Raw genomic sequence first — 243,676 nt, forward strand, 5'->3', positions numbered from 1 at the left:
TCCATCCTTGAGATCTTTCGACGGTACAGCCTCAGCAGTACTCTTATTGGCTACCTATCTATTTTGCCCCTAGGGATGCCATGATCCATCAACCATCTCCAAATCTCTCTGCAGGTAACCCTCAGATCTGGCCATTTCTTATGATAATTGTGTCCACTTGTCTCCTGACAGTGAAGCATTGCCACTGGGCCCCTATTCTGCCATCCCCATTGCTACCAGTGAGCCCACTTCTGGAACACCCTCTGGCCTACAGGGATACTACTGAGTTTTCAGTGATGCTGGTGACTCCTCACCAAAGCATTCTTTATCACTTTGGCCAGTGTGTCCACTGTGCCTTCCTGGGGCCTCCTTTAAGAAAACATAAATACTTTATTATTTGTTGCAATATTTTTTTTATTGCAACAAATAATATTTGCAACAAATATTATTTGTTGTTTCATGGAATAGGAAATCAGGCGTTCTATCTGCTAATTACAGGGTTTTCCCCCTGGTGCACACTAAAATAAGTAACTATTAATATAAAATTTTCCATCCATCTACCACCTGAAACTGCCCTGCAGATACACATGAACCTTTGGATCCCAGTTGTGCTGAGCACCTTGTGACCTGAAGTGGTCATGTCAGTCACCCTCAAGCCTCTCTCATGTACTCCTCAATGGATTTGAGCACAGATCTGCCCCTTGACTAGCTTTAGAATGATGGGAGGTCCTTAAGCCCATCTATCTCTCAGCCTCTTTACCCTTTAATTTAAAGGAATTATGGAAAGAATATCTGTTGCTTCTTAATTCTCAGAAATATGACATTCAGCTGAAAAATAAACACAGAAACCTTTTAATCCTTTGCAAGGCAAATTTCCTGGATAATTCCATGAGTTTTTATAATCATAGAGACAATTTTATCCTTACTTATTCATTACCAAAAATAAAGATTATGGTTATAATGTATTCTCCATAGATGCAAACAATCTCATCTATTTTGACACCAAAAAAAGGCAGAAAGACAAAATACAAATTCCAAGGACAAGGATGAAAACAATATGATTTTCAAAGTTTTTTATTTGTTTTGGTTTAATTTATTGTTTGTTTTTGTTTGTTTGTCTCACTGTTTGTATGTTTATCTTGCAAGAGCCTATAGATGTGAGGGAACATATCTGCAGGCTAATTTTAAACAACATGAGAGAGGTACTAAGTACTAAATAAAACAAAATAAAAAATGTCTTTTTTATTTTAAAAAATAAAACTTTTAGTTTACTTATTAAACTAGGAAGAATATTCCTGAAACATGTGAGTTAAATCGGTCTGCAAAGCATTCATAAATGGAGAACATGTATCTCCTCTAACAAATATTTTAAACATTGTGTTCACTACCAAAAGAGCTAATCAGGATAGGGAAATTGTGAAGTCACAATCCCCCGCGCAGACTAAATACAAGTTACTTTTTAACTTGAAGTCAGAAAAGTAAAATCTGTAAAAGTAAAAATATTGCCATTGTTCTCAGCAGTCTACTGACAAATACGACAAGCTCTCAAAGTCTTTTCAATAAAATGAACCCTGATTTCATGGCAAGCTCCTTGCTTAGGTGGCAATTAACTTTTTTTTTTTTTTTTTTTTTTTTTGCGGTACGCGGGCCTCTCACTGCCGTGGCCTCTCCCGTTGCGGAGCACAGGCTCCGGACGCGCAGGCTCAGCGGCCATGGCTCACAGGTCCAGCCGCTCCGCGGTATGTGGGATCTTCCGGGACCGGGGCACAAACCCGTGTCCCCTGCATCGGCAGGCGGACTCTCAACCACTGCACCACGAGGGAAGCCCGGCAATTAACTTTTGAAACTGGGCTGCTCAACCTGTGGATAGACGCAAACTGTATTGACAGAATTGCTCCACTTTGAAAATCATCTTCAGGATGGAAGAAAGTCCAGCAATGACCTTCTTCAATGCAACACTGCCTGAAGAGTTGCTACTGCTGCTGCTGGTGCCTCGCGGGGCTAAGCCCCAGGCTGGCAGGGTGAGCACTGACCCCAGTGCACTGTGACCACGGGCTCTCCGTGCCCACTCTGGGTCCTGGAGCTGAGGCCACGCTGCATGAGAGATCCCTGGGCAGGTGCAACTCTCAGTCAACAAGCTGGAAACAGGTTAAAGAGAAGAGAAGACAGTAAAGGTCAAATAGATGCTATCCCAGATAAAATATCAAGGGCTTATGGACTAGAGCTGGACAATATGTAAAAATGAGGTAACCAGATATCAATAACGTTGAGAATTCAAGATGCTTGTACCACAGCTGAAGACACAGCTTTTCACATGGAGCTGTAGGAAGTTCTGCTTGGGAGCATTCTATTTAGGATTCACTTCTGAGCGGCACTCCTAGATAGTCCTCTTATTTGGTACATCTAAACTTCTGAATAATCTCAAAATGATGCCTCCAACACCTCCAAGGTTCTGTAGGTGCTTCCAAATCAAAGGAAGGTCTTGTCACACCTGGTATTATTTTGGTGTTAGCCTATATTATATAACAATTATTTAAAAATTGGTAATCCATATTTGGGCTCAATGACAGCTCTATTAATCTTATTTTATTAACTAGAACATCCTATTCTCCCAATAGGATTAGTGACTAGAGCTTATTGTACAACCAAAACCAAAATGAGGGCAATGGGTTCTTGGAATCTAATCACCCATGATGAAATGTCCCACTGACCAACTCTCTGATGCAAGATCACCAGGGCGTTTCAATGCAGCCTCAACTTTCATATAGTCAAGTCCTCATGATGAGCAGATATCCAAACGCTTAGACTTTTGTAGGACTCAGAATCCTTTTTCTCTTAGCTAGCCTCTTCTTGCCCATTTTCTTTTACACGCATCTGTCCAACTTTGGTAGGCTGTTGAGTTCCAGTAAGAGAAATCCCATTCTGCCTCGTAGCCTCTCCCTTAGGGACTTGGAAAGGGAAGGTAGTGCAGTCCTTTCTGGCCATCTGCCTGGCATGGGACCCCAGGCTTCTTCGGGTACGTCTGACTGGCAACTTTAAAGAATTCTTCCGCAGCATCGAGTGCAATGAGACGGTCCTGCCAAAAAATTAAAAATACAAATGTTGTCAAGATGGGAACCAAGCCATGTTCGTGGGAAAACCAATCTAAAAACTACAATATCCATCCTAGAAATAATGATGAGTGAGTAAAACATTTATTAAATTTTTCCCAACAAATTGAGAGACACTCCTTAGCCCTTACTTACATTATCCAAGAAACATTCCACTGCTCTTAGTGTCCTTTCAAATCATATTTCAATCTTAGGTTATACACACAACATTTCTCACATCTCTCTGACCTAGAAATGGTTCAAAAAGCTGACTGCACAGCTAAATTGGCTGAAAAATACACACAGATTCTTGAGCCACAATGCAAGTCTCAGCCGGTCTAAGTGCAATCCAGAAACCTGAATTTTTAAAGCCCTCCAAGTGATTATGATGTGCTGGCCACTGGGTACCAATGCATAAGATGCCGGAATCGTCTGCCATACCTCATACCATGGTGGAGCTGGTGGTGTGAGAATGCTGAGACTATGGACTAATAGAGAAGCAAAACTTTAGAGCAAAATCAGAGCAGGTGGAGAAAGACATCCACTTACCACAACAAAGAGATATCTCTCCGAAAGCTCCCAACCGGTTGGGAAAATATTGGTCTCTTCAGCCAGTCTCAACAATATCTCCCGAGCTTCCCTTGTGTTTCTAGAATCACTGATGGTGCTGAGTTTGGTCACTGACAACAAAGAGTCCACTTCCTTTTGAAAACCTAAGGTAAAGAAATTGAACCCTCACGTTAATTAGTCACAAGGAAATGATGGTCCTGCAGGAGATTAAGGGACCCAACAGTGGATTAGAAATATGAGAAAACTGAAGCCCAAGGCACCACTGCCTGTGCTGCTTCCCAGCACAGTGAGGTTGGTGGGGTCCTTAATTAAAATTCCCTTGCGATTCCTTCTTACCAGATTTTCTTTGTTAACTTTTTCCTCCGAGTTAAGCCTCGGATACTCATCCACTGACTGCCTGCTGCCCCTTTTCTTGGTTTGGAAACCCTTCTCCCACTCCCCACTCTTCACCTCCTCCCCTGTTTCCTGAATTCCTACTTCCCCTGATACCTGCACAATGGTCACCTTCAGGCCCTACTTCTCCAAGCCCAGATTCCCTTCCCCGGGGCAATATGGCTGACTGGTTAAATTACTTACTGCAAAGGTCTAAAAGACTCATAGATTTACCCTTCCTGGGATAACTTACATCATAAAGAGGAGACTATGAAGTCAGGACAATACTGGGTGAGTAAAGAGGGAGAGTTCCACCCCACCCCATCATATCCCAACTAAAGCAACAGCGGCTAGCAACTTGGTACCCCACTTTTGAAAGGTTATGATGCCAAGGTGTCATGTTCTCTTTCAAAGCAGAAGGACTGAGGACTTCAAAATTGATAAATTCATTATTCTAAAACATGAAAACAAGCTTACTTTGTAACGTGAGGACCATGTTTACTGTATCACAACCCTGGCAGGTTTAAGAAAAATCAATACCCAATATCTACTCTAATACCACAGGTATTTTGCTGTCTCTCTGACAAATAATATTTCTCCCAATCTGCCTTACCTTATAAAGCTATGATTAACTGGCCAATCACTCCCACATAATGCAATCAATGTACAATGCCCAAAAAAGTCAATGGTGGTGCCCATATGATTCCACTGCCCTGTGCTACTTGATACTGAGGAGAGATGGAGTAACACACGGCAAAATATGTCCTCAAGACAGGGTCTGATGATAACAGAAACATCAGATGTTTATCTGAGGATACAGGGAGGACGGGATTGGGAAAATAATTAGTACACAGTAGCCTTAATCAGTCAGTTACTGACATTCCTTTCATAAAAACCATGCTGGAGAAAGTGAAGAGGAATGCTCACAACTGGATATTTTTACCATTTCATAATCACTTTCAGACTCACCTAAATCTTCTAAAATGCGTTTCCATCTATTTCTCACTTCCCTTCGAATCTGTCGCAGGGTGTAGATATCGTAGTTGAGTTTTTGCCACTCCTGTAGGAAAATAAAAATTCAGTTTTATTTTTACATTTTGGCCTAAATCCCTAATTCCCAAAGTTAAGCTGTTTAAGCCTGTGGTTCTCCTCTTCACTAATCTTCAAAACAAATCCCAAAAGAACAGAAGGAGATGGGAAGATGACATCAACAGGAATACATCAGCTCCATGTCTGGAGAATCTGCTGTATACCAGGTGATATGACACATTACATAAATTATCCTAATTAAACTCTTCACGTTACCTATTCTTTCAACTTCAGTGATAACACCTGTAAAGTAGGGATAACAAGAGTGAACATTCCATTTAAGATAGTTATAAAGATAAAAGGTATAAAAAAACCCTTTATATATAAAATACCTGCACACAGTGAGTACCGAATAAAATCTATGTATTACTGAAGCCATTTTATAGATAATGAAACTGAAGCCAGGAAAGGTTAACTGGTTAATCCAGTATCATCCAGCTAACGGGTAGCAGAATTGGTGTTTGAATTCAGATCTCACTCCAAAGTTCATGAGAAAAATGACACACAGAGATTTCCCTGGCGGTCCGGTGGTTTAAAAATGGTCCACATCAAAAAAAAAATCTTAAAAAAAAAAAAAAGGAAAAATGACACACAAAGAATTTGTGTCTTTCTTTGTTATCAGAATAAAGCAGACCTGAAGTAGATCCCAAGTTTCTTGACTTCCAGCCAGTTTCTTTCACCGTATCTCAGCATTGCTCTCATTCATTTATGTTCCCATTGTAGGATGAATCTTTCAAGCATTCAGCAGAACTATTAAAAGATTATCATTCTGAAAACTTCAATCTTATGAGTAGTAGGTCCCCAAACAGAACTTGAACCTTTCAGGAGCATCAGAATCTTTACTGAGCTAGGCATTTGTTTTAAATGCCATGGAAATTTGTTTTCAAGGAGACTTCTCTATCGAGAAGGGTCATTTTATAGAGTATACCTTTTCCTCTTGGCAAGAGCATTAACCACACAAGTATCCTAATGCACAGCTTAAAAGAACATCATTCTAAATGCTCAATTTAAGACTCAAGTTATATGATATTCTGACTCCACTAACCGGAAATGTTTCAATGATGCCATTATTTCCCTACCAAGTTCCTTTCAAGGCTTGCCTCGCTCATCCCTAATCAACTGTCATGACTGGTTAAGAGAAATCAATTTAGCTGCCATTCCCAAACATTTATAGATACCACTTTGAGAAAGAAAAGCTAGCAAAATAAAGCGCGTTTTGTTATGATTGCATTTTAGATCTTGGATCTGAAGATACAACGGCATCAAAAAGTCATGGATTTCACAAGACTATAATTCAAAAAGATATATGCACCCCTATGTTCATAGCAGCACTATACACAATAGCCAAGACGTGGAAACAACATAAACGCCCATCAGCAGATGACTGGATAAAGAGGATGTGGTACATATATACAATGGAATACTCCTCAGCCATAAAAAGAATGAAATAATGCCATTTGCAGCAACATGGATGGACCTAGAGATTATCACACTAAGTGAAGTCAGTCAGAAAGACAAATACCATATGATATCACTTATATGTGGAATCTAAAATATGACACAAATGAACCTATCTATGAAGCAGAAACAGACTCACAGACAGAGAACAGACTTGTGATTACCAAGGGGGAGGGGAGAAGGGGGAGGCAAGGATTGGGAGTTTGGGATTAGCAAATGCAAACTATTACATATAGAATGGATAAACAACAAGGTCCTACTGTAGAGCACAGGGAACTATATTCAATACCCTGTGATAAACCAAAATGGTAAAGAATATGAAAAAGAATGTATATATATATGTATAAATGAATCACTTTGCTGTACAGCAGAAATTAACACAACATTGTAAATCAACTATACCTCAATAAAATGAATTTTTTATAAAAAGGTCATGGATTTCAGCAATTTTCTAGAAATCAGGAAGTGGTGAATCTGAGTACTCTTTCCTGGTCCTCTGTTTTTGACCAAAGGTGTGTATACACATGTGTTTGCATAAGTGTGCAGTGGCTGGGGTCAGGGATGAAGCCTGTGACACTGGAAGGCAACGCTGACTGCGTCATTTCAGAAATATGCAATCCTGACCTCATCTTCAGCACCATGTTAAAGCACTCCTACCTAATGCCCCACAGACTGTGTAAGTATTCAATACAGTATTGCCATTTTCATTGGATGGGTCATTCAGTATATACAGCACTTTGGAAAAGAGCATGGGTGTCAGAGCCAAACTTCCCAGGTTTGAATCCCAGCTCCATTATTTATTAACAGCCTAACTTCGGGCAAGTTCATAACCTCACTGTGTGTCAGTGGCCTCATCTGTAATATGGAGATAGTAATACTACCTACCTCTCAGGCTTATTGTGAGGACCAAATGCTTTAATGTAAGCCCTGCAAATGGAGTTTGGTGCACATTCTCCTCCAAAGCAGTGTAGGCACAGTTAAGAAACAGTCTTCCAAGACTCAGGATGATTTCTATTATGAGGATTGAGGACACTATACATGACATTAGGCAGTACGTCATTTGTGAGGAGCTCCAGAAGAAAATTTTCTCTGCTCTTGACAGTAGGTAGGATTTCACTTTTCCTAAAAAATGTTTCACTGTTCTGAACATTGTGAATTTTATAACTGATCAGTTTCCACGCTTACCTGAAAATGTCGAGTCCTTTCATGGAAAACATATAGGATTTTGAAAGCATTTTTGAATTATCAAAATTTTTACTACTTTTTATATCTTTATGTTTTTTGTCTTTTCTCATCTTCTTCTAGTTTGTGCCCTCATTGTATTTTCATGTACGTTACCTTAAGTCCTTTTTGATTAAAAAAAAAGACTATAGGGCTTCCCTGGTGGCGCAGTGGTTGGGAGTCCACCTGCCGATGCAGGGGACGCGGGTTTGTGCGCCGGTCCGGGAAGATCCCGCATGCCGCGGAGCGGCTGGGCCCGTGAGCCATGGCCGCTGAGCCTGCGCGTCCGGAGCCTGTGCTCCGAAACGGGAGAGGCCACAACAGTGAGAGGCCCGCGTACCAAAAAAAAAAAAAAGACTATAAATAAACAAAAGATTACACAGAGCAGCACTGTGCTTATTCTCAATGAAATTGACCCTCCTGGCTGGACTAAATGAAAAGTGACCAGGCTTCGACTCACACTTGATTAGAGACCCACACAGTCAATCCACAGATGAGATGCTTTACATATTCACACAACCTTAAATGATGTAACATACCACTAGGTGGCTTCATTAACTTGCGATTAAAGGTCTCTGCTAATTTTTCTTTTAGCTCCTTAGGCTGATGCCTCAGAACTTCTGTCCCGAAGGAAGTGTAGCCAAATCTCTATTTTTCGGAGACCCATTCATCACTGGGTAATCCAGGCTTCAGACTTTTTTTTTAATCTTTCTTTTCTTGCTGTCCATCTATCAGTTATTTTGCTATTCCTAAACACTAACACGGAATGTTATACAAATCCATTCCGTTTCAGTGTCTGTTCCTCTGATAAACTGTTAGATGGTGAAGCAACGATGTAATATTTTAAAATCCGCTAAGGATGGATCCACACACGATGCACGTGATAAGTACCTGTTAGGATTAACAGAACGAAACGCTGCATTTCATAAATCCATATTATAACTGTCTTCTTTTGACAGAATAGTCATGGATAATCATATATGAAAGTATTTGAAAGTTCTGTGCAAAATTTAAAGCTCTAAAGCCAGAAGAAGCTTGGGCAGAGTTTTAACTAAGTACTGGCTTTTGAAAAAAGAAATAAGAGGGGAATTTGAACTCCTCTTTAACATACGACCCCAAAGGACAGAATCTAAATGTAGCAAATGAGAAACGGTGATGAACAAAATCTTACCCACAACTAAAGAAACTCATTTATTCCCTGGTATTAGAGAAAAGCAAGTCTTATGATGTCCTTCTACATTTTAAAAATTGTACCAATTTTCTTTAGACAAACAATTTGAAAATAACAAGTTAAATATTCTTCACAAGTGACTTGATGCTCAAATCTATTAGACATCAAAAGTTAAACTCTTATTTTAAAAAAATCTTTGTTTGCTCGTAATTTCTGAAGTAATACATTGTGGTCTTTGTGATGCTGCGGCCCGAAACTTTTAACAATGAATACATTAGCAGAGGTGTAATAAAAGAAATCATGCAGATTTAATTTCATAAGGTACCTGGGAACCAAGTCAAACTGAAAAAATGTGATTGAAAACAAGTAACTGAAGATGCTTAGCTTAATTTTTGAGGTTTTTCTCCTCCCTAGTTGTTGGCCAAATCAGATCAGGGTTGCTAGATAAGAAGGATGAGGCCAAACATGAAAGGAGAACAAAGCTCAACCTCCTGCCACCATCAGGAGCTCGGTCTCCTGCAGCTTTCCATCCCATGAGCTTGCCTTGACCTTGAGTTGGGATCATTTTCTCACGCATAAAATTAAAACATTTTATTCATACCTACACTGTGTTAGTGTGAGGTTGTGGAAACATAGCACCATCAAAAAGTACTCTTACTTCTTGTTAAAAAGGTGATTTATACATTTAAAGAAATGTACGCTAACAATAGGTGACATACATATATTATTTGTTATATTCATATTTATGGTCTATTACAGTGAAAGCATACAGATTAAGTTCAGTAAAGCCAAAAGGCACATGGAGTGGAGTCCAGGAGAGACCCAGCCACAGGCTTCCAGTTGTCTCTCCCATGGAGCCATATAGACAGTACTTAGTTTTCCTAGCAATGATGTGTAACAATAGGTGACATATATTTTAAAATCATCTTATACTCTTAGGAACAACTTCAAAAGAGATTAATTTATTTTTAATTATAAAAATAATATAATCACATAGAAATAAAAATTCAAAGAGAACAGAGGGTATAAAATGAAAAATAAAAGTTTACTTTCTCATTCTCTATTTTTGCCTTATTTCAGAAGTAGTTACTTCTGAACATTTTTTTTTCTTCCTCCTCCCCTCCCTCTCTCTTCTTCTTCCTCCTTCTTTCTTTTCTTCTTCTCTGGTAGCTACTTCCATAACTCCTCCAAATATTAGGTTTACACTTCCAATCTCATATGCATTGACTTTAAAATTTCTTTGTACTCTCTGCTATGGACAAAGAGAGCTATTTAGCTCTTCTCTCTCTCTCTCTCTCTCTCTCTCTCTCTCATTGCAAGGGAGACAGGACAAGTGGGGACACAGATTCTCATTAGTCTTTGGACAAATCACGATCTATCCCCTGGGGCTGGTACACTGTGGCCCCAAACAAAATCTGGGTTCTAGTAGCAAAAAAGAAAGATGTGATACAGACACTGGGGCAACTGATCTGTCTGCCACGAGCAGACATTTGACGTTTGCTTCTCCAAGATATATTTTCCCCTTCTCTCATCAGTCTGTCAAGTTTACCCCAATTTTCCTTTAGAGAACAGTTATATTCTCAGCTCTAAGACTGGACACTGATTGGCTTAAGCTAATCAACTCAACCTTGCAACATATTAGAACCAACAGGGAATATTTTAAAATACCAATGCATGGGATCCACCTCCCAGAGCAATGAAATCAGAATCCTTTGAAGGGGTGCCAGGCTTGAAATCCAATAACTTAAGCCAATCAGCATATCCTATTGGCTCAGGTATGGGCACAGTACCCAGTTCAAGCCAAGGAGAGGCAACAAAATCCATGGGGCTTCTGGGATGATAGGGAGTGGTGTTCTCTCCTCCCCTGGAGGATGGGGTGTGAGGGTACAAAACCGAGAAACGGTCCCATCACTTGTACTACACTGAGAAGAGCCAGCTTAAAGAAAAATCAACATTCAGAAGAGGACAAAGACGAAAGTATCACATAGAGGTAGAGCCTAAGGCCATCCTGGGCCTCAGGATCAAACTTCATCTGAAGTCAGTCCTGTTTCTGGAACTCTGTTACCTAAGCTAATTCCATTCTGGTTTAGACAACTGGAGTTCTCTTTCTGGTCCTTACGTCTGAAAGAGTCACGTTATAAAGCCCACTCATTGAGTACATACACAAAAAGGTAATTATAAATAGAGCACAAAATATTAATCTCATATTTTCCCACCTCTAACCCCTGGGGAAAAATGTTCAGCATATCGAGCTGTTTAGCTGGGAATGGATATGGCTTACAGAGAATGCAGTATTAATGGCTCTACCTAGGGTTCAACCTTTCCGTCCCAGGAGTGACTTAGGCAATGACACAGATATAACAGCAGTCCTTTTCTGCATCCAGGGATTGCTTTATGGTGCCTCCCCTGAATTCTGTCCACCAGAGCAGAGCTTCTCAACTCTCACAAGACTGTTGCTATAACAGGGGAAAGGAGATGGTTAATTTCTTCCAAAAATCCGGAGGAGAAGGGTCTAACTATCATTTGCTTAACCACTCAACTTCCTTAATTGCAAAGACATGTTGAACACTTTTGGCTGGATATAATGATCTATTCAAAGTTAACTTTTGATTCATAATAACTTTCAGCCAAAATCTATTCACCACCCGGAACCCAAGCATTAAGATGATCATGTCTTTTGTCTTTCTTGGATAGTGAAAAGCCATCTTCAGAGGAAGATGCTCATATCCAGGCTTAAATCTGCTTCATCTGCTTTATTTCATACCCTCAAACCAGATCATCACAAACTTAAGTTTAAGGAACGGTCCTTATTATATTTGATCTGCATAAAAACCCAGCCAAGAAGGTCTTTCCCAAATTTTACATGAAGTGAGGTAACTTTCCCTACGTTCAACTGCCAGTAGCAGCCAAGTCAGAATTCAAATCTAAGTACATCTAATTCCAAGACCCATATACCCTTAATAAAAGGAAATAAAAGCGTAACTACTTATTGTTGCTTCCCTGACCCAGCTTCTTTTTCCTTATGCATTTATTGTTTGTTTATTTAAGTTAGGTAATACAGTCATATGATTCACAATTCAAAATGCACTACAGACTGTCCCTCAGCCACCAGTGTCCTCTCCACAAGTAATAAATGTTACCAATTTCTCCGGTACCCTTCCATTTTTTCTCATAAATGGTAGCAAACTATACCCTGCACTTTTCACTTAATAATATATTTTAGCAATCATTCTGTACCAGAATATAAGGTTCCAGATACTTCTTTAACTTGACGTTTTGACCGTCTGGTATAGACAGAAACAAAATTACAATAAACATATATACTTGTTTTATAGAAAATGGTCTCCTAAAAAAATTACAATATTTTCCTAAATGTGCCTCAAAAGTAGAAAATGCCTTAAGACATTTTACTTCCTAGTCATTCTTTCTAACATCACTATCAAAAAGTACCAAGTAGGGACTTCCTTGGCAGCCCGGTGGTTAAGACTCTATATTTCCACTGCAGGGGGCACGGGTTCGATCCCTGGTTGGGGAACTAAGATCCTGCATGCCATGTGGCACAGCCAAAAAAAAAAAAAAGTACCAAGTACCCACATGTATCATACACTGTATACATCCCTTTGGGAATTCCCAGTTCAACTCAACACTGACATTAAAAGAAGACTCCATACAATTGTGGCTATAATAACACTGTATTGCAAAAATTAAACATCGAAATCAGGGAACTGCAAAATGAAGAGTAACCAAATACTTTTACTTGAAAGTGATAGCTTTTTGGTAAAATGAATTCTTTGAACATTGTAACTGTTATCTCTTCCCTTTCAACTTTCACTAATGCATATCGTCTTATGCTACTCTCTATTTAAAATGAAGAGAGAGTCTCCAAAAGATAGAAGAATCATATTGACTTCTTCTCCCATTTTGCTTTCTGCTTTCCATTCTGCCTACAGCTTTCTTTCATTTTGTAGGTAGTGGGAAATTTCAGATAAGTAAGAGAAAGACATGTACTACATGGGAGGGTGGGAGGTATATCTGGATTTTAACAGGCCCCTAACAGGTTCTCTCATGTTTGCTTTTCACAGAGGAATGTGAAATGGATAACGCAGGCTCGGGTAGTTTTGCAGCTACTGAAGAGTACTCAAAACTGTTGATGTCAGCCTGGAGGAAGGTTTTTAATAATGCAGGAAAGGGCTCGGGGTTTCCGTTTCAGGGCCTAGTCATTTTTATCAGTGACTTCATGAGGTCAAAGGTCACAAAAGTAGCAGAGATAACTAACCCACGGAATGTGAGAATCAAGGTTTGAAACATATAACAAATAAGGCCTAGGACATTAAAAACTGTAGGTCGAAATTTATTAGCAGCAGTTCATGTGGAAGACACATCCTTGCATCTGGTCCTTTGGCTATGTTGACATTTTTCAACCTAAGAATCGGATGTATTTTTATTCGCTCCTAATAACAAGAACTAATAACTTTATTTATTCCTTAGTCTGCTAAGCCTTGTTAGTGTTAGTAGAGCCACAGAAAGGAGATCAATGTTGGAAGGAACGCTCTATCCAGAATGAAGCTTTTGCAAGATGATGAGCTCTCCATCACTGGGGCTGTAAGCTATAATTTCTATACTTTGGTAGAAATGTATAATTTATATTTCATAACTTCTAGAAATTTATAAATTGTATTTTATACTATATAACTTATAACTTCTAGAAATATAATTTCTATAGGCTCTTTCAACATAATATATTCTTTCTGTGTCACCTGGAAAAATCCAAAAAGGATCTGAAGGAATTTACAACAAAAGAGAGAGAGAGAGACAGAGAGCACAACAGACAGACAGACAGATTGATAATATTTACAGAGGACTTACTACTTCCCAGATACTGCTCTAAGCTCTTTATATGTATTTACTTAGTTAATTCTCATAATATGACGTTACTCCATGAGATGAATATGATTAGAACATCTGAAGAACAAGGGAACCGAGGCTCAGGGAGGTGAAGTGCTTGCTCAGGTGTGCACTCCAGTAAGTGGGGAGCTGGGATTTCAGGCCCAGGCAGTCTGGTTGTAGGGCCAACACTGTCCACACTGCCCCTTCAAACTGGAAGGGAGGGGGTGTGTGCGCAAGGTAGGAAGCGAGGGAAGGACGAAAGAGCAGATACTTAGAACAGAGACCGACCTGAAGGAGGAACTAAGAAAACACCATTGAAATCCTTGAAGCAAAACAAACTTTTCTAGGAGCAAAGTATTCCCAGGCTCTAGCCAAGACTGCAGCCAGGTCCAGGAACGTCCTTCCCCACGGCTGACTCCCTGGGACGTTGTGCTCCGGTCCTTCCTTTGGGGACTTCGGCTCTGCTTCCCCTCCTCGGAACGGGTGGAAGGACCTCAGCCACCTCCCACTTTCCCCACCCGCCCTCCACAGGCCCTCCCGTCCACCTGGCTCCAAGTCATCTCCGAGGAGTGAGATAAAGGCAAAACCACTCCCTTCGAGATGCGGACAGGGTGGGCAGCTCACTGCCAAGGTCTGAGATCATGAAGACAAAGTTGAAAAGGTGAATGTTTGGAACCGGGCTGTGCTTGTCTGCAACAGAGGGAGCTGTGAAACTGCTCATACTTTTCTGAAACTAAGCTTCAGGCTTCAGGACTGGGGAAAACCCTGGGTTTCTTAGACTCACCTACCTACTGGGTGTTTCCTCTGCTCCCTCCCTTGATGCCCCGTCGCTCATTTCAGAAGGAGACCCCTGGAAATGTCCCCGGAGAGCTGGCGGCCCTCTCCTCCCAGGCTTACAAGATGACAGGGTCACAAGATGCCTAATTCAGAAACCCAGCCAAGGTCCCGACGGCCGATGGGCTCAGGCGACCAGCTGCAGTTTCCCTGGCTCACGTGACGGGCTTCCACCTTCCAGAGTTAAGCAGCTGGCACCTTTGAACAAACACCTGAAAGCTTGAACCTCAGAGGCCGAAGCCAAGAAAAAGAATTCTCCAAGAAACTAGCTCCCCCTTCCTGAGAGGACAGCTGGTTTCACTGACGCACTAGCCAGGATGCCCTTCCCTTTACCCCGAGGCTTCCTCAAATGCCACGTCGTTCTCCACCCTCCCTTCTTTGCCACGTGGCTTCAAAGGGAGCTTCCATAGCTGTTCTCACTTCCTCCTCAGCTCCTTACTCACCAGTCCCTGGCAATCGGCCTTTCAGATCTGCAACCCATGGCAAGTGTCAGAGTACTGTCCCCACCTTCTCAGCTCAGTAGTGACTGAACAGGGACGTCCTTTCCTAAAGCACTGAACGCTGATGGCCTCCCCTTCTTCCCGTGCCTCCCCAGGCTTCTGCAGGAGAGGTGAAAAGGAATGAGCATCTACTAAGTACCCCTCAGGACACTTAGTGGGGTGGACGTTAATCCCACCATACTTGGGAGGAAAGGTCTGGTGCTTCCCTGGAGTCAGCCAGCAGGAGGTCTGAGATTCCGACCGTTGCCTCTAAGACGCCTCTTCCAGCTTATCTCCCTCACCCTTCTTCTTCCCTTTGCAGGATCCTCTTCTTCCTCTGCCTCTTCTTTTCATAAAGTCCTTTCCCAAGGCTCTGTCTTGGACCTTCTCATCTCCACCTGCCTGGGTAATTTCCCCTAACTCCCTAGCTTCTGTTGTCACTACTTCCCTGCCGGTGACTCCCAAGTCTCCTTCTGTTGCCCTGACCCTAAGCCTCAGCTCCAGGTCTCCAATGCACCCCTTCTGCCGGACACCTCCACACGTGGATGGGAGGCTGACCAGGCCACTTGACAGAGCCCAATCTGACTCCCCACTGGCCTCCACCAAGCCAGTGCCCGCCCTCTGACACTCCCGACGTGGTCATCTGCTACTCACTCCCCTTCCATCCCACCTTCCACATCCAAATCAGTCACCGCATCCTGCTGCTTCGGCCTCTGTCACAAGATTCCCGTCTTTTCTCTCCCCACTGCCGCAGGCTTCATCGGACTGAACGGCTCCAATAAAGGTCCCTCTGCTTCCAGAAGCTAACTCCTCCAGTCTCCTCCCAACCAGCTATCTTCCCAAAGGTCAGACTGGGCCATTTCCCTCCCAGAGAACTCCAGTGGTGCCCCACCACTTACTGAAAATTTCAATCCTGGACAGGACCCTCCATCTTGACCCTGTGTGCCTCTGACCACGTTCACTCCCGCCCGCGTTTCACTGCCGTCTCTTACTCACTCTTCCAGGCTCAGCTCAAATGCCACCACCTTGAGAAGCCTTCGCCTTTCTTACCAGTTGAAAGTAACTGTCGCTTCTTTTGAAATTCCTCGGCCCCTTTATGGGAACTGCTGTGGAGTTATTTACTGTCGAGATAGTTATATAGGCATTTGTAATGTCTCTTTTACTGCTAGACTGTGGGCTCCATGGATACAAGAACCTGGATTCCTCCACGTTGTATATAGTCCTCTGTACACAGCCGGCGTCCCAATGGGCTGGCTGAACGCAAATGAATATGACAGTTCACAGAAAGGCCACCTTCTGCTGGCGACTGAGTGCCTGCTTTGAATCTAGAAAGCAGCACTACATTTTATCAGGAAAAGCCACGTGGCTTCTAATCCACGTGTATTCTGAACAAGGCAGGTTTATATAATCAAGATATTTTGATCCCCATATTTTTGGGAAACAGAATAAATTCAAGAACGATGAAATAAAACAAAATCATCCATTCACCTCTCCTGCTCTGTGCTGATCAAACATCTGATATTTGAAAAGTACTTTTCACGGGTCTCTTTAAATAATAACAGATATGGAGGCTGCACTGCGAGGCAGGCACCATCCCGGGCCCTCCTTCCTTTCATTAGAAAATCCGACGAGATGGGTTTATGGATCCCTTTCTAGAGACGTGTTAAGTGAGACCCCAGGAGGCTAAACAACTCAGCTGCAACCTCACAGCTATTAAGTGGGGAACCTAAAATTTAAACTCAAGTCTGTCTGACTCCATAACCTGTGCTCCTCCCAGCACCCTAAGCTGCACCAATTAGGCCCAAATTTAGCCCATTCCATTGTCCTTCCCTGTCACCAATGTGGAAACTGGGACACAAAGAAAGAAATGGAACACAACGTGCAGGGACTTTCATTCCAAAAGCAGCTCTCGCACAGCCACTTGGGTCCAAAGGACGGACAGGCCCGCCCTGCTCTCCAGCTGCCCCTGGCCACACACCAGTCACTGCCCAGCAACCAGATCCCAGTGCGAGGGGCCGGCGGGGAAGGGAGGAGAGAGGAGATCGTGCAGAGGAAGCTCAGAGCTGGTCTGGACAGTGTCAAGGCCACCCACCCCGGAGAGGCATCCTCTGTCTGGACTAGAAAAGCCCATCCTCTCCGTCCTCCACGCATGGTGTTTGAGCAGGGAAGGTGGGATGGTATCTCACTGTTCCTACACAGCCACTCCACTCATTCGCCTTCTGCTCTCACCTCGGCCCAAATGGCACACATCAGATGACAGAAAGAGAAACTCGGCGTATTAGAGGATAAATCACAGACCAGATGAACCTTGCAGGAGGAAGTAGTAGGGACTGGAGGCCAAGGAGAAGCCAGTGCCCGGGGGTCTGCAACTTGGTCCTCGGACGCTCCAGAATTTGGAGGACCCTCCAACTGCTCTCAACATGGCTTGGCCTTATTGAGACAGGAGGTTAGGGGACAGGGCACGACCTTTAAAAGAATGACATAGCTGTTGAGGAGACAACACAAACTGGTTAGCATCTACTAGGCCCAAGATGGTGGAAGATTCCACTTCCAGTAGACCTGGAGCCTCATCATATGCTCATTGTAATACATCGGCATATGCTAAGTGACACACCCACTGGCACCATGACAGTTCTGAGGTGGACCATAAAAGGCCAAAGAGTGGGTGGTGGCCCAATTCCTGGAAAATCTCCACCCCTTCTCCAAAATAGTTGGAATAATCCACCCACTTGTTAGCCTGTGAAATTACCCAGCCCATAAAAACTAACCACCCCCCGACACCCCGGGGCCTCTAGCCTTCTGAGACGGCTCACGCCCTGTCTATGGAGCGTGTATCTCCCTAAATAAACCCGCTTTCCCACTTAGTTCTCGGGGCAGAGCTCTCTTGCCTGCCCGCGTGTATCCTTCACGAGCGTCCTCTGTCACGAGCGTCCTCTATCAATAAATCTACTTCTTGCCTGTCACTCTGCCTCTTGCTGAATTCCTTCTCTGCTGAGACATAAAGAGCCTGAGCCCCATTGAGTCCTGTGACCAGGTGTGTGGTTTCAGCTGGGAGATTGTGGGTTCGAGTCCCCGCCTAAACCAGAGATTGTGGGTTCAAGTCCCGTACAAAGGAGTGCGGTTAGACGATTGTGGGTTTGAGTCCCAACTGAGATGTAATTGGGCTCGAGTCCCAATCTGAGGTGTGTAGTTTCATTATTGCTTCTGCCTGGACATCTCACTACTCTGGAACACTCGCAGTACAAAAGGCCCGTCTGTTGGTAACTAGGGCCTACGGAAAGGAGCATTTTCAGTTGGGAAGGTCGAACTCTGCTGTGGTTCTCTCTCCCAGCCTTCTCAGACCCACCAATCCAGTGAAAGAAGAACAAGCCTGTGGCTTACATGTTTGCATCTGGGTTTCCTCCTTACTGACCTTCCAGAGCTATTCACTTGCCTTTTCTCTGAATCCCAGGGAAAGCTGGGCCTTAGTGGGGTGAGCCTGCTTCACTGACCACTAGGCTCTGAGAACCCCACCCCAGATGCTCTAATACTTAAAAGACAATAAAGTGAAACTTGACTAAAGTCTAGCAGTTTGGGCAGTTTGACTCAACGTACCATGCAGAGCCTCAAACCCCAAATATCATCCTGCAGTTGCTGCTTGAGGCACCTCGGAAAGGCACATCCTCCCCTGGTTGCTACTGCAGTCCCACTGCCTTTTGTGAGCTCCTGTGTTATGACCTAGAACCAGAGCTCGAAGTTTGACCTAGAACAACTCAAATGTAAATACCAAGTAATGCTTTTCCGACTCTCCCTGCTTATTTTTATTCCACAGCTCCGCTGGAGTTCTGGAAACAGCCTGTTTTGCAGCCAGAGGCCCCTGACCTAATTCTTATCTGGTTTTAACCAGATTAAAGCCAAGGGATAGCTCGCAGCTCCGGCTGGGAACTGTGCCAGCAAAGCCACGGAATGGGGCTGTTAAGCAAAGAGATTTCAAGTCAGTTTTGCCGAATTTGGGGGGTTCCAGCCCACGTACAGCTTTAGTGATGGGAGAAGGGCCAAACTCAGGATGTGATTTGGCTAACGCCGCCAGTGGGAAGAACTGGGCCTTGATGTTTTCCTGTGATATCGTTATTCCTAATCAACTCGCTGGAACCCATTCCCGATTCTGCTGCTCAGGCCACTGCAGGCAAGAGAGACAATTAGTTGCTGTCACCAAAGGCAAAGGATAATAAGATTAAATTCCTGTTCATGGAGAGGAAAGGGGGACTTGAATTTCTGGCAAGATAGAAACAGCCAATTATTTTAAGCGTGTACCGTCAAGGAAGGCTGCTTCTTCAAAGTATGGAGGGCAAGTTTGGACGTAACAATGGACTGTCTGAATGCAGAGTCTAGAGGACATCTCAAAGGTCTGTCTACCTCTCAGCATCCAGCCCTGGGCTGTGCAATACGGCAGCCGCTGGCCACACATGGCAAGTCAGCAGCTCAAGTGTGGCTCGTCCAAACCGAAAAGTGCTGTACAAATGTCAATACACACTGTGGCAAAGTTTGCAAACGGATGCCTCTTTACCCAGACCTACCAGAAAACACTCTTGCGTGTGTCCTTAAGGACTACAGGTTCTTTCCAGGTGACAGTGGAGCGGGGAGGAGTCACTGCTCCTATTATAGGTAGTGTGTCTTTCACTGTCTAAAATGCTTTCGTACCCATAATCTCATTGAACTGATAGCTACACCAAGACAAATGTATTACTTTTAAAAGACCTCCAAGACAACAGAAAAATATATAATTTGACAAAATAAAAACCTGAAACTTTTAGTCATGAAGAAAAAAATAATAATAAAAAGGCAAGCAAAATAATGGAAAAATGTTTGATACAAATACAGCAAGGGGTGAATACAGAAAGAAAAATCATATTAAAGAACAGAACCCATCAAGAGATAATTCACAAAAGGATCAGTTAAGAAATAATACCCACCCTTCAAGAATTCTCAGTGAATATTACTCAGCCATAAAAAGGAACAAAACTGAGTTATCTGTAGTGAGGTGGATGGACCTAGAGTGAAGTAAGTCAGAAAGAGAAAAACAAATATCGTACACTAACACATACATATGGAATCTAAAAAAAAAAAAAAGTCATATAGAACCTAGGGGCAAGACGGGAATAAAGACACAGACCTACTAGAGAATGGACTTGAGGATACAGGGAGGGGGAAGGGTAAGCTGGGACAAAGTGAGAGAGTGGCATGGACATGTATACACTACCAAACGTAAGGTAGATAGCTAGTGGGAAGCAGCCGCATAGCACAGGGAGATCAGCTCAGTGCTTTGTGACCACCTAGAGGGGTGGGATAGGGAGGATGGGAGGGAGGGAGATGCAAGAGGGAAGAGATATGGGGACATATGTATATGTATAACTGATTCACTTTGTTATAAAGCAGAAACTAACACACCATTGTAAAGCAATTATACTCCAATAAAGATGTTAAAAAAAAATTCTCAGTGAAACAATGAATATTTTCTTGTTGTCCAGCCAAATTATCTATTAAAAATAAAAGAAAATGAGAACGTCCGGTGCTGGGAAGGGTGTGGTGAAAGGGGCTCTTTTGTATTAAGACTGAGAGTTACAAAATTGGTGTTACTTTTTTTCCTCAAAGATAGTGAAAACTATTTGGCAGTATGTATCAGAATATATAAAAATGGGTAAAATCTTTAATCCATGAATTCCAGTTCTAAGAATCTATCCTAAGGAAATAATCTCAAGTGCAAAACAGTGAATGCAAATAACGTGCTTTAAAGCATTGATTATAAACACAAAAAGGTGATGAAAAAAGACTTAAATGATATATTAGTGATCAGTATTAAAGCAGACTATATACATTTATTATAGCATATATTTTTTTGAAATAGTGTGTATATTCACAATGATATATATACATAATATACACATATACATACATATAATATATATAATATATAATAGTGTATATACATAATATATGTATAGTATACATATGTATATATATTTCATCTCAAAAAAAAGCAGAAGAAAAATTCAATGAAACAGTATAATAGGGGCTTCCCTGGTGGTACAGTGGTTGAGAGTCCGCCTGCCGATGCAGGGGACACGGGTTCGTGCCCTGGTCCGGGAAGATCCCACATGCCGCGGAGCGGCTGGGCCCGTGAGCCATGGCCACTGAGCCTGCGCGTCCGGAGCCTGTGCTCCGCAATGGGAGAGGCCACAACAGTGAGAGGCCCACGTACCGCAAAAAGAACAACAACAACAACAACAAAAGAACAGTATAATAGTGGGTTTTTTTCTCCTATACTTTCCAAATTTTCCACAATGGTCATATACTTCTTTTATCAGAATAGAAACTTTAAAATCCCCAAGAAGGATTATTTTTAAGGGCTTCCTTTGTTAACCTGACCGAGTATCTAATTACCTCAATAACAGAAAACTCTAGTTATGGCTATTACTGTAAATTGAATTTATTTTTAAAAGTATTTACTGTGTTCTGGATGGCAATGCACAGAACTTAGCTCATCTGATTTCAATGAATTCTGTTAAACTGAAAAGCCTGTCAATAAATCTGCCAAGTTCCTGTGTGTGTCGCAATATTTAGCCGCAAACACTGTTGCTTCTGTGAGGCATGTACTCTGTATTCAGGAGCTCTGCCAGCTTCAAAGAGGAGGAGGACCCGGGAGACAGAGCAAGGACAAGACGATGACCAGGAAGGCGGTGTGATGCCCTCGATGTTCAGCAGAGACACAGGAGAGAGAAAGGAAGGAAAGAAAGTAGGAAGTTATCATTTGCTTTTAAAACTAACAATCCCCCAAATCTGAAAGTTTCCTATTTTTTTAACCAAAATACTTCTCATTATAGCGATAACGCTTTTTGTAATTACCCTTCCTCCATACTTTATCACCAGGGAAACAAATTATAGTTGTTCTTCCTCTATTCGAAAGCTGTCAAGCTGTTTATTTCTGCCTGACCCCGACCGGTCCTTTTCACCTTCACGCCCCTAGCAGGAAGGACGTAAACAGCTGACCTGTGGTCCATTTACTGACTCTGTGCGTGTGTGTGTGTGTGTGTGTGTGTGTGTGTGTTGGGGGTAGGGGTGGATAAGCCCCCCCACCACAAAAAAAAGGAAAGAAGCAGGTGACCCTATCTAATTTCTTTATCAAGTGAACCTCCAGGTAACTAGACTAACGATATTTGCTAGGAAGAAGCCTTGACTACAGAATGCCCTTAGCAGGATGTCTCTGCCCAAAGGAGGACGTGGACTCAAGACACCCAGCATCTTTGGGGCAGGGCCCCTGGAGAATGCCACATATTCGACAAAATAATGAGAAGTATACAACAGAGCTCTTTCATAATTTGAATGCTTTGCGCTGTGTGAGGTAACCCAGTGGACCTGATTGAGACTCATCTAGTATTCTGAGTCAGAGGTGCAGGCCCTGTGGGGACAGGGGCCCTAGGGAGACATTCTCAGGTCCCAGACCTCTCTCTGCTTCTCCTGAGCCTCTTGGTCGTCTGTGTCTTTGAAAGTATTAGTAAAGCTTGATACTGGGTATAATCTGTGACCCACGTGCATCCGATTTGACAGTCTGTGTTCTGCTCACTCCACCTCTCCCCCATCACTTGATTCCTACTTTCTAATTTTTCGATATTTTCATTGTCTACTCCAGACCTTCTCTAAACTATCTCTATCCTTTTTAAGACATGTACCTGGAAACTAAACCACTTCCCTAATCACTCCAAGCACATCTCCAGCATATTATACCCCTGTGACAGAGTCACACTGACCCTTTCAAAAGAGGCACAAGGGACTTCCCTGGTGGCGCAGTGGTTAAGAATCCGCCTGCCACTGCAGGGGACACAGGTTTGAGCTCTGGTCCGAGAAGATCCCACATGCCACGGAGCAACTAAGCCCGTGTGCCACAACTACTGAGCCTGCGCTCTAGAGCCCGTGAGCCACAACTACTGAGCTCATGTGCTGCAACTCCTGAAGCCCGCGCGCCTAGAGCCCGTGCTCCACAACAAAGGTAGCCCCCGCTCGCCGCAACTAGAGAAAGCCTGTGAGCAGCAACAAAGACCCAGCACAGCCAAAAGGCACAAAATGCTTACTCTCTCTGTCACCTGCCAATGACAATAGGGTTCCTGTAATAGTTGGAAGCTATTATTTAGATTCAAGTCTTGTAAAACATTTTCCTTACAATTTCAGCATCTCATTTGCTGTCCACGTTTTACTCCCCTACAATCTTCAGTGGAGCCCCCAGATTCCACCTCCCCCACTCAAGTGTTTGGAGGTTACCCTGACAAAGCCTCAAGCATGACGTAATGCCGCGGCCTCAAGGCAAAATAATTGCTTAAGTGGAAGCAGTCCTGTAATTGCCTGGAAACTCACTGGTTAACACATGGGTTATAATTACCCCAGTCTTTACTGGCTGTTACAGACACATGGATGACCCTTTGCCAAGCCCATTAGGAAGCTGCCTCATGAATCCTACATTCAGCAGCCATTTCCAGTTTTCAAGACCTTTCCCCTGTCAGTCATCCGCCTTTATCCTTATCAACATGGCAGGCTTTAATTAATTCAAACAAAGCCCCTAAAACAATTCCTCTGCATTTAAAATCCCCGAATGGGAAGGGAAAACAGTGCTGTGGCACCAGTCCACGGTACAGTTAACAAGCTTAGAAACTGCAGTTATTTTTTAAAATTTCGACTAATCTCACATGATGCATAATTGTATAGGCATTTTTCAAAAGAAAAAAATCATCAGTAATTGAAAGATGTTTTGCACCCCGTAAATGAGAAGGCTAGAAGAGTCTCTCCGTTTCCAAAGAGGATGTCTTCTTCCAGAGTATCATGAAGCAGTGGCTATGGGATGCCCCCCTTAAGGGGGCTGGTTGTGTATCCTTGTTGTATGAAAAATTAAATTCACACAAGTATTTGAGCCAAGTCTACTGTGTGCCAAACCAAAGGCAAAGCATGGCCTCAAGCCAGATACTAAATATTTTAGGGTTTACAAGACATAAGGTCTCTGTCACAACTACTCAACTTTGTCACTTGTAGTACCAAAGCATCCAGAAAATACACATAAACAAGGGGGCGTGTCTGTGTGCCAATAAACCTGGATTTGGCCCCTGGGCCACAGCTTGTCTAGACTGTGGAGGAAAATGTGGGGTGGAGGAATCAAAGCCACCTGATTTACTCTCAGAAATGCCCCCATCCCCATTCCCATATTGAGTGCATCTCACTCAAAGGGCATGAATGAGGTCTGGATCCTTAAAATGCAGACACCCAGGACTACAGCACAATGTTTCTTGGGCTAAAAGCCACATTACTGCTCCATAGTTCACAAGCCTTTAAGTACAGAGACTTTTAAGACCATGTCCTCCACATCTCCCTCTGGCCTGGTTGAGAAAACAGGCCCAGAGAAGCTGCGTGACCTGCCGAAGGTCACACAGCACATTAGTGGGAAAGTTAGGAGACAGTAGTAGAGCTGGGTCTGAACCCCAGGAATCCTTTCTGCTGTGCCCCATTCCTCCTCGGACTCTATGAAATAAGCATCTGCTTTTGTGTTGCATACCCACTGCCAGAGCTCCAGGTAACAGAGTAAAGAAGATGAGCTTTCAAACTTGTTTCTGTGGGAGAGTCATTTTTCCAAATGATACCTCACACAGAACCCCACCATAAAAGATATGTGAAAAGGAACGGTGCCCCTCTCTCTCTGCCAGACCCCACTCAAAGCTTCTGAGGCAACTTGAAGGGATAAGGATCAAGGAAACCAAGTAGTTCAAATGGGATGTGATTTATCATCTACTCTCTTCTCAGCACCTCTGGTTTATAGCGTTCTCCCTTACAGCCCTGCCCAAATGCCCAGGGCCCACCACTGCAGTGCCCCCCTCTCCCAACCTCCCCCTCCATAGCCTGTAACTGAAACGTATTAAACCTGGAACTCATTCCTCAAAAAAACGAATTTGTGCTGACCTATTTATGACTGGGAAATTAATTTTTTGCTAAGACATGACTGATCTGTCTCTGATAAGAATAATGTATTATTGCTACCAGATATCAAATTTGAGTTTTAAAGGGGCCTTTAGTAGGTCAACACAGTGTTTCTGAAATTATGTTGGGTGGCTTTTCCAAAGATGCCTGGGGGATGTCCTGAGATGGGGAATCTAGGTTCTTGCCTTTACTTAGACCAAGGCAGCTTTAATTTGATCAGTTTTCTGGTAGATTTCATTCGGGGTGGGGTCAGGGTTCCAAAAATAACAGAAAAAAGTTTAAAAAGCACACACATGCACCAAAGCACGGACCCAGGTCAAGCTCTCAGTCATGATGCCAACATGAAAGCTATTTTAAGGGTGTCAAGAATTGTGAAGCATACAAGATTTGACTAACAAGCTAATACGGTCTGGTCTCCTGTCACAGTTTCATGGGTGCTGGCAAAAGACATGAGACTCCAGGGTCAGAGACAAAGGACTCGGCAATAGCAGATCAGCATTCTTTTTTTTTTTTTTTTTAATTTACATTTTGGCTGCGTTGGGTCTTCGTTGCTGCGTGCAGGCTTTCTCTAGCTGTGGCAAGCAGGGGCTACTCTTCGTTGTGGTGCGCAGGCTTCTCATTGCAGTGGCTTCTCTTGTTCCGGAGCACGGGCTCTAGGCACGCAGGCTTCACTAGTTGTGGCGCACAGGCTCAGTAGTTGTGGCTCTGGGCTCTAGAGCACAGACTCAGTAGTTGTGATGCATGGACTTAGTTGCTCCACGGCATGTGGGATCTTCCCAGACCAGGGCTCGAACCCGTGTCCCCTGCATTGGCAGGCGGATTCTTAACCACTATACCACCAGGGAAGTCCCCAGATCAGCATTCTTCATGCCAGATCCCACACAGTAATGGGAAGAGGGCCAAATGATGCCTGCACGTACATCATTTGCACGTGGAACCCTAAACTCAGGGGACCTGACCTTTTAAAATGGGATAGGCCTGCCTGCCTTTTGCTCCAGAGGGAGAACTAGCTATACATGCTAAGGCTGCTCACTGTAAAAACACCCTTGAAAAGACAGTCCAGACAAAGGGCAGACAGTGCCTCTGCCCACAATGCACGCAGAGACCAAGAGACCCCTGGAGACGTATCTCCCAACAGGGAGCGGGAGGCATGGTGTAAGGCCAGGCCTGCTCAGGACTCCCAGGGAATGTGAGCTGCCCAGATCACAAGTAACCGGGCCAGAGGAGAACAGATCTTGCAAAGGGACAAATAAGCATTTTCTACTTGATTAGTTCAAAAGAACTCCCCACCCCTCTTAGAACAAACTCCAAAACCCTCACTGTGCCTACCGGGCCTTCGTGGTCTGGTCCTTGCCAGTTTGCTCAGGGTCACACAGCACAGCTGCTTCCGTTGCTCTCTCTGCGGCAGCCACACGGGCCTCCTTGCTGTCCCTGGCACATACCACGCTCATTCCTGCCTCAGAGCCTCCACACTTGCTGTTTCCTCTGCTTGGGATGCCCTTCATAAGGCTTATTTCCCACCTCATTCAGGTCTCTGCTCCCCAGCCCAAAGTCACTTTCTGTCCCTTCATATTATCTTATTTTTCTTCAAAGTGCTTATCACAGCCAAAATACGTATCTTCGGCATAAGGATTACCCCAAAATACGTATCTTCGGCATAAGGATTATTTTGAGCTAAAGGCAATCAAAACCCAGCAGATTCAGGAAAAGCTCTTTACCTCCCCCTCAACTGCCTAAATTTATATTGGAAAGGGGGCCTGTATCCATAATCATTTTTTATCTGGGAAACTTATCTGCATAACAGGGAAACTTGTTTTTCAAACATCTCCTCTGCCTTCCCATGAATGGCTTTCCTCCCCTTGGTACCCCTGGACGCCTACCCCTTTTCTTAGCTCAGGATGTTACAGAAGCCTCAATTATGTCTTCACATCTTTAGGGGAATCCTGTATATACATAATTAAGTTTGTTTTTCTCCTGTTAATCTGTCTTATATCAATTTAATTATTAGACCAGCCAAAGAACCTAGAAGGAAGGGAACATTTTTCTGCCCCTGCACGACCTACATTATAGTTATTTGTTGTCTGTCTCCCTTCAGTAGAATGTAAGCTCCCTGAGGGGAGACTCTTTCAACACACTACACCCACAGGGTCTACATCTGACCACCAAACCAAGTATTTTTAATCCTATCAATGGCATGCCTACAATTAACGGGTTGACTTGTGTCCCCGCAAAGTGTATGTGCTAATGTCCGGTGCCTCAGGATGGGACCTTATTGGGAGACAGTGTCTTTAAAGTAGTAACCAAAATCATTAGTAATGATCACTAGGGTGAGCTCTAATCCAATATGATTAGTGACCTTTTAAGAAGAGGATGTTTGGGCTTCCCTGGTGGTGCAGTGGTTGAAAGTCCGCCTGCCGATGCAGGGGTCACAGGTTCGTGCCCCGGTCCGGGAAGATCCCACATGCCGTGGAGCGGCTGGGCCCGTGAGCCATGGCCGCTGAGCTTGCGCGTCTGGAGCCTGTGCTCCGCAACGGGAGAGGCCACAACAGTGAGAGGCCCACATACCGCAAAAAAAAAAAAAAAAAAAAAAAAAAAAAGGAAGAGGATGTTTGCCAGATACAGTGTCAGCTGCCATGATTGGTTAAAAAAGCAATAGTGCCAACTGCAGTCCACACAATAGAAAACCATCACTCTGAAACATTTCAGTGCGTGTCTTTTGCTATATAGTCAAAGGTGCTTTCTATCCCCCAAACATCACTTTAAAGCAGGCAAAAGATACATACCATGTCATGGATTAAAATATGAAGGTGAGGACGGAAGCATCAATGAAATGCTGTGTTTTCGAACATTCAGCGATTGAAAGCCTAGATACATTTGGACCTGAGTGAGTTCCTCTCAATGACTAAATCTTACCCAGCATCGGCTGAGACGCTCCCTTTAAAGACAAGCACTAGCTAGCTCGGTGCTTTGTGAACACCTAGAGGGGTGGGATAGGGAGGGTGGGAGGGAGGGAGGGAGACGCAAGAGGGAAGAGATATGGGAACATATGTATATGTAGAACTGATTCGCTTTGTTATAAAGCAGAAACTAACACACCACTGTAAAGCAATTATACTCCAATAAAGGTGTTAAAACAATAATTGCTACGATTTATGTCAAAAAATAAAAAAAAATAAAAAATAAAAATAAAAAATAAAGACAAGCACAGACAGAGGTGAAAATAAGAGCAAGCAAAGTGGAGAAAAGGATGGATGAAAAAGCAGGTTCGGCTTGTTTCCCCACCTGGGTGTTTTACAAAGCCCTGCCCTCGGCTGGAAGACGAGTCAGGAGCAGGCAAAACAGGAGAGGAAGAAAAGACCTTTCCAAACTAGGGCAGAGGAACAGGCAGAGTGAGTGGTAAGAACGGCAGCCAGTGTTTCAACATCAGCAGAGGATCTGCCAGCTCGAAGGGGGATTGTTTCTCAAATGCCACCCCTTACCCGCCCTCAGATCGCTAAGCCATCCAGGCACCCCCGGCTAGTTGTCCATATTCGTGTGCAACTCAAGGGTGTTCTTGTGCTTGATGCTGACTGCCAGCTCACGCCAAGGTCCACCCCTTTCAACAGTTCAGGCCTTGGGCCCCACAAAATCCTTTGGGACCAGAAGCAGTCTGGCTCATCCAGTGCCTTGGCCTCCACCCTCAGGGCCCTCATGCAGGACCCTGTCCCTATCCCAGGAAATCTCACACGGCAAGTTTCTGGCGGTGTTTGCAACGTGATGAGGCTGCTCCAATCCCAATTCAGGAAAGACCGAAAATCACAGTGACGATAGGCATGAGTACATCTGGAAGCCCCGCAGGAAACCACTGAGCTAAGCTGCCCTCTCTGCTCAGAAAACCTCTCCGCTTCCTCAGATTTCACCAATGATGATGAGATTGGGGTCCCAAGTGCCTCCTTAAATCATTCATACTCTTCACTGAATTCCTCTGGTTTTGAACTAACACCTGCTTCTTTCTAAGTTCCAGTTAAGCTGAGCCTACACAGAGTAAATGGACATTGAATTGGGTGGAAAGATGGGAGAGAAAGTGTTAGTGATGGGATACTTGGAGAGGGCTGGGGCAGGCTGATGAGCTGCCAACAAAGGGGACATAGCCGCAGGGTAACATGAGAAGAACCCTGGGAGGGGGCCCTCCAGAAGTCAATGGGGGCCCCAGAAAGGCAGGGAGAGGGTTCTGCAGCCTTCTGCCCATCTTGCGGGTGACAGTACATCCTTGGGTAGCTCAGTCCTACTACACCAGACAGTCCACCGCATCCTGACACATCACCCCTTCCCTCCAGACGTCTGCCTAGAGAAGCAAATGGATGATGGCTTAAAAGCACGGCCTACAGTCATTTCCCAGTAAAAAAAATACGGAAACCTTGCTGACTTCAGATAGATGACAGTCTACGCAGTACAAGACGACAGAGGGCATTTTTAAAAGTATTTTCGCCTACTGTCAAAGCCAGGCTGGAAGAGCAGGCACCCTGACCAGTTGGTCAGAAGGTCTCTCTTCTTACGAGCTGTTGCCATTCCCACTCATAGCTTTCCTCGGAGTCCTTCTGTGCTGGCAAAGAGACAGGGACCAACGGGAAAAAGCACGTCCCTGAGTACGTCCTGTGTTTAACAACAAACTCAATGGCTGGGGGGGTTTATCTCCACCCCTTGTACCTGGTTTCAAAACTTCCTGGTAAATTCGCCAAGGCTGGCAAAAAAAGTAAGAATAAAAATCAGTGCCAAGAGACAAGTACACTCGGCTGCACAATGAAACAACAAGTATCTCTGAGGACTTCCTCCTGCTCGCCCCTCCCTGGTGACTGCCCAGCATCTGGGCCTGGGGAAGCAGCACGAGCATGTGGATCTTCCGGTTCCTGGAGCCCCAGCCAGGACTGACAACACGGGGTGCAAACACACACTGCCCACCTGTGTGCGGCCTCCTAGCGCAAACTGCATCCGTGTAGAAGGAATGAGGTGAACGGTGGCTCAGGTCCACTGAACCTGGCTCCAAGCTGTTTATGTTTTTAAGCTTTGTCTATGCTTACTTTACTTTTTTTAATATTTTAATTTTATTGGAGTATAATTGATTTACAATGTTGTGTTAGTTTCAGGTGTACATCAAAGTGATTCAGTTATACATATACATATATTCATTCGTTTTTAGATTCTTTTCTCATATAGGTTATCACAGAATATTGGGTAGAGTTTCCTGTGCTATACACAGGTCCCCGTCAGTCATCTATCTTATATATAGCAGTGTGTGTGTGTTCCTCCCAAGCTCCTGATTTATTCCCCGCACCCCACATTTCCCCTTTGGTACCCATAAGTTTGTTTTCGATCTCCATAAGTCTGCTTCTGCTTTATAAATATGTTCATTTGTATCTTTTTTTAAATTAGATTCCACACATGATTGATATCATATGATAACTTGTCTTTCTCTGCCTGACTTACTTCACTTAGTATGATAATCGCTGGGTCCAGGCTCCAAATTACTTAATAATAACAATGACAACAGCAACGTGGTAAACAAGCTTGGATGTGACTTTACCTCACCTCTTTTCTAATTCAACAGGACGATTATTTCAAGAGGGTAGACTCAGTTTGTATTCATAAGTCACCTGACCTGTCTCTCCTATCGCAAAACCATCAAAGGGCGCAGCTCCCTCCAGGGCGGTAAACAGCATGGTGTCATAATCACGTGACAACAGGTACCCAGGAACTGGGTACCTAAATGGAAGGGTGGTTTCATATCAAGAAAAATACGGTCTCCTTCCAGAACACTTCGGCGATTTTAGGACTGAAAAGCCACAGATCTGGGCCCCCATCAGAACCGGGCAGGTGCTGCCATTCCCGCTCGGCATCCACTCAAAACCAAAAAGCTGTACTTATGGAGGACTCCTCGTAAGCCTTCAGAGATTCCCCAGCTGAGCACATTCACACCGTGGAGACCCAGCGCGCCAGGATCCAGGGCTCTAGCGGGCTCTGTGCAATTAAGAGCCATTTTCAGTTATTCTAAGATGAGCAAAAGACCAATCAAAGGAAGAGGCGGGGGCAGGGTGGTGGGGAGGGTGGGGAAGAATTGAACAAATACGTCTCTGTTAATTACCATGTGAATTCACAGGCAGCTGGAGGGAAGGCGAGCTTCAGAGAAAGAGCCTGATCTACTAGATGAATCTTATAATGTTCAAAAGATAAACACCAACTGACTGCTTCATGCACATTCTGCCATTCAGTCCATTTGGCAGGATTCCTCAAAGTGTGCTCCAGTCCTCCTAAACTAACTCTCATTTTCTCTCTCTTAATCTCTCTTTTTCTCTCTCTTCCTCCCTCCCTCCTTCTTCCCACCCCTTCCCCTTTCTCCAACATACCCACACTAAAACAAGACAGATTAGAAAGACCTAAGGCAACAGCCACCACAAAGTGTGCTGTGAAATAATTATTTTATACGAAGTATATGTATACAGAAGCAATACACACATATAGTCTAAAATTGCTTTCAAACAGTACAGAAGACCATAAAGTTAAAAGAAAGTGAAAGTACCCCTTTCTCCATCCACTTCTACTCCCCAGTGGTCACCAAGGCTAAAAAAAGTTCATAGGTAACCTTCCTACGAAGAAATCTTATTGCTGTATATTAGCATACATATGCTTTTATACAAATGGGATCTCTTTCTACACAAATGGGATAATATTATACATGCCCACTTAGCAATAGATCATAACTATCTTTCCAAGCCATTATCTATAAATCCTACCCTGTTACTTTTTAACCAGTACCTTCATCAAATATTTTTATTTCCAGATTTTTACTTTTCAAAACACTACTGCAGAGAACGCATATCTTTGTTTAACTGTGTGAGAATATCCATAGGATGGACTGCAAACACTGGAACTGCCGGATGAGTTAATATAACTTAGATTCAATATTTAAGCTACTCCAGGGACTTCCCTGGTGGTCCAGTGGCTAAGACTCCACGCTCCCAATGCAGGGAGCCCGGGTTTGATCCCTGATCAGGGAACTAGAGGCCACATGCCGCAATGAACACGCGGCACAGCCAAATAACTAAATAAATAAATATTTTAAATATATATATATTTGGGCTGCTCAACCTTAAAAGAATTTCAAACCAGTGAATGGGGCCAAAACAACTGTTGCGAAAGCAAAGGGGCTATTTTGATCACAAGGGATGCCACTCTGAGGCCACCACTTCCCCTGGGCTCTCTTGGGTCTCAGCCAACAGGAAAATGTAGAACTGTACTGAACGCTGCCACAGGCTGGGCAGAGATTCCTCAAAGCTCAATAGCCTCATCAGCTTCTATGCCTTCAGTCCAGCTTTATATATTAAATAATAAATCAAGAAAATGAATGTGCCTTCAACTGGAGAGGTGTAGCTGTCCATGGGCAACAGAGATGATGTCATTATTGGATTGGGGAAATAGTCAAGAGGTTCCAAGGGAGAAAATGGGAGAGTAGGACTCGCCGGGCCTTGGCAATGCATTAAATTCTACTGCAGGAATCTACACAGATTATTTCCCTCGGACTGAAATGTCTAGAGAGCCCTATCTTCCACTGCTAATCTGCTGGCTCTGTTTGGGTAACTGCCTAGCCCCTTCAATTTGAGCCTTTATTCGAAATATCTCCCTTGGTCTCAGTCGCAGATTCGTCTAATATTACACGGTTCTGGATTTCCCTTGATTCCATATTCTGCTGCCTGCCCTCCCGAATCCCTGCCTGTGTCCAGTTCCTGAAGCTACAGTTCACCTGGGGGTGATGTTCAGAAACCTCTATCTACCACCATCAAGGGGCAGGGTGTCCTAACCAAATCACAGGAATAGCTTTATACTGGAGATGAAAGCACCAGGTTATCACATCCGGAGGCCAACAGCAGTTAACACTCTATATGTAACATACTTAGAGCAGCATCGGGTACACAGTAAGTGTTCCATAGATGGCAGTTGCCATCGATCTCTGATCCCTCTTTCCCAGTCACCTTCTAGTGTGGTCACTAGTTTCCTTTACGTATTTCATTATAGGGGAGAGGCTGGACGGACCGGTCAAGTTTATGGCCCATCAAATGGTTATGTGCATTTGGGTTTATATGGCAGTCTCTTGCAAATTTGATGAGCATTAGTAAAATCCACTATGATGGTTCATTTTATGTTCCAACTTGGTTGGGCCACAGTGCCCAGATATTTGGTCAGTCATTATTCTGGATGTTTCTGTGAAGGTGTTTTGTGGATGAGATTAATATTTAAATTAGTACACTCCAAGTAAAGCAGATTACTCTCTATAATGTGGGTGGGCCCTACCTAATCACTCGAAGGCTCTAATAAAACAAAGATTGGCCTTCTCTCTGCAGGAAGGGATTCTGCCTTTGGACTTGAATTGCAACTATTCCCTAAGTCTCCAGCCTGCTGGCCTCCCCCATCAGATTCTGAATTCACCAAGCCTCCACAATTGTGTAAGCCAATTCCTTTAAAAAAATGTAAATAGACAGATGATAGATAGATAGATAGATAGATAGATAGGGATGACAGAATGATAGAGATAGATAAGATAGAGAAATAGAGAGAGATAGATATAGGTATAAGTATAGAGATAAAGAGCTATAGAGATAGATACACACACACAGCCCAGCCTGTTGGATCTGTTTCTCTAATACACTCCCTAAGTTCAAGTAGCTCTATGTGCCCTGAGAAAATCAAGTTCAGAGACCTGTAAAGCCAATTACTAGATCTGGGGCAGAAGTGACACACCCATAGTATCACAAACCTGTGAGCTTTGCATGAACAACCAACCAGGCTCCCTCACTCACATGCCCATTGTGTTGACCTAAGATAGTTGTGGAACTGAAAGTGGGTCCTTATTTTGATGAAACCAGAAATTCTAACTTAATGGCAATAGAAATCAGTTCGTCCTCCTACTGAACTGAGAGGCAGGGGATGTAGGAAGAACAGAAAAGAGTTTTCCACATTGTTGACCCTAAATTAACATCAAGACTAAAAAATATTGGACTCTCAGGGATACAGAGAACTGAAAACACTCATTACAAACCAAGCCTGCCTAATTGAACATTAGACACATTGTTTTTAATAAAATTAACCAATAAATAGACACATCAGGCAGAATTTGAACTTTTGTTGAGACAAATCCTGTATATAAAATAGCACAGATACATTTGAAAAAATCAATCACACACTGTTGTTTTCTAAAGAAGGAAGTAAGTTGGAAAGTGCCTTCTTTTTTTCTATAGAGTTCTTTTACCACATGATTATTCCTGCTCACATTTAAAATAAAGGACAAAGAAAATCATTCAGCTATCTGCCCTAAATCCTCAGATCCTTCTAGCTTTCCTTCTCCACCCCAAAGGGAAGGCATCGAACCCTGAATCAGAAGCCCATTTCTGGACACTATCAAGAAGAAACCTCTTCGGGTCTCTCTCTCACTGTCTTTTTTTTTTTTTTTTTTTTTTGTGGTACGCGGGCCTCTCACTGTTGTGGCCTCTCCCGTTGCAGAGCACAGTCTCCGGATGCGCAGGCCCAGCGGCCATGGCTCATGGGCCCAGCCGCTCTGCGGCATGTGGGATCTTCCCGGACCGGGGCACAAACCCACATCCCCTGCATCGGCAGGCGGACTCTCAACCACTGCGCCACCAGGGAAGCCCCTCTCACTGTCTTTTAAATAAATAACTCATCAACATCAAAAGACTGCTGTGGAAATCCAGGCAATGCATGGAGGAGGCACCCTGACTCTATGACAGGCAGGCATTTCTGATGATCTCACTTGTTCTAGAAAAAGCCAAAACTATCACTGGGTAGGTCACTGGAGGCTTAACTTGGTATTAATCCCTGTGTTTCAAATTTACAACTAGTCAACTATAATTTAAAAAAAATACAACTCTTGAGGCAGCTTTATGGTTTCTGTTTCTTCTCAGGCCCAACTGGTTTATGCAAGTTGCAAAAAAAACTAATGGAGAGATAGAATTCCTTATCAGTGAATTATCCTGCATATGCGCGCCAATAAACATGTGGTCTGCCTTCTGGAAATCCACCATCACAAGCGCAATAACTCAGAAAACCCAGAGGTGCAGCAACCTGTTACTGCAACAGTGAAGTTCTAGTAATGGAAAGAGATGGCCAGCTCCCTGACCTTCTCCTACAGGCACGGCATCTTCCTGGAGGTCCCCAGTGCGTTGTACACCCTCTCTGTCACTGACCTGTCAGTACTCCCAAGGTGTACTATCTAGTATCTTTCTGGGGCTCCAGGGGAAGAGGGCTAATGAGGACAGAATCTAAAGAGCAGTAAAAGAACCAGGGCCTGGCCATTACATTTTAGTATACGGATGCTTGGAAAAAACAGAATAGAATTCAGGTAAAAAGAGCTCCCCCAGTTTTCTGACCTATTTCCCTTCCATGGACAGGCAGCTCAGAGGGAGGCTCTGTCAAGATATCAGTGTCTTCCGGGTTTACATCCCTAAGGCTGATATTCAGTGGTGGTGACTGGCCCACAGTTTCAACTGTCTCTACTCTATGTGGATGTGAAAACTGATCAATATGAAGTCATCAGCTGTTTTATTGATCAGTTTAGAGGTTAAGAAAGGTGATCTTAATAACAAGTGTTGGTGAGGATGTAGATAAATTAGAACTCTCATGCCTTGATGTTGGGAATGTAAAATGGTGCAGACATTGTGGAAAACAGTATGGCGGTTCCTCAAAAAATTAAACATAGAATTACCATATGATCCAGCAATGCCACTTCTGGGTATATACCCAAAAGAATTTAAATCAGGGACTCAAACAAATATTTGTACACCCACGTTCATAGCAGCATTGCTCACATAGGCCAAAAGTTGGAAGCAACCCATGTGCCTGGTGACAGAAGAATGAATAAACAAAATGTGGTTTATACATACAATAGAATATTATTCAGCTTTAAAAAGGAAGGAAATTCTAACACATGCTACAACATGGATGAACCTTGAGGACATTTTGCTAAGTGAAGTGAGCCAGTCACAGAAAGATAAATATCGGGCTTCCCTGGTGGCGCAGTGGTTGAGAGTCCGCCTGCCGATGCAGGGGACGCGGGTTCGTGCCCCGGTCCGGGAAGATCCCACATGCCGCGGAGCGGCTGGGCCCGTGAGCCATGGCCGCTGAGCCTGCGCGTCCAGAGCCTGTGCTCCACCACGGGAGAGGCCACAACAGTGAGAGGCCCACGTACAGCTAAAAAAAAAAAAAAACTGAAACCCTGGGTTTCAGTCTTAACCAGCTGTACTCACTGTGTAAATGCATAATTTGGGAAAAGTGTATTATGACTGGGACCACTTCCTGAACTGCAATCACGATCCCCAAACCAAACATAGTTCTTATTCCACTGATGTGAGAGTCCCTTTCATATCATTGGTTTCAAAAAGTCACAGAAATAGGCTTTGGACAGATTCTGTTCATGCATTTTGAAAGCTACATGGGATCACAGACAATATCTAGTCCCCTCTAACAATTTCGATCGTGGTGCTCATTATATATTTTGTCTCTGGATTCATAAAGCCCAGATTCAAATCCTGACTCCATACCTTCAACCGTGTGGCCTTGGACAAGTTGCTTCAAATAGAAATAATAACGGCACCCACCTCACAGTTGTTGTGTAGAGGACTTAATTAATCTATGTCAAGTGGTTGAACAGTGCTTGTCACTGTTTTCACTATTATCTTGGAGGACAAGATCGTTCAATGTGATTAGAATTATTTATACAAAATAAGTAAATAAGGCACAGTGATATTTCATTAACCATTATTAAGCTCCCTAGAACAGAGTGCTATGTGAAGTACAACTACGTTGATGAAAATGAACATAAGGATAATGATGTAGTGACATGATTTTGAGGTTGTTTACTATTTCTTCGGTATGCAGGCCTCTCACTGTTGTGGCCTCTCCCGTTGTGGAGCACAGGCTCCGGACGCGCAGGCTCAGTGGCATGGCTCACGGGCCCAGCCGCTCCGCGGCATGTGGGATCTTCCCGGACCGGGGCACGAACCCGCGTCCCCTGCATCGGCAGGCGGATTCTCAACCACTGCGCCGCCAGGGAAGCCCAATGTTTACTATTTCTTAAACATAAAGTATTTTACAAAGTCAAAGACGAGAGCAAAATTTTTTCACTACTTGGAGATCTGTAAATGCATCAGTTATTCTGCTGACAGTCTTCAAGCTTTTGAAGGCTTGTGTAAATAAAAGTGGATTATATTAGAATTAAATAATGTTATTGTTTTATTTTCTGACACTGCAAGTAATTTTAAGTTCATGCCTTTGCTTCATTATTTGCTCTCCTATATGTCTTCTTTTCTGATTTTTTTTTCCCAATTTGGGACAACACAGCGAATGTAGCTTTAACTATATTTGCAGCCCTTCCTCCACCAGCTCCAGATTCAGAAAGGGAATGTAGGCGGTGCACACACTGTTTTGAAATTACTCTTCATTTTTCATAGAATTCCAAATATGGACGTTCCTGGGTCTTTCACGCTATTGCTACTCAAGAAAAAACATAATGTTCAGTTCTCCTTAACGCCTTGCTTGAGCTTCTAAATTGTATCACGCAAAAATATCTAGGGTTTCTTGTTCCTTAGTAGGTGGAATTTGTTTTTCCCTCAAAACTAAAATCCTCCGTTTTATTAAAATTTGTACCAATTTTACCCTGCATGAAAAAGAAAATAAGCAATATGAATGTTCAAACTTAAAACAACCCCAGCTTCCCCCTTCTACCTTTTAAATCAATGGTGAGTTCATTTTTCAATCATACTGAACAAAATAACAATAATATCAAGTAGTAGTGGTCCTTATTGTAAATGTTCCTTATATATCAGTAGCCCATAAACGTATTTTGTTTAGCTGACACACTTTTTTAATGTGAGCTATCATTTAAAAATCTGGACATTTTATATGTAAGTTTGGATTTTTAGCTTCTCTTAAAAATCCAAAGTTCTGGCAATTCCATCCTCAGCATGGCAAACAGCTATCTGGAGCTTAGCAGCTGCTCCTCTTAAACACTGAATGAACTCCCAATGCTAGTGAGTTTTGCACCCTGAAGTGTTTTTCCTAGGTTCCCCCAAGAACGAAGCACTGTGACAATTCCAACATTTTAAATACACACATACTCTTTTTTTTTTTTTTTTTTTTTCCGGTACGCGGTCCTCTCACTGTCGTCGCCTCTCCCGTTGCGGAGCACAGGCTGCGGACGCACAGGCTCAGCGGCCATGGCTCACGGGCCCAGCCGCTCTGCGGCATGTGGGATCCTCCCGGACTGGGGCACGAACCCGCATCCCCTGCATCGGCAGAAGGACCCCCAACCACTGCGCCACCAGGGAAGCCCCACACATACTCTTTGATCCAGCAATTCTACTCCTGAAAAAATAATGGCAGGGCACACAAGTATATATGGATACCCACTGTAGCATTGCTTCTGCTCCTAATAGCAAAAAACCTGAATCAACCTAAATATGAATAGGGACTGGTTGAATAAATGATAGTGAATTCATGCAAGAGAATACAAGAGAGCCCCCAAAACCACTAAGGTAAATCTACACATGTTGAAGTGAAAATATGTCCAAAATATATTATTAAGTGGAAAAAAAGCAGGGTACAGAATGATATGTAATGTATGATCCAATCTGTGGGAAAATGAATAGATATATTAATATATTAATATATGCTTTTATATGCATTTCAAATTTTTGGAAGGAAATATATGAAACATTTTTTAGCCATGTATATATATTATGTATGTATGTATACATACATACCTTAAAATATATATTTTATATATACCTTGTGTATGTATATGTTTTTTTTTTTTACACCTGAAAAAAAAAAGGAGCACCATGAATGGAGACATTTCACATCATTTCATGTAAAATCATCATCATCACATCTTCATGTTATTGACCTGACGGCCTGTCCTGGTTGCAGAGTTCCTCTAGAGTTAAACTTGACTTCATTTCTTAGGCAAGGAGAAGAAAAAGCCTTCGGGGCGGGATGAATTGGGAGATTGGGATTGACATATATACACTAATATGTATAAAATAGATAGCTAATAAGAACCTGCTGTACAAAAAAATAAAATAAAATTCAAAAAAAAATCTCTGGGGATGGGGTCCAGGAAACTTATTTTCAAAGTAATCCTTATATACGCTCAAGTTTGAGAATCACTGTTATAAAAAGTTCCCAAAAATGGGACCTGTAGCCATTTAAAGTAGAGGTAAAGTGTAAGACAGAGACATGATCCGTGCCGCTGAGAAGTTTACCAGTCAAACTACGTACAGAACATTTCTACATCTGGAACTCACTCATTGTACACTACTCCATTAAATATGAATGTGAGGTGCTGTATATATACATGTTACACAACATTAAATGGCCTAGATGACAAAGTAGTGGTGTACTTGTATTCAAATCAAGAAGAGGTTTTTTCCAACATATTGAGGAAAATATAGGAGAAAAGACATTACTTCTATGCTTACTTATTTCTTCTGTACCAGAATAATAGAGGATTGAATTTCAGCTAATAAGAAAAAAAAAAAGAAAAAGAAAAAGCCTTCTGGAAGGCCCTTCACACAGGTCCAAGAGCAGCACAGAAGTGACACGGTGGCTGCTTTGGAAGCCATGCTTATTCAGAGCGCTTTGCAGCTCACATTGCCTCCTCTACTGCCTTTTCAAAAGTAAAGACAAACAGGGCGGAGAGACAGGAGCTCCTCCAGAGACAGCTGCCAGGCTCAGGGCAAACACCCTTCAAGCCCCTTTCACATCTGGCCTGAGGCCCTGCGGAGACAGAGAAACGTGTGCTATATATATGTATATCACTTCCCTATTGCTGTCACAGCTTTGCACAGAGTGGAGAAAGAAAAGGAAGAAAAGAGAAGAACTAGTTCCATTCTCACCAGCAGAAACCCTAACTGGTCAGCCCAATACAGCAGGGTAAGGATTAGCGCTTCCCATTAAAGGGAAAACAAGGTCATGCAAGAATTCCTGTCCATATGCTCAGGAAGGGCAGCCAGGATGGCTATTCCTGGCCTGAGCAGCCTTTATCATGTCCTTTAAATGTTACCAGTGGAGGAGGGGATAGCAGGGGGGAAGCCAGGGGTAGCGCAGTGCATGGCCACTAATATGTTATGCCTCTGACTTAAGCGCTGTGATGGATATCTAGCAGGAGTTGTCCCTACTAGCACTCCACACCCAAGAAAGGATGCTCATCAAAGCCACTGCGGGACTCTCCAGCCTACTCTTCGACCCCAGGCCTCAAGAATCAGAGGCAACTGTCATTCCCCACCTCTCAGCCCACCTCCAACCCCCCAAAGGCATCCCAAGTCACACCAGAATAAAAGGACCGGGACACATGACTCTTCTAAAGTTATCATCTCCTGCTAACGCATGTTTTCGGGGGAAAAACAGTTAACAATTCCCCCGCAATAAACCTGCTCCCATACATACACACTCTGGTGCTTTTCTTCATAGCCTAAGCCTGAGATTTTAAACGTCTCTGTTCTTCTCAATTACTATATGATACAAAGGAAAACATAAAGTGGTATCTAATATAGGCATCTACTCAAAACTAACAGATGAACACAGAAGTTAGAAAACTTAGGTTGTATTACTTGGAAAATGATACACATAATATTATATTGTATTATGATAGTACTATAATACTACATTTGGAATAAAGGAGAAAATAAAATATCATCCCTTTTGCTGTTTTCTCTTCATTTATGAAGTTGTCTCCTTCTCAATATTCTGGTGTTCTCATATCAATGACTTTGATTAAAAGTCCATTAAGAGTGGTTTCAAGCCTTATCACAAAAATCACCTCAAATATGGCAGATACGCTGTTTGATCCATAAGCACAATTTAAGAAGATACAAACAGAAAAAAAAAACACAATTCAGGCCCCATTAATTCAGAAGTAGTGATGATGCAAAGTACCTCTCAACCTTCAGTCTGAATCTTTAATGGTGGCTTGCTAAACAGTTGGAAAGATTAGAGATGGACTGGTTAAGCCATTTAAGACCATAAAGTATTTTCACGATCTGAACAGCACTGCCTTGCTGTTTCCCTACTGCTGTAATTTGTATCATTAAAGTAACAATTAGAAATCAGTCTTATCTGTGTATTAAACAGGTGTACCAAGACCAGCTAAAATTAGCAACTAGATGCTGCTAAAAGACCTGCCCTACCTCATCTCACATCTCATCCTTCACACATCTCATCCTTCATTCTTTTCTCTATTCTAAGCTGGTCTTCTCCGTTATTGCTGTTTTTCACTGGACATTATCACCTGTGCACAGCAAGATCTCAAAAGGTGCTTACCTCTGAATCTTTGGCCTGTTGATTACGAACAACGATCAAATTGTAGAGGATCCTGTCATCGTCTGCCTCTGTGTGGGACACGTCGTGAGGCACACTCCACAGATTCTTTTCATCATCCCTCGCCAGCGTGGCTCCAAAGGAAGAATATGGATTATCGCTATGGGATAAAAGAGGGGGTATAAGGGCTTTGTAATATGTATTAAATATGATATATACATCATATGTAGCTAATATATAATATAAATAAAAATGTATATAATATAACATATAAATATATATGTTCCTAACAAAAGAATCTGAATTGTCTTTAATAATTAAGTATAACACAATAGAACAACAAAGAAATCACTTTAAAAACAACAGAGGGACTTCCCTGGCGGCGTAGTGGTTAAGAATCCGCCTGCCAATGCAGGGGACACAGGTTCGAGCCCTGGTCCTGGAAGATCCCCTATGCCGTGGAGCAACTAAGCCCGTGCGCCACAACTACTCAGCCTGCGCTCTAGAGCCTGCGTGCCACAACTCCTGAAGCCTACGCGCCTAGAGCTCATGCTCCTCAACAAGAGAAGCCACCGCAGTGAGAAGCCCAGGTACCGCAATGAAGAGTAGCCCCCGCTCGCCGCAACTAGAGAAAGCCCACGCACAGCAGTGAAGACCCAAAGCAGCCAAAAACAAATAAATAAATAATAAAAACAACAGAGGACAGATACAACAGGATACCTGGGCAGAGGTAATTTTACTATGTGAAGCGTGAAATTTAGCACAGAGTACCCCAGCAGCTAAGAAAAAAAAAAGAAAAAAAGAAATCCAATGGGGAATAGAATTCTCATGATTAAAAGAAGAAAACAATTAACATGAAGAGATGAACTTTTTACTGGCTCTGAATCCAAGGAAATGCAGTTAATGTAGAGTGCAATGGTATGGAGTATCTGTCAAATTCCCTACAACAAGAAAACTAAGTAATAAACATGCACATCCAAATACTTTCAATAAACAATATGGGATGTTGCGTAAGGATTTCAGGAGCCCCATGTTGTATATCTGTCTCATGGTTTACCCTCTATGAGGCAGTATCCATGCTCGGGCTTAGGAGGAGCTGAGTGGCAGAGCATCATCCCTAGGACATGCTTATACACAGACCTGGTAAACTTCCGTGGGACTGGTCAGGTAGGATCATGCAGGTGTTATCCCCATCATCTAATAATATGCGTGAGGCACTGACCCCATGTTAATTACAGAGCTCAATAAAACTGTGAGCAACACGGACACGGTCTCTATCCTTGGACCTCACTAGAGGGAAACACAGTAATGAATTATCACGTGACTATATATTAAAAACTGTGAGAAGTTCCATAAAGGAGGAGTTCAGGAAGCTGTGAGAGCTAGCGAGGGTAGCAACAGGTAGGCATTGTGGAAAAGGGGCACTTGAGCTTTAAGCTGAAAGACAAGAACAGAGTTCCAAACAAAGGAAATGGCATGTTCAAAGGCCCTGGGGTGGGAGGAAGCAGGATGCATGCATGAGAAGAAGGGGGATGTTGGCTAGTGAGTGAAAAAGAAGCTGAGGAGGCCGTTGGGGCCAGATAGCCCTGGCTTTGTAGGCCGTGTTTTCTAACATTCTTCAGAAATGTGGTCTTTATTCCTAAGAACGAGGTAAGATGAGGAAGGGTTTTAAGCAGGACTGTGATGTGACATGAACAGTATTACATCTTGAAAGATCTTTCTGGCTAAAGTGTGGAGAATGCTACAGAGGGGTGAAGAGTGGGCTTGGGGGATTCATTAAGATGCAGCTGAGGTAACTCGGGTGAGACAGGATCGGTATCAAGATCAGAATGACAGCGTGCAGCTGCAGAAAAGTGCATTATCTGGGAGCAGGAGAGGGTAGAAGCCCTCTGGCTTTTCACCTGTGTGGTGAGTGACGCCCTTGTCTGAGGCAGAGCTAGGACGCCCCACGGCCAAGGGGTGGCAAACACATCTGCAGGTGTGACATGAGTGAAGAGCAAATGAGGACAGACAGTGGATACCAGATAAGCAGACAGCACCTGGGAAGGAGGGATGAGAGTAACTGACAGCTGGACTGAAGGTAAATGTTAAGGTTTAAACAAACATGAAATACTCAGAAGTTGGCACTAAGGAGATCTTGCCACTGAAAGCAAAGTCCTGGTCACGAAATTGGGGCTCAGCACAGGAACCCTCCCATCAAGGGAAGGGCTCCAGTGCTTGAGTGATGGGGTACAGGTCAGGCTTGAGAGAGCCAACCACGGCCCACTTGTGAAAACTGGAGAAAAAAGGGGATGGGATCTTGGAACCAAGGCCGGCAGGAGGCCAGCTACCTAAATGGATGCTGGAAAGCGCTTTTTAAATCCCTCTAGCTGAGGTTCAGAAGTGGAGGGTCTGAGACTGGGCAGTGATCAGAGTTATGGAGAAAGAGTGACTTACAGGGAACCAGACACAGCTCGACCACCGTGTTCTCAGAACTGCCGGGTTTTCCCTTAGCCGCCTGGCACCGCAAAGGCTGAAGTACAGAGAGACCCACTCCTCTTAAGAATGATAAGCCAGTGAAAGAGGAGGCGAATGAGGCCTTGGTGCCCACATGGGCTTTAACGAGCACGTCAAACTCATTCATTCATTCATTCAGTTGTTTGTTTATTCAACAAGTGTATACTGGTGCCGGGATGGGTGCTCTGCAGACTCGAAAATAAAGAGCACATTGTCCCTGCTGCTGGTGTGACTATAATGCAAGGAGGTAAGTATTTTTTCTTTTTAAGTGCAAATAGGAAATTGTAGGAACAGGGAAGGAGTGACACATTATGTTTGATGAGAAGGAAGTTCGAGAAAGGTTTCGTGGAGGCGACGACATCTAACCCAGACCTAAGGAGTACACAGTCTTTCCTCAGGAAGAGAAGCATGGGGAAAGGTGTTCCTGGCAGAGGGAACACCACCAGCAGTGTATGGAGGCTTAAGGTGCCTGCAGGGCTGGGGAATTCCAAGTGTTCACGCAGGCCCAACCACACAGGCCCAGAGGGAGGGAAGAAAAGGTGATTTGGGGTCAGACTGAGGATCTGCTGGAGTTCAGCCTTTGTTCTGTGAGTGGTGACCAGTTATCAAGGTGGTTTTGAGCCTTGTCGGGTCTGGGTTTTACAGAAACAGCCCTGGACAGAGAAGGAACAGAGAGATAGCTTAGGAGGCTGTCACAATCAACTGTCACAAGAGGGTAGGTGTGGCTTTCCTGCCATGTTCTTTGAGTTCCTAGTGTCGGGGCCTCAGGACCACTGTTGGGGAGGAGTGGGCCAGGAGATGGGCAGGGCTGCCTGGGCAGAGAGAGAAGGAAGCCGCTCTGTTTAAACCTCATTTGTTAGAGTTACAAGGAAGATTTCTTTGGGGCATAGGAAAGGTGGAGTTCTATTGATAAATAAGTACAGGTTTAATTCTAAACGTTTCAAAATACTGGTTGGGGTGAGAGTGAAGGAGGGTGTGGGCTCGAGAACAAGAGAGGCGAATAGCTGCGAGAGGATGGGTTCCAGCAGCATCACAGACTCTCAGATGTGGCCGCCCTGGTGACGGTGATGGGTGGCACAGAAGTGGAAGGAGAGGAGTCAGTGCTGACCGTGTGAGGGCGATGCCTTTCCCTGGGACGGCTTGGAGGAAGCCAAGGCCGACCTGCAGGCTTGCAGGACGTGCAGACAGCAATCAGGATCTGGGCTTAGGAGTGAGGACAGGGCGGGAGATCGAGACTTGGGAGAAATGCTCGTGCATCTCCATCACTGCAGAAGCCAGGGGATCAGAGGAAGCGTCTGGAAACAAGCAGGGAGTGACGAAAGGAGCAGGGGTGGAAAGCAGACTGGAGAGACCAGGGGAGCCCAGAGAGAGAGAGAACACTGGGACAAAGACGAGTTCCCAAGAGCAGGCAGCACTGCAGTGTCAGGGCGTGAAGAGTATTAACTCCAACTTCTTTTTGCCTAAATAGATTTTGCAGCCAGGGATAAACCACACGGTGCTCTACCCAAGGGCCTCCACGCTCCATCCCTCCTGTCATACAACCATCTGAGGTCAGAAGGATGGATGACGCTACCGCCCTTTGCAGGCAGGAACAAGCCTAACGAGTTGTTTCACTTCTCCCGAGACAGGCAGCCAGAGGACAGTCCCCCACAGCACGAGGTCCTCGATGGGGCGTCTCCAAGCAGCCACGGTCATGAGACTGAATCCAAGTGCTGTGACGGAGATACACCCACAAATGCATGGGCTCGGCAAATTCCCCTGGGGCTTCTCCTCAAGGCATCCAGACCCCGGGGACACAGCTCTCACCAGGAGCTGCAGCCACTGGCTACTGACACCACAGCACACATCCCTCCTGGGTCCTAAACCTCGAGTGCGTTCCAAAACCGGTATTTTATTTTTCCCTAAGTTTGTTTCATCTGTATGAGTCTTGTCTCTTCATCAAGTTGATACGTTCCTCTAGGGCAGGGATTGTACCCAGTATTTCTTTCACATCCCACATCACCTGGCAGGAGTGGGCACAGAGTAGCTGCTTTAAAAGTATTAAGTATCCAATACTTAAATGGAACAAACTGAGCTGTGATCCCGACGTGCTAAAGGAAACCCCAGACATAGCTCAGTAAAGCTTCCGTAGACCAGGAGGTTTAGACGTTGGCCGGTACCCACCTGAATAATCAGGCATAGACAACATTTGACCAAGAATAAGCTATCTTGGTCCCTATCTACTTGATAACCCACAGTTTCTTTTCATGCTTTGAGAAGACAGCCGCCTCCCTCGTCAGTTGCTCCTACCCTCTCACAACCAATCAATCAATCAATCAATCAATCTCTCTGTCTTCTCTTTTTCTCTCTACTCCCCCCACCACCCCCATACACGTGTGTCTCCAGCCAATGTTAAACAGTAGCTTCTCATCCTTAACTTACAATTGCTGTAGGCAGGTCAGTGTCGGGCCTGTGTGGATGTCTCCAGACAGGTAGTTCCTCCCCAGCTCGCCCTCATTAGGGGCAGTGCTCCCCTGAAGCAGTGTGAGCAATGACTCTCCCCCAGGCTGATGCTCTCAAGCTTGGGGTCTAGGCTGCTGTCCTCTGCAGTGCAGCCCGACTCCGCTTGGCTGCCTACCTCACCTGGACCTCGCTCCCACCACCTTCTCCTCATCCGTTAGAGTTACAAGTCAGGGTTCTTTGGGGGCACAGACATGGTGGGGTTCACTGCTAAATAAATCATTAATAATTTCACCAAAACACCAGTCAAGGTGAAAGTGAATGAGGGAAGGACCTGTCAGACCAGCCTGGCTCCTGGGATCCCTGGTCCCCATTCCTTTCGTCCTGCTCCACCATCCAGTCAAGGCAGCATCCACTTTGTTGGTGTTTTTTTCTTTTTTTTTTAATTTAATTTTATTTATTTATTTTTATACAGCAGGTTTTTACTAGTTATCTATTTTATACATATTGGTGTATATATGTCAATCCCAATCTCCCAATTCATCCCACTACCACCACTGCCCCCCCCCACCCCTCTTTCCCCCCTTGGTGTCCATACGTTTGTTCTCTACATGTGTGTCTCTATTTTGAAACTTTAGGATGAAGAAGAGACCAGAGCAAAGAAAGGCCTAAAGTAAACAACTAAAGAAGCAGCTTGGGAACCTCTGTGCTCCTGAAACTGTGAAGGACTGTGGGACCTGTGTAAAGAAAGCTCCGTGCAAAGGCCCTGGGGTCTGAGCCCGAAGCCCCGGGAGGACAGAGGAGGGGGAAGAGGGCACTGAATCGGAGCTTCACTTTCCCTCCCTCCCCCATATAATGACCTCTAAAAGGTTCTGAGGAAAGTGAGAGTGGCCGTTTTGCCCCCGGCCACCATCTGCTGATGATAAATATTTTATTAACCTCGGGCATTTGAGAAGCGGCTCTGAAGTTACACACAAGCGAAGCAGAGGCTGCTTTGACTCCCAAAAGGTAGGATAAGCAAAGTCTCAGGTTCCACCCCCAATCCCACCTAGGGCGCTGGACCAAATCACTTGGGAATCTTTTCTTTCAATACCATCTAGGGCTAAAAGGAGACTCCAGGCTTACAAACACTGGACTCCATGCCCGGGGACTGCATGCTAAGTGCCACTCAGCATTACAGCTGCTCACAAGGGTTTCCCGTGAGTCCTCACTACCAGCAAAGGACCGTGTATGAAAGCTTCTGGAAAGCCCCACAAAACACGCACTCACAGGCCGGCTGCTGAGGCCAGTGGTTCCAGTGACTTTACTGCTCTCCCCACAGACAGCCTGGGCGTCAGCCCTCACTGGTCCAAGACTGAAGCTCTGACAGTGAAGAGAGAACATCTCCAGTAAACAGCAAACAAAGGTCTCAAAAAACAGACCCCAAAAGGCTGTTTAGTGCGACCCCCTTGACTACCTAAGGCCTCCTGTCTGATTCCCTACTAGGAACTGGCCTGCCTCTTTGCCCCTGGCTTCCAGACTTTTCCCTTCCTCCTTCTGTGGTGACTTCCTGGTGAAGGGGCAGGAGAAGCGAAGGTCCTTACCCTCTCCTTCTTTTTTTTTTTTTTTTTTTTTTTTTGCGGTACACGGGCCTCTCACTGCTGTGGCCTCTCCCGCTGCGGAGCACAGGCTCCGGACGCACAGGCTCAGGGCCATGGCTCACAGGCCCAGCCGCTCCGCAGCATGTGGGATCTTCCTGGACCGGGGCACGAACCCGTGTCCCCTGCATCGGCAGGCGGACTCTCAACCACTGCGCCACCAGGGAAGCCCTAGCCTCTCCTTCTTTTACTCCCTCCTCTATTCTCTGCCTCCTCTCTCCCTCCTTTCCTCCCTTCCTTCTTCTCCTCCCTTCCTTCCTCCGTCCCTCCCTCCCTTGTTCTTTCCTTCCTTCCTTCACTGCTTCCAAGACAGATACTCTGACCAAGTTAATTCAATGTCTAAACATTATTTAACCCCAAGTCTAAACATCGGTCCATAGATTCCGGAGCTTTTCTCATTGGTAACTACCAAGGCTCATCATGACTTCCTTCAGCACCAGGGGCATCAACCTTCTCAAAGTACAGGAAGAAAAACTCTGGGTACTTTTCTGGCCCCTCTCCCTGACATGTTCCCACCCTTCATGCCTTCTCATCCCAAGGCTGAAACAGAGCACCGTGTGATCACGCCTTTCATTCATTGCTTTAAGTGCTTTAAAGCCTTGAAGATGGTCCTGACAAGAAGTCTGTGAAGTAGGAAGGGGAAACATGATTTTTATGTCTCCCAGCTGAGGAAATGCTGGGGGCTCAGGAAGATTAGACTCAGCCCTTGGTCTCTTCCCTGTTTATATTCACTCCCAGTCATGTCACACCAGTCTCATGTTTTAAATACCATCCTCTCGAGGAAGATTCTCAAACCCATACCTGTAGCCCCAGTTCAGACCTCGCCCCCAAGTCCCAGACTCCTGCATCTACCTGGCTTCTTCCCATCTCCATATGGATGGCTAGTAGACAGCTCCACCTCAACATGGTGGACCAAGCCCCTGACCTTCCCTCCAAACCTCCCCACCAGCAGCCTCCCCACCCAGATGATGGGAAATCCAACCTTCCGATAGCTCAGGCCAAAATCCTTCAAGTCATCCTTGGTTCTCTCATCCCCAACATCTGATCCAACAGAAAATCCTATTAACAATACATGAAACAAATACCCACCTCTACCACTACCCCTTCCCAAGCCAAGGCACCTGTGTCTTGCAAAAGAATTCCTGCATTTTTTTTTCACTGATCTACCTCTTTCTGCCATTGCCTCCACCAATTCGCAGTTCTTAACACAATCAAAGGGATCCTTTTAATATGTAAATCAGATCATGTCACCCCCTTCCTCAAAACCCTCCGGTGACTCCCATTTGATTTAGAATATAAGCCAAGGTCATACAATGGTCTATAATCCCCTCATGACACACCAGCCACTCTGGCCTCTTCGCTGTTCCCTGAACCCACCAGTCACACTGCCGTTTCGGGGCCCCTGCACTGGCTGCTTCTTCTACCTGTAATATTTTCCCCCAGAAGTCCATATGCCTCACTCCCTCCCCTCCTTCAAATCGCTTTTTAAACATCCCCTCCTCGATGAGGCCTACTCAGACCAACCTATTTAAAATAGCAAGCATGCTCCCCTGCCCCTGCTCTACCTCCACTTCCATGAGTTCTGTATCCCTGGGTTGGGGGAGGTGGGGGGGATGAATCCCCTGAAGATACTGAGGGACAACTGGACTTATTTATCCTCTAATTTACTTATTATGTTTACTGCTTATTGTGCCACAACCCCCGCCACGCGCGCGCGTGCACACACACACACACACACACACACACTCTACAATAAAAGCCCCCTGAAGACAGGATCTGTATCTCTTTTGCTCAGTGATGTATCTGGAGTACTTAGAATAGGACCTGGCACTTAGTAGATGCTCAATTTGCTGAATGAATGAACTGCAATTTCCCAACTTCACAGGGCTATGAACGGTAGAAATGAGGCTGGAATCGACTCTCCAGACAAGTTCTTAACATGTTTGAACTGCTTAAATTCATGAAGGTGGGGCTTAAGAATCTTCCAGAGGAAGCAGACAGTAAGTACATATGTTTACGTCTGGTGGTGATCTGAGCTCTGAAGGAATACACGGTGACTAAGGGACAGAGCGAGGGCAAAGAGTACTGTTTTTTTTTTTTTTTTTTGCGGTACGTGGGCCTCTCACTGTTGTGGCCTCTCCTGTTGCGGAGCACAGGCTCCGGACGCGCAGGCTCAGCGGCCACGGCTCACGGGCCCAGCCGCTCCGCGGCATGTGGGATCCTCCCGGACCGGGGCACGAACCTGTGTCCACTGCATCGGCAGGCGGACTTTCAACCACTGTGCCACCAGGGAAGCCCCAAAGAGTACTGTTTCAAAGAGGATGGTCAGGGAAGAATTTTCTGATAAAATGACTTTGAGCAGAGACCTGAATCAAGTGAGGGAGTTTCCCAGACACATAAGTGGAGAAAGAACCTTCTAGGCAGGGAGGACTCTGAGACAGCATGTGCTTGGTGTATTTGAAGACCCAGGAGAAGGCCAGTATGGCTAAAGGATGAATAATTTCCCCTTATGTGCTGACTTTAAAATCGAAACCATGCGTAATAGCCCCGAACTGGAAACCACCCAAAAGTCCACCAACAGAAGAATGGGTGAACCAAAGGAAATATACTATAAAGCCGTGAGAACCACCAACTACATGCGCCAACTTGGATGGCGAGAACATACACAGTTTGATCCTATGTATGTAAAGTTGAAAAGCAGGCAAAACTAAAGAACATTTTTAAGGTGCATACATAGGTGGTAAAGCTATCAAGAAAAGCAAGGAGATGACTATCACAAAAGTCTAGATACAATCAGGGGTGAGAGACGTGGGGCTGCCGATAGCTATCTCTTGCCTTGGGTGGCAGTTACAGGAATATCCACTTGATAGTTGTTCTTTACACTGTACATATGTTTGTATGTTTTCAGTCTCTGATATACAAACACAAAACTTTAAAAGTTAAGGAACAAAATAAGTGAGAGACAATTCAGTAAACTCTTATTCCTTTCCAGGGAGTACAGGGGTACCTTAGATACATACTGTCTCACCAAAATTATTTCCTAAAAAAGACACCAAAGAATAGAGTGCACAGCATGTTATTGGTACAAAACAAACATGTATTAACCAGACTGAAAAGGACTTCCACTGCCAACGTAACAAGCTATTTTACCCAACATTTAAGCAGAATTCACTTTTTAAACAAAGGTGTAGTGGCAAGATCACTTCAAGATATCTAGAGAATAAAAAGTTCCAGGAAACCTAGATCAAAGGATATGTACGAGAAAGAAATATCTTCTCAGGAACTTCCGATGTCACCAAGACTGACTAACACAACACAACTCACAAAAAGGGAAGAAGGATGGTGGGGGTTGCCTGGGAAGCAAATCTTTAAAAGTCATCCTCAGGGCTTCCCTGGTAGCGCAGTGGTTGAGAGTCCACCTGCCGATGCAGGGGACACAGGTTCGTGCCCCAGTCCGGGAAGATCCCACATGCCGCGGAGCGGCTGGGCCCGTGAGCCATGGCCGCTGAGCCTGCGCGTCCGGAGCCTGTGCTCTGCAACAGGAGAGGCCACAACAGTGAGAGACCCATGTACCAAAAAAAAAAAAAAAAAAAAGTCATCCTCAGATGAATTCTGAGTCATACCAAGATGAATTCTTGGTAAAGTGTGTACCTCCTGCTTCTTGACCTGAGGCCCAGTTTCTGGGAACAGCATGCAGGACCCTCCCCCATCTCTCCTCTGTCTTTCAAGAAAGTTAAAGTACAACTCTTGGAGTGGATTCTTCCAGCCAGGAGCACCTTCCTGCAACAGGAATCCTTGATGCCTCTGCAGTCACTTCCTAAGAGTCACTGCCTGGCCCAGGGCTACGGGCCTTGGAACAGGGCAGTGCAGAAAGACCTGGGTGAGTTAGCTGCATCAGCTCAGGTAACCCAGCAGCAGATTACGGGAAAAGAGTCAGGCCATCTGGGCCCCAGTCTGAGAGATCCCACTGACACTAGCATATTAGTCAACATTTTTTAAAGCCTTCCAAAGGTAGAAGACAATTTGATCAGCTTGGAGGTCATGTGAGTCCACATGGTGAAATGAAAGATTCTAGACATGTGAAAGATTATTGTCCTAGAGTTGATTCTGATCACCTCTTAAATGTCTTCAAGCCACGACCCTTCTTTCCCACTGGCCCCTGGCTTCACAGCCTTAAGACAGAAAAATAAGCCAGTGTCTCTGGACCCCAAGCTATAACAATTCAGGGCAGGTCTCAGACTTCAAACACCATGTCTAGAACACACCACATAAGCAGCTAGATACACACGTCCCTGCACCCTAGGAGGGCTCTACTCTTTCTATGGAACTGAAGTAGAATAGGACTTGAATTCCAGCTCGGCCGTGAGTGCCCCTGAGCAAGCTACTGAAGTTCTTGGGCCTCAGTTTCTTCTGCTGTCAAGCAGGGATTACAGATGTAATTACAATCCAGCCTCACTATTCCCAGATTCCATATTTGCAAACTGGCCCACCCACTAAAATGTATCTGTGATCCCCAAATCAATACTCGTGGTGCTTTTGCAGTATCCGAGGCACAAGTTCTCATGTTTCCACTCTTGTACTGGGAACAAGTGTCCTTTTTGTGGTCTATTAGTGCCACGTTTTTTTGCATTTTTGTGCTTTTTGTTGGTGATTTCGCTGTTTAGCTCCCAAGCATAGTGCTGAAGTGCTAAAACAACATGTGTTAGATAAGATTCATTGAGGCATGAATTATAGAGCTACTGGCTGTCAGTTCAACGTTAATGAATCAACAATATATATTTAATAAGGTGTCTTTAAGCGGAAACACACATAAAACAAGGTTATATACTGACCAGTTGATGAATTGGCTCTCAGGGACCTAACCCTGGATTTTCCCCTTGGAGCCATGATTCTTTATTTCAGTATTCGCAGTGACCATAGAGTGTAACTACTATGACTCACAAGAACTGACCATACCTCATAGGGTTATGGCGAGGATTTACTTAATAGATATAAAGCACTTATGACAATGACTGGTATGGCATAAGTGCTACAGACAACCTATAAAGGATCAGCAGAGACTTTTCCATAAAGACATTCTGTTTGGCATTTCAGCTAATAAGTGTCTTGGTGCTCTGGCCGGGTGTCAGGACTGAGCCTCTGAGTGGGAGAGCTGAGTTCAGGACATTGGACCAGAGACCTACTGGCCCAACGTAATATCAATCGGCAAGAGCTCTCCCAGAAATCTCCATCTCAACGCTAAGACCCAGCTCCACTCAACGACCAGCAAGGTCCAGTGCTGGACACCCCATGCCAAACAACTAGCAAGACAGGAACACAACCTCACCCATTAGCAGAGAGGCTGCCTAAAATCATACCAAGTTTACAGACACCCCAAAACACACCACCGGACACGGTCCTGCCCACCACAAAGAGAAGATCCAGCCTCATCCACCAGAACACAGGCACCAGTTCCCTCCACCAGGAAGCCTACACAATCCACTAAACCAACCTTACCCACTGAGGACAGACACCAAAAACAACAGGAACTATGAACCTGCAGCCTGTAAAAAGGAGACCCCAAACACAGTAAGTTAAGCAAAATGAGAAGACAGAGAAATACACATCAGATGAAGGAGCAAGGTAAAAACCCACCACACCAAACAAATGAAGAGGAAATAGGCAGTCTACTTGAAAAAGAATTCAGAGTAATAATAGTAAAGATATCCCAAATCTTGGAAATAGAATGGAGAAAATACAAGAAATATTTAACAAGGACCTAGAAAAACTAAAGAGCAAACAAACAATGATGAGCAACATAATAAGTGAAATTAAAAATTCTCTAGAAGGAATCAATGCAGAATAACTGAGGCAGAAGAATGGATAAGTGACCTGGAAGATAAAATAGTGGAAATAACTACTGCAGAGCACAATAAAGAAAAAGAAATGAAAAGAATTGAGGACAGTCTCAGAGACCTCTGGGACAACATTAAATGCACCAACATTCAAATTACAGGGGTCCCAGAAGCAGAAGAGAAATAGAAAGGCTCTGACAAAATATTTGAAGAGATTATAGTTGTAAACTTCCCTAATATAGGAAAGGAAATAGTCAATCAAGTCCAGGAAGAGCAGAGAGCCCCATACAGGATAAATCCAAGAAGAAACACGCCAAGACACATGTTAATCAAACTGTCAAAAATTAAATACAAAGAAAAAATATTAAAAGCAGCAAAGGAAAAGTGACAAATAACATACAAGGGAATCCCGATAAGGTTAAAAGCTGATCTTTCAGCAGAAACTCTGCAAGTCAGAAGAGAGTGGCAGGACCTATTTAAAGTGATGAAAGGGAAAAACCTACAACCAATATTACTCTACCCAGCAAGGATCTCATTCAGATTTGACACAGAAATTAAAACCTTTACAGACAAGCAAAAGCTAAGAGAATTCAGCATAACCAAACCAGCTTTACAACAAATGCTAAAGGAACTTCTCTAGGCAGGAAACACAAGAAAAGGAAAATACCTACAAAAAAACCCCCAAAACAATTAAGAAAATGGTAATAGAAACAAACATTTTGATAATTACCTTAAATGTAAATGGATTAAATGCTCCAACCAAAAGACACAGACTGGCTGAATGGATACAAAAACAAGACCTGTATATATGCTGTCTACAAGAGACCCACTTCAGACCTAGGGACACATAAAGACTGAAAGTGAGGGAATGGAAAAAGATATTCTATGGAAATGGAAATCAAAAGAAAGCTGAAGTAGCAAATCTCATATCAGACAAATAGACTTTAAAATAAAGACTATTACAAGAGACAAAGAAGGACACTACATAATGATCAAGGGATCAATCCAAGAGGAAGATATAACAATTGTAAATATTTATGTACCCAACATAGGAGCACCTCAATACATAAGGCAAATGCTAACAGCCATAAAAGGGGAAATCGATAGTAACCCAATAATATTAGGGGACTTTAACACCCCACTTTCACCAATGGACAGATCAACCAAAATGAAAATAAATAAGGAAATTTAAGAAAATTGAAATCGGATCAAGTATCTTTTCTGACCACAATGCTATGAGACTAGATATTGATTACAGGAAAAAAACTGTAAAAAATACAAACACATGGAGGCTAAACAATACACTACTAAATAACCAGGAGATCACTGAAGAAATCAAAGAGGAAATCAAAAAATACCTAGAAACAAATGACAATGAAAACACGATGGTCCAAAACCTATGGGATGCAGCAAAAGCAGTTCTAAGAGAGAAGTTTACAGCAATACAATCCTACCTCAAGAAACAAGAAACATCTCAAATAAACAACCTAATCTTACATCTAAAGCACTTAGAGAAAGAAGAACAAAAAAACCCCAAAGTAAGCAGAAGGAAAGAAATCATAAAGATCAGATCAGAAATAAATGAAAAAAAAAATGAAGGAAATGATAGCAAAGATCAATAAAACTAAAAGCTGGTTCTTTGAGAAGCTAAACAAAATTGATAAACCATTAGCCAGACTCCTCAAGAAAAAAAGGGAGAAGACTCAAATCAATAGAATTAGAAATGAAAAAGGAGAAGTAACAACTGACACTGCAGAAATACAAGGGATCATGAGAGATTACTACAAGCAACTATATGCCAATAAAATGGACAACCTGGAAGAAATGGACAAATTCTTAGAAAAGCACAACCAACCTTCCAAGACTGAACCAGGAAGAAATAGAAAATATAAACAGACCAACCACAAGCACTGCAATTGAAACTGTGATTTAAAATCTTCCAACAAACAAAAGCCCAGGACCAAGGGCTTCACAGGCGAATTCTATCAAACATTTAGAGAAGAGCTAACACCTATCCTTCTCAAACTCTTCCAAAATATAGCAGAGGGAGGAACACTCCCAAACTCATTCTACGAGGCCACCATCACTCTGATACCAAAACCAGACAAAGACATCACAAAAAAGAAAACTACAGACCAATATCACTGCTGAACGAAGATGCAAAAATCCTCAACAAAATACTAGCAAACAGAATCCAACAGCACATTAAAAGGATCATATACCATTATCAAATGGGGTTTATCCCAGGAATGCAAGGATTCTTCAGTATATGAAAATCAATCAATGTGATACACCATATTAACAAATAGAAGGAGAAAAACCATATGATCATCTCAACAGATGCAGAAAAAGCTTTTGACAAAATTCAACACCGATTTATAAAAAACTCTCCAGAAAGTAGGCATAGAGGGAGCTTACCTCAACATAATAAAGGCCATATATGACAAACCCACAGCCAACATCGTTCTCAATGGTGAAAAATTGAAACCATTTCCACTAAGATCAGGAACAAGAAAAGGTTGCCCACTCTCACCACTAATATTCAACATAGTTTTGGTAGTTTTAGCCACAGCAATCAGAGACGAAAAAGAAATAAAAGGAATCCAAATCAGAATAGTAAAACTGTCATTGTCTGCAGATGACATGATACTATACATAAAGAATCTTAAAGATGCTACCAGAAAACTACTAGAGTTAATCAATGAATCTGGTAAAGTAGTAGGATACAAAATTAATGCACAGAAATCTCTTGCATTCCTATATACTAATGATAAAGATGAAAAATCTGAAAGAGAAATTAAGCAAACACTCCCATTTACCATTTTTGTAACAAAAAGTATAAAATACCTAGGAATAAACCTACCTAAGGAGACAAAAGACCTGTATGCAGACAACTATGAGACACTGATGAAAGAAATTAAAGATGATACAGAAACAGATGGAGAGAAATACTATGTTCTTGGATAGGAAGAATTAACATTGTGAAAATGACTACACTACACAAAGCAATCTATAGATTCAATGCAATCCCTATCAAAGTACTAATGGCATTTTTCACAGAACTAGAACAAAAAATTTCACAATTTGTATGGAAACACAAAAGACCCCAAATAGCCAAAGCAATCTTGAGAAAGAAAAACAGAGCCTGAGGAATCAGGCTCCCTGGCTTCAGACTATAATACAAAGCTACAGTAATCAAGACAGTATGGTACTGGCACAAAAATAGAAATATAGATGAATGGAACAGGATAGAAAGCCCAGAGATAAACACACACACACATGGTGTGGAAAAAAGGGAACCCTCCTGCACTGTTGGTGGGAATGTAAATTGATACAGCCACTGTGGAGAACAGTATGAAGGTTCCTTAAAAAACTAAAAATAGAACTACCATATGACCCAGCAATCCCGCTACTGGGCATATACCCTGAGAAAACCATAATTCAAAAAGAGTCATGTACCACAATATTCATTGCAGCACTATTTACGATAGCCAGGACATGGAAGCAACCTAAGTGTCCACTGACAGATGAACGGATAAAGGTGATGTGGCACATATATACAATGGAATATTACTCAGCCATAAAAAGAAACGAAATTGAGTTATTTGTAGTGAGGTGGATGGACCTAGAGTCTGTCATACAGAGTGAAGTAAGTCAGAAAGAGAAAAACAAATACCGTATGCTAACACATATATATAGAATCTAAAAAAAAAAAAAAAAAAAAAAGGTTCTGAAGAACCTAGGGGCAGGACAGGAATAAAGATGCAGACATAGAGAATGGACTTGAGGGCACAGGGAGGGGGAAGGGTAAGCTGGGACGAGGTGAGAGAGTGGCATGGACTTATATACACTAGTAAATGTAAAATAGATAATGGGAAGCAGCCGCATAGCACAAGGAGATCTGCTTGGTGTTTTGTGACCACCTAGAGGGGAGGGATAGGGAAGGTGGGAGGGAGATGCAAGAGGGAGGGGATATGGGGATATATGTATATACAAATAGCTGATTCACTTTGTTATACAGCAGCAACTAACACAACAATGTAAAGCAATTATACTCCAATAAAGATGTTAAAAAAATAAAAGGATCAGCAGAGCTTGATGGGAAGGCGCACATCACAACTTCAATCTCTCGCCCTCTTCGACATGCTGGCGCAGTATGACTCACGCGGAACCATTTCTTTTTTTTTTTTTTTGGCTGCACGGCACGGCATGTGGGATCTTAGTTTCCAGACGAGGGGTCTAGGGATGGAATCCGGTCCCCCCACAGTGGAAGCGCGGAGTCTTAACCAGTGGACCGCCAGGGAAGTCCCCACTGAACCATTTCTTTATCATCAGGAAAATTCAATTCTGTTGCTGACACTCACAGGCCCCGATCAGTTCCTCCTCTGAACAGCCCCTCTTTATGGGCATAAAACAACCATCAAGAGCAAACTGAGGTTTTATTTTCTTTTCCCCTAATGGGAATTCCAGGCACTGGAGAAAAATAAAACACTGACATCTGTTCTCCGTTCACTGCCCACAAATGTGTGCATAAATTCTGTTATTAGGAATGGAAGCTGCAGGTGGGTATTGAGAAGAGCAGGGAGCAAAACAGATTTGGAAGATTGTTAGGTTCACTTAGGCAGCTGAAGAGAGAGCCACAAATAAAAACTCAACCATGATTTGCTCATTCTTTCCCTTTCTTCTTCTGCTTTTGAACAACTGGACACGTGATGCTTATCAGTTATTAATAGCCAATAAGTCAGAGAGTAAGAATTATACTCCCCTGAAAAGTTCCAAGTAAGCCTCGTGGAAGATGCTTTAGCGAGTGACATTGACACTGCACTTCTTTCCATTTTAGACTTCTCCAGGCCTCTGATGTCCATATTGTATGGCATCTGGTGATAGACTTTCTAGCGGACAGAGGATTTGGGCATCTCTCTGCTTAAAGATGACTGCAGCTGCGCCTCCAGAATCACATAAATTCAAGGGGCACAACTCATGCTTAGGTGTGGATTTTTACAAGGCAAGAGAATGCTTTCATCACTGATGGAAGAAAGCTCTGCTATAAAAGTGAAATAAAAACCAATGCTTGGGCTTCCCTGGTGGCGCAGTGGTTGAGAATCCGCCTGCCAATGCAGGGGACACGGGTTCGAGCCCTGGTCTGGGAAGATCCCACATGCCGCGGAGCAACTGCGCCCGTGAGCCACAGCTACTGAGCCTGCGCGTCTGGAGCTTGTGTTCCGCAACACGAGAGGCCGCGACAATGAAAGGCCCACGCACCGCGATGAAGAGTGGCCCCCGCTCACCGCAACTAGAGAAAGCCCTCACACAGAAATGAAGACCCAATACAGCCTAAATAAATAAATAAATAAATTTATTAAAAAAACAAACAAACAAACCAAAAAAACCAATGCTTTGAGCTCAAACATTTTCCCAAAAGTACCCTGCAGTGGTTGACTAGTGTCCCCCCAAAAGACATCTTTCAGTCCTAACCCCCAGTTCCTATGAATGTGACCTTATTTGGAAATAGAGGCTTTACAGATGTATCAATAGTTAGTTAAGCATCTTGATACGAGATCATCCTGGGTTTAGGGTGGACCCTAAATCCAACGGCTGGTATCCTTAGAAGAGAAGAGAAAAGGAGATTTGAGACCAAGAGGACAGAAACATGGAGGACGACGGAGGTAAGGACTGGAGTTGTGCTGCCACAAGCCAAGGACACCAGGAGCCACCCAAAGCTAGAATCCATGTCAAATAGAATTTCAGCTGACACAAGTCCACAGAAAGGTGAGAGTCTGCATCAAGCCTGGAACGGCCCTTCAAGGCTGTATCTTAAAGTTGGATCTCTCCATTGGACAGAAGAAGAAATTAAAGTTCTAGGAAGTTAAGAGAGTTCCCCAAAATCCCACAGCCTGTTAATAGATGAGACGAGGACTCGGGTCTCCGAACTCCCCCTGGGCTTGGCTCTCAGGGCCAGGTTGCTCCTACAACTAGGTAGAAGAATTATACTAATGAAGGACATGGAAGAAGGGCAGGAGAAAGGGGCCACAATGGGCAGGAGCTAAGGCTAGTGATATCCACCAGTGTCTAATATATAAATATTATCAGTTAATGTTGGACACTGGTAGTTTTCTGAATTTTCTGCAATGCAAGGCATGGACTCTAAAGTCACACAGACATGGATTCAAATTCTGCCTCTCCGACTTATCAGTTGTGACTTTGAATTAATTATCTGAATACTAAGCCCTGAGTTCCTTATCTATAAAATGGGGATAAATAACACCTATCTCATTTGGTCATAGCGACAATTAAATGACAGATTGTATGTAAAAAAAAAAAACCAACTACATACAGTACGCACCATTTATATAAAGTTAAGAAGGCCAAACACAGATCAATTTAGAGCTCACCTGTGCGGGGGACGGGGTGGGGGGAGCGTGCAGTCACGAAGGGATACATGGGGGGCTTCCACTCTATTGTTAATGTTTTTTTTAAATATTTATTCATTTATTTATTTTTGGCTGTGTTGGGTCTTCGTTTCTGTGTGAGGGCTTTCTCTAGTTGCAGCGAGCGGGGGCTACTCTTCATCGCGGTGCACGGGCCTCTCACTGTCACGGCCTCTCTTGTTGAGGAGCACAGGCTCCAGACGCGCAAGCTCAGTAGTTGTGGCTCACGGACTTAGTTGCTCCGTGGCATGTGGGATCCTCCCAGACCAGGGCTCGAACCCGTGTCCCCTGCATTGGCAGGCGGATTCTCAACCACTGCGCCACCAGGGAAGCCCAATGTTTTCTTAAGGTGTGTGGTGCTGGGTATGTGGGTGCTTATGCTGTTATTCTTCATAACATTTTGTTTTAAATACATTTCTTAAAATTTACACATAGGAAGAAATTAATAAATTAACGGCTATTATAATTTCTATTAACCCAAAAGTATTTATTCAGTTCTTACTCCATGTGGGGGACTGTGCAACACAATAGCGAATGCTAAGGAAAGATTCATGCCCCCCCAATCTAGATTAGAACCTCCAGTCTGGCGGGGTTGCAGCACCCAACTTATAAGTGTAATAGTACCAGGCAGAATGCAGTAAGTGACTTGAGGGGTAAAAAGAAAGAAAAGAGACACCATAACTGCTTGGAGAGACCTTCTAAGACTTCATCATACAGGGGGCAACTGAAATGTGCCTTAAAACCCGAGTAGAATCTTCAGCAGTAGAGAAAACAAAAAGATGTCTAGCTAACAATTATGCCATTAACAGAGGCACCAGAAGGGAAACCAGAATGATTACACAGATCACGGGCACAGAGACTAGAGAATGTGAAATCAGAGGCCAGGGAAAGAGGAAATGAGAAATAAGGCCAGGATGGTCAGCACAGGGGTACTCGTGTCCAGCGAGAAAACAAGAGCAGATTTCTTTCTCTTGAAACTTTCAAAAGAACAGTTTTCATGTAATCATGCAGGGGAAGGAGCGAAATCTCAGGATGAGTGGGAGGTGAAGAAGGAGGTAGGGGTACAGCTGACTATGCTTTAGAGATATTTGCGCCTGCTGCAAAGGACGGCAGCTAAAGAAAATGGCAATATCAGGATGAATTTTTAGTCAAGGGAGGCCCCAGCATACTTCCAGAGAAAGGGCAAAGAAAGAACTAGTGGGACATCGAAATATACAGATGCAAACCAGACAAGCGACCGCCATTCTCTTTCACATACAAGGTTCCAGAAAAAGCAAAAGGAAAAAGGTCAAAAACACAAGTGGCAATGTCAGATTGGCATATGAGCTGAGATTAAAAATTGGTTTTCTTGAACTAACGAAGAGTCCCTGGTCCATTTTGGAAAAGGACTACAGGTGATCAGGCACACAAATGGCAAACGTTTTCCCTCTGACCACACCCCTTCCAGGCACTATTACCTTGGGGTATGAAATAAAACTTGAAAACCACTGTTTTACCATAGAATAAAGGATTTAGCTGGGGGGAGTAGATATCTGTACAAAACCTTTTTTATAAATGAAGAATGAAGTTCTTAATAAAAAATAAAGTTAAGACCATCTGACCATATCATTTCACCACATCAAGATTCCAAACCAGCCACTATGGAAAATAGCCTGGCAGCTCCTCAAAAAGTTAAATGTAGGGGCTTCCCTGGTGGTGCAGTGGCTGAGAATCCGCCTGCCAATGCAGGGGACACGGGTTCGAGCCCTGGTCTGGGAAGATCCCACATGCCGCAGAGCAACTGGGCCCGTGAGCCCCAACACTGAGCCTGCGCGTCTGGAGCCTGTGCTCCGCAACAAGAGAGGCCGCGATAGTGAGAGGCCCGTGCACCGCGATGAAGAGTAGCCCCCGCTCGCTGCAACTAGAGAAAGCCCTCACACAGAAGCGAAGACCCAACACAGCCAAAAATAAATAAATAAATTTATTTTTAAAAAAAAAAGTTAAATGTAGAATTTACCGTACGACCCAGCAATTCCACTTCTAGGTATATACCCAAGAGAACAGAAAACATACGTCCACACAAAAACTTGTACACCACTGTTTGTAGCAGCATTATTTATAAAAGCCAAAAAGTGGAAACCACCCAAATGTCCGTCAATTGATAAATAAAATGTAATATATCCATACAATGGAATATTACCCAATGACAAAAAAAGAATGAAATGCGGATACACCCTACAACATGGATGAAACTTGAAAACCTTACGCTAAGTGAAAGAAGTCAGATGCAAAAGGCCACATAATGAATGGTTCCATTTGCACAAAATGTCCAGAATAGTCAAATCTCTAAAAACAGAAGGTAGGTTAGTGGTTCACTGTGGGGAGTTGGGGGGTGGGGGTGAGTGGCGGGGGGGGAGGGCAGCAAGTGACTGCCAATGGATATAGTGCTTCTCTTTGAACTGATGAAAACGTTCTGAGTTAGATAGTGGTTACGATTGCACAGCTTTGTGAATGTATTAAAAAGCACTGAACTTTACACTTAAAAAAAATTTCAAACTAGACCTTCCAATGACTTGGGCAGGAAAGAACATGCCGGTACACACACACACACACACACACACACACACACACACACGTCACTGCTCCACACACCCATTAATAGGCTGCTCTTCCCAAATATTATACTGAAATGATGCCAGAATGACACTAAACGACAAAAGACCAGTCCACCCATATGCACATGCTCAGAAGAATAGCAATGATGCTTAATAATAACTAAAATTCATTGGCTGTTTACTACGTGTCAGGCACTGTACTGAGCACTTCACATGGATTAGCTTATTTTGTTTCTCACTTCATCCCTTTGAGGTATTACCATGCCCATTTTACAGATGAGGAAATTAAGGCACAAAAAAAGTTTCATAACTTGTGCCATGTCACCCAGTTGGAATTTAACCCCAGGCAATCTGATTCATGAGCACTATGTTATTCTGCCCCAACTGACTCTGTCTTCTTAAATCACTTACAAAATTCACTGACTTACAGTGTAAACCAAGGCAGGGGAGGGTTGAGGTTTTAATACAACCAAAACTGGGTTTCCCTGGTGGCGCAGTGGTTGAGAGTCCGCCTGCCGATACAGAGGACACAGGTTCGTGCCCCGGTCGGGGAAGATCCCACATGCCGCGGAGTGGCTGAGCCCTTGAGCCATGGCCGCTGAGCCTGCGCATCCTGAGCCTGTGCTCCGCAACGGGAGAGGCCACAACAGTGAGAGGCCCGCGTACCGCAAAAAAATAAAAATATTTTTAAAAATAAAACAACCAAAACTATCATCTTAAATAGCAGTTCTGGAAAGAATACTGGAAAGACCCAAGGCTCTGAGAATGAGACCAAGCTGAGAGCTGTATTTCATGTTACTATGAATATTGATAAGTTGACTGTAAAACCCAAGCATGAAATTCCAGATTGTTACCCACTACTTTTAAGACTCATGGTAGATTACTGGGTTTCTCCCTGCCCGCAACAATCTAATAATCTAAGTGGGAACACCACTGCAAGAGCAAACAAAAACATTGGGTATTGTGTGTATGACTTTATACATAGAATACAAACAGGACATGTTTACATACATGTGTGCTCACTAAACAGTGAGGGGCAGATGGCAAGTTCTAAACCCTATGTTATTGGAGAGGAAGATGAATAAGGGTAAAAAAAATCAAAGAAGACTGCTTGAGGAGACCTTGAGAACTAGCATTTAGGAAGGGGCAGAAAGAATAAAGGTCACTACTTGAAGCAAGCTTGGAGGGAATAAGGAGGTTGGATTGTTCCTAGAGCAGTAAGGATGCCTGTATGATTAAATCAAGGAGTGTACAGTGTGTAATGTACCAGAAAATAATAGTGGACAGGAGGGAAGGGGTTATGTAAGATCTCAAAAATCAAGGTAAAATGTTTGGACTCGATAGAGTTAAGAAAAGGTAAATCATGCTTTTAAAAAAGTTGTGAGGGACTTCCCTGGTGGCGCAGTGATTAAGAATCCACCTGCCAATGCAGGGGACATGGGTTCAAGCCCTGGTCCAGGAAGATCCCACATGCCGAGGAGCAACTAAGCCTGTGTGCCACAACTACTGAGCCCGTGTGCCTGGAGCCCGTGCTCTGCAACAAGAGAAGCCACCGCAATGAGAAGCCTGCGCACCGCAACGAAGAGCAGCCTCGTGGCAGCTAAAGAAAGCCCTGAAGACCCAACACAGCCAAAAAAAAGTTGTGAAAGCTTTATCATACTAGTTGCATACTTCATAACAAACACTGGCTTCCACTTTTGCTTACCCAACTCTGGAGTTCTGCCTCATCTACTATTTCCTAATTTCATTTTAAATATTTTGTTTCTGTCATATCTACCTCCAAGTCATGCCCTAGTGAAACCTTAATTTCATCAGAGTCAGGATATAAAATAATTGCTTACAGTCACCGCCCTGAACAAAGCTGTGTTGGATGGTGCCTTCACAAAGCCACTTAGCACATCGCTAATGTGCATTAAATGTCCTCACACTTCATAGCTTAATCTGTAATGAATCAACGTCCCAGTGAATAAGCTGTCCCTTGAGAAAAATATGTACTTTTTTTTAATGTGAAAAGTATTTCCTTGCACTCAGTCACTGCGATCGTCTTCTTTCAGTAATAAAATTGAATGACAACGTATCCAACTTTTTTCCTGGGTGAAACAGAAATTCACAGTTGCCCATTTCACTGAAACAGAAATAGGCAGTCACAGTTGTATTTAATCGGACCCCTATGCAAACTTCTCTCCCCTACTTCTCTGCGGGGTCACTGCACCTGAATTCTTGCCGTTTTCCACAGGCTTCCAACTTGGGTCGCAGGTGCCTCCGAGGATCTGTGCTTTCAGGCAAATATTTTACCCGAGGAACAAACCCAAGGAGCAGGATCTCCTGTAAGGAACCCAGGGGCTTAGTCTGCGCCTCAGTGTGACCTTAAAGCAAGCGCACGTCCCCAGCTCTGACGAGCACACGAGTATCCGCACTCCGCGGCGCCCAGCAACGGTCAGGGAGCTCCAGATCGCGGCCGGGGCGCGCACCCACCTGACCAGGGGCTCCTTCTCGGGCACGGCGGGCTCCTCCAGGCACCCGCACGGGCAGCAGCAGCAGCACACGGTCCTCAGCCAGGCCCTCAGCCCCATGGAGAGCGAGGTGCCCCGCCGGCGCCGGACGACTCCGAGGAAGCCGCGGCGGCGGCGGCGAGCGAGCGCGGCTGCGGCGCGGCCACCGGACCGGCGTCCAGGTGCGGGGACAGTGGCGGCCGGGGCGTCGCGGGCCGGTCCGTGCGCATCACGCTGCGGCCGGGGACGCGGGCAAGGCGGGAGGCGCCTTCACGGCCCCGGGGCTGCAGGGCCGCGCGCTTTCCTCCACTTGGGTTTTGTTTAGGGCGCGGGTTTTGTTGGGGCTTTTCTTCTCTCGCTTTAATTCCCCGGGCGCAAATTGGGGCGCATGCGTTCCCGAGACGCTTCGCTGCTGCCCTCTAAAGAGGAAGCAGGGACTCCAGCCGCCAGACGGCAAAATCCGAGGGCACCGTGGGGGACGGGGCTGAGGGAAGGCGGGGCAAGCCCTCGAGTCACTGAGCACGAGGTTGGGCTGGCTCTATTTATACGTTTTATTGGCCTCGCTCCCCGAGGAAATAAAAGGTCCTCCTTCCCAGCCCCACCCTTGCCTTCAAAGCGGAGGTTAGGGCAAATTTTTAACATGTCAGTCCCACAAAGAGTAAAAGTTAGCGAAAGAATAGGGTTGATGCATTACAGAAGTGAGTTTTTTTAAGTACTATATTCACAACGAACTTTTTAAAATCGTTTTCAAGTCTCCCAGTCCTTGAATAATTCCCTCAAAAAAGGCAACCTCTATCATCAGTATTTTGCGACTTTCCAGAGCTATTTATGTGTGTGTGTGTGTGTGTGTATATTTACTTACCCTTCTGCACACTTGTAAGTATAGGCACTCATAGTCCTCTCCCTTTTTACCCCAACAGTGGCATACTCCACACATTTCTGTCCCTGACTTGCTTCACTCCTTTTACCATGGAGACTGTTCCACCCACTACATGTATAACTTCCTCTATCGTTCTTTGCATTTATGCATTTATGTAGTTGCATTTATGTAGTTGATGCCCTTATGTTATTTTAACCAGATCCTTATGAATGGACATTTAAGTTCATTCCAGCCTTTTGATATTAAAATAATGCTGCAGTGAATATCCTCTCACTGTGTGTTTGGATATGTGTGTCCCTGCAGTGACTATCCTCTCACTGTGTGTTTGGATATGTGTATCCCTGCAGTGACTATCCTCTCACTGTGTGTTTGGATATGTGTATCCCTTGAATAAATACTTGGCAGCTGACTTTCTGGGTCATAGGTAAGATGCCTTTTTAAATTTTGATGGATCTTGCCAAATTGCCCTCCAAAGAGGTAATTCCAATTTACACTCTGACCGGCAACATATGAAAGGATGTTTCCCTAAATCCCCACCAATACTATGGAATTTTCATCTTTGTCAGTCTTATTGATTCAACAAATATTTACTGAACATCTGTTATGTGCCAGGCATGTTCTAGGCTCTGGGAATACAGCAATGAACAAAAGAAACAAAAATCCATACCTTCTTGGAGCAAACATCCTAGTAGGGAAGTTCCACAAACGAAACAATACATTATTGAGTGCGTTAGAAAGTGGTATGTACTATGGAGAAAAATAAGGCAGGGAAGGGGATAAGAAGTGCCAGGAAGTTGTGTGTGTGTGTGTGTGTGTGTGTGTGTGTGTGTGTGTATGCGTGTGTGCTGGGGAGAGGGGTGGTGGCTGCAGTTTTAAATGGGGTGATCAGGGAAGACCTCCCTATATGGTGACACTTAAGAAAAGACTTGAAGATGATGAGCAGGGCTTCCCTGGTGGCGCAGTGGTTGAGAGTTCGCCTGCCGATGCAGGGGACACGGGTATGTGCCCTGGTCCGGGAAGATCCCACATGCCGCGGAGCGGCTGGGCCCGTGAGCCATGGCCACTGAGCCTGCGCGTCCGGAGCCTGTGCTCCGCAAGGCGAGAGGCCACAACAGTGAGAGGCCCGCGTACTACAAAAAAAAAAAAAAGATGAGCAAGCTAGCCCTGATTTCAAGGGGAAGAGCATTTCAGGGAGAGTGAAAGCCGTGTGCAAAACCCCAGAGAAGAGAGAATCAACAGTAGGGTGCCTGAGAAAGAGCAGGGATTCCAGGGGCCCTAGAGAGGAATAGGCCAGGAGGAAGAGTAATAGGAGATGATAGAATGTGGGGCCTTTGGGGACATGGCAAGGACTCTGGACTTTGTTCCATGTGAGCTGAGCAAACCTTTGGAGGTTTTCGAGTAGAGGGAGAGAAGTGGTCGACCTAGATGGCCACAGGATCCACTGGTTGCTGTCTTGAGAAGAAACTGGGTGTCAAGGGCTGTTTTAGGGAGAGGCAAATGGAGGCCATTCTAATGACCCAGATGACCATGATTTGGACCAGGGAGGAAGCAGTTAGAGGTGGGCAGAAATGGCTGGACTCTGAATGGAATTTGAAGACAGAGCCAACGAGGCTTATAACAGATTGGAAGTAAAGTATAAAAGAAAGAGAGGAGGGAGTCCAAGGGTTGGGGCTTACAAGCTGTGAAAGTCGAACTGTCACTGATTGATTGTGATAAAGGACGTGGGATAGGCAGGCTTGGAGGGCTGAGGAGGGAGAGCAAGAGTTTATTTTCAGAAGTGTCAATTCTCACGGGCAGTGTGTTCATTTAAAAGTGTGTTACAGGGCTTCCCTGGTGGCGCAGTGGTTGAGAGTCCGCCTGCTGATGCAGGGGACGCGGGTTCATGCCCCAGTCCGGGAGGATCCCACATGCCGCGGAGCGGCTGGGCCCGTGAGCCATGGCTGCTGAGCCTGCGCGTCCGGAGCCTGCGCTCCGCAACGGGAGAGGCCGCAACAGTGAGAGGCCCGCGTGCCGCAAAAAAAAAAAAGTGTGTTACAACACGTAAGCTTATCCTGTTCTGGCTACATTATGAGGCTGAAGGAACTTATCAAGTACATATTCATTGAGAGGCTGCCTACTGAGAGTTAAGGAAGGATAAGAGAAGGTCCCCGAGGGCTCTGACTTAGCTGGGGAGACAGGATATGGACCCATGATGAAAAGTTGAGAGGACATGACAGAGTACCAGCTGTCACGAGGCAGCACAGGGCTGTGGTATCAAGCCCAGCACCGCGTCATTTATCATTTGCAACTGTGCCAGGATGGAGTACTATGTACTATGTTCTGAAGTTGGATTTTGGATTTGAGTTCACCTACCTAGGTTCAAGTAGAAAGTGGGCCAAGGGGGCTGCCAGCAAGAAGATGAAAGCTAGGGTCTGACGGCTTCTGTTAACTATTGGAGTTGGATTTGTTGAGAATGGAGAAATTAGAGAAGGCATTCAGCTCCTGGAAAATACAGGTACTCTGCCCCTTTACTAACCTTGATCTTAGACAAGTCACTTAATTTTTCTGAACCTCAGTTTTCTAATTTGTGAAATGGAGATGATGAGTCGAGCCCTACCGACTAGAAAGTTGTGAGACTCGAATGAGATCATTTGAAAGCCATAAAGTACTATAGAAATAGCAGAATTCAACACAGTTGACTAAATCCAAATAGTATAGGCCTGTTGAGCAAATGTCAGTTCCAGTACTACTTGGCTTACATATGACAGTATTTCTCTTCACGTTTGTACCTCTGCGATGTGTGGGCATCTTTCACGTGGTGGGTTTCAGACAGGATATTTCTGGAAAGCCACAGAACCACGTCTATATAACCAACTTGCTCAGGAGGTTAACGCTCTGCTTTGCTAAGGACCACATGTAGTGTTTGCCTGCTCTAACGACTAATGAATATTTTCTTTTAAAATTAATGTTAAGTGTTAAAACTTATAAATGAAACATTCCTCTAAAAAATTGAAATATTACAATTAAGGTTCCCTCTGATCACAGTCCTGTCTCCTTTCTAGCCTCCTCAGGGTAACCGTATGCTACAAACGTATGCTACAAACCTTTTTCAGTATGCTACAAACCTTCTTCTGGACACACATACACATATGTGCCCCGTGATGTATACATAGCATCATTGTGTATGTTGTCATTTTTTTTCTGGCTGCGCCGCACGGCATGCAGGATCTTATTTCCCTGACCAGGGATTGAACCAGCGCCCCCTGCAGTGGAAGCGCGGAGTCTTAACCACTGGACTGCCAGGAGAAACCCTATGTTGTCATTTTTGGTAGTGAGGTTGGTTTTAATATACAAGGTACGCATTTATCTACCTGCAGGCTTTCTCCACTTAATAATATGTCTTGGAGATCTAGCCTTATTAGTACACATAATACTACCTCATTCTTTTTAACTGATGTAAGTATTCTATTTATTAGTTTTCTAAGGATTATTATGTGTGTTTTCAAAGTATTCATCTTCCCAGAAGTTAAATACCTTCATGATTTCTGTTTTTTGGAAACTTAAGGAACGACAGCGCTACCAAACCCCGCAGCTTTAGCTTGCAGATATCTGAGACCATATTCTGGCACCCCCATCTCCCGTTTCAGACTTCATTAGCAAGAGAGCAGCAAGCTTTCCTTTTTTTAGAGTGATGCTAGATTGTTCCTACAGCCTGAGTTGATGCCAACACCACCCACCACTGGCAGCAACATCTGGCATTTACCAAGAGCCCTTGGGCACCCGATGTCAGGGGAGTGGGCAGTCCCCTGAGGCAACTGGTGACTCATAGACCCATTAGCTGTCTGTTTACAAGGCAGAACTGCCAGTCTATAGTTTCAGGTTTCTCCGTGGCAGGGAAAACTCTAGAGTTTGCTTTGAAAACAAGTAGTACAGTTTGAAGTCCTCTTTCTTTGAGAACTTACTGATGACTTCTGAGCGTTGGAGGAAGAGGCATACACAGGACGGGAAAAACTAGAAAATCAAAATTCTTAAGTTCCAACACCACATCATTAGTGCATTCCACAGAAAAGCTATGCTTGCAGCAACATAGCACAAGCTGGTGTCATTCAATTATTCATTCAACATGTATTTACAGAGCCCAGTACTAGGATACAATGGTGAACCAGAATGTAGATTCCATTCATGAAGATGGGGACTTGGTTCTTTGCAATATTCCAGCATCTAAAATAGTACAGACCTATCAAAGAGACTTACTAAATAGAAAGATACACTGTATCACAACTTTTAGAACAGTGCAGGCACATGGTAGACACTTAATAAATGTGTTGAATAAATATGTGTATGAAAACAGAAAAAGAGCTAGTGAATGCAGAGTTTGCATTATGCCAATTTCGGAAGAGTCTATTAATGAGCTGCCCAAACCCAGTAGAGAGTTAAAAACCGTTGTCTTCCTGAGAGAAAAAGGACATCTTCTGAAACAAGCCAGCACCCCAAGCCAAGGCCAGCATTATCACTCTCCCCAAGGGGCCCAAGATGGACAGCCCACATGCCTCTTAGGGGACTCCAGAAAGGTCCAGAGACAGGACTGGATGTCACCAATGTAAAAGCCCGCCGAGAGTCCCCGTTGGTCTCTTATTTCTGCCTCTGTAGTATGCCTCAGCCCTCCTTTTGGTAACAGCTCTTTGTTTTCCTTTGAGGAACACCCCCCTCCAATTCCATGAGTTGGGCAGACAATGAAGGCACTCCCCCCATCCCTCAGCCCCTGACCCCCAACAAGGGATGGGCAGGTGACCAAGATGCGCCAGCCCAGATACTCTTCCTGAAATTTGCAACTTAAGGGCAAGGACCCAAAGATGGAAAATGGCTTGAGTTGAGATATGAGTTATTCTGGGGACAGCATCTTGAAAAGGAGATCCAACAGCAATGGGCGTTTTTATACCTGGAGCTTTCCTGTTCCTGTATTTTCCAAAATCTAGTTTGTCTAGCTATTTAGTTTTCCCGTCATTCTGTGGGTTACTCCATAACTTGTTGATCAGTACATTTTTTTTTCTTTTTTTGCTTGAGTAAACAAGAATCAGATTCTGTTGCTTTCAGAACTAAACCCATACAGTCCCACTGTGGGAGCTTACAAGGCAAGAAAAGGGTACTTGTGATGGGACGGGGGGGGGGGGGGGGGGGGGGGGAGGGAGAGGGAGAGAGAGAGAGGGAGGGAGAGAGAGAGGGAAAGAGAAAGAGAGAGAGAGGGAGGGAGGGAGAGAGAAAGAGAGAGAGGGAAAGAGACAGAGAGAGAGAGAGAGAATTATGAAAGAAGAGTTCGCTCTCAAGCCAAGCACAACAATCCAGTTTGATTTAATCAGCTGAGATTTTTATTTCTATTTTTATTTTTATTTCTATTTCTCTACTTGGCTTCTTCCTGAAGAGAAACAGATATTGTCTGCCATCTGCAAATCCTTCAGTTTTGTCACTCTGTGGTTTCCCATAATGCAAAATACTTTCTAAATTTTCAAACTATTTTTATTTGGTATAGTTTGCTGGTCAATTTCACTTCCTTCCCTCCTCCCAAATGTATACTCTGAGAAAACCTTAATGATCAGTTCTTGTTCCTTCTTTAGTTTTAAGCAACAAACATCTTGCGTCATCAAAATTTACTAAATAACTTCATACTCAGGAATGTCTAACCTTTTAAAAGGATGCCCTTGGAGAGAATAAAAACACATAAAGTAAGCTAGAACAGGTATAAAGCATATGGAGAGGTTCTTCAAGAAAACTGGATTCTTTTTTTCTTAAGATTTATTTATTATTTACTTATTTACTTTATTTATTTTTGTCTGCATCAGGTCTTAGTTGCGGCACGCGGGATCTTCGTTGAAGTATGCAAGATCTTTCAGGATCTTTCGCCATGGCACGTGGGCTTCTCTCTAGTTGTGGCACGCAGGCTTCAGAGCACATGGCTCTGTAGTTGTGGCGTGCAGGCTCCAGGGTGCGTGGACTCTGTAGTTTGCAGCACACGGGCTCTCTAGTTGAGGCGTGCGAGCTCAGTAGTTGTGGCACGCGGGCTTAGTTACCCCTCGCGGCATGTGGGATCCCAGTTCCCTGACCAGGGATGGAACCCACATCCCCTACATTGTAAGGCAGATTCTTTACCACTGGACCACCAGGGAAGTTCCTGAAAACTGGATTCTTATAGTCCCAACATGAAGGGAATCTAACCCTGCTGTGTGTCAACTCCTTTTTTGTCTAGATCTTTGTGACCTCTGTGATAACCCTCTGGGTATTAATCAGCAACTAATTGTGAATGATAAAAACATCACTCAGACTAGTTTAAGTATAAAAGGAAATTTACTGGCTCAAGTATCTGGAAAATTCAGGAAGTGATGCTAGCTTTAAACATAAATGGATCCAGGCACTCAATAAGGGTTGGTCTCTGCTAGAGATGGAATGTTTGTGCCTCTCCCAGATTCATATGTTGAAACCTAATCCCCAATGTGATGGAATTTGAAGGTGAGGCCTTTGGGAGATGATTAGGTCATGAGGATGGAGCCTGCATGAAAATGATTAGTGCCCTTATAAAAGAGGCCCCAGAGAGTTCCCTCACCCCTTCTGCCATGTGAGGACACAGTGAGAAGATAGCTGTGTATGAACCAGGAAGCAGGCCCTCACCAGACACTGAATCTACTGGTGCCTTGATCTTGGCCTTCCCAGCCTCTAGAACTGTGAGAAATAAATTTCTGTTGTTTAAAAGCCACCCAGTCTATAGAATGTCTGTTACAGTAGCCCAAACAGACTAAGACACTCTCTTTTCTTCTCTGGGTCTGAGTTGGTGACACTCACAGGCCCCTGGTAGCCCTGGATTTCACCATCTTTTCTGCTGATAATCTCAGCAGAAAGAGAACAGCTCCTTCCCAGTTGATCAGCAGGCCTGGGCCCAACTTTAATTGGCCTGAATTTTCAAAGGGAGAAATACACCTACTGAGTCTCATGTACACTCCTGCAGCGCTCAAGTGAAGAGGAACGGGGGAGACAGAAAAAGGAAGCCAATTGTACTAAGAGTGGGAGAGTTTCCTAAGGAAAATCAGATGGAGCGACGAAAAAAGGGAATGGATGCTGGCAAGGAAAAGCAACATATGCCAGCTGCACTCAGCAGTGGCAGCTGCTGATGCTCTGGTCCAAGCACGGTCGTGTGTGCCATACAGAGTGGACAGAAAGGGCTGCACAAAGAAGAGCCACTCCATGGTTCCATCAGGTCCAATGCACAGAAACTCAGAGCACAGGAGCTGTCTGCCAGAGGGACTTCAGTATCCCACTGCAGTCCCTGAAAATGCAGATGGGCAAGGGATGAGTTCAGCAATTCTACTCCCAAAACCAAAGAGAAAAACAGAAATTACTTTACTGGCTGTAGAGGAACTCTCACATGAGGCTGTGGCACAGGCAGAGTTTCTCAAAGCGTGATCTTAAACTCCTGCATTAGAATCCCTAGGGGTGCTTACTGAAACTCCAGACTCCTAGACCCTAGTTGAGATCATCTGACTTGTAAGCTCTGGGGTTGGGGCCCCAGAATCTGCCATTTGATCAGGCTGCCAAGCAGGGCTGGGACTGAGGTGCAGCTAATGAGGTGCTTGGGGTACAGCAGTCAAGGGGGTGCTCACTCTGGGGTCAGACCCTGCAACTGTGCAACACTGAGAGCAAGCAGGTCCTTAGGAGTTCCACCCTAGCCCCTCACTTCCCTCACCCTAGTCCTGGCCCTGCTCCCAAGGCTTGGGAATTCTGAAGCACACTGTTATAGACTGAATTATGTCTGCTCCAAAATTCCTTTGTTGAAGTTCTAACCTCTAGTACCTCAGAATGTGGCTGTACTTGAAGATAGGGCCTATAAAGAGGTAATTAAGGTTAAATGAGGGCATTTATCCAACATGATTGGTCTCCTTATAAGAATAGGAGATTAGGACACGGACACAGACTGAAGACCATATGAAGACAAAGGGAGAAGACAGCCATCTATGAGCCAACCTCAGAATAAAATCAACCCTGCTGACACCTTGATCTCGGACTTCTAGCTTCCAGAACTATGAGAAAATATATTTCTGTTGTTTAAGCCACCAGTATGGTATTTGTTATGGCAGCCCCAGCAAACCAATACACATACCACGTTTGAGAACCGGTGGCAAGGCTGTTGAGAGCAGGAGCTCTGCTATCACACTGCCCCCTCTGTGGCTGCAGTCAGGATTAGGTGAGATAATCACATAAAGCACTTCATACAGTTTCATGAAAAATGGGAAGCAAGCACCCTGTAAATGCTAGCTATAATCATTGTTGTTAATAAAACATATGTACTTTAGTCAGCTTCTAACCCATCACGTTACACAGCCAATTGTGACCACCTAAAATTATTCAACTTAGCAATACTTATTGGGTGTCAACTTTATAAACATAGCACTGTGCTCAACCTCTTCTGGAATCAAAGATGAAAAATGAGCAGTAGTTATCTTCAGAGCGCTACCAAGAGTAAAAACTGGAAAATTATGAAACTGAAATGTCCATCTGTGCTGCAATGCACCCATCATTTTGATTCCTGCAACGTGCCCTTCCTTAACTCACTCCTGACTTTCCCGTGTTTAACAATACTGCCATGCCTAACTCCTATGGGAGTTAGCTATACTCCCATAACTAACTATCCTGTCATACCTTTACTAACTATACCCCCATAGCTAACTATCCTGCCATGCCTGCCTATACTCCCATAGCTAATTATACTGCTCCCTCTGACAATATTCCCACATCTAACTATACGTTTATCTAACTCTACTGTCATAGCTAACTATCCTGCTACAACAAACACTTTTCAGATGCCCAGAACAGCCTCAATTCTCACATCTTCAGATGTGATATGGAATCGGACCTTTTCCCACCTCTGGAAAACTACCTCCCCCTACAATCCCAAGAATTCTGCATCCTCCAAAGTCTCTCTACATTCTACCTAACTAAATTAAACATAAACCCAGACCCATTAATCATGCCACATTTATTCCTAATTCAATTAAACTCACCTTCATAAACATTTATTAAGCATCTGCTGTACACAAGGTGACACAAAGTTTTAAAATAAAAGACATGCATAAAAACTATAATAATGGAGAAAACATTACCACCATTCATATTTGCTATGAAAGGCCCCTAAACGTTTGTCCCAACTTACACCCAGATCCTACCAATACGAATGTTAATAGACAACAAGAATTATGCCAATGGGTTTTTAGTTTCCCACTCATTTATATTACTTCTTTCTCCATAGCACTCACAGGGATGCAGAAACAGGTCAAAACCCTGGAAATTTTCCATGCGAGTTCTACAAATGTAAAAGGACCAGGTAAATCTTCCCCTATAAACCCTCCTGTAATTCTCCATGCCGCCATCTCATGGGCTTCCGTTGTAAATGAACTGCAGTTTCTTCGGAGATGGGACTAAGGATCTGACATAGGTTAGAAAGCTTTCTTTCACTCAACACAGGGAAAGTTGCTGCAGCAACAAAGCCTGTGCAGACTGAGATCTTAAAGGGCCACTGCAATACTCAAATTGGAGGTTTAAACAGTCTCGAGGCTGAACTCTAAACCTGTCAGGGCGCTGCTAAATTGAGCAGTAAGCCCTCCCTTCTCTTGACCAGCATAAGCCAAACTGCACAATTACTGTCTACCTCTTTCATTTGATCTCATTAAGCATTGCTACTTGATTTATTAGCTTGAAAACCATGGAAAAGAGCAGAGGCTATTACATATATTTCCTGACTTATCTAAAAGGAGTAATTTAAATAAATGATTAAAATGGAAGCGTTTTGGGCTTCCCTGGTGGCACAGTGGTTGAGAGTCCGCCTGCCGATGCAGGGTACACGGGTTCGTGCCCCGGTTCGGGAGGATCCCACATGCTGCGGAGCGGCTGGGCCCGCGAACCATGGCCGCTGAGCCTGCGCGTCCGGAGCCTGTGCTCCGCAACGGGAGAGGCCACAACAGTGAGAGGCCGCGTACCGCCAAAAAAAAAAAAAAAGAAAAGAAAAAAGAAATCTGGAATCATGCATTGGGTTTCCAGGGAAGCAGATTCTGAGATGGAGTGAGCTTACAGAAGGTTAGCAGGAATTATTTGTGGCTTACAGGAGGCCTAGTGGGGAGTACTCACAGGTTATAGGAGGCCTAGTGGGGAGTACTCACAGGTTATAGGAGGCCTAGTGGGGAGTACTCACAGGTATAGGAGGTCTACAGGGGAGCACTTACGGCTTGCAGGAAGCCTACTAGGGGGCACTCGTGGCTTACAGGAGGCCTAGGGGGAAGCACTCATGGAATCAACACCTGTGGAAGGGAAGGGAAGAAAAGGGAACAGGGCTGGGCTTCAGCCAGCCCTAGGGGAACTTCATGGCTGAGCTGTTTGGGTTGGTAAGAGAGGGCTGAGCCTTTCTACTCCCATGATAATCAACCTCTGGATGAGGGCCACCTGGGAAGGGAACATGACCTTGGCTAGGGCAGCTCTCTTCAGCTGAGGCTGTCCAGCAGGGGGCTGACAGATGAGGGCTGTCTGCTGGCAGCACTTCTAGTAGCCGGCCCAGTAACTCCTCTCCTCCTGAGGGAGCATCTGCGTGGCACGTCATAGCATCCACTGCCCAGCAGCCCCTAGACCTAAATGCATCCCTGTGGTTGTTCCACGAGCTCAGAATTTCCTTCCTCTGGAAATGCAGGAATTCTTTTATCAGATTACTTTAAAATAAGATAGGCTGAACTTTATGTTTTTCCTCCCTTTATTTTACTGTGGTAAAATATGTTAAGTCCTCCAGGCATTATCACAAAATCCTTCTGCTCTTAGGAGGGAACATTCTAGAAATCAAGGCTCAGAGAATTCTGTCCAACAGTGGAGGCAATGCCACCTATATTAAATTGATTAAAAATACATGCTGCAATTTGGATGAACCTCAAAAACTTACGGTAGGTGAAGAAGGCCAGACACAAAAGGTCACATGTTGTATGATTCCATTTACATGACATATCCCAAGTGGGTAAATCCATAGGGATAGAATTCCACCTGGTTGTTGCCAGGGCTACAGGGAGGAGAAATGAGGAGCAACTGATTAATAAATATAGAGTTTCCCTTTGGGAATATTTTGGAACTGTATAGAGATGGTGGTTGCAGAGCACTGTGATATACTAAATGCCACTGAATCGTTCATTTAAAAGTGGTTAATTTTATGTTACGTCAATTTCACCTGTTTTTTAAAATGAGTTTTCATCTTCTTTGGAGGCAGTCTGTTATATTAAAATTAACCCTCTACTGGAAATTCCCTGGCAGTCCAGTGGTTAGGACTCTGTGCTTTCACTGCCCAGGGCCCGGGTTCAATCCCTGGTTGGGATTGAAAAAAAAAAAAAAAAAAAAGAAAAGAAAGAAAAAAAAATTAACCCTCTACTGTAGGAGCCTCCTGCTTTTGAGTAACTGGATATTATCAAAACATTGTAACTCTGTCCTCAGAGTAAATTTAGATTACATAAGGCAAGTCAGGTAAAACTCTGTATTTAAAGTCAAGCATCCTACTCAAGTAGATACTGAATAGATACAAAATTATGTATAACTATAAGCAACTGATTTAAACGGGGCAAGTAATTTCTGTTTACAACTAAAGGATATTTTCCTACAAAAGGAGTTTGGAGTATTGTGATTAATACAGCCTTAAAAATTTTTTGAAATAAAAATAATGTTCAGATATTTCAGAATCTCCAAAATGATTTGGAAAGGCACACTTCAAACAAACAATTTTTTTAAATACTTGATGAAAAACATTCATCTTTTACTGGTAAAAACATGAAGAACTGCATCTGAATACTTTGCTTTAATGTGTCTGGTGTTTGGTGACAAGAAAGACAGAGTAACAGTGTAAATATATTTGTTTGAAGCTAAACGTTATGTGAATTAAGCTATATTTAAACAAATAACTCCCTTTACCCCTACGAACACTCCACCACTATTACCCAGCATAGTCTGACATTCATAAGAGAAATTTAACTTTGAAGTAAAAGGAACAGTCCAAAAGCCATGAAACAGTTAAGATACCAGGACCTTCAAGTGTCGATTTAAAATATGCCTAACAGGGACTTCCCTGGTGGCGCAGTGGTTAAGAATCCGCCTGCCAATGCAGGGGACACGGGTTTGAGCCCCGGTCTGGGAAGATCCTACATGCCGTGGAGCAACTAAGCCTGCGCTCTAGAGCCCATGAGCCACAACTACTGGAGCCTGAGTGCCACAACTACTGAAGCCCGCGCGCCTAGAGCCCATGCTCCCAACAAGAGAAGCCACTGCAATGAGAAGTCCACATACCGCAACGAAGAGTAGCCCCCGCTCACCACAACTAGAGAAGCCCACGCGCAGCAGTGAAGACCCAACGCAGACATACATACATACATACATACATAAATTAAAAAAATACGCCTAACAGCAAAAGTCCATGTTCTAGGCAAGTGAGAGTCAAATCAATTATCCTCTCCCCCATTCTCTCTGATAAAAGAACCATTTATAAATTTCATTGTTTTTCTAAAGCATTCCAAATTTGAAGTTTCTGTATAAAATACTTTCTGAATTTCAAAACATATTTAAAACCTATTATATAATGAAATTTAAAATTTTAATGTTTATCTGAATTTTCAAGAAGCAATTTTCTTTTTTTCTCTTCAGCACAGTTACTCCAGACTAAAAATTTTAAATTTGAGACATGGCATTTTGAATTCCATACAAGAATTTGTATTTCTGCACTAAAACTAACAAGCTAAAGTTTCATGTAAATATGATAGAAAACATGTGCTTTAAATTGAAATAAACTACATTTGAAGTGTGTTATGTTTGTAAACCAAAGTTGTCTTTTAGAAATTGACTCCAAAAAACTTAGACAGTCCAAAAATATATACAAATCAACAGCAAAGTTTCTACTTGATCTTTCCAGGCAGGATTTAAATGTGTCATATCTTGATGTTTTCCCAGTTATAGTGTATTAATTTAATTCTGCTTGATCTTGATATATTCTGGATATTTTCTCAAATATACTTGAATTTTGAAAATTTGAATTTGTATAGCATCATGGAAGGTGATATAAAGAAGGACTGAGGCTGCTAAGTTAGGGCAGCCAAGGCAAATGATTAAAACCAGGCAGGAAGTGTAATAAACAATTCCCACTGCCAAGAGGCTGGCGCTCCAGGTCTAGTAACTCAAACCTGTTTGCAGGTGTAGAAACTCAAACTTGTTATCCAGCTGTCCAAAGTTCTCAGAATTCAAGGATGCCGAATTATGTTCACAAACTCACCAGAAATTGAAGGATGTTGTCTAGACTTACATAAAACTCTCAAGCATGGGACTTCCCTGGTGGTATAGTGGTTGGGAATCTGCCTGCCAATGCAGGGGACATGGGTTCAATCCATGGTCCAGGAAGATCCCACATTCCGTGGAGCAACTAAGCCCGTGTGCCACAACTACTGAAACCTGTGCACTCTAGGGCCTGTGAGCCACAACTACTGAGCCTGCATGCTGCAACTACTGAAGCCTGCATGCCTAGAGCCCATGCTCCACAACGAGAAGCCACCACAATGAGAAGCCCGCACACCGCAACAAAGAGTAGCCCCTGCTTGCCGCAACTAGAGAAAGCCCACGTACAGCAACGAAGACCCAACGCAGCCAAAAATAAAATTAATTAATTAATTAAACTCCCAAGCTGGCTGAAAATTCCTATGGGCCAGAGCAGGCCATTAGCTCCCTTTAGCAAAGCTGCCCAGAAAATCAAATTTTTGAATTTAGTTTTGGACATGGTTTTGGAGGAAAGGGAGATAGATGGTTTAATGAATTTAGCACTGAGAGTCTGATGCATCCTTCTGCAAAAGAGGGATGTATATGCCAAGCAAAGTGAACATTTGTAGCCCTTGGATGGGGCATGTGCCTTATGGCTAGTGGTAGGTGGGCACTACTGTTGGTGGCCACATGGGGTTTTCTTACACTACCATGGTGGATCACTCTCCCACTTTTGACAGTGATGTATGTTTTTCTGTTCGCATTAATATTTTCAGTCAGATTAAAATTAACTTTCTGTGAAATGGCAGGACATTTGGAATCTACCCTAAAATACTTAAAACTCAAGTAGGGGAGAGAGACAGATTTGGAAAAATATAGATCTTCGTTAAAGCTGGGCAGTGGATATTATTATATTATTCTCTTTACTTTAACGTGTGTTCGACTAGTTCCATTAAAGTTTTTTTTTTAAATTATTTCTTGATGTCTTGGTTCTGGTCTTTCTCAGTATACTGCATTGGGCACAGGCTCTAAAACTAAACTCCTTTAGTTCAAATCCCACTTCTGCCATTTGCTAACTGAGATTTTAAACAAGTTACTTGATCTGTTTGTACCAGTTTCCTCATTGTAAAACACTGGTACTGATGAAATCTACCTCATGTGGTTTTCGTAAGGTTAAAAATAAGATCATGCATGGAAGGTGCTTGGCTGTGTCTGGCATATAGTACTAGCTCAATAAATGCTACCTATTATTATCTATCACGTACTGATTCTATAGTTTAACTTTGTGGGCATTGTATTTCTACTCTCCAATATGAGCTCATAAGCCAACTAACTACAAGGCCCATTCCCACACACACACACACACACACACACACACACTCACAGACACACACACTTTGCTAGCTCATCAAAATCTGCTCTTCTGTATTCCACTGAAATCTCTGTAGTTTCATTCCTCCAAGTAAAATAGTAAGAACTAATTAAAAAGAATCAGATAAAGGCACCCACCCTCCCGGTCCCCTAATCTCCATCCCAACAATACAGGAGAACGTTGCTCCATCTCTTCTTCCTCCCCTCCACAGTCAATCCCACTAACACCAAATCCAGACCCAATGCCTTACAGGTGAATCTTCGTCCCAGAAGAAACAGACTATTCCTCTTGGTTCATCTGAAAACAAGAAGCTGAAGAAATCTAAGAAAACAAGCTTTGATATACAGCTCTGACTTCAGAACATTAAAATTACAGGGTAAGGAATTCTGAATTACATCTACTCTGAATCACCCATAGAAATGACTTTTTAAAAATCTTTGCTATTTAAGTCCATGATGATCATTAGCATTTGAAAGAAGGTGACTCTGTTGAGTCACACTTAGAACTATAAACTCTAAATAAATTTGTGCTTCAGTCAGGACAGATGAAAGAAGAAACTGAGTGATCAAAACATGCACGTGAAACCAGGAATATTGTTTGTACTTTGCTGATTTGTTTGAGTTGTTCCACATTTACCAACTGGATATCATCTTCCCATTCGATACATGAACTCAAGTACATCAACGCTACCAGAATAACTGGACTAGAGTCCATCTCTGGCAAGCCTCCATGTTTTACTCAACTGACTTGTGCTGGAGCTGACTAATTGGTAATATTGACTAAGCCAGTGTGGGAGGCTGGCCAGGAGCATGTGGGTTATGTCCAGGGTCTGCAGGGCAGAATTCAGTTTAAGAAGCAATGGCTTTGTACCACTAAATACATATTCCATATTGAATCTGAGCTTCCACGCCCTCTGCCACACCTGTGTACTCCCATAACCACTGGCTGTCCGGTGCAAATTCCCTCCTGTTTCTCCCAAATAACCTTTATTTATAACTGACTAACTCTTGTCCATGTTACCCTCTACCCAAGTAATTAATGAGACCATTTTTATTTTATAATTTTTTTATTTTGGGAATTTCTAAACTTATCCAAAGGTAGAGAGCACAGTAGGATTAGCCATATAACATATAATGTATCTGCCACCTTGCTTAAACAATTATTACCACGCTTCCAATGTGGTTTCACCTGCTTCCCCCCACCACCACCATTTTTTTCTAAACTGGAGTATTTTAAGGCAAATCCCAATACCAACATTTCTTCCCTAATGGGTAAAGGTATTTTAGAAAAATGTAACTGCCATGCCATTAGCACATCTAACAAAATGACCAGTAATTCTCTGACATTACCTACTAATACCCAATCCATATTCAAATTCCTCAATTGTCTCAAAGCTGTCACAAGAGCAAGTAAGTGGTAGAAGCTGGGATTTGAACCCAGGCAGTTGGGACTCCAGCAGACCCTAAAATCTATAACTCATGGAAAGAGAGAGCTCACCAAGAGCTCTGCATAAACAAGACGAAAAGACAATCCTCAGAATGGGAGAAAATATTTGCAAACGAATCAACAGACAAAGGATTAATCTCCAAAATATATAAACAGCTCATGCAGCTCAATATTAAAGAAACAAACAACCCAATCCAAAAATGGGCAGAAGACCTAAATAGACATTTCTCCAAAGAAGACATACAGATGGCCAAGAAGCACATGAAAAGCTGCTCAACGTCACTAATTATTAGAGAAATGCAAATCAAAACTACAATGAGGTATCACCTCACACCAGTTAGAATGGGCATCATCAGAAAGTCTACAAACAACAAATGCTGGAGAGGGTGTGGAGAAAAGGGAACCCTCTTGCACTGTTGGTGGGAATATAAATTGATACAGCCACTGTGGAGAACAGTATGGAGGTTCCTTAAAAAACTAAAAATAGAATTACCATATGATCCAGCAATCCCACTACTGGGCATATACCCAGAGAAAACCATAATTCAAAAAGACACATGCACCCCAATGTTCATTGCAGCACTATTTACAATAGCCAGGTCATGGAAGCAACCTAAATGCCCATCGACAGACGAATGGATAAAGAAGATGTGGTACATATATACAATGGAATATTACTCAGCCATAAAAAGGAATGAAATTGGGTCATTTGTAGAGGCATGGATGAATCTAGAGACTGTCATACAGAGTAAAGTAAGTCAGAAAGAGAAAAACAAATATCGCATATTAACGCATATATGTGGAACCTAGAAAAATGATACAGATGAACTGGTTTGCAGGGCAGAAATAGAGACACAGATGTAGAGAACAAACCTATGGACACCAAGGGGGGAAAGCCGTGGGGGGGTGGGGTTGGTGGTGTGATGAACTGGGCGATTGGGATTGACATGTATACACTGATGTATATAAAATTGGTGACTAATAAGAACCTGCTGTATAAAAAAATAAAATAAAATTCAAACATTCAAAAAAAAAAAAAAAACCCAAAACAAATGTGGCCAATGGTAACTTTCACAGGTACAGCATCTAGCCCCGTGGCAGCCATGAAAATGCACTGTTTACATCTCCTGCCATGGGGAACAGAGCTGACTGACAGCTCCAGCTGCGGCACCGGTGGATCCACCACTGCATTTGCCCTTGGGCTGCTCCCACCTAGACTGAGCACAGCTAAGCTGTTAATTCACACCCATTCCTGAGAGACCAATGGGTGACTTTGGCCCCAAAACTTGGGCAGCGGATGCGTCAGCCTGGTGGACCCTTCCTCCGACTGTGCGGCAGTCTGAGACTCTTCCTACCCAGGCCTCCTTCCTTCCCTCTCTCCTTCACCATTGTCAGAACTTCATTATAGCCACATTCAGGGGTGGCCCTGTAAGACAGTGGAGTGGGAAGAATCTTTCTCAGAGGCAGTCTGCAGGCAGTGCAGCTGGTATCCACACTGGAAAAAAGGAAGCCCAAGGTGAGAATGTACAGATTCCTGCACAGTGGCCCAAGGTCTGGTTCTTTGGCCAAGAACCTGGAAGGAAAAGGACTGAAAGATTGGAAACCAGGGGGTCTGAGGTAGAGACATACGGATAAACACAGAGGAGTGGGCACAACGTGTTTATTTCTGTCTCACACAGTAATACTCCCCAGAAGGCATCCACCACGGAAGAGGCACAGAACAACCAAGCAGAAAAGAAGACTCAGCCCGTCAGTGTTGCTCGGGCTTCCTCATCGGCCACCGCAGAACTGGCACCATGGGCTCAGGGATGGAGGAAAGCAGAAATCCAGCATGTAACCCCCATTACTCAAGGCCCATATAGTTAGTGCTGCCTCTGAATGTCCAATCTGTCCGCACAGAGACCAACGCTGAGCACCGAGATGGCACATTCCTTGTGGTGAACAAGCGCTGCTGGACGGCAAGTCGACAAGTGAGCCAGTTATGGATGTATTGCTTCTCTGCTCCTTGAAAATGGATCCAGGCCCTTTACGTAGCTCCTCCTTTGCCAGCTAGCACCAAAGCTTTGTCAGTAGAGGGCGATGGAGAGACGCGGGAGGAAAAGGGTTTTGCTTCTTGACTCCTGTACTGCCCGCCACCTGGCAGCCCCCAGGCAGCAGTGCACCTTGGCCAGCAGCTGCAGCAGCTGCCCCCCGGCACCCTAGAGGGAAGATTTCTAGCAAATTCCACCAGCAGAGCACCACAGATGATGAGTGACTTCTCTGCCATCCAGTGAACCACAGCCATGCCCTCCCTCAGCCCTTGGGTGGAGGGGTGCGTGGATGGGCAATTCTCTTTCTATCAGCCCTGTATAGCTACTCCTTCTGTCTACTATTCCTGTATCCTTTAAAGTTCTCTTTACTTCCTACTAGCCAATCCCCTGTTAGAGTTAATAATTCTTTATATTAAACTTTCCCTGTTCAAATGATTGCATAGTATCTGTGTCACACCTTACAGTGAGAGAAGTGATAGATACCATTCCAGGTAAGAGTTTGCCTTTCCTGTTCACAGGAACTCAGACATCACTGCTGTCTAGGAGCTTATATAAGATGGGATCCACAGGTGTGGAATCCTGTGCCCCAGCATCCAACCAGGTGATCAGAGTGGATCATGGAACCATTGATTGTGTCACACCCCACATTTCGAGAAGCAGCCAGCCTCACAGAGGACTACAACAGCCAAGGCACAGCTGAGGTGCCACCCACCATCTGAAAGGATGGAGTACTGTTCTTCAGGACGCGTGTCCCCATTGGCTTTGGGAACACGCTGGGAACCGAGGAGTGGAAGAGGGAGTGGCTCTACTTGCCATCGCTCCCTAAGATCCACCATGGGACTCTGTCCTCCCCATCCCTGCAATTCTGGGCTCTGTGGCATTGGAGGTCCTTGTCGCAAAGGGGCACCTCTTGTCAAGGGACACAGCAAGGTTCCATTAAACTAAACTGTGTCTGATTCTAGGGCACTTTAGACTCCCTGTGACCAGGTACTAGCTGGTGAGAAAAGGAGTTGCCATCACTGGCAGAAGGAGTCAGAGCTGCTCTTCTACAGTGGGGACAGGGAGGGACAGGGAACCAGGTGACCCACTGAATGCCTCCTGATACCCTTTTGCCCCACTGTGACTGTGTTCGCGCACGTGTGGCAACCGTGGCTACAGTCCAAGGTGTTTCCTGCCCATTCCTCTCTTCCTCCTTTTTTTTTTTTTTTTGCGGTACGCGGGCCTCTCACTGTTGTGGCCTCTCCCGTTGCGAAGCACAGGCTCCGGACGCGCAGGCTCAACAGCCATGGCTCACGGGCCCAGCCGCTCTGCAGCATGTGGGATCTTCCCAGACCGGGGTACGAACCCGTGTCCCCTGCATCGGCAGGTGGACTCTCAACCACTGCGCCACCAGGGAAGCCCTCTTCCTCCGTCTTTTACAAGTCTCAGACTCCATCACAGTCTGAAGGCTGTGGATGCCTTCTCAGGCTCCCTGCCCTTTACGCTCCATGGGCACATTCCCCAGAAGTCTCAAGCACATCTTACTCTTCCCTGGCATCTTCTTCTCTGAGGACCTGAACTAACACAAGCCACGAACCAAAAGAGCAGTGTGTGTGGAAGGGGGCGACAAAGGTCACCTTATCAACAACCTCTTTTAACATGATTATAGAATTGCTTTTGTTTTTCTCAAGATGTCTTTTTCTTCCTGTTATATGCCTTTAGTACCATGACCTTATCCTCTGTAGCACCTAAAATAATGGGGAATTCTATGCTGGAGAGGAGAAAGGGAATCCTCCTATCCTGCTAGTGGAAATGTAAATTGGTGTAGCCACTATGGAAAATAGTATGGAGATTCTTTAAAACAACTAAAAAGAGAGCTGCCATATGATTCAGCAATCCCACACCTGGACATATATCTGGAAAAGATGAAGACTCTAATTCGAAAAGATACATATACACCAATGTTCATAGCAGCACTATTTACAATAGCCAAGACATGGAAGCAACCTAAATGTCCATCAATAGATGAATGGATAAAGAAGATGCGGTACATATATACAACAGAATACTCCTCAGCCATAAAAAAGAATGAAATAATGCCATTTGCAGCAACATGGACGGACCTAGAGATTACCATACTAAATGAAATAAGTCAGACAGAGAAAGACAAATATCATATGATATCACTTACATGTAGAATCTTAAAAAATGATACAAATGAACCTATTTACAAAACAGAAAGAGACACAGAAAACAAATTTATGGTTACCAAAGGGGAAAGGCGGGGATAAATTAGGAGTCTGGAATTAACAGATACACACTAGTATATATTCAATATCTGACAATAACCTATAGTGGAAAAAGAATCTGAAAAAGGATATGTGTGTGTGTGTGTGTGTGTGTGTGTGTATGAAACTGAATTGCTTTGCTGTATACCTGAAACTAACACAACATTGTAAATCAACTATACTTCAATAAAAGTAAATAAATAAAACAAAAAAAGATTATTTGGGAATTTTAAATTTCTGTGCATATTTTTTTTCACTACTGAACACCCGACTCCCACCATAACGCTGAGCACATAGTAGGGGCTCCAAACTATTAGCTGAATGAATGAGTCAGGCTATTCAGGAACATCCAATCTACAGCAAAATTTACCAAGTGCAGTAGCAGAAGAACATTATTGACAAGACATTATTATGACACACACAGAAATCCTGGAGAGCAGACTTATATTTCTAGAGCACAGATAATGACCAGCTGTACAGTGACAGTCGAACAAGAAGATCTAATAAGGAGCTGGAGCTGAGTTTAGTGCTACGTAGGGCAGCCTCCATGTCTTAAACAGAAATAAGCAAATGTCAACCTATGGAGATATAAGGGGTTGTCAGCAGTCACCAACACGAAGCAATTTGAAAAGCAAGCCCTGCTTCTTCCATCTTCCACACCAACCTGTGCCAGGGCCACAGGTTGTAATTCTTAGAAGCTTGTAATTCTTAGAAGCTGTGGCTTGTAATTCTTAGAAGCTGTGATGTTATCATCTCCAGAAGGCTACTGTTAAAATGTAGTCTATGAGGAAAGGAAGATTTCTGATCTTTCCACATTCACAGAATGAGAACAACGTTTAAGTGAACATGGGCTCACTCTCAAGGGTGGCCTTGCACTTGTTCCCTTCTGGGAGTGAGCACCTCCTTACATGGGGCCCAAGGCAGCTCATTGGCCTCATCCTAGTCCCAGACCTGCTTGGGATGCTGCAAAAATTACAGATTCTGGGCCCCCCACCCCAGAGCTTGGTCAATCATATACTTTGAACTGACTGTTACTGATAAAGAAACTGCTTCACTTCAAGAGGGAATAAGTCTCTTTAAAGAGGTTTGATTAAGAGGAGAAATGAACATACATAGTTTGTAGGTGGCACGTCATAAATCGGGACTGATTGCCAGAAAGGATAAACTGAAGGAAGAAAGCAGAACCCTAATACAACTGCATAAATTTTAAATAAAAAAATTTTTTTGCGTAAAAAAGAGAAACATGGAGAAAGAGGAATCTTTGGCTAAGAAATCAAGACACATATCAAGCACTGCAAAAAATACTACTTGTGACTTTATTTTTCTTTTTAATTAAGAGGGTTTACACAAAATTGGCTTCATGAACAAACCACACAGCAATAATTACATAAAGCTTTACTGATCCAAAAGTATTATATCTGCCACCAAAGATGATTCTTTGTATATTTCTGTTGTAAAAATCATAATGATGCCACAATTTAGATTTACTGCCTACCTTTACAATTAAATATTATATCCTTTTGGGAGGTCATGATACCCCTATCATTAATTTGAAATATTTCACTTTTCAAATACCATTCTTAGAAATAAAAAGTATAATCATAAAGTATGTTAACTTCCATTCCTAAAAATTTTTTTGATCACAAGCTAAAGGGCATTGGTTGGGACTTAAAAATGCATTTATTTCAGGAATAGTTTTTGCATAGATGTAATTGATAACATTAAAAAATCAGAATGTAAGTTTTCCATACAGATTATATGTTCCTGTAAAGTATAGAAGTGCATTGTTGAGATGTTAAGGTATTTGGCGACAAAGGACACTTCCATGTTTCCTTAGCCTAGAGCTTGCCTCTTTGCTTAGAAGACTCTTTAATCCTTTTGAAAAAAGAAAGGTCCCCTACGCCCTCAGGCCAGTTGTCATGATCTGTTAAGTAAGTGGAAAACCTCAGGTCAGACGCAAATCTATTAACCTCACTAGTCCTCTTAGTTTCCACCAAACCATTTTGTCATTTTCCCTGGTTCACCCCTTTTCTCAGCAAGAAAAAAGAAATTACTGGGACGAATGGCAAAGGTTTTGAAAAAAACCTCAATTTGAATCCCATCTCCGCCACTTAGTAGCTTTTGTAGAAGTTACTTCTACAGATTTGGAGAAGTTACTCTTCCTGTGCCTCAGTTTCCTCATCTATTAAAGGGGATAACAACATCTATCTGTTAAAGTTGAGAGAGTTAATGTGATTCCTATGTACAGTGCTGGACATAATGTAGACATTCAATCTTACGTCCTTAATAATAACATCTTCTAAAACATGCTTACTTTGTACCAGACACTTAGAGTTGCCCACACCCCCAGCAGCCAGTCTCCCATCTCCTCTCTCCAACAGCCTCAGTTTCCATTTAGAAAACCATGAGGTTCTGGGGAAGTGACCCTACTCAGATCAATGACTGATCTAAGTCATAAGTGCACTCTGTTCCCCTGGCTGGGGTTAGTGGTTGAGGATGGACACTTGCATAAGCTGGTCCCAAGCAGAGGGAGTCTCAGAATTTGGTTAGAAATGCTGAGACAAAGTCATTCCCTCCCCTCTGTCTCTGTCCAGGTGGATGTGAACAAAGAAGCCTGTAGCTGCAGGTGCAGCAGGCAGCCATCCTGCTACCAGGAGAGTGCATCTTACAATATGGCCAACATCATAGCAGCAAAAACAGAGGGAAAAGGAAAAAAAATGCCCTTGATGAGATCACTGAGCTGCAGAGTCAAGTCTCACCTGTTATTTGAGACAATAAATTCCTTCATTGCTTAAGCCAGTTTGAGTTGTAGCTAAAAGCATCCTATCTGACACAGGACTTTAAACATGCATTAACTAATCTAATCTTCCCAACAGCTGATGAAATGAATACTATAAGGGACCTCACTTTATAGAAAAGAACATGAAGGCTTCCAGAAATGAATTTTCCCAAGAACATCAGCTAATAAGGGTATAGCCAAGCTTCCATCCCAGGCATTCTCACTGCAGGGCTAGCAATCTTACAGAAAACTTTAGAAGGAAAGGCTGACTATGCCTGCTCATTATTTGGGGGCAGTATATTCTTAAAAGATGGGTGTGGCTGCTTTCTTCAAAAACTTAAAACCTGTTTTTTGTACTGATGAAAAAACTGTGTTAGAATTACAAAAGAAAACCATTTCACTGGAGGCCTGGAGAAGCACTCACCTCGAGTTTTTTTTTCTTCTTTAAAAAGGAAAAACGATGTACCTCACTTTAACAAATACTGACTCAACTCCACTGGTGAGGGAAGTGGAAAGATTTTCCCCCCACCCTTGCTACATTAAATACTATCAGAAAACAATACTGTATAACCATGTAGGCATTTCTGTGTTTCCAAATGAGATCCTTAAAGCCACAGTATCTTATGCACGTCACCACACTGGTGCTATTAGTAAAGAAATATACGGGAGGGGAAAATAATAAGTAATATTACAGATCCAAACTAATCAGTGATTAATGCAAAGAAGGTCTGAACCCTTGATAAGACTATTAGCACATAAAAGAGTAGGTTGAAAAGAGTAGGTCCCTGATGTTAAATTCAAGTACACATATGTTACATCAACCACATTTTAATTCACTAGCAGCCATTTAATCAACTATCTTTAGCAACAGTTCAAACACATTTGAATTTCATATTCTTTTCTACATTTTGGGAGTGATTAGCTTGGACATGCCTTGAATCCATGGATGTGTCTTGTCATTTGTTAAATCAGGATGCTGGACAGATTTTTTAGGACCCTTCCAACCCCCAAGTTCTATGGTCCAGCCATAAGATAAACACACACACACAGATATTTGTGTCTAATATCTACATTTGGATGAGTCTTATAAAACCGCTGTTTTGTACATCAAAAATGAATGAACACGGCAAATTCATATGGTTTCATTCAATCTATAACGCAAAGATAGTATAAAATAGCACCATATCATCCCTCCCCACCTAACAGGTCTGATTCTTCCGCTCAGATACACAAGCCACTTACTGGAGAAACAAAGAGAAGTTCACTCTCAAAAGTATGACACCTTCTTGCCTCCGTTCTATCTCTTCCTTGTACGTATATACTCATATTGAGAGTATTTTTCAAGGTTAAAATTTACCAGCCTATGCACACACAAACAACTTTTTTAATATGTAAAGCTGTGTGCTATAATATATTCAGATATTTTCTGGACTAGGAACACTGCCTTTAAAAATCATATGATGGGCTTCCCTGGTGGTGCAGTGGTTGAGGGTCTGCCTGCCGATGCAGGGAACGCGGGTTCGTGCCTCGGTCCAGGAGGATCCCACATGCCGCGGAGCACCTGGGCCCGTGAGCCATGGCCGCTGAGCCTGCGCGTCCAGAGCCTGTGCTCCGCAGCGGGAGAGGCCGCAGCAGTGAGAGGCCTGCGTACCGCAAAAAAAAAAAAAAATCATATGATGACTATAAATATTTTGTACATTTTTGATGTTCTACAAGAAAAAAAAAAGCTTATCTCTTAAGTACCTAAAGAACTTTTGAAAACCTGAACAGAAGAAGGTGTAAAGTGAGTGACTACTCATTTCTCAACTGCTCACCTGGTATCTCAAATGAGTGTGTGTACAGAGACTGGCCCCCATCCACATCCACCAAGTGTCCGGTGATAAAGGAAGCTGCAGGAGACAGCAGGAAGCACACCAAGGTGGAGACGGAAGCACACACATGTATACGAAACATCAGATACTCCTCATTTTGGGCTGTTTCACATTCCCGAGTAAACGCATCTGAAGTTACAGGTCTGTATCTTGACTCCTACAGCCTAGAATGCCAGTCTGTGTGTGCTATAACCTGAAGGTGCATAGACAGACGCCTTTTTCTATTTGAGCATCATTAAAATTAGGTACGTGACTAGGGTGAAGGCAAGATAAAAAGAGCCTTGGACAGAGTCAAACGAACTACACAATGTGAAGTAGCCAAAAGTGAACGCAGTGCTCAGTGTCTGCTCTCTCCCATCTCAAATAATTCAGTTCTTTGCACATTCCTCATTGTTTTTGCTTTTGTTTTTGCGGTACGCAGGCCTCTCACTGTTGTGGCCTCTCCCGTTGCGGAGCACAGGCTCCGGATGCGCAGGCTCAGCGGCCATGGCTCACGGGCCCAGCCGCTCCGCGGCATGTGGGATCTTCCCGGACTGGGGCATGAACCCGTGTCCCCTGCATCGGTAGGCGGACTCTCAACCACTGCGCCACCAGGGAAGCCCCCACAATCCTCATTGTTTTCAACACCACCACATGCCTTTTATAGTTTTCTCGCTGAAATAGTCATTGTGTCTGTATAACAATAAACTGGCTTTCTAGTTTGTTTAGTCCATGGTCCTTCTAGGCCCAAAGCCCAGCAACTCAGAGCTTTCTACCAGAGGGACCTGAGAATCCCACTGCAGCCCCGAAAAGTGCAGATAGGTAATTGATGAGTTTAGCAACATCTACTTCCAAAACCAAAGAGAAAGACAGAAATTATTTCACTGGATGTAAAGGAACTCTCACATGAGGCTGCTGGCACAGGCAGAGTTTCTCAAAGGGTGATCTTAAACCCCTGCATTAGAATCCCTAGGGGTGCTTACTGAAACTCCAGATTCCAAGACCCTACTTGAGATTGCCTGAATTGGAAGCTCTAGAGTTAGGGCCCCAGAATCTGCCATTTGATCAGGTTGCCCTGGGACTAGGGTGAGGCTAACAAGGTGTTTGGGGTCAAGGGTGCAGCAGTTAAGGAGGTGCTCACCCTGGGGGCAGACCCTGCACCTATGCAACCCTGAGAGCAAGTGGGTCCTTAAATATTGTGTTTGTACCTTGCTTGCCTCACCCCAGTCCTGGGCCTGCACAGAGCACTATAACATGTTTGTTTACATGGCCCTGCCTCTTTGAGACTCTGAGACCCTGGAGGGAAGCATAGCCTTCTCTCCATCCTTGTATCCCCAGCAGCTATTATAGGATGGCACTGTCGAAAATGGAGGCCACTGGCCACATGACACAACCAAAGCATTTCCATACCGCTCGTCTGAATTGAGATGTGCTGTAAGTGTAAAACCACACATCAGATTTTGAAGACTTGGTACGGAAAGAAGAAGGTAAAATAACCTCATAAATAATTTTTATAATGATTACATGTTAAAATGATAATGCTTTAGATATATTGGGTTAAATAAAATATATTTCTAAAACTAATTTCACTTCTTTTTAAAACTTTTCCTAATGTGGCTATTATGAAGTTTAACATTACATATGTGACGATTATCACATTTCTATTGGACACAGTTAGTATAGAATTAATAATTTATAAATTCCCATATTCCTGGGGAAGGGCTGATGGGGCCTAGTAACAGGTGGCCATCAGAACTAGTTTTACCCTGTGTAATCAATCAATGACAACTCGCCCTGAGAACACGTTTTGTTAGTCAACCAATCAGTGAGAGCTCTTGGACTCTGCAAGTTAGCCAATCCGGAAGACTCAGTCCAATAAGCTCCTTTCTGAGTGTCAGCCAAACAACAACCCTCTCACCCAAGTAACCATGGCTTCTAGAAGTCTGCAAATCTCTAAAACCATACTTCCCCCCAAGGGGGGGCGAATAAAAAGCCTCAAGAGTCTACTCCAAGAGACTGTGGCTGACCAGCAATAAATGTGGTTTTGTGCTGAGTTTTGTTTCAATATTGAGCAGTGGCTCCATCCTTTGGCGGTGTTTAGCATAAAATAACTACTTAATAAATGCTGACAGAGGGAAAGAATCTTTTTGCACCTCTCCCCCTCAAATAAAGGGATTTTTCATTGCCTAGCTCTCAATACAGTGTTTTGCCAACAGACTAGGCACCATTAAATAATACTGAATTGGACTGAAACTACCTGTGAGGTATTAATAAAAGACATAAATATTCATGACACCTGATTTACTTTTGGAACTCAACATGCAGGTAAAATGAACTAAAAAAATGTTTATAATTACCAAATGGAGCACTATTATAATACCTTCAGATAGATTCTTCCTAACTTTCATTTTAATGGAATCCATTTGACAGATGAACTTGAAGTACTAAATCGGGCATGTTATCAATCAATAAACACTACAGGAGCCTAGCAACTTGTATCCACGTCATCTATGTGGGTAACACCTCTTTTAGCTCAGTTATCTGTTTACTTTCAGCTCTGTTTATTAAAGATCACAGGGGTTTTATTTTATTATTTATTTATTTTTATTGGAGTATAATTGCTTTACAATTGCTGTTCATTTTTGCTGTACAATGAAGTGAATCAGCTGTATGTATACCTATATCCCCTCCCTCTTGGCCCTCCCTCCCAGCCCCCCATCCCACCCATCTAGGTCGTCACAGAGCACCAAGCTGAGCTTCCTGTGCTTTATAGCAGGTTCCCGCTAGCTATCTATTTCATGCTTGGTAGTGTACATACATCAATTCTAATCTCCCAATTCGTCCCACCCTCCTCTTCCCCCCACCCCCGTGTCCACATGTCCGTTCTCTACATCTATGTCTCTATTCCTGCCCTGCAAATAGGGTTCATCTGTACCGTTTTTCTAGATTCCACATATATGCGTTAACATACAATATTTGTTTTTCTCTTTCTGACTTACTTCACTCAGTGTGACAGACTCTAGGTCCATCCACGTCTCTACAAATGACCCAATTTTGTTCCTTTTTATGTCTGAGTGATATTCTATTGTATATATGTACCACATCTTCTTTATCCATTCATCTGTCATTGGACATTTAAGTTGTTTCCATGTCCTGGCTATTGTAAATAGGGCTGCAATAATAAGTAGACTTGGGTTTGAATCCTAGTACCATGACCTGAGTATGGCCTTAGGCAAATTACTGAACCTCACTGGCTCTTGATTTCTTAGTTTGTAAAATGAGTGTACAGGGTAAGTATAAACCGTCTGAAGGGCCTGCCAAGTGCTGCGCTCCCTTCTAAGAGACGTTGAGGGCACCGCAGAAGCCCTGGCAGTTCCTTTTAAAACTACAGCTACACTGACCCTCCTGACTCAGTCCCAGGAACTGTCACTGAAAAGAAGACAACTCACTGATAAGCAGTTCACCAATAGCCTGTTGTGAAAGTTCTGCCCCCAAAAAGGGCGTTGGTGATTAGCTGGGGCAATCAGAGTAGCTTGGAAACACGAGCTCGGGATGCTAGGACCCTGTCAAGCAGAGGCTGAAACGCTCTCTTTATTCTGCAACTCATGGCAATTCATCACCTCTTCTTCCCCTTACAAGCAAACTTTTTGAAGGTATTACCTACGTTAGTCACAGCACGGTTGGCAAAACCCTGGGCATATCTAAGACCTTTTCAGGGGATTTGCGAGGTCAAAACTGTTTTCATAACCATACTGAGTCCTTATCTATCTTTTTCACTGTGTTGACATTTGTCCTAATGGTGCCAAAGCCGTGATGGGAAAAATGGCTGCAGCCTCAGCACGAACGTGAAGTGGTGATCATTATACTAGCAGTCATGATATACGTCACCAGCAAGCACTCCCGGTGGGAGGAAGTGTCTTTCACTTTCAGATGTCCTCGATGAGCACTGAAAATTATTAATCATATTAATCTCAACTACTGAGTACATGTCTTTTTAATATCCTGTGTGACGAGGTGAGAATCACACCTTCAGCTCTTGTGCTGCACATGGAAGGATAAAGGTTGTCTCAGGGAAAAGAACATGTGCTTGAGCTACGAACCGAACTAGTCACTTTTTTCACAAAACATCATTCTTTACTTGAAAGAATGACTAACAAGCTACAGTTATTCACACTTGGGTAGTTGGCAGACATTTTTTTCAAAAAATGAACCGAGACTGCCACTTCAAGCAGCTGAAAACAACTGACAGTGTTTGTCAATGACAAGATTTGAGCTTTCACGTGAAAACTAGAATTTTGGAAAAGTTGTACATGTCACTGTGAGTTTGACAGTTTTCTAATACTTAAAGATTTTTCAGAAGAGATTGGTGGTGATATTAACAAATGTGAACTTTTGATACTGTATCATGAATTGTGTGTCAACATTTAGAAGATGTCTGTAGTTCAGTGAACCCATATTTTCCAAAAGACCAATGTCTGATGTTACAAAATCATCTATGGGTGAAAGACCCAGTAAAAGTGCAAGGAATACCAAGGAATTTTAATGTAACAGAGTAAAAAAGTTCACTGACATGGTTTCAGATTCCACATTGCAATTAATCTTTAAGAAACTGCCACTTGGGGCTTCCCTGGTGGCACAGTGGTTGAGAGTCTGCCTGCCGATGCAGGGGACACGGGTTCGTGCCCCGGTCCGTGAAGATCCCACATGCCGCAGAGCGGCTGGGCCCGTGAGCCATGGCCACTGAGCATGCGCGTCTGGAGCGTGTGCTCCGCAACGGGAGATGCCACAACAGTGAGGCCCGCGTACCGCAAAAAAAAAAAAGAAAGAAACTGCCACTTGTTGAGTATCAAAGAAGAATATCCACAATTACCCAAAAAGGCTATTGAAATACTCCTCCCTTCTCCAACTGGCACAAAGCCAGATTTGCTTCACATGCTTTAACCGAAACAACATATTGCAACAGACTGAATGCAGAAGCAGATGTGAGTCCAGCTGTTTTCTATTAAGCCATTTGTAAAAAGTGTAAAACAAATGCAAAACAAAGTTTGCTTTTGTATTTTAAAATGTAGCTATTTTTCAGTAAAAATATTATTCATAGCATGTAATGCCTTTATTAAGATGATTTTAAATGAATTCATAAATATTTCTTAAATTTCTCAATTTCAATTTTTAATACAGTAAATATAGGCAATATAGTTCATAAAATAGAAGGAGTGTTCTCTCCAAAACAAAAATTTAGTTAGATCATTCCCTTGATTTAAAGTCTTTAAAAATCATTCTCAGTTTTCAGGATAAAAATCCAAGCACCTTACTCAAAATCGCTCATCAAATGTTGGATTTAACAGTATCTTCTAAAATTTAATATACAAGTCAATTTTAGTTCAGGAATTCTGCTTCTAGAAAGTTACCTCCTCACCCAAGAGTGCATGACTACATTGAAGGATGTTCACTGCAGAATTACTGAAGTATAAAAAATATAAATAGAATCGCAATGTGCAACAATAGGGTCTAATTAAATATACTATGCTACATCCATAGCGAGTGGCAGAAAACATACAGTAGAACCCCACTTTCGTAAAACAGTCTGTAAATAAAAATATTTTTGAGCATGCACAGTAAAATTTTGGAAAGATATACATCAAACTGATAATGAAAGCTAGCTCTAGGAATTAGAACACATTTTCCTCTAAGAGTTTTATGGCTTTGCTTTTATATTTAGCACTTAAATATACCTGAAAATCATTTTGCGTGTGATATGAGACAGGGGGCTCTATTTTCTAAAGGAACAGCCAATTGCTGCAAGACTTTTGCTGAATGGTCTATCCTTTCCTTGCAGATTTGAAATGCTACTTTTCCTATAAACTCCCCGTATATATATGGTACTGATACGAGAGTCCATTCTGTTCCACTAATTTTAACCTCTTCTAGTACCAGCCCCCGATGTGATAAATAATAGTTTTATAGTACGTTTTGGTAGCAGGAGGGTCAAATCCCCTCATTATTCTTTTTCAAAACATTTTTGGCAGTTTTGGTATAAATATTTTTCAAGACAAACTTTAGAATCAGTATATTAATTCCAAAAATATATTAAATGTATACACTGATTTAAGGAAACTTGTTTTTAGTCAAATTGAGCCTCTCCATTGAGGAATGTAACATGTCTGTGTTTATTCTGGTCTTTTTTTTCTGTTCTTCAGTAATAAACATTTTTTCATTTAGAGTTAAGTTTACTCCGGGTATTTTCGTTTTTATTATTATTGTGGAAAAGATCTCCTTTTTTAAAAAAAAATTACAATTTAAGACTGATTTTGCTGGCATTTAAGAAAGCTATTGATTTTTACATACTTAATACTGGCCACCTTACAGAAATCGTGTATGGAACTTCATTTTGTCATAATTGTCTGACTTGCTTACGTTTCTGTGTATCATAAATGCCACGTGATAAAACAAAGTAGCTGAAAAGTACAATGAAACAATAAAAACATGCTGCTCTTAATCCACACTGCATTCACTCCTGAATAAATGCTACTGTGAGTATTCAAAGCACCATCAGGATAGGATTCCTGGGAGCCAGAAGGAACAGTGGAAATGGCTTCATAGCATGGGAGCAATCTTCTCTATTAGCCAACCAGACTATTTAAAAAGGACACCAAAATATTACCAGTCTCCAAAGTATAAAACAAAGTAACTCCAACCAATGTTAGATATATACATCACCTCCTCAATGTTAGATATATCACCACCTCCTCCTTAGATATATACATCACCTCCTCCTCCTCATCACCTCCCAGTCTTTTAGCTGGGATTTTCTGAAAGTACCCTTCAAATAAGTCTTTTGCCAAATGACCATGGTTGTTAAAAGTAGTCTGGGAATAAATGATTCCCTATGTTTAAAATAAAACAGGAAAAAATAAAGTACATAAAATTAAATTTTAATTGTAAAGACAACAAGGCAGTCTGTCATCCAATACCAAGTTGTTTAAGTTTAATACACAAGTTAACATTTCTAATATTAATTTTTCTCAAAATGGTCAAAGAAGTACAGTCAACCACTACTCAAAAGGATTATCTGAATGCTCACTTTGTGACCTCCCCTCGCATAATAACCAGCCAAGCTCGAGATTTTTTCAGAAAAGACTTGGTTTCTGAAAGCATAATCATACGAGTAGATCAGAGAAGCCCTTAACTGGGAACAATGGGTCAGGGGAGTCTATTTTACCTCCCACTAAGGCTTCTATGTTTTACAATGGAAAACTGGCCTATGGTTAAACAGGACTTAGAAAATGCAATATTTTCATGGCTTCTTACCTAGAGAAAAATCACAAATAAAAAATTTAAATCCAATACAAATAAATTTTAATTGTTTAAGAATTCTCTTATTCAGCTTTCAGTAGCTTTCAATGGTTTATAAAGCCAAAAAAATTACTCAAAAACTGTTTAACACAGGATAAAGCTATTTATTACTGGCTTATAATTATATACAGCAGAGGTTATTAGAAGGGGAGGAAACAGGAGGGATGAGAGTAAGATGTAGAAACTTGGCAGTATTAATTACTCCAAACAATACTGGGGTAATATACCGGTTTCCAATTAAACAATTTGTAACCTTTTATTTAAGAGGATAGAATTGGGACTTCCCTAGTGGCACAATGGTTAAGAATCCGCCTGCCAATGCAGGGGAAACGGGTTTGATCCCTGGTCTGGGAAGATCCCACATGCCGCAGAGCAACTAAGCCCGTGCACCACAACTACTGAGCCTGAGCTCTAGAGCCCGCAAGCCACAACTACTGAGCCCGCAAGCCACAACCAATGAAGCCCGCACACCTAGAGCTGGTGTTCTGCAACAAGAGAAGCCACCACAATGAGAAGCCCGCGCCCTGCAATGAAGAGTAACCACTGCTCGCCACCACTAGAGAAAGCCCGCACGCAGCAACAAAGACACAACGAAGCCAAAAATAAATAAATAAATAAATTTTAAAAATAAATAAATAAAGAGGATGGAATCTTCCAGTAGTATTAAGGTTTAGACATTAAACCTAAAAACATCTGTGGAGGACAAACCTGACTTTAGTATTGTGCTTATAACACAAACACATCATTAAAGGTTATCAAGAAATACACATTTGGAGGCCAGTATTCCAAAGTATCAACATTCAGAATGGAACTATATCTAATTTACTCTATAAATATTTGAGAGTAAGGTAGATAAGGTAATGTCAGCCCCAAAGCATTGAAGGTATGTGAAGTTTCTGGCTAGGAACCTGCATTTGTTAGAGATGAGATTTCTCTAACATCTACAAGTCAGTTCATGCTTAGTTCCCACTGAGTAGCATAGATAACAATATCTATGAATACTATATAGATAGATCATAGGTAATACCCCCCAGATATTACAGAGTTTCAGATTGAGGGATGATTACTATCTTAGCAATGACCAGGAATCATCACAGAGAAATGAATTTGAGCTGAGTTTTGCAGGATGTGTGAGATGTTTCATTTATTATCTCTCTTGGAGTACATGGCCAATATGTAATCCCCAAGGAAGCTTAAGGTATGTCTTACTTCACATAATATGACAGTGTTTAAAGCTGAACAAACTGTTATTTTTTTCTCTATCTTTTTTTTTTTTTTTTTTTTTTGCGGTACACGGGCCTCTCACTGCTGTGGCCTCTCCCGTTGCGGAGCACAGGCTCCGGATGCGCAGGCTCAGCGGCCATGGCTCACGGGCCCAGCTGCTCCACGGCATGTGGGCTCTTCCCGGACTGGGGCACGAACCCGTATCCCCTGCATTGGCAGGCGGACTCTCAACCACTGCACCACCAGGGAAGCCCTCCCTATCATTTACATTATGTTTCAGAGAAATTTCCCCTTGACTTATAGTTGATCTTCAACTGGAAATTCCTTCCTAGAACTTTGACTTTAAGTTTCTCTCTCTCCTAATAAAGCATTAATGATATACCAAGAAATAACAAGATAATCTAGAAAAATTCATTCTTTAAGGCAGCGATTCTCACCCTTCACGGTGAACTTGAATTTCCTTCTCTGTGCAATTGAATCAGCTTAAAAAAATACCAACACCTGGATTCCATAGTTTGGAGTCAAGCTTATATACCACTATTTTTTTATTTCACAGATGATTCTAATACACAGCCAGGAGTGAGAATCATTGGCTTAACTTAACCTTCTTGACAATCTGGTTGTAAATCAAAGAATACTTCTTTTTGGTTTTATCTATTTTTAAAAGCCAATCTTTTCTAGTGTACATGCATATTAACAAATACCTCTATTAACAACACAAATGGAATCAGAAGAACACAATTTGTCAACAGCTTTCGTATTGAACATTTACCTACAGGGGCAACACAATTGATCCTTATTCCACTGCTGGCCCATTCCACCGCTAAGGATTTGGTGAGGTTGTAAACACCTTCTCTGGCAGCTCCACTATGCCTTTAAAAGACAAAATACAAACATGACAATCAGCTTCTGTTGAGTATGTCTCCCTTAACTAAATTGATAGGTGTACCAATGACCTGTCAGAGTCCCACAACAATGTTCTTGTTATGAGTCCCTGTCTGAACCATAAGAAAGAACCAGGTCCTTCAATATTAAAGCAAAACCACAACTATCTGATAGTCAAACAAATCTCACGTAAGTCAAGGCCCACATAAGATCCCCCAAACCATCATGTGCATAAGAGGAATATTTTGAAGAACTTCTAATTACGGAAGAAAACAAACAAACTGGTAATTTTGAGGGTTACAAGTGTGGTTATTTTTTTAATCAATTTTAGATAATAAGGGATACGAAATTCATACTTCAGGCTAGCAACAGTATCAACAGAATTTCTAGACATAAAAAAATTTAAATTAATTTTAATATGTTTCCAGAGAAGAGGTTCAAATACTTAGGTCTGTATCCATATGGTGCAAAAAGGTATAGACATATTATGGCTTAGAATTTCTAATTAAAAGGTCCTCAGAACCAAGTATGTGAGATCTGGGGGTGTACCCACCCCTCACTAGAGAGTACCTCCATAGCCCCATTTTCCTGAAGAAAGTCTCCCTCAGTCCCCATGTTGGCTGCAAAAGCCCTGGCAGGACTCCAGGCAGAAACCAACCGCTCCATCTGCCAGAATTACCTGAGCAACCTCATCACCATCAAACGTGGCCACCACTTGTGCCACTCTGCATCCAACAGTCCCGGGTGGATTTATAGGACAGGTTTCCTTGCTTGCCACCAATGCTAGGAGGGGCCCTTCTGGAGTAATGCCCAGCTGGACAGGATGACACGACGGTGAACACACAGCTTCACATCACCAGGAGCAAGAGGCGGGGGCAGAACAGATGAGCATATGCAGGAAACATAGTCGAGTTTGGGCAAGTTTCTGTGAGGAGAACCTAGAGGTGTTTGTCCCCTTGCACTCATCCCCTGACCACCAGGGCCACCATATGAGGTCCTGCCTCTCATCATAGGAAAAGGCTCAGCAGTGACCTAGAGCCCCTGAAGAAGAAAGTGGCAGGTGTTCAGAAACAGCCACCCAAGAAAGAAAACTACTAGGATTGGGGTGGGGGGGGATGGAGGGAGGGGGAGAGAGAGGGAGTTGGAAAATCAGAGACAGAAATTACTCTCTGAATTTGAGCACCTGGACCAGTTTGTTGAATGTGAGCTAGAGGCCGTTGAATGGAGTGGGATGCCACCCGAATGTGCTGCTGCGATGGTATATTGATTATTTTCAGCTGTGGGCACTTGAAACACAGCAAATGCAAAGAGAGGCTTTCTCTGAACCCCCCTCATCGGCTAAAAGGAGCGTAGTGCCATAAATCCCCTCCCTGGGAGTCTCATCAACCAGGGAAGGCTGACTGTTGTCACATGACGGGAGACTAGATGTCGACACCACATGCGGACAAACTTTGTCACCAACTCTCATACCTCTCATCCATTCTTCAAAGGACCCATTCATCTTTCCTAAAAATCATATACTCCCCACCGCAAGAGGCCTATATCCCCTCTCCCCTTTCCCTATTAAGATAGTACTTAATCCTGAATTGGAAGCCACGACAGGCAGTTGCTTATTTTTCCCTGGGTACCTCCCATGTATACATGAGGTATACGTGTGAATAAACTTCCATTTGTTTTTCTCCTGTTCATCTGTCTTTTATTACAGGAGTCTCAGCTAAGAGCTCAGAAGGGCAGAGAGAAAATTATTTATCCTCCCCTACACAGTTCTCAAGGTTAGCCGAGAAGGACATTTAATACAAACTCAATGCAGACACAATAACATTTTCAGACTACATCTCCACACTCAAAGATCTACTAAAGAAGTTGGCAGAGAAGAGTGTGATGTCAGAAGGGAAAGTGCTGCCGGATGTCGAGACCACCCATGACAGGTGTGAAAGCCTGAAGCACCCAGCTCTCTGTTCGTTCCATAAGGAAGGAAGGAGACGGCCTTCCTCTGCAGTATTTGGCACTGCAGAGAATTACACAGAAACTGAAAGTTACTCTGGATCTTGAAACAGCACATCCTAATCTCTCTGTCTCTGAGGATTAAAAAAAAATTGGGGACATTTGTGAGGAAAAAGCAGAGTTTATCCAGAGAGATTTACGGCTTATCCAGTAGTCCTGGGTTCTGAAGGATTTGATTCCGGCTAGCATTACTGGGAGGTCCAGGTGGATGAGATGCCTGAATGGACCACGAGGTTTGTAAAAACTCCCCTTCCAGGAGAAAAAAGTGACCCCCATCAAAACAGAACAGATGGTGGACGATTCAGCGGCAGGATGGTGACTATGTCGCATGAGGCATTGTTCCAGCCACTTTTCTGAAGCAAAAGCCCAGAAGAGAAGGAAGGGCATTTATCTAGACTAGGAGTTCCATGAGATTTCATTTTGCCATCTGAATAACGTCTCACAGCCATTCTTTCACTGAGAAAATCTTCTGAAATACTAAGGCCTTATTTGTGTATCAGATATGATTTGAAATGTCTTACACTGTGTGAAGGAAGAGATTATGAGCGATAAACCACCCTAAAGGCTGTCACACCGCTTCATTTTCTTCCCGTAATTTATGAATAGGAGGCAGAATAATATCTAACTCTCAGTGAATCTAGCACTAACAATTTTTTTTCAATGCTTCTAGGACTTAAACATATAAATGAAATCATACATACATGCTCTTTTCTATCTGGCTTCTTTCACTCAGAATAATTATTTTCAGATTTATCCACATTGCTGCATGAATCAATAGTTCACTCCCTTTCATTTCTGAGTAGCACATTATACATACATACCATGATCTGTTTATTCAGTCACTCACTGATAGGCATTTGGGCCATGAATCCTCTCTCCATGGGAGATATGAGTTGCTTTTTGGCCCATCTCTTGCCCTTGTAATTATTGACAATGACCCAAAAGATCAGCAGGTCAGTCTAAGCTCCTCTGCACAGATTGTAATGGAAATTGGACTATTCTTAGACGACACTGACAATGTCAGAAAATGATCAGAACCCCAGAGAAACACGTGCAAAGACAGCAATACAATTCAAACACACACACAGAAGAGATATACAGGTAGCCTTTCAACAAATGAAAAGATGCTGCACTGGGATATCATTTCTTGCCCATCAGAGTTGTCCAGAAATTGACAAGACACATTTTTGGTGAGGCTGTGAGGAACAGGCATTCTCATTCATTGACGATGGAGTGCAAAATGCAAAGAAACTTGCAGGGACCTCCCCAGCAGTCCAGTGGTTAAGACTCCACACTCCCAGTGCAGGGGGCATGGGTTCCATCCCTGGTTGGGGAACTAAGATCCCACATGCCACACAGCGCAGCCGAAAAACAAAGAAACTTGCAAATGCCTAACAGGATGCATTTACTCTTCACCCAGCGGTCCAACTTCCCGGATATACCCTAAATATATACCTCCACAAATATGAAACAAATATTTACAATGTTATTCATCACAGAATTATTTGTAATAGCGAAACATAGAAACACAAATTTCTATTAAATTTGAGACAATGTGTGCATTTGAAACAATGAATTTGAAAAGAAATCCTTGATTCCATAGTGGTATACTAAGAAAGTTAATAATAGTAATAACATATATAGGGAGAAGTGATGGTTGTGGTGTAACTAAAAGTCTTTTTATGGAAGAGTATCAGCTAAAAAACATAGAAGTGGGACTTTCGGGGAGGGGGGGACCTTCAAGATGGCGGAGAAGTAAGACGTGGAGATCACCTTCCTCCCCACAAATACATCAGAAATACATCTACATGTGGAACAACTCCTACAGAACACCTACTGAATGCTGGCAGAAGACCTCAGACTTCCCAAAAGGCAAGAAATTCCCCACGTACCTGGGTAGGGCAAAAGAAAAAAGAAAAAACAGACACAAAAGAATAGGGACGGGACCTGCACCAGTGGGAGGGAGCTGTGAAGGAGGAAAGATCTCCACACACTAGGAAGCCCCTTCGCGGGCGGAGACTGCGGGTGGCGGAGGTGGGTAGCTTCGGGGCCGCAGAGGAGAGCACAGCCACAGGGGTTCGGAGGGCAAAGCGGAGAGATTCCCGCACAGAGGACCTGTGCCTACCAGCACTCACCAGCCCAAAAGGCTTGTCCGCTCGCCCACCGGGACGGGCAGGGGCTGGGAGCTGAGGCTCGGGCTTCGGAGGTCGGAGCGCAGGCAGAGGACTGGGGTTGGCGGCGTGAACACAGCCTGAAGGGGCTAGTGCACCACAGCTGGCCGGGAGGGAGTCTGGGAAAGTCTGGACCTGCCGAAGAGGCAAGAAGACAATTGTTTCGGGGTGCGTGAGGAGAGGGGATTCAGAGCACCGCCTAAACGAGCTCCAGAGATGGGAGGGAGGAAGACAGGGGGAAAGACACAGAGAGAGAATGCAAATGCAGCAAAATGTTAGCACTTGGTGAATCTAAATGAAAGGTATACAGACACAGCTCGGAGATTTCGGCAGGATCAGTTCCAGACCACCACAATAAAGTAATATTGCAATACAGTGAATTAATAAAATTTTTTTGTTTCCCAGTGCATATAAAAATTATGTTTACACTAAACTATAGTCTATGAAATGTGCGATAGCATTATGTATAAAAAAATAATGTACAACCTTAATTTTTAAATATTTTATTGCTAAAAAGTGCTAACCATCATTTGAGCCTTCAGCAGGTCGTAATCTTTTTGCAATAGTAACATCAAAGATCACTGACCACAAATCATCATAACAAATATAATAAAAATTTGAAATATTGCGATAATTACCTAAATATGACACAGAGACACAAAGTAAGCAAATGCTGTTAGAAAAACAGTGCTGGCAGACTTGCTCGATGTGCAATAAAGCAAAACATAATAAAACGAGGTATGCCTAATAGGAGTTCATTGTATTATTTCTTTAACTTTTTCACACATTCAAGAGGTTTCTAAAAATAAACTGGGAGAAAGAAATTCCTATATTAGTAAAATGAATAATTAAAGGCTATAGGAAAGTCTAAATTCACCAGTAATTTATATGTGGATGTTCCCACAAGTCTTTAACAATAGCATATTGTGTCAAAGAGTACAAGTTGAAAAACCTGGAACTTCAGGGCAGTCATGACTTAAATCATTTTAATTACATAAAAAATACATGTTCATTTTAGAAAAACTAGAAAAAGCAAATATGCAAAAAAGATGAAAATAATATGTAATTTTACCTCCCAGAGATAATATGTCAGTATTTTGGTATAAACTCCTTCAGAATTATGTCTATTCATATACAGCCATATATAAGTATATACTGTTTTTTGCAGAAATGTGATCATGCTGGATAGAATGTTTTACAACCTGCTTTTCACTCGATGTCTGGGAATATCTTTTCATATTGAGAGGTATATTTTTATACCTATATTTTTAGTGGCTGCATAGTACTCTATCCTGTAGATATATAAAACTTCACTCAACTAATATTTTACTCTAGGATATTTAAATGGTTTTCAGTTTTTCACTGTTATTATTATGGTACAGAAAAATGTATGTTTCATATTCCTTGTTTTCAAAACCAAAAGCTAAGTCCCATTGTTTAAAGTAAAAACAAAACAAAACAAAAACTCGAGGCCCTGTATTCTTTAATTCAATTCTGGCTAATAAAAATCATAACTGAATCTAGACTCTGCAGATTTCTAATTAATGGCTGTTGGCAAGGAACCTCAGGTTGGTAAGAGACTGTTGACTTGAGTGCTGGAAGGTGTTGAAGTGCTGAGCTATGAAGGGTGGGTTAGAGACTACAAGCTACCTCCTAATACTCATTCTCCTCTTCTTACATAGAAATTGAATTTGTACTTAGGCACATAGCTACTCACCTAAAGATTCTATTTCCCAGTATCCCTTATAGGTAGGTATGATCGTTTAACTGAGTCCTAGCTGATGATGAATGTCAGTGAATGTAATGGCGCCACTTCCAGATGGTGCTGTTAAAAAGAAAGAGTGAGTATTACATTTTTCCTCATTCCTACTGTCTGGAATGCAGTTACAATGACAGGAACTGGAGCAGCCATTTTGGACCATGGGATGGAAACCATATGTCAAAGATAGTAAAGCAAGAAGTAGGATCCTTATTCCCTAATGATTATGGAACTACCATACTATCCCTGGACTATATACCTTGAGTTTTTATGTGAGGGAGAAGTCAACTATCTTATTCAAGCTCCTCTTTTTTATGGATCTCTACACTTCAGCAGCTCATCCTGTATCACAATTAATACAGAACTGTATACTACCAGTTGAATAAAGATGAGGCTGGAAGTGTCTGCAAGACCTTTGATTTAGAGATACTAAGAATATAAAGCCATGGGGCTTCCCTGGTGGCGCAGTGGTTGAGAGTCCACCTGCCGATGCAGGGGACACGGGTTCGTGCCCCGGTCCGGGAAGATCCCACATGCCGCGGAGCGGCTGGGCCCGTGAGCCATGGCCATTGAGCCTGCGCGTCCAGAGCCTGTGCTCCGCAGCGGGAGAGGCCACAATAGTGAGAGGCCCGCGTACCGCAAAAAAAAAAAAAAAAGAATATAAAGCCTAACCCATGTTAGGGTGACGACCCTGTGGTTCAGAATTATACTCGTTCCACATTTCAGCATAAAAATGTCTTGGATAGTTTGTAAGGGAACTCTTCAGTTACCCAACTTCAGGGTTGAGTATTACCACCTATGAAACATAAGCTTTAATCTAAAGACTATGCATGTGTGCTAATTATTAGTCATAAAAAATGTGGACTCGTACTCTCCCTGAAGATTTCACTGAATTAATTAATAGGTCCTTGTAATAGATTTAACAGATTCATTTCTTAAAACCAAAATACGTGTGGAGTCTTCCTTTATGTTATGAAGCACTTTGTAGCAATATCTTTGTACAAATTCTGAATAATTTTTACATGATAACTTCCTAGAAATAAAAGTGACAGATCAAACAGTATTTGTATTTTATAAATGTTGCCGAATTACTACCCAGAAATGCAGCAATTTGCATCGCTATGTTGTATATAAGTTAAATCAGGGCAGTAGGTGTTTATGACATGGAGCTTCTGAGCCCATAACAATTTCTGGATTCTCTATGATCTTTACATAAAGACACTTGGACTTCTTGGATGATTGATCACACTTGCCTGCTTCGCACATGTAGAAGGTGCCCGTCAGGTTGGTTTCAATCACAGCATTCCACCCCTTTGAACTGATGTGTTCAGAAGGAGAGAAGAACTGGCCTCCTCCATTGTTTACCAAGAAACTGACCTGACCATAAAAGTCTAAGGTGGCTTTGACCAAATTATTCGCCTAAAGAAAAACATTAAAAGTGAACTGGTGGGCTTCCCTGGTGGCGCAGTGGTTGAGAGTCCGCCTGCCGATGCAGGGGACACGGGTTCGTGCCCCGGTCCGGGAAGATCCCACGTGCCGCGGAGCGGCTGGGCCCGTGAGCCATGGCCGCTGAGCCTGCGCGTCCAGAGCCTGTGCTCCGCAACGGGAGAGGCCACAACAATGAGAGGCCCGCGTACCACAAAAATAAATAAATAAATAAAGTGAACTGGTTACAGACAGAGAAAGACAAATACTGTATGATAGCACTTATATGTGGAATCTAAAAAATACAATGAATTAGTGAATATAACAAAAAATAAGCAGATTCACAGACATAGAGCCCAAACTAGTGGTTACCAATGTGGAGAGGGAAGCAGGGAGGGGCAGTGAAGGGTAGGAGATTAAGAAGTACAAACTATTAGGTATAAAATAAGCTACAAGAATATATTATACAACATGGGGAATATGGCAAATATTTTATGATAACTATAAATGGAGTATAACTTTTAAAAATTGTGAATCACTATATTATACACCTGTAACATATAAATTGTACATCAACTGCACTTCAATAAATAAATAAATAAAATGTTAAAAGTGAACTGGTTAATAACCTAACTTGCTACTTGGACTTTATTACCTGCTTTAGTAGAGTAGCAGAGCTTGCAGTGTCTCACAGTGAATAGTAACTCTGAGAACCACAGTAAACGGAGAGGTAGTCACAATGAATAAACCTGAAAATCCTATATCAGTGAATAATTTACCAGTATCCGATACCCACAGATCATAAAGCTAAATTTGGAATTTTAATGACAAGATTTATCCAAGGACCTGGATCACCCCTCCATTGTTTTAATTTGTAAGCTACCAACACAGAATAATGGATAGTGATGAAACAGACATTACAAAATGAGTTAAAAGGCAAAAGGCACAAAAGGTAGTCTCCAGATGAAACTGTCCTTGCTTAGTTTCCCTACATTTCTTCCCTTCCTCTCTTTCGCCAGAGGCCACTCACTCAATATAGATCATTAGCTCAAGAATCTCCTTCACAGGCTCTGCTTCTAGTGAACCTCATCTAAGATAGCTACTATGGGAAAACTTAAAGCACAGTCAGGTTTAGGGACAACTACTATAAATTAAAATGAATGAATAAGTAAGATAGATTTGCATTCCTCAAAAAACTAAAACTAGAGTTGCCATATGATCCAGAAATCCCACTCCTGCACTGCTGGCCATATACCCAGACAAAACTATAATTTGAAAAGATACATGCACCCCAATGTTCAAAGCAACAGTATTACAATAGCAAGACACTGAAACAACCTGAATGTCCATCAACAGATGAATGGATAAAGACGTGATACACACACACACACACACACACACACACACACAATGGAATAATACTCAGCCATTAAAAAGAATGAAATAGGGGCTTCCCTGGTGGCACAGTGGTTGAGAGTCCACCTGCTGATGCAGGGGACACGGGTTCATGCCCCGGTCCGGGAAGATCCCACATGCCGCGGAGCGGCTGGGCCCGTGAGCCATGGCCGCTGAGCCTGCGCGTACGGAGCCTGTGCTCTGCAATGGGAGAGGCCACAACAGTGAGAGGCCCGCGTACCGCAAAAAAAAAAAAAAAAAATGAAATAATGCCATTTGCAGCAACACGGATGGATCTAGAGATTATCATACTAAGTGAACTAAGAAAGAGAAAGACAAATACCATATGACATCACATATATGTGGAATCTAAAATAAAACACAAATCAATATATCTATGAAACAAAAACAGACTCACAGATATAGAGAACAGATTTGTAGTTGCCAAGGGGGAGGGAAGGATTGGGAGTTTGGGATTAGCAGATGCAAGCTATTACATATAGAATGGATAAACAACAAGGTCCTACTGTATAGCACAGGGAACTATATTCAATATCCTGTGATAAACCATAATGGAAAAGAAAATGAAAAAGAATATGTATCTGTATAACTGTCACTTTGCTGACAGCAGAAATTAAACACAACGTCGTAAATCAACTATACTACAATAAAATTTAAAAAAACAAAGATAGATTTGCTTTACCTCCTTGTCATTACAGATGTTGCATTTTATGGGAGTGACTTGAGCCTGGCTGGTAGGAGGCAGACAGGGCTTCAGTTCATCTGCGGCAGATTTTAATCTATCAGACTCACGGGATGCAATGACCACATTAAACCCTGAGGAGACAACAGCCAAAGAACAACTAAATATGTTTTCACTGGTTGTCCAAGTTCTGAAAGTAATAATGTTTAGAAAATGTTTCATATGTTCTTGTAAAAACAGATGAATTAGGACTTCTGCATATGGTCAAGATGGAGTAATAGGAACTGAACTTACCCTCCAGCCCAAAACAACTAAAAAACTGAACAAAATATACGCAATAATGATTTCCAGGCACTGGATATCAAGTAGCACAGGCTAGTGATCCCAGAGAGTGAACACAAACAATGTGAGCCCTATTATTATTCCAGATTGCTGCCTAGAGAGAGTCTTCAGGCTGCAACATAGGGAGGAGGAACCCATTCAGAGCCCAGCAGTCTCCTGGGTAGAAGAGATGAATTTGGAAGTCCAGGGAGGCCAAGACAGCTAGATTACACAGGGCACAGAGAGAAAGGAGGTACACAGGGGGAGAACTCCAGATATCCGTAGAGTTCCCTCAGATCTTCAGCTGAGCACTGATCAGTACATACAAGTAAAGAAACAATCTGAGGCTGGGGAAAGATTGTTCCCAAGCTCTAAAAATTTTCAAACTGTTTCCAAGTAACTTAATTGCATCACAGAACAAAGTTCAGCAATATTTATAAGAATACAAAAAAACTAGCCTGCAACAAGGTAAAATTCAAATGTCTGGCATCCAACAAAAAGCCACAAGGCATACAAAGGAGCAGGGAAATACAACCCAGAATGAGGAGAAAAGCAAATTAATAAAAACAGGCCCAGGAATGGCACTGATGACATAATTAAATAAACCAATGATGAAGAGAAAAATATTAAAAGCAGCCAGAGGAAAAGAACACAAAAAAGACAAGGAAGACAGAACACTTCTTTTCAGAAACAATGCAAGCCAGAAGATAGTGGACTATCTTGAAAGTACTGGGGATGCGGGTGGCGGTGGGAGTTTTGGAACCTGGAACTCTTACCCAGTGAAAATAGCTTTCAAAAATAATGGCAGGGCTTCCCTGGTGGCGCAGTGGTTGAGAGTCTGCCTGCCGATGCAGGGAACGCGGGTTCGTGCCCCGGTCCGGGAGGATCCCACATGCTGCGGAGCGGCTGGGCCCGTGAGCCATGGCCGCTGAGCCTGCGCGTCCGGAGCCTGTGCTCCACAGCGGGAGAGGTCACAACAGTGAGAGGCCCGCGTACAGCAAAAAAAAAAAAAAAAAAAAAAGTAATGGCAAATTAAAGACTTATTCACACATGTGATATCCAGAAGAATTCATTAAAGTAGACTTGCACTACCAAAAGATTAAAGGAAGGTCTTCAAACAGAAGGACAATGATACCAGATGAAAATCTAAATCTACAAAAGAAGCAAGAGAACTGGAAATGGTAATTATGTGAGTAAATAAAGTAAATATGAAGTCTTTTCTTATTTCTATTCAATCTCTCTAAAAGGTAGTGATTGTTTAAAGTAAAAATGATATCATGTATTGTAGGCTTTATAACATATGTAGAAATAAATGTATGAGCATTTAATTGTTACACAATGTCCAAGAAGGGTGAAGTAGAAGTATCCGCAGTCCTTGTTTTGCTCGGCTCTAATACACGCTAATTTCAGTTACCTTAGTTTAAATAACACCAGACCCCCAACAACACTGTTCAGATTCCAGTTACCATGGCAGATTAACTGTGAGTAATTGCATAAAATATAAACTGTACCACCAGTACAAATCCACAGACCAGCATGCGAATAACGGATGCACATCACTGTCAGCGACTAATTGTTTCACTTCTTTCACTGTCTGTGAGTGATTGGCCACTGTGCATCTGTTCTTCAATTCGTGTACAGACGGCAAAGAATGCAGTTGTGTTGCCTCCTTGTCTCCCAATGATAAACCCATGTGACATTTTACAAAAACCAATGACTGAAGGAGAGACTGGCCAACAAAGATGAAAGTGCAACAAAGAAATAAAAATTGGTAACACTGAAATTGAAATTAGAATTGTACGTAAATGGAGTTATAAAAGGAAGAGCTACCCATGGGAATGCTGACACTCCACCAGTGCTTTCCTTAAGTAAAAATATTAAGCTATGAGACACTGGACTATTCTTTTATCTTACTAAGTAATGCTGAAACTTATTGCTCATTGTTGCCTCACATGTTAGTTTATCCTAAAGAGAATGCTTCCTTCTTTTCATGTACAAATATAAAAGGCAGAAATACGTGCCAAGACAGCCTTGAAACAGAGAGAGGGAAGAGCCTCACCACCTCTGGGAAGTCCAGATGTATATGGAAGATTTAAAGCGAACTATATTGATAATCACAACTATGTTGACGACCCTCCTTCCTCTCCCTCACTTGGCAGCTCCTTCTACATGCTCCCATATCCCTGACCTCACTCTAATACAGCATTTAAACCAGTATTGTATGATAATTAAGTCTCCCCCCACTCACTATCATCTCCTGGAGGACTGGGACCCTGTCATTGTAATTATTACACTCACAAACAGTCCACATTCAATATTCATGTATGGAATAAATGACACTTAGAAAGGTAAAGAGAAAAATGGCTCTCTGTTTGACCACAACCTTTCTAGTTGTACGTGATGAGGTAGCTTCTGCATATTAAAATAAGGCACTTTAAAAAACCATTTTTCAAGATTAGGTTATAATTTAGTGAGTTACAAATGCAGACAACTTTTGGAAATTCTGATAGGCAATCTGAGAGCTTTATAAAGCAAATATTAAAAAGATTCACCATGGGGCTTCCCTGGTGGCGGAGTGGTTGAGAGTCCGCCTGCCGATGCAGGGGACAAGGGTTCGTGCCCCGGTCCGGGAAGATCCCACATGCCGCGGAGCGGCTTGGCCCGTGCGCCATGGCCGCTGAGCCTGAGCGTCTGGAGCCTGTGCTCCGCAATGGGAGAGGCCACAACAGTGAGAGGCCCGCACACCGTTAAAAAAAAAAAAAAAAAAAGATTCACCATGAATTCCTTGCAAGACAAGACTAACTTTAAAATAGAATTCAACTTATCAAAATTGATGTATAGGACTTTCCTGGTGGTGCAGTGGTTAAGACTCCGCCTGCCAATGCAGGGGACACAGGTTCAAGCCCTGGTCTGGGAAGATTCCACATGCCATGGAGCAACTAAGCCCATGTGCCACAACTACTGAGCCTGAGCTCTAGAGCCCGTGAGCCACAACTACTGAACTGGCATGCCACAACTACTGAGGCCCGCGTGCCTAGAGCCTGTGCTTCACACAAGAGAAGCCACTGCAATGAGGAGCCCATGCACCTCAACAAAGAGTAGCCCCCTCGCCACAACTAGAGAAGTGCGCAGCAACGAAGACCAAACGCAGCCAAAAATAAATAAATAAATTTATTTTTAAAAATTGATGTATAATTTTCAACAAAGCATATATTATACTGTTAGGAGAACCGTTATTCCTTTCTTCTTCTGTTTCCAGGAGGAAGCTTCTACTCCCAGGTGGGGAAAGAATTGAAATACACATTTCTAGCCCAGGTCCAACGCTCAGCCAGGTTTCCCTGAATTAGGAGGAATAGCTAATCTCAATAACAGAACGGAAAGGAGAAACAAGTTCCCCTGGATTAGCCACTGCCTCTGCCCATCACCTTCTTTTCTCTGATCTTTCTGCCTTAAAGATGGGCATTAACTGCTCTAGTTCCCAGAGCAGAGCACAGGCTGACAAGGCATGGAAATCTGACATCTACAACTCTTCCTGAATCCACATTAAGAAGTTAAGCCTCATTTAAAAAAAAAATCCTCACGAATACTAAGGTGATTAATGCCTGACTTTGTCCAAGGCCTCAAATAAGAGATATAATGAAAATATAAATAGGATTATTCACAGGAATTATCGACTTAGAAGCTTACTAAATTATCACTAATTACTATCTGAACCCTGAAGCCTTCAGGAAAGTTATCTAATATTAGCAGAGCTATACTGGGACACAACTTTAAAAGGCTATTTATTTTAACTGCTATATAAACTTGAACCAGGGGGCAAAAGTATTACAAGGAGGAATGCTGCAGTGCTGGGTAGAACTAGAAACCTAAATTTCCATTAAAGAAATGGTTAAATAAGTTGTTACATATCCATACAATAGAATACTATATAACTTTGAGAAGAATGAAGTACTACTTTATGCACTAGCATGGAAAGAAAAATGTACAGAACAGTAAGAATACTACAGTCACAGTTTTGTAAATAACAAAATACACACAAGTGTATATGTGTGCATGTGAGTGACTCATAGAAAATCACCAGGAACGGGATTTAGGAGATGGGCAGAATGGGAAAGCTCATTTTTTTCTTTTATATACTTCCATAGTACCTGAATTTATTGCAATGCTTTTATTTTATAATAAACTAGAAAATTATTAGACGATATCCTTCTCACCCTTACGCTAAATGATTTAGATGGGCTTTTTTTGTTGTTTATACGAGTTGCTAGAGAAATTCAGAAAGCTTGATAAACTTACTTAGAACAAGGTACATAAGTAACTAGCAAATAATGAGTTATTTCCACATCAGAGGCATTTGTAGCCAAATATATTGCTTTTCTGCTTGGGCTGATACTGATTCCTTTCAATCTTCAACTCAGAGTGCTACATGTAAGCACCTTCTAGGTCCCTGGTGTTGATAAGAGCCTAGTCACCAGAGCAAGAAAGAGTGCTGTCTTGCCTCACAATTTCCACTTGCAATTCCTACTTTCATTTCACCCCACTGTCAACAGAAAGAGAATGACTAACTTGAGGACAGAGACAAGGATTTAGCTTGAATTCAATGTGAATGGTCTTAGGTTCAATATTCTTTGATGGAATCAGGACTCCTCTGGTCTAAGAGCATCTGTCAAATAGAGGAAGAGGGTTTCAATTCTGTTCCCTACATCCTGCCCTTGTGAGCTAGGGCTTTCAGCATCCTCTCAGAAAAGGGACAGTCAAAATCATTTGGATGTGAAAGACAACACAATAATCACTTTAAAAAGCATGCCTCGGGGGTTTCCCTGGTGGCGCAGTGGTTGAGAGTCCGCCTACCGATGCAGGGGACACAGGTTCGTGCCCCGGTCCGGAAAGATCCCACATGCCGCGGAGCGGCTGGGCCCTTGAGCCATGGCCGCAGAGCCTGCGCATCCTGAGCCTGTGCTCCGCAACGGGAGAGGCCGCAACAGTGAGAAGCCCACGTACAGCAAAAACAAAAACAAAACAAACAAACAAAAAAGCATGCCTCGGACTTCCCTGGTGGCGCAGTGGTTAAGAATCCGCCTGCCAAGGCAGGGGACACGGGCTCGAGCCCTGGTCTGGGAAGATCCCACATGCCGCAGAGCAACTAAGCCTGTGCATCACAGCTACGGAGCCTGCACTCTAGAGCCCGCGAGCCACAACTACTGAGCCCGCGCGCCACAACTACTTAAGCCCACATGCCTAGAGCCCATGCTCCGCAACAAGAGAAGCCACCGCAGTGAGAAGACCACGCACTGCAGCGCGCAAAGAGTAGCCCCCGCTCGCCACCACTAGAGAAAGCCTGCGCGCATTAACGAAGACCCAACGCAGCCAAAAATAAATAAATTAAATAAATAAATTTATTTTTAAAAAGCATGCCTCAAAATCCAACTTGTAATTCACACCAAAAACTAGGAGCCTTCTCACTGGAAACTGAATTGGCTAACATTTTATTTTATTTGCCCAATTTAGGTTTCTATAACAATTTTCAGGAAACAGCCATTAATCCTGGAATAAAAAAATAAAGCTGAGCAAGTCAGAGTAAAAATTATTTGTATACTCTTTCACTGAAGGAAATGCATTTCCAATACATTACTTTTTTTTTTAAGTACATTGGAAGGTTGAACCAGGATCTGACCAGTCTGCTGTGAAGCCTGGTATCTGACCTTCACAGAAAATGATAACCGATTCTACTTTTCTAATGGATTTTCCTGAACAGGGTTAGAGTTTTGGTGTTGGAAGTAAAGTGGGTAGTAATGGTGATGAAGCTACACCAGGGTCAGATTAAGAAATGCTAATTTTCTTTTTTTTTCTTATTAAGATGTATTTTTTCCTTTTTTTCAACATACTTTTTTTAAGTTCATATGCTGTGCCGGGCATGAGAAACACAATGGTAAGCAAAGGCAACTTACATGTTCATTAAAAAAATTTGAAAAATGAGTACAGTTTAACCACTCATCATTCAAATCATTTCCAGAAAAAGTAGTTGCTGATAACAATATTACAAACTTCTTTTCAGTCTTCTTCTGCATATATATTTTTCATTAACAATTAAATTGGAATGCTATATTTTGTTTAGAATCCTGATTTTTTTCAATTATATGGTATGCATTTGACAACAAAATCTTCAATAGCAAGATGTTTAAATAGCAGCATATTTCATTGTTACTGATTTAGTCTTTTCCCTTATCATGTTTCACTATTCAACACTACATTCTTGTACACAAATCCGTGCTTGTCCCTGATTATTTCCGAAGAGTAAATTCCTGAGAGAGGAATTACTAGGTCATACAGCACAAATACTGTTAATACTTTTGGATTTTTTTTCCCAAACTGACCTCTAGAAAGCTTGTAATAATTTACATTCTTGCCTGCCTTCTCATTTCCTCATCAACACTTTCATTTTCCCCAATGTTTTAAAATTCTGTTAAAAAACCAATGGTACCTTTTTATTGCTATATTTTGCATTTCATTGCCAAAAAAGTTGACTATTTTTTCATATACTTACTGCTTTTTTTTTAGTTCTTGATTTAAAATGGTTGGCCCATATCAGAAGCCTATCTTTCTATCAGTTGTTAGATCTTTTCCTTATTTATTTATGAGATCTCTTTACATAATAAATTTGTTGTACATTGTAAATGTTTTTCTTCATGTTCCTTCAAACTTTATTCACATATATTTTTTAATTCAATGAGGATATACACCTTCATATTTATCTATTTTCCCTTTTGTGGTTTCTTTCCTTGTTTATTGCTTATCAAGTCCTCCCTTCACCCAAGTTAAGGTAACTATTACAAGAGATTCGAGAAGATTATATGATGGGAGACTTTTACCTTTTCCAGTTAAATGAAGTCTTCCCATGTTTCCTAATCATTCATTAGGCAAGAAATAGAATTTATTTATTTATTTGGCCCAGCAGCACGGCTTGTGGGATCTTAGTTCCCCGCCCAGGGATCCAGCCCAGGCCCACCGGCAGGAAAGCCCTGAGTCCTAACCACTAGATCGCCAGGGAATTCCCTAGAAAGAACTAATTTTAAATTCACATCCATAATTAGTTCCATAGCATGATTCCACACGTCTCCTTAATCCCCACCTCGGACACAGTATCTTTGGCTCTAAATTTTCCCTTTAGTTTACAAATAGTGGTTCATCATCCACCGCTTCTCCACAACTTTTCTTAGAACTCTCCTCTCTCCACTCTCCCTCGCGGTTTACATTTCACCCACAGCTACACTTCCTTTGCTTTGCAACTTCACGCTCTCCTAAGCCCGCCTCTGGCCCCCTGGCTCCCGACCCCAGGTTCCGCCAGCTTCTAAGTTTCTCTCGCTCTGAGTAACCTAGCCCAGAGGCCTGCTCACGCACCTAGATGCAGGAGCTCGGTCGCGATGGCCTTTCCGATGCCCGTACACCCGCCGGTGACGATGGCCACTTGGTGCTGCATCAAGCCTGCTGCCAGGCAAACTCACGGCCACGGGACATTTGAGTGATGAAGCGTAGGCCAGGTTAAGTCAATGGCCCACGCCGCCTTATAAATATGCCGGACATAGGGCTCACGCCGACGTGACCGCCCGGGCCCCGCCCCGTCCAGTCCACTCGTGCTGCCTCGCGTCGCCCCGCCCCTCTCCATAGCCCCGCCCCACCCCGCGCGGCCGCCTCCGGGGCTCTCTATTCTCCCAGCGCAGAACCGCTCCCCCAAGGCGGCGTCCTTACCGTTCAAACTGTCCGCCTGCCTATCTCCCCGGCACGTGTAGGTGAGATTCTTTGTTCCTTGTGTGTGTGTGTGTGTGTGTGTGTGTGTGTGTGTGTGTGTGTGAGTGTGTGTGTGTGTGTGTGTGTGCGTTATTTCGATGCTTTTGGGAAAGGGAGGAAGACAAAAAGCGGGATTGTGCTCTATTTTGAAAAATTCAATCCTCAGTGCTATAGCTCTCACGGTTAATTAAAATTAAATCTCCAGTGCATCTGGGTAAAGAGAGGCTGCAGCTCGGGAGCCTCCCGTATTGCCTCCTTCCTTGCTGCGCCCGCCCGCATTGGAAGTCCAGCGATGCTCTGGCTCCAGCTGCTGTGTGCAGCTGGCTGGGAAGGAAAGGGGCAACCTTAGCTGAGGGCGGAGAAATCCGGTTTCATCCTCCGGAAGGGATGGGAATGAGGGGGGGGAGGGGGGAAGGGGGGAAATACAATTGTAGTTATCCAGAGAACCAAGATAATAAATGATTTTTAGAAAAAACTCAAGCCCACCTCCACCTCATCTCCCTCTCCTCACTGAGGAATGAAGGGAAGAAGGAAACTTTACCAGATTTGAGATTTGATACATTTCTGCTGGGCTGCATAAATTGATGAGTCCAAAAGATCTTTCCTCGAAGGGTGTATGCTTCCTGCAAGAATGCATCTGTAGGTGTGTGTTTGAGATCCTACCCTCTAGTTCATTCCTTATGCAGGGGAGCGAGCCTCCTGAGGATGGGGGAAATTTCTCATCCGTGTTTTGGTGCCCATTAACAGTGATTTATTATTCAAATTCTCCATCTTGCTTCCTGCTGTCAACCCACCAGAGTGGGATTACACCTGGACTAGCCTGGGGAGACTTTGCCTGAGAACTTGACAAATCTAGGGAATATGTCAGGTGCTGTGGTCTTAACAATCCAGGCAGGATCATGTTTCTAAGTCTGTTGTCAGAGTGTTGCAGGAAGGGGGACCCTTTCCAGGGCCTGAGAGTGGGCTCTTGTCTAACACTCGGAAAAGAATTGTTGGGGGAGACACATGTGCTGACAAAGCAAGAGATTTTATCGGGAAGGGGTGCCCGGGCAGAGAGCAGGAAGGTAAGGGAATCCAGGAGGACTGCTCTACCACGTGGCTCACAGTCTCAGGGTTTTACGGTGATGGGGTTAGTTTCCAGGTTGTCCCTGGCCAATCATTCTGACTCAGGGTCCTTCCTGGTGGCTTCCACATCACTCAGCCAAGATGGATTCTAGCGAGAAGGAATCTGGGAGGTTGGTAGGACATATGGACTGATGTCTCCTCTCTCGTTTTGACCTTTCCTGAATTCTTCCAGTTGGCGGCAGCTTGTTAGTTCCGCGTTCCTTACCAGGACCTCCTGTTTAAGATAACTCATGCAAGTGGTTACTCTTGGGCCGGGCCAGGGTGGGTGGTTTCAGTCAGTGGTTCCCCTAACAAGAGTACTGTATTTTCCCCAGCAAGGTATTAAAATAATGTAAAAACAAACAAATGCCATCATTCTTTTGTTGGGTCCACCACTGAGTTAGAGTGAATTGGAAATGGATCTGGTTGAGAGTGGAATCAAACATCACTTCCTCCTTGTTCCTCCATCCCCCTGCCCTCCTCTGACCTCCTCTGAGAAACACCTCCCCCTCTGTCTTTGTTGCTGACAGATTCCAATCAACACTGCTTAAAGAAGGGAAGCTATCTCTTCCACTTCTCATTTGCTGGATAGTTTATCAAGGAATCACTTCTACTAACTCAGTTCTAAGAGGTTTCTTATTCCGAAAAATTCCAGGCTTTCTTTCTTGGGAGGAAGGAACAATTTAAATTTCTTTCAAAGGTACTTTTATTGAAGATCTAATTAAATGTGATTTGTGACCTGGTCTGGACTTGGGGATTTATGGAACTCTGCCAGGGCGGGTCAACATGGGCCCGGCTGTACTGCAGCCTCTGTGTGGTGGCTGAGTGGCCTCAGAGAGGGATTCTGCAGTTCTCCAGTGAAAAGGTGACTGGACTGGCTTCAAGCCAGTTTTGCTTGCTGAGCATGGCAAGGAGCCATTCCTCAGCCTCAGGGAAGCTATGAGCAGTCAGAAAGCTCATTTTCACAATCCAAAGAGAGCCTGTGATTAAGGGAGATGTGGAGTCTCTTCAAGAGATGTTTTGTTAAAAAGAAAAAGGCGTGTCCTCTCTGCCCCTGCCTCTGACCTCAGTCAGGGTTTGAATGTCTGCTAACCCCGAAAGGCCTGGAGGCACAGGAGTAGTTCTGCGTGGAAGGCTCTTTGTTTCCAGATTTTAGCTCTGACTCTTGGTTGAGCCCTCCCTTCTCAGGGCATCCGTGCCCCGCTGCAATGACTGTCCCTTTGGCCAAATCAAATGCTACCTGGCACTCTGCATCCCTGCCCCCTTTGTCCTGGGGAAAAAGGCATCACCATGGCTATGATCTTGCCACATTCCCACTCTGTCATACCCCTTAGCACTCCCTCCATTCATCTTCTGAGATGCTCTTGCTTCTCACCCATCTTCCACCCCTCCCCCACCCCATCTGCCTAGTAACTTCATTTTCTCCCCTTCACGAAGCAGCTGCTGGCTCAGACTGACAGGGGCCTGTGGGATTCTCAACACTGAGACAGAATCTCGGTGCTGAAGGAATATTAGTGAGGCGTATCTAGCCCCGCCTGCCTTGATGTAAAGTTGCCTGAGCCAACTTATATAAGTAAGATTCTTAACCAGTTCACAATATTCAGCCAGTATTTATTGAGCACGTGTCTATTCTAGACATGGGGGTTACGGTACAGTGGACAAGACGGTTAGGTGTCCCTGCCTTGGTAGAGTTTATGTTCTAGGATGTACACATGTTGGTAGTTGGGGGTGGAAGGAGTATGTGTGCCATGAGAGGTAGGACAATAAATAAACAAAAGATCAGACAATAAAGATCAGATCTAACCGCCCTTACACTAAAACTGCTCAGGCTCCTTATACCCAGCTACCTTCACTATCGGGAAATATTTCCTCTGTAGACAGTCAGATGCTCCCGAGATGATGAACCAGCCTCAGTGTGGGAGCCTTTCAGGACCAGGAGACAAGAGAAATGCTGCTCACAGGACCACAGAGGAAAAGGCTGCAGCCTGACTGTGCTCACAGTCAACCACAGCAACGGGCTGGAAGCTGCGACTTCTAAGCTGCCGTCCCATCATCGTTCCAATCACTCGATACTGGTCTGAACCAAATTTCCTTTCATCTTTACATTGGTGAGACGGTCTCTCTGGGAGTGGCTAATAGTAATTTTCAGTGGTAAGATGGCAAACATTTTATTTCCTGGTTGGCCTAGCACCTCTAATGGTGGCAAACCAAGATGCTAACGGGGGAGTTTGGCCACCCCAGACAGGTGATGTGTAGCCCTCTGAGTGACAGATACACAAGTCAGAAAAGAACTGGAAGAACAGCAGGGCTGGAGCAAGGCACAGCTCACTGTAGTAGTCGTAAATGAACTTGAAAATGATGATTCTTTACCCGCTTAGCCCCGGTTCAGGTGCCTTGGAAGAGGAAGATGTGTTAATAGCAGTGAAGGTGCAAAACGTCAGTTCCTAGTTGTACTCAGTTAAACCAGTGGGGCAGGGCGCCCTAATTTGGAAGCATTATGTCTGTGATTTGTTTTGGTTGTTTCTCCACGTGGTAATTTATTTAAATTTGGACTAATTGCAGTAATTAAAATCAGGAACTTTCTCACGAAATTTCAGGCACCCCATACCAAATGGACCTGAATTTCTCTATGAAAGCAGTTGGCTTGGTGGGAAGAAGAGAGGAGAACAGTAACTTGCTATTTCAGATGAGACCTGAGTGAGCTTTATGTTTACCACAGCCCCCACCGTTCCCTGTGTCCAGTTGCTAAGGCTTGGTGTCATTGCCATTTATTAGCTTTTTCCAGCCACACTTCATCCATATATGTTACTTGCTTCCCTGCAATTAATCTAAGGGCAGAGGCTTCAAAACTCCCTGGCTTCTCCACCTACCAAGCCCACAAGTTCTGCTGAGTATCTGGCTGGGTTTGGAGAAGGCCCTGGACCAGGTGTGCTTCAGTGACCACCTAGGAACAGAGAATCATGAACAGACTCCAGGGAAATCATGCCTGATGATGAGAGGTCCATGAAGCAGCAGTGAGCCACCACTGTGGAGGTGGGAGTGGGAGTTAGTGACCAAGTGACAGGATGGGAGTAATGACCAGACTTCCTGCTGATGACTCAGCTCTACCAAGGCACTACACCTGGGTAGGTAAGTTCATTTTGTGGTGTTGTGAGTTTGGGGGTGTTCACTGACTGCTTAAGAGCTGTTCGTTTTCTTTTAATAAAACTCTAGAGGGGTACATAGGCAGCTAGTGTGATCGAAGCATTGGAGTTATACATGAGGGAGATGGTATAGCCTAGGATGGCAGGACAGGGAGAGGCCAGATCACACAAGTCCTTAGGCCACATGAAAAGTTTGGATTTCATTTTATACCAATGGGAAGTCACTGGAGGATTTTAAGCAGAAAACGGCCTGATTTTATGTATGTTTTCAAAAGATCTTTCTAACTGCTAAGTGGAGAATTGATTTGAAGACAGCAAGAGTAGAAGCCAGAAGATACGGAGCATTTTTAGAACCTTAGTAAGAGATGATGGCCTCTTAGACCAGAGTGGTAGCAATGAAGATGGGGAAAAGTGGTGGATGCATTTAAGAATTATCTGGAGAATTTTCTTCAAGGGTGGCTTAAAACCAGTTATTTTATGCGTAAGTTCCAGAGTCTGAGTATATACTTTAAAACCTATTTTTCCCCCCCAGAATGACTGAGGAGTCAGAGCTAATGGTGGATTGAGGTTAACAGTCTGCAGTATCACATTCGTTAATAATCTTTGGACTGGGGGTGGAGGTGGAGAATGGGCGAAGCCTACCTTCCAGGAAAAAGAGCAGAGTTCTGTGTCTTCTCTTAATTCTATTGACTAAAACCTTGGAAACTAGAGAAATTTTCTTCCTACCCTCTCTCTTATGATATGTAAAAGAAAGGAGAAATGTTCAAAACCTGCTTCTCAGCTCAAATGCTAACAGCATAATAAAGTGTACAGAAGTGAGGAAAATAATTAAGCCTTCCTCTCTTAACCCTTGTTCACATCATATTTACAAATAGGCATTTTCCCTTCCCCTTTGCCTTACCGGGTCAACAAGTACGTACTGAGTATCTGCTACATGTCCAGCCCTGGGGTCTTCCCATTAGAGGTAAAGAAGTGTAAGACAGTTCCTGACTTCTAAAATTTTATAATCTTCAGTGGGGAGATGAATGAAAAATCATGAAGCCATTCATAATCGGTTCAAGATGATATGAAATGCTGCATAATTAAGCACTAAGAGAGTATGGTACAGATGACAAATACTACTGGAATACAGAGTAGGAGAAGGCAGAAGAAAGGGGTTGGAAACTAACATCTATGAAGCATCAACTCATACTAGGCATTGGACACTCGAACACTCATGTCATTCTCACCTCCCTCCTACAACAACAGGATTGGGGTCGGGGAGAGACATGTAGGCTGGGGTGGTCACAGAAGGGAACATGAGTGAGTGAGTCTCTTGAGCCAGGCTTGAAAGAGGTGGAGAAGAGTGAAGAAGGTGAAGGAACCGACATAAGTAAATGTGTCAACTAGTCATGTTATGGGGAATGGGAAAAACTGCTGTGGAACCCTAGGATGGAGCATGAATATGGAGAGCCTCAAACACCAGGCAGACCCTTGAGATATATTTTAGTCAGAAATGGCAAGACAGTGATGATTACTGGACAAAATAAAAATATCTTGTGTCATTAATCACCGTTTAAAACGGTAGAGGAAGAATTCTGAAATGGAAGGCAGAGGAACTTACGTGGAGGAAGTAGTGTAGGGGCTGTATTCTAGCATATGGTGGTAGTAGAAATTGAAATGAACACATTACCAAAGAGATTCCATAGGAATGAGTGGCAGGACTTAGAGACTGATTAGTAATAGGGACATAGGAATATATCCTTAATATAGGAGATGGACTCATCAAAGACAGCCCTAGAGGTTTAAGTATAAAATCTGGGGTAAATGTTGGCAGGCAGCAAAGCATGGTAAATAAAACATGGGCTCTGAAATTAGCAAAGCTGAGTGTGAGTCACAGCACCATTACTATGTAACCTTGAGCAAATTACTCCTCTGCATGGGGATAATAATAGTACCTCCTTCCTTGGTTTGCTGTGAGGATTACACAATAATGATTATTGAAATGCACTTAGAACAGCACCTAGCACACAGTCAACATCCAGTAAGTTTTAGGTATTACTATTATTAAGTCCAGATGTCCTCATTGCAAAATAGTGCTTGTTCTGTTAGGAATTGTGCAAGTTAGGCTTAAATCCAGTTCTCTCACTTCTTTATTTAACATGGAAGAGCTTAATAATGTCAAGTGAGGACATTAGAACCTACTTTATCACAGAAAGCTCCTGTATTCTGAATCTTCCCATTTTTAGAACATCATGTGCTCTTAGAGGCGTCACCAAATGAATTTCATAGCCCAACAAGCTCCATGCATAAGAATGTGAAGGTAATGGTACTTATTTTGTTCAAACAGGCAAAGTCAGGCTGTGAAGATTTAGTGAAACCTTAATTCCACCTGTGGGCGTTTTCAATTCTGTCGCTGAGCACCTCATTTGTTTCAGTCACTGGGCTATGTGCCCAAGATACAAAGGTGATAAGACCCAGTACCCACCTTCCATCCAGTGGGGAAACAGGAAAGAAAATTAACAATTAAAGGATGAGGAGAAGTATTTAGGTGATACTTGAACAATGGAGGAGAGCTACCTGCTGAGAAGGTTGCTCAGACTTTGGGGAGTTTTGGCATTTAAAGAAATGGGATAGAGTCAGTCTTGGTACCTGGTAATACAGAAGGTGCATCATATTAAGACATGGAATTTGCTTCAAATTGAGTGGCATTTAGCGCCTAGTTAGATTTTTGTCTGTTTCACAATCCTCCTCATTCCCCACCCTGCCCTGACTGGGCCAGTCCACTAAACGTTGGGGCCATTTAATACAAATAAGAGGAGAAGTTTTATTGTTTGGGATACAGAGACACGAAAGAGTGTGCCTGTGGCCTTGAAAGAAAGGAAGTACTCAGAGAGCACTGAAACAAAATGAAGATTTGAGAATTGGGAACAAAAGTAACAAAAAGCTGGCACCCTGGAGTTACTGAGAGTAAACAGTCTCCAGGTGCCTGGGGCAACAGAACTGTGAGTAGAGTCTACTTACAGTCTACTACAATTCTCAATTATAAATACAGTTATTTGGAAATTAGGACATTTGTTTGGTAAATAATTCAGAAACTTTTCATATCAGTAGAAGCTGCCACTGTTCTCATTAAAGAAAGGTATTTAACAGTATAATTGACAATAATGTTATATAACAATGGCGCCACTTGCCTCCTCCACTAAGTTTAAAACTGGGTTTGTTAAAAGCACATGAGGGACTTCCCTGGTAGCGCACTGGATAAGAATCTGCCTGCCAATGCAGGGGACGTGAGTTCGATCCCTGGTCCGGGAAGATCCCACATGCCGCGAAGCAACTAATCCCATGCGCCACAACTACTGAACATGCGCACCTAGAGCCCGTGCTCCACAACAAGAGAAGCCACTGCAATGAGAAGCTCACGCACTGCAGTGAAGAGTAGCCCCCACTCTCTGCAACTAGAGAAAGACCGTGGGCGTCAACGAAGACCCAGCACAGCCATAAATAAATAAATAAAAATTTTTTTTTAAAAGGCCCATGAGAGTATTCTGGCTAATAAATAAAGAAGAAATGAGAGAAATAGAATGTCATCATTTTTGTAACACCTAATGAACGAATGGGTCTGGCCGATAGTCGTCAATGGCTACTAATTTCACGGAGTCAAGCAGATATTAGCTACCTTCTGATGGAAATAAAAAACACCATCTATAACATCTTGCCAAAACAACCAAGCAACCAAAAAAAATTCTAACCCAAATCTGAGTAAGCCTCTTTATTTAGCTACCAATTTATAGGAAATATGTGGTTCAGAGGAACATACTATGGGGGTTGCAATCCTCAAGATCTAGGCTATGAGAATCTGCAATGTAAATGACCTTTCTTTAACAAATAAATAGAAAGGAAAAGGAAAAAAAAAATTGGTTGGGGAACATATGGACCTGTTCCGTCCAATATAGTAGCCAGTAGCCACATGTGGCTATTTAAATTTAAATTGGTTAGAATTCAATAAAATTTAAGATGCATTTCCTGGGGAATTCCCTGGAGGTCCAGTGGTTAGGACTCCACACTTTCACTGCCGAGGGCCCAGGTTCAATCCCTGGCCGGGGAACTGAGATCCCACAAGCTGCTCAGCGTGTCCAAAAAAATAATAATATAAAAATAAAAATCATTTCCTCAGTTGCACTAGACTCATTTCAGGTGCAATGGCAGAAAGTTCTATTGGACAGTGCTGCTATAGACAGAGGTGTGCGATCTGTTTCCATTGCATAGATCTTATTTGAATCCTAATTCAAGAAAATAGAATTTAAAGTTTTAAACAGGGAAATTTGAACTGACCAGATATTTAATGATATTAAAGAATCGTTTAAATAATTAGGTGCGATAATGGTATGGTGATAATCTTTTTTTAAAAAGAGAGTTCTTATATGTAAGAGGTACATGCTGAAAGAGATAGATGAAATGAAATGATATCTGACATTTGCTTTTTTTTTTTTTTTTTTTTTTGGCGGTACACGGGCCTCTCACTGTTGTGGCCTCTCCCGTTGCGGAGCGCAGGCTCAGCAGCCATGGCTCACGGGCCCAGCCGCTCCGCGGCATGTGGGATCTTCCCGAACCCGGGCACGAACCTGTGTCCCCTGCATCGGCAGGCAGACTCTCAACCACTGCGCCACCAGGGAAGCCCTGACATTTGCTTTTAAATAATATGAGGAGATAAAACAAAATTGGCTACTAGTATTTTGATTATTGTTGAAATTGGGTGAGAGGTACAGTAACGATTCATTCGAATTATTCTCTTTGCTTTTATAAATGTTTGCCACTTTCCCTAATAAAAATGTTCTCATTTTACATGTTTGAAACGTTCCATAATATAATAACATTTTTTTAAAAGAAGCAGACAAGCAGCTACCTGTTTTTTTGGCTGTGTTGGATCTTCGTTGCTATGCGTGGGCTTTCACTAGTTGCGGCGAGTGGGGTTACTCTTTGCTGCAGTGCGTAGGCTTCTCATTGCGGTGGCTTCTCATGTTGTGGAGCACAGGCTCTAGGTGCACAGGCTTCAGTAGTTGTGGCAGCAGACTCAGTAGTTATGGCTCGCGGGATCTAGGCTCACAGGCTTCAGTAGTTGTGGTGCATGGGCTTAGTTGCTCCGTGGCATGTGGGATCTTCCCAGACCAGGAATCAAACCCACGTCCCCTGCACTGGCAGGCAGATTCTTAACCACTACACCACCAGGGAAGTCCCGCAGCTACCTGTTTAAATGCAACTGGCTGGGTATTTGCTAAGTGGCACCTCTTTAGCAATAGCACTCAAAACATTCCGTTCCTCTTAATGGCTCCATGTACCAAAAACACAGACCGATCAGCTTCTTCCTTAAAAGATGTTGTATAGACTCTCTTCTCTCCCACCTCTTTTTACCTGGAGAACAAAAGAGGAGAAAAGTGTTGTGTGAAAAGTGTGCATTCTTTCCACTGGTCTCCCAGAAGGTGATAGTACGGATCCCAGCCATTCTGGGATCTTGGGCCAACAAGAAGCCAGGAGACAAGTGTCTTTATAGAATATCAGAGAAGGCATGGTTAGTGGAGTTGTGCCATTGTTGGATGGCTTGTTCAAAGTTGCGTTCAACCATTTGAGTATAGTTGTAATGGCTGACCCAATAGCCAGAAGCCTGGAGTGCTGGTGCCCGCCATAGCAATCTCCGTCTATGGTGAGAGGAAGAATGGTCCTTAATCTGTCTGTAAGGCTTCCTCACCCAACTTCCTTATACTTGGCATCCCCCAGCTAGATTGATGAGTTTTGCATAATATATGCAACACAAAATATGGCAACACAAATAATATTTTATTAACAATGATTCACTCCTGTAAAAGTATTTCCATAGCACTCCCAAAATAAACTTTTATGAGAAATAAAGGGGGGCAAAGGCTTCTGCTAAGTTGAGGACCACTTCCTAAACCCCTCTCCATCTCACCCTATTCATTCCCTGTTGATGATTTTGCTTTCCTATCTTTCAAGTGCAACTCATCGTTGGAACGTCTTTGCATAGCCCCATCCTGGAAGAAGCTCTGTGATGTGTGGATCGTGAGTTTGCTCAAGCAAATTGGACTCTTTACAAGGAATAGCTAGATTTGAAGACTAGGATGGAAGAGCCAGCACCAGTGGAAGGCCAGGGCCAGCTCCCAAGCCCCCACCAGGGCTCTCTGAGGAAAGCCATGGCAGCTGCCCTGGCCCTTGATGGGGAATCCACACTGGGTCGCAGGAAAAAGAAGAAGAAAGAGTCCCGCCCAGAATCTATTATCATCTACCGGTCAGAGAGTGAGAAACTGGATGAGGAGCCTGGGGAATTAGAAGGTGGAGATCAGCCTAAAGAGGAGGAGGGAGATGATTTCCTAGACTATCCTGTGGATGATGGTAAGTCTCTCTGGGGCCACCTACTTAAAGCCACAGGAAGGAAACCAAATGAGGATCCTCCAGAAGACAGACAGGCATTTGCTCACTGACGTACTTCTTATTGATACATTTCTTCTCGCAGTGTTGCAGTCTTCATTCAACAAATCGATAGTATTTGTTGAGCATTTATTATGTTCTCTTCTAGGTGATACAGAAGAGATCTCTGCCCTTTTGGAACTCCTTGTGTAATGGAAGAGACCGATTTATACACAAAAAATAGTAATACAAGACAACCATGCTAACTATTTAATACATGTAAGATAAAGAAACTAATATTTGACTTTCATAATAATCAGGAAAATGCGAATTATAACAACGAGTTATAGTAATCCTTCACATGTAGGATGGCCAAAAATTGGGTAAAACATGATAACATCAATGTGTGGAAATGGATATATTCTCGTATACCTCATGTGGAAGAGGAATCCGCTTCAGGGAAATTTGTCAATATCTATTAAATTTAAAATTCAAAATATGCATAGCCTATGTCCAAGAAATTCTCAGTATCTACCTCAGGCCCATGTGCGTAAGGAAGCATGTATAAGAATGTTTGTTGCTCTTAAGGAAACTGTGGAGTGTCCATATTAAGTGTCACTACACAGCAATAGATGGATGAGGTAGATCTCTGTGTCGATGGTCACCCCTAAGACATACGCCCACGGTGAACAAGATGAGCAATGCCCCTGCCCTCATGCAGTTTACCTTCCAGTCAGGGGAAGACAGACAGCAAAAAGTCAGCAGATAAGAGACAATTACAGGTAGTGGTACGGGTTCCAAAGACAGTAAACCTCAGTGATGGGAAGATGAGCAAGTGAGGGAGGCGGGTGGAGGGAAAGATTGCGTGGTTGGGGATGCCTCTCGGAGGAAGGGACGTTTGCTCTTGAGGCAGGCCCATTCTGTCCATCTACCAGCCAGGGGGCTAGGAGTCCACAGGGCCTGGGGGACATGCCAACCGAAAGCCTATACCCTCCTCCCATCCTCCACTTCTAGACTACACTTCACATACTAAGGACTGTGGACTTTGCTGTTTCACTACCTGTAGTCTCACTGCTGGGATGGCCAAAGAGTGGCTGTCTGGTGAGGGTGGTGGTGATGGTGGTGATGGTAGTGGTGGTGACGATGGTGATGCTGGTGGTGGTGACGATGGTGATGCTGGTGGTGGTGATCTTGGTGGTGGTGGTGGTGGTAACGCTGGTGGTAGTGGCGGTGATGCTGGTGGTGGTGATGATGGTGATGCTGGTGGTGGTGATGCTGGTGGTGGTGGTGGTGGTGGTGACGCTGGTGGTGGTGGTGATGGTGATGATGGTGGTGGTGATGGTGATGCTGGTGGTGGTGATGATGGTGATGCTGGTGGTGGTGGTGATGCTGGTGGTGGTGATGGTGATGCTGGTGGTGGTGGTGGTGGTGACGCTGGTGGTGGTGGTGATGCTGGTGGTGGTGATGGTGATGATGGTGGTGGTGATGGTGATGATGGTGGTGGTGATGATGGTGATGCTGGTGGTGGTGGTGGTGATGGTGATGCTGGTGGTGGTGATGCTGTTGATGCTGGTGGTGGTGGTGGTGGTGGTGGTGATGATGGTGATGCTGGTGGTAGTGATGCTGGTGGTGATGCTGGTGATGATGCTGGTGTATTTTTGTTGGGGAATGTGTGTATGTTGTGCGTGTGTATGTGTGGTGCCTGTGTGTGTACAGAATTTGGATATGAAGGCTGGGATGTCCACCAGCATATGAGGAGGACCCTCTCAGAGAAGCATGGGGTTAGGAATGAGGAGAGAAGAGGGGTGGGCTGCTCATCAGTATAACACACACACAGCACCACCTTTACACACAGTAGCTGATACTCAGAAACAGTATTTTCACAGCACTTGTAAACTAGAAATAAGGTCACTATGAAGTGGCGTCTGTGGTAGAGTTCCTCACTCCCCTCCATATCACAGACATGATAGAGGCCCAGAAAATTGGAGAGAGAATGAGAAACAAGTTTAACCTGCTTCAGGGCCCTGATGTGAGAGTTTACCATGGGAGTACTAACCCCTCCCCTGAGGGAGACCCATTCAGTCCATCGTGGAAACACTGATTTCATACCATGTCAGGGTGTACCGTGTCAGGGGCTATAATAATGGACATTCTTGTACTCAGCTCCAGTCTCAGAGGATGACGCTCTGATGAAATGTCTACTCTTCTGATCTTGACTTTCCCCTTTTTATGCCCTGCAGGTATGTGGAACATGCCTGTGGACAGCCGCTATGTCACATTAACTGGGACCATCACCCGAGGGAAGAAAAAGGGGCAGATGGTGGATATCCATGTCACGTTGACAGAGAAGGAGCTACAGGAACTCACCAAGCCTAAAGTGTCTTCAAGGGAAATGGCATCTGAAGGCAGAAAGGCCTGCCAGCTGGGAGCAGACCGTGGGCCCCACGTGGTCCTCTGGACGCTGGTCTGCCTGCCTGTGGTTTTCATCCTCTCCTTCGTGGTCTCTTTCTACTATGGCACCATCACCTGGTACAATATCTTTCTTGTGTACAACGAGGAGAGGACCTTCTGGCACAAGATCTCATGTTGCCCCTGCCTCATTCTCTTCTATCCATTGCTCATCATGGCCATGGCCTCTTCCCTGGGCCTCTATGCTGCCGTGGTCCAGCTCTCATGGTCCTGGGGAGCATGGTGGCAAGCTGCCCGGGACATGGAGAAAGGCTTCTGTGGCTGGCTATGCAGCAAGCTGGGTCTGGAAGACTGTTCTCCCTACAGCATTGTGGAGCTGCTTGAATCTGACAATATCTCAGGCAATCTGTCCAACAAGGATGCCACCCAGGAGGTAGAAACATCCACTGTCTAAACTCCCAACAACTTACTTGATTCTGTGGTCTCAGTAGCCTGTATATCATCTTCCAATTTCAGAATATTCCTTCTTTAAATTATTCCTCCCCCGCCTTCCCCCGTACACAGTTCTTCTGGAAAATTTTAGCCCACAGTGATCTGTTCTACCATCTTGTTGGTTTCCAGGAGGGCAGAAAACAGAAAAGCAATCTGTGCCCAGATAGTCCATCCAGTGGATAAACTCTTCTTCATTCCTTGACCTAAGATGACCATTTTTCTGAGACAAGGGAGCTCAGGTGTGTGTCAGTTCAGGAGCTTGGAGGTGTTCCTGGTGCCTGGAACCCAGGGGAGATGTGACTAAATGTGACAGGGAGAATAAGGAGGCTCACGGGAGACCCAAGTCCACCAATAAGATAATAGATAGGGATGGAGTGAAATATTTAAGAAGCAGGCTGCAACAGTGTAGCAGAATGTAAAGATATGTGTGTATCACTTAGATTTTGATTTATATATTAAATATAATTAAAATCCAAATATCAGTAGTTTAAACAAGATAGAGGTCTGTTTCTTTCCTGTATAGAAGAAGTCTGGAGGCAGACCATCAGGGAAATTGATGAAGTCATCAGAATCCCAGGCTTTTTTTATTCACCAACCCTCACTGCCTTTATCCTCAACACCCAGTGCTGACTACATCTCCAGTCATCACATCCCTGTTTCGGATAGAACAGAGGAAAGGGCAACGAAGAGCACATACACCCTCCTAGGCTAAGGCGGCTTCTCAGAAGGCCCCCTCAACGCTTCTTGTATCTCATTGGCCAGACGGTAGTCACATGACCTCACAATCAAGAAAGGCTGGGAAATGTAGTCTTTTGGCCGGGCAGCTATATTCTAAATGTTTGGGTTCTGCTAATTTAAGAGACAAGGAAATAATGGCTATTTTGGTAGGCAAGTAAGAATCTCTGGCTCACAGTAATTATTTAAATACATTCAGATCCAAAACTGTGAGTACAGTTTTATTTATGTATGTATTTATTTATTTATTTAAGCCTAAATATTACACAGAGAATTTATACATAGATACTAGCTACATATACTATGCATAAACCACACGTAGATATTAGCAACTCATGTATGTTGCAATTAAATATCTATAATGCCATGTGGTTTCAGGTTTTTTAGAAAGGAAGAGTGAATAGTTGAATACAATTATATCATAGTAGCATAGCTTTCTTCCCGGTAGTGAAGGTGGGCCTGTGTGGTGATGTTTAGTTTAATGTACAGATGAAAGACTGCAAAGGGAGGCATTGCATCTGTCAGACTTTCCCCCAGCAAGGTCAGCAGCCCCAAGCACAAGAAGACAGTTAGCTTTGTGTGGTTTGTCAAAACTCACTCAGAGCCTCCCTCACTCAGAACTTTCTTCTCACAGCAAACACAGTCTTTGCTGTGCTGAAAAGCTTGGGTCTTCATGGACACTGAGGGTGTAAACCAGATGGGTCCAGATCAATAGATTCTGAACTTTCAAAAAATATTCCTGAGGGTCTCTTTCCAATTGCAAAAAAATCAAATCCTAAGAGGTCAAGCAGATTTTGGAGGTTTGAGTCCTTATGAGAATAGCTGGTGCCCTATTCATGGTTCATGTCTCAGGAAGAAGCTGTTGAAAGAACTGCTGTGAATCAAACCAGATGGGTCAAGCAATGCTGTCCCACAGAAGGCCAGGACATTTGCCTGATGCACGGTGCTGTACTCCACCTTCAGAGGAAACCCCTCCTTTTTAAAAATAACTATTATTAGTTTGAGAAAAACAACAACTGTGTCCAACATGTTTGAAGATAATGTTGGTGCTCTCTGGTGCTTTTACAGAGATATAAACAATTGAAATGAAGACAAAGAAAATAAAAATAAAATCAGATTAACGTTTGCTCACTTTGTCTTTGAGTTTCTCTAAAATTGCTTTGAACGCTACAGTTTTCAGAAAAGGTTGAGCGTGGTGACTATTTTATATATGTATAATGATCTTAACATGGGTCCTTACGTCTTGACTCTTCCCATAGACCACCAGTTTATGAGGATTCTGTTTAGCTGGATTTTCCCCACAGATCACAGATTTACCTAAGCTTACATTAGGAAGTTGCAGCCACATTTGTCACCTTTTTTTCGGGGGTTAAGGAAACAAATGGCCAAGGCGAAAAACAGTCATGATTAGGACAAGGATAAGATGTCCCTGGCAGAATGAAGGAGGGTGGGGTCAGGGTAAGGAGCATGGGATACCTAGGTGAAGTTGATGTAACCCTCACCCTAATTGGGCTCGCCACCTAGTGGAAGAAATAGGCTCATAAAATAAAATCATTTCAAAAGGGCTCAGAGAGGTATGTAAAAGCCTAGACCTGAGGAAGGAAAACTTAACCAAACAGACCTAAAGCAATCTCATCCTTGCTGTCAGCAAATACGTAGAGAATTTTAGAGGAGAAATTAGAGAGTTAAATGCCATACTTGAACATTCTGTTAGCTCATAGTTACCTACTCTTCATGGTGAATATCAGGAAGGAGGACTATGCTTTCCAATTGCTCTGCAGCCATAATATTCTGAGCTTGGTAAACCATATCTGATCCAGTATGATGATGCCAAGGTTCCCAAGCCATCTTGTCCATCGACATTAGGCAGCGCCCTTCATTTCAAGTCCAAGGGGACCAAAACCCCTGTTATCCATGATTTCTAATGAAACAAGGTTCTAAATCTTAAGAAGAACTAATTTTAGATGACTTGAAAGTTTCATTGTGTCATTGATACCGGGCCACCTAGGGCTTAAGTTTTACAGTGTTGCAAATGATTAGTGGCCAACATCAGAAATTTTACCCTCCTTGAATGTAAATTGGTGCAGCCACTATGGAGAACAATATGGAGTTTCCTCAAAAAACGAAAAATAAATAAATAAATAAATAAAATAAAAAAACGAAAAATAGAACTACCATATGACCCAGCAATCCCACTACTGGGCATATATCCAGAGAAAACCATAATTCAAAAAGACACATGCACCCCAATGTTCATTGCAGCACTATTTACAATAGCCAGGACATGGAAGCAACCTAAATGTCCATCAATAGCGGAATGGATAAAGAAGATGTGGTACATATATACAATGGCATATTACTCAGCCATAAAAGGAATGAAATTGGGTCATTTGCAGAGATGTGGATGGACCTAGAGACTGTTATACAGAGTGAAGTAAAAGAAAAACAAATATCTCATATTAACGCATATATGTGTAATCTAGAAGAATGGTATAGATGATATTTGCAAAGCAGAAATAGAGACAGACATAGAGAACAAACATGGATACCAACGAGGAAAGGGGGGGTGGTGGGATGAATTGGGAGATTGGGGTTGACGTATATACACTATTGATACTATGCATAAAATAGATAACTAATGAGAACCTACTGTATAGCTCAGGGAACTCTACTCAATGCTCTGTGGTGACCTAAATGGGAAGGAAATCCAAAAAAGAGGGGATATATGTGTACACATAATGCTGATTCACTTTGCTGTACGGTAGAAACTAACACAACATTGTAAAGCAACTATATTCCAAGAAAAATTAATTTAAAAAAAAGAAAATTTCCCCTCTTCGATTAATTTAATTACTAACATGAGCCTGTTGAAATACTTTCTAGGCCCAAGATGAAGCCACTCCTGCCTAGGTGCCACATCAGCAAACCAAAACTTAGGTCACTTTTGCATCCCTTTACATGTTCTGCTGGACCAGAAATGTAGTACAATCGTCCCTGGCATCAGTGGTGGATTGGTTCTAGGACCCCTGTGGAGACCAAAATCCACAGGGATGCTCAAGTGCCTTACATGAAATGGTAGTACAGCCAGCCCTCCATATCTGTGTTCTCCATCCTCAAATTCAATGAACCAGGGGTTGAATTTGATCTGCAGTCGGTTGAACCTGCGGTTGCCCAACCCATGCATATGGTGGGCCGACTGTATATCCAGTCAGCCAACCCCCAAACAGCAAGGCAGCTCGGGCTCTATACTTCTTTCCTTGTTCCTTCTTGCTCCAAACAAGGCTGACTACGTGGCCGCAGCCAATCCGATATTTTCTATTTTTCTCTTCCTTATTCGTTATTATCTATCCTGTAAAAGCTTCCTGCCTTTGTCTCATTTTGTTGTCCTTTGAATGGAAACAGTCTGTTTCATAAAGTGTTAAATAAGATTTGTATCATTGAAATTGTCTTCTTTAATCATTTCTAACAAGCATTTTACATGTTTTTTTAATGGTATTTTAAAATCACATAGAATATGGTACATCACCACTCACATCTTTCTGGGATATAAACTTTTATTTCATATTTGTACCACATTAAGATTTTAAACTAATTTTTCCAATTGCCCATATAAACATTGTTACACCTCTGTCAGAACACAAAGCCTGCACATTTTTATTTTGTATAATGTTCACGAATTCATCACTTACGTAGTTCACTCTCAGAGCAATATCAAACTCAAACACACTTCAGCAACTTCAATTGTAATTTCAAAATAAAATTCTTTACTTGCTTTTGTTAACTACTCTTAAGGAATGCATATTCTACACTACAGCAAGAGTTTAAAATATCCCTATTGTTTCAGTTATCTCTTGTTGCATAACACGTAAAACTTACTGGATTAAAATAACCGTCATTTGACTTATTTGCTGGTAATTCTGCGATTTGCGCAGAGCTTGATGGAGATGACTGGTCTCTACTCAATATCTCTCTAATGCTGGGACAGCTCCCTTGGGGATGCAGCACCTACTCCCAAGATGGCCTCACTTGCATTTCTGCCAAAGTGGTGCTGGCTGTCATCTGGGTGGGCCCCTGGGGCATTGGTGCTCAGTGCTGGTATCAGTTTGCTAAGGCTGCCATAACAAATACCATAGACTGGGTGGCTTAAACAACAGAAATTAATTTTCTTATATTTCTGGAGGCTGCAAGTTTGAGATCAGGGTGCCAGCATGGTTGAATTGAGCCTGAGGAGAGCTCTCCCCTTGGTTTTCAGATGGCTGCCTTCTGCATATTCATATGACCTCTTCTTTGTGCAAATGGCTGGTGGGGTTGGTGAGCGGGGAGTCAGTGCAAGCACACTAGCTCTCTTTATAATGGCACTAATCCCATCATAAAGGCCCCACTCTCATGACCTCTACTAACTCTAAGTACCTCCCAGAGGCCCCATTTCCACATACCATCACAGTGGGGGTTAGGGCCTCAACATATGAATTTGGAGAGGACACAAACACATAACCCCTAATAGTGCTCCTCCGAACAGTGTGGCTTCCCACACGGCTAGGTCGGGCTTTCGTAGCATGTAGTCTTATGGTAGTCAGTCTTTATATATGGTATCTGGCTCCCACCAGAGTGCAAAAACCAAATCTGCCAGGTACTCTGAAAGCTTTGGTCCAAAACTGGCCCAGTGTCACTTCCACCACATTTTATTGCATTTTAAGCAGGTCCTAAAGCCAGCCCAGATTCAAGGGAAAGGGACTATATAAGGATGTGGATGCTGGGAGGCATGGCTATTGGGGGCCATCCAAATAATGATTTTCCTTTTCTTATTTCATCCATTTCCCTCATAGGCCACAGTGGCTCCCATGCACTTCTCTTTCTGTCCAAAATGCCCCTTCTCCTCTACTAGCCATAGCCCATCACCTCTTATCTTTACCCTTTCCACCTAATTCCGTATCACACAAAGCTAAACCGATCCTGAACTGACAGGCTGAAATGGAACCAAAAAAGTCAGAATCCTTTCGTTGTGGAGGAAGAAGGGAGTCGCCATTTACACTGTCACATTGGTAATGTTTGTCCCTCACCCTTGATTAATGGAGGCCCTTTGCCAGGAGAAGCAGTGCTTAAAGTCCATATCCATTCTCAACACCATCGCTGCCTAGCTGTCTGGAAGTGTATGATCCTAAAGACTTCTATAAGGACAGTGGAGAGATGCAAACAAGCACATGCACTAGAATTTAAAAAATTTTTCCCAGGAAGCAAATCTGTATTGGAGGGTGTGTAGTGTGAGAAAGAGAGGGGGGAGGGGACAGAGAAAGTACAAGAGGAAGAAAAAAAAAGGGAAGGAAATAGAGACTAAACACAAGATAAAATCATGGGCATAAAGCATAGACATTGCCTTCACCATGGTGAGTCTCCAGTAATTCTATTTACCTGTCATATGAAAAATACTTTAAAAATAATATTTCAGCCTTAAAAGAACTCCTTGACTCGAAAACTAGATGAACCCTCTAGGCTCTGAAAGCACCGTCTGAAAGTGTCTGACTCTCCTGGCTTCAGTGTGTTTATAACGTAGGCTCCCTCAAGACCCCTCCCTCCTCATGGCCCCTCCACATCTTTCCAGCTGCAGGCCTGCTTTACCCAGGTCTGATTTTCAAGAGGGACAGAAGCTGATTGGACTTAATGTTCTAGGCTGGCAGACACTTTGCAGGTTCCCAGACCCTTCGTCCAGTCAGCTCTCAGCTTGTGGGTCATTTGGTGCAGAAAAGAGCCTTTTCTGTGTAAGGTTCAACTTGGACCTGCCTCCCTCAAAGAGTCAAGGGCTGCAGGCTGGACAGTTTCCTTTGAAAGGGGGTGGAGCGACGGTCAGGCACCGAAATTGATAGCTGCCATTTCTAGAACATCTCCCTAGATTCGTTTTCTGGAATTAAACTTCACTTCTTCCTTTCCAAGCTAGCGACGCTTCGAAGTATTGGGAGATCGTTAGCAGACGGTGTTTCATGCCTCCAGGCCTTTTTACATCCCATCTCCTTTCCAAGGAAGAATCTTCTTTCCACTTTTGATTGCCTGGAAAACTACTTTTCCTTCAGGAGTTGGATCTAAGGTCATCGCATCTGTCGTCTTTCATTATTTTTAGAAGAAGAAACAGAATTTTAGGGAAGTTAAGTGACTTTTTGGATTCATGCTCATATTCAGGGAAATCTAACTCCAGATATCTGACATAAAACGCTGTAGGCATTATTCTCAGTGTGAGAAAAGGGGAATGAATCTTTCGGAGAAATGATTCCTAACTCTAGCGATTTGGGAAGCCCGAAGACCACACAGTTCCTCAACAAGGGGAGAAACGCAGGCGCTCTGCGCATGCTCAGAACGTCGACGTACAGTTTCCCCGCCCCTTCCGGCCTCAACGGAAAGCGGCTCTTCCTGCGGCCCTCCAGCTCCGCGTCCGGCGGAACTGAGCTTCGGCGCCGCAGGTTCCCGCTCGGAAGAGGCGACCAAGGCGCTTGCGGAATGTCAACATGGCGCGGTCGGGGAAGAAGGTAGGAACATCTGTAGGCTTGGGCCTTGCCTGTGCCGGGAAGCAGGAATCATGGGATCATGGCGGTGCCAAGGAGTGAGGAAGAGAGATCCCGGTGGTGGGCTGGATCAGTAGGGCCGGGGTCGAGGGTTGCGCTGTGAGAAAAGCTGGCGATTTGGTGTCTTAAGGCGGGAATTTGAGCCTCGCGCACTCCCCACCCCCGCCGCCTACTCAGCCCTTCCATCTTCTCACTTCCCCTCCGCCGGTCCTCATCCTGCTTTCCATCCCACTCGGACCTCCCCTCCGTACCTCTCTATCCCAGCCTACCCCCGACTCCTCCATTACTTCTGAATCTGGGTTTTTAAAATCTGTGAGAATGGAAGTTAGCCACGAAACGAACCAATCCCAGAGGCCTGTAAAACTTCAGAGAAGGATTGAGTAAAATAACTTGAAATGTAAAACGTCTTATTACCTCTATAATAATCTAATATTTCGCATTTATTGCGAAAGCTTACTTTGGTGAGGCACTGATCTAACGCTTTATTCCGGTCTCATTTAATCTTCACAACAAGCCCATGAGTTGAAAACTTTTATCCCCAATTTACAGGTGAGAAAAACGAGACCTAAAGAAAGTGAAGTGATTAGCCCAAGGTCACCCAGTCCACAAGTGGTAGAATCTGAATTTGAACACAGGCTTTCAGCTTTCAGAGTCCGGGAGAATGTCTCTCTTGCTAGGAATCTATGACCCTCAGTGACCCAGGTTAATAACATGATCAGTTTTTAAAATGGCATTTTCAATATAGGCAGAGCGTGGTAGTTGTCTCTGAAGGGTCTCTAGAGGGAGGTGTGTTCCAAGGACTTGTTCATTCATTCATCCATCCATCCATCGGTCTATCCATCCATCTATTCAAAACTAGGCCCTTTATTAGGCATTTGGTATACAGATAAACAAGATAGGAGTTGGAGCAGCTGATCCCTAGTCTTCTCCACTCCCCATAGGGAAATGCTGATTAAAATGATTATGAACATATGCCACGCACCTCCTTTATTCCTTTCAGCTGCTGAAAACTTTCAGCACTAATGAAGCAGCTGTTTATGGCAGGTGGACTTGCAGCAGAATTCTAATAGCCTGTATTGCTTCAGTGTTTAAATGAAGGGTTGCCATGCTGCTCAATTTCTTTCTCCTGGTTTTCTTCCTGCTACCAGAAGGGAGCTTGCGGTATTACGTAGACCATTCTTCTGCTTCCAGATAAGAACTTCCATACTGTGAAACCCTTTGATGCCATTTTTTGGATACCTGATTCCTGGCAAAGGACCTTTAGTCCTCTGATTTAGAGTTTTTTGTTCATAAAAGTAGCTTTTATGAACATATATTAAATGGGTGCAGCAGCGTATTTGGGGACTCTTAACTTTTTAAAGGTTCTTATGCTCAGAGCATTGAAACTATGGGATGTAAATTTTATTCTCAAAGGAATTTTGTAGTTTTTTACCACCCTTTCTCCAAACATACTATTTATAATCTAGAACTCTCTTAATATTAATGCATTATGTTTAATTCTTTGTAAACTAGGGGAAAACTTAAATAGTCTTTCCTTTCCGTGTTTTGCCTTGCCTGAGATGTAACCAAATTAGAGATCATCTATAACGTCCCTGATAGGAGCTCATCTAGGTTTTTCAAACAGTTTTAGGCTCAGGAGATCATTGGTTCAGAAAACAGTAGTTCTTTCATTTATTACGTCTAAATATTATTTTTTCTCCCTTAATATGGTGTCAGATCAATCTCTATAGCTTCCATCTGTTGATCCTATTATCTCGTGGAGCTTTTTATAACACAGCTGTCAACTATTAGAGGATAACAGTCAGGTTCCTCTAAATCTTCTCGTCTGGTTCAAATAACCAGTTTTTCCCACCTGTTCCTTAGGTCACGTATTCTCCAGATCCTTCTCTAATCTGCTCATTTCATGTTCAGTTGTAATTAGTGTTTCTCATAAGATGTGATGATCAGAACTGCTCACCGTTTGTTAAGTGTGGTCTGATCAGTACAAAGCACAGGTGAGACTGTCAGTCAATGTCAAAGAATGTTAACTCTGGAAAATACCTTAGATCTCATCTAGTCCAACAACTGCTTCCTGCCTCCACAAATTAACAGTGAATTTAAGTTACATGCCCAAGAATTTAGCTACTTGGTGATAAAGGTGGGACTGGATCGCAGGTCTCCTGGGATCTAGTTTAGTTTTGTTTTTTTTTAAACCATAAAACCTGTCTTTTCCTTCCTTAAATTTACTACACCATTGATAGGACTGAAAATATTTTGGAGGATGGAATGGGGTAGGTGTGGGGAATGTACTCCTGTAGCCATGTCGTACTGGTGACATTTTATAATGTCATTTTATAATCCACCCTGAAATTGACTGCTATTTGTTCAGGTCTCCTCCAACCCAATTCAGTTAAACCTTGGTTGCCAAATACAGAACTTTACATGTATCCATTTTACTTTTAGTTTACGTTTGCCCTATTTCCTTAGTCCCCTACATACATGATTGCTAGCCAGTGATCAGGTGTCTGTATTTATGTGGTTTCCTCTGCCTAAAACTGCCCTTGTTCACATGACCGACTCCTACTCATTCTTTTTTTTAACATCTTTATTGGAGCATATTGCTTTATATGTTGTGTTAGTTTCTGCTGTACAACAAAGTGAATCAGCTATATGTATACATATATCCCCATATCCCCTCCTTTTTGAGCCTTCCTCCCACCCTCCCTATCCCACCCCTCTAGGTCGTCACGAAGCACCGAGCTGATCTGCCTGTGCTATGCGGCAGCTTCCCACTAGCCATCTATTCTATATTTGGTAGTGTATATATGTCAGTGCTACTTTCTCACTTCATCCCAGCTTCCCCCCGCTCCGACCATGTCCTCAAGTCCATTCTCTACGTCTTCATCTTTATTCCTGCCCTGCCACTAGGTTCATCAGTACCGTTTTTTAGAGTCCATATATGTGTGTTAGCATATGGTATTTCTTTTTCTCTTTCTGACTTACTTCACTCTGTATGACAGACTCTAGGTCCATCTACTTCGTTACAAATAACTCAATTTCGTTCCTTTTTATGGCTGAGTAATATTCCATTGTATATATGTGCCACATCTTCTTTATCCATTCATCTGTCGATGGACACTTAGGCTGCTTCCATGTCCTGGTTATTGTAAATAGTGCTGCAATGAACATTGTGGTACATGTACCTTTTTTTAAAAAAATAAATTTATTTAGTTATTTATTTTTGGCTGTGTTGGGTCTTCGTTGCTGTGTGTGGGCTTTCTCTAGTTGGCGGCGAGGGAGGCTACTCTTTCGTTGCAGTGCGCAGCCTTCTCATTGCGGTGGCTTCTCTTATTGCAGAGCACGGGCTCTAGGCATGAGGGCTTCAGTAGTTGTGGCATGCGGGCTCAGTAGTTGTGGCTCACAGGCTCTAGAGAGCAGGCTCAGTTGTGGCGCACGGGCTTAGTTGCTCCGTGGCTTGTGGGATCTTCCTGGACCAGGGCTTGAACCCGTGTCCCCTGCATTGGCAGGCGGATTCTTAACCACTGCACCACCAGGGAAGCCCACATGTATCTTTTTGAATTATGGTTTTCTCAGGGTATTTGGCCAGTGGTGGGATTGCTGGGTCATGTGGTAGTTCTATTTTCAGTTTTTTTAAGGAAACTCCATACTGTTCTCCAAAGTGGCTCTATCAATTTACATTCCCACCAACAGTGCAGGAAGGTTCCCTTTTCTCCACATCCTCTCCGGCATGTATTGTTTGTAGATTTTTTTGATAATGACCATTGTGGTTTTGATTTGCATTTCTCTGATGATTAGTGATGTCGAACATCGTTTCATGTGTTTGTTGGCACTCTGTATGTCTTCTTTGGAGAAATGTCTGTTGAGGTCTTCTGCCCATTTTTGGATTGGGTTGTTTGGTGTTTTGGTATTGAGCTCCGTGAGCTGCTTGTATATTTTGGAGGTTAATCCTTTATCAGTTGCTTCGTTTGCAAGTATTTTCTCCCATTCTGCCTACTCATTCTTTAAGGTTCACCCAAGGATCACATCCAGGAGGCTCTTTCAGCCTCCTTACCCGTCCTCTCTCCCTTCCACCAGCCTTGGGTGGATGCCCCTCCTGTGTGCTCTCTTAGTGTCCACTGTATACCTCGGTCATGGAATATTGTGCTGGTATCATTTATGTGTCTGTGTCCCCTACTAGAATGGATTTGGTGTCTTAGTCTTCACTTTAGATTCCCAGTTTACAAACTGATTCAAATTATTGGAGTGTATCATTTTAGCACATATAGATTGTGACAGTCACCTATTGCCACCAAAATGCTTTATAACAAACTACACCCCAAGTCAGTGGCTTACAACAAAAGCATCTGTATTCATACTGTGGGTCAGCATATCAGTTGCATTTGGCTTGGTGTATAATATTTTTGGCTCAGCTGGGTTGGACTTAGCTCTAGCCTGCAGGTTGTTTTCAGATCTACTCCCCATGGATTTGTGCTCAGGCTCAGGCCAGAGGAACAGCAGCTACTTGGAGCATGCTCCTATCCTGGCAGATACTTTCTAGCTTTCAGGAAATATCAGGACTATTTAAAATTTCTCCATAGTGAAAATTTATGTGCCTTACATACACTCTCTAAGTAGAACACCTCCCTTCCCTTTATCATGCATACCCTGAATATCTATGGGTGAAAAGGACATCTCTTTTTCTTTTTTTAATGACCATTAATAACATTTTCTCACATGTTCTTTGGGACTTTTTTTCCAGGCAGCTGTGGTGCTGTGTATGGATGTGCGTTTTGCCATGAGTAACTCCGTTCCTGGTGAAGAATCCCCATTTGAACTAGCAAAGAAGGTGGTGACCATGTTTGTGCAGCGACAGGTAAGATTCACATTGGTCTTGAGCTTGTAACTCGTGGTTTAACTGCTTGTTGCTTCCACTTAATAATGCAAGATGCCAGCCTCTTTATGTTGTCCACCCTCAGTGTTCTGGGGAAGCTGAGGGGTTATTCTTACATGTACTCATATGCTACCACTGGAGCCTGATATGTTTATCTTTTCTCGTTTTGGCTCCTCCACTGGATATTACAACTTTTATCAGAAGCAAGAGGCAATGTGATGTTTAAGTGTGTAAACTCTAGAGCCAGATGGCCTGGGTTTGAATCCTTGCTCTGCCATGATACTGACTAACTTTGCAATCTTGAATAAGTCTTTCAACTACTTTGTGCCTATTCCAGTTATCGTTTACTGGTTACAAACTACCCTCCCCAAACTTAGTGTCTTAAATGACCTTAAAAAAATCACCTCTCACGGTTCTGTGAGATGACTGGGCGTGTGATTGGGTGGTTCTCTCTGAGGCCTCTTGTGCAGGTGTGCTCACTCGGTGGCTGGCGCTGAGTCACCTGAGGGCTCAGTGGGGCTATACGTACGTCCAAGATGGCTCACCCCTGGAGCTGGTAGTTATGCCTTCTGGGGGCTGTGAGCTCAGTTGGGGCTGTCGCCCAGAACACTTACCTGTGGCCTCTCCATGTAGCTTGGGATGCTCACAGTATAGCAGTTGGTTCTAAAAAGGAGTGTTCCAAGAGTGGGTATTCTAAGAGACCTGCTTATGTGGCTTTTTATGACCTACCTCTAGAAATGCCAGAAGGTCATTTCCACTGCCTTCTATTAGTCAATCAGGTCGCTAAGCTATCTCACATTCAGTGGGGTGGGGAGGGGGCGGGAATTAGAGTCCTCTATTGTTTTGAGGGGTAGCCTCCAAATACAGGGAGAGAAGGAATGGATGGAGGCCGTCTTGAAGACTCTCTACCACGGTGCCTCAGTGAATATCTCAAGATAAAGTACTTAGTGCTTGATGTATTGTAAATGCTATATGTGTTTTTATTATCATTATTACTACTGCTACCATTATTATTAATTTCTGCCCTTTCTACCTGGTCTGACTGCTACTTTTGCGAAGTCCATGAAGTCCTTCATTCACTACTCCTCTGGACACGTCTGCTGTTTTTTCTGGGTGTTGCCTTTTCTACTGGGCACTGTTACCTCCCACCTGTCCTCCTAGATTTTTACAAGTTCTGATAACCTGAAGGCCTTAATATCTCAAAGAAAATGAGGATGCTTCTAACCCCATTCTTGGTTATAGTAATTTGTGTTGGTTGTATTCAAGTAGTGCTGCTGTGCCCTAACGTAGTATAGATTTTTTTTAAAAAAGGGAAACAGTGCTTTCAGTTTTTATTTTTGGCTCTGCCCCTCGCATGCGAGTTGAAGTGAAATCTGGAAGGCTGGGAGACAAAACCTGGTGCCGCTCCCATGCTGCATTCAAATTTCCTCCCCTCTCCTGACTGAGGTTTTGTTGTCGAACAAGATTACCTTGCCTTAAGATGAAGTCTTGTGCGGGAGGCGGCTAGAATTCTAGCTGGCCTGCCGCACTGGTGTGCTGGAAATATTTGAACCCCAGCAGCTGGGACCTTCCCTCCATGTACAACTGGCAGTTGCAGCTGGAGTTGTTAACAGACTGGGGAATTTAACAGACCAAACAGGTGAAGAATGACAGAATTCCATCCTCTGCCCATGCAGTGTTCTTTTTACTGATACAGAAGGCTTTTGTTAATAAGTAGGTGGGAACAGGGCTGCCTTTTGTGTCGCATGCTATTTCTTGTTTTCATATTTCATTATGGAATGCTTCATAAAAGAAGCAAACTGAGAATAATATGATGGAAAGCGATTTTCCCATTGTCTAGAACTACAACAGCCCTAAAGTTTTACTATATTTGTTTGATTTCTTTTTCTTTTTTTTTCTTAAAAAATAAAATGTTAACTTAAAGCCCCTTGTGTATCCCCTCCCAACCCTTTTCTTTCCTCTTCTTCCCCTCCTTTCCTCAGAATTTTCATAGTTATTACTGCACATACTTTATACCTTGGATCTCAGTGTATCTATAAATAATATTTAGTATTGTATGAAGCTCTCAAAAGTGTATGTAATAGTATTATTCAGTACATATAATTCCACAACTTATTTTTCTCAGTCTTTTGTTTTTGAGATTTATTCATGTTGGTAAACATTGAACAAATTTATTCATTCTTTTTTTTTTTACTAGAGTGTAATATTCCATTGTATAAATATTTTTCAGTGTGCTTTTGCATTCTTCAGTTGATGGATAGTTAGTTTTCAGATTTGCCCTGTTATAAACAGTGCTGAAGTGAACTGGAACTTTCTTGTCTCTTGTCTCTTTGTGTACATGTGCAGGAACTTCTCTGCAGTATATATACCTGTAAGTGAAATTGCTGGGATATAGAATATGAATCAGCAATTTATTTTTAATCTCTGTAAAATTTAAACTTTGTATAGTCATTCCAGAAAGACAGACTAAAATCGTTTCAAATGATACATAATTAGTTTTCACTGGGAATTAGAGTCTGATTTGGGTGGAAGCAAATCAAAGAAACTAATCAAGAGCAGCTACTGCCCTCCCATTCCTCCACCACAAATTGTGCTGAAAGGATGGGAACTGTAGTCAATGAAAAAGTCTGCTTAGAACCTAGGAATTATCATTGCTTATCAGTCCTATGGACCAGTTAGCCCAATATTCTATTGTTGACGGTGGCCCCAGGGACCTGCCATAGGGAGGTATGGTTGTCTTGCTCCCTGAAGGTTAGATATCTGATGGTTTCCAGGTGATATTGTATGATTTCAACCTTCTAACCTGCTTCTCTAGGTGTTTGCTGAGAGCAAGGATGAAATTGCGTTAGTCCTTTTTGGTACAGATGGCACTGAGAACGCCCTTGCTGGTGAGGGCCAGTATCAGAACATCACAGTGCACAGACACCTGATGCTACCAGATTTTGACTTGCTGGAGGACATTGAAAGCAAAATCCAACCAGGTTCTCAACAAGCTGACTGTATCCTTTTTGATCCAGAGAAGACTCTTAAGAAATTTCCTTTAATCTGGGGAATTGTAATCTAGTTTGGTGAGGTTTTCTAAGAGTCCTAGCTCTGAGTATGTGGATGTTTTTGGCTCTGAGGACACGGAGGTGATGTGTGTTAGGACTGAATGTGAAATTAACTAGGTTGGGTTGGGTGCCTGGACTCCACGCCCTGCAGTAACTTGCTCCTCTGCACTAGTGACATTGAGAGGTTGGGAGGTATCAGAAGGGGGTATATGTGTTGACTATGTGTAGAGGGTTTGGTGGTGGTGATGGTTGGAAATGTTTGGACATAGAGAAGCTATTTTTAGAAGAGTATAGCATTAGCATTCTCCTAGCCTTCCTGGATGGAGGATAATTGTATGCCAAAAATCAGACTGATACCCAAACTGTGAGACTAACAGTTCCTTCCACAGGTGCCCTGGTTTTAAGGGGTTCCTCTTATTTTTCTAAACAGTGGTGCCATCCCTGGTCACTGGGAGGTGCTGCTGTGCTGGGAGTGACTTACAAATGCTACATTATGGCTCACTTCATGTGTAAGAATGGACTGTAATCACAGAAAATGGGTTCTAGATACTGTAAGATGGCATCATAATTTTTCATTAAATGAGCAGAATATGTCAGATTACCTTTTGGTTTATTTCATTTTTCCTGTTTATATGTTTCAGGAAGTGTACTTTGATTTATAACATATATGAATATATGTTAGTGAAATAGACTTGGAAGAAGGGCACTTGGGCAAGTACTTTTAAATCATCACACCGTCAGCCCAGTGTCCACAATTTCCAGCATTGTAGATTTCACTGGAAAAAAGTGGCATGTTCTTGGGATAAAGGGACTGTTTGGTGTTATCTTCTGCCCTTAACTAGCTGAGTCCTGGATGCCCTCATTGTGTGCATGGATTTGATTCAACAAGAAACTGTGTAAGTATCTCAACTGAAGAGAGCTGGAAATGAGCCTGTCTGTGTGGAATCAGACCATTTGGACAATGAACCCTTGCAAGGCTATAATTGTAGTACCTAGGAGAGTTGCTTGTATGTACCTCTGTGGAGGCTGGAAGGGGATCCTTTTTTATCGTAGTGACCACATCTTTAACTGAAGTTAAAGTTAGGAAATCAGAGACATACTATTTCCATAATGCTCAGAAATTTTGCCTAAGATGTTCAAAGCATGAGTCATGACTGGGTTGGTTATGTGTTTAATAGGAACCTAGCTGAGCATCAGCAGCACACGGACTTCTGGAATGTAATCACCTTTGTTAGCTGGAGCTAGATTCATTCCTTACCCTTTTTCTGCTCAGTGACCAAGTACATTTGAAGTTTAGGAAATAACTCAGGAGAATGATTTCTTAACATGCTAACTCTCTCTTGTAGAGGAAAGAAGTTTGAGAAGAGGCATATTGAAGTGTTCACTGACCTCAGCAGCCCATTCAGCAGAGATCAGCTGGGTATTATAATTCATAACTTGAAGAAATCTGGCATCTCCCTGCAGTTTTTGTAAGTCCATAAGAATAATATTTGCAGACAGATCTTGTGCTCTTATAATGCAGTGATAGGACCCCTTCGTAGAGCACTCAGTCCTCAAGAATCCTCTCTGCTCTGAGTCAGAATCTGTCAGATCACTGACTTCAGCCAACGTTCATTGATTACTCTCTTGTGTTCCAGGAACTCTTCTGAGTTTTGATGATAAAGGGATGAAAGTCACAGGGAAACCTGGGAGTTTAGCTCAGTAGCAGATGTTTGCTTGTGCTGTTCTTGGACCCAAAGAATTGAGGCATTAGAGGAATCTTTTAAGGACATTCAGTTCATCTCCTGCCTGCATAGAAGACTTTACCCAAACAATTACCAGATTGGTGGTGTCTTTTCTTAAACAGCCTAGAGGACTGTGTCTTAAAGACAGTAGATGTTTTTAGGATAGAGAGGAATGTCAACTTGGGAACGATTTTAAACACATATGCTTATTTTTACCTCTTTTTCAGATCTAAAGGATACACACACATTTATAAAATGTAATTTGCTTGTGCATATTTACAGATGAGGTGTACAAACTTAGGAGGAAAATATTTTTCACAATTTGTTAGGGAGAGAGTTCCTCCTCCCCCAATAACTTGACTTTCCCCTCCAGGCACTTACTTTATCTTATAGCCCTAACAGAAGGTTCTTTCCACTACATTAATCCTTCCTGCTGCATCTGAAACCTGTTTTTTTCTTGTCCTATTTTTGGTAAAAGCGGAGTGGTAGTATAGAATGTTGAATTATTAGGGACACTCCTTTTTCGGATGGAGAGCCCTACCAAGAAGCCTGCAGCTCTGAGTGGTGAGCCTGCAGCTTCTTTAGAATGCCTGCCGTGGAGAATTAAGAAGCTCTCTTGCATGTACGTACCTCTTAAGACTGCTGAGGGGCAACTCCTTTCTGTAGAACTGTAGAAAAATAGTTCAGAATAACCCATCAAGCTGATACTTGATAAGACGGTACTTCAGAGAAATTAAGTGCTTTTTAAGTGACTCTTCTTTTCTCATTGAGTTGAGGTTTTCTCAGCACTTCAAAAGCCCAGCTCGGTTTCTGTTCCCTGTTCATAATCTCAGATGCCTTTACATCCTTGACACGTACTGCACTTCTGTCAATGTCATTGGAAAGGGCTACTTTTTTTTGTATGAGCAATGCTGTAAAGCAAGCTGAAGACAACATAGCCTTTTCTTCCACTTGCTTGTTATTTGACTGGTTGTGTTTTTTTCTTGGGTAATACCCATCTTCCTTTGCTGCAAACTTCTAGCATGCGAAGTAGAGTTTTTGCTCTTATTGTTTGGTGTATCCCATGTATGGTGGACTGTTCTAGTTGGACTGGACCTTCCTGACCCTTCATTTTCATGTTAATCGTCCCTTCTTCCTGGTTGATGCTCTGGAAACAGCAACAGCCTGGTGCAAACCTGACGTGCCGTACCCTGCTTGCTGGAAGCTCTTTTTCATGTAATGCAGGACATGCACATCTCTCATGCTAAGAATACATAGAAAAAACGGAAACATGAAGCTCTGTTTTGATGATAACAAATGAAATGATAAAGGAATCACCTTAAAAATCCACATGGGGTAACCAGCTGGTAATTTTGAGTAAACTGAAAAGATCGCTGAATTCAACTGTTTGGGTTTCCAGGGACAAACTAGGGTGACATGCTACAGTGGAAAGAACCTTGCTCTTTCAGTCAGATGACTGAGTCTTTGCTCCATCACTTATTAGCTTTGTTAGCTATACAGTTTTGGCCAAATTATTTCATTTCTGTAGCTTCCATTTCTTTTCAGAAAATGGAGGTAGAAATCTCTATCCAACTAACACATAAGGATGAAATAAGATTGTTTATATAAAAACATTTATAAAGTGTCATGTAGAATATTATCATAAAATGTGTTTGGTTGGTTTACTTTTCAGTTTGTATATTGATTATTGAATATTCCCATGACTGGTAACCCCACTCTAGTTTTAGTCTCATTTCAGGCAAACAACTGGAGTGAAACACAGGAACAAAATTGGTTTTACTTATTTCTAGCAATTAACTGGTTTCTGTATAGGAATTCTCTATCTGAAATAATGATGACGACATTGTTTGAGTTTTAAGTATTTTATACTCTTTCTCTTATTAATCTTTATAATAATCTTGAGAGATCATTAATGGGCATTTGTTTGTTTATTTTTGTCTGCCTAGAATGTCACCCTGCCTTTTTCTAGGAAGCGTTCCTTCCTACTTTTTAACCTAATGGCTTGAATGAGAGCTGACATCTAGATCTGGCTCCTAGGCTACCACTAATTCCTGGTCTTTTGAATTGGAGAGTAGAGGGTTAAACCCTCAGTCCCTCTTTGGTAGTGGAGTTGGGCATTATGAGCTTGAAAGTGTTCAGAAACAATGTGGAGGAAGCCAGTCCGAAAGAGCGGGGCCAGCATAAAGGAAAATGAAATATGGAGATAGAGAGTGAGAGGGTCACAGAATCCTTGTGGTGTTTGAGACTCTGGGTCTAGTCATCCTAAGGCCATGTGCAGCCTTGCCCTTTCAATTATTTTGTTATGTTAAGCCAATAAATTACCCCCATAAAAGCCAAACCAAAGAGACTTTGGTCACTTGAAACTGATAGAATATTGGTCAAGGTAGATAGTGCCATTTGATGGTTGAGAAATGTAAAGCTCAGAGAGGCTGACTGACCATTTTCTCCTGGCTAGTGAGTGACAGTCACAGAATTGGAACCCTGTTTATTATTTGGCTTCAGGGCTTTTCTTCTTAAGTACTGCTGGTCTTTTCCTGACAGTTTGCCTTTCCCAGTTGGCAAGGAAGATGGAACTGGGGACAGAGGAGATGGCAACTTGCTCTCCGACCACCATGGGTCCTCCTTTCCTCCAAAAGGAATCAGTGAGCAGCAAAAAGAAGGTATTCAGATGGTGAAGAAGGTGATGATGTCTTTAGAAGGTGAAGATGGGCTGGAGGAAATTTATTCCTTCAGGTAAGACATGAAAGCATTGTTTACAACGTTCAGTTGTAAGCATATTAATTTTTCTTCTGATCAGACGGCTCCCTAATGCTTTTCCTTTTCTGGGCCACTTTTGAATTAGCAGTTATACTTTAGTATTTCAATTTTTATTAAAGAAATGGTGCACCAGCCCCTAGTCCCATTTTTTGAAGTTTGCATGGTTGGTGCAAGATTTCTTATTTATTTCCAAGACTATGTCGGTAGAGTTTGGAAATACATAAATATAACGAACGATTTAACAAGTCAAATTATAAAAGATGAGGTAGTAGATTTCTTCTTTATGCCAAGCTTGGGGCACATTTCTTGGGCCCTTCCTTGTCATACACCTAAAAAACATTCTTAATTATAAAATGTGGTGTCAGGTCTGAGATAATACTTAATATCCTCTAATCTTCTGATTTAGGTTTTAGGAGGCAGTATACTATAATATAGAGATTTTTTTAAAAAACTTTTGGTCTCAACATAGTTTGGTCAGGCAAAAACAAATCAAAACAAAGCAAAACCCCCAAATATTAAGAATTTACAACCTGTTTATTCCATGTGGGCTTTGTAAAGGCAAAATGATTTAAGAAATGTGAAATCCCTGAAGTACCATATAACGATTAGTCAAGCTACTTTTTTTGGCCATCCAATTAGAGACTGTGGGAGAGATGATCTCCTTTATCTGTATTATTCTTGGTTGGAATTGGATATATATTTTGATCAAAGAACCTGAGACGGGTCCATAGCATCTAGAACGGTGTGTATTTGAAGGGCCTGATTTGGTAAAAGTGGCAATAGAATACCACACTGTATGGCTGTGGAGTTTCAAATCCTCAGGGATACTGCTACTTAATGTTAAAGAATTAATGCCAGTTTATTAATAAACACACAAAATACAAGCATTTTAAGAAAAGTTCTTAATTGAAGTAGAGGTTCAGTTGAAGTAAACGTTAAACAATTAGGATTTTTTTGAGTAGCAATAGTGTGTATCTGCTCTACTTTTTATTCTCAATCACAATTTTCAAATATTTCTGGTGAGCTATAATTGATAAGCAATCAGCCTGCTTTTCTAAACATAGATACTATTGAAAAATTGCAGGTAAATGGGAATTTTGGAAATTGAACTGTAATTTCCCAAGGGGTTGTCAAAGGAGTCAATGAAGAATCCTGTAAAGTGATGTTTCTTTGCCATAATATGTGTTCTAATTGTAATACATGCAAATATGTGTTCCTAAATTATTTTTCTTTCAAATTTGGATATGGCTTTCTCTAACATGGGAATACATGTCTAAAGCTAACATATTCACCATGATACTGTAAAGAAGAATTATAGGCCAATAAAATTACCTAGAAAAGTTTCTTTTCCTGTAACATAGCAAGGAGGGAAATTACTATGTGCTGTCCTAGCCATTTGAAATTACTTTGATTTTAGGTCTGCCATGAAGGTGTGGATCAGAACTTTGCCATCTGATACAGTAGCCATTATCCACATGTGGCTATTTAAATTTATTAAAATTAAATAAAATTTAAAACTTAGCCCCTCAGTCATAGTAGCCACTGAGTTAAAGAGCTCAGTAGCCTATTGGACAGGAATAGTTAGAAATAGAATACTTCCCTCATTGCACAAAGTTGTACAGGACAGCCCTGGACTAGACTTATCCTCATCTAGAAGACATTAGAGGAAGATAACTTGACTTGTAATTGGGGAGCTTCAAATCTGCAGAACTCATCCAGTTGTTCTCAGATGTTACATATAAGAGGCTGGTCTTTAGAATTTCCCCTGGAACAGAATCCAAACCTCTTGATGGTTTTAGACGTGACTCATAATCAGACTAGCAATGTCCTATGAGACAGGTTAGACCTGGTTTCAGACCCATTCATTCCTTAGTGAATACAAAGCCAAGGTGTACCATAAGCTTTGGAGCAGGGTATCAGGTAGAATATCTACTATTCATTGTAGATTATTTCTGAAAATTGGAGTCTCTTGAGGCCTCTTTGTCCATAACTCTGGATAATGTCAGATGATCCTTAGTGAATACCACAAATTCCACCTATCTCCTATGATTTTCTCTGTTGTGTTTGATTAGGAACCAGATGAAAATAGAACTGATCTTCACTAGTATTCAAATGAAGTAGCCCTCTGCATTGTGTTTGCTACTTCCCAATTCCCTTTCCCTACGCAGTGAGAAACCTAGAGTTACCTGCTTTAAGACTGAGTGTGGACTGCTAAATTCCTTTATCCCGTGGAGAGTCATTATTTAATTCTCTCCACTGTGTGCATATACTTACCATGTCTTTTATTTAAGAGAATGGAAATGAGCTAAAGAATTGCAGGGTTGTGAACAGTGACGATACAGGATGGAGCCCACCCTTTGATATCTTAGAGCAGGGCTTTTTATCCTCAGGTCCATGGTTTTCAGGGAGCTGGTGTGTGCAAACACATTTATGAATGTGCTTTTATCACATCCTCACAGTGTCCTTGGTCCTGAAAAAAAAATGTTAAGAACAACTGGCCAAGTTGAAGAAAAGATTGAATAGGGGGAAGGTAAAGATGTTCCTTTTCACCTATCAGTAAAGGAATTCAACTCCTTCCTCCTAAGCCAACTCATTTGTATTCTGGCTCTCATCCCCTGCTGTTCCTCTATGATCAAGCATCTCACTTCTCATTCTAGACAACTAAATGCAATATCCAGCACAGGTTAACATTTTTAAAATTGCTGCTTTCATAATACATTTTTCTTTATTAAGTGAGAGTCTGAGACAGCTGTGTGTCTTTAAGAAAATTGAGAGGCGTTCCGTGCCCTGGCCCTGTCAACTGACCATTGGCTCCAATTTGTCTATAAAGATTGTGGCTTATAAATCGGTAAGTGGTAGGTACACATTTTTAAAGAAATGTTAGCAGGCAGACAAATATGCTTATATGAGGAACTGACAATTCGTGTGTGGGTTATTCAAAACCATAATTACTGCTTCTCTAACTGCTCTCCCTGTTCATTTCATCTCTATTTAGCTTTTATGTAAAAGGCATGCTAACAGAGGAAGCTTTAAGAATTGTCTATAATAGGGACTTCCTGGTGGTCCAGTGGTTAAGAATCTGCCTTCCAATGCGGGGGACACAGGTCCGATCGCTGGTCAGGGAACAAGGATCCCACATGCCACAGGGCAACTAAACCCGCGCACCGCAACTACTTTAAAAAAAAAAGGAAAAAAAAACAAATGGTCTATAATAGGGGTTGATTCCCTCCTTTTTCTCTTTCTCTCCATTGACAGTTGATTGTTAATTATGAGTTTCAGGTCTTTCTCTTTTTGTTTTTTAAAGAAAGAAAATGAAATGCATTAAGTTGTATCATTGTGGTATTATAGCAGAAATACAGATACACACCAGAGTTCAGTTCAGGGTTTTGAAAACTCAGTCACATCTAATTTAGTTGTTAATGATCTGGTAGTAACAGCATCTAAGAAATATCAAAAGATGTTGACTTGTTACTGTGAAATGGCCTTTTGTAACATATGTACGTTTGTACGTAATAGTATATTTTCAAAAATGAGTTGCTTTTGGTAATTATTTGATGAAATTCCAGTTTGAGTATGAGTCTTGGATCCATCCCTCCGCATGACCTTCCTTGTCTTCTTTCTTTAAATGCACAAAATAAATATATAAAAACATTTAAATATATAAAATGTACAACATATACAAAAACATGTTGTTTTATATATTCAAGTGTTTTTTTTAATATTCAAGGACTTAATTCGAAAACACCCTACATGCATGAAAACCATGGAGGTACTTCAAGGCCTAGAATAGTGTCCCTGGGAATGAGAATATAGTCTCTTTCCTTTTTTTTTCCTAGTTACTTTTTCATATTTCCTTATTGATTTCTGAGTACTGATAGACTGCTTTCCCCTTTCTTGTGTGTTGGGAAACTGTGGTAACAAAATGTAGGGCTCTCTTTTGTTAGACAGTCTGAGGGTTTTGTATAGAAGGTGTTTGAATGTATACAAATATTCATATTTATCTGTGGATTACCCTTGGGGGAAAATAAAATGTAGAAAGAATTATAAAATAAACTAAAATTTCCACAGTAGGCAAGAGACAACAAACCAATGTAGCTGGAGTCATTGTTTTGGATTTTTTTCTGTAAAGCAGAGAGTATATTAGGTTTTCATCTTTTGTCCATCTGAATCATAGCTCTCCTTGTTTTCCCTTTATTTTTCTTTTGGAAATCAGATTCTACAGGAGAGAGTTAAAAAGTGTTGGACAGTTGTGGATGCAAGAACTCAAAAAAAAGAAGATATACAAAAAGAAACAGTTTATTGCTTGAATGACGATGATGAAACTGAAGTTCCAAAAGAGGATACTATTCAAGGTATTATTATGCCAGTGAGAGTTTCACTTTTGCCTAGAAAATTTTCTTCAAGATGATAGGAGGCAGGCTAGGTTTTGTATTATTATTTGTCTAGAGACACAACTATATGAGGGGATCATGAGACACTGGCTCCTTTAGGTCATCTGTCGGGTCTCAGGCAGGATGGTCCCGAGGCAGGAGTATACTTGGGCATTCAGTCTCTGGGTTTTAAATGTCTCAAGTGACAGGACTTAATACTTGGCTTTGTTTTAAAGTTTGAAACTCACTAGCTAGGAAAAGGCTTATATTAACATGGCCGAAGCAAATTTTTTGTTTACCTTTGACTTCCATAGTGATCATTTTTCTGAGTGCCAATTTCAGGTCTTATATCCTGCCTGTTTAGCTCCCTTAAGGTAATTTAGGGGATAAGAAAAATTATTTGTGTTTGTTATATTGCTTTATGTTCACTAGGATCTTTAGAGTTGTGCTTCATATATTTGTACCCTTTGGCTCTGTGTAGTGTATTTAGATAGCGTCTCTATCCAGAGGGCTTAGAAGCTAGCTGAGGGTGTCTGAGTGTTCAAGAGCTAAAATGATAAGATACCAAATGATGGTTAAGTTAGAAACCAGAGTCTTTATATAAATTTATGACCAGACTATGTGCTACTCAGTATAATTTTAATTTGCAAGCCTTAAAAAAAATTCCTTTCATCTGTGGCACTGCGTTGCAGTATTTGCATATTTATATGTTTTGCAGGGGTCTTGGCGGGTGGGAGAGTGATTAAAGGTAGTGGTGGTCATGACCCCTTTCTTTCTTCTGATGGATTAGAATGTAATGAACAACCCACAATCTCTACTAATTCTTTAATTCAACTCAATAGTATAGTGTGGTTAAGAACAGAAATTTTGGAGTCAGACCTTGGTTAGAATCATGGCTCCATTACTTGCTCGTCATTTAATCCTCATATAATGACTGGCTCATAGTAGGAAGAATAGGGTGATTAAGGGCATAAGACCAGGAAAGCAGAGGGCCTTCTCAGTGATACCAAGTAGTTGGGTAAGGTGTATTGGGCATATGCAGATTCGTACTCAGGGTAGTATCTAAAAGACAATCTGCATTTTCTCTTTTAATCTTCACAACAACCAGTGAAGTAGGCACTCTTGTTTCCATTTTACAGATAAGAGAATTGAGATTGAAAGACATTCGTTAACATTTGCAAAATCTCATAGTTAACAAGTAGCAGAATGTGAACCCAGGGCTGCAGGAGTCTGTTTCTACATGCTATTCTGAATTAGGAAGGGCTTTGAATGATACGCTGAAGAGTTTATGCTTGATTTTGAAAGCGACATGGAGCTGTTTATAATTTTGAGGAGCAGAGTGTCATGGGGGCTGTGTTTTAGAAAGATTAATAGGACATCTGGGTATAGGATGGATTGGAAGGAGAAGGGACTAGAGATGGTACCAATTCTTTCGGTTGCAAGCAAAGAAAGCAGCTCTGGTTGTCTTAGACAGAAAGCAAACATATTGGTGGAGCAAGGGAGAGGGAAGAGTTAAACATTGTTTCAGCTTGAAGAGCATAGATGTGCAGCTTTTCTCTCTTACCTTTTTGCAGTTACCCACATACTTCCTTTGCCTGTCTTCCACTTTCTATCCCCTAATATGTAGAGTTCTCATTTTTAGATAGAGGGACTAGTTTCTGTGAGCAAAGGACTATGGTCGTATTTGTAGTCTGTTCTCTACTTTTTGCCATGTACAAAAGTTACAGTTATTGATTTGCCCTGTAAAAGATGAGCCAGAAAACATAAGACAGTTTTAATTAGAAGTTTTAGGTTACTCTTAAACGATTCAAGTAAGGTGTCTGAAAAACCATTGGGTTTAGATACCACTCTTAATCATGTGCCATACATTTCCCTCTTAACTTCTTGTTGAAATTTTTGTTTATATCACCAGCTTTTATTAAAAGACATATATGAAAATAGAAATGCATTTCTTTTTAATTAAATACATGGCATGTGCAGAGTGAGGGAACTAATAAACACTGGATCACAGAATCTGCCCCCAAACACAAGTTTCTTTGTTTCTTGGAGTAAAGATGCATATGCTTTTCCTTTTCATCTATGCAAGGTCATAATCCTTGGATTTTGATGATCTTTCTCCCCATTAAACATATAAGGCTATATAGTGAAAGGGCATGACCTTCCATAGGGCAGAGAGGCCCTGGAACAGGGTTGGAGTTTTTTTAAGGAGCCAAGAGCCTATATCTGTAATAACCTAAGTAATCAAAAAGAAAAAAAATAGACAATCCAATCCCAGAAATAAAATAAATTTAAATGCAGAAAAATATCCAGCTTGTCAATTGAATGTTTCTAAATAGAAAAATTTTGGCTTCTTCCGTTAGGCATTTGTGTATCTCCAGCATCCATTTTTGAGAACATTTTGTTCTGAAAATCCTATGGGCACATTTCTCTGTGGGTCTCCAGGTTTCTAAATAAATGTGTTCTTGTTATTATGTTTACAAGTCATGATTGTACTTTAGTCAACCATGGTTTATCTTTGGAGGATAACTAGGACATTGCATTTGCTACATTCTTCCTTCTAGGATGGATAATCATTAAGGTAACTAGATTGCAGAATATGCTACTTAAAAAAATGTAATTAGATTTTAATTGTCTCTGTGTCGTGTATGTTTGTGGATCTGCCGCTTCTTTTTCTGCAGTGATCACAAGGGGCAGAAATTTGATTCCGGCAAACAGTATATGGAGGCTTGATCCGGGGTGTGCATGTATCGTTAATGTATGTATAGGGCCAATTTCAGCTTGTAGAAAATGAGGCCCCATATGCTTAACAGATGCTCTTCTCTTGTTCTTTAGGGTTCCGTTATGGGAGTGATATCATTCCTTTCTCTAAAGTGGATGAGGAACAAATGAAATATAAATCGGAGGGGAAGTGCTTCTCTGTTTTGGGATTTTGTAGATCTTCTCAGGTAAAGCACGTATTTGCCTACTAATTGTAAACAAAACAGATGAGCTTTTTTCTCATTATTTGAGATGGTGTGCTTTGGATTGGGCCTGTTATTTATAATATGTTGTTTTCACTTTTAGTTTTTCTAAAATGTAGTCTGGCGTGCTGCTATCCTTGATTTTTGAAGGTTAAAAATCAAGAGGTAGAGAAGTTGGCATAAATCAGAATTGATTCAGTGAAAAGTCACTTCTTAGCTTTGGTGTCGGTCATAGCTCATAGTAGCCTTAAAGAACCAGCATCCAGTTCTTTGCTATTGTATTGCTTTCTCTAACTGTTACGTATACTGGAGTGTTTTACAGGAGTCAGGGTCTAGTTGGGTTTTGAATGACCGTAGATCTCTTAGAATATCATTGATTTATGCTAGTCACCCTTCTTCTCAACGCCCAACAAAGAGGTCTAGGATGCAAAACTTGTTCATTAGTCATATGTTTTTTAGACGGCAATACAGATGTACAAAAGAGACACAGCGGAAAATGCAGTAACTTATTGAAGGCTGTGGATACCATATACTATCCAAGAAAGGGTCATTAAAGATTCCCAGCAGTCTTAGATGAAATGTTCTTGAGGTAGGCAACCAAACAGAAGGAATAAGTAGAAAGTGCATCTTTTCAGCCTCTATAGGGATGAAGAGATTTTTGTTGGTTCTAGAAGAACTCAAGTGAGAATTAAAATAAAAATAAATATAACCCAATATACCAGAATTAAATTTCTTCATGTTGCTCCAGCATGCAGTCCCTGTATAATTCAGTGTTAGAATAATTCAGTGAGGTGGGGAGAATGTTTTCCATCATATGCTCAAACTGTTAGATACAGAATAATTCAGTGAGGTGGGGAGAATGTTTTCCATCATATGCTCAAACTGTTAGATACAGTTTTAAGACTCATAAATCAAAAATTGAGAGTATTTACTTAAAGTCGATACAGTTAATGGTGAGAATAAATACCTTTTGGAAGTTGCGTATCTCTTAACAGTTCTCTAACAAATTACACTAAATGTGCTTTTCTTTAAAATTATTCACTTTGGGAGGTATATAAACTTAAAATTTATGGTTCTTAATGTTGGTGCTTATGAGTCTTTTCAGTGAAACAGAACCTCCATTCAGACCTATTTGTAGAAACTGGCTTATTGGGAACTGGGTCTGCCTAATTCCAGATAGGCAGAAAAGATCTATCCAAAACTCCTATAACTGTAATTTAGGACTCAAAAAACTGAAATCATCTGTGCCATGGTAGGTGTGGGGACCTATTTAGTTAGATGGCAAAGCAAGAAAAAGTGAGCTGAAAAGGTACGTTTTCCATTTTAAAAGATTTTTATTGACTTAAAATTAACTTTTAAGTCATGAAGTGTTTTCTAAACCAACTTTCTATTGTTTTTAAGCTCTAAATTATTTTTGTCTTAAGTGTAATATCAGACAGGTACAATAAAGATAGTCATAATAGCTACCATTTATTGAGTGATTGTAATGTTGTAATCAATATACTAACCACTTTATATAAATTCCCATTTAATTCTTATTACAGTCCTCTCAGGTAGGTGCCGTGATATGTATTTTATACACTAGGATATTGAGGTTCAGCGCTGTTAGGTAATTGGCCCAAGGTCCCCAGCTAGAAGGTGGTAGAGATGGGTTTTGAACCAGATCTCTCTGACTCCAAAGCTATGCCATTAATCAGCTATAATCTGCCCACCAGATAGACAGGCTCATTTTTGAATAGTCTAGTTTTTACATACCTGCTTTTGTGTATTATGTTAACAAATGCATACACGTCATCTTAAGAACAAGGTTTTTCCATATCAACTAAGGTAAAGTATAAGTATGTACCTTTTAATAAACTAGTAATTAGCTTTAAATTAATAAGATCACATAGTTTTCCAGATTCCCTTAATCTGAGGGACACTAATATTTCTGGATTGAATTAGTGTGAAACTTTTCATAATATAAAATAGGTTTTTCTTGGTTTGGAATTTTTTTTATGAATTACTCTTCTCTTTTAAACTTTCTGGAGTCCTTTCAATTTGCCTTCTTCCATGTTGTCAGTGTTCTGGGTATCTAATTATAGGATGGATAAGAATTTAGCCAGAATTTCCCCAAATGTCTGGCTGTCCTTTGAGAAGTCATTTAGGTGCATTAGGAAAAGGTATCATTAACTGTTCTTGAATCAGTCAAGAACTATTACAGATTCTAATAGGAGGGCAAATAAATCTATATGGATGTAGCAAACCGAAAATATAAGATTATTCCCATATTTTTTCAAATAATGGTTTTCAGATGGGGAATGGAAGGGAAGATGGAGGTATTTGGCTTATATGGGCCTCACCCCCACACCTTTGGGACTCAGTTTTCCTGAGCTGCTGTTACTGTGAAAGTGCTCACAATTTCTCAGCTTAGAGGTGGGAAGGCAGAAAAAATATTTGAGAAGCATTGCCTCTCTTACAGCACATTCTTATAAATACGCTCCAGGCTTAAGATGACATAGATCAAAGAGAAGTTGATCTTGGTTGATAGAAGCAGGTGGTTATAATATTAGGAACTCTTAGTATTCATCTTCTAGTCTTTGACTCCTCTGATACTGTGCTAGGTGAGTAATTTAAAGGACACGTGGTACTCTAGTCTCTTTGCAGTTCATCAATGCCTTGTCATTGCTCTTAGGATGAAGTCCAAACCACTTAACTTTGCTCATAAGAGACTTCATGATCTGATCTTTGCTAATCTCACTCATCTAACTTTTCAGCTTTCCCCCTTGTGCTGTGGCACTGCACTACTCCAAAAGCAGTTCCCCAAATGCCCTATGTGTTTATGTCACTCCAGACTTAACCACACTATCATCTCTGCTGAGGACACTTGTGCCCAGGCTTTCATCTTAGTTCCTGCCCATCCTTTAAGTCTTGACTTAGGTGTCACCATTTGCAGAAGCCTTCGCTGACACCTCATGACTAAGATAGCTGCCCTTCTTATGTGCTCTTGTAGCACTGAACTATAATACTGTACTCTTGTGGGCTGGTAGCGCTGTCTGGTAATACTCCACCGCAGTTAATTTCATATTTATCTACACTCCTCAAGACAAGGCTACATCCTATTCATTATTGTGTTTATAGTGCCCAGAACAATGTTTGACATAAACTAGGCACTCATATATTTGTTGTGTTTAAGTGATTTGAACCTCAAATAGTTAGTTGTTTCTAGTACCTGTGAATGTTTTCCGGTAAGAGCATTTTGAATGTAATTTCCTAGTAATGTGCGGCATTATGGTTTTCTGTGTTACTTATTTTGGATCGAAACCAGTTCTCTTCCTCACTTCCTCTTGTAGGTCCACATGAAATATTTTATGGGAAATCAAGTTCTGAAGGTCTTTGCAACAAAAGATGATGAGGTGAGTTGACAGTAGGTCTTTGAGGTAATGCCGTAGAATTGAATTGTCATTTTAAGTGAGTTGTTTGGGGCTTTTTATAGTTTAAAATGACATTAATTCTTCCAATAGCAGTGGGAAAATTCACTGACCTTTAACTCTGAAAATGGGGAAATGATAAATGAATTTGTCATAGCATGAGCACAAGGCCTGAGGACATAGTTCTGCAATTGGAGATCAGGTGAGTATTAAAAACAAAAACATTTGAACAAATACATTTAAGTATGGGGATCTCATGGTCACAGGTTCAGGAAGGTTGGGGTCAGGTAAACATTTTCATTTTCATAAACAGAACATTTAGTGCTGGCTTAAGCAACCTGAAGATGAGCTTCACTGACTCACGGGACTACTTCCATCATTGAGAAATTTGTCTTATCCCCCTTACCTCTTTCTTTTCATTATTTTCTTACATCCGCAAGAGATTCTGTTTTCAGGCTGGTTTCTGCCTAGCTAACAGCCCGTGACTCTTGCATCCTACACTCACACCTGCCCTCTCTATAAATATTTTCTATGTAGTCTTCAAGTAAGAACTTGTTATTTCCTTGGAGATTTTGATGTTAACTGGAAGATTACCATCCAGTGTCTGTTTAAGACTACTTAGATCTCCATGTTCCAGAAGTTACTTGCATTTGCAACTGGTAAACTGGATGTAGATGGCTTGTTTGGGGTCGGGGGAAGGGTGATGATATAAGTGATCTAGTCCTCTTTTTCTCCTCACTTCTGAAGGGTAGCTGGCTGCTGAGTTAGTGAATGGATATGCCATTGTTCTATTAGAACAGTAAAATTAAGAGAAGAAAATGCTTGGCTTCCGCTCAGTGTTAAATGGATTCATTAAAGCACAGTAGGTGTACGTGAATCCTCAGATTTGAGAATCCTAGTTCATGGATTTCTCCTGAATCAAATCCTAATGGGAATCAGGCAGTTCTAGTATCTATTGTCAACACAACTTAACTGCGTTTTTCACTTCTGCTGAGGTTTTAACTCCAACTTACTGTCCCTTTACCCAAAGAAAATTCTGATCACTTCATGTGATTGCTGGGTGTGCAGTAAGGAAAATCATATCACAAAGCTGTGCTGACACATATGATTCTCTAGACTTGCTAGCTCAGGTCAGGGCAGCATTGTGACTTGCATAATTCAAATCCAGCCTCATACAGACCCCATAGATCACAGGGTCACTTTGAGTCACTAAAGAAAAAAAAACTTCATCTACTGATGGCAAAGGGCTACTCTTTGGTGTCAGTTCTTGATGTCATAGTCAAAGAATAATATTAACTAATTGGGGCTATGAGATAAGCAGGGGAGTAAAGAAACTATGTCATATGAGGACTTTGAGTAAAAGATTGCATGGAGAAGACTTGTGTAGGTAGGCAGGGGAGTAGGAGGGATGAGAGACAATAGCCTTCTTCAGATACTTAGAGGATTATCATATGGAATAGAAACTAAACTATGCTTCCTGCCAGAAGGTAAATTGGAACCAACAAGTGGTCATTTTGTTCAAGATGAAGAATTATTTTATCAACAAAGATTACTGTCTCCAGATGGATTGGTTCCTTGTGAGATGGTCAGATCCCCATTCCTGTAAGTTTCTAAGCAGAGTCTCAACAATCAGATGTTAGGAAGGGAATTCCTTCATCATGTAGGTTGTTAAACTAGATGAATACTTTTGTTTTTCAGCTCAAATATTCTATGATTCTATGAATATATTCCTTTTTAAAAATGTTTTCTCTTGGGCTTCTCTAGTGGCGCAGTGGTTGAGAGTCCGCCTGCTGGTGCAGGGGACACGGGTTCGTGCCCCGGTCCGGGAAGATCCCACATGCCGCAGAGCGGCTGGGCCCGTGAGCCACGGCCGCTGAGCCTGCGCGTCCGGAGCCTGTGCTCTGCAACGGGAGAGGCCACAACAGGGAGAGGCCCGCGTACCGCAAAAAAAAAAAATGTTTTCTCTGGTCATTAGCATATAATTTTTTTTGTATGGAGAATCTACATTTTTATGTGCTGGTTTTCACTATGTGGAAGAGAACGGGAGAAGAGAAAGGGAAGGAAATGGAGCTTTAGTTGAGTTTCCCACAGGGGTAATATGGTGTTCTAGCTGCCATTCCGGACCCCATCCTTCCTTCTTTTTTTTTTTTTTTTTTTTTTTTTTGCGGTACGCGGGCCTCTCACTGTTGTGGCCTCTCCTGTTGCAGAGCACAGGCTCCGGACGCGCAGGCTCAGCGGCCGTGGCTCACGGGCCCAGCCGCTCTGCGGCACGTGGGATCTTCCCGGACTGGGGCACAACCCCGTGTCCCCTGCATCAGCAGGCGGACTCTCAACCACTGCGCCACCAGGGAAGCCCCATCCTTCCTTCTTTAAGTATCCCAGTTGGTCCTATCAAAGACACCTAAATAAAAACTTGCAAACAAATTGAAAGTAATCTCTTCTAATCACTTCATCGTCGTGCTTATCTGGCCTCTTGTGGGACTTGTTAGAATATATACATTCTGTACTTGGTACACATCTCATTTCTGCTAGTAAAGAAGCTCAGTGAGATGAGGGACTCAACTGTGTTTTCTTACATTGCCTAAGGTAGTGCTTAGCCAAGAGTAGGCACAAAGTAAATATTCCTTGAATTGAACTGAAAAGGTAATCAATCTGTCATGAAATCTGTAGAGGATTTTGATGACTAGGTATTGATGTCATAGGTTTTTAGTGGAGGAGATGGGAATACACATAGCTAACTTTGATAAGGGTTAGCTGTAACACTGAGAAAAGTACGAAGTTTTTGGGGAGTTATGGAGAGGGAGAGAGCTGAGTGAAGCAAATCTGAAATGGGGAGCTTGTCAATTTACTGGGCCTTGAAAATGGGTTAGAAGCTTGAGAGCCAGAGATTTGGAGAGAGCATTCTAGTGAGGAGGAAACTGTACAAGCAAAAAGCTACCGAGGTGGGAGGGTACAAGACTTGCCCGTGAATAATGATCAGCTCTACCGAGGCAGGGATAGAGGAACCCTTGGAGGTTTTTATGCAAGAGGGTGACGTGATCAGCTCTAGGAACAGGGGAGGCAGTGATGGAACAGAACAGATAGAATTTGGAAGACGGCATAGAGGTAGACTTGGTAGAGTGTGGTGAACACTTGAAGGTGAGGGACTGTAGGCAGGCATCATCAGCTGTAGGGCTTCTCATTTGGTTGACTGGGAGGTGGTGTTAGTGGAAGCAGGGAGCACAGGAGGAGAAGAGGGGGAAGACAGGAAGCTTAGTTTTGGTCATGGATAGTTTGAGATACTTAAGGTATAACTGTACGAGTTATCTACCAACTAGTGGGCGATATAAGCCTGGATCTCAGGAGAGTTTTTTTTTTAAATCTTTTTTAAAAATTTATTTATTTATTTTTGGCTGCATTGGTCTTTGTTGCTGCGCATGGGCTTTCTCTAGTTGGGGCGAGCGGGGGCTGCTCTTCATTGCGGTGCGTGGGCTTCTCATTGCGATGGTTTCTCTTGTTGCAGAGCACGGGCTCTAGGCATGCAGGCTTCAATAGTTGTGGAACGCAGGCTCAGTGGTTGTGGCTCGCAGGCTGTAGAGCACAGGCTCAGTAGTTGTGGCGCACGGGCTTAGTTGCTCTGCAGCATGTGGCATCTTCCCAGACCAGGGCTCGAACCCGTGTCTCCTGCACTGGCAGGTGGATTCTTAACCACTGCACCACCAGGGAAGTCCCTTGGGAGAGTTTTAAAGCTGAATATACAGACTTTTGATTCATCAACTCATGGGACTGGATAAAATAAATAGTCGCGAAAGTAGAGTTTTAGAGTGAGAGGAGGAGAGAAAGGCCAAGAGCAGAATTTCAAGATTAGTTGGAAGAACAGAAGAGCTGGGGGAGGAGTGGTGTACAGAAGTAGAATAACAGGGCAGAGTGTTGTTTCTGAAGCCAAAGAAGGAGAAAGTGTAGAGAAAGAGGGATGGTCAGATGCTACTGATAGATCAAGCAAATAGAATGCGGACTAAGAGTTAGGCAATTTGGAGATCATGGGGGACTTCAGAGGATAATTTCAGTAAGGAAGTGGGTCAGTAGCTTGATTAGATTGAAGAATAATTGTGTTCTAAGCAGTGAAACAGCAAGATTATTATTTCATGAAATGTAAAGATGAAGGGAAAGAAAGTTATAGATCCTAATTTGTGGAGAGAGGGGCAAAGAAAGGTTTTGTTTAGAGTGAGGGTGTGAATTCAGAGGAGAAGGAAAATTGAAGGAATAAGAGAATATAATGAAGAAAAGTTCCAGAAGAGGTTCAGTAAATGTGATTAAATGCAAATGTGTACAGTGTAGCCTTAAAGTGGTTAGAGGGGCACTTAAAATCTAAAACAGGAAGAAAGCGAATAACCATCTTGTAAGTATTGTGCTGTGAAAATCCTCACGTGTTTGATATGTGTTAACGCATGCATCTTTCTTACTAGGCGGCAGCAGTTGCCCTTTCCTCCCTGATTCATGCTTTGGATGAATTGGACATGGTGGCCGTAGTTCGATATGCTTATGACAGAAGAGCTAATCCTCAAGTTGGCGTGGCTTTTCCTTATATCAGGGACGCCTATGAGGTAAACCTGCAAGTCTTTTATTCATATTAATTTTTTTCCCTTCAGTTCCTTTATTCTAAACAATGCTTCTCAACTGTTAACGTGCATGAGAATTACTTGGGGGATCTTGTTAAAATGCAGTTTCTGATTTTGTAGGTCTGGGGTGGGGTCCTGAGATTCTGCATTTCTCACCAACTCCCCCGTAATGCTGTTGCTGCTGGTCTGTGAACCACACTTTCAGATGCAGTGAAAGGACATGAATTATAAGAGGATGCAAAGAGCTTCTTATTAAATCAAATCAGTAAACATTAACCGTGATCTTCTGTTTGCCCAGTCCAGGGACCTTCTCTCCATTCTCATCCTTCTTGACTTCTCAGAACCTAAAGGGAGTACAGATTACCTCCCTTTCTACAACAGCCTTTAGTGTGGATAAAGGTTGAGGGTGTGATTTTCTTGTGATCCTGGTGAAGTTCCGTTTTCCTAGGGCTCTCCTGTTTAAAATACAGGTCTAGATCCCTCACCATTTCCCGTTTCTCAGAGAACTCACAGTAGCAGAAATGGAACGAGAAGGCAGATATCTTGACTTCCACATCAGCTTGCCAGTCACCTTGACTCTCTCATTTGTTGTGTTGGTCATGCATTTTGTAGGTATTCTTTGATAGTCTTTCTTTTAAGTGTTTCTCTTATGTTTAATATTCTTTGTACTGTTTGCAGTTGTGTACAGCTAATCACAGAAATCGGAACACTTTATTCTCCATGTCCCAGACTTGAGCCGTCTGATTTTTGAAATCCTTTTGTTGTGCCACTTTCACAGTGTTTGAGGTCAACTTTAAATTTTTTCCATTAATTCGGTTGTTTCTGTTTTTACCTCCACTCTTTCTCATTAGTGTTTAGTGTACGTACAGCTGCCTTTCATGGAAGACTTGCGGCAGTACATGTTTTCATCCTTGAAAAATAATAGGAAATGCACTCCCACAGGTGAGTTTATTTCCATTTTGCTCACTGATTGGCTCTAAACACAGATTGTTTTGGGGAAATCACCTGCCTTTAGTCATGGTTTGGGGCTAGGATTTCACAGGGTGGAGTTACAGTTGACCCTTGAACAACGAAGAGGTTAGGGGCACCACTCCCCCCAGTCGAAAGTCCACGTATAGCTTTACAGTTGGCCCTCGGTATCCATGGTTCTGTATCTGCAGATTCAACCAATCTCAGATTGTGTAGTAATGTACATATATACTTATAATCCACATATAAGTGTATCTGAGCAGTTCAAACCCACGTTGTTCAAGGGTCAACTGTAGTTGGATTCCAGTCACACTCATATATGGTAATGATGAAGGGGATTTTTTTCCAGTAGCAGGGATAGGTTTGCTCCAAATGTTGTCTAGTTTCCCCCTTCTGACTTAGAGCTTGTATCTGGGGAGCAGCTTGCTGGAAATGGATGCACATTCTTTAATTGTGAGCAGAAGGTTTGCCCTCTACTGAAGTGAACTGCCATGTGGTATCAAACCTGTGACTAGTGTCCTATGTAAAATATGATGTAACTTTAACCAAAAAGTGACAGTACTATAGATGCCCTTTTCTCTTTGCCCTTTCTTCAGAGTTTACATTATCAGTGCAAGTCCTATTCCAGGAGTTACTGGGAGCTTAATGAGAAGAGGTCTTCATTAAGCATCTGGCTGCAAATGTCAGGGTGCTACCCAGAGTGATTCTCACACACACAGATCCTGTCTTCCAGAAATCTCACAGTTTACGACAGTTATCGCAAGATATACCAGTGGGCTGAATGTAGAGAACATACCAAAAAGAACACAGAATGATGAGTAGATGTTTTAGTTGACAAGTTTAAATCTGCATCATTGTAGGATTAGGGAATTGTGAGGTGAGTCTCAGAACTGGGTGCTCTCTGTACATTGGGAGCAGTGTGCAGGGCAAAAGCTAAGAATCAAATGGGCCCCTAGGGCTTGTATCTTTACCTTCCAGAAATGAGTCTCTCTGCATCACGTGGAACCAGGCATGGGCTTGAATGTGTAGAGAGTGCCAGCATGTTACAGTATTCTGTCTCTTCCTCTTGGTAATTCCAAACTTTAAATGAGAAGAACATTTAAAGAAGAGAACTTTGTTGAGAGATTACCTTATAGATATATATCACTCAGGATCTAAAACATTAAATATTTTTCGATCTGTTGCTTTATATTGTGTGAGTTCTGTGACATTTTTGTTTGCATTTGCTCCATTGGAAAAACGGATCATTAAAATTGTTTGGCATATTTCCCAAGTCAGCATTTATGTAGGGGTGTGTAATGCCAGCGTAGTCTGGCCTGATAGCAGCCTGTCATAGCAGATGGAAATCACCAAATATTCACCCACACAGGTACCACCTGCTTCCTATTACCGGGTGGACCCTGCAGTAGTCAGCTTGAGATGGTGCCTGAAACCTCCCTTGGAAACTCCAAAAATGGGATAGAAATGTCTCATGATAAATATCTGTACGCTCGTTCATTTTATAATAGCTGTCCAAAAGGGATGTTTGAAAAGGTGAAGAATAGAAGCATAATGAACTTTTAGGAACTGCTTACTCTTTTCCGCCTTTTGCCTAGTGACAGTGAATGATCCCAAAATAGCACTTCGGTTTTAATAGCTGAACTGCTGTATGAATCAGCAGAATGAAAGTTACACATGGCAGTTTAGGTAGAAGCATTTTTGGGAGAGTTGCCTTTCATCCACATTGCTTTGGGCTGTGTCGTTTTCACTGACTTGGTAGATTTTTATCGGGGAGAACTTGCTTCCTATCTGGTATTAGACATAAAGAAGAGGACGTCATGTTTCTGCTCTCGAGATCCTTAGAATTTGAATGGAGTGGGGTAAGACATGTATGCAGGACTTTTTTCCAAAGAAGACATACATACGCGTGGCCAACAGACACATGAAAAGATGCTCAGCATCACTAATCATTAGGGAAATGCAAATTAAAACCACACCTGTCAGAATAGCTATCATCAAAAAGACAACAAATAACATGTGTTTGCAAGGATGTGGAGAAAAGGGAACCCTTGAGCACTGTTGTTGGAATGTAAATTGGTACAGCCACTATGTAAAACAGTATGGAAGTTTCCCCAAAAATTAAAAACTAGAACTACCATATGATCCAGCAGTTCTACTTCTGGGTATTTTCCCAAAGAAAACAAAAACACGAACTCAAAAAGATATATGCATGCCTATGTTCATTGCCACATTATTTACAGTAGCCAAGTTATGGGAGCAACCTAAGTGTCCATCAATAAATGAATGGACAAAGAAGATGTGATACACACACACACACACACACACACACACACACACACACACAGAGAATGGAGTATTACTTAGCCATAAAAAAGCATGAAATCTTGCTATTTGCGACAACATGGATGGACCTAGGTGAAATAAGTCCAACAGGGAAAGACAAATACCATATGATTTTACTTAAATGTGGAATCTAAAAAACAAAACAAATGAACAAATAAAACAGAAACAGACTCTTAGATACAGAGAACAAACTGGGGGGTTGCTAGAGTGGAGTGGAGTAAGGGGATGAGTGAAATAGGTGAGGGGGATTAAGAGGTACCAACTTCTAGTTATAAATAAGTCACAGGAATAAAATGTACAGCATGGGGAATATAGTCTATAATATTGTAATAACTTTGTATGGTGACAGATGGTAACTAGACTTATCATGTTGGTCATTTTGTAATGTATAGAAATATTGAATCACTACGTTGTACACCTGGAACTAACGTAGTGTTGTAGATCAATTATACTTCAATTTAAAAAAAGATTGAAAACAAAAGACATGCACGCAGGTCTGTGTGATTAGCGCCATGAGGTTTGTGAGAGGAAAGAACTCATTCTGACTTGGGGAGACTGTAAAGGAATCCACTCACTCTGGTCCGATGGCGTCTTCCTGTTAAGTTGGTATACTCTGATACAGGTAATGTTAAATCCTTATAAAGCTAATGCTTCATTTCCAAAGGCATTTTCCTTTTCTTTTTTAATGTTATTCTCCTTTGCCAGTTACCAGTTTTTTTAATGTCAACTCAATGAATACTGAGTATTTTGAATTAGCATATGGAAGGTGGGTTTTGTATGGCTCTGGTGCATTTTTCTTGAACAAACTCTTTTGCTTTTGATAGGATATTCCACTATCAAAAGTTCATTAGAGCTGGGAAGTACCTAAAAGACCAGCTACTCTAAATAGCTCTCTTTGCAAATAAGAAAACCGAGGCTCAAGTAAAGAAATGATTTGCATAACTAGAGAGTATTTTTGGCAGGGCCAGGACTGAATATCCTGCCAGTATTGCTGTGAATATCTGTGAATGGAAAGCATTTGTTTTGGAGACTAATGGAGGTAATCATTATTTCCTTTTGCTGCTCTGTTTATTCTTGTCTTAGAGGCGCAGTTGAGTGCTGTTGATGCTTTGATTGACTCCATGAGCTTGGTGAAGAAAGATGAAGAGGAGGGCACCATTGAAGACTTATTTCCAACCAGCAAAATCCCAAATCCTCAATTTCAGAGATTATTTCAGGTGAGAGAGGAAAGGTGAACCAGTCATACTTTTTTTAGATGAAAAGAGAGCTAAGTGAAAAGTTAGGGTAATTGGCTGGTCCCAATCAAACTGAGGGCTCAGTTGCTCTGTCTATTTAATGGAAGAATAACACCTTTCTCTACCTACTGAAAAAAGATAAAAAAAATACTCTGAGCTTTTAGAAAGAAAGAAGTAAAGTTAGGATGTTTTTAAATTTTTTTCTGGGAGAAGGCTAGATTTTTTTTTTTTTAACAGGAGGGCTAAATAAAAAGCAGATTCTTCTTTTATGCTTTTTACTGGGTTTCTTCCTCTGTTTTATGTGAATGAGGCTTTTCCTTGTTGTTTTTTTTTTTTTTTAATATCCAAATAGGAGGGGGGTTTTTATGAACTGTGTAATATGTAACCACTATTAGGGAAGAAGTGTTAGAGGTCAGAGAGGTTATAGTATGAACTTATTAAAGAGTAGCTAAAATAAAGAAAAATATAAATTTCTGAGTCTTGGTACAAAGGAATTAGAAGATGGACATTGGATTAAGGGAAGCTGGGTAACTTGACAAGAGAGCTGATTTGTGTGAAGGAAGGGGAGGAATGGACCAAGGATGAAGTGGTAAGGCTATCCCAACCCTGGAATAACCTGATGAAAGCAGGACATAAGCTTCTCTGAACCCCACAAAGGTGAAAAAAATCACAAGCAGCTTTGCCAGGCAAACTTTTCCCCTCGGGGAATGGAGGGCCTACTGCTGTGGCAGGTGGGGGGAGGCGGGGAGGTGGGAAAGGAGGCTGCATGTTGGGGAGTTCCTTGATTGCGCCTTTTGACTCATTTCTCAAAGCATCCTTAACAAACTCAAGTCCGTGTTAGGGCCTGTTGTGATTTTGAGGGATCTTCTACTCAGAAGAAACTGCCTGGTTTTTTGATGGTTGTAATTAAAAAAAAATCTTTTTTTCTAAAATCAGAACTATGAAGATTAACAGGTCAAGACCTGACTCAGTGAATACTTTCGTATTCTAGGTGTAATCAAGTATAAATTACTTGTATACATTTCTTTGCGGTTTTTGACAAGTGGACTTCAAGACATGAAGGCCTTTGCCATTTGTAGAGAAGGGAGGAGCAGACTAGTTGGTGTGGAAAGCTTGCAAAAACAGGTCACTATGGTGAAAAGTAGAAACTTCTAATACTTGGCAGATACCAAGGGTAGGTACTATTATCTTCAACAAATATTTGTTGGATTAATGAACAGATGCAAGCCATAAGTGCAGGCATTGTTATCTTTTTTTTCATTATTATCTTTTAAAGCTTTAAGAACTGGCAACTTTGATTTTTACAACCTACCAACTTTGTTTTCTTTTGTAGGGGAGAGTTTTTCTTTTTTTTCTTTTATTTTTTTTTAATATCTTTTTTGGAGTATAATTGCTTTACAGTGTTGTGTTAGTTTCTGCTGTGTAGCAAAGTGAATCACCTATATGTATACATATATCCCCATATCCCCTCCTTCTTGCATCTCCCTCTCACCCTCCCTATCTCACCCATCTAGGTGGTCACAAAGCACCGAGCGAGCTGATCTGCCTATGTGATGCAGCTGCTTCCCACTAGCTATGTATTTTACATTTGGTAGTGTATATATGTCAGCGCTACTCTCTCTCTTCGTCCCAGCTTACCCTTCCCCATCCCCGTGTCCTCAAGTCTGTTCTCTACATCTGCATCTTTATTCCTGTCCTGTCCGTAGGTTCATCAGAACCATTTTTAATTTTTAGATTCCATATATATGCGTTAGCATACAGTATGTGTTTTTCTCCTTCTGACTTCACTCCGTGTGACAGACTCTAGGTCCATCCACCTCACTACAAATAACTCAATTTCATTTCTTTTTATGGCTGAGTAATATTCCATTGTATATATGTGCCACATCTTCTTTATCCATTCATCTGTCGATGGACCCTTAGGTTGCTTCCATGTCCTGGCTATTGTAAATAGTGCTGCAGTGAACATCGTGGTACATGACTCTTTTTGAATTATTGCTTTCTCAGGGTATATGCCCAGTAGTGGGATTGCTAGGTCATATGGTAGTTCTATTTTTAGTTTTTTAAGGAACCTCCATACTGTTCTCCATATTGTCTGTATCAATTAACATTCCCACCAAGAGTGCAGGAAGGTTCCCTTTTTTCCACACCGACTCCAGCATTTATTGTTTGTAGACTTTTTGATGATGGCCATTCTGACTGGTGAGAGATGATACCTCATTATTGTTTAGATTTGCATTTCTCTAATGATTAGTGATATTGAGCGTCCTTTCATGTATTTGTTGGCAATCTGTATATCTTCTTTAGGGAAATGTCTATTTAGTTCTTCTGCCTGTTTTCGGATCAGGTTGTTTGTTTTTTTGATATTGAGCTGCATGAGCTGCTTGTATATTTTGGAGATTAATCCTTTGTCAGTTCCTTCGTTTGCAAGTATTTTCTCCCATTCTGAGGGTTGTCTTCTCGTCTTGTTTATGGTTTCCTCTGCTGTGCAAAAGCTTTTAAGTTTCCTTATGTCCCATTTGTTTATTTTTGTTTTTATTTCCATTTCTCTAGGTGGTGGGTCAAAAAGGATCTTGCTGTGATTTATGTCATAGACTGTTCTGCCTATGTTTTCCTCTAAGAGTCTTACAGTGTCTGGCCTTACATTTAGTTCTTTAATCCATTTTGAGTTTATTTTTGTGTATGGCATTAGGGAGTGTTCTAATTTCATTCTTTGCCATGTAGCTGTCCAGTTTTCCCAGCACCACTGATTGAAGAGGCTGTCTTTTCTCCATTGTATATTCTTGCCTCCTTTATCAAAGATAAGGTGACCATATTTGTGTGGGTTTATCTCTGGGCTTTTTATCCTGTTCCATTCATCTATATTTTTGTTTTTGTGCCAGTACCATACTGTCTTGATTACTGTAGCTTGGTAATATAGTCTGAAGTCCTGGAGCCTGATTCCTCCAGCTCTGTTTTTCTTTCTCAAGGTTGCTTTGGCTATTCGGGGTCTTTTGTGTTTCCATACAAATTGTGAATTTTTTTGTTCTAATTCTGTGAAAAATGCCATTGGTAGTTTGATAGGGACACTGAATCTGTAGATTGCTTTGGGGAGTATAGTCATTTTCACAATATTGATTCTTCCAATCCAAGAACATGGTATATCTCTCCATCTGTTTGTATTGTCTTTTTTTTTCTCTTTAAAAACTTTAGCGGGCTTCCCTCATGATGCAGTGGTTGAGAGTCCACCTGCCAATGCAGGGGACACGGGTTCGTGCCCCGGTCCGGGAGGATCCCACATGCCGCGGAGCGGCTGGGCCCATGAGCCATGGCCACTGAGCCTGTGCGTCTGGTGCCTGTGCTCCACAATGGGAGAGGCCACAACAGTGAGAGGCCCACGTACCGCAAAAAAAAAAAAAAACTTTAGCAAAATTTATTTGCATACAGAGTGCTCATTAAACTTTTTTTTGCTTTTTCATTAAAACAGTCCACACCCTCTGTTGACACTGGTTTCTGTTGTTCTAAGTACTTGAAAACAACAAATGGCATTTTCTTAATTAAGAGAATTTTTATTAACACAAGTTGCCTTTGCATGTACAGTCCAGTTTATTGAGGTTTTGTCCTGCGTAGGCTCAGAGTGGGAAGGTCTAATGTTCTGCCTCCTGGCAGGGAAGATGTTTGTATCATCTTTAATTTCTTTCATCAGTGTCTTATAGTTTTTTGCATATAGGTCTTTTGTCTCCTTAGGTAGGTTTATTCCTAGGTATTTTATTCTTTTTGTTGCAGTGGTAAATGGGATTGTTTCCTTAATTTCTCTTTCTGATTTTTCATTATTAGTGTATGAGAATGCAAGAGATTTCTGTGCATTGATTTTGTATCCTTCCACTTTAACAAATTCATTGATTAGCTCTAGTAGTTTTCTGGTAGCATCTTTAGGATTCTCTATGTATAGTATCATGTCATCTGCAAACAGTGACAGTTTTACTTCTTGTTTTCCAATTTGGATTCCTTTTATTTCTTTTTCTTCTCTGATTGATGTGGCTAAAACTTCCAAAACTATGTTAAATAATAGTGGTGAGAGTGGGCAACCTTGTCTTGTTCCTGATCTTAGAGGAAATGGTTTCAGTTTTTCACCACTGAAAATGATGTTGGCTGTGGGTTTGTCATATATGGCCTTTATTACGTTGAGGTAGTTTCCCTCTATACCTACTTTCTGGAGAGTTTTTATCATAAATGGGTGTTGAATTTTGTCGAAAGCTTTTCTGCATCTATTGAGATGATCATATGGTTTTTCTCCTTCAATTTGTTAATATGGTGTATCACATTGATTTATTTGCATATACTGAAGAATCCTTGCATTCCTGGGATAAACCCCACTTGATCATGGTGGATGATCCTTTTAATGTGCTGTTGGATTCTGTTTGCTAGTATTTTGTTGAGAATTTTTACATGTGTTCATCAGTGATATTGGCCTGTAGTTTTTTTTTGTGACATCTTTGTCTGGTTTTGGTATCAGGGTGATGGTGACCTCGTAGGATGAGTTTGGGAGTGTTCCTCCCTCTGGTATATTTTGGAAGAGTTTGAGAAGAATAGGTGTTAGCTCTTCTCTGTATGTTTGATAGAATTCTCCTGTGAAGCCATCTGGTCCTGGGCTTTTGTTTGTTGGAAGATTTTTAATCACAGTTTCAATTTCAGTGCTTGTGATTGGTCTGTTTATATTTTCTGTTTCTTCCTGGTTCAGTCTCGGAAGGTTGTACTTTTCTAAGATTTTGTCCATTTCTTCCAGGTTGTCCGTTTTATTGGCATATAGTTGCTTGTAGTAATCTCATGATCCTTTGTATTTCTGCAGTGTCAGTTGTTACTTCTTTATTTCTAATTCTGTTGATTTGAGTCTTCTCCCTTTTTTTCTTGGTGAGTCTGGCTAATGGTTTATCAATTTTGTTTGTCTTCTCGAAGAACCAGCTTTTAGTTTTATTGATCTTTGCTATCATTACCTTCATTTCTTGTTCATTTATTTCTGATCTGATCTTTATGATTTCTTTCCTTCTGCTAACTCTTAGGGTTTTTTTGTTCTTTCTCTAATTACTTTAGGTGTAGCATTAGGTTGTTTGAGATGTTTCTTATTTTTTGAGGTAGGATTGTATTGCTATAAACTTCCCTCTTAGAACTGCTTTTGCTGCATCCCATAGGTTTTGGGTCATTGTGTTTTCATTGTCATTTGTTTCTAGGTATCTCTTGATTTCCTCTTTGATTTCTTCAGTGATCTCTTGGTTATTTAGTAGTGTATTGTTTAGCCTCCATGTGTTTGTATGTTTTACAGGGTTTTTTTCCTGTAATTTATGTCTAGTCTCATAGCGTTGTGGTCGGAAAAGATACTTGATACGATTTCAATTTTCTTAAATTTACCAAGGCTTGATTTTTGACCCAACATATGATCTGTCCTGGAGAATGTTCCACGAGCACTTGAGAAGAAAGCGTATTCTGTTGTTTTTGGATGGAATGTCCTATAAACATCAGTTAAGTCCCTCTTGTTTAATGTGTCATTTAAAGCTTGTGTTTCCCTATTTATTTTCATTTTTGATGATCTGTCCATTGGTGAAAGTGGGGTATTAAAGTCCCCCAGTGTTATTGTGTTACTGTTGATTTCTCCTTTTATGGCTATTAGCATTTGCCTTATGTATTAAGGTGCTCCTGTGTTGGGTGCATAAATATTTACAATTGTTGTATCTTCTTCTTGGATTTATCCCTTGATCATTATGTGGTGTTCTTTGTCTCTTGTAATAGTCTTTGTTTTAAAGTCTGTTTTGTCTGATATGAGAATTGCTGCTCCAGCTTTCTTTTGATTTCCATTTGCATGGAATATCTTTTTCCATCCCTTCACTTTCAGTCTGTATGTGTCCCTAGGTCTGAAGTGGGTCTCTTGTAGACAGTATGTATATGGATCTTGTTTTTGTATCCATTGACCGTCTATGTCTCTTGGTTGGAGCATTTAATCCATTTACATTTAAGGTAATTATCGATATGTATATTCCTGTTACCATTTCTTAATTGTTTTGGGTTTGTTTTTGTAGGTCTTTTCCTTCTCTTGTGTTTCCTGCCTAGAGAAGTTCCTTTAGCATTTGTTGTAAAGCTGGTTTGGTTATGCTGAATTCTCTTAGCTTTTGCTTGTCTGTAAAGGTTTTAATTTTTCCATCACATCTGAATGAGATCCTTGCTGGGTAGAGTAATCTTGGTTGTAGGTTTTTCCCTTTCATCACTTTAAATATGTCCTTCCACTCCCTTGTGGCTTGCAGAGTTTCTGCTGGAAGATCAGCTCTTAACCTTATGGGGATTCCCTTGTATGTTATTTGTTGCTTTTCCCTGCTGCTTTTAATATTTTTTCTTTGTATTTAACTTTTGATAGTTTGATTAGTATGTGTCTTGGCATGTTTCTCCTTGGATTTATCCTGTATGGGACTCTCTGTGCTTCCTGGACTTGATTGACTATTTCCCCTCCCATGTTAGGGAAGTTTTCAACTATCATCTCTTCAAATAGTTTCTCAGACCCTTTCTTTTTCTCTTCTTCTCCTGAGACCACTATAATTCAAATGTTGGTGCATTTTATGTTGTCCCAGAGGTGTCTGGGACTGTCCTGAATTCTTTTCATTTTTTTTTCTTTATTCTGCTCTGCAGTAGTTATTTCCACTATTTTATCTTCCAGGTCACTTATCCGTTCTTCTGCCTCAGTTATTCTGCTATTGACTCCTTCTAGAGAATTTTTAATTTTATTTATTGTGTTGTTCATCATTGTTTTTCTTCTGGGTACATGTTAAACGTTTCTTGTATTTTCTTCATTCTATTTCCAAGCATTTGGATCATGTTTACTATCATTACTCTGAATTCTTTTTCTGGTAGACTGCCTATTTCCTCTTCATTTGTTTGGTCTGGTGGGTTTTTACCTTGCTCCTTCATCTGCTGTTTATTTCTCTGTCTTTTCATTTTGTTTAACTTACTGTGTTTGGGGGCTCCTTTTCACAGGCTGCAGGTTTGTAGTTCCCATTGTTTTGGTGTCTGCCCCCAGTGGGTAAGGTTGGTTCAGTGGCTTGGGTAGGCTTCCTGGTGGAGGGAATTGGTGCCTGTGTTCTGTTGGGTGGGGCTGGATCTTGTGTTTCTGGTGGGCAGGGCTGCGTCTGGTGGTGTGTTTTGGGGTGTCTGTGAACTTAGTATGATTTTAGGCGGCCTCTCTGCTAATGGGTGAGGTTGTTTTCCTGTCTTACTAGTTGTTTGGCGTGGGGTGTCCAGCACTGGAATTTGCTGGCCACTGGGTGGAGCGGGGTCTTAGCAATGAGACGGAGATCTCTGGGAGAGCTCTGACCGATTGATAATTACGTGGGGCTGGGAGGTCTCTGGTGGTCCAGTGTCCTGAACTCGGCTCTCCCACCTCAGAGGCTCAGGAAATGGACTAGAGACCAGTTAGGAAACCTGCAGTGGCCCCCAGGAAGACTTGAATTAAAGCAGTGACGGAGAGTGGAGAGGAGAAAATTTAGAAGGTAGAGTAGATAGGACTTAAGGGATTGGATGGTGGTTGATGAGAAATAGGAATTGAAGATAACAGGATCCTAGCTTGGATGACAGGAAAGATGACGTCACCATTAATTATGATAAGGAATATAGAATGAACAGACAGAAAAGGTAATTCATGTATTCTTGCAAGTGTTAAATTTGAGTTATCTGTTGGCTATCCCAGTACAGACACTCAGTGGAAAGTTGGAAATAAGGGTGCAGAGCCCAGGAGAGCGTTCAGGACTAAATGTATAGATTTGAGAGTCCTCCTCATTTAGGTAGAAACAGAAGTGAATGAGGTCACCTGGGAGAGTCTGTTGAGTGAGAAGGAGGGAGAATGAAGTCCTGAACACCACCATGATTGGACAATTAGGGATAGACAGAAAAGCTGCCAGAAATGAAACAGTGTTCCTACCTCCACCCTCCCCAAAAGGTCAGAGAGACAGAAAGAACTAGAAGAGTGTTGGAAAGGAAAGAATCACAAATCAGACGTTGCACAGTGGTGAAGAGAGCTGAGCCTGGCAAAGGGCCTTTGGGGTTTGTTAGTGAAGTCTTTGATGACTTTGAGGGCCCAGTGAGAGTAGAGTGATGGGGCGTTAGCCAGATTACAGTACCTGTAGGAGAAACCTTTACTGATGAAGGGAAGAGAGAGAGAGAGAGGATCCAGGAAGCTACAGGAGGATGTAGGACCCAGGAAGACTTTTTTTTTTCCCTTTTAAAATAGCTATAACTAAGAGTAAATGAGCTGGGAGTAGGGGGCAGAAGGAGGGAGAGGTTAGTAATCAACTTGTTGGCAAGATGTTAATTTAATTCTAATTTTGGAAAGAAATGCTGAAAAATATGTCTTTTGTCAAGTGTACAGTTAATACTGCCTTTTAAATAATTGATACTGGGTTGCTGAAATCAACATATTAGTAACTTACAAGCTAGCCACCAGTGGCCTGCAGTTTTTCCTCTAGTCTTTTTCAAATTGTAAAAATCACATCAAGGAAAACAGTTGCTTAAAGGAGAAATTAAGTAGTTTGAGGACTGAGATCGCAGCTTCTCAGCTACTAAGAAGTGTCACTTCCTTATAACCTTTTTTTTTAAATGAATTGGAATTTTTTTGATTGAATTTTTATCCTACTTAGCTTTATCTAAAATGTGACCTTTAAGAAAATATGAGAGGGTGATGCTTTAGAACATCTCTTGTGGGTCCCTTATTACTGACTTATGGGTGATGACACTATTTGAAAGAATTGCCTGGAATTCAGAATTCTTTTCCCAAAAATGTCACTTGGATATCACAGAATCTTCCAGAGTATTTGCGAAGTGGTCTGCTATGTTGGGTGTTGGATTTCTGCTTACATCTTTAGGGCTTTGTAAGCTGTTTTTGGTATTTTATTATTACTTTTTTTTATAAATTTATTTATTTATTTTTGACTGCATTGGGGTCTTCGTTGCTGCATGCACGCTTTCTCTAGTTGCGGCGAGCAGGGGCTACTCTTCGTTGTGGTGCGCTGGCTTCTTATTGCGGTGGCTTCTCTTGTTGCGGAGCACAGGCTCTAGGCGCACAGGCTTCAGTAGTTGTGGCACGTGGGCTTAGTAGTTGTGGTGCACGGGCTTAGTTGCTCCGCGGCATGTGGGATCTTCCCAGACCAGGGCTCGAACCCGTGTCCCCTGCACTGGCAGGTGGATTCTTAACCACTGCGCCACCAGGGAAGTCCTGTTTTTGGTATTTTAATAACTGACCTGAAGGTGAGCGCTGTGAGTCGCGAACTATGTATTAGAAGGTTGGGGCAGATTCACAGGGTTTGGGATCTTTGTGGTTTCCCCTTTTGCTTTACATTAAACAGGCCTAATGTCATTGATGCTCCAGGGAAAGTAGAGTAATTAGGGAAAAGAAAGCAGGAGTCAGGCTCTGAAACAATGAATTTACTAGGAGAAGGAAGGCTTGGGGTTGGTCTCTTGAAATTGGGAGCAGAACATGAAATTTCTAGAGGAAATTGCTATTTAATACGTACCTCAGGGTTTTCTGAATTTGTAGAACATTGACTCTTTGATGACATTTACTGTTTAAGCCCAAGTATCTTTATTTTTTTAGAACCAAAAAGTCTAGCTTCCATTTTTACAGGGTACGAAAACAATCCATGGAGTAGTTTAAATCATATACCTTGTGATATGAAACAGTAATTTTAAAATTGCAGGAGCTATTCAGCTCCATTTTTTTCTTTCCAATTACTAACATATAAATTGTTCAAAGGTGGGAATAGGAGCCTTGTTCTCCAACCTAATTTTGGAATTATCCGCTAGCAAGGGGAGTAAAACATCAATGAATTGAGAGTTTCATTTTTTTTCTTTTTTTCTTAACGGTTATCTCATTTTTTTATTACATTCCTGCACTTCTTTTAGAATACTTACTTTTCTGGGCAGATAACACTACTGCCAAGGCCTGGTAGTCTGAAAGCAGTATCAGTGATTGAATGGGAGTGGCTTGCGGTCCGGATCTCCACCTGTGTGAGCAGCGGAGAACCTGCCCTGGCCTTGATCTTGGCCCCACTCCTGGTGCTGCTTCCTGACACCTCTGTCACCTCTTCTGTAGAGTTCTGAGAAAGAGCGCTTTATTCACTCAGCCAGTACCTCTTAGGTGCTTATCATGTGTGGGGTGCTCTTTTCAGTACTTGGAATTCAGCAGTAGACAAGACAAACAAGATCTCTACTTTCAAGGGGTAAGTGGAGGTAACAAACAGATAAACTAAAAAATTGATGAGATAATTTTAGATAATGATAAGAAATATAAGACAAGTTTAATGATAGAGAATGACAGAGTGGTAACATGGGGGTAAAGGGCTCCTTCATACGGTGTCAGGGAAATCCTCTCAGAAGGGATGATAATTTAGCAAAGAACAGAATGATTTTAAAAAGGGCCAGCTCTGTTGAGATGTAAGGGAAGGCAGAAGAGGCTGAGGGAGCGTTAAGCACAGGACCCAAAGTCTGGAGTGAGCTGGCATGTGCGTGAAGCAGGAGGAAACCAGTCTAACGGGGCGGCTGGGTTGAGCAAGGAGGAGGGAGGCATGCAGGGGCTGTGTTAGGGTTGACTTTAGGATATGGAAAGGAACTTGTGTTAAGATGACTTGAGCTACAGTAGAGCCGTGAAAATGGATGCAGGGAAACCAGTTAGGAGGAGATTGTGGTAGCCCACATGAGAGGTGATGGTGCCTGGACAAGAGTGGTATAGTGGAGATGGACAGAAGTGAGTAGATGGGTGGAGAATAGCGCAAGCTCGGCACTCGGGGGAGTTTTGGGACAGACCAGTAGTCTCATCTCTTCCACAGTGTTCATCCTGGGACTCACTGAGCATGGGCACCTCCCCTTTAGCATCTGATTCATCCACCTTAGGTTGTCTTCTAAGGTTGTGCAAGGGAGAAAGCACAGCATGCTGAAGGGAGGTTAAAGGATTATAACCAAAAAGTTATCATTGCAGATTGTCAGAGGCTTTTGGAATTGCATCTCAGGGAACCTCGTATATCCTCCAAGTAGTCAGAGCAGTGGCCTCTTTTTATGAGATGAGGCTCCTTTCCAGGAGGGCTTCAGCTGACGGTGCTGCTAGGCTTAGATCTGTTTTACAGTTACTTTTAGACATTACCAACGTCCTGCTAACCAAGGCGGTTCTGGGTCCACCCTCTTTGCTGTCTTTTACATATGGTAGGAATCCCATAACCCTCCCAAATTAAAGAATGAGGATCCGTGATCAGAAGAGTGTAATGAAGCTGTGTGTGATGTCTACATCTGCGTTTTAAAATCCTTATGCCTTTTCCACAGTGTCTGCTGCACAGAGCTTTACACCCCCAGGAGCCTCTGCCCCCAATTCAGCAACACGTTTTGAATATGCTGGATCCCCCCACTGAGGTGACAGCTAAATGTCAGGTTCCTGTCTCTAAAATAAAGACCCTTTTCCCTCTGACTGAAGTCCTCAAGAAAAAGGACCAAGTGACTGCTCAGGACATTTTCCCAGATAAGTGAGTAATCGATGGAACTGTGTGTGACGCTGGAACACAAAGATTGGTTGTGGTCTTAGAGGGGCTGTGGCATTAAGGGTTGCAACCTGGGTTTGTGGAATCACAAAGGTGGGAGGAAGAAACCTTTTGCTATTTGAGCCTTGCATTGGAAATCCTGGTTTCTCACATCTGTCCACTGTAGATATATTTTATCCTTGTGCACCTAGAAATTAGAGCTACCTTTGGGGTTGTTGACTTATTGATCAGCATCAGATTCTTGATGAATTATATATATAGGAAGACAAACAATCTTTGAATATCTAAGACTGAATTTTAACATTTTTAAAGTAAAGGGCTGAGGATGAGAGGAGAGGGGTAAAAGTCGTAAGGTTTTTCGTTTTGGAGGTAAGGTGTCAGGAGAATATCGGTGAGATTTTGGGAGGGAAAATGGGAAGGAGAATGAAAAACCTGGCCCTCGTTGTGCTGTTACTGTGTTGATGTGCTTGGATATACCATTAGTGAGGTGTAGTTTAAGGATTGTAAAATAGTTTTCATATCCCTAGATCAAACTCTCAGGTAGCTATTAAGTGTTTTTTCCCCACATCAAGTCTGTTTAGAATTATATCAGTTTCCATTCAAAGCAGAACAAAAACAAACCTTAAGAAGCTGTTCTTATCCAGAATTATTTGGGTGTGTGACATTGATTTTACCAGGTTTTGGTTTTATTATTGGTGACTTTTCCTCCCAAATCAAAATGATCTACTCATTTCTTTAGGTTGCATTCCAAGATCCAGTTTTAGATCACAGTTTTTTTCCTTTTTCTTTGATTTCCTTCCCACGGCTGTGTCTGTATTGACAAAGTAAAACTTGTATTTGTAAATACCCCATTGGACCAGTATTGAGTAATTTCCAGAAACCTTCAATTTACAGGGTTCTGTAAATTGTTAATTTAGTGAATTATCTGCCAAGTTGAAAAGACAGGTTTGCATTTTCGGTGGCTTTTTAGAGGTTAATACCCTAAACTTTGTCAGAATTGGGGGGAAAAGAAATAAAAAACAATCATGGGATTGAAAGATTCTCTCATGTGCATTTCTAACACATCCTGGAGGCTTTTATGTTTCTTTTTAGTCTGTCATGCCTTCTTCTACATAGGAAGACTGTCAGTAAAAATCTACTTCTGCTTCCCTCATCTACCTAGATCCCTCTGGATTCATATCTTAGAACAGTTCAGTAAAATTCTGAGTCCTTTTCTTCCCATGACAGCCTTGCCTTAGTCTCTTCTGCAGTCACATGGCTGTTCCCTCTCTGTGTGTTAAAGCTCCAGTTCATGATCTTGATCACCTTCTGGTATTGTGGGAAAGAAGTAGGCCGTTTTCTCCTCCTCCTGTTGATTAAACTGTAAATTAGCTGGTTAAAAAAAAACATACCAGCTAGACCCAGAAGGCTGTTCTGTGATTTGATCCCTGCTGTGATTACACCTTCAGCCCTGTTCCCGTCTCTCACTTTCAGGAAGCTTGAGCCTGCCAGGCTTCTTGTTCTCTGCCCCCATAATGGGTTTGTTTTGCCACAGAGCCAAATTAGCTGTGGGGGGCCGGAGAATAATCTTGCGCACACACACCTACGCACACCCCAATTCTCTACTCTTCCTTCTCAGAAGTCTTAGTTTTTAAGAACTGCAGAAATGACACATTTAACAAATATTTATTGAGCACCTCCTATATTCAAGAATGACTGAGTCCTTCTGCAGGGTTCTTACAGCCACTCAATTTTTGTGATAAGGCTCCAATCAGCTTTACAGGTGGTCTCCCTAAGGGAAAGAAAGATTGCTAACAACCAGCTATGTTTTTGTGTATATTCAGCATCCCTGTATCCAGGGTACATACTTCCAGTATACAGATGAGGGGCTGAGATGGGGGGGAGGGGCAAGTGTCTGTTCAGGAAGTGTCAGAGGCCAAGGAAAGACCTCTGAGCTAGGAGTCTCTAGTTTTCATTCCAGCTTTTTCACTCTTGATCTAATTTTGTTTAAATAATTTTACCTTTATGAGAGTTCCTTCATCTAAAAACAGGCTCATCGTAAGAGACATTGTAACAGTAAAATCACAGATATTAAAGGACTTTAAACTATTTGGAGTGAAGGCAGTAGTCAAAACCCAGAGCAGTAATACTGTCATTATCAATAAAAACACTGAATATTTGAGAAGATCTACTATTCATGCTGAACCTGTTCAGTCCCTAGTGTTGAAGTGATTTCTTCAGTTCAAGAGGGTAAAAGCACCATCTCACACTGCATTCCAAAAATGCACTGAATATTACCCTTATCACAGAGAAGCATCGCTTCCCTTAATGTTGCTGGACACCCTTGAAATGAAAGTATCATCTCTTGGACAGAACTTACATGAGAATAGGGACATCTGAGGTCTGATCCTGCCTATGGAACTAATATGTGATCTTGATTTCTTTTTATCTCTATATGCAAATAGTGTAAAGTTTTCTACTTTTTTCAAGTCCCCTAAGACCCCAGTCCCTACTTACTGTCAGAGACCAACCTCACCTGGTTTTACTGGCTAAGACTTCAGACTCCAGGGTCAAGATAGTGTGAGTTGGTCCCCTTGCTCTGCAGTGTGACCTTAGTTGCAAGTTGCTTATCCTCCCTAAGCCTCAGTTTCCTCATGGGTAAATAGGGATAATAGGCATATCTGTCTCATAGAGTTGTCATGCAGGTTAGTTGAGTAATATATGCTGTTCACTGTTCACTGTTGTCACCCTAGAATGGCACAGTGCCGAACACATAGTAAGAATATAGTGTTTGTGAAGAGATGATTTACAAAATCCTAGTCCTGTCCCTAGCACATTTTCAACAACTACGGCAGTGGCGACGATCATGATGGTGATTTCACAGAGAAAACAGAGGCCAATAGGCGGGAACGTCTCCGTTTTCTGGCCCATCTTACCTAAAAACATATCTGTATGGCATCTGCCTTTACTTCCTTTTTTCCTGCCTCAGTGGAAGAGGGTACCTCATCCTGTCCCAAGTTAATCCTTTCACCTATGTCCTGGGATGCTATTTCTGTCCCATCTGGTACCTCAGTCCACTGATAATTTCTTCCTTCCTTCTGTATCTTCAGCTTCTCGCTCTGTACCAACTCCTTTCCCTCCACACATTAACATTTTATTTCTTTCCTCTAAAAGAAAATGAAGTAATCCCCTCAGTTTCCTCTCTCTAATTACTACCTGTTATCATCATCTTTCCTTCCATAGCCAGGCTTATTAGCAGAAGAGCCTATACTGCTTCTTTTCCTAGCACTCACTGGCTCGGCCTTCTGCCCCCACCACTGCCCTGAAACTGGTCTTCTAAAAGACACTAACTGGGCTTCCCTGGTGGCACAGTGGTTGCGAGTCCGCCTGCCGATGCAGGAGACACGGGTTCGTGTCCCGGTCCAGGAAGATCCCACATGCCGTGGAGCGGCTGGGCCCGTGAGCCATGGCCGCTGAGCCTGCGCATCCGGAGCCTGTGCTCAGCAGCGGGAGGGGCCGCAACGGTGAGAGGCCCACGTACCGCAAAAAAAATAAAATAAAAGACACCAGCTGCTGGATTTACTTAAGCGTGGCAGTCCTTTTCGGTTTTTTGCGGTACGCGGGCCTCTCACTGTTGCGGCCTCTCCCGTTGTGGAGCACAGGCTCCGGACGCGCAGGCTCAGCAGCCATGGCTCACGGGCCCAGCCGCTCTGCGGCATGTGGGATCTTCCCAGACCGGGGCACGAACCCGTGTCTCCTGCATCGGCAGGCGGACTTGCAACCAGTGTGCCACCAGTGAAGCCCCCTTTTCTTTCTTGACCTCTTTGTGGCACATGACATTGTCAGTTATCCTTTCCCTCTTGAAACTCATATGTCTTCCTTAACTTCAGATTCTCCAGATTTTTCTCTCTAAACCTTTGACAGGCTCCCTCTCAGATTCCTCTGGGGGCTGCTTTTCTTTCCCCACCAACCTTAAATGTTGATGTTTTGTAGGACTCCTCCTCTGAAAGAGCTGACATTTATTGGACATAGGTATGTATTATCTGTTTTCATCCTTTTGGCCATCTTATGAAGTAGATTCTTTTATTCACTTCATCTTGAAGCTGAGGACACTGAGGCTTAGAGGAGATAAGAAACTTCCTCAGTATCACAGCTGGTTAAGCGATGGAGATGGATTTAAACGCAGGCAGTTTGACCCCAGAGCTTACACTCTGAACGATTATGCCAGACTGCACATCCTAAGACCTTTATTATCAATATTTCACATATGGGTCTCCAAAAATAACTAAAAATCTTGTCTATCCTAATATACTTCCATCTTATCCACTGGATCTTAAGTGTCTACAGATAACTCAAGTTCAGTATGTCCAGAAGTGACTTCATCACCTTCTTTCTCTTTCCACACTCCTTTCAACCCCCTCTTCATGCTGTGATTCTCTATTTCAGTGAATGACACCTAATTTCCAGGGAGTCATCCCTTTTCTTCACTCCCCACATCTAATTGGCTTACCAAGTTGTATTAGATTTACCTCAAGTTCACTCCTTTTGCTTCAGGTTAGTACAGTGGCTAATAGCATTGATTTGGATCAAAACCCAAGTATTTCTTTTTTAATTTTTTTTTCTTTTCATTTATATATTTATTTATTTTTGGCTGCGTTGAGATACGCAGGCTTCTCATTGCGGTGGCTTCTCTTGTTGCAGAGCACGGGCTCCAGGTGCGCAGGCTCAGTAGCTGTGGCTCATGGGCTCGGTAGCTATAGCTCGTGGGCTCTAGAGCGTAGGCTCAGTAGTTGTGGCACGCAGGCTTATTTGCTCCGCGGCATGTGGGATCTTCCCAGACCAGGGCTTGAACCCATGTCCCCTGCATTGGCAGGCAGATGCTTAACCACTGTGCCACCAGGGAAGTCCCTCAAGTATTTCTTTTTAATAGTGGTTAAAATTGGCAAGTTGCTCTGTGCCAAGTTGTGATAACAAATACCTGCCTTTTAGGAGGCTGTTTAGGAGAGTGGTTAAAAGTCCAGAGTTGGCTGTGGACCCCTTACTGAGTGCTTTAGACAAGGTCAGGCCCTTTTGAGCCTTGGTTTGCTTAATTGTAAAGGGACAATAACAATAGCTGACTCATGTGCTTGGCTTCGTGACCGATGGTGAGTTAGTTCTTACTAGCATTGCCCACTGCCATTGCTTTTATGTAGGTTTCATGTTAGCCTGCTTTACTGAGATAACCCCTTGACTGATTCCCCTAATTCCAGTCTTAGCCCCTTCCCATCCATTCTGCATTCTGCTATCTGAGTGATGTTTTTAAAAACAAATCTGATCACATCACTCCCTTGCTTAAAATTCTTTAATGCAGTGATTCTTAATCTGTGTGTGTTTGTGTGTGATGGACCCTTTGGATAATCTGATAAAAACTGTGAACCTTCTCCCCAGGAAAATGCCCTAACATAATAAACTTTGCATGTAGTTTTAGGTGGTTCACAAATTCCTTGATGTCATCCTTGGATGCCTGATTAAAAACCTTTGCTTTCATGGCTTTCCATTACCTTCAGCTTAAGACCAAATTCTGTTACACAAATGAGAAAACCCAGATAAGCAGAAGGAAGAGAAATGTCTGTCCAGCTACCTGGAGAACCACTTTCTTTCCTCACAGTTTGTGTCTACAATTTAGATATTTTCTATCCTCATCTCTCACTACTTCCCAGCTTGCACTTCATGCCCCAGCCCAACACAGCTACCTGCTTTCCTCTCAAAGGGATATGTTGCTTACCACAATATTTTGTTAATTGCCTGTTTATATATTTATCTTTTTTATTTGGCTGAACTTCTTGAAGGTGATGATTATTAACTTTTATATATTTAGAATCTAGAGCCTAATTTAGGGGTCCACACATAGTAAGTATTAGGTAAATGTGTGGCTAAATAAATGAATTACAAGATTTATACTCGGGCTTCCCTGGTGGCGCAGTGGTTGAGAGCCTGCCTGCCGATGCAGGGGACACGGGTTCATGCCCCGGTTCGGGAAGATCCCACATGCTGCGGAGCGGCTGGGCCTGTGAGCCATGGCCGCTGGGCCTGCGCGTCCGGAGCCTGTGCTACTCAACGGGAGAGTCCACAGCAGTGAGAGGCCCGCGTACCGCAAAAAAAAAAAAAAGATTTATACTCATATATGAACAAAAAGGAGAAGAGGAGAAAGAACAACAAATTATCCAGGGTCCCAACATCCAAATGCAGCAGCTGTTAACATTTCTGTGTCTGCTGTGACCTTGCATGGATAATGTGTACCTTCCAGAGCTCAGCTCCCTCATAGATAATTTGGGGATGAGAGTCATTGTGCTTCCCCACTTCAGATAGACATTATGAGTTTAATATATGTAAAATTCCTGGGCCTCCCTGGTGGCGCAGTGGTTGGGAGTCCGCCTGCCGATGGCGGGGACGCGGGTTCGTGCCCCGGTTCGGGAGGATCCCACGTGCCGCGGAGTGGCTGGGCCCGTGGGCCATGGCCGCTGAGCCTGCGTGTCCCGAGCCTGTGCTCCGCGGCGGGAGGGGCCGCAGCGGTGGGAGGCCCGCGTACCGCAAAAAAAAAAAAAAAAAAAAAAAAAAAAAAATATATATATATGTAAAATTCCTAATTAAATCCTGTTAAATGATTCAATCTTGAGATTATTAAACATATTAAATTTTCACTACTTTCTGCTATTTTCTGGACTTGCCTTTACCTGCCCAGTTCTGGCGAATTAGTATATATGTCTCCTTATTCTTCCTTCCCTAGAATCTTATTTGGGAGGGTTTAAGAAATTGTTCATGTGATTCTACCTTGTATTCTCACGGAACTTAGCATAGTGCTTTGTATGTTTAATGCCTCTTAATACCACTATATAAGTTAATTTGTATTTTTGGAAGAGAATAGGTGAATAGTTGATATGGTACTTTCTGTTGTAGTGTTCTCCTGAGGAACAAACTGAAGATCAGAGAGAACAGTAACTTACTAGACTCTAAACTCTAGACATACAAAAATTAATACACAGTCAATACCTTCAAGAAGGTGTAAGATTCCAGGGCTAGCCAGTGGCAAAACTGAGACTAGAATCTGGGTCTTTTTCCTCCAAATCTTCAGCAGTACCATGTTGTCTTTCTCTTGGGAAGAACCGGCAAAGGTTAACTGAAGTGGCTGTGACTTTTTTTTTTAAAGAACTCAAATTCTGATAGAATTTCATGCTGCCTCAGGTTTGTGCGTTTTCCCTCCATTTTTGCACCAAGGCTTTGTGTGTTTATTTCTTATTCTCCTTGAAGGAAAGGGCTCTGAATGACTCACCCGTTATCTCTTGTTTACTTCTCAAAAGGAAGAAGGCAAGTGGTGAATGGGAAAGATGTCAAGTAATAAAACGTAATTCTTGTTTGTAAGGCCGTAATGATTACTTTAGTTCTTTCATCTGGCTGTAAGAGGAGATTCATTATTGAAATATCATTGAATAAGCTAACTTAGGTCTTACTTTGCTTTATTTTTAGGATAACCTCTTCAAGCCTCACTGTTTGAAAGTTGGGCTTTTGAATAAAAACATCACATTTAGAAATAGTTACTAATAGTACTCTTAGTTACTAATTTCCCTTCTCATTCAGCCATTTCTTGATAGCTGCTTTTGCCCCAGATTGATTATTTGTCTGGGAGAAAAATCTTCATAATCTCTTGTGTTCAGCATCTTAAGGGAGATTATGGGCAGAGTCTTTGGATTTTTTTTTCTCCTTTGCAATTGACTTGACCTCCTTTTGACTTTAGGCAGGCTGTTAAAGCCTGCTTGTTACTTGAAGCAAGATGTTTGATATACTTCCTCTTTCCCTTATCACACAGATGCTTTTGGACTCTGTTAGCATATTGCCCAAGACAGAATTAGGTTTATAAAGGCACAGATTAAAAGTTTTCTTTTGAAAGTGGTTTTTTATAGTTTAAGACTTCTCTAAGAGCAAGCTCTTGCATGTTTGAGGATTGTCTAGTAAGTTTTGACAGCTGTAAGTAGAAGCTTATAAAGCTCTCACATACACGACGAAGAAGACAGGTTATTAGACACAAAGGTCTTCTATGTACATGGAAAGCTAATAGCTATCAATTCTCAGGCAGAAACTAGCAAATAATAACTGAAGGGTAAATGGGTTTCATACTGAAATGCTAAGTTTCCATTATCTATGCTTGCAGTTTCATCTTTTGAAAGGGCTTTGTGATGCAGCTGCTAATTCTGATTTCCCTACTGCTGGAAACAAAGCCAGGGCTGCTCCAGTCACGCTGTCAGGGGTTCAGAGGGTGGGAAAGGGAGGCAGCCGTTTGTAAAGGAGGACTAAGTGCAGCTGCTTATTTTTGAGTCTTGAAAAATAAATTTATACTTTTCACATTAGCAATTCTGGGTTTTGTATTGTTTGTTCAGTTTTAAGGGGAGAGAAAAAAAAAAAACCCAAACATTTATTTCTTTTCCAGCCATGAAGAGGGACCCACCTCTAAAAAACTGAAGACCGAGGGAGATGAAGCCCACTTTAGTGTTTCCAGCCTGGCTGAAGGCAGTGTCACCCGTGTAAGCAGAACTTGTCGGGTGTGCTCCCCTCTTTCAGGAAGGTTGGGGCTTGGGGAGATTGCATCAATTTTTGTTAGTCTTTTAACGTAGCACTTTCCTTGGTCCTTTCAACATATAAGCCATACATGTCCATCCCACACTTTTTCCTTTAATTATTGTCAGTGAATTACCTATAGAATTATTTATATTGATATATAGTACATAGAGCACTATATAGTATATAGAGTGTGAAACATCACTTTTGTAGAGTTTTTTTGGTAACTTCATTTTGCAGCTTTCTGTTTAGTCACAATGGTAGGATAAGTGGGGGGGGGGTTAATGATACGAGTCTTAATCTCCAAGTATGTAAGCTTTAAGAGTATAATTCTCTTTTTTCTAATATACAACTTCATAACAGTTTTCACTAGTTTAGGATTTCCCCAAACCAGGTATCCTTTGACACTTGAGATCTTCTTTATTTAATGGGATGGTTTTTGGAACTTGGAACGTATTGCCTTGTTTTAAGTGGCATTATTTTGAATCAGTGGATCTTAAAAATTGTCCCTTACTACTAGCCAAATATACTAGGAAGGATAGCTAGCCCTAGGGCATACCTTTTCCCCACCTGAAAAAGTAATGCTCTCAGAAAAACTGAATGTCTGAAAAATGATTTGGATTTTATTTCAATGTCTTGTAGTAAAGGAAAAAACATCATGACCTTATTTATTCTGGGAGCTTTTCTGACTGCTATATACCAGAGTTGACTGGAAACTTTAGTACATTTTGTACCAACATTTCCCAGCCATTGTAGAATCCCATTGTCTTCTCCCCCTTGAGCCGAACTTAAGCCCTATTAAGGTTGGGATCGGAAGGTAAAAGACATAGGTATGATCAGAAAGTGCCGTATAGTGTGGCAGAGCTTTTCTTCTTTGAAACTTTGCCACCTAGCACTGATTTGCTTTTACTCTGGGGGACATGTTTAGTTTGGGCATGTTTGAATAGTCTACCAAAACTTCAATGCCAGAGGGTCAGCAGCAGCCCCCAGGAAGGACAGTTCAGTGAATTAAGCATCAGGCTGTTATTTCTCGTGTCATCTTAGTGGAACAAAGGTATTCCGAACTGACCCTGCACTGCAGAATCCTCCCGTTCCTAATTGGTTGGGTGTCAGGAGGGACAGGCAGTCTGCACATAAAGCCTTCAAACTGGGCCGCCTGGTGCTGGGTGCCTTGGGTCATACTTCTGACCCATCCGGAAAGAAGTCAGTTTGCATGAGGAGAGGTAAGTGAAAATACGGACAGAGGACAGCCCTTTGACCACAGGAATCCACTAGCTTTTAACAGATCCGTAGAAATGAAAATGAACAGAAAAGGGCCTTCACTTTGTCTTTGCCTCTATTTTATGAGAACACACTTATTACATTAAGCTGTCTTGTCTTGCCTGGGTGCTGCCAAAAAGAGAAGTGACCTGCAGTTTCATTGTCTGTGGGTGTGTTCTAGGTTGGAAGTGTGAATCCTGCTGAAAACTTCCGTGTTCTAGTGAGGCAGAAGAAGACCAGCTTTGAGGAAGGTAAGAGATGTGCTGTAGGCTTTGCAGCTAAGGAAAAGTGGTTAATTAGGTTAACTGATTTAAGCCTAGACTAGTAAGTGTCACCTTTGGTCATAATGCCTTATATAGCCGTTTTCTTTCCTGGTGGATCTTTGGGACTGTCCCTTGTTAGTAAGCTCACCGAGGTAACATTATGAGCACAGGAGGGTAAACTCAGCACAGGGCTGCTAAACAGAGACGAGCTAATTTGTAGGTCTCCCTGTTAAGAAAACTGGGGGCCAGAATCTTGGAGCTTTTAGTTCCACTTCAGTGAAATCCTTTGGGAATAAAACGTTTTTGTGTCATATCTTCCTATTTTCCGAGACATATAATTTTTGTTCTCTCCTAAGAGTTTCAGCCCCTTGACAGTAATCTCGGAAAGACCTTACTGCTGCCCTTAGATTTGATCCTTCTGAAATTGACCCTGTCCTCACATTTTTCTTTTCAGATATAACCTAGAATTCCATTTAGGCTTGAGCTGATATTAAAACAGCTTTGAGAGATGGATGGAGGGTCTCAGACTGACATTCATTCACTTGATTGCATTCAGGTTCCTGTTCATTCACCTTTAATGAATGGCAGCTGGCAATTGTAATCCTGCAGTTTTGTGTATATAACAGTATTGCATTCATTATTGCTACCCAGGGTCAGGACTGCGAGCTGCCTTCTCTGAGTGTTTATGTTCATGTGTGCACAGAACCTTCTCTTCCAACTTCTTGGCATTTGGGGGGAAATGAGTCCTAAATGCCTAGAAACACTACAGCTCTTTAATCATCTATAGTACCTAGCGTAGGTCTAGGGGCCTTAGCGCTTAGAGTGTGAGAATCCTAGCAAGATGCCTAGACTTCCTGTGCTGTTGCCCAAAGGCAGTTATAACCAGCTGAGAGCATATAATCTGCCAGGCCAAATCTTGTTGGTGGGAACACAGAGGCCAAGCCCATGAGAATTTCCTGAGGAAGACCAGCTCCATCCTCATGGTAATCTGCATTCTTTTAGGTGGGGTGTGTACATTTTGTGTTCTGAGAATGGGGAAGAGCTTTTTGCCCTGTTAAAGACTGACGTATAGAAGAAAACCTTGAGTTTTAACATAAAACAAAACTACATATAAATAGAAGGAGGAAATCTAAAATTAAAGTGACAGCTTCCAGAAGGATTGGGGGAAACAGTACTTCAGAATTTCTCTCCTTCTAATACTGGGTTAATCAAAGGAGGCTTTCACAGCATTGAACCTGTCTTGTCTCTTAGGCTGCATATGTGACTGTGTGTTTGGAAGGGGGCAGAAACACCGCTGTGACAAGTCAACAAACTCGGTCATCTATCATGGTTGTTGTGTTTTTGAAGACAGATTGAGGCCTTCTTATCTTGTGATGATATGTTATGGATTACATCAGCCAAAGTCAAAGGTCGTCCCTTTGGAAGTAATTGGTCTTCCTGGTTGGTGTGGGTGTGATCTCTTCAGGGACCTAATGTAGCATCATCACCATTATAAAGGCAGCCTACTAGTTAGTTCAGGTCATTGTGCTGGCATCTACTCTTTGTCTCGGTTATTCCACACAGCGGTCCTGCAGAGTCACGTGAGCAAGTGGAGAAAATAGTAGAGCTCCAACAGCTGGTGTCAGAATTTTCTGAAAAAGAAAGTTATGTTTATTGGGAAAATACTTTGATAAGTCTTTGGGGTAGAGACTGAGTCTGTGTCCCCAGGCTTGGTTGTTGGCCAGTGCTGGGGTTCAGAGGAGGGGGAAGCTGCTAGCACCATAGAAGTGGAAAAACTGGAGCTAGTTCAGGAGGGAAGGGGGTGAGGAGAACAGGTAAGAGGGAGAGGAAGTGAATGAATTTATGTAAGGGCACAGCGTTCTGCAGTACGTTCCCAGCTCATGACTGCAGATACTCGGTGTCAGTAAAACTCTGGAATGCTTGGCTGGAGTGCTCCATCTGGGGAAACTGGTGAGGAGGCAGTTTGGGGTCTGAAAGTCCTTCAGGCAGAGCAGAGAAAGCTCCTGAGAGCACCAGAGGCCAGAGTCTAAAGAGGTCATGAGAGAGTAAATTCCTGAGAATTTGCTTACATCTTAGGAAAACAGTGTTTCTCCTAGACTAATTGGGGATTTAAAGCAGTCTTGTGAAAATAACAAGGGCAAGTGGCCCCTCGATGGCATATAGATTATAATAGGTATTATTATTCCCATTTTATAGGTGGAAAAACTGTAAAACTGGAAGAAATGAACTTCCCCTCCAAATCACACAGGGATTCAAATCCATGTCTCCTTCAAATACTGGATTTTTCTACCTAGCAGTACTATTTCTCCTGATTCCTAATGCCTTCCTTTCCTACACGCTTCTTTGTTTAAACATTATAAGGTCAAGCATCTCAAACCTTGTGCCCATAGATAGGATTTTTGATGAGTAGACGGTTCTTTTCTGTTGAACGTGACTGCATGCTGGCACGTTGTAGTGCTGTGATGGTGGATGTCCCTCTGTACCTCCATCTGGGACTTATCAGTCAGAGATCTCCAGTGACCTCACAAAAGCAGACTTTCTGCAGAGCTGCAAGAAAATGGGACTGCCCACTTGTTAGCAACTAGTTCTGTTTCATGGTCCTAAATTGGCTTCCCTTTTTTGCTTCAAGCTCCAGAAATTTTGTTTCTTCATTACTTTTCTACCTTTGTTCTTCTACTTGGATATCTCTTTGCTAAGCTCTTTGTGAGCCAGGACTCACCTTGCAAGCCCAAAGTACCCCTCCAGACTTAAAGCTGCCTCCCTGATATTGGCCTTCTAGAGGCAGAAGCCCTTCTCTTCTCTCTAGTGTATCTGTTTTTTAAATTCAGTTGCCAAAAGCATGATTAATATTAGATAGTTTTACCCTTAGTTAGAACTTGGCCCTTTCACCTATTGTTACAAACTAAAATATGGGTGTAATTCCTTTTTACCTGTACTAGTAGCAGAGTCATACTGAGAGTATTGTGACCCTATGCCCTTGACATCAGCAGTAGGCAGCTACACATTTTCTTATCTAGTTTTTGGTGTGAGGGATGTTTCTTGTCCTACGATTATTGGCATAGAGTAGATAACACTGAACCCCAGGAATGTGTTCTTTCTGGCTGTTGATGCTTCTCTAAGATGTCTTTGATTCTCAGGTGTTCTTCTTTTTCTGGTCCCTTTCTTTCTCCCTCACTACCCACCCACTCTTCTATTACTACAGCTTTAAAATAGAAAATTCTTGATCACAGCTGTATATATAATAATAATCATCGCTCAGTTGTGAAAGTGGGGTTGTTTCCCTCACATAGTATTCGTAAGCACATCAGCACCATCATCTGTGATGTCTGTTGTGTGTAGAAGTGGATTATTGGAGAACCTGAGTCCACAGAGTTCTCAGAGACTCCTCAGCAGTGACAGGGTGGCAGAGCTCTGTTCCACCAAGCTGAATTCACAGGAGCCTGATTGGTTGAAAAGCCAACCTGTCAAGAAAAGGCATCCTAAGTAGAAGTGGTATGGACTCCTATTCGGGGTCTGTTATTTAACATTAGATTAATGTGCAGTGAGTGTAATGTGCACACATCCGTTTGATAGATGATGATGACTTTATTCTGTGGCTACTGAGATATTTCATTTTTCTCACATCTCTTTCCTCTCTCTCGCTTTGTTTGGATCACATCTCATCCTCAAGTCTGCTGCCTTTGTTCTCTAACCTATCTTATTCTCATACATCAAACAACATCCTTTCAATTTCAAAGGACATTTCTTAAAATTCACTTCTGCAAGATCTCCCAAAATTAGGCAGAACGTTATTACCACAATTAGTAATAAAGTTATATTATTCAGCAAAGTCAAATAGATAATTTTTTTCAACTCTGTGGGTAGAGCAGTTTACTTACACACATTATATGATTTTCTGCCATGAATCAAGCCTAACCTGTGGATTCTCAAGAGTTGGGATCTAGGAGAAGTTTCGTGTGTGTGTGTGTGTGTGTGTGTGTGTGTGTGTGTGTGTGTTGTGTATTTTCTCTTTTTAATGGTGTATTCATCTTGGCTATGGATTACGTAATCCATTAAAGCTCTTTCCAGATAAACATAAGAAGATAAAAATATGGCCTTTATTATTTTGCACAGAGCTGGTAAATTTAAGAAAAATAACCTCCGTTAAATACCTTGAACGTCTTGAAAGAAGGATACTAAATACAAACAGAAGTAAAATTTTAAGTATCTTTAGCTGTATGAAAGTTTTGTTTTGTTAACAGTTTGACGTACTTTCTTAGTCCTTTCCCAAAAGAGCAGTGATCCGTCTACTCACAAGAGAGAAAATACATGATTACATATTCTAGAGGTTTAGTCTATACTTCTATATTTTTTATTAACTATCTTGTTCTTCACTGGCTTTCTTTTTAACTTGTCTAGTTTTAAATTGTTAAACTCCAGAACTTGATGATCCAGGCTTATTTTACACCTCACTTATCAATGACAAGTAGTCTCATTTGAAAACAAAAATCAGTTTATTTGGAATTGTAAAGGATACCTACTAAAAGGGTATGTTATTATTTGACATGGTAATTGTGTGTCAGTGACCCTTAGGGTCTTGTTCATCTTCCGTGTGGCATGGATTGAGGCCCAGAATAGTTGAGATGACTTTCCACGGATTATTGCAAATATGCAGTCAGATTCCAGAGAGCCAGTTCTTGGCCTCTTGTGGCTTAAACATCTTCATTGGTTGCTTACATTTCATTAGACAGCACAGCACAGCTCTGAAGCTTACATTTTAATATAATAAAACTCATTAACCAAATAATTAAAATGAAATCATTGAAATGAAGACAAAAAGAAAAAATAAAAAAGACATGGCATAGAAATCAAAGACCGTCATATACACACAACCACTTTATAAGTAAGTGTTTTCAGTTTTCACAATTCTCCCTAAAAGGCGTCTGTCCATTCTTACTCAGCTTCTAGCATCTTTTCAAATTCCTGTCAATCTGTAGATCAGAATATCTCTAATTACAGAGTATGGCTCTTGTAAAATGCAGCCTGGCTGTCTGTTAAAAAAAGAGAGCGTACAAATCCTGTTTGCTATAGGTAAGCTCTCTGTGAGCACCAAGATTTCTTCCTGAGAGCATTAAAGGACGCCTGTATGTGATACACGACAGCATTTTCATTCTCCCAGTGTTTTGTTTTCTCATGCCAGGTGGTAAAGTTGCTTGCCTTAAACCTGCTGAGTATTTTTTTCCCTTTTTATGTTAAAAATAGAAAGAATATTTTTCCCTCTGGCTGAAAATTTGGAACTCATATGAATGCTTTCCCTGTGTCAGAACAGCTAGAAGAACAGAGTCCATTCAAGCCTGCATTTAACGTAGTGACCCACTGGCTTGCTTTGATGACCCGTGCCAGCTGCTGGAAACACGGAATTAAATGATGGGTGCTTTGGAGAAAGGGTGTGTTACCCAACTTGCTGTTGGAGTTCACCCTTGCAGGAAGTGCTAATGAGAATGATTTGTGAAGCAAAAAGCTGTTGAAGTACTTACTCACGGCAATTTGGTTTTTTCTTTATTGCCTATAAATTCATGGTGCATTCATGGTGCATGGTAGATCACTGTCATGCAGGGCATTGCACTTGGTTCTCCTTGAATTGGAGAATTGTCTTCACGATTGTTTCTTAAGCCCAGCTGGTTGATAAAGGAAACTGATTTCAGGTTGTGCTGATGTGCAAACTGCTTTCATCAATGACTTAAAGTGACTGCTTGTGGCAAACAGCAGAAGCTCTTAACCAATTAAGATGTTTAGGAAAGGATGTTAGGCTTTTGTTAAAATAGTAACTAATGGGCTGAAATGTGTTAAGAGGAACCTAGAAACAGCTTGGAGTCCCATTTAAAGGCAATAAAAGTATTTTGGTCCCCTCCCCCTTTCAAATTATAAGCGCAGGGCAAAAAGTATGCTTACACAGAAAGAAGTGGCAAGTATAATTTGGTACACTTAGTCCTGTCTGTTCCCATGTCTACATAAAATTTTTAAAATGGCATACTAGTTTCTTTGGTCAGAAAAGGGAGAGAAGTTTGGTTCAGATATAGAACACAGTTTCAGCAGGGCTTGAGAATATTATTAGTGTAGATGTCCTTAGACATAAATTAACTTTTTTTTTTTTTGCAGTTTCTTATGGACAGTTGCAGAAAAATCTTTAGTTAATAGTTATGATTAAAGACTCTGCTGTGGATTGAATTGTGTTCCCCCCAAAATTCATATATTAAAGCCCTGACTCCTCATGTGATGGTATTTTGAGATGGGGCCTTTGGGAGGTCATTAGGTTTAGATGAGGTCATGAGGGTGGAGCCCTCATGATGGGATTAGTGCCCTTATAAAAAGAGACACCAGAGTTTGCACTCTCCTCTTCTCTTTCTCGCTCTTTTTTTTTCTCTGTGATGTGAAGGTGACTGTCTGCAAGCCAGGGAGAGAGCCCTCACCCAAACCTGACCATGCTGGCACCAGCTTCCAAACTGTGACGAAATAAATTTCTGTTGTTGAAGGCAGCTAGCCCATGATATTTTGTTATGTCAGCCTGAGCTGACTAATACAGGCTCATTTTCTTTTCCTTTGTCAGATTAAACTGCTGAAATCCTGTATTTTATCTCTTTATGTCTTTTAGTGGTAATGAGATGCAACTCTAACACTCAAGCTAGTCACTGTATTTCATTGGTAGGCCATTGGAGTCAGGAGCCATTTCTTATATGAGAACTATCTAACTGTAATTCTCTTGCCCTTGGAATCTTGTAGTGTTTCCTTGGGGCATTGAGGATAAGATTTACTGTGTGAGCTTTTCAGCAGTTATTCTATAAAAGAAACATCTAGTGTCTTCTTTCTGTCTGTGGTAAATCTCCACAAATCTCTCAGTTAAATTGCACTTATTTATTGCCAGTTTTTAAATAGTTCATTGAAGTATAATTTTCTACTATAAAGTGTACTCATTCTAAGTGCAATTTAGTGATCCTTTATAAATGGAAAAGGTTGTACAGTCATCACCACAACCCAGTTAAAGAACTTTTCCTTCAACTCCAGGAAGTTCCCCATGGCAGTGTGTAGTCAGTTCTTTTTTTCCCCACCACCACCTCAAGCAACTATTTTCTGTCTCTATAGCTTTGTCTTTTCTGGAAATTTTACGTAAATGGAATCACTCAATATGCAGTGTTTTGCATCTGACTTCTTTTACTTAGCATAAGGTTTTTGAAGTTTGTCTATGTTGTAGCATGTATCAATAATTGACTTCTTTTTGAGCTGAATAATATTCAGTTTTAATGAATATGCCACAGTTTGTTTATCCACTCGCCAATTAATGGATATTTGGATTGTTTCCAGTTTTTAGCTATTACAAATAATGCTGCTATGGATATTTGCATACAAGTCTTTGTATGTTTTCAGTTTTCTTGGGTGGGAGTGGAATTGCTGAACCATATGGGAAGTTTATGTTTAACTTTTTAAGAAATAGCCAAACTCTTTTCAAAAGTGTCATACCATTTTATATCCCCACTGGCAGTGAATGAGGGTTCCACTTTCTCCACATCCTTGATAACCTTGTATTGTCAGTCTTTTCAGTTATAGCTGTTTTAGTGCGAATGTGTCAGTGTATCATTGTGGTTTTAGTTTGCAGTTTCTTAAAGACTGCTAATGACGCTGACCAGTTTTCATGTGCTTATTAGCCATTCATATATCTTCTATCTTGTTTATCATGTTTTTATTCTTCTATGGGCTGTCATATTGTTGTCATCTATAAGAAATCTTTGCCTAGCCCAAGTCACAAAGATTTTCTCCTGTGTTTGCTTTTGAAAGTTTTAGGCCTATAATTCATTTTGAGTTGATTTTTGTAAATGAGTATTTGGTAAGTGTGTAGGTTCATTGTTTTTCAGAGGGATAACTAATTGTCCCAGCACCATTTGTTGAAAAGACTGTCCTTTTCCCATCGAATTGCCTTGGCACCTTGTTGAAAATTATTTGACCATAAGTGTAAGAATTTATTTCTGTAGTCTTTAATTTAATTACATTGATCTATACCTGTCCTTCACTAATACATTGCTTTGTTTACTTTAGCTCTATAGTAAGTTTTGAAATACTGTATCATAAGTCTTCCAACTTCGTTCTTTTCTAAAATTGTTTTGGCTAATCTAGGTCCTTCACATTTCCATATAAATTTTAGGATCAGCTTTTCGATTTTTTAGGGATTTTGATAGGGATTGGCATTGAGTATATAAAATAATTAAGGAAGAATCTCCATCTTAACAATATTGAATTTCCTAATCCATGAACGTGGATTCTTTTTCCATTTATTTAAATCTTGTTTACTTTCTCTCCATAGTGTTTTATAGATTTTAGTGTACAAGACCTGCACTTCTTTTGTTAAATTTTTGCCAAGTGTTTTTTAATTTTTAATGCAATTGTGGATGAAATTTTTAAAAATTTATTTTTGGACTGTCTTGCTAGTATATAGAAATATTGATTTGCGTATATTGGCCTTATATCCTGCAGCCTTGTTAGACTTGTTTATTAGTTCTAGTTGTTTTTATATACTCGTTAGGATTTTCTACTTACAGGATCATATTGTCTGCAAATAAACTCAGTTTTACTTCTTTCTTTCTAACTTGTATGCTTTTAATTTCTTTTTTTTCTTTTTTTTTTTTAATTTTACTGGCTGGAACATCCAGTACAGTGTTGGCTTTCAGACTTTCACCATTAGTATGATGTTAGTTCTGAGTTTTCTCAACTTCCCTTTATCATCTTGAAGAAGTTTTCTTCCATTCCTATGTGATTGAGAGTTTTTATTGTGAATGAATGTTGAGTTTTGTCAGATGCACGTTCTACATCTATTGAGATGATTATGTGGGTTTTATTCTTCTATTTATATGGTATACTATATTCATTGATTTTCAGTTGTTAAACCAGCCTTGCATTACAGGGGTAAATTCCAGTCAGTCATGGTAAATAATCCTTTTTGAATGTTTCTGAATTCATTTTGCTAATATTTTGGTAGGATTTTTGTGTATATATTCATGAATGATACTTTTCTGTAGTTTTCTTGTGATATCTTTGTCTGACTTTGATATCAGGGGAATACAGGCCTCATAGAATGAGTTGAGAAGTATTCTTTCCTCCTCTTCAGAATTGGTATGATTTCTTCTTTAAACATTTGATAGAATTTGCCAGTGAAGCCTTCTGGACCTGATTTATTTGTGGGAAGCTTTTTAAAACTAATACAGTCATTTTACTTATGATAGAATTAGTCAGATTTTCTATTTCTTCTTGAGTCATTGGTGGTAATTTGTGTCTTTATATGAATTTGTCCATTTCATCTAAGTTGTCTAATTTGTTGGCATAACATTGTTCATGTTATTTTTCCCTTACAATATTTTTAAGTTCTGTGGTTTATAGTTATATGCCTGCTTTTATTCCTGATTTTGGTAATTTGTATCTTCTGTTTTCCTTGGTCAGTCTAAGTAAAGTTTTATGGGCTTTGTTTCTCTTTTATAGAAGATCCTAACTTTTAGTTTTATTGATTTTCCTCCATTATATTTTTTTAAAATTTCATTGATTTCTGCTCTGATCTTGATTATTCCCTTCCTTTTACTTGCTTTGGATTTAATTTGCTTTTTTTCCTAGTTTCTTACACTGGAAGTTTAGATTACTGATTTGAAACTTCTTTTCTAACATAGGTATTTAAATCTATACATTTTCGTCTAGCCAGTTCTTTAGCTGCACACCATGAATTGTGATAACGTGTTTTCATTTTCACTCAGTTAGAAATGCTTTCTAATTTCTTTTGTGATTACTTTGACCTTTGGATTATTTAGAACTGTGCTGGATTATTTAAGACTGTGTTGTTTAATTTCCAAATACTAGGAAATTCCCAAATTTATTTCTGTTGTTGATTTTTAATTTAATTCTGTTGTGACTGGAGAACATATTTTGAATGGCTTCAGTCCTTTTAAATTTATTGAGACTTGTTTTATAGCTTAGCATATAGTCTGTTCTGACAAATGTTTCATATGCCCTTTAAAATAATATGTATTCTGTTGTTGCTAGGTTGAGGGTTCTGTAAATGTCAATTTGGCCAGTTTGGATGATAGTTTTTTCAAATCTATATCTTTGTTGATGTTATGTCTAGTTGTTCTCCATGATGTTTTGAGTATTGAAGGTTATTCACCTTGAGACCTTGTGGGCTATTAAGACCTTTATAATTTTTGCCTCACCTAGCTAAACAAAAATCTAGAAACCCAAGTGAATTTCTAGAGTTCCAATAAAGAAAACATTGTCAGTTCAAGTAATAGAGTGTATTTTAAATAAAGGTCTTCAGGTATTGGAGTTTAAAAAAAAAAAAAACTTAGATGTATGTATCACAGGATTATGTTTGTGTTTCAGAATCCTCTGCTTCATGGGAGGAATTCATTTACATTAGTAAATGACAAGCTTACTCGGTACAGGAAAAACTGTGGAGATTTCAGGAACTTGCTGGCAAGTCTTAGTTCAGTGTTTAAAGATTGGGAAAATGCATAGGTTCATTGCTCCCTCCTTTCATTTGTTTCTTCTTTGGTGCTCTTTTTCTCAAGCATGGGTGTATTTTGTTTGATTCATTATTTACCTCATACATAAGTTTGGATTATCCCAATTATCTCATAATTGTCCCATTTCTAATTACTCTTAGATGGACTATAATGAAGCCAGCAGGACTTACACATTGGAATTTTAAATGTATAGAATTACAGGGAAGGTTGAATCTACAAACTAATGATAAAATTTGCCTGCCACAAATCTGGTTCAAATTGGTAGACTATCCTGAGGATGGTGGGTGAAATTAAATAATTTCTAAGGTCCTTTTTCGTACTGTCCTTTCAGTATATGAGTAATAAACAGAAGGAAGTAGGTGGAAGAGAAAAAATAAAACAAAAAAGAAATAAAAGGATCAGTGAAATAGAAGGGTCCTGAGTAACTGCCATCAGTAGATGTCAACCCATGAAAAATGTCTTTCCATTTAGAACTCACTAAAAATACAAACAATTGTTTATTGTTAACTTATGTAATAGTCTCTTATATGTTTCAAGATGACTTAATTGCTTCTTTGGCTTCTCATTAAAAAATAAATACATGCTCATTGGAAAAAAATCAAATAGTAATTCAGTAGTACATAAAAAGGGGAACTCTCTTCATTCATTGTCCCCCTCTCTTCCAAACCCTCCTCATACCCACATTCTTTGTCTTGCTTTCTCTCACTTCATAGGAATAACCCTGTTAATCCCTATTAATGTTCTATATCATAGTCAAGATGGTTAATTGTTTTAGTGTATGGTAAATTGAGGCTATAGCCACAGGCAGTACCTTTTAGAGAACCTCCCATTCCTCATGGGATCAAGCATCTTGACCTAAGAGGGAAAAAAAGAGCTTACAACAAGATGGGATGGGGCTAATTCATACTTAGTAAGTGACAACAACAAAGATGCCTGCATATATAGTCATGATAATGTGGAAATGATATCTTAGCCACACATACCTGCATACATCTTACATAGCCCATTACTCTTTGTCTGTGTATTTTCTCTTTCCGTAGAGCTTTATTTTAACCATTTATATAGCTATAAAATTAAGGTAAAGGGTGGTGATCAGAATTCTAGACTGTCCATTCCCCCATTCAGTGATAGCCAGTACTGAATACACAGTGTATGGGTTTAAATTGAAGGAACACAAAAAGACATCTTCATGTCTTTTAGACATGAAGCTTTTAGAGGAGTAACTCAGTGAGGCCTTGATCATTTATTCATCCATTCAGCAAATGGTTGTTGAATGCCTATTTTATGTGCTAGTCATTGTGGCAAGATACAGACAACAAACAAATAAAATCTATGTTCTAGGGCTGCTGTAACCAAACTGGCTAGCTTAAAACAACAAAAGGTTATTTCCTCTCAGTTCTGGAGGTTAGAAGCCCAGAATGAAGGTGTTAACAGGGTTGGTTCGTAAGGACTTCTGAGGGAGAATCCATTCCGTGGCCCTCTCCTAGCTTGTGGTGACAGCTGGCAGCCCTTGGTGTTCCTTGGCTTGTAGGTGCATCACTCCAGTCTCTGCCTCATCTTCAGTTGGAGTTCTGTGTGACTGTGTCCAAATTGACGTCTTCTTATATGGACATCAGTCATATTGGATTAGCTCACCCCCCTTTATGAACTCATCTTAAATTGATTACATCTGCAAGGACCCTATTTCCAAATAAGGTCACATTCTGAGGCTCTGGAAAGAACTTGAATTTGGGGGGGAACACTGTTCAACTCATGACAGCACTATAGAGAAAACTTAAAACAGGACAGTGGGATGGTGAACGCTGGGGTTGTGAGGGGCTTGTGATTTTATGTAGAGGATCAAGGAAGGCTTGTTACTTGGTTATTATTTGAACAGAGAACTGAGGAAAGTGGAAGATAGAGCCTGGTGGATATCTCTGGGGAAAGCCTTGCAGACAAGAGGGAGCATTGCCCAGAAGCATCAGGGAAACCAGCGTGTCTGGAGGAAAGAAGCGGAGGTGAGATCAGAGAGGTATCTGGGGCACGTATCACATAGGGCCTCCTAGACCTTCTGCTTTTACTCTGAGTGAAATGGGAAACCGCTAAAGAGTTCTAAGTAGAGGATGATCTGATTTAAAAGGCACTCTGGCTGCCGTGATGAGCACGGGCAAGGTTGAAGTAGGCAGATGAGTTAGAAGGCTACTGCAGTGATCCAAGTGAGAGAGGTAGTGATGGAGGTAGCGAGAAGAGGTCAGACTCTCGATATATTTTGAAAGTAGACTTGGCAGGTTTTGCTGGCAGTTTGAAAATAGGATGTGAGAAAAGGAAACAAGTCAAGGGTGATTGTTAAGTTTTTGGGCCTGAGCAACTGGAAGGAATTGGCATTTACTGAGAAGGAAAAGACATACTAAGTTGGTTATATAGGTCTTGACTTCAGGAAAAAGTCCTGGGTTATAAATATAAATCTGGGAGAAGTCATCATAGAGATGGTGTATAAAGACATGAGAATGGGCGAGATTCTTAAGTGGGGCAGAGGTGTGGGATCTAGGGCACAGGTGGAAGGGGTAACTTAGATAGATGCACACACAGATAGTTCATCCAAGCCAATAGGAAGGATGCAGAGTATGGGTATAGAAACAGGTGGGTTGACCAGTTTGAGGAAGAATTCATGGAAGAGGCTGGCATGACCTGAGCCATAAAAGGCTGGATAGGAAAGGGCCCAGAGAAAGGTATCCCAAGTGAGGCAACAGCCAAAGTGATGGGGTGTCCTAGTGCTATGAGTACTAACAGGACTTTCTCCAGAAATAGGGATTTTTGTTACTGCTGTTACTTTGTCTCTTGAGTTTACTGTTGATGAGCATTTCTGACCACTTTGTACCATTTCTAAGTTTCTTCTAATTTTAATCACTTTCTAATCCAGTTGTTTCATATCTGTCTTTTTCTCTCCATCCTAAAAAACACTAATTTAGGCTTTCATTATTTTACCATTGGACAGTTATAGCATCCTATATTAATTACCCTCAAAGTTCTTCTTGTTCAACTCATCCCGTATGTTGGTACAGATTTAGCTTCTTATAGCACAGATCTGATTATGGGTCAGCCCTTCTTAGTCACTCTCTGTTTCTTTGAAATTAGTCCCCCAGCCAAGACTTTCCACAACCTTGTCCCATCCCACCATTCTAGACCCATATTTCTACAGGTTCCCTCTGTGCACCCTGTACTCAAACCAAACTGTACTCCCGCTAATACTCTTGGCTTTCCGGCTCTTCTGTATGTTTGCTCGTGGTATTTCTTCCACAAAGAATGTCCATTCTTTTTTCTCACCCCCAAATTTCCTCTAAAGAGATTCTTGAGGTTTAAGAGCCAGTGTATGCTGGGTTACTAATGCCCAGTGGTAGTTTTATTGTAATATGATTCATTATCAAAGATGCTGCTGCTGGTCTGCCATCAGTGGGACAAATAAAACCTCTACTTATTTTTATGCTCTCTGAGTACTGCCGATTAGTAGTAATTTTTTTGTTTCCATCACTGTCTTTAATAATAACGATTTGAATTTTTGAATTACAGCAGAACTAATCCTCAGGTTCTCTGTATTGATTTATAAATCTTAGCCTTATCGAAGAAGAAGTAGAGAAAAATAACATCGCTGTATTTTGAGCTCTAGAATATTATACAACTTTCTTCACAAAATCAGAAAAATATTTTTAAAAAATGAAAGAAAATAAATGAGGGGTCCTTAAGGAAAGATACAATATAAACACAGTACATCATTATTTACCAATTTTCAAGAAGATTTACTACATGGAATATGGTTTGAAAATTTCTGGTACTTGATATTTCCATTTAAGAATGAGTCAAATTCTTGAGGCATATTGTAAAACAGTGCTGGATGTTTGCATCCAGCTGCATCCCCTCCTCCATCATCCACAAAAGCACATTCAACTAGTGGCCGCCTGCTTCTCTCCTTGCTGAGGAGTCTGACTCATCGCTCACTGCATCTCTTCAGCTAATCCATGAATTTCAATTTCATTCAATTACCAACTTCTAATTGGATCTCATTGCCAGATTGGTCAGTTCCAGAGCATTTTCTCTTGGCTGCACTGTTTCTATGGCTACTTGGTTCCTTCTGCCAACTTCCTGTATTAGTTTGATGACATCCACTCAGGTCTGAAGCTAGACAGATACTATAAAATTACTACAGCACTGTTAGTACAGTATCACTACAGCACTACTGTCATCTTGCATTCTGCCTCCCTCCTACCACTCATCTAGAATGGGATCAAGTCTAGGCGGTGTTCTGAATTCTGTATCACTTTAGTATTTAGTAAATTATCATATTTTAGTATGGTTCACCAAGTTTTAGAATTTGTTTTAGGACCTTAGAAAATTACAGAAAAAGAAAAAAAGAAAATCTTGGAGATGCTCTTTCTCTGCCCTCTCCACTCCCTACTCCCAACCTCAACGCACACTGCCAAGCATATAGCATGTGTACATTACATAAATGAGCCAGGGCTTCCCTGGTGGCACAGTGGTTGCGAGTCCGCCTGCCGATGCAGGGGACACGGGTTCGTGCCCCGGGCCGGGAAGATCCCACATGCCGCGGAGCGGCTGGGCCTGTGAGCCATGGCCGCTGAGCCTGTGCGTCTGGAGCAAAAAATCACTTCCTCATTTGATGAAAAGAACTTCCTTTAGTTTCTTTCTTATGTTAGCATCATGTCCCAGTTTTGCACTACTTTAAGTGCACTCCTTTCTGGAAATGGAGGAATTAGACTAAAGAGTGGATGTTCCTTGTTCTTAACTGCTATATGCCCTGTAAATATGAACTAATAACCTTCAGGTTTTATGGGACATGTTCAGTGGGTCTTTAATAGTTAAATTGAGTGTTTTTAGTAAAAAAATTAAAAGACCATAGAATGCCATGAAACCCACCCATTGGCCAGCAAACTTAAAAATTTCCAGCTGACTTGGGAACAGGTCTGGTCTTACACCCAAGTTATTTAAGATGAGAAATATTATTCATCCAGAATGAAAAAGACTTGTCATAATGTTCCCTATATAAATTCGTCTTGAAGCCAGTGGGCTGAACCAGATGCCATTATTTTAGTTTCTCATTAGCTTACACTATCACCTTTTTTTCTAGAGTGAGCTAAGACCAAGAGACCTTCAAAATCTTTCTTCCTGTAGCTACACAGTAGGACTCCAAAAATAAAACGAGAGATATCATAGTCTGCAGGATTGGAGTCTAACAATAAAGGTTTTGCATTTACTCTGCTCCTGTGCCTGGGGTTTTAATTTAACACATCAATGAAAAGTTAGCATTTAAAAAGGGGGGAAAACACCCAGCAGGACTTACTTTTATTAGTGCAATTTGTAAGAAATTACTGCATTTAATGAGAAAGTCGTTAAGCATGGAAAAAATGGGCTGTGACTAAACTTATGGAGCTTAAACGTTGAGGTTTTAATTGAGTTTTTTAGTTATTGGTAAGAAAAATAATAATAATAATTTAAAAAACCGGGGCTATATCTGTACTGTTGAAGTGGTCAGTGCTTTATATACCTTCGTACAATTTCCTGTGCTACTGATCATGCATAATATTACTGCTGTGGTATTCTCTGTCATATCTGCTGACTTTTTCTGTTCTTAAAAGGGGGGCAAAGAATCTAGCACAACAGTTTCTAAAAAGGGGAAGGGTGGGGCAGAGGCAGAGTGCAGGACAGAGCTGTGTCTACTCCACAGTCCACCTGCTTAAAAATAAGACAACAATTGAATTTCACTTTCAGGTTCATAAAGCTTATATTTTTTCCCTAGTTCTCAGTTTCTTTTGTTGCCACCAGTGATTTATTTTCCCCTAGTAAGCAGATTTCATTAAAGAGTGTAAGACTAAAAACGGGAATAACACCAGACCAAGGAGCACAGACATTCAGGACAAATTCTTGGTATCTTAGATCCAGACTCTTTTGGAAATGGAAGCAGAAAGGGTATTTAAGAAATAAATCAGCATAAAATGTCATTTAGAGGGAAAATATTTAGGAAATCTTTTTTTTGTACTTATATTTTCAGAAGTGCATTTGCTCCTGAAAGGACATGAATACCATGGGAAGGGTTCAGTCACTTCTAGTTACTCAGGTTTATCAACGTGGTCCACACAATTGTGAGAAACCTGTTGACTGTGTTTCATCATGAACCTGAAGGAAAGGGAAGTGTATGTAGCTCACCCTTCCCCTGTGTGCACCAGCTCTGGGGGGAGGACTGGGGCAGGTCCAGCCCCTGCGGGTTGCATTTTCCAGGCTCCCACAGCTGCTAGCTTCCTACTGGGTTCAGCCAGTGTGAGAGATTGGGGGGAAGTAAGGAAGGAGGGAGAAGCCAGGATATTTCTCTTTTTCCTTTACCGAGTAGGGCAGCAGCTCCAAGTCCTCCATGGTTTTGGCTCCCATAGGACAGGCCCCTGAACTTTAGTTATACCCCCTCTCATTTCTTTTCTGCTCTGTTCTGTTCTCCTCCACAGTGCCAGGGGTGCTAGGAGCTTCTTGCTGTTCCTAATCTCTGGGTTACAGCACCCATTCTCAGTTGGCTTAATAGTTCTTTATCACCCGTGTAACAGTTGCCTGCATTAAATTTCCCGGTTAAATATTCAGTGATTTCTGTTTTTCTGGTTGGACCCTGGCCAATAATACACGAAGCCTCTAACCACAATGGCCAATTTATACCCTATAGTAAAGAGACACAAAGAAGCTTCTTTGTGACAGATTTCTGTTTCTGTAACCTTTATTAAAAACACAGACTTGTTTTCTTACCAGGCAAGTGTTTCTTGTTAAGTTTTTGCTTTAAAACAGTGATTGTAATTTACATGTGGATTTAATTGGCGGCAGACTGGACTACTTGCTTAGATTTTTATTTGCTACTGATAGATGTTATTCCTTTTAATTCTCTTAATGACTGATCTGATCATATACTTATTTGATTTAAATGCTTGATCTTTATTGTCACCTTATTTTGTTTTATAAAGATGCCATTGACTATGTAAACTGTTCGACATTTAATAATGATTTAACTGCTGACATCTGCAAAATGTGCACCTCTTCAATAAGTAAAATTCTCGTAAGGCATTGATTGAGATCATGAGAAGAATTAAACTGGGAAACATCCTGAATGATTCCTGGGCTCAGCAAAATCATTTGAGATGGTTTTCCAGTCCTTTATATATAATGTGTGACAGCTGAATGAACCCACTGCTCTTTTGGCTCTGTACGATGGAGGGAAAAAACCCACAACAAATGACTTCCTTTCACTTTGTTGGAAACATCTTTGCGGAGAACAGAGGGAGTAAGTAAATGTTAAGTCAGAGGCCAGCAAGCACATGGCCCCAGATGTTTGTGACTGCAGCAAGAAGGGAGATGACTCATTTTGTAGGACTTTGGAAGGTGTTGAATGTTTTCTCTAAAGAGATTAAACAAGGAAACACTGCCATTTTCCTCTTACATGACACTTCTGAATCTCGATAACATTTTAATATAACATTAAAGTATTATTGTGTTGACTCATTTTATGTATCGACAATCTGTACTCCTGTCAGATGCTGGCTTAATATATAATGTCCCTATTATAAACCTCAAAATCCAGAACAGAAACTTTTGAAATCCAGAATAGACATCTTGTTTTTGAAAACTTCTTGAGATAAATGACAGCCTTTGCCTGACCTGGTATCCTATGACGGATGGCCTTTCCAATGGCCATTTTTTATTTTACCTGCTAATGAGTATTACTGAGCCTCTGACTAACTCTGAAAAGCATTTTGGTGAATTATAATTAGGGCTGTGATTTACTGAGTATGAACACTGACAGGCCATTCCTTAGCCCTATAATTGATGTAGAAGCAGAGAAAAGCACCCTGATGATCAGCGTTTCCTGTATGAGGAGCAGGGGGAAAGGGGGAGTCAAAGTAGATTATTTTTTTAGCCATTTCTGCGTTTTACTTTTATTAAAAATGGCAGGGAAATGCCACCAAAGTTTGGACGAGAGGTCCCTTATCCACATCGCATTCTGATATTCAGTATATTAAAGCATCATCCATCACATCTGTTTACTGGTGTTAAATGATTCATTATAGTCAGTGAACCACAAAATAGTCTAGGTAGAGGGACAGAATTCAGAACTATGGACCAGATGCACAGGCCATGTAACTGAGTATTCCTAGAAGGACAAAACCTGGTTCTGTGTATTCATTGGATTTATTAGAAGTTTGGATATGTTTATCTAGTACCTGCATTCCTGAACCTTCTGGAGGAAAGAACAGAACAGTCTAACATGAAAATAAGAAAGCTAAATCCAGATAGGCCTGCAAATACATAAAGACTTCATTCTTCAATGGAAACTGGTTATTGAGACTCCTACTTCTTTTCTTTGTATCTTTTCTTTTCCATACTGTTATTGCACATGGATTTTTGGCTTTGCACTTGCTTTATTTTAGTTTCTTTTGAATATTTTTTTCTATAAGATGGCAACTGTGTGTGTGTGTGTGTATTCCATCATATTTCAAGATAAAAATGGGTCTGGAAGCTGTGTTTTTTGCAAAGCCATTCAGCAGTCTCTAGTTGTTTCATGGGTTCCTGGGTGTAAGGACACCCTAAGTTTCAGTACTTAATCTTTTGTGCTCATTATACTCTTTCTTGCAGAATTTATATAATAATTATACATAATATTATTTATGTAATACTTTATAACACAGTAGACAATTCCCCTCTTCAAATAATTTCTTCTCTCAGTATCTGTGTTGCCTTACCCTCCTTTTTCCCGTCTCCCTGACCATTCCTTCTTGGCCTCCTTTGTCAGCTCCCTTGCCGCTGTACAACCTCTAAACGCTGCAGTTCCTAAAAGGCTTGTTCTTGAACCCTTTTTTTCCTACACTTCCTCTATCCTGCCACAGGCCCCTTGCACGCATTGTTCGTCCTCCTTGGAACTCCCTTTCCTCCCACCTCCTCTCCTGTCTAATTCTTCCTCCTCCTTTTTCTTCTCTACTCCTGTCCATGGACTCCATGTGCTGGACCATGCACTTTTCTCCAGATACACCCTGTGCTTTCCCACCTCTCTTCTTTTTTTAAAAAAATTTATTTATTTTATTTATTTATTTTTGGCTGTGTTGAGTCTTCGTTGCTGCGTGCGGGCTTTCTCTAGTTACAGTGAGCGGGGGCTACTCTTCTTTGTGGTGCGCGGGCTTCTCACTGCGGTGGCTTCTCTTATTGCGGAGCCTAAGCTCTAGGTGCACAGGCTTCAGTAGTAGTGGCTCACGGGCTCTAGAGCACAGGCTCAGAAGTTGTGGCACACAGGCTTAGTTGCTCCGTGGCACGTGGGATCTTCCCGGACCAGGGCTCGAACCCATGTCCCCTGCATAGGCAGGCGGATTCTCAACCACTGTGCCACCAGGGAAGCCCCACCTCTCTTCTTTATACTTTTTGCTCACTCTGTTTTTTGCTGTCTGATAGCCAAATTCTGTTTTTCATTGCCCAGCAAAAATGCCATGTTAATTCATGAAGCTTTCTTTTAATCACCAAAGATTTTTTAAAATTCAGAATAGTTGATATATTTCCGTACCACTCACAGCCCTGTTCACATTTACCTCCTGTTACTATTTTTTGTGTATATGTATTATATCCTCTGTTAGACTGTAAACTTCCCAAGGGTAAGGATCTTATCTTCAACTTAATTGTATCTCCTATAGAATGTAGCATAGCATTTTATATGTAGCAGTTACACAGTAAATATGTACTAGGCTAAATTAAAATAATCACTAAATCAAGCAAAGAGAAATATTTACATTATAGCTTGCTGAGACTTCTTATTCACATTTCAGAAGAAATGAGAAACTTGGCATCTCTGGGATTACTGCCCTTGGCCTGTAAAGGCTCTTATTTGTGCACAGATATGAAACGCTCAGTGAACTTCACATCAGACTGTCTGAGAAAGCAGGCTGCTTGAGTGGTATAGGAAATATCAAACATTTCTGTTACTTCGCTTTTCCAGGCTAAAAAAGGGAGATAGCTTCTATTGCTTTGAGTTTCTTGTTGATGGTTTTCTGCTCTGCTTACTAATTAGGGCTATTTACCTTGTTTAAAAAGACCCATCCAAACATTCCTTCTCTCCTTTGAATTGTAGTTGGATATTAATTCACTGCTGCCGGATACATTGGTAAAGATTCCTGAAATTGCAGGGAAGTGTTTCTTTAATCCCTCGAGTTGGTTAAGTACTTTATTGTAATAGAGATCATAATCTCCTAGTTGGTAGAAAAGATGAAATGGTTACTGGGGCTGTTTTCTCTTGCTGCAAAATTATTATATTAGGAAATACCTTGTCCAGCTTTTTAATCCTTTTCACATGCTGCAGGCACCGCATTTCAGCTCTTTCATAAGGCATTGAGCAATGCTCAGGTCACTGCGATTCAGTTAGTGGCCTTGAGCCTTTATAGGCAAGCCTTGAAAGTAGTTTTTTTAGTACTGCACGCACACACATTCGTAACTAGGAGAATGCTTGGATGAGGCCACGACTATGGCAGACCTGCAGTCTTACAATATCTTGACCATTCAGCACAAACTGCTGAACAGCCAGCTAGCAAGCAGTTTCAGGGGACAAGTGAGAGTGAGCCTTTAGGCCATGACTGTGCACATCTCCTTGGTTTGTTCCTCCACACCGATCGTAAGTTTCTATTGTGATCTGCTCAGCAACTTAAGTTCCCTGATGACTTCATGCTTTTATTTTCCTCTGCTTTTTTTTTTATGAAGAATGTTTATTTTTTTGTTTATGAGGTAGTCTCAAGTTGCAAACCACCTTGGAAACTATAACATTATTAATGCATTTCCTCTTCCTATAGCATTTATGATGTTGCTTGCTGACCATTGTTAAGTATTCATGGCTCTGTAGAGTGCTGAGTAACTTAGAGACTATTCAGATTCAGCTAAGGGCAGAAGATATGCAGCAATGATTTTCCATTCTAAAAGGACTTTATGAAATTAAGATGAGAGCTGGTCCTTTCTAATTTGACCTGTGATTAGAAGAAGATGGAGTGTCCCTGGCTCATTATTTTTCATTGTGCGACACTGTTTGACGTTTATCTTGAGTGGAATTAGGGGAGGGAACAGAAGATCTGTTTTCTGTGACTGTATCAGGAAAGGCAGTTGTGAAATATCCAAATGACCCCTGAATTGTGGGGGGAAATAAAAAGCAGCAAGAGCTTAGTGTTTGAAATGCCAAAAGGAGCATTTAGCTATAATTCTAAGCATTTTAGAAATTTTATTTCTTGTCAAATGTCAATAAGTATTATGCAGACTTTCTAAATGTAGACTTTTGAAGTCAGTGTTTTGCATCTCATCTTTCCTTCCCATCCACCCCCTTACAAGAAAAATGGCTTTTGTGCATATGGACCGCGAGGCTTTTGATCCATAACACATACTTACAAGCACACAAGAGCGTACGTTCTCTCTAACAAGCATCACTCAAATCAAGGAAAATAAATTTATTGTCTTATGTTCTAGCAAGTCACCAGTTAATAAATCACATTGAGCAGTTTTTGGATACTAACGAAACACTGTATTTTATGAAGAGCATGGACTGTATCAGAGTCTTCCGGGAAGAAGCCATTCAGGTAATGCTATCCTGTGTCCTCTTCCTAACCAGTTGGTCACCACCAGAGGGGGGAGACATATAGCACCCCACAAATAAGCCTGGGCTTTGGAAATACTCATCCTTACTGTGAAGAGCAGCGTATGCCAAGGAAGTAGAAATGACTAACTCATTTTGCTATTGGTGTAATTTCTGAGGAGGAATAAAGATGTGTGGGTGAGTGGGATCTTTTATCCCTGGGAGTTAGCTTTTTATTACACTCTGTAGCCCTGGCTTTATGATTTCTATTTAGGGAGCCAATGAAATTTCTATTGTATTGTATTATATTTGGCTAACTATTTTAGGGAAATGGATGGAAAAAATATAGTTGTGTAATTATTGAGAAGGATTTGATGAAGACAGAAGTAGGGATCTGAATGCCAGGAAAAAAAGAACACTGAAAATGAATAACTCAGCACTCCTGTCCCACCTTTTGTGGGGTTTTCTGTTTGTTTTAGTAGGAATATTAGAAAACGCATCTAAAAATCTTCCAAATTATTTCTAGGCTTTTATACATGAACTCTAGATGAGAGTAAGTTTAAATTAGAAAGTATATTTTTAAAGTAGGCACGGTTGTAGTGTACATTAGTTTGTATGTGGGTGCTTATTACATATTTGCTGAGTAAATGAACAAGTTACTTCTTGAATTGTTTAGGTAGTTACAAAGAATGATGAGAAAATTGTTCAAATTAAAATGGGATAAAAGATTCAGTAGTAGATAATCCAAATTCCCTACAGATAAAAAAACAAAATTTTGGCAAAGTAGAGTTAGTATAAGACTAAGGATGACTCAGTCAGGTGGAGAAAGATTTGCTTAGATGAAAAGGTAGTGAAAATGGTTTTTTAGCACCTCTACCCCATGCCCCCCCCCCCAAGGCTGGATGGAGTGTCTGATAACGCTTCTGTGCGCTGTTGCCACCACATGTCCTTTAGAGTACCAGGTCATTGGATTCCAAAAAAGGGAGAGAGAGAAGGAGATGGAGGAGGATCCAGAGAGACTTTAGAGACATATCAGTCCATCTTAATGACCTTTTTAAACTAAAAATGTAAAAAGAAAGTAAGTTGGGAAAATGTGACTGGTTATTTGCTCCTGTTATTAATTTTTTGTGAATATTTTAATAAGTCTCTATATTTTAGATATTGCATACTGAAATATTTATAGATGAGCTAATGTGATTGAAATTTGCTTCAAAACAATCCAAGGGTTGTGGGAGAAGTTGAGGGTTATCGATGAAACAAGATTGGCCAACTAACAGTTATGGAAGCTGGGTGATGCGTGCACAAGCATCCCACTAAATTACTCTGTCTTTGTTTGACTCTGTCTATATTAAAACTTAAAAAACAAAGTACCAGGCCACCAAAAAAACTGTGTGGCTATGGAAATTTCTGCACCTTCAACAGATGGAAAGATTTCTGGCTCCCAGCAAATGAAGGTGAAATTTGAAATGCCAGTTTCCCATTTACCAAAGAAGAACATTTTATATATTTTTAATAAATATCGTGGATTCTTGTATATGTGCTGCTTTGGTCTGGGGATGAAATACGTTTCTGTATGAGCTCTGACCTGCCACCTCCTCTACCTCCACATGCTACCACAGTTTTCAGAAGAGCAGCACTTTAACAGTTTCCTGAAAGCCCTTCGAGAGAAAGTGGAAGTTAAACAATTAAATCATTTCTGGGAGATTGTCATCCAGGGTAAGGTGTCATTTATCTTTTTATCCAAATATTTATGCTATTTTTTTCTAAGTATAAATTCTAAATATAAATTATATTGTGTGATGTGTTATATGAGGACCCGATAACTTTCCATGTGGATTTGGGAAACGCTCAGGATTCAGTGAACTAAAAATTTTGCTTAATCATAAGTACAAAGTGATAAATAATAAGTAAACATATAAGTCCCATCTTAAACTCGTTATGCATCGTGACCCTTTCAGAGATTACGCCTTTCTGTTTGATGAGTAAAGAAGCTGTGCAGGCAGACATTGTTCCCTTTCTGCGATTCTTAGACCTGTCAGTCCTGCTGGATCCACAGCACTTTCACTGACCTCCCCCACGTTTTCCCCTCCTCCACCTTTCATTGCCGTGTTCTTTGGCTTTCCATATCAGCTGACCAGCATCTTCATGCACCAAAGCCATTCAGTTCCTCACTTAAGTGACCAATGCAAATTAATCGTAGAAAGAGGGCAAATCTTTCAATTTTAGGCATGATGTTTGATTTCCGTCATGTCCTTTGCCCATTTTCTTTAACCTGACTTGATTTTCTTTCAGAACCCAAATATAAGAGGTTACCTATTAAAAGTACATATTATGAAAACAATGATATTGCAAAGTATGAAACTTTGTACTTGAAGTAGAGCCCCCCAAATTAGTTTCAACCTGTCTTTCTATGCAAATTCTGTATAAAAGGAGTTGCATTCCTGTCTATCCAGCTTCTAACAGGCAGCTTTTCATCACTCAGGCAAGCATTTCTCTGACAGTTAATTTTTCAGCCCTTTAACTTTTACACTCGGGAGCAAAAGCTATTAGAATAGGTGGTGAGTGGGGCTTATTCAAATCTCTTTTGTGTCCCTGCTGCCGACCCAATAGATGAAAGAGATTGGTTTTGGTATTTATTGAATGCCTCTGGCATATTGCTTGCTGAAAAGAAACTTGTAGGACACACACAAGACACATATTTTCTAAGAGCCTATAACCTATTGAGAGAATACACATGACCTGTGCCATTTCTAGGTGCAAATGGATGTTAAATGCATGTGCTTTTCTGAAAGCGTTTGATGCATCAGCCATTTGAGGCAGAAGAAAATCTTAGGAAAAAGAGAAAACTAAAGGGTAAATTTTCTATCCTTGATTTGCTCTCTCTGAGCTAAACTCGATGTACTGTGCTAAATGATAGACAAGGCCATTCATTGTAAGAGCATGTTTCCTCCTGACCTTAGCTCTCCTGCCATTCCGTCAATAGCCAGTAACACTACTAGAAGTCAAAATGTCTGCACATTCCCATACCTCATGGGTTGGGACCAAAGTATAGTCATTCAGTTTTCCCTTATTTACTGAGCTCCTGCTATGTACTACATTGAGGGGAATATAAAGATGAATAAAGCATAGTCCCTGCCCTAGAGAAAAGTATAATCTGTTAGGAGGGCTAAAATATGTACGAATAGTTATACAGGATACGACGTGATGAGAGCCATTTCAAAGGGATAAACAAACTGATCTGAGAGTTCTAAAGGGGAGAGCCAATCAAGAAAGACTGCACACAGCTGGTAGCATTTGCGATGTGCCCTTCATTTTAATAAGCAAAAATAGGAGAAAGGGTAATGGAAGATGGGAGGAGCAATGTGAGTTGAGTGCCTTTAATAAAGTTTTATATTTCTTATAGAGAAGAGCACCTTTATAGTTCTAAAAATCTCCAGTGCAAAGATGGGAGGAGGTGCGGTGGAAAGGAAGGTGGGATTGGGATTGATTCTTTGTACTTGAATTTTACTCTGTGAATTACTTTCTAGATGGAATTACTCTGATCACCAAAGATGAAGCCTCTGGAAGCTCTGTTACTGCTGAGGAAGCCAAAAAGGTATTGAGGGGTAGCTCCCTGTCTTTAGATGAATTATTGCAGTGGATATTATTTTCTTGATGCCCATTCTTTCTTTTTTGTTTTTTAAATTTCATTCATTCATTCATTCATTTATGGCTGCGTTGGGTCTTCATTGCCGCGTGCAGGCTTTCTCTAGTTGCAGCGAGCAGGGGCTACTCTTCGTTGCAGAGCACGGGCTCCAGGTGTGTGGGCTTCAGTAGTTGTGGCTCGCGGGCTCTAGAGTGCAGGCTCAGTAGTTGTGGCACACGGGCTTAGTTGCTCCACAGCATGTGGGATCTTCCCGGACCAGGGCTCAAACCCGTGTCCCCTGCATTGGTAGGCAGATTCTTAACCACTGCGCCACCAGGGAAGCCCCGATGCCCATTCTTTCTTGAAGAAGTAAAATTCTAAGGGTAACTAGATTAGTGTTTCTAGAACTCAGTGCCTCTAGAGTTCCTGGTCCATAGTATAAACCACGCTTAGCGTAGACCCTGGTTAAGGCTAGGAAACCTATCCAGCCCAGTGATTCCCACCCAGGCCACCTGTTAGTCACCTGGGGAGCTATTTTAAAAGAAAAATTACTGATGACAGGTGCCTCTCTCTCTCGCCTGAGGTTCTGTTGGTCTGAGATGTGTTTTGGGCATGATTTTGAGTTTTTAAAGCCCCTCAGATGATTGTGACGTGCAGCAAGGTAGAACGATAGTGGTATTCTAACATAAGGCATATCTAGGTCTTTACAGTAGAGCACCCCATGTATGCGGGCCCCATGATCTTCATATTGACACAAATGGTCAATATGCTTGGTGTCTTCCTGCTTGATGTATGAGCACTGAATCTGATTTCAGTTATGAGTCAAAAACATATAGCTATTTAGCTCAGTAGTCTTTCATTATACCTCAGATTTGTGGTGAAAGTTTAGTGAAATTAAATTGAGTAGCTCAAAAGTATATGGTTTGTAACATTCAGTGTCACTTATAGTCACTGGTTGACCCAGCCCTGCTAGTACCACACCTGGCATCTGTCAGTTATGTGCTAAGCCTGTGCTGTTTGCTAGGCACTGTGCTCGATGATAAGACAGCACTCCGCCCTCTAGAAACTCAAACAGCTGGTTATAAGGTAGTAGAAGGAAAAACTGGAGACTCAAAAATTAACTGCCAAGCTAAGGGAGAGCTTGGTCTGGGACTGGTGGACAGTAATCTAAGGAAATGGCAGAAACAAGGCTGGAGATGTTCATCTATGGCCAAATTCAGGCCAAATTTTAAATACCTTGAATTTTCAGCTCGATAAATGCACTTGGAAAAAACCATAATATTGTTTGGCAAAGGAGTTAGAGTATACAAGAATTTTTATTAAGCACTTTGCCTGGCAAAAGCATTTTGTTAAAGAACAGATATGGCCCCCGCTTTCAGGAAGTAAGATCCCAGAATTTAAAAAGCATACTCCATGTTGTCTCCTTAGATAAGCTGCCCACGGCCCTGGATCCTGGGATAGAAAGAGCCTGGGCGAACAGAGGCCAAGCCCTCTGCACTGTTAACCACAGTCCCCACGAGAGTTAACGTCCAGTGAGGCATACATAGTAGATGAATATTTATGAAGTACGATTACGCAGAGGCCTTTTTTGCTTAATTTTAAACTTCATAGTAAGCATCAGTTAATGAAGGTTTCCAGATACTTGAGGTGCTTAAGTAGCAGCAGCCATTTTCAGAGAAAGTATGTGAAGAATTCTGCCTCCTCGCCACGACCAGGTTGGGATTAGAAGGCCACGTGGACTGCTATATAAGAGTAGAAAACATCACTCGTCTTGTTAAATGTCTTTTGGCGAGATGGGCTGATGTTAGGGCCTAGTTAAAGTGAAGCTATCCATCCTCATGCTTCAAAGGGAAATAATTGAATTTTTTTTTTTTTTTTTTTGCGGTACGCGGGCCTCTCACTGTTTTGGCCTCTCTTGTTGTGCAGCACAGGCTCTGGACGCGCAGGCTTAGCGGCCATGGCTCACGGGCCCAGCCGCTCTGCAGCATGTGGGATCTTCCCGGACCGGGGCACGAACCCGTGTCCCCTGCATTGGCAGGCGGACCCTCAGCCACTGCGCCACCAGGGAAGCCCCAATAATTGAATTTTTAAACCAGGATTAAAAAAAAAAAAAAATACTCCAAGGTGCTGATTATTGTCTCAGAAGGGGTTCAGTGGTGTCTGTACCCCCTTCTGCCGCAGTCAGGACTGAGTGCCTTGGGCTTCAGAGTGCCACTTAAGTGGTTCTATTTCTGTTTGTTATTTTATACAATGGCAAGATAATCTTTCCCCCTTGAACTAGGATGCATCATTCAGGACTCTCCAGAGAGACAGACCAATAGAATGCGTGTGTGTCTGGTGTCTGTGTGTGTGTATGTATGGGGGTGGTGGGGACTGATTTATTTTAAGGAATTGGCTCACGCAGTTGTTGGGGCTGGCAAATTTGAAATTTGTAGAGCAGGCCAGCAAGTTGGAAATTCAGGCAGGATTTCTCTATTACAGTCCAGAGACAGAATTCCTTCAACTGATTGGATGAGGCCTACCAACATTACCAAGAGTAACCTTCTTTACTTAAAGTCAGCTGATTGTAAACTTTAGTCGCATTTACAAAATACCTTTACAGAAACCTCTAGACTAGTGTTTGACACAGCAGCTGGTCACCATAGTGTAGCCAAGTTGACACATAAAATCACATAGGGTGAAAGCTCATCAATCAGTTTTTGCTAAACAGGTAAAATAAGTCAAGGCAAATAATTTTAGTCATTGCATTAAAAAAAAACCCTATCATCCAGGTGAGAATTGAGTACACATTACAGTTTGGGGAGGAAGAGGAAAGCACTGACCTAAAAAAGGTAGTCTTTCCTCCCAGCAGTACCTCTTAACCAAAGGTGTCACAGCTAAGTGACTCCAGAAAATCAGAAAAGAAAGAAATCTAGGAAGGGATAGTGTGCTGCTTGCAAGTGTCTGGGGCTTAGTCTTTGTTGCAAATGCAGTATCATCTTTGGAATTTAAGGGCACAGAGCCTAACCATCAGGAATTGTAATGTCTGGTAATGAAGCTGCAGAGAGGAGTTTCAGTTAAGACTAGATATGGGCTGGTGTCCTTACATGATCCTAGTATCAACAGAACTGATTTCAGTTGGTTGCGGTTTAAGACAACTCTGAAAACATCACCATGTTTGAATAGGAAGAAAACATGGTAAACAGCAGAGTGGAGCCCATTGTTGTGATTCACGCTCAACGCACACTCTGTCCTGTCTGACTTGCAGTTATGCTTTTGTGTCTGCTTCAGTATCACATGAACCCTTCATTTTTTTTCAGAATGAAAACTTAATCCTTTATATTAAAAATATTTTTAAATGTCCCCTGTTGATTTTTGGAGAGAAATGTGGAAGGAAAAGTGTACATACAGATGATAATGGGAGAATTAGTGAGATTCTGGCTCAAGGAAGTTGATTCCTTGTGGTTTTAATAGGAGAGACATGCTTCAGCTTTTTCTCCTGGGTAAGTTATGGAAGTGTAATCACTTTTGGCCATACACTAAAATATTCATTTACATTTTCTTCAGAGCAAGTGTTTTTATTTATTTAAATTTATTTATTTATTTTTTGTTTTTTTGGCTGCGTTGGGTCTTCGTTGCCGCACACGGACTTTCTCTAGTTGCGGCAAGTGGGGGCTACTCTTCATTGCGGTACGTGGGCTTCTTACTGCAGTGGCTTCTCTTGTTGCAGAGCACAGGCTCTAGGCGCGTGGGCTTCAGTAGTTGTGGCACGCGGGCTTAGTAGTTGTGGCTCACGGGCTCTAGAGCGCAGGCTCAGTAGTTGTGGCACGGGGGCTTAGTTGCCCCGCAGCATGTGGGATCTTCCCGGACCAGGGCTCGAATCCGTGTCCCCTGCATTGGCAGGCGAATTCTTAACCACTGCGCCACCAGGGAAGTCCCAAAGCAAGTGTTAAGTTTGGCCACTTACCAAATAATCACTTAAGGAAACTTGGCTATAATCAGAGATTGGAGAACAGTCCTCATAGTCCATTAAAATTCTTTCAAGATATTTACCATAAGTTATTTAAAGTTAGCAACTGTCACATTATTGCTATTAAATGTTGATGATTTGAAAGGAAATAATTATTCAGGATATCCATTTTAAATGAAAGTTAAATCATAACTTTACACTTGTACGTCTTAAGGAGAGCTGTTTCCCTCCAGTGTATTCTAGAAATATGTGGATTTTATGATTCTTTGAGAAATATAGGTACGTCAGCCTTGCTGCAGAAATAGAAAGTTCTTTCATGACATAAGCGTAGACAGTCACTTTTCTTTTCAATAACTGATACCTCTATTTCATTTCAAAGCCTAGACATAAATATTACTCCTCTTTTTCATTCATGTTTATTGTCATTATAACCTGTGAATTCTTTCATTTAACTTTTCTGTTTCTAGTTTTTATTGTTAGACATGCCATTAATGTTTGATGTTTGATAAGGTCTTTTATATTTTTTCCTCCAGCTTTATTTTATTTATTTATATTTAGTGAGTTCACATTGGTTTATAGTGTTATGTACATTTCTGTGGACAACATTATATTTTGACTTCTGTATACACTACAGCATGCTCACCACCAAAAGTTTAGTGTCCATTCATCCCCATACAGTTGACCCCCTCTACCCATTTCGCCCTCCCCTCATGCCTTCCCTTTTGGTAACCACCACTCTGTTCTCTGTATCTGTGTGTTTGTTTTTGTTTAGTTTGGTTTGTTCTTTTGTTTTGGTTTGGTTTTATATTCCACATATGAGTGAAATCATATACTATTTGTCTTTCTCTATCTGACTTATTTCTCTTAGCATAATACTCTCAAGGTCCATCATTCAAAAAGATATATACACTTCTTTGTTCACCGCAGCATTATTTACAATAACCAAGATGTGGAAAAAACCTAAGTGCCCATTGTTGATGAATGGATAAAGATGTGGTATACATATACAATGGAAGACTCCTTAGCCGTAAAAAGATGGAAATCCTGCCATTTGCGATAACATGGGTGGGCCTTCGTAGCGCCTGTGCACCCTTCTTCCGTCAGCTCATTTCACAGGGTGTGGCTCTGTGGTGGGTAGGAGGTGTGCCTGTTTATCCTGGCACATTCCAGGAGCATCTGGGAACCACAGTCAGTGAGAGACCTGGACTTGTGAAAGGTCGAGATAAGCTGATTCTTCATTTGAAGTTTATCTTCTTTATTAAAAAAAATGTTTCTTTTAAGTTTTTCCTACTAACCTGTGTTAGGGATAGAACAGTGGTTCTCAGCCAAGGGTGATTTTGTTCCCCAGGAGACATTGCCATTGTCCAGAGATTCTGGGTGGTTACAGCAGGCGGCGTGCTACTGCCTCCTAGTGGGTGCAGGCCCCCACAACAAAGGATGCTGCTTCTGAGAAGCCCTGGGCTAAAAGAATTTAAACAAGTCAGAGCCTTCACTAAGGCGGAAGATACTGGCTTAAGTTGTGTAGAATTTTATTCAGCTGGAATAAATCCTCATGATCTCCTAGCTGAGTTTTTATTTCTTAAAACTGAAAGCTTACAAGGAAGCCTGATAGATAAAACAGAGAAAGGTGATGCTTCTCACTTGATGGGCAGTGGGAGTGGCAAATTGTCCCATGCCCACAGGACTTGGAAGAACCCTCAGGACCTCAAGGAACAGAACCTGAAAAATACTGATCTAGTCCAAACTCCTTATTTTATATATGAAGAAACTTAGGGCTGAGACGTAAAATGATGTGTCTGAGGTCTCATAGTAAGTCACTGGCCAGGAATCCAGTTGTTGGACTGACCCCCAGTCCTCCATTCTTTTTACTCCATATTAAGAGCACAGAGGGGAAAGAGGATTTCTTCCCATGGCTTTGGAATATTGTTTCTCACGGGATTCCAGGATGCTGAGCTATGTCTAAACAATCATTTGATACAAAATCTAAGGGGGAGAAAGCATCATTTTAGCACTTGTTTTCCTTATAGCTGCCTAATCTAGCCTGCTTTTTTGTTGTTGACATTTATTGATTTTTCCATCGTAGCATCACAGATGCTCGATGCTTAGTGATCTGGTCATTTTCTAGATGCAGTCTAGAGATTTGAAGTTGACTTTCTCGGTGTCTCACAACAAGTTCATGGCTAGCTGAATTGCCTAGAGCCCAGACCCTGGATTCCAACTATAGTCATCTCCATGCCTCCGCCTTAGAATGCCACCAGCCGCATGTACATAAAGAAAAGAGGCTCATGCTCCCTCTTTCAAAAGAGATCTCCAAAACCTTGTGAAGGATTATAAGATAAAATTTAGGAATCATTTCTTGAGAACAGTTTTCTCTCACTGCCGGCCGCTCTTGGACCCCATGACACTTTTCTTTGGTCTTTTCCACTTTCCTTTTCTGCCTTAAATCTCTAGTGTAATTGTTCTGGATGTTAGTATGAGAAAAGCGATAATTAAAACATCACAGTGTTACCTTATATTTGTTTAGAGCTTGATACTTTTAAGATACAATTAAAACTTTTTTTTGAGGTGGAACATACAGTAAATGCACAAATCTTAAATGTGTACACTGATAAATTCTTACATGCTCATATATCAGGGTACCCACCACCCAGGTCAAAATAAAGAGCATTTCCAACTCCTCAGAAGGCTCCCTGATGACATCTGTCACTTGAGAGTCATTTTGCCTGGCTTAACCTTCACATAATTGGAATCATGCCTTTTATGATTCATCCATGATGTTAAAATTGTTCATTCTTTATTATAGCTAGGTAGTATTCGCTTTTATGGCTGTACCACAATTTATTCATCCATTCTCCTAATGATGGACATTTGATTGTTTCCAAACTTTGGGAATTGTGAATAAAAATGCTGTGAGTATTCTTATACCTATCATTTGGTAGACATGTGTTGGGTGTATTCCTAGGAATTGGAACATAAAATCTACAGTACCACAAAGCATTTTTGTATGCTTTATTTTACCTGAGGAGCAATACAACCCCATGAAATAGATACAGTCAGTAGTAGTATTCTCATCTTATTTTTGAGGAAGACTCAGTTATAGGGAGGCCAGGCGGCTTGCCCAGGGTTACTGAGGAACGGGCAGTGCTTAGGTGATGGTTCTTTCCTCCACACTAGTTTGCAGGATTTCTCTGCTGTACTTTAGTGCCTTTATAGCATGAAAATAGCATTAATGAAACCTAGGTGTGTGTCATTTTAGACAAAATACATGCAAGCAGATTTTCATTCTTCCTCATGCTTTTGTGTATCTGGATTATGGGTGATTCTTTGGGATCACCTGACGGTGTTGGAATAAGCCCGGTGGAAGCCATGTGTTTTCAATTTGGGGATTGGTAAGGGTCTGAGGACAAGCTGATATTTAGTTTTTAGTCTTATGGAGGAATAGGACTGGAAGCTTCTATATAGAGGTTATTGATGCCGTTTCTCTGCTTGTGGCCAGAATTGTATTTCGGTGTACCTGAGAAGTAGTAGTTTATCCATTTCATAAAGATCTCCAAGTAAGGAGGTTCTTTCTTGGTAACCCAAGTAAATGATGGTGGTTTGAGGATGGAAGACTGTGTCACACAACGGTTCTTTCTGTTTATTCTCTGCTTTTTCAGCATATTGCAGAGAGAAAGAACATAAGAAAAGTCAAGAGTTGACTTGTGACCCTTTCGGCTGCGTTCAGAGAACCTGTTGCTTTTATTGAGAAAACAGGCCAGTCGTTGAATTCTCTGCTTTATCTCTAGCTTCCCTGTCACTGCACAGCCTGGAAATTACTTGTAGTTAAAAACTCTGATGGTAAGGAGTGATATGATATGTGTAAGAGATCAGCCTCGCCTGGGGCTTTGGGGAGGATAATGGATGGCAGCCCAGCTTTTAGCTGTAATTTGCTTGAGCAGAAATGTGAAGCAGATCTGTCAGGAAATCAGTTGCAGATGTTTAGCACTTGATGGAAATGGAAGTTTGTTTGCTGCCGTTCCTTTCTTCCTAGGAGCTTGGCCTCATCTCAGAGACATGCCATTTGTGTTTAATTGTATATACCATGGTCATACTGTGCAGACAGTCCTATCTTCATTTATCCTGTAATTGCAGTGTGAAAGGGGCTTTTGCAGGTGAGGAGGGAATGGGAATTAGAGCTTTTAGAGGCTGCGTGCCAAAAAACATTAGGAATTTTCTAGATTCATCAATAAATACCTACCATGTATCAGGTTTCTAAGGGATGATAAAAGACATAGTGGACTACAGAAACACTGAGACCATGGAGCTTGTGTTTGAAGGTGCCGGTCGTTTGTAGCCCCCCACAGGCGTATGGTAAGACACAGCTCTACCTTTTATTCGCTTCTTACCAGCTGGATAAGTCTTTGTCCTTTGCGCTGGTATTCTTGCTGCAGGGAAAACCATATGGGGGTTAATGATCGTGAGTAGGAGAGGAGAGGAACAAAATAAAAAATATTTTTTAATATTGATAATAATTAGAATCATAAGTAAAGATTAATTTGGGCATCTAAGAGCAGGGTTTAAGCTTTAGATGTAAACCATATGCAAATACAGTATGAATTTCTTATTCATGTATGTCTATGTGGCCCTCAGATATCTTTATTAAAAATCAACCAGAATAAATAGAATTAATGATATGGATGCTGCGTTACAGTTCTGTTCCAGGCTGTGTGCCCACTGCTAGCATTTTCTGTCCCCTAAACTGTAGATGCCCAGCGCTGAACACAGTCCAGTTCAGGGTCAACAGAGGGCTATGGAAAGATTTGTAAATGTCCTTAGAAGAAGAAAAATTCCTTAATCTCTCAATCAAAATTGAAGTTAATGAATGATGAGATGGTTTTGACTGAGGAGGAAAAAGTCCAGGAGGGATGTTGAGTCAAAAACAAACTGTCAGGGACTTCCCTGGTGGTGCAGTGGTTAAGAATCTGCCTGCCAATGCAGGGGACACGGGTTCGAGCCCTGGGCCAGGAAGATCCCACATGCCACGGAGCAACTAAGCCCGTGCGCCACATCTACTGAGCCTGCGCTCTAGACCCTGAGAGCCGCAACTACTGAAGCCCACGCACCTAGAGCCTGTGCTCCACAACAAAAGAAGCCAGCGCAATGAGAAGCCCATGCACTGCAACGAAGAGTAGCCCCCGTTCGCTGCAGCTAGAGAAAGCCTGCGCACAGCAGTGAAGGCCCAACACAGCCAAAAATAAATTAATTAATTTTAAAAAAACCAAAAAAACCTGTCATGGCCATGTCCAAGGTGCTAACAAGGCCTATTTATAGATCTTAGGTTTCCGAGGCCTCCATTATGTCCACTGTACCATAGAAATCACAGGGATATATAGGGAAAGCGGTTCTTGCCATGCTTTCATGTCGAGAAAGTGAGGGAAGTGCGTACGAGTACACCTTTCCTTCTTGGGTGGAGCTACTACAGGACCAAGTGGGCCGTAAGGCTCGCTCACTGCCTGCAGGCTCCATGCACACTGACCCTGAGGGATGCTTGCCAGGAGAGGCGTGCCTTGCCTCCCACCTCCCCTTTTAAAAACACTCACTCCTGCAGCCTTGTCTCTGCCACCATGTTATGTACTTGTGCTACAAGAAGATCAACTCTGGTGTGAGGATGGATAAGTGGTTCATAGAAACTAGCTCTTGGATGCAGTTACCACACACCTTAAAGGATAAGAGTCCCCACTGCTATCTCTTGGAGGGACAGGATGGAGGGCAGGAATGTTCAGATAGTCTTCAAAGGCACTCACTACCCTTTTAACATCTGAGTTGCATTCCTAGATGCTTGCAAACTTCAATTCAGGGCCCTTGCTTTTCTAGTAGCTGCCTTTTAGAAGTTCCAAGTCTACAACACTGATGCTAAGCAGAAGTGTACACTAGAAGTTTTCTCATCCACCTTCCTGTTTTCAAACAATTTCTAACAGAAATTGAAAGATTGCCAGAAAAAGAATTGAACAATCTCCCAAGCTCACCCATTTTTGTGTTTCACATCTCTAAAAGAAGTCCTTCCTTTTACCTTTTTTGTCCTCAGTGAAACTGAGGAATAGATGATTATAATCTTTAAGTCCAGACACTTGATTCTTAATGCTCTCTTCAAAAGAGGCAGAGACATACCTGTTTGGGGTGTTTGGTTCTCTTCTGAACCCTCAGGAGCCCACATGCCCCCTGTGGAAGCAGAAATGGGAATATCTGCTGTCCTCTGTGCCCTCCGCGTGCTCGCTGCCTTGGCGAGCCGTGTCATTTCCTCCCTCTCGTCAAGAACTTTCTCTGTGACTAGTCAGTGGACTATTCAACCTCGCAATTGTTCCTCTCATCCAGAGCCAAATGAAGGGGCGTACGTCAAGATGGTGTTTCTTTGGGGCCATTTGCATGCGTTCCTCCATTAAAGGAGGCAAAAACGTCCTTTTGGTATTGTGCCTAACTTCTATTTACAGTTTCTGGCCCCCAAAGAAAATCCAGATGAAGACACAGCAGCTGTATGTGAGGAAGGTGGTGACGTGGATGATTTGGTAAGTACTTTTAATATATAGCAGGTGTTCTAATGCTTGAACTTGCCTAAGCTGTAAATACAGCCACAAAGCCTGCTTATCATAGACTTGCTTCTTATTCTCTTTTTTTTAAAATAGATCTTTATTGGAATATGATTGCTTCACAATACCGTGCTAGTTTCTGTTGTACACCGAAGTGAATCAGCCATAAGCATACACATGTCCCCATATCCCCTCCCTCTTGAGCCTCCCTCCCATCCTCCCTATCCCACCCCTCTAGGTGGTCACAAAGCACCGAGCTGATCTCCCTGTGCTATGCTGCTGCTTCCCACTAGCTAACTATTTTACATTCGGTAGTGTATACGTGTCGATGCTACTCTCACTTCGCCGCAGCTTCTGCCTCCCACCCCATGTCCTCAAGTCCATTCTCTATATCTACATCTTTATTCCTGCCCTGCAACTAGGTTCATCAGTACCTTTTTTTTTTTTTTTTACATTCCGTATATATGCGTTAGAATGCAGTATTTGTTTTTGTCTTTCTGACTTACTTCACTCTGTATGATAGACTCTAGGTCCACCCACCTCACTACAAATAACTCAATTTCATTTCTTTTTATGGTTGAGTAATATTCCATTGTATATATGTGCCACATCTTTATCCATTCATCTGTCGATGGACATTTAGGTTGCTTCCATGTCCTGGCTATTGTAAATAGTACTACAGTGAACATTGTGGTACATGTCTCTTTTTGAATTATGGTTTTCTCAGGGTATATGCCCAGTAGTGGGATCACTGGGTCATGTGGTAGTTCTATTTTTAGTTTTTTAAGGAACCTCCATACTATTTTCCATAGTGGTTGTATCAATTTACATTCCCACCAACAGTGCAGGAGGGTTCCCTTTTCACCACATCCTTTCCAGCATTTATTGTTTCTAGATTTTTTGATAATAGCCATTCTGATGGGCGTGAGGTGATACCTCACTGTAGTTTTGATTTGCATTTCTTTAATAATTAATGATGTTGAACATCTTTTCATGCGCCTCTTGGCCATCTGTATGTCTTCTTTGGTGAAATGTCTATTTAGGTCTTCCACCCAGTTTTTAATTGGATTGTTTGTTTTTTTGTTATTGAGCTCCATGAGCTGTTTGTATACTTCGTAGATTAATCCTTTGTTGTTTCACTTGCAAATATTTTCTCCTATTCTGAGGGTTGTCTTTTTGTCTTGTTTATGGTTTCCTTTGCTGTGCAAAAGCTTTGAAGTCTAATTAAGTCCCATTTGTTTATTTTTGTTTTTATTTCCGTTACTGTAGGAGGTGGGTCAAAAAGGATCTTCCTGTGGTTTATGTCAAAGAGTGTTTTTTCTGTGTTTCCCTTTAAGAGTTTTATAGTGTCTGGTCTTACATTTAGGTCTTTAATCTATTTAGAGTTTATTTTTGTGTATGGTGTTAGGGAGTGTTCTAATTTCATTTTTTTACATGTAGCTGTCCACTTTTCCCAGCACCATTTATTGAACAGGCTGTCTTTTCTCCATTGTATGTTCTTGCCTCCTTTGTTGTAAATTAGGTGATCATATGTGCATGGGTTTATCTCTGGGCTTTCTATCCTGTACCATTGATCTATATTTCTGTTTTTGTGCCAGTACCATACTGTCTTGATTACTGTAACTTTGTGGTATAGTTTGAAGTCGGGGAGCCTGATTCCTCCGACTCCGTTTTTCTTTCTCAAGATTGCTTTGGCTGTTCAGGGTCTTTTGTGGTTCCATACGAATTGTAAAATTTTTTGTTCTAATTCTGTGAAGGATGCCATTAGTAGTTTGATAGGGATTGCATTGAATCTGTAGAGTGCTTTGGGTAGTATAGTCATTTTCACAGTATTGATTCTTCCAGTCCAAGAACATGGTATATTTCTCCGTCTGTTTATGTCATCTTTGACTTCTTTTATCAGTGTTTTATAGTTTTCTGAGTACAAGTGTTTTAGGCAGGTTTATTCCTAGGTATTTTATTCTTTTTGTTGCAATGGTAAATGGGATTGTTTCCTTAATTTCTCTTTCTGATTTTTCGTTGTTGGTGTATAGGAATGCCAGAGATTTCTGTGCATTAGTTTTGTATCCTGCAACCTTATCAAATTCATTGATTAGTTCTAGTAGTTTTCTGGTAGCATCTTTAGGATTTTCGATGTATAGTATCATGTCATCAGCAAACAGTGACAGTTTTACTTCTTTTCCAATTTGTATTCCTTTTTTTCCTTTTTCTTCTCTGATTGCCATGGCTAGGACTTCCAAAACTATGTTGAGTAAGAGTGGCGGGAGTGGACATCCCTGTCTTGTACCTGTTCTTAGTGGAAACGCTTTCAGTTTTTCACCATTGAGTATGATGCTTGCTGTGGGTTTGTCATATATGGCCTTTATTATGTTGAGGTAGTTTCCCTCTATGCCTATTTTCTGGAGAGTTTTTATCATAGATGTGTGTTGAATTTTGTCAAAAGCTTTTTCTGCATCTATTGAGATGATCATATGGTTTTCATTCCTTAATTTGTTAATATGGTGTATCACATTGATTGATTTGCATATACTGAAGAATCCTTGCATCCTTGGGATAAATCCCACTTGGTCATGGTGTATGATCCTTTTAATATGTTGTTGAATTCTGTTTGCTAGTATTTTGTTGAGAATTTTTGCATCTATGTTCATCAGTGATATTGGTCTATAATTTTCTTTTTTTGTGATACCTTTGTCTGGTGTTGGTATCAGGGTGATGGTGGCTTTGTAGAATGAATTTGAGAGTGTTTCTCCCTCTGCAATTTTTTAGAAGAGTTTGAGAAGGATCGATGTTAGCTCTTCTCTAAATATTTGATAGAATTTGCCTGTGAAGCCATCTGGTCCTGGACTTTTGTTTGTTGGAAGATTTTTAATTATGGTTTCAATTTCATTACTTGGGATAGGTCTGTTTATATTTTCTAGTTTGTCCTCGTTCAGTCTTGGAAAATTGTACCTTTCCAAGGATTTGTCCATTTCTTCGTGTGTACATTTTATTGGCATATAGCTGTTTGTAGTAGTCTCTTATAATCCTTTGTATTTCTGCAGTGTCAGTTGTGATTTCTCCTTTTTCGTTTCTAATTTTATTGATTTACGTCCTCTCCCTTTTTTTCTTGATGAGTCTGCCTAACGGTTTATCAGTTTTGTTTATCTTCTCAAAGAGACGCTTTTAGTTTTATTGATCTTTGCTATTGTTTTCTTCATTTCTGTTTCATTTATTTCTGCTCTGATTTTTGTGATTTCTTTCCTTCTACTGACTTTGGGTTTTCTTTGCGCTTCTTTCTCTAGTTGTTTTAAGTGTAGGGTTAGATTGTTTATTTGAGATTTTTCTTGTTTCTTGAGGTGAGATTGAATTGCTATAAACTTCCCTCTTAGAACTGCTTTTGCTGTGCCCCATAGGTTTTGGGTCATCGTGTTTTCATTGTCATTTGTTTCTATATATTTTTTAATTTCTTCTTTGATTTCTTCAGTGATCTCTTGGTTATTTAGTAGGGCATTGTTTAGCCTCCATGTATTTGTGTTTTTTACATTTTTTTTTCCCGTAATTGATTTCCAGTCTCATAGTGTTGTGTTCAAAAAAGAAACTTGATACGATTTCATTTTTCTTAAATTTTCTGAGGCTTGATTTGTGACCCAAGAGGTGATCTATCCTGGAGTATGTTCCGTGTGCACTTGAGAAGAAAATGTATTCTGCCACTTTCGGGTGGAATGTCCTATAAATATCAATTAAATCTATCTGGTCTATTGTGTCATTTAAAGCTTGTGTTTCCTTATTTATTTTCTGTTTGGATAATCTGTCCATTGATGTAAGTGGCGTGTTAAAGTCCCCTACTATGATTGTGTTACTGTCGATTTCTCCTTTCATGGTTGTTAGCATTTGCCTTATGTACTGAGGTGCTCCTATGTTGGATGTATAAACATTTATAATTGTTATATCTTCTTCTTGAATTGATCCTTTGATCATTATTTAGTGTCCTTCCTTGTCTCTTGTAACAGTCTTTATTTTAAAGTCTATTTTATCAGATATGAGTATTGCTAGTCCAGCTTTCTTTTGATTTCCATTTGCATGGAATATCTTTTTCCATCCCTTCACCTTCAGTCTATATGTGTCCCTAGGTCTGAAGTGGGTCTCCTGTAGACAGCATATATGTGGGTCTTTTTTTTGTATCCATTCAGCCAGTCTGTGTCTTTTGGTTGGGGCATTTAATCCATTTACATTCAAGGTTATTATCAATATGTATGTTCCTATTACCATTTTCTTAATTCTTTTGGGTTTGTTTTTGTGGGTCTTTTTCTTTTCTTGTGTTTCCCGCCTAGATAAGTTTCTTTAGCATTTGTTGTAAAGCTGGTTTGATGGTGCTGAATTCTCTTAGCTTTTGCTTGTCTGAGAAGCTTTTGATTTCTCCATCGAATCTGAAGGAGATCCTTGCTGGGTAGAGGAATCTGGGTTGTAGGTTTTTCTCTTTCATCACTTTAAGTATATCCTACTCTGGCCTGCAGAGTTTCTGCTGAAAAATCAGCTGGTAACCTTATGGGAATTCCTTTGTATGTTACTTTTTGTTTTTCCCTTGCTGCTTTTAATATTTTTTCTTTGAATTTAATTTTTGTTAGTTTGATTAATATGTGTCTTGGTGTGTTTTTCCTAGGGTTTATCCTATATGGGACTCTCTGTTCTTCCTGAACTTGGGTGACTGTTTCCTTTCCCATTAGGGAAGTTTTCAACTATAATCTCTTCAAATATTTTCTCAGACCCTTTCTTTTTCTTTTCTTCTTCTGGGACCCCTGTAATTCGAATGTTGGTGCGTTTAGTGTTGTCCCAGAGGTCTCTGAGATTGTCTTCAATTCTTTTTCATTCTTTTTTCTTTATTCTGCTCCTCAGCAGTTATTTCCACCGTTTTGTTTTCCAGCTCACATATTTGTGTTTTAATGTCTAACATACCAGCAGCTCTCTACACTATTATTTATTGCCATTATACTTGTAATCAGATAAGTAATTTCGTAATGGATGTTCCTGTGCTCTATGGTTTTTTAAGTTTATTGTTCATTCAGTTTAATCCTGTCATTGAAGGACTAAAAAAGAGCTGGGAAGGCTATTCCTGTAGCAGCAAAATGTCATAATTTACTGAAATTGCTCTCAACCGAAATAAGCAATACAATGTGCGATTTGTGTGGGTTGACAAATAAAAACAGCTTTTAAAAAGCCTAGTTCTTAAATGTTCTCAGTTAACTTTATGTAAACAGAATAGGCTGATAGGTATTTGGGGATTTCTGGACCTTATCACACTGTGTCTGGATGCCTGGGACGCTGTGTAGAGTATTGGCTTTTGTTTCCATCTTTCATGTGTGGAAACTTCCTGCCTTTAAGCCTCACATGACAGCAGTCCAGTAAAAACTTTCAGCCGTTTTGTGGAGAAGTTCTTAGGATTGAAATGAAGAGGTACTTAGAATTTAACTCCTAAATTTAACTCCTAATTTAGTTAGCAGTGAGTAAGTGTGCAAGTCCATGCATGCCACCAGTGAAGAGAACCATTGTCACTACGGTTCTCTCCCCAGAGAAGCAGTGTTCTGGAGTTGGCCTGCTTCCTCTCTAAATTTGTTGTTCCTGTTTACAGCTGGACTTGATATAGCTCATGGATGTGTGGGGAATCTACCAGAGTTGCTGTCACTGTGGTGCTGAGAGTTCTATACAGAACAACCTGGAGGAGGTCATTCGAGTAGAACCGGAAGATCTGGAGATGGTCCCTGCAGATTATATAGAAGTGAATCACCTAATTCCCTGTGGAATGAATACAAACGTATATAAGGGATAATTTGGACCCCATACAAGTTAATAAAGAGTCATTATTTTCTGATCGGTGTATTCTTTCTTTTGTGGTCTTATTGATCTCAGTGTATTACACACGTGCTTTGAAGTTCCTGGAAGATGGATTTCATCCCGATCTGGTATATTGTGGAGGATTGCAGGCCTCATGAAATTATCTCGTGTAGAATGATGGCATGGTCACTGGTGAGTTTCTCAGTACTCCCCATGAGGTCTAGTCCATTGTCTGATCCTCTTACAGCATCACAGCTTATTCTGATCAAATGGTGGCATTAGTTTCTTACCAACAGAAATCTGGCTTTGGAAAATCATGGCCAGCTTTTTTTTTTTTTTAAGCATTTTAGTCATCACATTACTTTGGCTGTACAGCAGGGTGGGAGGGGGAGCACCGTTTCCCTGTGTACCCATTTTAAGCAAAGTTACGATGATGTGCTCATGAAGAAAGGATGCTATTTTGACCCAGCCTCTGACATATCAGTGAACCCTAAAACAAAAACAAGCAAACAGGGCTTCCCTGGTGGTGCAGTGGTTGGGAGTCCGCCTGCCGATGCAGGGGACATGGGTTTGTGACCTGGTCCGGGAAGATCCCACATGCCGTGGAGCGGCTGGGCCTGTGAGCCATAGCCGCTGAGCCTGCGCGTCCCGAGTCTGTGCTCCGCAACGGGAGAGGCCACGGCAGTGAGAGGCCTGTGTACCACAAAAAAAAAAAAAGAAAAAAAGAAAAAAAAAAACCACAATAACTGAGAGATTCATCACCAACAGTTATTTGGTCATTACACTCTACTTGCAGGTCTCACAGAAAGTTTGGTTGTGTTAAAACACTTCTTCCTTAATTTCCCCATCTTTCCCAGCTCTACCCAAGTCTCCTTTCCTATCTCTCTGGATGATGTTTCCTTTCCTATAATAAGAAAATAAGAACCCCTTTTTTTTTTTCCTATCCTCATTTCTTCCCCAAATTCTAACTTCTCCTTCCTTGGTGTCACAAACTTCATGGTACCCAGGCTCCCATATCCTCAGCAGCCCCATAAATAGTCATTGACTCACTTTATTTTGCGAACATTAAAGGCATCAATGATTCATTCCTCCTGTGGACTGCTGCTAATTACTAATTGCAGAAGAATTTTTCAGTACTGTGCTGAGAATTAAAAACCCTCTGTGCTTTGATTGAAAATGGAACTCCATGAAGAGAGAGGGGAGCTGTTTACTCTGGGCCTTTAGGACGTCTCATTATACTGTGCACACTTCAATCAATCTTGACATACAGTTTGCCCATTTAAAGCAACCCCAATGAAGGATATCATATCTTACTGTCCAGTTGGATAGTTGAGGCCCAGGGGAGCTTTGTGACTTTGGGCAAAACTGAGACATTTGTCAGAATCAAGAGGGCAAACTTTTTTCTCTAAATTCTTCGTTATTCACATCAGATCCTCCTGGCAGTATGAATCAGTTCCATGAGTATGGCCTCATAAGCATCCCGTGTCTTCGACGGTTTGGGGAATCCTTTCTCGGAAACATCAGTCCTTCTGTCAAACCAGGAAAAGTTTGCATCAGGTTAGTCCTTTGTGATACTTTTTGATTTATGTTATACACAGTGGGATTATTTGTGCTTCCCCTAACTCCACTTTTACCTAAGTTATCTTAATACCCAAAAGAAGAAGCAAGTTTAACAGGCTAGGGAGAGAAAGGACTAAATTAGCCATGTAATTTCATGTAGGCAGAGTGTCCGTGCTGTGTGGACTTGTTCAGAACATACTGTTTTGAGTAGGGGCATCATGTTTTAGATGAACACACCAAGGTCCCATTTCCCTGAAATGAGATGTGCAGATCCGTAGAACTTCTAGGTGTTGTGCCTGCCGTGGCCCCAGAGAGCAGCACGCAAGATGTCATCATTAGTCAGCCACAGGCTAGTCCCCGGAAGGCCACTAGTCCCACACATGGTAGGCTTGTGTGGGAATTGGAAGTTGCTATCGGGCCTGGCGCCTTTGGACCTCTGTGTCACTAACATTCACTGACTTGCAGAGGTGGTAGAGATAAAGGAGGGGACTCCCCCCCAGTCACCACCCAAATGTGCTGCCCCCCATTAAAAGCCACTGTCTCAAATGTTGGAGTTTGGTCCTTTGCCAATTAATATATGTATAAAATTTAGAATCTTGAAAAATTCCTTGGAAAGCCATGTTGGGGATAGGCAGTGTCTTACCTAGTCCAGCTTGGGTTTTGAAAGTAAATGAACACATATATACTTCTATTTTGAATATGCACAGTGCTAATGACTGGGTTTGCAGCTCATTTTGATTCAGACAACACTATGATGCAGTCCACTATCTCCCACTGGCCTCACTATATTGTTCTCCCAGGTATTCTAGGTTCAGAACACAAGCTGGTAGCTCAGTCCAGAGTAGAGGCCGTGAGGGGACACGGTGTGGATGAGGAAAGGACACTAGGCTCACCCTGATCCTGGATTCGTGTTCTCCCTCTGCAGCTCACTCTGTGGCCTTTTCAAAATGCTGAACATATTACCTGCCTTCCAGGCTTATTAAGGAAGAGCATGCTCGTGAAAGTACTTTGTAAACTATAAAATGCTTTACATGAATAAAACATTATGGTATTATGAAAACTCAAAGTAGAAGGAAGGCATGGGCAGAACTTTTTAATAGGTCTGCCTTCTGTCTTTATTTCCATCTTATTTCTTGCAGAACCTTGAGTGTTCCAGTCTCTGTGTGATCAAGGTAGGGTGTTAGGACCCAGGGTAGGTTTTTTGTTTGTTTGTTTTTGTTTTTTTTTTTGCGGTACACGGGCCTCTCACTGTCGTGGCCTCTCCCGTTGCGGAGCACAGGCTCCGGACGCGCAGGCTCAGCGGCCATGGCTCACGGGCCCAGCCGCTCCGCGGCATGTGGGATCTTCTCGGACCGGGGCACGAACCCGTGTCCCCTGCATCGGCAGGCGGACTCCCAACCACTGCGCCGCCAGGGAAGCCCAGGTTTTTAATAGCTTCAATAAGGTGACCACGCATCCCAGTTCACTTAGGAGTTGTCGTCCTGGCATAATTCACAGTGTCCACTTTCACTCTCAGAGTGTCCTTCTAATATGGAGTATGGATTATATGGTCCCCCTGCGTGTTGATCATATTCAATTAGTATCAAAACCAGGGCCCAGGGCTTCCCTGGTGGCGCAGTGGTTGAGAGTCCGCCTGCCAATGCAGGGGACGCGGGTTCGTGCCCCGGTCCGGGAAGATCCCACATGCCGCGGAGCGGCTGCGCCTGTGAGCCATGGCCGCTGAGCCTGCGCGTCCGGAGCCTGTGCTCCGCGACGGGAGAGGCCACAGCGGTGAGAGGCCCGCGTACCGCAAAAAAAAAAAAAAAAAAAAAAAAACCAGGGCCCAAGCAGTGGACGTACCCTGCCCTGTGAACCACCCCTCTCCTGTTAGTGCCCTGCTGGAGCTAAATACACAGGGAGCAAACAGCAAGGTGGAAATCAGGGGCAGCTGGGTTGTAGCTCATGGCCTATGTTTGTAGCCTGCCTCCCGCATCCAGATCTTGCCACCAGCTGGCTGCCAAGCCTGGGGCAGAGCAAGAGCATCCTGTTGGGCCCACTCAGAAAGAGTAGGGCCAGACTGGCCGCCTGGAGGAGAGAAGAAATGCATATGAAGTTTAATGTACTTACAATCTATCGGGGCTTTTAATGACCCCTAATAAATAAGGTCGAGTCACCAATCACATTGGTACGTCTTCCTCCCAGCAGGCAGCAGGCAGGATGGCCTGGGTGAAGGCAGGACCTTATCACTCAAAGGGGGTTCACAGCTGGCTTTGTAGGAGCTGCTTGAATAAGGGGAACAGGTGCTGCTCGGGGTGTAGAGACAACAGCCCCAGACACATGCCCCTCTCCCACCCTCACGTGTACATTCCCCAGGCCCATGGCCTTTGCACTGCAGCATGTGGGGTGGGTGAGGACCCTGACGGGGAGTCTGACAGACCTGGGAGGAGTCCTCGACTATCATGTCTTAGCTTGGGTGAGTCTCTGAATTTCTCTAAGCCCCTCACAGAGTGGTTGTTAGGATTAGTGAGCACATAGTGTGACGGCAGGATGGGGAGAGGGGCGTAGGAGGAAGACGACATCATCACGGGGAAGCTTGGGGAACAACAGAAGTGGTGGTAGGGTGTTCTGGGTAATTACCAGCCTCCCTTTGGATAAATGTTGTGTTGTAAATGAGGGCAGAGTTTTAGAGATGGAGGAGGATGAGGAGAAAAGAGTGGTCCAGCGGCTGGCAGGGAGGGGAAATTTGGGAGTAGGGAAGCACAGGCATCTGTGGGGCATGTTCTTAGTTTTTTCCTGTGTGGGGTGTGAGTCTTCACATCCCCACTAAATATTCAGTGAAATCTCTATTTCTCACTAGTGTGTTTAGAGTTGGTTATTTTAGAGGATGCGTATAACTGTGATGAACTCTGACCTGCATCAAGGAGGGCAAGGGTGACATAGGCTGCCCACGGAGAGTCCAGTCATCTCTGAATTACGTGGGTTCGTTCCTTACTGCTGAAACCTGAAATTAGTCAAATGTGAGTAACAGCGAACTCTACTCCTTAGGTCACAGTATAGGCCCCCATGCCCCCAAGCTGTGGTTTCATGGCCAAAACCAAACATCTGTGTAACAATTCCCCTTCCAGGGGTACGAACGAAAATGAACTCTGTTCTTGAAAGTAACAGCAAGCAGATAACAGCTTGACCAGGACAGCACAGAAGGCAGTGTCTGTGATACCTTTGTCATTGCTCCTAATTTAAAAATGGCATTCCCGGCTGTTGGGCTTGAATTTGATCAAATGAGGGAAACTGAGACCAGATCCAACACACCATCGAAGATGCAGACGCATGCCATGTGGCCACGTGCCTTTGTTGTGTATTTCACAGGGTGCTATGTCTGTCCATAGTGTTAAGACTGTGCCCTGCTGAGGGGTCTTCAGCGATTTTGAAAACAGGAAGGAGATTCCTCTCCCTATTCTGGTGGTCCACCCACTTGGATTAGAAACAGTCCTGCCCAGAGAGGCAGAAGGAAGGGCGTGGTGAACCTCTGGCAAATCCAACCTTAAGTAACGTGTGCGTGGCTTTTCGCTGTCCCGGCCCCAGCAAGAAGAAAAGGTTGAAAAATACGTCCGTTTCTTACTAGTTTGCATTGACAGAAGCTGGCAGAGGATGGGGGTTCAAGGAAGTTATAAGGCATTTCTGATGCCAGGTGGTATGATACCCTAGTCCCACCTGGGAATGTGTGATAGGGGTTGGCAGAATCCAGCAGAAGCTGTCCTAAGGCTGACGTGTCATTTCTGCAGCTTTAGCAGCACCCAAGAACCCTGTTTGTCAACACCGAGTTCCTGTGGCCTGCGTCCCAGTGTTTGCCAGATGAGGTGAACAGAATAGAATGTGCTCACCTCTGAGAAGATTAGAGTCTATCTTGGACCAGACATGAAGCTGAGGCACGAGCCCTATGCAGAGTAATACGGAAATACCAGTCCCCTCCTAGCTTTTTTTTACTAAAGGGGAAATATCGTCCAAAACTAACGTATCTGTGGCTCGAGTGTTTCACAAGTGGATGGAACTGAGGCACTTAGATGCGAGCTCTACCTGCCTCTGCCTGAGGGCTGCGGGGCATGAGCCGTGGGAGAAGGCAGGCCATCCCAAATGCCACACTTGCTGGTCTTCAAAGGCAATGGGAGAGATACGGGACTCAAAAAAGGAAGAGGGGGCTGGAGTTCTTGGAATTCTTCAGAGTAATCTTGGGAAGCAGCATGCTTGTTTCAGTCATTCATTTAAAGCAAACCAGCTGCATCGTTTTGATCATTATTCACAAGGTTTGACCAGAGGTGACTTTTCACTGTTTCCAAACATCAAGTGTACTCAAAATTTGTAGACCACTGCAGAAATCCAAAGGGATGAATTATAGGCTCCAAAGACAATTTGAGAAGAAGTTTTACTCAATGGCAGCATACATATATTTTGGCATAAACAGCTGAAGCATTCATTTCAAAGGAACCTTGTTCTCTAAGCAGCAGGAGGCTTGCTAGGGCTTGTGATTATTTAAAGGGATCTATGGACTTGTCCCTGGAGATAAAGAGTCAGCCTCCCATCCTTCCCTCCATGTGATACGAGCAAACGAGAGGCAGTGGGAAGGGCAATGTGAACTCTGGAGAACCCAAGAAACCAGATGGGCCCAGCAGTCCGTTTCATAGGACCTTTTCAAGTGTGGTATTTCTTCACATCTAAACGCCATTAATTATGTTAAGAAATGGAGAAAAGCCAGTGGCCATTTTAGTTTGCATCCTAATCTTTTTAATGTTAAAATGCTACAGAATACGTAGGAGTGATGAAATAACGCACCTACCTCTTGCTCCCCTCACTGGTGTCACGGCAGGGATGCGAACTTCGCAGTCATAATAGTCAGGAGAACTTTAGGCTGTGAACAATGGGAACACCAGCTAACGCTGGCTGAAACAGAACAAGCCTTTATTCTCTCCACGTGCAAGAAGTGCAGTATAGGCAGCTGCCGGTGATTCCGTGGCCCAGGAATGTCGTGGGGAAGACCAGTTCTTTGGGCCTTTTCCTCATCTTGTTCCCATTCAAAGCAGCAAAAAAGGTAGACAAGGCAGCATCAGCTGTGGCTGCCTCTTTATAAGGAAAGACGGGGGTGGTGCTGAGGCAGCCGACTTCTTTGGGTGAAACTGTGTCACATGTCCAATTCTCGCTGCAAGGGCACCTGGGAAATAAGAGCATCAGTATCGTTTCAGGCATCCTAACTGGAGACAGGTCAGGGAGAAGGGGGCAGAAAATGGATGTTGGGTTCGCCAACTGGCCGCCTGTCACTGGTTCCTTCGCATAATGGCTGTAAACTCAGAGAAGTTGCCTCCCCATCTAAACTTCCCTTTTGCTCTACATATGGTAATTGGTGGGTTTGTCTGAGATTTAAAATCAGTTGATTGAAGTAACACTTCCAACAGAGTAAACCAGTAAGTGTTGGTAAATTCCAGTCCCCCAGGCCTCCTGCTCGCCATCCTGCATCTTGTGTCACAGCCCAAGACTCTGCAGAAGTCTCCGGGTGGAGCCGGGATGGTTTCTGCCGTCTGTCCAGGGCCTACCGTGGAGGCATGCCGTGTCCCTCCCACACCTGTTTACTCTCTACACCGGAGCCTTGGGCAGTGCTCTGAGGAGTGCAGCCCCTCGCGCACCATGACCACTGGCCCAAGCTTGGCAGCTGTGGGAAATTGGGGGCCAGGGAGGAAGGAGTGCAGACGTGAATCCAGGGCTTCAGTCGTCTGCAGAGTCTGTGCCGCTTGGTGATTCCACCGCTCCTTTTTCATTCCTCCTGTCTCCGCAGAAGGCTGCTTTGTAATTTCCACCAAATATCATGAATAAGAGCCCAACCTGGGATCAGACTGCCTACATTTCCAATCCTGCCTCAATCATTGCCTGGCTGTGTGACCATGGCCCACTTAACCAGTCTCCGCCTGTTGATGCAGCTGTCAGACAAGGCTTACGTCCACCATGCCTAGCTTCCAGGGTTGTCAGGATGAATGAGGACGACCCACATAAAATGCTTGGCACGCAGTAAGTGCACAGTAATACTTCCCATTACTATCGGCCCCTCCACTTCTGTATGTCTTCCTCCTCCCCACCAGCATCTGTCTGGCTTTAAAATGCCCTGCTCTGCCTGCTTCGAGTGGACACCCGTAACCCTCTGTGGATTAGCTGACAGGAGCAATGCTCGGAGGGACAACTCCATCTCCGCCCTTAACTTGCTCTGTGTCCCGGATTGCATCACTCCAACAGGCCATCTGTTTTCTCCTGCAAAACGGACACCTGCCTCTGAGGGATGGTGGAGCAGAAGGTGAAGAATGGGAAGCTCTCTAAGAGAAAAGGACTCGAGGGCATTTTGAGTTCTGGCTGGGCGGAGACGTGTGTGCACGTGCATAGGCACGTTTCCGAGTCTTGGAACCTCAGCAGGTAGGTCAAATCGCAAGGCGTCACTTCACCTGGCTCCTTTGTTTAAAGCCCTCCCTCCAAAAAATCTACAAACAATAAATGCTGGAGGGGGTGTGGAGAAAAGGGAACTCTCTTACCCTGTTGGTGGGAATGTAAATTGATACAGCCACTATGGAGAACAGTATGAAGTTTCCTTAAAAAACTGAAAATAGAGTTACCATATGATCCAGCAATCCCACTACTGGGCATATAGCCTGAGAAAACCATACTTCAAAAAGATACATACACCCCAATGTTCACTGCAGCTCTATTTACAATAGCCAGGACATGGAAGCAACCTAAGTGTCCATCGACAGATGAATGGAAGCAACCTAAATGTCCATCAACAGATGAATGGATAAAGAAGGTGTGGCACGTATATACAATGGAATATTACTCAGCCATAAAGAGAAACGAAATTGAGTTATTTGTAGTGAGGTGGATGGACCTAGAATCTGCCATACAGAGTGAAGTAAGTCAGAGAAAAATACCGTATGCTAACAC

At 42.0% G+C, this 243,676-nt stretch overlaps 4 protein-coding genes across 6 annotated transcripts; 2 read left to right on the forward strand and 2 right to left on the reverse strand.

The window, feature by feature from the left end:
• Positions 1 to 1,037: 1,037 nt before the first annotated feature.
• MREG (melanoregulin) lies at positions 1,038 to 65,899 on the reverse strand. The gene is made up of 5 exons (XM_012533001.3): positions 65,399 to 65,899; positions 41,499 to 41,655; positions 4,980 to 5,070; positions 3,618 to 3,781; positions 1,038 to 3,055 (listed from the first exon to the last, which is right to left on the reverse strand). Exons 1-5 carry the CDS (start codon positions 65,494 to 65,496, stop codon positions 2,921 to 2,923), a joined length of 645 nt encoding a protein of 214 aa, XP_012388455.1. The 5' UTR covers positions 65,497 to 65,899; the 3' UTR covers positions 1,038 to 2,920.
• A 21,056-nt stretch (positions 65,900 to 86,955) lies between these two features.
• Positions 86,956 to 118,217, reverse strand: PECR (peroxisomal trans-2-enoyl-CoA reductase). Its single transcript, XM_049712193.1, has 10 exons — positions 118,145 to 118,217; positions 117,953 to 118,051; positions 110,234 to 110,367; positions 107,858 to 108,129; positions 107,383 to 107,401; positions 104,916 to 105,037; positions 100,668 to 100,764; positions 98,088 to 98,198; positions 91,279 to 91,390; positions 86,956 to 88,609 (listed from the first exon to the last, which is right to left on the reverse strand). The coding sequence occupies exons 1-10, from the start codon at positions 118,215 to 118,217 to the stop codon at positions 88,524 to 88,526; spliced, it is 1,125 nt and encodes a 374-aa protein (XP_049568150.1). The 3' UTR covers positions 86,956 to 88,523.
• A 10,469-nt stretch (positions 118,218 to 128,686) lies between these two features.
• Positions 128,687 to 136,058, forward strand: TMEM169 (transmembrane protein 169). The gene is made up of 2 exons (XM_004262744.3): positions 128,687 to 128,970; positions 131,226 to 136,058. Exons 1-2 carry the CDS (start codon positions 128,700 to 128,702, stop codon positions 131,846 to 131,848), a joined length of 894 nt encoding a protein of 297 aa, XP_004262792.1. The 5' UTR covers positions 128,687 to 128,699; the 3' UTR covers positions 131,849 to 136,058.
• A 2,954-nt stretch (positions 136,059 to 139,012) lies between these two features.
• XRCC5 (X-ray repair cross complementing 5) lies at positions 139,013 to 235,205 on the forward strand. 3 transcript variants are annotated; one of them, XM_004262743.4, is made up of 21 exons: positions 139,014 to 139,136; positions 143,911 to 144,024; positions 146,858 to 147,041; positions 147,940 to 147,988; positions 148,439 to 148,561; positions 151,358 to 151,549; positions 154,307 to 154,421; positions 155,787 to 155,925; positions 158,776 to 158,888; positions 162,236 to 162,298; positions 166,759 to 166,896; positions 167,763 to 167,853; positions 171,307 to 171,440; positions 182,781 to 182,977; positions 191,433 to 191,526; positions 193,002 to 193,071; positions 215,118 to 215,227; positions 216,843 to 216,939; positions 218,751 to 218,818; positions 229,265 to 229,339; positions 234,966 to 235,205. In XM_004262743.4, exons 1-21 carry the CDS (start codon positions 139,116 to 139,118, stop codon positions 234,978 to 234,980), a joined length of 2,202 nt encoding a protein of 733 aa, XP_004262791.1. In that variant the 5' UTR covers positions 139,014 to 139,115; the 3' UTR covers positions 234,981 to 235,205. The 3 variants fall into 3 exon arrangements, with proteins under 3 accessions (XP_049567849.1, XP_033283909.1, XP_004262791.1); XM_049711892.1 differs by lacking the exon at positions 162,236 to 162,298 and having other exon boundaries at positions 139,013 to 139,136; XM_033428018.2 differs by lacking the exons at positions 167,763 to 167,853; positions 171,307 to 171,440 and having other exon boundaries at positions 139,013 to 139,136.
• The last annotated feature ends 8,471 nt before the right edge of the window (positions 235,206 to 243,676 follow it).

This window comes from Orcinus orca, chromosome 7 (assembly GCF_937001465.1).
Source record: "Orcinus orca chromosome 7, mOrcOrc1.1, whole genome shotgun sequence".
Taxonomy (NCBI): Eukaryota; Metazoa; Chordata; class Mammalia; order Artiodactyla; family Delphinidae; genus Orcinus; species Orcinus orca.

Excerpts from the sequence above, each read along its gene's own strand:
- TMEM169 (XM_004262744.3), top strand. The coding sequence starts at position 128,700 with ATGGAAGAGCCAGCACCAGTGGAAGGCCAGGGCCAGCTCCCAAGCCCC. Across the intron at positions 128,971-131,225 it reads AGACTATCCTGTGGATGATG|GTATGTGGAACATGCCTGTG; the intron begins GTAAGTCTCTCT and ends TATGCCCTGCAG.
- MREG (XM_012533001.3), bottom strand. The coding sequence starts at position 65,496 with ATGGGGCTGAGGGCCTGGCTGAGGACCGTGTGCTGCTGCTGCTGCCCG. Across the intron at positions 5,071-41,498 it reads AACAGGCCAAAGATTCAGAG|GAGTGGCAAAAACTCAACTA; the intron begins GTAAGCACCTTT and ends ATTTTCCTACAG. Across the intron at positions 3,782-4,979 it reads ACGCATTTTAGAAGATTTAG|GTTTTCAAAAGGAAGTGGAC; the intron begins GTGAGTCTGAAA and ends TCTTTACCTTAG.
- PECR (XM_049712193.1), bottom strand. The coding sequence starts at position 118,217 with ATGGAGAGGGGCGGGGCGACGCGAGGCAGCACGAGTGGACTGGACGGG. Across the intron at positions 100,765-104,915 it reads CGGACAAGCCTTTTGGGCTG|GCATAGTGGAGCTGCCAGAG; the intron begins GTGAGTGCTGGT and ends TGTCTTTTAAAG. Across the intron at positions 88,610-91,278 it reads ACACTCATTTGAGATACCAG|ATCATGACAACTGGCCTGAG; the intron begins GTGAGCAGTTGA and ends CTTACTTAACAG.
- XRCC5 (XM_004262743.4), top strand. The coding sequence starts at position 139,116 with ATGGCGCGGTCGGGGAAGAAG. Across the intron at positions 144,025-146,857 it reads CCATGTTTGTGCAGCGACAG|GTGTTTGCTGAGAGCAAGGA; the intron begins GTAAGATTCACA and ends CTGCTTCTCTAG. Across the intron at positions 147,989-148,438 it reads TTGATTCAACAAGAAACTGT|AGGAAAGAAGTTTGAGAAGA; the intron begins GTAAGTATCTCA and ends TCTCTCTTGTAG.